The sequence below is a fragment of the Cervus canadensis genome, chromosome 13 (genome assembly GCF_019320065.1).
Source record: "Cervus canadensis isolate Bull #8, Minnesota chromosome 13, ASM1932006v1, whole genome shotgun sequence".
Taxonomy (NCBI): domain Eukaryota; kingdom Metazoa; phylum Chordata; class Mammalia; order Artiodactyla; family Cervidae; genus Cervus; species Cervus canadensis.
In genome coordinates, this window is record NC_057398.1 from 71,359,927 (window position 1) to 71,648,284 (window position 288,358).

Below are 288,358 nucleotides of genomic sequence, written 5' to 3' on the forward strand. Positions count from 1 at the left end.
TGTTTGCCACAAGACAGATACTGCTTGTAGAGGGATTACATCAACAGCTCAAAGCAACCTTTTTTTTTCATCAGGAACAGATTTCAACTGACCTTCACCGTTGTTTTTAAGAACATAGAGAGATTATTAATTACAAATCTTATCATAGGAGTGCCTTAGTAGAACCAATATTTCCCACTATTAATGTCTTTTAAATTTAAATCCTGTAACGAGTTCAAGATGTCAGTATCAGAATAGTCATTCTTACCCTTTGTCCATGAAATAGATCATTACAATAGGCCTGAGTTTGGACTGCTACTGAGAGGACCAGAGATAAAATATGAGACAAGTACTGTTGACTATTTTATTCAGTAATTCTACCATTTTTCTTTTTACATATAATATCCTAGCACTGTAGTTTTCAAGAACTACAGTTTTAATCTGTGAACCCTTAAAAAATAGATTTTATATACAGTTTTAAGAGATCTTCAAAACCTTTGCATTCAAATTTATTTCTACTCATTCTTCTGAGAGAAAAAAACAATTAAAACTGGAATACTATTAAGGAGACTCACAAGTAATTAAGAGTATGTGTCATCTTCTGGTGTATCGAAACTATTGTGAACTAATTTTCCAATTATAGTATTTCTATAAAATAAAATTTTGGAAAAGTTTATTTTAAAATTCTTCATTTCAGAAACTCCTTGTGAATGGAATTTTATTCTTACAGAATATCTGAAAGGAAAAAGTTTATGTTTTACAGCCTTTTGATAATGACATTAAATACAAATGTTATTAGTAACATGATGTTTAATGATTAGTAGGATTTCTTAAAAGGATAAAAAGTGTTAATACTGGAACCAGTAGCAACCATGTTGCTTTTGATATGAAATAAATAGATTCAAATAGATTCTTATACCTAATCTACTAAAACCTGGTGATGTACCCAGTGTGATTTTTACATCTGTTTTATTCTCTTTGATTGTTGATACACATCAGAATTTAAACAATTGTGAATTCTTAGGTATCATTTTGTATTTGAATTTCATTTAAATGATGGCATATAAGCTGACCGAATTGGTTATGTTAACTGGGTTTCTGACCATTTAATTTTGGCTAACTACAGATCATAGACAAGACTCACTTTATTTCCACCCCCTCCCCAAATGATTATTTCTACTTTAGAGTAGATAATTTATTAGATATTTTTAGAAAGATAACTTTCAAAAAATTATCATCTACCAGAACATAGCTTGGTATTATTATAAAAAATACTGCATTGTATACCTCTGAGTCTTCATTAGAGGCTGGAAAAAGTCCAACTCTAAGAGTTTCTTCTCTCCAGAGGGAAAGCTGATAATGAAGCTTGAGAATAATACACACTTGGAGTCAAAAAAGGTGGTGAGACTAGTGTTTAAATATTTAACTTTGGAACCAGACAATCTGGGTTCTAACATAACTTAAATAAGTCACTTAACCCTCTCTTAAAGTCAGCTTCCCTATGTGGAAAAAGAGAATGATAGAACTGTCTCATAAGGTTTCTGAGAGAGTTAAAATACGTAATACCTTTAATACAGCACCTGACATACAAAAGTTAATCATTATTAATTATTAATAGATTAATAGAGTGTGGAAGATTGAAGCAGTGCCAGTTGCAGGGGCCATCAGTTGCCTTTGCTCACAGATTTCTAGAAAAGGCTCAGAAATGTGCAGTTACATTGTGTGTTGTGCCCTATGGTGAATACCTAGGAACTGGGAAAAAAGGACATTAGGAAAAAAAGAGAACTAGTTTTCTTTGAGGGCTTTTAAAGCTTTCTGCATGTGCTCCATATGCTTGAATGAGTTGCTAAGGAGATATCAGCATCTTTTTTTCTTTTCTTCTCTTTTTCCTCCTAAGGATTGAAAGTGCTTGCAATCTAGTGTTAGAAATGTACCTAATAGAATAAGTGCAATAAATAGGAATTGGGTGTTTTTGTTTCAACTGGAATTAAGCAAAATCCAGAGTTACTGTTCTTCATTTCTATGCAAATTATTAAATTGGATTATGCTGGTAATATCCCTGTGGGAATAAGAAAAAGTTCTAGCCTCCTAAGGAGCAGGGAAGCAAACTCTGAAATGTTCAGGGCTTCTCCATGTAAATGAGGGGAGATTCTAAGATAAATTAGAAGAATGATCTTTACCTAAGGCCATATTTGTACAGTACAACTTGTATATTAATTTTCAGGATAATCCAGGAGGAAAGATGTCAAGAAAATATGTCAAGATGTTTTAAGCTCTTTCTGTCAGGAGAGAAAGGAGATCATTACATACCTGAGTAAGTAAGGGGAGGAAAAGTTAACCTCAAGCCAGAAACAATGACAGAAAATGAAAAACTGTTCCTAGTTTAAATTAATTACAGAAAGGATAATGAATTCTTCATATTTTTTTTCATTTTTTTGAAACTTTAATTTGTATTTGCAATAGTGGTGGTGCTCTTAAAACAAGGAGATCAAACCAGTCAATCTTAAAAAAATCAACTCTGAATATTCATTGGAAGGACTGATGCTGAAGCTGAAGCTCCAAAACTTTGGCCACCTGATGCAAAAAAGCTGACTCTTTGGAAAAGACCCTGATGCTGGGAAAGATTAATGGCAGAAAGTGAAGGGGGCAGCAGAGGATAAGCTGGTTGGATGGCATCACTGACTCAAGGGACATGAGTTTGAACAAGCTCTGGGAGATAGTGAAGGACAGGGAAGTCAGGCGTGCTTCAGTTCATGGGGGGCAAAGAATCAAACACGATTTATCAACTGAACAACAAGAACATGTTGGTATGAAAAGGAAGATAGCATTTTCTATAGGTTGATCCTGATATATATTTAAAAGAGGAAGACATGGGACAACAGTCAACAAAATCGTATACATATGTGACTACAGAATATACCTCACTCATCTCCAACTACATGCATTCTTCCCTTGACTTCTTGGTTGAGTTCTCCAAAGCTGGTGAAGCCAATTAAACTCAGTGGAAGCATGATGAAAGGGAAATTGGAGTAGAAAAAGACAGTAGTTTATTCTCTTGCAATTAAAACTTCTTTCCAATTTTTATGAAAATATATGACCATGAAACAACATCACTAGGGTACCTCTCAGGTCCTTAATGGTTTCTGTTCAAACCAGAAAGCTTGAAGTTTAAACCTAATTAGTTTCAAAAGAAATCAAGCTCTGACTGTTTTCATCAGTTTTTCCCTTTTTTTTTCCATCTTACTGAGCTTCGACATCATGGTTGCACGATGAATTCTTTCAATTATCTGCTTGGTTTGTACCCACTCTTCCAAGTACTTTTCTCTCTGTCTATCGTAATACAATGGCTAAAGCAATTCTACTTAAACTACATCTCCTACATTCTTTTTCTTTGATTAGATCTATCAACAATTACTGGCTTCTTGTGGCTCAGCTGGTAAAGAATCGACATCAACAATTACATACTTCTTATACAATGATTTACAAATATTTTATCTGGAATTCAAACCTCTCCTTAACAAAGCCCCTCTTGCTTCTTCCATAGCTTCCTTGTGCAAAACTGCTGCGCTGGTGTCAATGCATGCTATTCATGCTAAGTCACTTCAGTTCAGTTCAGTTCAGTCACTCAGTCATGTCCAACTCATTCCGACCACATGCACTGCAGCATGCCAGGCTTCCCTGTCCATAACCAACTCCTGGAGCTTGCTCAAATTTGTGTCCATTGCGTAGGTGATGTCATCCAACCATCTCATCCTCTATTGTTCCCTTATTCTCCTGCCTTCAATCTTTCTTAGCATCAGGGTCTTTTCCAATGAGTCAGTTCTTCCCATCAGGTGGCCTAAGTATTGGAGTTTCAGAATCAGCATCAGGCCTTCAAATGAAGATTCAGCACTGATTTCCTTTAGGATTGACTGGTTTGATATCTTTGCTGCTCAAGGGACTCTCAAGAGTCTTCTCCAGCATCACATTTCAAAAGCATCAGTTTCTCAGTGCTCAGCTTTCTTTATAGTCCGACTCTCACATCCATACACGACTACTAGAAAAACCATAGCTTTGACTAGATGGACCATTGTCAGCAAAGGAATGTCTCTGCTTTTTAATATGCTGTCTAGGTTTACCAGCTTTTCTTCAAAGGAGCAAGTCTCTTAATTTCATGGTTGAGTCACCATCTGCAGTGATTTTGGAGTCCAAGAAAATAAAGTCTTTCACAGTTTCCACTATTTCCCCATCTATTTGCCTTGAAGTGATGGGACGGGATGCCATGATCTTCATTTTTTGAATGTTGAGTTTTCAGCCAACTTTTTCACTCTGCTTTCATCAAGAGGCTCTTCACTCCTCTTCAGTTTCTGCCATAAGGGTGGCATTATCTGTGTATCTGAGGTTATTGATGTTTCTCCTGGCAATTTTGATTCCAGCTTGTGCTTCATCCAGTCCAGAATTTCACATGATGTACTCTTCATAGAAGTTAAATAAGTAGGGTGACATTATACAGCCTTGATGTACTCTTTTCCCAATTTGGAACCAGTCTGTTGTTCCATGTCCGGTTCTAATTATTGCTTCCTGACCTGCATACAGAGTTCTCAAGAGGCAGGTAAGGTGGTCTGGTATTCCCATCTCTTGGAAAATTTTCCACAGTTTGTTGTGATCCACACAGTCAAAGGCTTTGGCATAGTCAATAGAGCAGAAGTTGCTGTTTTTCTGAAATTCTCTTGCTTTTTCAGCGATTCAAATGGTGTTGGCAATTTGATCTCTGGTTCCTCTGCCTTTTCTAAACCCAGCTTGAACATCTGGAAGTTCATAGTTCACGAACCGTTGAAGCCTGGCTTGGAGAATTTTGAGCGTTACTTTGCTAGCATGTGAGATGAGTGCAATTATGTGGTAGTTTGAACTTTCTTTGGCTTTGCCCTTCTTTGGGATTGGAATGAAAACTGACCTTTCCAACCCCATGACCATTGGTGAGTTTTCCAAATATTCTGGCATATTGAGTGCAGCATTTTTTTTTTAATTTTTTTTAATTGAAGGATAATTGCTTTACAGAATTTTGTCATTTTCTGTCAAACTGCAAACTGAATCAGCCATACATATATCCCCTCCCTTTTGAACCTCTCTCTCATCTCCCTCCTCATCTCACCCCTCCCGGTTGATACAGAGCCCCTGTTTGAGTTTCTTGACCATACAGCAAATTCCCATTGGCTATCTATTTTAAATATGACAATGTAAGTTTCCATGTTACTCTTTCCATACATCTCACCATCTCCTTCCCTCTCCCCATGTCCACAAGTCTATTCTCTATGTCTCTTTCTCCATTGCTGCCCTGCAAGTAAATTCTTCAGTACCATTTTTCTAGATTCTGTATATATGCATTAGAATATGATATTTATCTTTCTCTTTCTGACATCATTGACTTCCTTGACTTCATTGAGTGCAGCATTTTAACAGCATCATCTTTTAGGATGTGAAATAGCTCAACTGGAATACCACCACCTCTACTAGTTTTGTACATCGTGATACTCTCTAAGGTCCGCTTGACTTCACATTCCAGGATGTCTGGCTCTAGATGAATGATCACAGCATCGTGGTTATCTGGGTCATGAAGATGCTTTTTGTATAGTTCTTCTGTGTATTCTTGCTACCTCTTCTTAATACCTTCTGCTTCTGTTAGGTCCATAGTGTTTTTGTCCTTTATTGTGCCTGTCTTTGAATGAATTTTACCCTTGGTATCTCTAATTTTCTTGAAGAGATCGCTAGTCTTTCTCATTCTATTGTTTTCCTCTATTTCTTTGCATTGATCACTGAGGAAGGCTTTCTTATCTCTCCTTGCTATTCTTTGGAACTCTGCATTCAAGTGGGTATATCTTTCCTTTTCTCCTTTGCCTTTTCTCAGACATTTGTAAGGCCTCCTCAGACAACCATTTTGCCTTTTTGGATTTGTTTTTCTTGGGATGGTCTTGATCACTGCTTCCTGTACAAGGTCGTGAACCTCCATCCATAGTTCTTCAGGCAGTCTGTCTATCAGATCCAACCCCTTGAATCTATTTGTCACATCCACTGTATAATTGTAAGGGATTTGATTTAGGTCATACCTGAATGGTCTTGTGGTTTCCCTACTTTCTTCAATATAAGTCTGAATTTGGCAATAAGGAGTTCATGATCTGAGCCACAGTCAGCTCCTGGTCTTGTTTTTGCTGATTGTATAGAACCTTTCCACCTTTGACTACAAAGAATATAATCAATCTAATTTCAGTATTGATCATCTGGTGATGTCCATGTGTAGAGTCTTCTCTTTTGTTGTTGGAAGAGGGTGTTTTCCATGACCAATGCATTCTCTTGGCAAAACTGTGTTAGCCTTTATCCTGCTTAATTTTGTACTCCAAGGGCAAATTTACCTGTTACTCCAGGTATCTCTTGACTTCCTACTTTTGCGTTCCAGTCCCCTATCATACAAAGGACATCTTTTGGAGTGTTAGTTCTAGAAGATCTTGTACATCTTTACAGAACCATTATACTTCAGCTTCTTCAGCATTTGTGTTTGAGTAATAGACTTGAATTACTGTGATATTGAATGGTTTGCCTTGGAAAGGAACAGAGATCATTCTGTCATTTTTGAGATTGCACCCAAGTACTGCCTTTCAGACTCTTTTGTTGACCATGAGGAATTCTTGCCCACAGTAGTCGATATAATGGTCATCTGAATTAAATTCACCCATTCCAGTCCATTTTAGTTCACTGATTCCTAAAATGTTGATGTTCACTCTTTCCATCTCCTGTTTGACCACTTCCAATTCACTTTGATTCATTCCAGGTCGCTCTACAATATAGCTCTTTATAGCATTGGACTTTACTTCCATCATCAGTCACATCCACAACTGGACATTGTTTTTGCTTTGGCTCCCTGTCTTCATTCTTTCTGGAGTTATTTCTCCACTCTTCTCCAGTAGCATATTGGGCACCTACCTACCTGGGGAGTTCATCTTTCAGGGTCATATCTTTTTGTCTTTTCATACTGTTCACAGGGTTCTCAAGGCAAGAATATTGAAGTGGTTTTCTATTCCCTTCCCCAGTGGATCATGGTGGGTTTTTTTTTTTTTTTGGTCAGAACTCCCCACCACGATCTGTCCATCTTAGGTGGCCCCACATGGCATGGTTCATACTTTCATTGAGTTAACAAGGCTGTGGTCCTTGTGATCAGTTTGATTCATTTTCTGTGATTGTGGTTTTTATTCCATTCACTCTTTGACGGATAAGGATAAGAGGTTTATGGAAGCTTCCTGATGGGAGAGACTGACTGACAGACTAAGTCACTTCAGTTATGTCTAATTCTTTGTGACCCTATGGGCTGTAGCTCACCAGGCTCTTCCGTCCATGGGATTCTCCAGGCAAGAATACTGGAGTGGGTTGCCATGCACTCCTTCAGGTGATCTTCCCTGCTCACGGATCGAACCCACATCTCTTATGTCTCCTGCATTGGCAGGTGAGTTCTTTACACTAACACCACCTGGTGTCAATATTATTTTTAATTCTAGGACACATTCTGATACCTCAGAGTCTTTGCTTGGATGTCCTCTTCCCTTAAATTAGAATTTAATAACCAAATATTCCAAATATTCTTGTTGTTCAGTCACCCAGTCATGTCCTACTCTGTGACCACGTGGACCACAACATGCCAGCCCTCCCTGTCCCTCACCATCTCCCAGAGTTTGCCCAAGTTCATGCTCATTGCATTGGTGATGTTGAGCCATCTCACCCTGTGATGTCTTCTTGTCCTTCTGCCCTTGATCTTTCTCAGCATCAGGAACTTTTCCAATGATTCATCTGTTCATATCAAATGACCAAAATACTGGAGCTTCAGCTTCAGCATCAGTCCTTCCAGTTAATATACAGGGTTGATCTCCCTTAAGATTGACTGGCTTGATCTTGCTGTCCAAGGGACTTTCAGGAGTCTTCTTGAGACCCTCCCAAATAGAGCCTTTGGGGGAAATTTCCTCTTGTGTTACATAGTATTGATTTATTACTGAGTGCAGATATTACTTCTAACTTTAAAAATAGAGTTTTTAAAGTCTGTTAAGTCTTGTAAAATGTTGCCTAACTTTTTGCCATGCTATACATAGAACACATTTGTTGAGAAAGTGTCAATGTGAATATTGAGAATAAATAGGAGTATTTGGGGCTTAATTTTAGTATAATGGTTAACTATTTGCTGTCTGTTCTTGCTATGGTAATATAATACCATATAACAACTTCATGTCATGAAATAATAACACGTTGGTAATTTTATGTTTTTCTAAATCTCTTTGAAATAAACATTTGCTTTTTAAAAATACTGATGGGCAATAAAAAGGAAAACAAAAGCAGTCAACTAATGCCTTAGGCATAGGTCTTTGAAATCAAATAAAAAGGAAAAAAAATGGTAAAAATAATACATTTAAAAGATATTGTTGAAACTAATTTGAAGCCATTACTTTCACTTGAATAGTTGAGTGGCATCTTCTGCAAATAAAGCAAAAATTTGTAAAGGCATATCACCCTGAAAATACTTTAAAATCTCCATAAACGTGTAACATCTCCATACACACATACATAAATGTGTGTGTGTGTGTCTGTGTGTGTGTGTGTACATACATTAAAAGCCTCTAGGGTGATTGCTGTTGTTGCTAAGTCACTAAGTCATGTCTGACTCTGCACCTTCATGGAATACAGCATGCCAGGCTTCCCTGTCCTTCACTCTCTCCCAGAGTTTGTTCAAGCTCACATCCATTGTGCTGGTGATACTATCCAACTGTTTCATCTTCTGTCACTCCCTTCTCCTGCCCTCAGTCTTTCCCAGTATCAGGGTCTTTTCTATTGAGTTGGCTCTTCACATCAATTGCCAAGGTATTGGAGCTTCAGGATCAGTCCTTCCAATGAATATTCATGTTCACATAATTATAATATAAATAGGTAAATATGAAGCATTTACTAAAATACATATGGAAATATTTTATAGTATTTTAATTTATAAGTGTTTAATACTATGGGAAGCAAATAATTTGAAAGGCAGATCTGTATGCATAAAAAATAAGATTCAGGGAATCATATCACTGGGTTTGAAATCTAGTCAGGAAGATCCCCTGGAGACGGAAATGGCAACCCACTCCAGTACTCTTGCCTGGAAAATCCCATGGACAGAGGAGCCTGTTGGGCTACAGTCCGTGTGGTCGCAAAGAGTCGGACACGACTGAGCAACTTTACTTACTTACTTACTCTAGCACCATGTTTTTTGACTTTGAGGAAATGGCTTAAATGGTCGGTAGCTCAGCTAAATGCCTCCTCAAGGCATGAATTCACTCAGCTTCATTCCTTATCAGCAAAATGCATATGAAAGCCACAAAGGGTTATTGTTCTATGCTCACCAGAAGGGCAAAAATTACAAAGATAGAGGCTGTGTTGAGGGTGTGGAACAACTTACAACTTGCTGATGGGAATATCAACTGATAGAGTCCTTTTGGAGAAATGTCTGATGATCCCTGTTACACCCAAACCTAATCATACGTTATGTCCTGATATTCCACTCCTCAGTATGTAGTTACCGGAAGTGAGGTCACGTGCTTACTGAAGCCTCATAATATGGCGTTCACAGCAGCACTCCCTGCATTCCCACCAACCACAATCTACCCAGATGCCCACTGACAGGCACCAGGTAAATAAAACGTGGCATAGTCAAACAACTGAGTGAAAATGTCATGTCAGACTCTTTGTAACCCCGTGGACTGTAGCCCACCATGGGATTTCTGTCCATGGGATTTCCCACATAGGAGTACTGGAATGGGTTGCCATTTCCTTCTCCAAGGAATCTTCCCGACCCAGAGATCCAACCCAGGTCTCCTGCATTGCAGGCATTTTTTTTTTTTTTTTAACCATCTGAGCCACCAGGGAAACCCAAAGAATTGAATATCATACAGCAAAAAGAGTTGATAATCTACAGCAACACCCAATGGTGTGGTTGAATAAACATTTTTAGTGGAAGACTCCAAGCACAAAAAGATGAATATCTTATTACCAGATATATATATATATATACAGTATTAATATAAAACCAGGTAAATCTGTCCCAGGTGTGCAGAAATCAGGAGAGTATACAATGGGGTGGAATTGAGGGTTGACTAAAGTGTTGAATGGGAGGATGGGGTGGGGGGGCTAGGGGGATTCCGTGGTTTTCCTGAGAAGCTGTTCTTCACCTGGAGCTCTTAGCATGTGTCTCTTCACTTTCTCTACATTCAACAAACCATTTGCTTAAGTCTCTTTATGTATATTATATTTCAATACAAAGTTTAAGAAATTCAGCATTTCAGTTTCTTGAATTTTGAATTATTAAACTCTTTCGTACCTAAAGAGAGTGAGTCTGTTACTTTACACACATTTATAACAAATCCTTAAAAGATTAATTTCTTGAACTGCAGGAAAAGCAGGCTTCCAAATCAGCCAGCACTTGCATTCTTGGCAAAGTCTATTCTTGTTGTCTGGGTCTTGATTGTGAAAGCATTGCCTAACCTCGAGTTCTGTAAATGAATTTGAAAGAGCTTCTATTTATTTATTTTTTAATCTCCTGAGGTTACAGATGGGAGATCTGAATAGGTCTGATTAATCGGAGGGTTTATGAAATGCAGAGTATTACCAGTTATGCACATTCCAAGAACCTGAACATTTCCAGAGAACTAGCCTGGGTTTATAAAAACAAATCAAGGGCAGGTCACAGCATTCACTTTCAGTGGGAGTGCAGGTTCAAACTCTGGCATTGCTGGGGCTCCTGACTGAGATTTTTCTTTCACTTTGCAAAGTTTCTGATGGGCGGGACATCTAGCAATCCCTTTAATTCCCAAGCTGTGTTTCGACTTCCTTTTGGAGCAAGTGGTTTCCTGCACTTTTCACAGTTTTTAAGAGGGGAACTTGACACAGTGGTGAGCACTGTCAATGCTAGATGTGCCCTGAAGGGTCTCCAAAATGAGATTTCCAGCAAAACTTGTGTGGCTTGTGTTGTGGACTGTTTGTGTCGCACAAGGTAAGAGTTTTGCTTTTTATTTTTTTCCTATATTGCAAAACATTTGCTAACATGCTTTTTATGGCAGTAAGAAAAACTTGGTCTAGAAGATGTGATTTCATTACTGTTCTGTGGCCTCCCGTGTGAGACAATTTTGACATTGTGAACAATGTCAAAAAATATAAGCAGCTTTTTGAATGGCATATCTGATGATTCATCATAATTTTATTTAATGTAAAATTTTAGAAAATGTTTTAATAATTATTTTCAAAAACTGTAACATGTCATAATTGCAATGATCATAGAATGCACTTTACCTTTTTTTTTTTTGCTTAGAATTTTCACCTTATGTGAAAGTATTAAGAAGTGTGTGAACATATACAGAACAAGAAAATAAATTAGAAAATAAAAGCCTTCATATTACAATGATTGGACTTATTTCAGATAGAAACGTTAAATCTTTCTAAAGAAAAATTTACTTATCATTTATAATTGATACTGCAATGGCCTTAAAAGTCTTGGAGTCAAACACCACTTGCCTCATTAGAACGAAAATATATAAATTTGAAAAAAATTGCATATTCAACCTTTATAAAAGTTGCTTAATAGGATTTTTTCCCTCAATAGTTGTATATAAGATATTCTAGAAGAATAGCCTTTAGGAGTAGCACATCTGAGTGCAGGGTTTTTTTCTTTATAAGACAATTTCTGGATAACTAAACTATAACTTTTTCCTCGTAGATTAAAAAATTTTTTGTGTGGAGGAAATTTGGTTTTCTAGTTCATGTTAGGTAACCAATTATGGGATAGATGTTTGATTGACCTTTTTAAAAGTTATCACACATGAATTCCCAGAATTTTTCACTAAATCAACAAATTTTGATCAAATGCTTATTTCAAGTCAACCTCTAGGCAGTGAGGAATATTAGCAAATAAACAAAACCCCTATTCTTGAGGATGGTTCAATCTAGAAAATAAAGGGTTATTTTTTTTAAGTTATATCCTTTCATAATTTTTTCAGATTTTCTCAAATGTGTTTAAGACTTTTTTTAAAGATAAAGTCTTTTCTTGTTATACATGGTAATATGTGATTGCTTGATTTTTAGCTTATAAACCATATATCCAGTCACTTTTTATACTAGGTATACAGTCATTTCCCCTTCCATAAAAATATTGCAATAATAACTAATATTACAACAAAATATACCAAGGGATGATTACATTGGTAAAGAGTTCTGGAACAATGTAATGTTATCAAAACCAAGCATCTTTTTCTTTACACAAGTGTTTTCTGTCTTTTCTTTAATAAGAATACTTTTAGTGCCTCCCGATTGACATCCTGTTTACTGAGGTTTTCTGTTGACTGCATTTGTCAAGCTAGGGATTTGTTTTGTTTCTAGATCATGTTTAAAACTAAGGATTGATGCTAAATTTAATTAAACTGTTTCAGTGATAACAAAGTGGAACTTGAATTATTATTTAAAATTGGTTGCTACAAAGAATAAATGATAAAAACTAAGTAGTAGTGATTTAAAGTCCTTGCATCTCTAATTTATTCCAGCTGGCTCATTTCATTTGTATTTTATGTTTCATCAATGTATGTTTGAATGTGACATGAGCTTCCACTAATGAACTGAGCATTAGGTCTATACCCATTACAGTGAGAATGGCTATAAACCTGGTCACATTCTAGATAAAGTACAGCTTTAGTATTTAAAATAATGTTTAGGTTAGCCTCATGGTTTTCACAAAAACCACACCCAATGAACAAGCTAGTAGAGAAAAATTACATGAGCTTTCAGTGTATACGGGGGCTTTCCTCATAGCTCAGCTGATAAAGAATCTGCCTGCAATGCAGGAGACCCCAGTTCAATTCCTGGGTTGGGAAGATCCCCTGGAGAAGGGATAGGCTGCTCACTCCAGTATTCTGGCCTGGATAAGTCCATGGGGTCACAAAGAGTCGGACATGACTGAATGACTTTCACTTTTCAGTGGATATAGAACTGTTCTTTTACTGCTTGTTCACCAAATATTTCTGAAACTGTTAGTTCAATTGTCAATCAATTTCATTGGTCTAGCATACCTAACAGAAATTTTTATTAAAGAGTGGCCTTAGTCATTTAAAAATATACACATATACTTCAACATCTGCCTCTTTTTTTGTCTCCTATGTAGAAATAAGTACAGAATACAAATTGAGAGGTTGAGAAATACTAAATTGAATACTGAATGCTAAGTTGAGACATTAAGAAAAGACAGTTGTGTCTGTTATCACAATGGGCTTCACTCAACTAGATACAGCCTTTCAGCATTTCCTACATGGTCTCTGTCTTGTTAGGAGTGAACATTCCCCAGCAATACTAATCACTACTAAAGAGGAATAGTAACCAACGGGAAGAATTTATAAGCTCAACTCTCTATAAGTTTTTCCTTTATACTGGAGACCAAGTAGTACCTTTTTAATGCAGTAGGTTATCTTCATTTTCATCCTTAGTTGAACAAGAACATCAGTTGCTTCAAGGGGAGTCACTCCAGGCTACTAAGAATCTGGTCAGATTTACGGAGTTTAGAATGACAGTTCCTCAGTTATAACACATTGTTTCAGCCTTCTGGAATATCTTGTGACCAATTTTTCAAGAAGACCTTTTAAGATCCAAAAAGTATATACACTATGAAATTAACCATGGCCCCCAAATTCCACGCTGATTAAAAGTAAATAAATCAAAACATAGCTGAAGCATGTCCAACGCATGATGACTGTGTTGCTTGGCAAGATATATGTTTTGTAATTCTGGAGGTTAAAAGGGTAAAAACATTCTTTCAGGACCTGAAATATGTTACATATTAGAGAGATTCTATTCCAACACAGAGAGGAGAATTTATTTTTTTTAATATATTTTATTGTTTCAAGTACAAGGTGGTTTTGAATTAGAGTTAACTCTAATAAAAAAATGATATGATCATAAAATTAATTATAAATTCATAAAAATTACTTTTTAATGCAAAAAAGAACTGATATGATAAGAATTAATTATAAATTAATAACAATTGCTCTTTTACAAGGATAGATGTGAATGTCATATATAGTTATCTAACCCAGAAAACTAAACTCTATGTTTTAAGTCTAGTGTGATAAGTAAGAATCCTTCCTCTCCAGAAAATCTCACATTTTCAGAGCTAATAGTGTGAGAATTTACCTGTATGGTGTGACCAGTTGTCTTCAAAACCTTCTCTTCTCTTAAAATGTTGTACATATTAATAATACCATAAATTCAACCAGTCTGAAATTTATGTGGAAGGCCATACATGAGTAAGAAGAGGTGGGGTAGTTAAATTTAGTCATCACGATTTACTGTGAATTACATGTTGATAAGTTTTCTGCAACAGTTTTAGTTGGCAAAGGGTAGCAATGAATGGAGGTAAGAACAGAATTAAGCAATCTGGAAGATGAGGTGTTCCCAGGAAGGAAGATCTGATGGAGGAAGTGCTCTCTGGGTGCTTCAACAAAGGGTGGAGCAAATGCCCCCAGGGCGGCCAGGAGAGGGAGAGCCTTGCTGATTTTAAGTTTAGGTCCAGTGTGGGAGTGCACATGCTACTCTTTTACCTGCATGTAATTTCAAACTAGGGGCTTCCCAAGTGGTGCTAGTGGTAAAGAACTCACTTGTCAAGGCAGGAGACAAGAAATGCGGGTTCAATCCCTGGGTCAGGAAGATCCTCTGGAGGAGGGCATGGCAACCCACTCCAATATTCTTGCCTGGAGAATTCCATTGACAGAAGAGCCTGGAGGGCTATAGCCCATAGGGTCACACAGAGTTGGACACAACTGAAGTGACTTAGCATGCAATTTTAAACTAGAACTAAATTATTTAAGTATTACTAAAATTATTCTTAGCTCAAAGTATGTTTTCAAATACAGGTGGAAGCACAGATAAGGAGGCATTCTTTATCTGGGTGCCTTTATGGATAGGGCTTGAGCCTCAGTCTGAGTTGACCCAGTTTTATTCTTTCAGTCTGTGACTGTCCTATGATTTTGGCCATGTTTTCTTCTTCTCAACTCCCTTGCTCCCCCGTCTCACCCCCCACACCATCCCGCACCTGCCTGCCCTGAGAGTCTGCCAAGCAGCCTGTCCTGTGGTCACTTAACAAATGTGTACTTTACCCATTTCTTAACATCTTGAACCAGTCTCAGGACATAGTGCTCAAAAAGGATATGATGTCACTGAAAAAATAGTGCTGCATTTTAGCTTAAGACTAAAAGGAAACATTATAAAAATAGTTCAGAGAAAGTAAAGTAATGGAACAGGAAAAAAAAAATCCCCAAAATAATACAAGTAAAAAGATTTGACAGAGTAGTTTTATTTGTTTTGACATTTTGACTGAGAGCCAAGTTTCCCCTAAACCTTGTTAACCAGAAATGTAATAGATAGAAAAGTGATTATAGAAATGTTCCTTCAAAGGTGCTCTGAAGTTTTCTGAACTAAGTTAAAATGATTCTGAACTTCAAAAAGTATAAAATAAATTCAAATATAGGACCCATAAACAAGATGTAGAAGGTAATTTTACAGATGTTAAAATTTTTTGGTTCATGCAACAGAGCACTAAACATTTGTGCCCTTGTCTTATCTTTTACTTTTGCTCCCATCTACGATGCCTCTTCTCCAGGTTATCCATTCAGTTCAGTTCAGTTCAGTTCAGTCGCGTCTGACTCTTTGTGACCCCATGGACTGCAGCATGCCAGGCTTCCCTGTTCATCACCAACTCACCATGATCTTGCTTAAATTATTGCCCATTGAGTCGGTGATGCCATCCAACCATCTCTACTCTGTCGTCCCCTTCTCCTCCTGCCTTCAGTCTTGCCTAGCGTCAGGGTCTTTTCTGATGAGTCAGTTCTTCACATCAGGTGGCCAAGGTATTGAAGCTTCAGCTACAACATCAGTCCTTCCAATGAACATTCAGGATTGATTTCCTTTAGGATTGACTGGTTTGATCTTGCTGTCCAAGGGACTCTCAAGAGTCTTCTCCAACACTGCAATTCAAAAGCATCAATTCTTCGGTACTCAACTTTCTTTATGGTTCAACTCTCACATCCATGCATGACTACTGGAAAAACCATAGCTTTGACTAGATGGATCTTTGTTGCTAAAGTAATGTCTCTGCTTTTTAATATGCTGTCTAGGTTTGTCTTAGCTTTACTTTCAAGGAGCAAGCATCTTTTAATTTTATGGCTGCAGTCACCATCCGCAGTGATTTTGAAGCCCAAGAAAATAAAGTCTGTCATTTTTTTCCACTTTTTCCCCATCTATTTGCCATGAAGTGATGGAATCAGATGCCATGATCTTCAGTTTTTGAATGTTGAGTTTGAAGTCAGCTTTTTCACTCTCCTCTTTCACTTTCATCAGAGGCTCTTTACTTCCTCTTCGCTTTCTGCCTTAATGGTGGTGTCAACTGCATATCTGAGGTTATTGACATTTCTTCCTGCAATATGGATTCCAGCTTGTGCTTCATCCAATCTGACATTTTGCAGGTTATCAATAATCTACGGATAAAATGGAAAGTCTCTGGGTTAGCTTTGCATTCATTCATTCTTCTGTTCATTCAATAATCTTTTTTTTTTTTTTTTTGAGTGATTGCTAAATACCAGGCACTATGACAATAAACACTTTCCAAGCACCTCCCACTTGGGAGGAAAAAAAGCAACGGCTATTATATATCACTAATATATTTATTTTATCATATATTTTGATGGAGATAAATGAAAACACTATAGGATCACTTAGGGAAGGTAAGATACTCAGACTGGAATAAAAGGATGGAGTAGGGTGGGGTTGAGGAGTTGGTTTGTAAGAAGTGCAATGGGGGGGGGGGAAGTATATCAGAGTTGTGATGACAACATAGGTAAGTTCTGACAGTTGAATAGGAGTTAACCAGGTGAGGGTTGACAAGGAGGATATTGATTTTAAGAAGATTCAAATGTTTACTCAAAGGACTAAAAGTAGCCCTGTAAAGCCAGAGGAACCCAATCACTTTCCATATTTCTAATTCTTTAATCAGTTGAACTTGTCCAAATAATATGGGTAAAATTGAGTATCGTGTGTGCTGTTTCCCCCCCCTTTCTCTTTTCATATGTATCCCCAAGGTTGTTGTGATAGTCCTTATTCTCTGGGAAGTTACATTTTCATAGGAGGACAGATGAAATTCTAGTAAACATAAACATAACTCTGAATCATGAATTACGCTGTGAAGAAAGCAAAGCAGGGGCTGAGGGAACATGACAGAGAAGGGGTAGTAGGGTGTCCAGTGGGTCTTGGAGCCTAGAGATAAGTGGATCCCTTGGAGGAAGCAGCATGTGAGTAGAGCCTGAAAGATGGGACAGCTAGTCACCAAGTGCCTGAGGTTAAAGTGACTGAGGAGGGAAACAACATGTGCAGAAGGCCTAAGGGGAAAAAATTCATTTGAGATGTTCAACTAAGTATAAACAATCAAACTATGGCAGCTTTGGCATTGTGAATAAATGATGGAGGTGATAAGATGAAATCAGACAATGACAAGAGCCAAATACAGATTCTAAAGCCAAGGGGAGGAGACATACAAGTATAAGGAGAAGTCAGGGGAATTTTAATCCCAGAAGCGACATGACCAAATTTGCAAAAATCACCTGTGGCTCTGATGCCAATATGAGAGGGGAGCTTGGGGACTAGTTAGCAGAATGAGTTATCATCAAGCTGGCAGATGATGCTAATCAGAATTAAGATTTTAGAGATGGCAGAGGAAAAATGGAAAAACAGTGTAGTTGATGGTAATATCTTTTTTTCATAGAGACAAGAGAAGCCATTTAAAGTTCTTGGACGTGTCTGTGTTGTTTGAGTTAACACAATGTCTTCAAGATTTAGCCATGTTGTGGCATGTATCAAAGTATCCTTCCTTATGAGGCTAGTATTCCATTGTATATCTGCTATATTTTGTTTATCCATTTGCCTACTGATGGACACTGGGGTGTTTCCATTGTTTGGCTCTTGTGCTCCTTTGAGTATTGGTATACGAGTATCTCTTCGGGTCCCTGCTTTCATTTCTTTTGGGTCCATATCTAGGAGTTGAGCTGCTGACCGTTCATAACCACTTTAGCACACCTTGTGTACTGTTAATTCAATTGTGTCCGACTCTTTGTGACCCAGTGGACTGTAGCCCTCTAGGCTCCTCTGTCCATGGGATTTTCCTAGCAAGAATACTGGAGGGCATTGCCACGCCTTTATGCAGAGGATCTTCCTGACCCAGGAACCCAACTCATGCCTCTTATCTCTCCGGCATTGGCTCCTGCATTGGGTTCTTTACCACTAGTGCCACCTGGGAACTGCTGCTGCTATGTCCGACTCTGTGCGACCCCATGGACGGCAGCCCACCAGGCTCCTCTCTCCACCGGATTCCCTAGGCAAGAATACTGGAATGGGTCGCCATTTCCTTCTCCAGGGAATTGCTGAATCATACGTTAACACTGTTTAATATTTTGGGGAACTGCTAAACTGTTTTCCACAATGGCTGCACCAGAGTGGTTAAGTATAAAATTTAAAATTTATTCTTTCAAAGTCCTGAACTCATTCAAGTAAATGATTCATCTACTATAAGGGGGGAAAAAAAGTTCATGGAAAAAGCACCAGAGGCTTACGTATCATTTGAAGTATAATCAATATGAGAACTCTTCTTATAGTAAATATGTCTACACAGAGTAAATATTGTGAGAAGCTAGTAGGAAGAGTTTATGAAAGTGATGTATCCTTGTCTTTCATGTCTGGTTGTTCAAAGCAAGTAACAAAGGGATAAATACCCTTTGTGTAACTGCATTGCTTTAATAAAAATCATTTCAATTGAGTAAGCTAATGGATAAAAAAATTTTACTTTTTCCTTGCATGAGCATAAGGAAAGGATAGGAACTAAATTCGTCAGAATGTTAGTATATTAGTGAAAATTGGTGCTTCACTCGTGATGCTGCCATCTACGTTTGGAATTCGACAGATTAATTTTTCCGGCAACCTAAATGCCATGAAGTGGATCTGAATTTAGAAAGTGGAATTATCTTGTAATTAAACACAATATTTCCATGTTAAAAAAAAAGAAAAAAAAAAAAAGATCTTTAATTTGAAAACGCGAAACCAAAAGCTCGGGCTTCTTGGGGAGAGGGAGGGGGCGCTGGTAGGAAGAGGTTCAAGCAGTTTGTGTTGTTTTATGATGGGGTGGTAGCACCATCTAGTGGAGAGAAAGTATGTTTACTTAAATTTTGAAATCAAAACGAACTCAAAAATTCTCTAACAAATCTGCCACACATTTGCAAAATTCAAGGAAAAACTAGTGCATATGAAAGCCCACGTAAGTGTTATATATTACAGAAAAATGAAGTTTCATGTGAACTTTCTGTTCTGTTCAATGAAATGTAGAACGTCTTCAAAATGGGATCCAGCTCAGTAGATTATTTTTTCCCCTTGTCTCTATGAAAAGATATTCTAGACTAGAATGTTAGACCATTATTATAAAACCAAGTAAGAAACGAAGTTTAACAATGAAAATAATATCAATGAATAAATATGGTGAGAAGTATCTTTGAATTTGCCATTTTTAAAGTAATGTGTTGAGCATCTACTAAAGAAGTCATCCTAATATCAAGGGTTCAGTTCAGTTCAGTCACTCAGTCGTGTCCGACTCTTTGCGACCCCATGAACCGCAGCACGCCAGGCCTCCCTGTCCATCACCAACTCCTGGAGTCTACTCAAACTCATGTCCATCGAGTCGGTGATGCCATCCAGCCATCTCATCTTTTGTCGTCCCCTTCTCCTCCTGCCCCCAATCCCTCCCAGCATCAGGGTCTTTTCCAATGAGTCACCTCTTCGCATGAGGTGGCCAAAGCACTGGAGCTTCAGCTTCAGCATCAGTCCTTCCAATGAATACCCAGGACTGATCTCCTTTAGGATGGACTGGTTGGATCTCCTTGATATTCAAGGGACTGTCAAGAGTCTTCTCCAACACCACAGTTCAAAAGCAACAATTCTTTGGCCCTCAGCTTTCTTTATAGTCCAACTCCCACATCCATACATGACTACTGGAAAAACCATAGCTTGACTAGATGGAACTTTGTTGGCAAAGTAATGTCTCTCCTTTTTAATATGCTGTCTAGGTAGGTCATAGCTTTTCTTCCAAGGAGCGAGCGTCTTTTAATTTCATGGCTGCAGTCACCATCAGCAGTGATTTTGGAGCCTCAAAAAAATAGTCTCTCACTTTCCATTGTTTGCCCATCTATTTGCCATGAAGTGATGGGACCAGATGCCATGATCTTAGTTTTATGAATGTTGAGCTTTAAGCGAGCTTTTTCACTCTCCTCTTTCACTTACATCAAGAGGATTTTTAATTCTTCTTCGCTTTCTGTCATAAGGGTGGTGTCATCTGCATAGCTGAAGTAAATGATATTTATCCCAGCAATCTTGATTCCAGCTTGGGCTTCATCCAGCCCAGCGTTTCTCATGATGTACTCTGCATATAAGTTAAATAAGCAGAGTGACAATATACAGCCTTGATGTACTCCTTTCCCAATTTGAAACCAGTCTGTTGTTCCGTGTACAGTTCTAACACTGGCTTCTTGACCTGCATACAGATTTCTCAGGAGGCAGGTAAGGTGGTCTGGTATTCCAATCTCTAGAATTTTCCACAGTTTGTTGTGATTCATACAGTCAAAGGATTTGGCATAGTCAATAAAGCAGATGTAGATGTTTTTTCTGGAACTCTCTTGCTTTTTCGATGATCCAGCAGATGTTGGCAATTTGATCTTTGGTTCCCCTGCCTTTTCTAAATCCAGTTTCAACATCTGGAAGTTCATGGTTCACGTACTTTTGAATCCTGGCTTGGAGAATTTTGAGCATTAATTTGCTAGCATTTGAGATGAGTGCAATTGTGCGGTAGTTCAAACATTCTTTGGTATTGCCTTTCTTTGGGATTGGGATGAAAACTGACCTTTTCCAGTCCTGTGGCCACTGCTGAGTTTTCTAAATTTGCTGGCATATTGATTGCAGCACTTTTACAGCATCATCTTTTGGTTTTGAAATAGCTCAGCTGGAAAATAGCTGAGTAATAAATAATGATATCTTCAACTTCACTATGAGTTGCTAAGTTCCTCTCTGTCATGGGATTTCCAATTTTCCTTCCCAACAATAGTACCTAATACTACACATTCTTTCCAAGTAGTAGGATTTTTAGACATTAAACAAGTCTGCCAATGCCATGTTATTTTAATTGCAGTTTATTATGGTTTTAATTTTTATTTGCATTTTGAGCAGTTTTTAATAAGTTTACTGATCACCTGGATTTTCTTTTTGGTGAAATCCATTCCAATCTTTTACTCATTATCTTTTTTTTCCCTCACATGTAAGTGATACCATAGTTTTTATCTCTCTCTCTCTGATTTCTTTCACTTAGCAAAAACCCTCAAGAGTCATCCATGTTGTGGCAAATGGCACGACTGACCTCTTTTTATGGCTGAATAATATTCCACTATACATATATAGAGCATTTTCTTTATTCATTCATTCCTCAATGTCCACTTAGGTTGTTTCCTTATCTTGGCTATTCTAAGTAATGCTTCAGTGAAGACGAGAGTGCAAATATCCAAGATACTAATTTAGTAAAGACCATTGACTTTGAACTATATTTAATCTACTCCTATCCAATAAAATTACTGCTATGTTTGAGTTAAAATCTAACATTCAATCCCCAGTACTGTATTTTTTCCTCTCTCTGATCTTGCCATCTTTTGATTTAGTTATTTCTTGTTATTTAATCTTTTCCTGTCAATCAGGATGGAATTTTTATCTAAATTCTGCTCCTGTAATTTTGATAATTAACTTAGAAATTAAAATATGCCTTCTTATCAAAGTTTGGTATTAATTTATCATCCAGGGTTCAACTAGAGAAACATAATAGTAAAAGCTTTTCATCTGTGTATCTATCTATCTGGCTTCCCTGGTGGCTCAGTGGTAAATAATCGCCTGCCAGTGTAGGAGATGCAGATTCAATCCCGGGGTCAGGAAGATCCCCTGCAGTAGGAAATGGCAACCACTGTAGGATTCAGTCCAGGGGCTTCCAAAAGAGTCAGACACGACTTAGCAGATAAGGAATAACAAAAATCTATCTACCTACCTACCTACCTAACTGCCTATCAAGATAGAGATCTATCAGAAGAACGAAATTTTCTAATGCAATTGTGGCTGTTTATTGTTGTTCAGTCACTAAATCGTGTCCTAGTCTTGGGACCCAATGTGACAAACCAGGCACCTCTGTCCATGAGATTTCCCAGACAAGAATACTGGTTCAGTTAAGTTCTGTTCAGTCACTCAGTTGTGTCAAACTCTTTGCCACCCCATGAACTGAAGCACACCTGGCCTCCCTGTCCATCCCCAACTCCCGAAGATGACTCAAACTAATGTCCATTGAGTCAGTGATACCATCCAACTATCTCATCCTCTGTCATCCCCTTCTCCTTCTGCCCTCAATCTTTCCCAGCATCAGGGTCTTTTCAAATGAGTCAGCTCTTCACGTCAGGTAGCCAAAGTATTGGAGTTTCAGCTTCATCATCAGTCCTTCCAATGGATATTCAGGACTGATTTTCTTTAGGATAGACTGATTGGATCTCCTTACAGTCCAGGGGACTCTCAAGAGTCTTCTCCAACACTACAGTTCAAAAGCATCAATTCTTCAGTGCTCAGCTTTCAGCTTTCTTTATAGTCCAACTCTCACATCCATACATGACTATTGAAAAAAATATAGTTTTTACTAGAAAGACCTTTGTTGGCAAAGTAACGACTCTGCGTTTTAATATGCTATCTAGGTTGGTCATAACTTTTCTTCCAAGGAGCAAGCGTCTTTGAATTTCATGGCTACAATCACCATCTGCAGTGATTTTGGAGCCCCCCCAAAATAAAAGCCTGGCACTGTTTCCACTGTTTCCCCATCATTTAATTGCCATGAAGTGATGGGACCAGATGCCATGATCTTTGTTTTCTGAATGTTGAGCTTTAAGCCAACTTTTTCACTCTCCACTTTCACTTTCATCAAGAGTCTCTTTAGTTCTTCTTCACTTTCTGACAGAAGGGTGGTGTTATCTGCATATCTGAGGTTATTGGTATTTCTTCCAGCAATCTTGATTCCAGCTTTTGCTTCCTCTAGCCCAGTGTTTCTCGTGATGTACTCTGCATACAAGTTAAATAAGCAGGGTGACAATATACAGCCTTGATGTACTCCTTTTCCTATTTGGAACCAGTCTGTTGTTCCATGTCCAGTTCTAACTGTTGCTTCCTGATGTGCATACAGATTTCTCAAGAGGCAGGTCAAGTGGTCTGGTATTCCCATCTTCTTCAGAATTTTCCAGTTTGTTGTGATCCACACAATGAAAGGCTTTGGCATAGTCAATAAAGCAGAAATAGATGTTTTTCTGGAACTCTCTTGCCTTTTCAGTGATCCAGCAGATGTTGGCAATTTGATCTCTGGTTCCCCTGCCTTTTCTAAATCCAGCTTGAACATCTGGAAGTTCACGGTTCACATACTGTTGAATCCTAGCTTGGTGAATTTTGAGCATTATTCTACTAGCATGTGAGATGAGTGCAGTTGTGCAGTAGTTTGAACACTCTTTGGCATTGCCTTTCTTTGGGATTGGAATGAAAACGGAACTTTTCTGGTTCCCACTGAACAGTTCCGGTAGCCACTGCTGAGTTTTCGAAATTTGCTGGCATATTGACTGCAGCACTCTCACAGCATCATCTTTTAGGATTTGAAATAGCTCAACTGGAATTCCATCAACTCCACTAGCTTTCTTCATAGTGATGCTTCCTAGGGCCCACTTGACTTCACATTGCAAGATGTTTGGATCTAGGTGAGTGATCACACAATCGTGGTTATCTGGTTGTGAAGATCTTTTTTTGTATAGTTCTTCTGTGTATTCTTGCCACCTCTTCTTAATATGTTTGATTTTGTTAGGTCCATACCATTTCTGTCCTTTACTGTGCACATCTTTGCATGAAATGTTCCCTTGGGGTCTCTGATTTTCTTGAAGAGAGCTCTAGTCTTTTCCATTCTATTATTTTCCTCTATTTCTTTGCATTGATTGCCGAGGAAGGCTTTCTTATCTCTCCTTGCTATTCTTTAGAACTCTGAATTCAAATGGATCTCTCTCTCTCTTTTTCTCCATTACTTTTCACATCTCTTCTTTTCAAAGCTATTTGTTATGCCTCCTTAGACAGCCATTATGCTTTTTTTTGCATTTCTTTTTCTTGGGGGTGATCTTGATCCCTGCCTCCTGTACAAAGTCATGAACCTCTGTCCATAGTTCTTCAGGCACTCTGTCTATCAGATCTAATCCCTTAAATCTATTTCTCACTTCCACTGTGTAATCGTAAGGGGTTTGATTTAGGTCACACCTGAATGGTCTCATGGTTTTCCCAACTTCTTCAATTTAAATCTGAATTTGGCAATAACGAGTTCATGATCTGAGCCACAGTCAATGCCAGTCTTGTTTTTGCTGACTGTATAGAGCTTCTCCATCTTGGGCTGCAAAGAATATAATCAATCTGATTTCAATATTGACCATCTGGTGATGTCCCTATGTAGAGTCTTCTGTTGTGTTGTTGAAAGAGGGTGTTTGCTATGACCAGTGCATTCTCTTGCAAAACTCTATTAGCCTTTTCCCTGCTTCATTCTGTACTCCAAGGCCAAATTTGCCCGTTACTCTAGGTGTTTCTTGACTTCCTACTTTTGCATCCCAGTCCCCTATCATGAAAAGGCCATCTTTTTTGGATGTTAGTTCTAGAAGGTCTTGTAGGTCTTCATAGAACTGCTATTTCCTTCTCTATGGGATCTTCCCAGATCAGGGATCAAACCCACATTTCCTGCATTAGCAGGCAGAATCACCAGGGAAGCCTGCACTGTGTGTAAGCAGGTCTAAACTTCATAGGGCTGACTGTCAGAAAGGGCGGAGCACAGGTAAGGAAGCTGAGTCCACAGTACAGTTTCTTCTCTCTTTTGGATCAGGTTCAGCCCTGCCTTAAAAACCATTCGAGTGATTTAATCGGGCCTACACCAGTTATCCAGGATAATCAGCTTGTTTACAATTAAGTGTTTAGGATTATATCTTGTCATGTAGCTTCTCAGCAGAGCCTAGATTAGTGTTGGTTTTAATAACTGAGGATGGATGCCCAGTCAGGCTGATGCCTCATCAAAGCTATCACAGCTGATTCATATCTCTTCATTCCTCTGGACGTTGTTACCCTTCAAGTTATATCCTTCATTTTCTGTTTTCCTCTCTCAATTAACGCATGGCTGTCCTGTATTTTATGTATATGTATATGTGTATGAGTATATATGTATTTTAAATTAGATAAGACTACAGTTTTATTGTTTCACAGTTGGTGTTCTCTTAGACTTATTTGTTTAGGTACTGTTATTGTTTTTCTTTCATTACAAACCTTATATCTGAGATAGTTTTCCTTTTTCTAAAGTACATGTTTTATTTTCCCTTAATGTGAATCTATAAAACAAATTCTCTCACATTCTATTAATTGAAATCTTGAAACTTAAAAAAATTGTTCCTTTATGTAGAATTCTAAGTAGACAATTATTGCTTTATGCAGATAGAAGTGATAAGCTAACATCTTCTGGTTTCCATTACTGCTGCTGAAAAGTCAGCTTTAAGTACTGACCATTCTGATCCTTGATCACAGTAGTATATATTAGAAACAAAAAGTCTATAATACCTTCCCTCTTACTCTTATGCTAACATTTACCCATATGATTAAATATTCCCCAAAACACAATTTTCAAAAGCCATAAAATATTTCCTCAGGTGAATGTACCACAATATGACAATATTCACATTAACGTATCTTATTTTTTACACTATAAAAATGTTGGAATAAACATCTTGTACATAAGAATCTTAGAAAAACTTTCATTATTGCTTTAGGATCTTTTTTCAGTTTGAAATTCTTTAATTTACATTAGCATTTTTAAGATTCTTTACAAGTGTCATCAAATCACTGTAGTCATTTATACCTCTAATTTTATTTAAAATAATATTTATAAGATTTCTTCTTCTACAAAAAAAGTGTCATTCCCTTTACATTTTTGCCATTGAAATTTGTCCAAAAACATCACTTACACTTAATTGTCATGTCTTTGATTTTAGTAATGGTTATGTTATCAGCCATTCTTAAGAAAATGTTTTATCATCCTCCTGTATTTTTCCTTTGGTTGTGTTAGTGCTTTTGTTATTGCAAGAAGTGCTTTTGTGTGGAAAATAATTTTGCAGATAATTTTCTTTTGAATTATGTATAGATTAAATCTTCATAAATAGAATTTTAATTAAAAACATTCTAATATGTGTATACTTTTTATAATTCACTTTATTCCTTGAATTCATGAGTTTCCTAATGACAGTTTTCTGAGAAAAGTAGGGATTTGATTTTATTCATTTTTATTTTCAATGGCTTCTAATTGCTAGAGTGCCAGAGTGGGTTTCAATTTGAGATTGTCAATCACATTTACACATACGCTTGACCACTCCAGACCCAAGGTTACTGAGGTTCAAGAGATTGTATAGAATAGGTGGTAGAGCAGACTGTACAAGAGCTTGATGAAGATTTCAGACACCTGGATACGTCATATCTTTGAATACATATTCAATAACTTCCTTACTAGAGTGACAACACTTTGCGAGCACTTTGTCTCCATATCCACTGTTGTTTCTTCAAACCTTAGAATAGTGCCTAATATTTCCTGAATTTAAGAAAGAATGTGCTGTGTTGTGCTTAATCGCTCAGTCGTGTCCGACTCTGTGACCCCATGGACTGTAGCCCATCAGGCTCCTCTGTCCATGGTGACTCTCCAGGTAAGAATATGGAGTGGGTTGCCATGCCCACCTCCAGGGAATCTTCCCAACCAGGAAATGAACCCAGGTCTCCTACATTGCATCAAATTCTTTACCGTCTGAATCACCAGTGAAGCCCAAGAATACTTGAGTGGGTAGCCTATTCTTTCTCCACGGGGATCTTCCCAACCCAGGAATCGAACCAGGTTCTCCTGAATTGCAGGTGGATTCTTTACCAGTTAAGTTACCTGGGAAGCCCTTAGAAAGAGCAGAATTATAGAATCTTGAAAGCTATTCTTACAAATCTATGTAGATTTAATTTTTGTAAGGTGAAAAATATATATTAAGAGTTACATTGGATGGACCTGTGTAAGTTTTTTTTTTTTTTTTAAAGCAAAACTAACCTAAAAATACTGCATTTTTCATTGTATTTAGACATCTTTTTTTTTTTTTTTTTGTAGACTGTAGAGAACCCCCTCCCAGAAAAGAAACAGAAATCCTGTCAGGTTCTTGGAATGAACAAACATATCGAGAGGGCACTCAGGCTACATATAAATGCCGCCCTGGATACAGAACTCTTGGGAGTATTGTAATGGCGTGCAGGGGTGGAAAATGGGTGTCTCTTCATCCATCAAGGATATGTCGGAGTAAGTAATTCCTACTTTCGTGAAACCTGTGAAAAGTTGTGAAAACAACGAATGCTATTGTGGCAATACTGGCTGAATTCTATCGCTAGTGTCATTTAAATACAAAGCGATATATCCTCATCATTCTTAAAAAGGGGTTGTCATCTTCCAAAATTGAAAAAAAAAGTACAGATAACTTTGGCATTTTTCACTTTTCTATATTTTCAATTCTGTCCTCTAAAACAATATTAAATATCCCTGTTCTCGAACTCCTATGTAAATTGTTACTCCCTGTGCTACATGCTAACATCATATTCTTTTTCTTTTTCATTTTAGAAAAGCCGTGTGCACACCCTGGAGACACTCCATTTGGTTCTTTCCATCTTGCAGAAGGCACTCAGTTTGAATATGGTGCAAAGGTTGTTTATACGTGTGATGAGGGGTACGTCATCAACAGAAAGAGCAGTTTATAATTCAGATTTTTCATACTGGAAAGAGTAAATAGAAACTGATCTTATTTATGTGTTTAAGGTTACTATATTTTTCTGTGAGCATTTTTATACGTACAGGTAATCTGAAAAAATAAACTATAATGAAAATGACTATATTTGGATAATATGATTATCTCCTCAACATTGAAGAATTAAAGTGAATTATAATTACTCTGGTAGAGTATAGTTACCGGAGAGTGGGAAAATTGTACACATTTAAATAAAAATTCTCCGCAATGAGTCCTCACCACATCCTATTACGTGCAGAGTAAGAATTCTCAGGGGCAGTGGGAATGGTAACAAAATTAGAGAACGTGGATCTACTTTGATAAAATTTTATACAATTTATGAGAAATCAGACTAACTGAACACTGAAATAATAACTATCATTCTTTAAGTTTCCACAATCTGTAAATTACGCTTATCACTCAGACCAAAAATGCTCCTATGCTCAGAAGAGGTGACTTCGCTCCTTCTAAGCACCTGCTGGATTCCCACAGCTCAGCTAGTCTTAACCCTGTGTTGTTACCTCCTCAGTGTCCTTCCTTTCTTGTGACTCCCGGCACCTTGTTTTGAAGAGAGTTTTATACATAGAAAAACTGGTCATTGTACTTTTATACTACATAAATATACACAGGGTGAAGAAATTACACGTGGAATGATTATTCACTCCCCATTTATTTCTTGATTTGAGGCAATAGAATATTTTAGAGCTTAGGCTTTGAAGTAAGCTCGCATTCCAAAACTCTACCACTTAATTACTACATGTATTTTAAAAAAAATAGCTCTTTACTCCAATTTTCTCACTTATAAAAGCAGAAACATATCAAGCGCACCATGGGCTTGGTGGGAGAAATAAGCGCGGCAGACTGTAAGCAAGCAGGGCTGCTTTTCAGGGTCTCCTCAGCTGGGAACGGGGCGGGGTTCCCGCGGGCGGGGCAGCGCGGGCCTCAGGCTCCAGAGCGCGGTGAGCGGTGCGGCGACAGCACAGGGCCCCAAGCTGAGGCGCCCGGGCGGCCATTTTGAACTGGGAACGCCCGTCTGAAGGGCTGGCTCTGAGGCTTCGGTATGCGGGACCCTGTGAGCCTGCTAAAGGAAACTTAGCGCGGAGGGGGAAATGAGGTTAGATTTATCCCCCAGGTTCTATTTTTATTCCTAGCTGGTAGCACTAGGAGGATTTGTGTAGAATTTTGCAGAACTCCGGAGAGAGATTTAGGCAAATGACTGGGTCCCTGGTGGAAAATAGTCTGCAGGAAATGTTCCTCTTTTATAAGGCGGAGCCAATAAAGGAGCCAGAGAAGAACCTTTGACAACCAGTCATCTTGTTCCTTTGTGTGAAGGGGCACAGAGTAAAAGTTCGAGTCCTATTTACTCTACTGAAACGATTTCTTCCCTTAGAGAATTGGGGACAAATCAACCCAATCCAAGAAGGCAAAGTGTTTTTTGAAGGAGTTTCTTTTACTTGTATAACTAGCAGGACTGCTCTCATTCATGGTCAAAGGAAAAGTTTGTCCAGGTACAATTCTTTAGACGTTTATAAGAGGCCTTTTTTTTTTTTCTTCAAAATTCTCTCACTTGTGGTTATTAAAATGCCTTTCCTTATTTTTTTGAGTAAAAAAATTTTTTTTGCTTCCAATTGTCAAATGTAATAAATTTGAGAAGGATTTTTTTTTTTAAAGCTTTGTATTTTGTATGGAGAAGGAAATGGCAACCCACTACAGTATTCTTGCCTGGAAAATCCCGTGGACAGGGCAGCCTGGTGGGCTGCCGTCCGTGGGGTTGCAAACAGTCGGACATGACTGAAGCAACTTAACCATGCATGCATGCATGCATACATTGGAGAAGGAGATGGCAAGCCACTCCAGTACTCTTGCCTGGAGAATCCCAGGGACAGAGGAGCCTGGTGGGCTGCCGTCTATGGGGTACACAGATTCAGACACGACTGATGTGACTTAGCAGCAGCAGCAGTATTTTGTATTGGAATATAGCCATTAACAATGTTCTGATAGTTTGAAGTGCACAGCAAAGGAACTCAGCCGTACACATACATGTATCCATTCTCCCCAGACTCCCCTCCCATTCAGGCTGCCACATGACACTGAGCATAGTTCCCTGTGCAAGTACAGCATCTTTGGTTTGAAACTCAGGCTTGATGAGTTAGTATAATTTGTCACTGAATAACTTCTGTAAGCAGGCTTGACTTGGTAACCACACTCTGGAAAGCATCGGCCAGGATGGAGCTGGGAGATGGAGATAAGTGCTGGCAATAAACCACACTGAAACATTCTTGCTAGCACTGTCCTTGATCATGTTAAAAAAAAGCCCAAAGTGTGCAGAAAATATCACAATCATGGAGTGTAGGGCTATGGATAGAAATATGGAAAAAGAGTGGACTGGGGTAATATACAGTGAACTGTTGTTTACTGCTTTTATCATGATCTTATGTTTTTATCTTTCGTTTTGGTGATAGTTCGTGGAGCTTATTACATTGTTAAGTGTACCTCATTAACTGACTCAACCGGAAAAATAAAAGTGCATGAAACAATCAGGAGTTTGCAATAAGGACCAAGGATCTTGATCATTCAAGTCCATGCACCTGAGGGCTTAAGGGCCTTTCCTGAGGAGGGAGGGAAGCGTGTGCTCTTATCAATAGTTTTCCTCAAAATAGAGTTTCTGGATATTTGAAATGGTATCAAACTTAAAATTTCACATAAACACACATCAGCTCACAATTCTGTTATTTTTGATTTTTAGGTATCGGATGCTGGGTGAGATGAATTTCCGTGAATGTGACACAAATGGATGGACCAATGATATTCCCATATGTGAAGGTAGATGTAAAACTGATTTACAAGTATATTAAAGCATATTATTTAAAATATGATTTTTTTGGAAATGTCTTACATTAAATATTCTTAAAGTTTATAATTAAATATTTCTTACTCAAATTATTTTTGTGGATTCTACTTTAGTACAGAGTTGGATCTAGTCTTTTATTGCTATGTTGTTAAGTGTTTCAGTAACTAAGCGTAAATATAGGTTCATCTAATCTAATAGTCTAAGTATTAAGACTAGAAAAAAAATCTAAGTTTTGTTTTTCCTTTTGGATTCTAACCACTGGAAATAACACACATATCACATTAAAATGAAGATGAGAGTTTCAGCTTTATTAATGAAGGAGCACTCAGCCAAATAGCCACCCCAATGCAAGGATCTCTGATAACAGCTTAACTGGAGAATATGGTTTAGACATCTCCTTCCTCCTGCCTGACAAGGGGAGTTTTCCTATAGTTTTAGTTTACTGAAAAGAGCCAGAAACTAAGGAAGAGCTCTGCCCTTTCTTACTGATCCATAAAGCAAACAGAAAGAATGAAAAAACTGCACATCCTGTTTCCAGATTTTAAACCAGTACTTCCAATCTGTAGTCATCATGAAAATAACAGTCCCTTTGCTGTCCACCTGCAACTATCACAACATTGTTAATTGACTATACTCCAATATAAAATAAAAAGAATAATCTGTAGTTATCATGAAAATAACTTTTCGTAGTTGAATGGTGATGACTAAGTAGAGAGGGAAAAGGAGAGGGAAATGCAAGGCAAAGACAGAGAGAGAGGGAGGAAAGAGAGAGAAAAAGACAGGCAGAGGAAGACAGTAAGAAGAAAAGTGATCACTCAAAACTCCTGTTTTCTGAAAAAGAGACTGGGAGGTCTTTCATCTACAGAAATGAGAGGAAGGGGATAAATGTTGTAGGGAACATCCATACTGGAATGATCTGGAATGCTTGTAAAAACTGAAATTTTTGGATCATAAAGATTGACTGAATCAGTGTTCCTTGGGTGATAGCACAGAGAGCTAGCCACAGAATTTCCATTTAACAAGCATCCTGGGAGTTTCTATTGTAAAATAAAGGTTGACTATCTTAAAACTAAGGGATATTGGAAAATAATAAGGGAAATCAAAAAAGTGCTCTAGTTATTTTGATATAGAAGAAGAAAAATTAAAGATTATTTATTTATTGAAGGACATATAATCAGAAGGTTTGCTTTTACACATTTTAAGAATACAGCTTTATATTATTGTGAGACAAATGGAAAATTTGTATTCAAGTATCCCCAACTTTATATTTCTCAATTATGTAAGAAACACTTTTTTTGCTACTACAAAATATATCAGTTCAGTTCAGTTCAGTCGCTCAGTCAAGTCCGACTCTTTGCGACCCCATGGACTGCAGCACGCCAGGCCTCCCTGTCCATTACCAACTCCCACAGTTTACTCAAACTCATCTCCATTGATTCGATGATGCATCCAACCATCTCATCCTCTGTCATCCCCTTCTTCTCCTCAATCTTTCTCATCATCAGGGTCTTTTCAAATGAGTCAGCTTTTTGCATCAGGTGGCCAAAATATTGGAGTTTCATCTTCAACATCAGTCCTTCCAATGAACACCCAGGACTGATCTCCTTAAGGATGGACTGGTTGGATCTCCTTGCAGTCCAAGGGCCTCTCAAGAGTCTTCTCCAACACCACAGTTCAAAAGCATCAATTCTTCGGTGCTCAGCTTTCTTTATAGTTCAGCTCTCACATCCATACATGATTACTGGAAAAACCGTAGCCTTGACTAGATGGACCTTTGTTGGCAAAGTAATGTCTGATCTTAATATGCTGTCTAGGTTGGTCATAACTTCTCTTCCAAGGAGTAAGCATCTTTTAATTTCATGGCTGCAATCACCATCTGCAGTGATTTTGGAGCCCCCCCAAATAAAGTCAGCCACTGTTTCCACTATTTCTTCATCTATTTGCCATGAAGTGATGGGACCAGATGCCATGATCTTAGTTTTCTGAATGTTGAGCTTTAAGTCAACTTTTTCACTCTCCTCTTTCACTTTCATCAAGAGGCTCTTTAGTTCTTCTTCACTTTCTGCCAGAAGGGTGGTGTCATCTGCATATCTGAGGTTATTGATATTTCTCCCAGCAATCTTGCCTCCAGCTTGTGCTTCATCCAGCCCAGTGTTTCTCATGATGTACTCTGCATACAAGTTAAATAAGCAGGGTGACAATATACAGCCTTGATGTACTCCTTTTCCTATTTGGAACCAGTCTGTTGTTCCATGTCCAGTTCTAACTTTTGCTTCCTGACGTGCATACAGATTTCTCAAGAGGCAGGTCAGGTGGTCTGGTATTCCCATCTCTTTCAGAATTTTCCACAGTTTATTGTGATCCACACAGTCAAAGGCTTTGGCATAATCAATAAAGCAGAAATAGATGTTTTTCTGGAACTCTCTTGCTTTTTCAATGATCCAACGGATGTTGGCAATTTGATCTCTGATTCCTCTGTCTTTTCTAAAACCAGCTTGATCATCTGGAAGTTCATAGTTCACGTATTGCTGAAGTCTGGCTTGGAGAATTTTGAGGATTACTTTGCGTGAGTGTGAGATAAGTGCAATTATGCGGTAGTTTGAGCATTCTTTGGTCTTGCCTTTCTTTGGGATTGGAATGAAAACTGACCTTTTCCAGTCTTGTGGCCACTGCTGTGTTTTCAAAATTCGCTAACATATTGAGCACAGCACTTTTACAGCATCATCTTTCAGAATTTGAAATAGCTCAACTGGAATTCCATCACCTCAACTAGTTTTGTTTGTAGTTATGCTTCCTAAGGCCCGCTTGACTTCCCATTCCAGGATGTCTGGCTCTAGGTGAGTGATCACACCATTGTGGTTATCTGGGTCATGAAGATCTTTTTTGTACAGTTCTTCTGTGTATTCTTGCTAACTCTTCTTAATATGTTCTGATTCTGTTAGGTCCATACCATTTCTGTCCTTTATTGTGCCCATCTTTGCATGAAATGTTCACTTGGTATCTCTAACTTTCTTGAAGAGATCTCTAGTCTTTCCAATTCTATTATTTTCCTCTATTTATTTGCACTATTCACTGAAGAAGGCTTTCTTATCTCTCCTTGGCATTCTTTGGAACTCTGCATTCAAATGGGTATATCATTCCTTTTCTCCTTTGCCTTTGGCTTCTCTTCTTTCCAACACTATATGTAAGGCATCCTCAGACAGCCATTTGGCTTTTTTGCATTTCTTTTTCTTGGGGATGGTCTTAATCCCTGTCTCCTGTACAATGTCACAAACCTCTGTCCATAGTTCATCAGGCACTATGTCTATCAGGTCTAGTTCCTTGAATCTATTTATCACTTCCACTGTATAATCATAAGGGGTTTGATTTAGGTCATACCTGAATGGTCTAGTGGTTTTCCCTACTTTCTTCAATTTAAGTCTGAATTTGGCAATAAGGTGTTCATGATCTGAGCCACAGTCAGCTCCCAGTCATGTTTTTGGTGACTATATAGAGCTTCTCCATCTTTGGCTGCAAAGAATATAATCAATCTGATTTCAGTGTTGGCCATCTGGTGATGTTTATGTGTAGAGTCTTCTCTTGTGTTGTTGGAAGAGGGTGTTTGTTATGATCAGTGCGTTCTCTTGGCAAAACTCTATTAGCCTTTGCCCTGTTTCATTCTGTACTCCAAGGCCAAATTTGCTATTACTCCATGTGTTTTTTTACTTCCTACTTTTGCATTCCAGTCCCCTATCATGAAAAGGTCATCTTTTTTGGGTATTAGTTCTAGAATGTCTTGTAGGTCTTCATAGAACCCTTCAACTTCAGCTTCTTCAGCATTGCTGGTCAGGGCATAGACTTGGATTACTGTGATATTGAGTGGTGTGCCTTGGAAAGGAGCAGAGATCATTCTGTCGTTTTTGAGATTGCATCCAAGTACTGCATTTCTGGCTCTTTTGTTGACTATGATAGCTACTCCATTTCTTCTAAGGAATTCCTGCCCACAGTAGTAAATATAATAGTCCTCTGAGTTAAATTCACCCATTCCAGTCCATTTTAGTTGTGTTGATTCCTAGAATGTTGACGTTCACTCTTGACATCTCCTGTTTGACCACTTCCAATTTGCCTTGATTCATGGACCTAACATTCCAGGTTCCTATGCAATATTGCTCTTTACAGCATTGGACCTTGCTTTTATCACCAGTCACATCCACAGCTGGGTGTTGTTTTTGCTTTGGCTCCATCCCTTCATTCTTTCTGGAGTTATTTTCTCCACTGATATCCGGTAACATATTGGGCACCTTTACCGACCTGGGGAGTTCATCTTTCAGTGTCCTATGTTTTTGCCTTTCCATACTGTTCATGGGATATATATATATAGTTTCATTAAAAATGAAAGTGAAAATATATACACTTTCATTACAAAACTCAAGGTAGTAGGTTTTTTGCTTACTCTCACAGAAAAGAATCAGAGATAAGCTTACTACTATTATTATTTTTCTTTGTTTTTACTTAGTAGAATTTATTTCTGGCTAACAGTTTTATCAAATAAACACATCTTTAAAAAAGTAATCTTGTTGGTTTTATATATATATATATATATGTCAAATTTATATATACTCATTTCTTCATGATAAAGTTTTATAGTTTTCCAATTTCATTAGAGGAAGTTATGTTTATTTTTTTCAGTTGTTAAGTGTTTCCCAGTGACAGAACCAGAGAATGGGAAAATTTTCAGTGGTGCCCTGGAACCAGACCAAGAATATACCTATGGACAAGTGGTACAGTTTGAGTGTAATTCAGGCTACATGCTGGATGGACCCAAACAGATACATTGCTCAGCAGGTGGTGTTTGGAGTGCAGAAACACCAAAATGTGTAGGTAAGATAAACTTACTTACTGTTGGTTTGATTAATTGCATGAGTTTAGTTTTTTTCATGAAAATATTCCTTTCAAAACACTGTGCATCCTATAGGATTTAAAAAATACTAACAATCACTAGCATTTATTCAGCACTTATTTTTTTTTTTACAGTATTTTACAGTAGGTGATCTAAATTGTTTTTCAGTAGGTGATGTAAATTGTTTACAAGTGTCATCTATTTAACCTTCCAAATGACCATGTGATTTATGTACTGTGTTCATCTCTGTTTCATAATTAAGGAAATCATGGTGCAAAGAAATTAAATTACATTTCAAAAATGATCTTGGTGTATATGGTAGAGGTAAGATTCAAACCTAGGTTATATGACACTAAAGTCCGTTCTCATAACCATAATTAAAGTGTAATTGACTCATGACTAAAGTAAAATCTTAAGCATTTCTGCTACAAGTTTTAATATTAAAACTCCAAAAGGTCATTTTATATTTGAAAAACTGAACATTCAATGTTTATCTCTACTGATATATCATGATGACATTCTGTCTTTGAATAACACTTCTAAAAGTGGCCCTGTTTTATACTTGCACTGGAAGTTTGGTATAAACATTGCTGATCTGAATTGAATCCACTAAATAAATTTTTGTCTTTAAAAAAAAAGTTCTACAGTAACCTGTAAACCAGCATTTCTACAGTCTTAATACTGCTGGCCAGTATGATGATTTTGTTGTTCTTCAGTTGTTCAGTCCTGTCTGACTCTTTGCAGCCCCATGAATTGCAACGCACCAGGCTTCCCTGTCCTTCACTATCTCCCAGAGTTTGCTCAAACACAGGTCCATTGAGTCAGTGATCCCATCCAACCATCTCATCCTCTGTTGCCCCCTTTTCCTCCTGCCCTAAATTTCCCCCAGCATCAGAGGTTTTCCCCAGTGAGTCGGCTCGTTGCATCAGGTGGCCAAAGTATTGGAACTTCAGCATTGGCATCAGTCCTTCCAGTGAATATTCAGGGTTGATTTCCTTTAGGATTGACCAGTTTGATCTCCTTGCATTCCAAGGGACTCTCAAGAGTCTTCTAGCACCACAGTTTGAAAGCATCAGTTCTTTGCCACTCAGCCTTTTTTATGGTCTAACTCTCAATCCGTACATGACTAGTGGAGAAAATCATAACTTTGGCTATACAGACCTTTTTTGGCAAAGTGATGATTTTGCTTTTTAATACACTGACTAGGGTTGTCTTAGCTTTTCTTCCAAGGAGCAAGTGTCTTTTAATATCATGGTGGCAGTCACCCTTTGCAGTGATTTTGGAGCCCAAGAAAATGAAATCTGACAGTTTCCACCTTTTCCCCATCTATTTGCCATGAAGTGATGGGACTGGATGCCATGATCTTCATTATTTGAATGCTGAGTTTTAAGCCAAATTTTTCACTCTCCTCTCTCATTTTCATCAAGAGGCTCTTTAGTTCCTCTTTCTGCCATTATAATGATATCATCTGTGTATCTGAGGTTGTTGATATTTCTCCCAGCAATCTTGATTCCAGCTTGTGTTTCATCCAGCCCAGCATTTTGCATGATGTACTCTGCATGTAAGTTAAATTAGCAGGGTGACATTTACAGCCTTGACATACTCCTTTCTCAATTTTGAACCAGTCAGTTGTTCCATGTCCAGTTCTAACTGTTGCTTCTTGTCCTGCATACTAGTTTCCCAGGAGGCAGGTGAGATGGTCAGGCATTCCCAACTCTTGGAGAATTTCCACAGTTTGTTGTGATCCACACAGTCAAAGGCTTTAGCATAGTCAATGAAGTAGAAATAGATTTTTTTTTTCTGGAATCCCCTTTCTTTTTTCTATGATCCAACAGATGTTGGTTGTTTGGTTTCTCTGGTTTTTCTGAATCCAACTGTACATCTGGAAGTTCTTGGTTCACGTATTATTGAAACTTAGCTTGAAGGATTTTGAGTATTACCTTGCTAGCATGTGAATGAGTGCAATAGTGTGGTAGCTTGAACATTCTTTGGCATTGCCCTTCTTTGGGATCAGAAGGAAAGCTGAACTTTTCCGGTCCTGTGCCACTGCTGAGTTTTCCAAGGTTGCTGGCATATTGAGTGCAGCACTTCAACAGCATTATCTTTTAGGATTTGAAATAGCTCAGCTGGAATTCCATCACCTCCACTACTTTTGTTTGTAACAAGGCTTCCTAAGGCCCACTTGACTTCATACTCCAGGATGTCTGGCTATAGGTGAGTGACCACACAACTGTGGTTGTCTGGGTCATTGAGATCTTTTTTGTGCAATTCTTCTGTGTATTCTTGCCACCTCTTCTTAATCTCTTCTGCTTCTGTTAGGTCCTTCCTGTTTTTCTCCTTTATTGTGCCTATCTTTGTGTGAAATGTTCCCTTGAGAACCTCATGATGATTTTGGCTTTTGTCATAATGTATTATGTCCAATTTATTTAAAATTACCATACCTTGTTTTACCAATACTTGTTTGGGAGAAATTTCTACTATTTTTTTTAACATTATCTAATATCCCCAAATTATTTACATTTTCTTAGTCTAGTCTGTCCTACAGTGAGACACAAAGAGAAGTGTTTCTCTTCCTAGAAAGTCCTTTTTACAAAATTATTTCGAGTTAATAAAGATGAACATATTTATATGCAGTGTAGCAGTTACATATGCTCTAGAGATCATGTGGTGGGAGTTGTGATTTAGTTGCTGAGTTGTGGCAGACTCTTGCAACCCCATGGATTGTAGCCCCTAGGTTCCTCTGTCCATGGGATTTCCAGGCAAGAATACTGGAGTGGGTTGACATTCTCTTCTCCAGGGAATCTTTCTGACCCAGGGATCCAGCTTGGGTCTCCTGCATTGCAGGCAGGTTCTTTACCAAGTGAGCCAAGAGGGAAGCTCTAGAGGATTGTGGGTGGGGTTTAATTTTTGCGTAAGTTTCTGTGGTTAGTGAAATCTTTCTGAAATGACTGATGCAAAACATGTCTTAAAGGAAGAATGAGAATCTTTAGATGAATTGAGGCAGGGAAAAGCAAGCCAGTCAGATGGAGAGGAAGGGGCAGTGGCCTTGAGGCCTCTTTGAGCATGAAGCCCCTTGTTCCCATTGTTCTCAGGGGCCTTAACATAGGATGCAGGCAGAGAAGAAGTCAGTGATGGAGTGAATATGGGCAGTCCAAGGTTCTGAGGGGTGGCACACACCATGCTGAAGGATTAGGCTTTTATGCAGACTGATTTGGGAATCAATGCAGCATTTTAAGTTGAATAGTGAAGCGACAGGAAAAATATCATTAAGTTGCAAGCAGGAAAGAAAAGATTGAGATGAAGGAAGAATAGAATCTGGGAAATTAGTCGCCGTTGCTGGAATCCCAGGCGAAAATGTTTGAGAGAGGACAATGTGAAAGGTGATGTCCAGCTTTTGTTTGTTTGTTTGTTTTTGACAGAAACTTAAATGGCAATCACAAGAGCTGGTCAGTTGCTTTTTGGCGATGTAATACAACAAGTTAAATTAATTTATTTGATAAAGTATTTTGTTAATAATTACTCTATTATCAATAACAAAAAATAGATATAATTTTTACAGGTCATTCACTGAAATTATGTATCACATTTGACCTATTTTTAAAAAAAAATTATGTTATTTTAATTACATTGCAGAACTACATGAGTTCATGTAAATTGAATGTAATATCTGTGATACAATTCCTTCATATTAAAAAAAAGAGTTCCATAGTTACTTCTATATAAATTCTTTCCATGAGAATGTTTTCCCTCAAAAAACACATATATTCTTCTTGAATATATAGATTTGTACTTTCCCATTAAATTTATATGCAAGTATTAGAACACTTATTAAGTGCCTCAGCAGTACAACTGGAAACGTTATGTGGTATAAGAGTATTGAATACGAGAAAAGTTCATTATGTATTGCTAATTATTATTTTTTTTAAAGCAAGTTTAAATGATTTGGAATTTAGATCACATATTTTTTCTATTTTTGATTATGTTTGAAAATTTTTATAAAAAGCTTTTAAAAAATGATTTATGTAGAAGAGGCCTATGTACTGTCATATGGAGTGAAGTAAGTCACAAAGAAAATCAAGTATTTTGTATTAACACATATATGTAGAATCTGAAAAAATCGGTAGAGATGATCTCATTTACAGAGCCGAAATAGAGACACAGATGTAGAGAACAAATGTGTGGATAGCAAGGGGGAAGGGGAGGCGGGATGAATTCTAAGACTGGGATTGACATATATATAGTCATTATTGATACTATGTATAAAATAGAAAATTAATGAGAACCTACTGCATAGCACAGGGAACTCAGTGCTCTCTGGAGACACAAATGGAAAGGAAATCCAAGAAAGAAGGGGTATATGTATACATATGTATGTGTACATACATATACATATAGTTCATTAACTGGGCTGTACAGTAGAAACTAACACAGAATTGTAAAGCAGATAAATGCCAGTAAAAATTAGGAAATAAAAAAAATTTTTTAAAAAGACCTAGAAAAAGTTGAAAAAAAGAGAAAGCCATTAAATACATGATGTTTTCTAGCTTTCTACAAATGAAGGACAGGAGGCAACATAAATATTTAGTAATACCAAATGGGTAAACATCCTTTTGATGTAATTTCCCACAGCTCTAGAAACTGATGTTAAGATTCATTTAAAATGCTATAATATATAAAATGCTTAAGTTACAACAAGTATCCTCTTTATGTAACATTAATCTAAAATAAAGCAAAATATATAGAAAACCAGGATACATATGAATAGGCTGTTTTACATAAATCACAATGAAACTACTTCAGTATTCAGTTTTATATATATATAGCTGATGAAGTTACTGGCCATTATTTCTTTCAAGAGGACTAATTTATCCCCCAACTAAATAAATCAGCAACAAGATTTAAATCAGAATTTTAACTTTCTTCCAAAATGAATATTAAGAACAACTGATAAATTATTCATCAAGCATTCAAATCAAAACAGGACTTTGTTTGGTGGCCTAATTTACTTAATGGAATGGAAACAAAAGTTGTATCTTTATATAGCTTATGTCTGGGGCACAGTACTTTGACATATAATAGACATTTTGGAATTTAATTCCTTTTGTTTAGAAATTTTCTGCAAACCACCAGTCGTTTTAAATGGACAAGCTGTACTTCCAAAGGCAACTTATAAGGTAAATGAACGAGTTCAATATAGATGTGCAGCTGGTTTTGAATATGGTGAGAGAGGAGATACAGTATGCACTAAATTTGGATGGACTCCAGCTCCTGCTTGTAAAGGTAATGTTACATTTCTTCTACCTCTTTTGCTGTATATTTTACCAGTTGCTTTAACTCGTATCCTCCTTACCATTAAGCAATTTATTTTTTCTGACAATGGAATATTGGTGTTTATTTGTTGTTGTTTAGTTGCTAAGCCATGTTTGACTCCTTTGAGATCCCGTGGACTGTAGCCCGCCAGGCTTCTCTGTCCTTGGGATTTCCCAGGCAATGATACTGGCGTGGGTTGGCACTCCCTTCTCCAAGGGATCTTCCTGACCCAGGGACTGAACCTCTGTCTCCTCCATTGGATTCTTTACCACTGAGCCACTTGGGAAGCATGACTTAAAAAAAAAAAAAAAGATTACTGCAAATTGATCCTTGTTGTGTACTAGCAAAGTTGATGTAAATGACTGAGTAGAACTTTATAAATCAGAAAGGCCTGTGTCAAGCGGTAGCACACTATTGTTGTGTAGCACACTGTTGTTCAGTCATGAAGTTGTGTCTGACTCTTTGCAACCCCATAAACGGCAGCATGCCAGGTTTCCCTGTACTTCACTATCTCCCAGAGTTTGCTCCGACTCATGTCTATTGAGTTAGTGATGCCATTCAACCATCTCATCCTCTGCTGTCCCTTTCTTCCCCCACCTTCAATCTTTCCCAGCATCAGAGTCTTTTCCAGTGAGTCAGCTCTTTGAATCAGATGGCCAAAGCACAGGAGCTTCAGCTTCAGTCCTTCCAATGAATATTCAGGGTTGATTTCCTTTTAGGATTGACTGGTTTGACCTCCTTGCTACCCAAGAGACTCTGAAAGAGTCTTCTCTAGCACCACAGTTTGAAAGCATCAGTTCTTTGGTGTTCAGCCTTCTTTATGATCCAACTCTCTCGTCCATGCATGACTACTGGAAAAACCATAGCTTTGACTTGACAGACCTCTGTTGGCAAAGTAATGTCTCTGGTTTTTAATATGCTGTCTAGGTTGGTCATATCTTTTCTTTGAAGGAGTAAGCATCTTTTAATTTCATGGCTGCGGTCACCATCTGCAGTGATTTTGGAGCCCAAGAAAAAATCTGCCACTGCTTCCAGTTTTTCCCCTGTATTTGCCATGAAATGATGGGACCAGTTGCTATGATCTTAGGTTTTTGAATGTTGAATTTTAAGCCAGCTTTTTCCCTCTCCTCTTTCACTTCCATCAAGAGGCTCTTTAGTTCCTCTTCGCTTTCTGCCATTAGGGTGCTATTGTCTGCATATCTGAGGTTGTTGATATTTCTCCTGGCAATCTTGATGCTAGCTTGTGATTCATCCAGTCCACCAATTCACATGATGTGCTCTGTATAGAAGTTAAATAAGCACAGTGACAATATACAGCCTTGACGTACTCCCTTCTCAAATTTGAACCAGTTTGTTGTCCCGTGTCTGGTTCACGCCATAGCCCCAGGTCAAATCCAGCCTGTCCCTTTTTTGTAAACTAAGACTTACTGGAACAGAAACATGCCCATTTCTTATAAGTATTGTCTATGGCTACTTTTGCCCTACAATGGTGGAGCTCAGTATTTACAACAGACACCTTTCACCTGAGTCTTTGTATGAAAGAGGAGTTTTGAAACCTGGATTAGGTTATTACAATAAGAATAATGTATTCCAAAATCTTAGTGGCTTAAGAAACTAAAGTTTATTTTCTATGCGTGCTCACTTCCAACCTTCATTGGAACCTGCATCTCCTATGTCTCCTGCATTGGCAGCCGGATTCCTTACCACTTGTGCCAACTGGGAAGCCCATTGTATTAGATATATAGTCTTAATTAACAAATTTCCCAGAAAACATAGGTCAGGAGGGACCCTCCTCGTTATTTTAATTGTAAGAATCAGGGAATGGAGATATGACCTTCCATGTTCTTTAATCACTGCAGCTGTGGGAAAGAGAACATGAAAACTCAATGACTTTTTCAACTCCCTCCCTAAAGGAAAACATTCCTTCCACATTCATCTCATTGCCCTATGCAATCCCTGTGGTTAAGTCTACTTCAAAAGGGCAGGGTGTGCTATTGCAACAAGTGTCTGGAGGGAGGAGAATATTTGCCAGCAGTACTTGTGAGAAACACAGAAGCTGAGAAACTTGCAGAAAGTGGAAAGAATAGCTGAAGTGATACATCATGAATTCTTTGCCAAATGTGGAATACCATGAAGTGTGCGCTGACTGTGGAGAAAGAGGGTTCAAGAGTACTGAGGGTACAGATACATCAGATGAGAAACACAGTGAAGGGAAATGTAAGTGATACAGCAGGAGGGGTGTGAGGCTGTGCTCATTTTACTGACTTTTGTGCTGTACTAAGAACAAATTAAAAACATCCACTTTTATATTTTTATATCATTGATTATTTTAAGGGATGTGATTTCTATATTGTGAACATACCTTTTTTCTTTTCAGAAATAATATGTGATCCTCCTCGTATTCCAAATGCTGTGTACAGACCTGAATTAAGCAAATACAGAGGTCAAGATACAATCACTTACGAGTGTAAAAAGGGTTTTATTCCTGAGATCCATGGAACTGTTGCAACGTGTACTAGAGATGGCTGGGTACCTGCTCCGAGATGTACCTGTACGTTCCATTCATATCTTGACCTTCTTCTTATTTGTGAAATTTCTTTCTCTTAAACATACAACAATGGGGCACAATGCCCTACACAGTAGGGCAAATCCAAGTATCTACCCTACTGTGTATCCTAATCCAGGGCTTTTAGAGGCATTATTTGCTTCTTGAAGTAGGCAAAAAAAAAAAAAAAAGGAATAAAAACATTTTTGTAAACTAAAAACACTTAAAATTTTTGCCACTCAAAGTTAAAATATGGCTGTGTTTTTGAATATATAAATCTCTAACAACCCACTCCACTGTTCTTGCCTGGAGATCCCATGGACAGAGAAGCTTGGCAAGATATAGTCCACAGGGGGTCACAAAGAACTAGATATGACTACAGCGACTTAGCATGCAAAATAATTGTAATACTGGATCTAAGCCATTAAAATAATATCACATAGCGCCTATTGTATTAGATGCCTGCGTGCATGCATGCTAAGTTGCTCAGTCATGTCTGACTCTTTGTCACCCTATGGACTGTAGCCCACCAGGCTTTGCTGTTCATGGGATTTTCCAGGCAAGAATGCTGGAGTGCCCTCCTCCAGGGGTTCTTCCTAACCCAGAGATTGAAACCTGCATCTCCTGTGTCTCCTGCATTGGCAGGCGGCTTCCTTACCACTTGTGCCCACTGGGACGCCATTGTATGAGATACATAGTCCAAATTAACAAATTTCCCAGAAAACATATTGGCGTAGGACAACACCCCTCCATGTTCTTAGAGCTCCTGTGGGTCAGGAGTGAGGAAGGGGCTTCACTGTCTGGTTCTGAATCACTGTGCCTGGGTGGCAGTCAGGGTACTGACCTGGGCCACTGTCACCTGGATGCTCAGCTGGGCTGGAGGCTTCGCTTCCAAGTTGGCTCACTCTCCTGGCTTTGTGGGAGGCCTCAGCATCTGACCAGCTGGGCATCTCCGCAGCTTGCTTGAGAGACAGCTCGCTTTCCTCAGGGCCAGTGACCCCAGAGAGGGAGGAAGAAGCCTCCACACCAGGTATGACTTGGTCACACACTGTCACGTCAGTCATGTGTAATCCTTAGAAATGGACACTAAGTTCTGCACACTCAGTGGTGAGGACTTAGGCTCTAATGTTTGAAGAGAGGAGTGTGGAAGGCGGTATGGACTTTCCTAAAACCGTAAAATAGAGAAGAGCGTCAGGTCAACTGAACAGAGTATTTTCTGGGGATGCGTCCTTTACTCCTCAACTTCTTTGCTGCCTCTAAAATAATCCTCCTCTTTCTAACAGTACACTGTAAAATTTCAGCATACTTAAGCCAGTTATTCCATGAAAGACAAGTGTAATGATATAAAACAGTTCAATGACTTTAATAGTAATTCCAAGCATACATTTAAAATGAATTTTCAAAGCATAAGTTCCATTAAAATGAAGGTATTAGCCATATGAAACAGATTTTAATCTGCATAAAAACTTTAAGAAAAACATTTAATCTTGTTGAAGATGGATTTATGAAAATGGTGCTGTGTGCTTAGTCACTCAGTCGTGTACAACTCTTTGTGATCCTTGGGACTACAGCCTGCCAGGATCCTCTGTCCATGGGATTTCCCAGGCAAGAGTACTGGAGTGGGTTGCCATTTCCTCCTCCAGGGGAATCTTTCTAACCCAGAGATGAAACCTACATCTCCTGTGTCTCCTGCATTGCAGGTGGATTCTTCACCCGCTGGGCCGTAGGGAAGCTCTTTGAAAATGGTCGATCAACCCAATTCTATTTATATCACCACAAGGTTATCCCACAAAGGACCTTGTGACGTTCTTGTGGACAACATGAGGAAACTGTTTAAATAGTTTATCAATATTCATTATTTCATTAAATGAGCTGATTATGAGATGCAGGACTTTGTCCTCAGCCCTGTTCCTTTCCACTTTTGTATCATCAGCTAATTTAATGCTGCAAAGGAGATGCATCTGGATGATACAGAGCTTCTGAAAGAGAACCCATATTAGGACAGATTCATCACTCAGAACGACTCCCATGTGTGAGGTTGGACCTAATAACGTGAAATTTAGAACTTAAATTTAAAAATTATAAGATCCTGGGCCTGGATCTTTGGAGTAAGTTGCAGAGGTACAGAAAGACTGCTGCTGCTGCTAAGTCATGTCAGTCGTGTCCGACTCTGTGCAACCCCATAGACGGCAGCCCACCAGGCTCCCGTCCCTGGGATTCTCCAGGCAAGAATACTGGAGTGGGTTGCTATTTCCTTCTCCAGTGCATGAAAGTGAAAAGTGAAAGTGAAGTCGTGTCCGACTCCTCACGACCCTATGAACTGCAGCCCACCAGGCTCCTCTGTCCATGGGATTTCCCAGGCAAGAGTACTGGAGTGGGTTGCCATTGCCTTCTCCACAGAAAGACTAGAAACACTTTAAAACTTAGTGAATACTTTTCATCAATTTTGAGATCAGTCTGAGCCAACATTATGATGGACAGCCAAGCCTACTCATGAGACCTGAGCCTGTGTTGGTGGGAGTGTAAGAGAAGAATGAGGCTGTTCTGAGTCCTGACAAAATCAATGCCCTTCCAACTATAGGGGACTATTATACGTGCTTCAATAAACGATCTGGTTAGAGAGATAGACAGATTCACATGTGACCAAATGAAAGAGTAGATGAGGAAAATGCCTCAGGCCAGTGATTGTAATGATGCTTACTTTTAATTATGCCCTCTTTGCGTACCTTTTGGAAGTGAGTCTCAGTGGATTATTTTACTGTATTCATATTCTTTGATGCACCAGAATGATAAATGTACTAGTTCTGAAATCATATCTTCAGAACTCAAATCTCTCTGCTACAATGTAATGACAAAGTTAATTGAGTTCTTTTCACTTGGCTCTTGCAAATACAAAGACTCAAACTTGTCCAACATAGAATTATTGAAAGATATACATATCTTAACATACATGATGAAATTTGTAAAAGTCAAGAATGAAGAGAAATTATTTTAATCTCCAAAAAGTAGTGGGAAGAAACCTAGACTATTACTTAAGAGGAATCAAACTATATAAGCATTTCAAACTTAAAAATGTAGACAAGCTTCAAAAAAGTGGGGGAGATCTATCAGTGATGAGAGATTCAGACTACAGGCCATGAGAGGGTATAATTGACAAGTCTTTGTTAAAGAAATGGGCTAAGATATGCAAAGATTCAAATTTTATAATTCACATAGCAAGCATATATGTGAAAATTACTCAATATGTAATAATAACAGTAAAATTTGAGTATGTTATACCTCATTTAAAATATTTGTAAGAAATACTGAAAAATACATCATTCTCCAATTAAAATTAGACCATAAGTAACAAGGATTTCCCTTCATCTTAACCATTTGGATATTAAGAATTATTCATTGTTCATTTCTCTGATGAGACAAGCAAAGGAAAATATATCTTAATGTCTAGTTTGATGGATAAATAAGAATGTTACTCTGTGTGATTTAATCAATGAAAAATTGTTGTGGTTCTCTATATATATCACATATTTCCCATAAACAGAAAAGTAAACTAATGAATGATAATTAAAAAAAATCTGTTTTCTTCCTACATTGACTTGGTCTGAGAATAAATGTCAGGATTCTGTTTTCTGATGAGAATGGAAAAGAAAGAAAAAGAGGGCAGATGAGCCACAAGATAAAATCTGTACTTTCATCTCTTGATTAAGATGCTAATTTAGGCAACAAGGTTGGGACTTCTGTACTTAAGGAGAATTCATTTAATAGGTCTGTATAGTCTCCTATCAAGAGAATCCACGTACAAGTTTTACATACTATGACCCAAAAGACATAATTTGATCTTCATCAGCAAGGCTTCCTTACATACTTCAATCATCTGAATTTTCTATAACTTTTCTTTTCCTAGAAACCATAATGCAATGAGTGTAATTAACTGAACAAGAATATAATTCGTAGATGAAACATTAATTCTAATTTGATTGTACACTGAGGTAAAACATTATTTCTACTTTTTTTATTCCAAGTGAAACCTTGTAATTATCCAGTCATAAAACATGGACGGCTACATTATCCATACAGAGGATACTTTCCAGCACGTGTGAATCAACAGTTTTCCTATTACTGTGATTGGCATTTTGTGCCTCCTTCACAAAGTTCCTGGGATTACCTGACTTGCACAGCAGAAGGATGGTCTCCAGAAGAACCATGCCTCAGTAAGCAAACCTATTTAAGTTTATATGCATAAATCTTGGAAAGAGTGAAGAGACAAAAGTATATCAGTAAGTACAATTAAGTGTTGTGTAACAACAGTAAGGCCAAGGGATGAGTTCTATGAGCAAAAACATCCAAATAGATCTTCCCTTTACTAGAGGCTTTTCATGTAAATCCTGTGAGAGATACAGAGGCTCTACAAGAATATCTGCATCATTTATACATATTTTAATCAAAAAACTAAAGACAATTAATGTGGAACATTATCTTTTTCATTTTTCACAAACATGGTAGTAGTGGCTTCCATTTTTATTGTTACATGTTATATTTGAATACTAATGCATTCTCATGTAAATTCTATAAGGTTAATCTTAAATGTACTATTTTACCAAATTTATGTTGTATTTTTTTCATATTACTTTTATGATCCTAAGGACAATGTATTTTCAATTATTTGGAAAATGGACGTACCCCACGTCGTGAAGAAAAATATTTACAGGGTAAAACTGTAAGAGTAGACTGCTATGACGGCTACAGTCTTGAAAACAATCAGAACACAATGACCTGCACAGAGAATGGCTGGTCTCCTCCTCCCAGATGCATCCGTGTCAGTGAGTAAACTGGGCTGAGATCCCAGTATGTTTATAACTTTCTAAGACTCAGCTGCATTATCCAATGCAAAATGTTTATATCAACCGCTTGTTTTGCCAAAGGAACTATTTATTTTTATTGTTTACAAGTGTCTGTGAGTGTACCTATAGACTTTTTGATAAGTATATAACAAAGTACATGTACCTATTGATAGACATTAGTCAAGAAAATAGGAAAAGATCCACAAAGAAGAAACCTGTAGTAACAGAGTGAGGTCAGAAAGATGGCAGGAGTCTCACTGTCTCTCCTGATACAAACGCAGACTTTGACCGTCATTTGCGGATAAGAGTATCTTTGTGGGGGTCCAGGAGTCTGGCAGAGACACGACAGCAGCTGCTAGAGCACAAAGATTGGAGACTGGACGCGTCCCTGAGGGTTAGAGGAGGAGCCGCACTTTGCCCCCGAGTGGCCCTGCTTAGCGCCAAGACAGACCCCTCGGCACAGGCTTTCACCTGTGGGGAAGATGAGAGCGCCTGAGCAAGGGCGGGTCCTCATCTTCCAGCGCACTCCTCTCTCCCCTTGTCCAGGACACTGGGGTCACCTGCGTGGCTGGGGGTGGGGAGAGGCCAGGAGCACAGCCCCCAGGGCTAGAATTCTTCAAGGAACATGGATCCTGCTGACCACGTGGAGACCCCACCAGGGAGCCCCAAACCATTGCAGACACTGTGCTTGTGGTCCTGCTCATCCCTGGGCCCCTCATCTCATCCACATCCCCTCCCCAGGGCCAGCTCCCTGCGTAGGGCCCCACGGTGGCATCTAAGCCTTTGCAGATCTGAGGGACATCTAGAAGCCAGCCTGTCCCCGTGGGTCTGTGGGAAAGCACACGGATGTGAGCATTTGGCATTGCCCCAGGGAAGCAGCACGGAGACTGTCTTTGCTGTGTTGATAGAAGCATACGAGCTTCAGAATTCTCTCCCAGGAGGAACTGAGTTTACGGGACTGGTGTATCCTTAAAAAAGGTCTGAAAAAGTCTCAAAACCCCTAGCAATGTGACAGTGTACTTCCCTCCCCAAGTCAGTCTGTAAAGACTGGAGGGAGTGACTGCTTCTTTAAATGCAAACACAGCAGCGTGAGGCTTCAAGGGACAGACATCAAAGGACTAAAATATAAACAGAGAATAATTTTCAGTTACTGACCCCAAATAATGGATATGGACGATTTGTCTGACAAGTAATTCAAAGCAATTCCTTAAGAATTTCATTGAGATAGAAGAAAACAGTGGAAAAGGAAATGGCAACCCACTCCAGAATTCTTGCCTGGGAAATCCCATGGACACAGGAGCCTGGAGGGCTACAGTCCATTGAGTCTGAAAGAGTCAGACAGAAGTGTAGTGACTTAGCATGCATGCATGCAATCCTTTATATTTAGAGTAACTCTTGATAGATAAGGATGTATTAATATTATGTGTTTTTTTTTACAGGATGTTTTATAGTTTCCTAATTCCTTTCTTCCTCTGATGGCTTGCCTTTGTGAATTCATGATTTTAGTTATAGTAGTATGCATTTAATAAACTTCTCTTTACCATTTGTGAATCTAGAATGGATTCCTGCTTTGTTTACCATGAGATTTACCTAAAACACCGTACAGAGAGAGCAGTGTATTTTTTGCTGATAATATATGAACATCAACCACATGTTAAATCTCCTTCCTTTTACTTTTCTCCATTTTATCTTTTTGATGTCATGATTTGCCTCCTCTTATAGTGTGTACTTAATTAAAAAATTATTGTAGCTATAGTAATTTTTATATTCTTGTGCTTTAACTCTTAAATAGTTGTGTTTAACATTCCATACCAAAGTACTGCAGTGTTCTGAATGTGAATGTGCACTTAAATTTACCAGTGTACTAGGTATCTTCATGGAGTGAATTAGCATTCTTTCACTTCAGCTTGAATAATTCCTTTTAGTATTTCAGTAGGGAAGGTCTGTGTGTCTGCTCTGTCACCTCATCTGTGTCTGATTCTTTGCCACCCTATGGGCGGCAGACCCCCAGGTTCTCTGTCCATGGGGTTCTCCAGGTAAGAATACTGGAGTGGGTTGCCATGCCCTCCTCAAGGAAGGTCTAGTTGTGTTCAATTTCCTCAGTGTTTGTTGGTCTGGTGAAGTCTTTATATTCTTTTCTTTTCTGAATGATATTTTCAAATATTCTTCTTTGGCAGTTTTTTCTCTCAACACTTGGAATATATCATCCCACTTTCTCCTGGTCTAGTAGGTTTCTGCTGAGAGATATGCTAAGATCCAAATGAAGGCTCCTTAGTAAATTTCAAGGTTTTTGTTTTGTTAACTTGTTTGTTTTTTCCTCATGCTGTTTGAAGTCTTCTCTATTTTTCTTTGATTTTTGCAACTTTATTATAATGTGTGTTGTAGAGGATTTTTTATGTTGATTTAGTTTGGTCACCTGTAAGCTTCCTGAATATTCAAATATCATTCTTGAATTGGGAAGTTCTCGACATTACTCCTTAAATATATTTTCTGCCTCATCTCCTTTTCTCCTCCTGGAACTTCAATAATTTGCAAATCAGTTCTGTTTTCAATGTAGCATAGATCATGTAGCCTTTTTTTGTTCTTTTTCATTCTTTTGTTTTTAAAATTTTTTTAAATTTTATTTTTAATTTCCCTTGACAGGATAACTTTGATATATCATCTATCGCACAGTTTCTTCTGCCTTTTTGACTCTGTGGTGGATACTCTTTAATGCGTTTTTCATTTCATCCTTGGAGCCTTCAGCACCAGGGTTTCTTTTTTTTTTTATGATTTGGAATTTTTTATTAAACTGCTTGTTTTGTCCATTGTTTATTGTTTTCCTGCTTTTGTTCAAGTATCTTACTGTATATTTTCTGTAACACACCGAGTTATTTAAAATGGCTGTTTTGAATTCTTCACTGGATAAATCACAAATCTCCATCTTTGGATGTGAATATTGAAGATTTTTATACTTTGTTGCTGTCATGATACTTTGTGTTCATCTTCCTTGATCTTTTGTAGTGCTGTTTTTTATAATTAAAGTACCAGTCTCTTTTGGGTGAGAGACAACTTCCTTCAACCCTGCTAGAGACTCCGCAGCTATTTTAGATCTTCTATAAATGGCACCTGCTGACATTCTCATCCCTGTTACGCCAGAATTTCTCTGCTTCTATGTCTTGTCTAGACACATTAGTACACCAGAAATGGTACTGACAGCCTGTCCTTTGTTTCCCCCAAAGTAGCACTACATCTTTTTTTCTTTTTGCATCTTTTTTTTTTTTCACTTTCTTTTTTTTTTTTTTTATTTAGTTAGAATTTATTTTTTTTTTATTTTTATTTTTTTTTTGCATCTTTTTAAAATTTTGTTTTACTTTTTAAAATTTTTATTTTAATTGAAGGCTATTTACTTGACAATATTGTGGTGGTTTTTGCCATACATTGACATGACTCAGCCATGGGTGTATATGTGTCCCCCATCCTGAACCCCCCTCCCACCTCCTTTCTCATCCCATCCCTCAGGGTCATTGTAGGGCACCAGCCCTGAGCACCCTGTCTCATGCATCGAACCTGGACTGGCGATCTGCTTCATATGCGATAATATGCATGTTTCAATGCTACTAATATTGTATTCTTATGGGCCACAGATTTAAGCCAAATTTCTGTGCATGCTCCCTGGTGGTCTGCCAAAGGTTGCTCTTCCCTCTGAGTCAGTTGTTACCACAGGGATCTGGCAGCAGGGTGGAAGGGTGTGTGAATGAAGCAGACAGGTCCTCCTGTGAAAACCTGGAGTTTCATAGAAAGACTTAGCTCCATGCATGAGTTTATAAGATAGGTTTTTCAGGGTTTCTGGAGTACAGATGAGAGGGAATTGAGATGGTTCACGAGCCACTGCAGGCATCACAGTTAAGACAGAGATCTGTCTGCCTTTTACCTCATGCATGCATGAGTGAGCCTCCTCCTGGGTCCCTTGGCATATGGAATTTTGGGGGTGGGTAGTTGTTTATTTTGGATTTATTTATTTTTAATTGAAGGGTAATTGCTTTACAGTATCATGTTGGGTTCTAACAAACACAACAAGAATCAGCCATAGATTTACCCATGTCCCCTCCCGCATGAACATCCCTCCCAGCACTCTGCCCACCCCACCCTTCTAGGTTGTTACCAGCTCTGGTTTGAGTTCCCTGAGCCATACAGCAAATCCCCGTTGACTGTCTATTTTGCCTATGGTAGTGCAAGTTTGCATGCTGACCCCCTGCATACATCCCACCCTCTACCTCCGCCCTGGCAGCCAATCCGTGAGTCTGTTCTCATGTCTGTGTCTCTATTGCTGCTGTGCGGGAGGTTTATCAGCACAACATGTCTAGGTTCCATATAGATGTGTTAGTCTATGATATTGGCTTTTCTCTTCCTGACTTACTTCACTCTGTATATCAGGCACTATGTTCATCCACCTCTTTAGGACTCACTCGAATGAATGCATTCCTTTTTATGACTGACTAACCTATATGCAGGTCAGGAAGCAACAGTTAGATCTGGACATGAAACAACAGACTGGTTCCAAATAGGAAAAGGAGTACATCAAGGCTGTATATTGTCACCCTGCTTATTTAACTTATATACAGAGTACATCATGAGAAACTCTGGGCTGGAAGAAGCACAAGCTGGAATCAAGATTGCCGGGAGAAATATCAATAACCTCAGATACACAGATGACACCACCCTTATGGCAGAAAGTGAAGAGGAACTAAAAAGCTTCCTGATGAAAGTGAAAGAGGAGAGTGAAAAAGTTGGCTTAAAGCTCAACATTCAGAAAACTAAGACCATGGCATCTGGTCCCATCAGTTAATGGGAAATAGATGGGGAGACAGTGTAAACAGTGTCAGAGTTTATTTTCTTTGGCTCCAAAGTCACTGCAGGTGGTGATTGCAGCCATGTTATTAAAAGACACTTACTCCTTGGATAGAAGCTTATGACCAACCTTGATAGAATATTAAAAAGCAAAGACATTACTTTGCCAACAAAGGTCCATCTGGTCAAGGCTATGGTTTTTCCAGTGGTCATGTGTGGATGTGAGAGTTGGACTGTGAAGAAAGCTGAGTGCCAAAAAATTGATGCTTTTGAACTGTGGTGTTGGAGAAGACTCTTGAGAGTCCCTTGGACTGCAGGGAGATCCAACTAGTCCATCCTAAAGATCAGTCTTGGGTGTTCATTGGAAGGACTGATGCTGAAGCTGAAACTCCAGTACTTTGGCCATGTCATGCGAAAAGTTAACTCATTGGGAAAGACCCTGATGCTGGGAGGGATTGGAGGCAGGAGGAGAAGGGGACGACAGAGGATGAGATGGCTGGATGGCATCACCGACTCGATGGACATGAGTTTGTGTAAACTCCGGGAGTTGGTGATGCACAGGGAGGCCTGGCGTGCTGTGATTCATGGGGTGGCAAAGAGTCAGACATACTGAGCAACTGAACTGAACTGAACTGAATATTCCATTGTATATATGTAGCATAGCTTCTTTATTCATCTGTCAATGGACAGCTATGTTGGTTCCATGTCCTAGCTGTTGTGAATGGAGCTGCAGTGAACATTGGGGTACACGTGTCTTTTTCAGTTTTGGTTTCCTCAGGGTACATACCTAGGAGTAGGGATGGTGGGTCATATAGTGATTTTACTCCTTGCTCCGTAAGGACTCTCCTTACTGTTCTTCATAGTGGCTGGATCAATTTACATTCCCACCAACAGTGCAACGAGGGATCCCTTTGTTCCACACCCTCTCCAGCATTTATTGTTTGTAGACTTTTTGATGATGGTCATTCTGACTGGTGTGAAGTGATATCTCATTGTAGTTTTGATTTGCATTTCTCTAATAATGAGTGATATTGAGGATATATTCATGTGTTTATTAGCCATCCTAGGTCTTTGGACAAATGTCTGTTTAGGTCTTTTCCCCACTTTTTGATTGGGTTGCTTGTTTTTGTGGTATTGATCTCTATGAACTGCTTATATCTTTTGGAAATTAATCCTTTGTCAGTTGTTTCATTTGCTATTATTTTTTCCCATTCTGAGCATTTCCATTTCACCTTATTCATAGTTTCCTTTGCTTTGGAGAAGCTTTTAGTTTAATTATGTCCCACTTGATTATCTTTGTTTTTATTCCACTACTCTAGGAGGTGGGTCATAGAGGAGCTTGCTGTGATTTATGACATAGGGTGTTCTGCCTGTGTTTTCCATCCATTTTGAGTTTATTTTTGTGTATGGTGTTAGGAAGTAATCTAGTTTCATTCTTTTCCGTGTAGCTGTCAAGTTTTCCCAGAAGCACTTATAGAAGAGAGTCTCTTTGCCCCATGGTATATTCTTGCCTCTTTTGTCAAACATAAGGTATCCACAGATGTGTGGGTTTATCTCTGGGCTTTCTATATTGTTCCATTGGCCTATATTTCTGTTTTCCTGCCAGTACAATACTGTCTGGATGACTATAGCTCTGTAGTCAGTCTGAAGTCAGGAAGGTTGAATCCTCTAGCTCTATAGCTCTATTTTTCTTTCTGAAGATTGCTTTGGCTCTTCATGTCTTTTGTGTTTCCATATGAATTGTGAGACTTTTTTTTCTAATTCTGTGAAAAATAGCATTGGTATTTTGATACAGATGGCATTGGATGTGTAGATTATATTGGGTAGTATAGTCATTTTCACAATGTTGATTCTTCCAACCCAGGAACATGGAATAGCTCTCCATCTGTTTATGTTGTCTTTGATTTCTTTCCTCAATGTCTTGTACTTTTCTGTATACAGCTCTTATGTCTCCTTAGCTAGGTTTTTCCCTAGGCATTTTATTCTTTTTGTTGCAATGGTAACCGGGATTGATACCTTAATTTCTCTTTCTAATGTTTCATTGTTAGTACAGAGGAATGCAGGTGATTTCTGTGTATTCTTTTTGTATGCTGTCACTTGGCTAAATTCACTGATTACCTCTAGTAATTTTCTGAAAGTATCTTTAGGGTTTTCTATGTGTAGTATTGTCTGTGTGCAAACAATGAGAGTTTTGTTTCTTCTTTTCGAATCTGGATTCTCCAATCTGGATTCCTTTTATTTCTTTTTCTTCTCTGATTGCTGTAGCTGGGGCTTTCAAACAATGTTCACTAATAGTGGTGAGAGTGGGCAGGCACCCTTGTCTTTTCCTGATCTCAGAGGGAATGATTTCAGTTTTTCACCTTTGAGAATTATGTTTGCTCTGGGTTTCTCGTATGTGGCCTTTATTATGTTGAGGTAGGTTCCTTCTTTGCTCGTTTTTTAGAGTATTTACCATAAATGGGTGTTGAAATTTTTCAAAAGCTTTTTCTGCATCTATTGAGATGACCATATGGTTTTATCTTGCAATTTGTTAATATGGTATATCACATTGATGGATTTGTGTATATTGAAGAATGCTTGCATCCTTGGGATTAACCCAACTTGATCATGGTGTACTATCTTTTTAATGTATTTTTGAATTCTGTTTGCTAGAGTTTTGTTGAGGATTTTTCCACCTATTTTCATCAATGATATTGGCATGTAATTTGCTTTATTGTGTTGTCTTTGTCTGGTTTTGGTGTTAGGGTGATGATGGCCTTGTAGAATGAGTTTGGAAGTAAGTGTTCCTTCCTCTGCAGTTTTTTGAAAGAGTTTTATAAGAATAGGTATTTAAAAAAAAAAAGAATAGGCATTAACTCTTCTCTAAATGTTTAAGAGAATTCACCTGTGAAACCATCTAGCTCTGTGCTTCAATGTTTTGGGAGTTTTTTAAATCACATTTTGTATTTCAGTGCATATAATTGGCTTGTTCATAATTTCTATTTCTTCCTGGTTCAGTCTTGGAAGATTGAACTTTTCTAAGAATATATCCATTTCTTTCAGGTTGTCCATTTTATTGGCATATAGTTGCTCATAATAGCCCCTTTGTATTTCTGTGTTGTCTGTTAATCTCTCCTTTCTCATTCCTAATTTTGTTGATTTAATTTCTCTCTCACTTTTTCTTGATGAGTTTTACTAATTGACAATTTTGTTTATCTTCCCAAAGAAGCATCTTTTAATTTTATTAATCTTTACTATTGTTCCTTCATTTCTTTTTCATTTATTTCTGCTCTGATCTGTGGGATTTCTTTCCTTCTACTAACTTTGGGTGTTTGTTTGTTTTTTTCTCATGTCCTGCTTTATCCAGTTGTTTTAGATGTAAAGTTAGGTTGTCTATTTGATGTTTTTCTTGTTTCTTGCTATAAACTTTACTCTTAGAACTGTTTTGTTGTATCCCATATGCTTTGAGTTGTTGTGTTTTCATTGTCATTTGTTTCAAGAATTGTTTGATTTCCCTTTTGATTTCTTCACAAACCTGTTTGTTATGTAAAAGCATATTGTTTAATCTGCAAGTGTTTGTGTTTTTTTTACTGTAATTGATATCTAGTCTCATAGTATTGTGGTCAGAAAAGATGCTTCATAGAATTTCAATTTTTAATAATTTACTGAGGTTTGATTTTTTATGGTCTATTCTGGAAAACATTCCATGCACACTTGAGAAGAAAGTGTGTTCTTTTGGATTTGTGTGGAAAATGCTGAAGAAATAAATTAGGTCCATTTGGTCTAATGTTTCATTTAAGGCTTGTGTTTCCTTATTAATTTTCTGTTTTGATGATCTGTCCATTGGTGTAACTGGGCTGTTAACATCCCTTACCATTATTGTGTTGCTGTCAATTTCCCTTTTTATGTCTGTTAGTATTTGCCTTATGTATTGAAGTGCTTCTATGCTGGGTGCATAGATGTTTAGAATTTTGTCTTCTTTGGGGATTGATCCCTTGACCATTATGTAATGTCCCTTCTTTATCTTGCATAATATTCTTTATTTTAAAGTCTACTTTGTCAGAAATGAGAATTGCCACTTCAACTTCCTTTTGATTTCCATGGGCATGGAATATGTTTTTCCATCCTTTTAATTTCAGCCTGTATGTGTCTCTAGGTCTGAAGTGGGTCTCTTGTAGATGGGATATATGGGTCTTGTTTTTGTATCCATTAAGCCAATCTGTGTCTTTTGGTTGCAGAGTTTAATCCATTTACATTTAAAGTAATTATTTATATATTACTATTAGCATTTTCCTATTATAATATAATATAATGCTATATGTTCCTATTAGCATTTTTTAATTAATTTATTTATTTTAATTGGTGGCTAATCACTTTACAATTTGTGGTGGTTTTTGCCTTATGTTGACATGAATCAACTATGGGTGTACATGTGTCCCCCATCCTGAAGCCCCCTCCCCATCCCATCCCTCAGAGTCATCCCAGTGCACTGGTCCTGAGCACCTTGTCTCATGCATCGAACCTGGACTTGCAATCTATTTCACATATTATAATATACATGTTTCAATGCTATTCTCTCAAATCATCCCGGCCTCACTTCTCCCACAGAGTTCAAAAGTCTATTGTTTACATCCTGTCTCTTTTGCTGTCTCGCATGTAGGGTCATCATTACCATCTTTCTCAATTCCATATATATGCCTTAATATACTATACTGGTGTTTTCTTTCTGACTTACTTCATTCCGTATAATAGGCTCCATTTTCATCCACCTCATTAGAACTGATTCAAATGCATTTTTAATAGCTGAGTAATATTCCATTGTATATACGTACCACAGCTTTCTTATCCATTCATTTGCCGATGGGCTTCTAGGTTGCTTTCATGTCCTAGCTATTGTAAACAGTGCTGCAATGAACATTGGGATACACGTGTCTCTTTCAATTCTGGATTCCTCAATGTGTATGCCTAGCAGTGGGATTGCTGGATCATATGGCAGTTTTATTTCCAGTTTTTTAAGGAATCTCCACACTGTTTTCCATAGTGGCTGTACTCATTTGCATTCCTACAAACAGTGTAAGAAGGTTCCCTTTTCTCCACACTCTCCAGCTTTTATTGTTTGTAGACTTTTTATAATAGCAATTCTGACCATGAGATGGTACCTCATTGTGATTTTAATTTGCATTTCTCTGATAATGAGTGACGTTGAGCATCTTTTCATGTGTTTGTTAGGCATCTGTATGTCTTCTTTGGAGAAATGTCTGTTTAGTTCTTTGGCCCATTTTTTTGATTAGGTCGTTTATTTTTCTGTAATTGATTTACATGAGCTGCATGTATAGTTTGGAGAAAAACTCCTTGTCAGTTGTTTCATTTGCTATTATTTTCTCCCATTCTGAAGGCTGTCTTTTTACCTCACTTATAGTTTCCTTCGTTGTGCAAAAGCTTTTAAGTTTCATTAGGTCCCATTTGTTTATTTTTGCTTTTATTTCCATTATTCTGGGAGGTGAGTCATAGGGGATCTTGCTGTGATTTATGTCAGAGGGTTTTGCTCATGTTTTCCTCTAGGAGTTATATAGTTTCTGGTCTTACATTTAGATCTTTAATCCATTTGGAGTTTATCTTTGTGTATGGTGTTAGAAAGTGTTCGAGTTTCATTCTTTTACAAGTGGTTGACCAGTTTTCCCAGCACCACGTGTTAAAGAGATTGTCTTTTCTCCATTGTATATTCTTGCCTCCTTTCTCAAAGATAAGGTGTCCATCGGTGTGTGGATTTATCTCTGGGCTTTCTATTTTGTTCCATTGATCTATATTTCTGTCTCTGTGCAAGTATCATGCTGTCTTAATGAGTGTAGCTTTGTATTCTGAAGTCAGGTAGGTTAATTCCTCCAGTTTCATTCTTCTTTCTCAAGATTGCTTTGGCTATTTGAGATTTTTTTGTATTTCCATACAAATTGTGAATTTATTTGTTCTAATTCTCTGAAAAATGCCATTCGTAGCTTGATAGGGATTGCATTGAATCTATAGATTGTTTTTTGTCATATACTCATTTTCACTATATTGATTCTTCTGATCCATGAACATGATTATTTCTACATCTATTTGTGTTCTTTGATTTTTTTCATCAGTGTTTTATAGTTTTCTACATATAGGTCTTTTGTTTCTTTAGGAAAACTTATTCCGATTTCATTCTTTTCATTTCAGTGGTGAATGGAATTGTTTCCTTAATTTTTCTTTCTGTTTTCTCATTGTTAGTGTATAGGAATGCAAGGGATTTCTGTGTGTTAATTTTATATCCTGCAACTTTACTATATTCATTATTAGCTCTAGTAATTTTCTGGTGGTGTCTTTAGGGTTTTCTATGTAGAGGATCATGTCATCTGCAAACAGTGAGAGTTTTACTACTTCTTTTCTGATCTGGATTCCTTTTATTTCTGTTTTCTCTTCTGATTTCTGTAGCTAAAACTTCCAAAACTATGTTGAATAGTAGTAGTGAGAGTGGGCACCCTACTCTTGTTCCTGACTTTAGGGAAAATGCTTTCAATTTTCACCATTGAGGGTAATGTTTGCTGTGGGTTTATCATATATGGCCTTTATTGTGCTGAGTTATGTTCCTTCTATGCATGCTTTCTGGAGGGTTTTTATCAAAAATGGATGCTGAATTTTGTCAAAGGCTTTCTCGGCATCTATTGAGATAATCATATGGTTTTTATCTTTTAATTTGTTAATGTGGTGTATCACATTGACTGATTTGTGAATATTGAAGAATCCTTGCATCCCTGGGATAAAGCCCACTTGGTCATGATGTATGATCTTTTAAAATGCTGTTGGATTCTGTTTGCTAGGATTTTGTTAAGGATTTTTGCATCTATGTTCATCAGTGATATTGGTCTGTAGTTTTCTTTTTGGGTGGCATCTTTGTCTGGTTTTGGTATTAGGGTGATGGTGGCCTCATAGAATGAGTTTGGCAGTTTACCTTCCTCTGATATTTTCTGGAAGAGTTTGAGTAGGATAGGTCTTAGGTCTTCTCTAAATTTTTGGTAGACTTCATCTGTGAAGCCATCTTATCTTTGACTTTTGTTTGTTGGAGGATTTTTTATTACAGTTTCTATTTCTTTGCTTGTGATGGGTCTGTTAAGATTTTCTCTTTCTTCCTGGTTCAGTTTTGGAATGTTATACTTTTCTTAAGAGTTTGTCCATTTCTTCCAAGTTGTCCATTTTATTGTCATAAAGATGCTGATAGTAGTCTCTTGTGATCCTTTGTGTTGTTTCTGTGTTGTCTGTTGTGATTTCTCCATTTTCATTTCTAATTCTGTTGATTTGATTCTTATCCCTTTGTTTTTTGATGAGTCTGGCTAATGGTTTGTCTATTTTATTTATCTTCTCAAAGAACCAGCTTTTAGTTTTGTTGATTTTTGCTATAGTCTCCTTTGTTTCTTTTTCAACTACTTCTGCCCAGATTTTTATGACTGCTTTCCTTCTACTAACCCTGGGCTTCTTCATTTCTTCTTTTTCTAGTTGCTTTAGGTGTAAAGTTAGGTTATTTATTTGATTTTTCTCTTGTTCCTTGAGGTAAGCTTGTAATGCTATGAACCTTCCCCTTAGCACTGTTTTTACTGAATTCCATAGGTTTTGGGTTGTTGTGTTTTCATTTTCATTTGTTTCTATACATATTTTGATTTCTTTTTTAATTTCCTCTGTGATTTGTTGGTGATTCAGAAGCGTGTTGTTTAGCCTTCATATGTTTTTTATTTTTAATGTTTTTTTTTTTTCCCTGTAGTTGACATCTAATCTTACTGCAGTGTGATCAGAAAAGATACTTGAAATGATTTCAATTTTTTTTGAATTTACCAAAGCTAGATTTATGGCCCAGGATGTGATCTATCCTGGAGAAGGTTCCATGTGCACTTGAGAAAAATGTGAAATGCATTGTTTGGGGGTTAAATGTCATATAGATATCCATTAGGTCTAACTGGTCCATTGTATCATTTAAAGTTTGTGTTTCCTTGGAAATTTTCTGCTTAGTTGATCTATCCATAGGTGTGAGTGGGTTATTAAAGTCTCCCACTATTATTGTGTTACTTTTAATTTCCCCTTTCATATTTGTTAGCATTTGCCTTACATATTGCAGTGTGCCTGTGTTGGTTGCATATATATTTATAACTTATATATCTTCTTGGATTGATCCTTTGATCATTATTTAGTGTCTTTCTCTGTCACTTTTCAAGGCCTTTCAGAGTCTATTTTATCTGATATGAGTATTGCCCCTGCTGGTTTTTTTGGTCTGCATTTGCTTGAAATATATTTTTCCAGCCCTCTACTTTCAGTCTGTGTGTGTCCCTTGTTTTGAGGTGGGTCCCTTGTAGTCAGCATATATAGCAGTATTGTTTTTGTATCCATTCAGCCAGTCTTTGTCTTTTGGTTGGGCCACTCAACCCATTTATATTTCGGGTAATTATTGATAAGTATGATCCCATTGCCATTTATTTTGTTGTTTTGGATTCGAGTTTATAAACTTTTATAGCTTCCCTTGTAGCTCAGTCAGTAAATAATCTGGTTACACTGCAAGAAACCCGGGTTCGATCCCTGGGTTGGGATGATCCCCTGGAGAGGGAAATGGCAACCCACTCCAGTATCCTTGACTGGAAAATCTCATGGATAGAGGAGCCTGGTGGGCTGCAGTCCATGGGGTTGTAACAAGTCGGGCATGACTGAGTGACTAACACTTACTTACTTATAAACCTTTTCTGTTTTTCCTGTCTAAAGAAGTTCCTTTATCGTTTGTTGATGAGATAGTTTGGTGGTGCTGAACTCACTCAGCTTTTGCTTGTCTGTAAAGCTTTTGATTTCTCCTTCATATTTGAATGAGATCCTTACTGGGTATAGTAATGTGGATTGTAGGTTTTTCTCTTTCATCACTTTAAGTATGTCCTACCAATCCCTTCTGGCCTGAAGAGTTTCTGTAGAAAGATCAGCTGTTATCCTTATGGGGATCCCCTTGTGTGTTATTTGTTGCTTTTCCCTTACTGCTTTTAATATTTGCTGTTTGTCTTTGGTCTTCATTAAGTTGATTAATATGTGTCTTGGGGTGTTTCACCTTGGGTTTATCCTGTTGGGACCCTCTGGCTTTCTGGACTTGGGTGGCTGTTTTCTTCCACATTTTAGGGAAGTTTTCAACTATTATCTCCTCAAGTATTTTCTCATGACCTTTCTTTTTGTCTTGTTTTTCTGGGATGCTTATGATTCAAATGTTGGGATGTTTAATGTTGTCCCAGAGGTCTCTGAGGTTGTCCTCCTTTCTTTTAATTCTTTTTTCTTTTTTCCTCTCTGCTTCATTTATTTCCACCATTCTATCTTCCACCTCACTTATCCTATCTTCTGCTTCAGTTATTCTACTGTTGGTTTCCTCCAGAGTGTTTTAGTTATTGCATTATTCATTGTTGATTGACTCTTTTTTTTTCTTTTCTAGGTCTTTGTTAAACATTTCTTTCATCTTCTCAGTCCTCATCTCTAGTCTATTTATCTGTACCTTCATTTTGTTTTCAAGATTTTAGATCATCTTTACTATCATTATTCTGAATTCCTTTTGAGGTAGACTCCGTATCTCCTCCTCTTTTGTATGGTTTGTTGGGGATTTATCATGTTCCTTTACCAGCTGAATATTTCTCTGCCTTTTTGTTTTGTTTAGATTGCTCTGTTTTGGGTGGCCTTTCTGTATGATGGAAGTTTATGGTTCCTCTTTATTGTGGAGGTTGGTCCCTGTGGGTGTGGTTGGATGTGTGGTTTGTCAAGGTTTCCTGGTTAGGGAAGCTTGCATCCATGTTCTGGTGGGTGGAGCTAGATCTCCTCTCTGAGTGCAATGAAGTGCCCAGTAGTGAGTTTTGAGTTGCCTATGGCTTTGGTGTGACTTTGGGCAGCCTGTATTTTAATGCTCAGGGCTATGTGCCTGTGTTTCTGGAGAATTAGTGTGGTATGTCTTGCTCTGGAACTTGTTGGCTCTTGGGTGGAGCTTGGTTTCAGTGTAGATATGCAGGGTTTTGGATGAGCTCCTGTCAATTAATGTTTTCTGGAGTCAGGAGTTCTTTGGTGTTCTCAGGTTTTGGATTTAAGCCTCCTACCTCTGGCTTTCAGCCTTAATCTTACAGTAGCCTCAAGACTTCTCCATCCATACAGCACTGCTGATAAAACATGGTGAAAAGAATCTCCACAGTGAGGGACACCCAGAAAGGTTTACAGAGTTACATGGAGAAGAGAAGAGGGAGGAGGAAGATAGAAGTGACCAGGAGTTGAAAAGGGGAAATCAAAAGGGGAGAGAGCAATCTAGGCAATAATCAATTTCCTATGTGCTGTCCACAGTCTGGAACACCCAGAGAGGGTCACGGAATTAAGTAGAGAAAATAAGAGGGAGAAGGGAGATAGAGGTGACCATGAGGAGAAGAGGGACAGTCAAAAGGAGAGAGACGAATCTAGCCAGTAATCATTTCCCTAAGTGTTCTCCACAGCCCGGAACACCCAGAGAGATTCAGAGTTAAGTACAGAAGAGTAGGGGGAGGGAGGAGATACAGGTGCCCTGGGGGGAGAAAAGTGTGAGTCAAAAGGGGAGAGAACAATCAAACCAGTAATCACACCCCTAAGTAAAAATGGGTACTGAAGATTAGATTCTTAAAGGTACAAAATTGATAAGAAATACCAATGAGCAAAGATTAAAAATCTAGAGTAGAGGTTAAACTCTGAAAAATACAATATTAAAAATACAAAAAAAAATCAATCACAAATTATAAGAAATATATATGTGAAATTTGCTTTAAAAATAGGGTCTTTTTTGAAAGGTAATAGTAAGTTATAAAAATGAAAATTAAAGAAGTAATAAAGAACTTAAAAATAAAAATTAAAAGTGATAATAGTAAAAATATATCTAGGAATTTCTCTGGAGCTGTTGAGGGCAGTGTGGGGTCAGTTCAGTTTCAGATAGTTCCTTGTTCCAGCTTATACTTCTTCTCAAGGTCTATAGGCCTTTCCAGTGCTTAGTCGATGCTAACTACAGGGTTTCAATCTGTTGTGCCTGTCACGTTGAGAGCGGTTCCCTTTTCTTTGTTTATTTTGGCTTCCTCTGTTTGCAAGTCTCTTCAGTGTCTAATTTCCGCCCTGACATAAGGGGGCGAAGGTGGTCATTTATTTAGCCTCACTTGTTCAGCTGTGCTGTGGGGAGGGAGGAGCACTGCAGACAAATATCACTGGCTGTGTGGGGAGTGCTCGCAGTGCCTGGGCCACACTGGGTTTGCCCCGCTCATGGCACGTGTGCTTTCCCAGTCTACACTGTTCAAACTCCAGGGTGCTCTGAAGGGGAGCTGTCCAAAGTGGGTCCTGGGTTGCGTGCACATCCCAGGCCTAAGCTGCTCAGGCTCAGGTTCTCGGGTACTGCACAGGGGCGCAGACTCTGTTGGGGCTGCGTTTTGTGCCCTCCCCAGGTCCTAGCAGCTCAGGTGACCAGGTGCTTGGTGAGCACACTGTCCCAGGTGAACAGTGCATCATATCACCTCCCTGGTCCCACTCGCTTGGTTTCCGGGGTGCGCCACAAGAGTGTCATCTCAGGTGTGCTGTGTGTCTCCTCTGGGGGGCTGATCTCAGGCTGTGACCCTCCTGGCAGATGTCAGCCATCCAGGAGCCCAGGAAGATGTGGTTAGCAACTGGCAGCCTGCTCCCAGTTTGGTAGAGGATGCCGTCTCTGGGGCCATGATTGCCTCTTGCCTCCCGGCTCTGGCTGTCGCTTTCCTGCCTCTCTGCCTCTGGTCTGGGGAGGAGCCGGTTTGCAGCCTGATAACTCTCCTTAGGTGTTGGCTCAATCCTTTGTCCTGTGAGCGGGCCAGGCTGTGCCTTAGGTTAGAGCTTTCTCCCTCTCTCTCTCTTTTCCTTTTTCCCTCTCTCTCTGGCTATCCCACAGTTTCGGTTGCTATCTCACGTTAGCTCCCTCAGATTGTCCTCAGGACATTCAGGACTGGTCCTTAACCCTAAGCAATGCAACCCGTGCCTCCCCCACTCACTGGCGGCAGACAGGAGTGTCTAAGCTATTTTTCTGCTGAGAGTTGTGGTTAAGGCATGTATTCTGTGGGTTTTGTTTTATTTTTTGTTTTTTTCCCTCCCTGTTATGTTGCCCTCTGAGATTCCAAAACTCCCCACAGACCCACTGGTGAGAGGGTTTCCTGGTGTTTGGAAACTTCTCCTCTTTCACGACTCCCTCCCCAGGACGGGTCTCTGTCCCTAACTCTTTTGTCTCTCTGTCTTTTATATTTTGTTCTACTTCCTTTGGAAGAGAATGGGCTACCTTTCTGGGTGCCTGGTGTCCTCCGCCAGTGTTCAGAAGCTGTTTTGTGGAAGTTGCTCAGCATTCAAATGATTTTTTGTTGAATTTGTGGGGGAGAAAGTGGTATCCCCATCTTATTCCTCCACCATCTTAAGACCACCTGCAATTAGCATTTTCTTAGTTGTTTTGGGTTTTTTGTAGGTCTTCCCTTTGTCTTATGCTTATTGCCTATATAAGTCTCTTTAATATATGTTGTAAACATGGTTTGGTGGTGCTAAATTCTCTTAACTTCTGCTTGTCTGTAAAGATTTAATTTTTCCATCAATTTTGAATGAAATACTTGCCATGTGGAGTAATCTTGCTTGTAGATTTTTCCTTTTCAGTACTGTAAATATATCCTGCCATTCCTTTCTGGCCTGCAGGATTTCTGCTGAAAGATCAGCTGTTAATTGAGTGGCTTTTCCCTTGTGTGTTACTTGTTGCTTTTCCCTTGCTGCTTTTAATATTCTTTCTTTGTGTTTAATCTCTGCAGATTAATATGTGTCTTGATGTGTTTCTCCTTGGGTTTATCCTGTATTGGACTCTGTGCTTCTTGAACTTGATTGGACTATTTCCTTTCCCATGCTGGGACAGTTTTCAACTGTAGTATCTTCAAAAAAATTCTCAGTGCCTTTCTTCTTTTCTTCTTCCTCTGGGACCTCTATAACTCAAATGTTAGTGTGTTTAATACTGTCCCAGAGGTCTCTGAAGCTCTCCTCAATTATTTTCCTTCTTTTTCCTTTATTCTGCTCATCGGCAACTATTTCCACCATTCTATCTTCCAGCTCACTGTTCCCTTCTTCTGCTTCAGTTAATCTATTATTGTTTCCTTCTAGAGTATTTGTAATTTCAGTAATTGTGTCATTCATCTTTGTTTATTCTTTATTTCTTCTATATCCTTGGTAATTGTGTTAGTTGTGTTGTTGCTTCTTGGCATTTTATGCATTCTATTTTCAAGGTTTTGGAACATCTTTACCATCATTATTCTGAATTTTTTTTTCAGGTATTTGAACTATTTCGTCGTCTTCTTCTTTTTTTTTTTTTTTGTCTTCTGTGCTTCTAGTTTGTTCCTTCATTTGAGCAATATTTTTTTGCCTTTTCTTTTTTTTTCTTTTTAATTATTGTATTTGAGGTCTCCTTTTCTCAAGCTTTCAGGTAGAACTCCTCCTTCCTTTTGGTTTCTGCCTGTGGTGTGTAAGGTTGTGCCAGGAGTTTGTGTGGGCTTCTTTTGGGTGTGACTTTTGTTTGTACTCTGGTGAAAGGAGGTAAGTTTTTTTCCCCTCTAATGGGCAGGACTGTATGAAGTGACAATCCTGTTTGCTGATGACTGGGTTTGTGTTTTATCTTGTTTTTTTTTTCCCCCTTCTAATGGTCAGGACTTTGTGAGGGGACAAGCCTGTTTGCTAATGACTGGGTTTGTGTTTTATCATGTTTGTTTCTCCCCCTCTAAGGGGCAGGACTTTGTGAGGGGAATCCTGTTTGCTGATGACTGGGTTTGTGTTTCATCGTGTTTCTTTCCCCCTCTAAGGGGCAGGACTTTCTGAGGGTGCTGGGTCGGCAGGATCCAGGGGGTACCCTCAGGATGAACGGCGTCGGCGAGAGAGAGAGAGAAGACACATGAGACTAGCCTTGATAGGGCCAAGTCTGCGAGGGAGAGAGAAAGAGAGAAAGAGAGAGAGAGTGACCAGACGGAGGGTGCAGCTGGCAGAGTCTGGCAATGCTTTATTTTTTACCATAGCTTTTATACCCTAAGTTAGTACATTTCTAAGGGGAAGATAGTTTAACATTATGTCAGCTTGTCCTTCACAAAACCAGGGTGTTTTCTGCATACTTCTTTGTTTATGAGGGTCTTGTACATTATCTTCTGGCCTGGGGGCCTATTAACATTTTATGCAAGTCAGGTGAATGTAAACCTGTTTTCTGTTTCTATGGTGACCTTAACAGAAGAGTTACAGTCTCATAGGGCAACAGGACAGCATGTTACAACATAATAAAAATATGACCCTGTTAATACCAACATCAATTCTTCTGCAAAAGTTGTCAGTTAAATTTATCTAAAAGTTTTACCCCATACAGCCTCTGTGGCTCTAATAAGGCGGCCTCTGCCTAGCACTCCTGGCTAATAATTAACAACTATTTCATTGTTACAACACTAGGGCTAAGCTCTTATTTTTCTAGATCTATAACTATATTAACAATGGTTTCCATAGCACAGCCTTAGCACACTAAAAGCAAAAACACAGCAAGCAAATGCTAACCCAATAATCATTTTATAATAATTTTTTCTTATATTTTCTAATAAAACTCCTTCATCCCTCAAAAATGCTCTATATCTACTAGGGCTTTTATATAATCAGGTTCTTTATGCTATTTTATGATTAAAATATTATAAGCAATCATGCATATTAGTACCAAGGGCATAAATGCATTTGGCTAACAAACTACCAGCAAAGGAGTTTAAATTAAAACACTCCTTTCACCCTAAATAATCTCATAAAATACCACCACCCAAAAAACTTATAGATTAAAGTTCTAAATTGATTCTTATTTGGAAAGAAATCTGGGAAGGCCTTTTCCTATGTTACAGAAATTAGGGAGTAGTCTATTAAAGCAAGCATCAGAAGAACAGATATCATCTTTAAGGTGAGCACTGAGGGCAGCATTGGGGCAGCTTTTCGGAATCCTTGAAAACCTGATCCACCTTGCCGGTCAGGTTTTCTCCCTCATGACCTTGTCATGGGTAGGATCTCGTGTGCTGGCTCCCAGCATGAGGGGAATCCTGTTTGCTGATGACTGGGTTTGTGTTTCATCGTGTTGGCTGTTGGGTGAGGCCTCCTCCACTGGGTGATGCAGGTGTGAAGAGCAGAGGCCTTTATGGGACTTCTCACTAACAGACACTGCCTGGGCTAGGAGTCTTATGGCAGTCTAGAGTCTTGTCAGCGCTCCCACTGCAAAGGCTCTGGGCCTGATCTCTGGGGGGGAAGTGATATTTCACAGGTGGCTTGTAATGGCATTAAACGGAATAAAAACAAACACACTAAAGCAAGAAACAAACTACAACTCCCAGAAAAATGGCAAATACAGAATCAGGCAAGTACTAACAAAAAAATGGGAAATATACACATACATGTACACACAGAGACAAAACCAAAAGAGTGAAGAAAAAAAAAAGTAGAAGAGATTGATCCAGTGAGCAAAGGAGAGCAAAAATGATATCAACTAGTTATTAACAAATCTGACTGAAAGTGTAAGCTGGAAAACAAAACCAAAGTCATGTGTCAACTGGGGAATAAAACAACTAAAGCTAAACAGACTAATAAGCATAGTAAGGATAAGCAAGAAACAGAAAAAAAAGAAAGAAAGGCTAGAAAAGCAAATTTAAATAGAGGTAGATAAAGAAGTTTTACATACATTAAAGAAAAGTAACAACAGAAAAAGAATAAGAAAAGCAAACAAAAGAATATATGTGGAAAAATAGTGATAATAATTTTTTTAAAAACTTTGAAAATGAAAAGAGGAAAACAACCCTCAAAACCATAAAAGACCAATGTAGAGGCAGAAGTATTTAAAGGAAATTAAATGTGTTGTTAAAAAAAAGTTCTCAAAAGTGTAAATAGATTTAATTGTAGTATTAAAACCAACAACTACAACAACACAGAGCAAAAATCAAGTAAAAATTTAAATACCTAGTAGCAACTACAAAATAAGTTAAAATATAAGAATAATACATATTTTTCTTGGGTGAGCTGTCAGCATCCTTTTCCTCAATGTGAGTCACAGTCCACCTCACCTCCCTAGGATGCCCTCCAGTTCTGGGCTGGTCTCTTACCTGTTGTGGCGGCAGCTCAGGCTATTGTCAGGAGGTATGTGACTATTAGGGATATTTCTAGCTTCTGACAGCTCTGCCAGGGAGGATTGAGCATGGAGGTGACACAGATGCTTGAATTATGGGAACCCTGGCAATGCTAAGCGTGCAGGGAAGCCACCTGACTCAGCTGCAGGAGCTGTGGCCCTATTAGAGTCTTTCCCTAGCTTCTGGCACCTGGCCATCAGAGGGCCTCTTTGGCTGGTGGTTCTTCTCTGTTGCTTGACCCCTTCAAGCACTTACAGAGCCCCCCTGTTGGGGTCATTCTCTGTTGTTCATCGCATTCGGGGACTTAAAGATCACCTTGGCTGGGGTCCTTCTGTGTTGCTTTGCACGTCAGGTCCTTAAAGGGCCACCCTCCCTGCTTTGTTTCCGCAGTCTGGTGCTGATATGTGCAGAGAGAGAGGGTCAGAGATGGCTCCATCCTCTGTGTGTGACTCAGCAGTATCACCCTGCCTCCAGGTTAGCTGGCTTTCCTTCATAAGCATTTCCCACTGCGCTCTCCTCTCTGAGGTTCCCTCACACCATCTCCCTTCAGTCAACAGCAGACCTTGCCCTGGGACTGCTTTCCAATCTCTGTGTTCCAGCTCCAAGCTGCAGCACTTTCTAGGGGACTTGCGTCCTGTCTGGGGTATGTGTGGCTGTGGCAAGGATTGTCTGTGTGATCCTCACTCCATTCAGACTCACACAGATCAGCTGCTTCACTCTCCAGCAGCCTCAATGCTTCACCTCTGTCACAAACATTTCCCTCCCCTGCAGCTCTGTTCCTGCTTCAGTTCCCCCACCTCAGGTGCAGATCCAGTTCTTCTCACTCTTCTCGTTTTACCCTCCTTCCTTTGTCCTACTGAGTGTTGCATGGTTCTATATATCTTTTTCCGGTGGTCAGGTTCTCAGCTGGTGTTCTGCAAGATCTTCTGTGTCTGGAGGTGTATTCCTGACGTATCCGTGGAGAGAGATGTACTCCGCGTGCACTTACTCTTTCACCATCGTGGATCTCAGTGTATGGTATAGAGCCCACACCTCACTCTAAGTCAGGTTTGCTGTGGGTGGGTGTCCAATTTCTTTTGTTGGGTCGGGATAAAAAGCAATGGATATTTTATTCTTCTCATTTGAACATACTTCTCACTTGATCATTTTTCTTGACTCACTGTGTGGATATCTGTGCATTAGTCTAAACATCCACTTCTCCTAGTCTTCACAGACTAGCCTCAGAAGTAGAACCTTTCCATAATTCAGCCTTTTCAATCAGCCTGGCCAGAATTTTGGGTGCCTCTCTAACCTCTCTGCTCAGCCAAACTTCTGTGTTTGTAGTCAGCGTCCTCCAGGAGTCTAGAGTATGCAGTGATCTACACGTCAGAATACTTGTGGAGCAGGCAATTTGGAGTTAATCACCTCGCTCACTCTGCACTGAACTGGGGAGAGGAGCTGTGACAAATGCCTGCATGCTGCTTCACACCCTGTGCCTTCTGCACCATGCTTTAGCTCTCGGTAGTCCGGAGGCACCATGCAAATTGTGGGCTTCATCAGCTCTCAGGGACAGGTTAGTTAGAAGCCAATTCCTCAGGCAGAGCTGGAAAAGATGAAGGTCCCGATGTGCCGTCTGCCTCCTTCAATGGAGTAACTGGGAGTTGCTCACTCTGCATTAAGCTAGGGGACGACCTGTGAGAAGTGCTGGTACAGATTCATAACTGCCACTTCATTTCTGTGATCCCAGGAGACTGGAAATGCTAGGCCTCCCAGAGGCGCGCTAATTGGAAGCTGGACCCTGGACTAGCAGTTGCAAAATCAGAGACCTAGATTAGGATCAAACTCTTTGCTCCTCCAGGAGAAGCTGGGTGTTTAGTGTTCCCTTCAAATTGTATGGTGCTCTGCTGCATGGATTTTATTGCGGGAATGTGTCTTAGTTTTCCCTGCTGCTTAGGATTTGGCATTTTCTCACTTGCCTTGAATGCAGAACTTCCCGTCTACTGTTTCTATTTTGTATAAAAGGAACTGATTCACACATAGCTGTTAATTCAGTGTGTCTGTGGAGAGAAAGGGAGGTCAAGGTGGCCTATTCCCCGCTCTTACTAATACCACTGCATTGTTCCCAAGTTATTTGTGTTGGGCTTGTTTGCTTTTCTGTTTTCAATTTTAAGTAAAAGCAATTATTGATTTTCAGCGTTCATCATTACTGTTATTGCTATGTAATTTTAAAATTCCCCTCAGCACACTTTTGTGTCACCTCATAAATCATATAAAACTTTACTTATCATGGTTTTATTTTCATTCAATTCAAAATATTCAAACTTTTCTCTTTTGATATCTTCTTTATCCATGAAGTACTAAAAAAATTACCTGAATTCTATGAAGATATCTAGTAGGAGACAGAATTGTACTTTTCCAAGTTTAGTTATTCATGGTTTGAAGGATCATCTTTTTGTCCTTAGTAGAATGAATGCATGTATCGATCTTTGTCATCTTCATTGAACTCCATGTACTGATATGGCTTTAAGCACCCAGTTTTGATGACAACATTTCAAATTCTCAGAGACAACGGCTGGGGTCACTGTGGTGGAAGATTCTGTGATTGTCACCTGATTTGTGTTCCAGGTTGTGTAAGAGTTCCAGACTAGACTATACTTTCAACAAGTCCCAGGAAAGGGAACTCATTGCTAACAGATTTCTGATATGCTGTGGGATTCCAGATCCTTTAGACAAACAGATTTCTAATAATTTCCTAGAAGGGATTCAGAGTCTTTTAAATCTTGCTTTGTTCTAGAAAATAGAAATCAAGTTTTTTGGTTTAATATCTTTGGAAACTCACAGTTTTTTTTTTTTCTCTTACACAGGACCTTAAATGATCAGAAGTTTTCTTAGTTTATAGTCATAAACGACTCCCCTTTTTTGTATCATTACCTTATTTGGGTCCTTATGAAATGTGTGTCAAATATATGCTTACCTGTTCTTTATGCTTTCTCCCTTTTAGAAAGATGTTCAAAAGACAAAGTAAGAATTGAGAATGGATTTTTGTCTGAATCTGCATTTACATATCCCCTAAATAAACAAACAGAATATAAGTGTAAACCAGGATATGTAACAGAAGATGGTAAGACATCAGGATTAATTACATGTCTGCAAAATGGATGGTCAGCTCAACCTGTATGCATTAGTAAGTAATTCATTATCTTAGTATTCTTTATCCTGAAGATAACTATACAGAAGTACTCTTTAACTTTGTTCTTTTATCCTTTTTTCTTTCTTTTTTTTTTTTGCTGGTGCAGGGTCATATGAAGTGTTTTGTGGTTCCATGGCTGTATTTTAAAAGATCAATTACAAAGCTTTGGAAAATGTATCTTTTTTTTTTTTTTTTTGCCTTTAATGATTAATTACTAGTGGAGTAGAATATCATTGTACTATTTAGTTCAACGTTTTGTCACTTTAAAACATCCTGTGACTAAAAACTAATTTTGCTAAGAGCCTTACCTCTATTCTGGGATAAGTTATTTTATTTTCAGCTGAGACCTTTATGCTGATTGCATCTGCTTTTATTTTAGGGGACTCTTAAGCCAGAGTCTCTGCTCCTAAGCCTAAAAGTTATGTTGTTAAGCAAAGATTTGAGGCCATGGTGCATAAGCTTCAAATAATATGATATATAATTCATATGTTTGAATCTCTAGGATAGATATCCTTGTGAAAAATTCTCTGTTAGGAAATCTTCATAAACTTCTAGTTAGTGGAGACAGAGAAACTTTTGAATCTCTAGGATAAATATCCTTGTGAAAAATTCTCTTTTAGGAAATCTTCATAAACTTCTAGTTAGTGGAGACAGAGAAACACTTCTAGACAAAACCAAATTCTCCTGTGCTGAAGGTATTTCCTGTAGCACCACATAGATATTTATGAAGATTTTCTAAGAACAATTCTTGAGTTTGTCTTATTCATCCCAAAGCTACACAGTGATATTTTTGAAGTGATATTTTATATATTCACTTTAAGTGAAGTGGGTATTTATAATATCCATTTCTACTCTTTCATTTTATTTTCTCCTTGTCTATATTTGCTTCAGGCACTACACCCTCAAAATGAAAAAAGGTGCACATATTGAACTAATTTTATTTTAATATATGACAATTTTCCATTCTAACACTCTTTTTATGAAAAATGTCTCTATTATTATATTTTACTAGTATAATTTTGCTTTAACACATTATGAAATTTGAAGTAAATTATTTAAATTATTAGCATCAGTCTATGGTGTTAGTGAAAACAGATTGTTTATAACATATTTTCTTGTAAGTAGCTATAGATAATAGAACTATGTCTGTATTCAACCTTGATAAATATAAAAGAATATACAACCACTAGAAATACAGTTGGAAAAGGAAAATCAGCATGTGAATTTAAAAAAAATTATAGCATCTTTAAAAATTAACTTTCCTTTTGAAAATTACTTTTTTTAAATTAAGTTTTCTCTGGCAAATATGTCACAACTGCTAATAAATTTGGCATATGAATTCAGAAAATGCTGTTATGAAAATAGTATAATACTTCTGTAATGGCTTATTTTAATACTAGCTTTGGAAAAAATGCATAAGTATAGCAACTGAGGAACATGTTCATAAAGCAAATAATTCAGGAACATTAAGTGTTGAGAAAAATGTTGCATAGAAATACACTTTTTTTCACTTTGAGTAATTATTTCAGGACAGTGGTATATCACTGGAATCCTTGTCTTATTTTTAATGATTAGGGCATACTAATTGGTGAAACCCTTTTCCCTTGAGATGAAACTCAATAAAACTGCCCACTAAATAATATTAGAAATGAAATCGTAATCCCATTATCCCATAGAATCCTGTGACAGGCCAGTATTTGAGAAGGCCAGAGCCAAAAGTGATGGCACGTGGTTCAGGCTGAACCACAGGCTGGACTACGAATGTCTTGACGGGTATGAGAACCGAGATGGACGCACCGCAGGCTCCATAGTATGTGGTCAAAACGGCTGGTCCGATAAAGCTGCATGCTACGGTAGGTGCTCTTTTCCAGATGTTCCTTCCTTCAAGATAAACAGAATTTAGCAGTAATTGTCAGAAGTGTTTTATTTTTACCAAATTACACTGATCTAGAATAATCTTTAAGGAATGATGCTTCCTTCTACTTTAATGTAAACCAGAAGGAGGGGAAGTTTTAAAGTCCAATGACTCACTCAATATCAAAATGACAGGGTCTTGCAACCTGTTCAAGTATTTTGCTCCTGACTTTCTGTTTATACCTCCTACCTTATTGTTAACTTCTGCAGGTTTTGACAGGGCTTTTTATTTTCTGACTTTGACAAGTTCTGAGGACAATGACATGGATCTCTTTTATTTTGCCAATCAGAAGTGTTTTTTCCAGGGTTGGAAAAAGGGCTTCAGTCTCTGGTAAGCTGAGTGTGAATGTTGAGTGTCCCAAGTCAAGGGAAGAATTATATGCAAACTTTGGCAGAAAAGTAATATTTGGAAAATATCAAGGTGGGCAGATTCTACTCAATGAGAGAGGATTTTATGAGCTGAAGCTGCTATGAGGCAAAGGAAAGATGACCTGGGTTATTTCAAGGCATATTAACATTGATTGATTTTATGATTCATGAAAAGGCATAGGGAATTTTAAGAAAAGGAATGATATAATTTTATCTAGATTTTTGAAGGCTGCTTGTGGATTTTTCTGTATGCTGTGCTTATGATGGACAAGAGAAGACTTAAGAAACCATGTGGGTGAAAAAGTGTGGGGATTAGACAAATTCTTGGCTGAAGTGATGCAGAGCAGAGAATAGATTTGGGATATATTTTCCTTGTAATAAATGCAGATAACATTGCTAAATGTTGGTTGTCAGAAAGAGCAAAAGGTGAAGGGACTCATGTTTTGAATACCATTTTCTCATGAGCAAGCAAGCAAATGGAAATGACTTTGTATGTCATACTGGCAGGAGAAAGAACACTCTCACAAAAGCATCACACCTTTGACCTGAACACGATGTGGTTGGGCCAGTGGGGACCATAAACATTGGCTACGTCAACTGCAGTGTTGAGTGCGTAGGTTTAGCCAGGGGATACACACGTGAGATTATCACTCTGTAAATAATAACATCAGATTGGGAAAGGATGTAGAATGAAAATAGAAGAGAGTTCAAGACTGAGTTCTGAAGCTTCCAACACTGAGGCATCTGACAGAGGAGGAATAGATGGCAATGTGGACAGAAAGAAAGGAGGACCCGGAAAATTTAGGGGGAAAAAATGTCAGAATGAATATTGCATAGATTGGGCAGAAGAAAATGATTTAAGAACAAGGAATAATAACTTGACTAATAGTAATTCCTATGGAATTAGCCTGAAATGGTTCTATATCCAATTCCACCATTTGCTAAGTATGAATCTAAGGGCAACAACCTATTTGAAGCTTGGTTCACTCCTCTGAATCTGTAAAATGATTTAATATTTACAAATGTTCTAATATTTCAAAAGATCTTTTAGTTATTAAAATAGCTTATTCATATAAACTTCTTGTCATAATGCCTGCCATGCAGTTTACTCAAGGAAATTGTAAACTAACTACATTAGAATAGTTATACTAATGAATACTTCTAATTCCGTTAATAAGCCAGGTTAAAAGACTAAAATTGTGGTGGATTTGGCTACATGGAAGCCAACAATAATTGTGAGAGAGACAGTTCCAGATGGAGTAGACAGGGAAAAACCTACTTAGAACCTGCTAAATAAATTATTAGTAAGAAATGCAATACAGAATGTGGACATAACTCTTTGAAAAGGCTTGATTGTGGCAGAGAACAAGAGGTTCAGGATAGACACACAGGATTTCAGATAGACACACAGGGTGAGCTTGTTATAGAAACAGGCCAGGCTTGTTCAACAGTGTCCAGAGCCCAGGTAATTTCATTTTTAGGCTGTCAGCAAGCACCTAATATGTGCCAGAAGTTGGCTAAGAGTTCAGTTCAGTTCAGTTCAGTTGCTCAGTTGTGTCCGACTCTTTGCGACACCATGAATCGCAGCACTCCAGGCCTCCCTGTCCATCACAAACTCCCGGAGTTTACTCAGACTCATGCCCATCGAGTTGGTGATGCCATCCAGCCATCTCATCCTCTGTCACCCCTTTCTCCTCCTGCCCCCAGTCCCTCCCAGCATCAGGGTCTTTTCCAACGATTCAACTCTTCGCATGAGGTGGCCAAAGTATTGGAGTCTTAGCTTCAGCATCAGTCCTTCCAATGAACACCCAGCACTGATCTCCTTTAGGATGGACTGGTTGGATCTCCTTGCAATCCAAGGGACTCTCAAGAGTCTTCTCCAACACCATAGTTAAAAAGCATCAATTTTTTGGCATTCAGCTTTCTTCACAGTCCAACTCTCACATCCATATATGACCACAGGAAAAACCATAGCCTTGACAAGACGGACCTTTGTTGGCGAAGTAATGTCTCTGCTTGTTAATATGCTATCTAGGTTGGTCATAACTTTACTTCCAAGGAATAAGTGTCTTTTAATTTCATGGCTGCAGTCACCATCTGCAGTGATTTTGGAGCCCAAAAAAATAAAGTCTAACACTGTTTCCGCTGTCTCCCCATCTATTTCCCATGAAGTGATGGGACCAGATGCCATGATCTTTGTTTTCTGAATGTTAAGTTTTAAGCCAACTTTTTCACTCTCCTCTTTCACTTTCATCAAGAGGCTTTTCAGTTCTTCTTCACTTTCTGCAATAAGGGTGGTGTCATCTGTATATCTGAGGTTATTGATATTTCTCCTGGCTATCTTGATTCCAGCTTGTGCTTCTTCCAGCCCAGTGTTTCTCATGATGTACTCTGCATATAAGTTAAATAAGCAGGGTGACAATATACAGCCTTGACATACTCCTTTTCCTATTTGGAACCAGTCTGTTGTTCCATGTCCAGTTCTAACTGTTGCTTCCTGACCTGCATACAGGTTTCTCAAGAGGCAGGTCAGGTGGTCTGGTATTCCCACCTCTTTCTGAATTTTCCACAGTTTATTGTGATCCACACAGTCAAAAGCTTTGGAATAGTCAATAAAGCAGAAATAGATGTTTTTCTGGAACTTGCTTTTTTGATGATCCAGCGGATATTGGCAATTTGATCTCTGGTTCGTCTGCCTTTTCTAAAACCAGCTTGAACATCTGGAAGTTCTCGGTTCACGTATTGCTGAAGCCTGACTTGGAGACTTTTGAGCATTACTTTACTAGCATGTGAGATGAATTGTTCAGTAGTTTGAGCATTCTTTGGGATTGCTTTCTTAGGGATTGGAATGAAAACGGACCTTTTCCAGTCCTGTGGGCACTGCTGAGTTTTCTAAATTTTCTGGCATATTGAGTGCAGCACTCTCACAGCATCATCTTTCAGGATTTGAAATAGCTCAACTGGAATTCCATCACATCCACTAGCTTTGTTCATAGTGATGCTTTCTAAGGCCCACTTGACTTCACATTCCAGGATGTCTGGCTCTAGGTGAGTGATTACACAGTTGCAGGAAGGGGGACCCCTTCCAGGGCCCGAAACTGGGCTCTTGTCTAACACTCGGAAATGAATTGTCCGAGGAGACACATGCTGACAAAGCAAGAGATTTTATTGGGAAAGGGCACCCGGGTGGAGAGCAGTAGGTAAGGGAACCCAGGAGAACTGCTCTGCCGCGTGGCTCGCAGTCTTGGGTTTTATGGTGATGGGATTTGTTTCCGGGTAGTCTTTGGCCAATTATTCTAATTCAGAGTCTTTCCTGGTGGCGCATGCATCGCTCAGCCAAGATGGATGCTAGCAAGAGGGATTCTGGGAAGTGGATAGACACGCGGTGTTTCCTTTTGACCTTTCCCGAACTCTTCCGGTTGGTGGTGGCTTATTAGTTCCGTATTCCTTATCAGGCTCTCCTGTCATAAAACAACTCATGCAAATGGTTACTATGGTGCCTGGCCAGGGTGGGCGGTTTCAGTTAGTGTGCTTCCCCTAACAACACCATTGTGATTATCTGGGTCATGAAGATCTTTTTTGTACAGTTCTTCTGTGTATTCCTGCCACCTCTTCTTAATATCTTCTGCTTCTGTTAGGTCCATACCATTTCTGTCCTGTATTGAGCCCATTTTTGCATGAAATGTTCCCTTGGTATCTCTAATTTTCTTGAAGAGATCTCTAGTCTTTCCCAGTCTGTTGTTTTCCTCAATTTCTTTGCATTGATCGCTGAGGAAGGCTTTCTTATCTCTCCTGGCTATTCTTTGGAACTCTGCATTTAAATGGAAATATCTTTCCTTTTCTCCTTGGCTTTTTGCTTCTCTTCATTTCACAGCTATTTGTAAGGCCTCCTCAGACAACCATTTTGCCTTTTTGCATTTCTTTTCTATGGGGATAGTCTTGATCCCTGTCTCCTGTTGTGAAGAATACAGTGGGGGAAGGTGGTATGCCTTTCAAGAGCTTTCATGCCAGTATGGAAAAAAAAAAAAACATGAATTAAGGCAAATAATGAATCAAAAAGTAAAAATATTTCTATTATATTGTTCCAATAAGTGTATTCTAAGAACAAAAGAATCCAAGCTCTTAGAAAATAGAAGGGACTGAGGGTCAAGTTTATGTAGGAAGATGTCTATGCAAAGGAAGCCTGGAAACCATTTGTCAGCAGAGACACATGCCTTTGCAGCAGCCAAGGCAGCAAAGAAATTGGCTCATATTAAAAAAGATCAGATGGTAAAGAATCTGCCTGTGATGCAGGAGACTTGGGTTCGATCCCTGGGTCAGGACAATCTCTTGGAGGAGGGAATGGCAACCCACTGCAGTATTCTTGCCTGAAGAATTCCACAGAGGAGTCTGCTGGGCTGTGTAATCCATGGGGTCAAAAAGAGTCAGACATGCCTGAGAGACTGTACCTTCACTTTCAAAATTTCTGAGCCACCTGACAGTAAAATATCCACCTGCATCGCGGGTGACCTGGACTGGATCCCTGGGTCGGAAAGATCCCCTAGAAAAGGGAATGGCTAACCACTGCGATATTCTTGCCTGAAGAATTCCATGGGATTTTGGCGAGCTGCAGTCCAGGGAATCACAGAGAGTTGGACATGATTGAGCTACTAACAATTCTAAGTAAAGGGAAAGGCTTTCAAGATGATCATGGTTTTCCTACAGTCACTCTGTGAGAACAGCAGTTAGAAAACAGCCTAATGTCAAGATCTTTTTGTTTTTAAAGCAGCATTTTACACAGTATGATAAAATAGGAATTTTACATAAGACAAGCACAAAATATGTAAACAAAGTCACATACCATTAGAAGTATTGCTGTGTGGAAGTTTGGAATAAAGTTTTAGGAAAGGAATCCCAATGGTTCTCATCAAGAGTAACCTCTCATCTAAGCTACACAACTCAACATTAAAACAAAAGCAGAAACAAAGTTATGGATTTTGGGGGAGGGGGCATTACTTTTAAAACTAGTTAGCTTATATATAATTTTATGGTAATGTTTGAAGAATTTTAGATAGCATGATCCTTCTTCTTGGTGAGATTCTAATTCTTAAATTCCAATTTTGAAGTTTGTAAATTATTTAGCAATAGGAAGTTTCCAAATAAGAATAATGCAATTTTTGATAATATGTAGCAATCCCTGGTGGCTCAGATGGTAAAGAATCTGCCTGCAATGCAGGAGACTGGGGTCTGATCCCTGGCTTAGGAAGATCCCCTAGAGAAGGGAATGACTACCCACTCCAGTATTCTTGCCTGGAGAATTCCATGGACAGAGGAGCCTGGCTAGCTATACTCCATGGGGTCATAGAGGGTCAGACTCAACTGAGAGACTAATCCATGCACAACAATGTCACAAATTTCATAATTTTACACATTTTCAATGATAAGTTTACACATTTTTAAAATGAATCAGAATAATCAAACATATATTAATGGTTAAGATCATTTATAGGTACAATAAGTTTAGATGTTTGTGTTGTCATATACATAATCAAGACACCTAAAATATGCCTATGTGACCTTGAACATGTTTACTCATTTTGTTTCATGTTTCAATTTGATTTCTACACATGTAGATAAAACTAAGTGATTTTTATTGTACCTGTAACTCAAATGCAAGAGAAATGTCTCTCTTGTGTGTTCTAGTTTCCCAGTTATATTTTTTAAAATACCATTTTTTTATTTATATTCAATTTTAAAATTGTGTCTTTTTTTTTTTAATTGTGAGAGAATATTTATACATTTTGAGACCAAAAATGTAGCATTATATTTTGTAAATGTCAGTGATAAAATCAGATTCAGTATTAACAAGTTGTCTTTACAAATAAATTATCAGGATGTATATGTTGCTGTTCAATACCTTAATATTTCTCAAAAGTCCCAGATTGTATATGAAACCTAAAGTGTAATTTTTTTTAAGGAAGAGCATTAATGTGCTGTCCCTCTGTGTATGCAGTACCCAGCACCTCATTTTATGTGACACAAATATTTATTTTGCAGTGATTAAATATTCTCACTCAATTATTTATCTTTTTCAATAGAAAGAGAATGCAGTATTCCCGAAATGGATACATACTTAAATGCTTATCCCAGGAAAGAAACATTTAAAGTTGGAGATGTGCTGAAATTCTCCTGCAGTCAAGGCCGTATTATGGTTGGAGCAGATTCAGTTCAGTGCTACCACTTTGGATGGTCCCCTAAACTTCCAACGTGTAAAGGTAAATATTTATCTGACAGTTGTTGGAGCAAGAGTTGGGATTTCAGATATGAACCATTTAATTTCCCTCTCTTAATTTTCTGTCCACTTCCAGTGCATCTATAATCTAATATATTAAGCCAGAGATATACCCACCAAGGTGGAGAAGGAAATGGCAACCCACTCCAGTGTTTTTGCCTGGAGAATCCCAGACAGAGGAGCCTGGTGGGCTTCCGTTTGTGGGGTTGCACAGAGTCAGACATGACTGAAGCGACTTAGCAACAGCAAACCCACCAAGGACATGTGCTGGGTAGTAGATACCTCAGTTTTCTTTATTTAAGAAATTAACCTCCAGGTGCTTCTTGAAATCTGTGGTGGAGAATCCACAGAAATGCATGAGGAACCTGACACTGGTGGGATTTCTTGTTTGTTTTCCTTTTTCCTGCAATTCCACCATTAATACTGGAGAGTTTATATACTGTGGGCTTTACCTCTAGTGTCCTCAAGTATGTCTAAAGAGTGTTAAAGTAACTTAAAGTCAGTTCAATCACACGTATCAAATAACATGAATCAAAGTTAAACTGTTCAAATGCTTCTCTCAAATGATATTTTTTTCAAAAAGTTTTCATGCAGCGTTTCTGTGGAATAAAAGTATTGCTGTAATTTATACACCCAGACTGAGTAATTGGCTTGCATATCTATTAGCATGTCTGGATAATGAACATGCTTTCTGAGCAAACACAGACTTCAATATGCTAGTTCAAGATGAGTAATAGAATTGGTAAACATGAGTCTGATGTAAACACTATTCCTTTTTCATTGCTTAAGAATGCTGAAGTATATAATATAATAAACAAAAGATCAGTTAGTGAAATAAATTTCTGCATTAGCTGGATTTTTCAGTGATAAAACAAACAATGTAACCATAATTTACACAATATTTCTACAGAAGGGAAAGTAAAATCGTGTGCTCCACCTCCTCAACTTCTCAATGGGAAAGGGAAAGAAATACACAAAGAAGAGTATGCACACAATGAGGTCGTGGAATATGCTTGCAACCCCAGATTTCTGATGAAGGGTTCCCATAAAATTCAGTGTGTTGATGGAGAATGGACAGCTTTACCTGTGTGTATTGGTAATGTATTAAAATTAATAATATTTAAAAGTAAATCAATACTTTTATTTGTATCCACATACACATTTAAATAATATTTTAAAGACAAACATATTTTTGTGGATTTTCAGAGGAGGAGCGTACCTGTGGAGATATACCTGACACTGATCACGGCGATGTCAAGCCTTCTGTCCCTCCCTATCACCATGGAGACTCAGTAGAGTTCAGTTGCAGAGAAGCATTTACAATGATTGGACCCAGATTTATCACGTGTATTAGTGGAGAGTGGACCCAGCCTCCTCAGTGCATTGGTCAGAATACACATCTCAAATTGACATTTAGTATTTGCAGACATTCTGTTGAAACTTAGAGTTATCCTTGAAAATGTCAGATCTTAAATTATATAATGATCCCAAACATTTGATTTTTATAGTTCAATATGTGTCTAAAGAGGAAAAATATAAACTAGCAATAGAATTTTATGCATCTTTCTGTCCTGATGTTAACATTATTTATCTTGATAAGTGTGAAGCTAAATCTTACTGATAGGTACTCATGTGATTAGAATGTGAGTACTAGTTACCAGGAAAATACAACTATCATTGCAGAAATGCCATTTTTGCTTTTATAGGATACTCTTTCTTTTAGAACATTTGAAACCAGGAATTAGAGTTGAGGGAATACCCTTTTGATACATTTCTGTAGGAATCTTGCCTCTCTCAAAGCTTCTAACAATGATAATTTCTCAGTCTGTTTCAAATTCTGCAAAGATAGTTTCTGTGCTGCGTAGGGTGGGCTCAAGCCCGCCCTGTTAGTAGGGGCACTCCCTCTATCATGGGAGGCACTTTGGGGGGAGGCCAGAAACCTGCCCTGACATATTTCCCTGTGAGAGACTCATCCTGACCTTTGGATGACTGAATCTTTGATGACTGACCAGGAGAATCAATCTTAGCTGCCTTCTTTCATTTTTACTCTTGGAATAGACTCTTTCCTGGAGTTTTCCTGGGCTCTGGGCTCTGCATTCAAAGAGAGCCCTGGGTGTCCAGGCCTATTAACTCCATTATATTTCTAGTCATTAATTATTGCAAGAAGAAGGTAGGGCTTAGGCTCAGGCCCTGAGTGAGGGCAGGGACTGATAGCTGTTTTCTGCGCCGACAGTATGTCGAAAGACCCATACTCAAAAGACCACTTGACAGACATTCAGTAGGAGTTTATTTAGTTAAACAATAAATTTTTCCTTATTAATCCCTAATTTTTGTGAACACATTCCTCTCCTAGGAATTGCCAGTTCTTCAAGACCAAACCTCATCTTTGTCCTCGTCTATCTCCTCAAATGACCTCAGCTCATTTAACTTTACATTCTACCTTATGCCAAAATGTGTGCTTCAATTATTACTCTTCTGACCTCAGAGCTTTCCTTGCAAAGGTTAATCCTCTACCTGTATTCAGTTTAATATACTCCCTTTTTCTATAATAGACCTTATTCCAGTTTTCTTCTCTCAAGGTTTATTTTGTAACTCTGTCTAATATAGCTTGTCATTCTTCCTACTATGCTTATTTTCTTCTAATAAAATAAGTCTGCTTTCCTTCCAGAAACCAGTCCATCTTAGGATGAGGCCCACAGTCACCACTGCTCCTTTTGAGTATACATCTTCCTTTGGCCACCTTTCCTTGAAGGATACTACTGATTTTGTGTCCTTCAGTACTCTGAACAAATCTTAAAAACAGGGCTAATTCTCAATCCTCCAGGGTGTTTTGAATTCAGCCCCTTATTTTATTTTTTAGAGTTTCATTTTGAAATCATCACTTTTCTTTGACTTTTCCTTTGACTTGACTTTTCCTTATTTTATTCATTTCACTTAACCTTTATCATTCACAAATCATTAACATATACTGCCAAAGACCTATACAGATATTTTGTCAAATTCAAAAAGAACCTCCAACTGCATTGAATTTATGAAATAGGTATCTATATAAAAATCTTTTTAGTCCATATTTAACTTATCCTGGAGCTGGAAAAAAATTGTTATCATGGCATTATATTGGATTATAGAATGATCTGATACATAACATAGTGTCTCAAAGACTCTAAGTGTATATACAAGATAGGTTGTAACTTTAAGTACCCATTTTCTTATTTCAAGTATTTGTTCATTTTTGGTGGTTAGGTAAAAGATTTGCTTAAAAGTTAAGATTCTGTACAAAACACCTCGGATAGGTGTTATTATTGGATAATAAAACTTGGATAGTTTTATTATTATGTTTCATTTCATTTCTTGAAAAAAATATATAAAATAACAACTTGGCATGCTATGTCCACAGATAATTGTTTTTATTTTCTTGTTTTAAGATTGTGAGTTAAAACTAATGCAGAGATGCTTAAGGTCAACAAGCAAATTATATGAACATTTGCACAGATTTCAAATTTGGGACCAAATTTATTCATGTGATGACTATTTGCTGTGTAGATCATCAAGAAGTATTCCAGTCAAAAAGGCAGAAATCTTTAGGATGGGTATTTTCTCTGAAATTTCAAAAACTGGACGCAGGACTCAGGCTCATGTATAGTTTTTCATCTCATGTAATTTGATCAGCAGTAACTTGGCTGCTGGAATTTGTAGGCATAAATGCTAACATCATTATTTTATTGACTCCATAGCTATTTTTCATTAGCAATTTGGTTCTTTAGAACTAGTCTTTTCAAGGGAATGTTTTCATTTTATAGCAACAGATGAACTTAAGAAGTGTAAATGGTCAAAATTATTTCTACCTGATGGAGAACTGGCACATAAAATTGGATATGATCATAACACCAACAAAAGTTACCAATGCCGAGGAAAATCAGAACTCAAACACTCAATCTGTATAAATGGAAAATGGGATCCTAAAGTAGCCTGCAAAGAAGGTAATCTCTTGTCTGTAATGTTTTTAAAAATGTATTCTATTTCTAACTCGTAAAAGTAGTATCTTTGTGTCCTTCAAGGAAATTTAGCTATTTATCATTACAAATATTTTCCTTCTGCAAGGTAATTTAGAAGCTAATCAAAATACTGTGTCTAAATATTATTTGTATAATGTGCCTTAGTCAGCTATGTGACAAACCATTCAGAGACTTTGTGACTTTTAATTAACATCTGGGCAGTAGATGTGCTCATTTCTACGGGAAAGCCATTACTTCTGATTTTGTGTATTACACATTAATGTGCTTATGCCTATGCTGAACTATTATGTATTTATCCACATATCTATTTATGTATCAATCTATGTACCTACTTCTCTATTTGTTTAACTATTTTGAAAAGTCTTGAGTCATGTTGACACGATGAATTCCAATTGAATTGGTTCATTTCAGTTTTCCACTTTTCATATCTGTGTTTCTCTTCTCCGACTCTGTGACATCTTGACTCCCTATCCTCAATATTTTTACCAATTTCTACAAGCCTAGAATATCTAGAAAGAAGCTTCAAATCAATACAAAACCAAATCTATTGTCTAATATTCAACCTCATAATTCATCCTTTTATAAAGATCCCTTATAAAAATCATACCACAATAAAGCTGTATTAATGGAGAATAAATTATTTAGAAAAGCATAACTATTTGGGAATTAAACAACAAGCTTCTAAATAACTGCCATGCCAATACATAAAGTACATTGTGTATTATGGGCTTCCCTGGTAGCTCAGCTGGTAAAGAACCCGCCTGCAATGCAGGAGATCCCAGTTCAATTTCTAGATCAGGAATATCAACTAGAGCAGAGTTAGGCTGCCCACTCCAGGATTCTTGAGCTTCCCTGGTAGATCAGTCTATAATCCACCTGCAGTGGGGTGGGGGGGGTACCTGGTGAATCCCTGTGTTGGGAAGATCCCATGGAGGCAACCCACTCCAGTATTCTTGCCTGGAGAAGCTCCAAGGACAGAGGAGCCTGGCAGGTTGCCGACCATGGGATCATAAAAGTGGGACATGACCGAGTGGCTAAGCATAGTATTATATATTATACATTATATGTTTATGATTGCTTAGCCCTTGTGAGTTAACTTTTTTATAATTATAAAATATTTCTTAATTTTTGTCATGCACCTTGTCTGGAAATCTATATTAGCTTATTAAATATAATTAAATTAAAACAATTTATTATTTCATATGATGAAGGAATTCCCAACAAATTTCAAGGAATTTATGTTTGTAAATTATTCTAAATTAATAGTAAATATAAAAATTAAAAAAAAGCTTGCTACACAACTGCATCTTTAAGGAAACAACATTTACAGGTAGTGAAGTATATATGTTCTACAGTTTCTTCTAGAAACTTTATAGTTTTATGTGAGTATATTTAAGTATGTTATCTGTCTTATGTTAACATTTGAGGATTGCATAAAGTAGGAGTTGATTTTTTATGGATGGATTTTCAATTATTTTAGCAATATGTGTGGAAAAGACTTTGAAGTGGAAAATCAATTGACTATGAAAATGTTGATTTATTTCTGAACTTTCTATTCAGTCATTTAACAATCTTCACTGCTGCCAAATTACCTTTGTAACTAGCTTTTTAGTAGGCTGAAAGTCTGATAATAGTCTCCAAGTATGTTCCTTTCACTCAAAATTACTTTAGTTATTCCGGTTTTGAACATAGAAATTTCAGGGGAAACTTACAAATTTTGATAAAATATTGGGTTGTATGTCGAAAGGGATGACTTTGTAATGAGAAACAAATTGTGGAGAATAGACTTCTTTACCATTTTGAATTTTGAAATCATAAACATGGTGTGTCTCTATTTATTTCTGCTTCAATTTTTCTAGACATACCAGTAGGCTCCCCTGGGAACCCAGTAAAGAATCTGCCTGCAATTCAGGAGACCCAGGTTCAGTCCCTGAGTGGGGAAGATCCCCTGGAGAAGGGAATGGCTTCCCGCTCCAGTATTCTTGCCTGGAGAATCCCATGGACAGAAAAGCCTGGCAGGCTACAGTCCATAGGGTTGCAGAGAGTTGGACACGCTTGAGCACATGTGAGATCTGATATGCAGTTTGCTTCTTCGAAACATTCTCTTGATGAAGAATTCAGTTTCTTTAATAGGGAGTATGCTATTCACATTTTCTACATTGTCTTATCATTGTGTGAAGGTTACATTTTTCAAGAAATACCTCTATTTTACCTAACTTATGAAATTGATTGATGTAAAATCATTTCTAATAGTCACTTAACATTCTATTATTCTTTTAATCCTATAGTATATTTGGTGGTATCAGCTCTTTCATTCTTGGTATTGAGAGTTGTTTCCCACCTTTATTTTGTGATCAGAGTTTTGTTTTTCAAAATTAACATTTTCAAATTAACATTTTTAACACCCTTAGTTTCTTCCATTTCCTCTCGTCTAATTTTTATCATGTTAATATTCTTGATTTTTAACTTTGTTAATTTTCTGATTTCTCTTTTCTATTAATCTTTCTCATTTTTTTTCTCTCTTGTGGACTTAATTTTCCTTTTTTCTAATGGCTTGATTGTAATTTTACTCTCTCATTTCTTAAGATAGAAAATGAAAACATTGATTCAAACCATCCTGCTTTTTAAATCTAAAACTGCAAAACTACCTTTTTTCACTTCTAAGTATTGCTTTACCTGTGTAAAACTACCTTTTTGGACTGCTAAGAATTGCTTTATCTGTGCCTCAAAAATTTATAAATATGTATCAATTTTATTTTCATTTAACTCTATATGAAACATTTCCTAATATTCCTAGTGACTTCTTTGACATAACGGTTGTTTAGAAATTTGCTGTTTAATTCTTACATATTTATTATTTTCTAAATAATTCATTCTCCATTAGCACTCATACTGAGGTATGATTTTTATCTAGAGAGCTGCTTATTTTTACTGTACACAATTTGATGATTATCATGGGTGATTGCATAGATAGTTTATTCTTATTGATATCTAATCTAATTCCCTTGTCATAGAACACACTCTGCAAATTTTTAATATTTTGAATTTTATTCTTTCTTTGTTGCACAACATATTGTCTATCTTTGTGATGTTTCCATTTCATATAAAGTATATGCGTATTCTAGTTTCTAGATCAGGTTAACATTGTTTGTAGTGTTCTAAAAATGTATCCATGTCTTAAAATAGTTTTTTTCTCATTGGTCTATCCATCAGAGTAGGAAGGCTCTCAGAATTGCTAACTAGGGGTGTGGATTTGTCTACTTCTTCTTTCAGTTCTGCATATCTTTGCTTCATGTATTCTGATATATTCTTAGATACATCATATATTTATAATGGCTTAGTCCTTGTGAATTACCTTTTTAATATTTATAAAATAGGTCTTCATAGTTTTCATAATATGCCTTCTCTGAAAGTCCACATCAATTTATCAAAATATAGATAATTAATTTAAAACACTTGATTATTTTCATGTGATAAAGCAATTCCTAATCAATTTCATGTAATGTGTCCTCAAATTATTCTCTCTAAATTGAATGCAATTGCAAATTAAAAGAGAACTAGCTAAACAACTTATTCACCCATATCACAAAACTTGAAAATTAGAAAAAAAAATTTTCTGTGATTTGTTGAGAGAAAATATGTTAAATTAAGTAAAATGAAACAGTATACTTTGGAATCTATGGTATACAGCAAATAACAAAGATATGTATAAATTAAAACTTGCTTTACAGAAAAAAAGGAACCTAAGTAATAGGTAGTACAATCTAGAATCTAGAAAAGAACATACATCCAAAGAACATAGAAGGAAAGAAAAACTAAAATTAAAATGTCAATTTTTATAATAAACTAAAAAGTATAAATAGCTGATTTGCAAAATATTCAATTTATGGGGAAATCTAGTGTATGGACTACCTTTTGCAAGACTTTTAACAAGTATAAATTAAAATTATTAGGACAAAAATTTTAAACATCAGACACAAAAGAAAATGAATTTTTGAAAATACATTGATAAAAATGTCAAGATAGTTAAAACAGAAATAAGAGAAATATTTCTGATGAAACATAAAATATTCCAAGTCTTCCCTGGTGGCAGTGATGGTAAAGAATCCACCTGAGTTGCAGGAGACCTCAGTTCGATTCCTGTGTCGGGAAGATCCACTGGAGGAGGGCAAGGCTTCCTACTCCAGTATTCTTGCCTGGAGAATCCAGAATCCCCATGGACAGATGAGCCTGGCAGATTATAGTCTATAGGGTCACAAAGAGTCTGACATGACTGAGCAACTAAGCGCAACATAGCACACAAAATACTTCTATTGACAGATCAGAATAGAAAATCTGATGATATTACTAATGATGAATAAGGTGTATTCAGTCAAATATTTCTCTGAATTTAATACAAAATGTTGGGTCCCTGAAAGGATTTATGAGTTTCCAGCTTATACTTGCATGTGCTTCTAATGAAATAAAAATGAAGTATAACAGGAGAAAGCAAAACCAAGGAGTCATAGAGGGCTCCAAAGTCTTCCAGGTGTATTCATGCAGTCTTCCCTCAGTTGAGCAGACCAGGTTTTGTCTTCAGATTATGAATTGTATATCTGAGGTATCTCCATTTGATGGACTCAGACACAGTTTACAGAGGGATCTTTTATACCCTCTGGTCAAGTACCAAAAGCCAGGCTTGCTAATCATTAAAGCAGGTGCATTCATCAATGTATATATCCTTTAACAGTGCAGGCAAGCTAGTGAATTGTACCTCCAGGAGAGTACTGAACTGTAAACAATTCACTCTAAAACCCAGACAAAATATCTAACTCTTACCTAGTTCAAGAATCAGCATCAAAATAATAGTTTATTAACTAAATGTGGTTTATCCTCTGACTAATCAACTCCCATGGTAGAAAAATTTGTGAGGGCTTCAATCCAATTCCAATATATCTGATCATGAGTATCTACTAACAAACAAACAAACAAAAAGACCCTGATACCAGTTTTTCCTCAGTACCTGTAACTGAGTGAGCAATTAATTTAGGGCATCCTAAAGGTTAGAAAAAATTAAAATCAGTTTACATAAATCATGCAAGATTGACCACAGGAAGAATAAAAGGAAGAAACTACAAGAAAGACCACGAGACTGTGAACCAAATGTGATATATTAAAGTGCTAAAGAAGCTGAAGTGTATAATTATAAAGTATCATATTGTTTGATCATTTATGATATATTATTACAGATTCCTGTTTATTGAAAAAATTTCCTTTAATATTTGAACTTACACTTTTTAATCAAGAAATCTAATTTTACTATTTTCAGAAGCACAAATACAACCATGCCCACCTCCACCTCATATTCCCAATGGTCGAGATATGACAACTACAGTGAAATATCAAGATGGAGAAAAAATATCAATTCTATGTAAAGAAAATTATCTAATTCAAGATGCAGAAGAAATTGTGTGCAAGGATGGAAGATGGCAGTCAATCCCACGTTGTATTGGTAAGTAGTGCATAAGTTCGTTTAAAACATTCTTTAAAGAAATTAATACTCCTCTAAGCTTCGTATCCTTCCATGGTGGATCAGTGGTAAAGAAACCTCCTGCAATGCAAGAGACGCAGGAGATACAGGTTCAATCCCTGCATGGGGAAGATCCCCTGGGGCGGGGTGGGGGGGAATGGCAATCCACTCCAGTATTCTTGCCTGGGAAATTCCATGTTCAGAGGAACCTGGTGGGCTAGAGTCCATTGGGTTGCAAAGAGTTGGACTTGACTAAGTGACTGAGCAGCACATAGTCTTTGTATGGATCAGCAAGATGAAGTCCTCTCTGTATCTTCCAATTTATCTTGAAACAGTAAATCACAGTTTCAGTTTATGAATTGATGAACATTTTCACTTCTGATGTGAAACGCAAACTCTTTGGGCTACTGTGCAAATAACAGGTAAAGTTTATGTTTATGCAATTTTTTTTCCTAATGATCAAAAGGACAAGGATGAAGGGACTGCTGGGCTGCCCAGCCTGGGAGTCATGGTCCTGAAAGATAAACCCCCAGAGATTCTGGCATAGAAGTCCAGTGTAACTTATGTAACCTGTGCACAAACTGCTGCTCTTTAAAGGCACACAGAAATCTCACGTGCTCTGTGCCCCAGTGAAGAGGCATCAATGGGAAAGAGGCTTGGGTTAGACTAATTTGCTTATCTTTGTGAAACTCCTAGAGGGATAGGAGACACTTGGGATCATAGATGCTGGTGCCAGCCATTGTGAGAGACAAGTGCCACTTTAGAGTTCTCCCCAACACACACATACATAGCTTACTAGCACCAGAGGCTTAACAACTCACCAGCATGACAGCACCAGCCCCAGACTCCGCTGGGCTCCACAGCTGCTACACCTGCATCTCACCCTGCTCTTGGGTGTGACATCAGCCCAAGTATGCTTAGGGCCTGAAGCCAGCTCCATCAGCACTTCATCCTGCCTATGAGTGGGCTGGCAGCCACTATATGAGGCAGAGTCTGGCAGCCAACAGGGGAGGATGTGGGATCCTTTCCTACCAGTGCACTCAGTGTAGTTGGCATTGGTACAGGAGAAGGGCACCCCTATACCATCTAGGTCTGCTGCCCAGATCCTACGGAGAGGAGCATTCTGCTGGGCCCCATAGACTTCTCCTACATACAACCACTTCTCTAAGATCAGGAATGCACCTAACTCTTAGAAATAAACAAAGAGTTAGGTAAAATCATGAGGCAGAGAAATGCATTCCAAATAAAGGAACCAGACAAAAGCTCAGAAAAGTCACTAAACAAAGTTAAAGTAAGCAATCTGCCCAATAAACCATGCAAAGTAATGACCATAAAGCTGATCAATGGACTAGAGAAGAATGGATAAAAACAGAATTTTAAGAATAAAAAAATATAAAGATGAACTAAACAGTGTTGAAGGATACAACAGCTGAAATGAAAAATACACTAGAGAAAATCAATAGTAGATTAGGGGATTCAGAAGAATGGATCAGGTATATGGAAGACAGGGTAGTGGAAAGTTCCAAAGCAGCATAGGAAAAAGAAAAAAATAATTTAAAAAATGAAGATAGGTTGACAGACATCTGGGACAACATCAGTACCATTCTCATTATAAGGATATAAAGTAGAGAGAGAGAGACATATTTGAAGAAATAATAGCTAAACATTTTCAACCTGGGGAAGGAAGCAGACATTCAGGTCTAGAAATCAGACAATCCCAAAAAGAGACGAACCTGAAGAGGTCCATACCAGCACACATTATCATTCAATGGAAAAAAAATTAACAATATGTTGTTCCAACGTAAATGGCAATGGGATCATACTTATCAATAATTACCCAATATGTAAATGGGTTGAATGCCCCAACCAAAAGAAAAAGACTGGCTGAATGGATACAAAAACAAGACCCCTATATATGCTTTCTAAAACAGACCCACCTCAAAACAAGGGACACATACATACTGAAAGTGAAGGGCAAGGAAAGATATTTCATGCAAATGGAGACCAAAATAAATCAAGAGTAGCAATACTGATATCAGACAAAGTAGACTTTGAAATAAAGGCCATGAAAAGAGACAAAGAAAGACACTACATAATGATCAAAGGATCAATTCAAGAAGAAGGTATAACAATTATAAATATATATGCACCCTATGCACCAACATAGGAGCAGCCCAATACGTAAGGCAAATGCTAACAAGTATGAAAGGGGAAATTAACAGTAACACAATAATAGTGGGATATTTTAATACCCCACTCACACATATGGATATGTCAACCAAACAGAAAATTTGCAAGGAAACAAATTTTAAATGATACAATGAGCCAGTTAGACCTGATTGATATCTCTAGGACATTTCACCCCCAAACAATGCATTTCACCTTTTTCTCAAGTGCACAAGGAACAGTCTCCAGGACAGATCACATCCTGGGCCATAAATCTAGCCTTGGTAAATTCAAAGAAATTGATATTATTTCAAGCATCTTTTCTGATCACAATGCGGTAAGATTAGATGTCAACTACAGGAAAAAAAAAAAACTATTAAAAACACAAACAGATGGAGGCTAAATAACATGATTCTGGATAACCAGCAAATAATGGAAGAAATCAAAAGGCAATCAAAATATGCATAGGAACAAATGAAAATGAAAACATGACAACCCAAAACCTATGGGATTCAGTAAAAAGAGTGCTAAGGGAAATGTTCATAGCTTTACAAGCTTACCTCAAGAAATAAGAGAAAAATCAAATAAATAAGCTAAGTTTACACCTGAAGCAACTAGAAAAAGAAGAACCCCAGGGTTAGTAGAAGGAAGGAAATCATAAAAATCCAGACATAAATAAATGAAAAAGAAACAAAGGAGACTATAGCAAAAATCATTAAAACTAAAAGTCGGTTCTTTGAGAAGATAAATAAAATAGATAAACCATTAGCCAGACTCATCAAATAAAAAAATGGAGAAGAATCAAATCAATAAAATTAGAAATGAAAATGGAGAAGTAACGACAACACAGAAATACAAAGGAGACTACTATCAGCAACTATATGCCAATAAAATGGACAACCTGGAAGAAATGGACAGATTCTTAGAAAAGTATAACCTTCCAAAACTGAACCAGGAAGAAAGAGAAAATCTTAACAGACCCATCACAAGCATGGAAATAGAAACTGGAATCAAAAATCTTCCAAACAAAAGCCTAGGACCAGATGGCTTCACAGGTGAATTCTACAAAAAATTTAGAGATGAGCTAATAACACCTATCCTTCCCTGGTGGCTCAGAGGGTAAAGTATCTTCCTGCAATGTGGGAGACCCGTGTTCAATCCCTGGGTTGGGAAGATCCCCTGGAGAAGGAAATGGCAACCCACTCCAGTACTCTTGCTTAGAAAACCCCATAGACAGAGAAGCCTGGTAGGCTATAGTCTATTGGGTCGCAAAGAGTTGGACATGACTGAACGACTTCACTTTCACTTTTCTTTTCAACACCTATCCTACTCAGACCCTTCCTGAAAATTTCAGAGGAAGGTAAACTTCCAAACTCATTCTGTGAGGCAACTATCACCCTAATTCCAAAACCAGACAAAGATGCCACAGAAAAAGAAAACTAAAGGCCAATCTCACTGAAGAAATAGATGCAAAAACCCTTAGCAAAATTCTAGCAAACGGAATTCAACAACATATTTAAAAGGTCATACATCATGACCAAGTAGACTTTATCCCAGGGATGCAAGGGTTCTTCAGTATTCACAATCAATCATTGTGATATACAACATTAACAGTTTGAAGGAAAAAAGCCATATGATTATCTAAATAGATTCAGAGAGCGCTTTTGACAAAACTTAACATCCATTTATGATAAAAACCCTCCAGAAAGCATGCATAGAAGGACCATACCTCAACATAATAAAAGCCATATATGATAAACCCACAGCAAACATTATCCTCAATGGTGAAAAATTGAAATCATTTACCATAAAGTCAGGAACATGACAAAGGTGCTCACTCTCACCACTACTATTCAACACAGTTTTGGAAGTTTTATCCACTATGATCAGAGAAGAAAAGGAAATAAAAGGAATCCAGATTGAAATAGAAGAGGTAAAACTCACTGTTTGCAGATGACCTGATCCTCTATAGAAAACCCTAAAAACCCCACCAAAAAATTACTAGACCTAATCAATTAATATAGTAAATTTGCTGGATATAAAATTAATATGCAAAATCCCTTGCATTCCTATACACTAACAATGAGAAAACAGAATGAGAAATTAAGGAAACAATCCCATTCACCACTGTGATGAAATGAATAAAATACTTAGGAATAAATCTACGTAAATAAACAAAAGACCTATACATGGACAGCTATAAAACACTGATGAAGGAAATCAAAGATGACACAAATAGATGGAGAAATTACCGTGTTCATGGATCAGAAGAATCAATAGAGTGAAAATGAGTGTACTACCCAAAGAAATCTATAGATTCAGTGCAATCCTTATCAAGCTCCAACTGCAATTTTTCGCAGAACTAGAACAAATAATTTCACAATTTGTGTGGAAATACAAAAAAAAAAAAAAAAAAAGCCTCAAATAGCCAAAGCAATCTTGATAAGGAAGAATGGAACTGGAGGAATCAACATGCCTGACTTCAGACTGTACTACAAAGCTACAGTCATCAAGATAGTATTGTTCTGGCACAATGACAAAAATATAGATCAATGGAACAAGACAGAAAACCCAGAGATAAATCCTTGCACCTATGGACACCTTGTCTTTGACAAAGGAGGCAAAAATATACAATGGAGAAAGGACAATCTCTTTTAACAAGTGGTGCTGGGAAAACTGGTCAACTATCTGTAAAAGAAGGAGACTAGAACACTTTCCAACACCATACACAAAAATAAACTCAAAATAGATTAAAGATCAAAATGTAAGATCAGAAACTATAAAACTCCTAGAGGAAAACATAGGCAAAACACTCTCTGATGTAAATCACAACAAGATCCTCTATGACCCACCTCCCAGAGTAATGGAAATAAAAGCAAAAATAAACAAATGGGACCTAATTAAATGTAAAAGCTTTTGCACAATGAAGAAAACTCTAAGCTAGGTGAAAAGACAGCATTCAGAATGGGAGAAAATAATAGCAAATGAAGCAACTGACAAAGAACTAATCTCAAAAACATATAAACCACTCATGTAGCTCAATACCAGAAAAACAAATGACCCAATCCAAAAATGGGCCAAAGCATTAAACAGACATTTCTCTAAAGAAGACATACACATGGCTAACAAACACATGAAAAAATGCTCAGCATCACTCATTATCAGAGAAATGCAAATCAAAACCACCGTGACGTACCATCTCATGCTGGTCAGAATGGCTGCTATCTAAAAGTCTAATGCAGGAGAAGGTGTGGAGAAAAGGGAACCCTCTTACACTGTTTGTAGGAATGCAAACTACTACAACCACTATGGAAAATAGTGTGGAGATTCCTTAAAAAAAAAACTGAAAAAAGATCTGCCATATGACCCAGCAATCCCACCACTGGGCATACCCTTGAAGAAAACAGAAATGAAAGAGACATTTCTTTCTCTTGAGAACATTGGTGTACCCCAATGTTCACCATAGCACTGTTTACAATAGCTAAGACATGGAACCAACCTATATGTCCATCAGCAGATGAATGGATAAGAAAGCTGTGGTACATATGCACAATGGAATATTACTCAGCTATTAAAAAGATTGCATTTGAATCAGTTCTAATGAGGTGTGTGAAACTAGAGCCTATTATACAGAGTGATGTAAGTCAGAAAGAAAAACACCAATACAGTATATTAACGCATATATATGGAATTTAGAAAAATGGTCACGACAACCGTATAGGCGAGACAGCAAAAGAGACACAGATATAAGAACAGACTTTTGGACTCTGTGGGACAAGGCGAGGGGGGGATGATTTGAGAGAATAGCAATGAAACGTGTATATTACCATATGTGAAATAGATCATTAGTCCAAGTTCGATGCATAAAGCAGGGCACTCAACGCTGGTGCACAGGGACAACCTGGAGGGATGGGAATGGGGGGGTGGTGGAAGGGGGGTTCGGGATTGGGGACACATGTACACCCGTGGCTGATCCATGTCAATGTATGGCAAAAACCACCACAATATTGTAAAGTAATTAGCCTCCAATTAAAATGAAAAATTAATTTTAAAAATGTTGTTCTGTTGCCAAATCATGTCCAATACTTTGTGACCCCATGGACTGCAACAGGCCAGGCTTCCCTGTCTCTCACCATCTCCCAGAGTTTGCCCACTGAATTTTCCATTCCAGAGTTTTCCATTGATTCAGTGATGCCACCCAACCATGTCATCCTCTGTCACCCTCTTCTCCTTCAAGAGAAAAGGCAGTAGTTACCTACAAGGAGACCCTTACAAGTATCAACAGCTTGTGAAGCATCTGTTTTTGGTCACAAGGGACTGGCACAACATATACAAAGCCATGAAAGGAAAAAAAATTTGCAGCCAACACTACTGTGTCCAGGAAAAACATATTGCAACCATAGTGTGGTGTCCCTTCACACCTGCCATCATGGCTGTCATGAAAAGGGCAACATCAAGTGTTGTCAAAGACGTAGAGAAAAAGGAATCTTTGTGCACTGTTGGTGGGACTGTAAACTGGCAGAGTTGCAATGAATGTGGAATTTCCTTTAAAAATTAAAAATAGAACTGCCATATGATTCAGCTATTCCACTACTGGGTATTTATTCATAGGAACCAAAAACACTGATCTAAACAGATATATGCACTCCAATGCTCATTGCAACATTACACACAATAACCAAGGTTTGGAAGCCACCTAAACAAACCACTGATATAGAAGTAGATAAAGAAGATGTTTTATATATACACGCGATATGAGCTATGACTGAGCCATAAAATATGAAACATTTCCATTTGCAACAATGTGGATGTGTCTAGGATGTATTTATTCTAAGAGATGCAGGTCAGATAGAAAAAGACAAATGCCACATGATTTCACTTATTTGTGGAATCTAAAAACAAAACAAAATAAAAGGAAAACGGACTCATACAGATACAGAAAAGTAGTGAGTTGTTGCAAGAAAGGAGGAGGGGGTTGGCAAAGTAGATACAGGGGATTTATAAGTACAAACTCCAGTTATGTAATAAAGAAGCCAGGGGAATGTATTATACAGCATACAGAATATGGTCAATAATATTGTAATAAATTTGTTAGGAATGATTGTTACCAGACATACTGCTAGTCATTTTATAATGTATGTAAAAGTAAAATCATTTTGAAGCACATTTGAAGCTAGCATACTGTTATACATCCAACATTTCAATAGGAAATTCATTTTAAAAAGGATGAAGGGGCATATTGAACAAGTGGTAGTGGCATAGTGTTTATAGAGACAAATAGCTTGCAAGTTTCAAATGTTTGTCAGTTTTTAAATCCTTTAACTTGTTCTCAGTATTCTTTTCTTTTTTCTTATTTTAAAATCCAAAGTAATATTTGACTGTATTATTATTTGTAATGTAAAGATTATATTTATACTTTACTCTTTGACTTCTGTACTTCATATAGAAAAAATTGGATGTTCTCAACCACCTCAAATAGACCATGGAACCATTAGCTCATCTAGTTCTGCAGAAGAAAGGAGAGAAATACATGAACAAAGGCTGTATGCACATGGCACGAATTTAAATTATACTTGTGAAAAAGGCTTTGAGATATCCGAACATAATGTGATAATATGCCAAATGGGAAAGTGGAGCTCTCCACCTCAGTGTGTAGGTAAGGACACTGGGCAAACCAAAGTCTATTTTCAGTACTGTTCATTCAACTAATCAATTGTCATCAAAGTCATGAGACTCGATCCTTTCAATTTCTAAATACATCAAGTAATTTATCTATTTATAGGTTATTTATGTATTAAAATAAAATTTATACATTAAATCAAATTTGACATAAAATTAATCATTTTTGTTATTAATAATTTCATTTCTTCTATATAGGGTCACTTTTCAATCTGGCAATTATTTTGTATTAACACTGGATGGGCAATAAAATTAAACCTAACTATTCATATTAGTAAACCTATTTATATTCCTATACATTCAAGTTTCAAAAATATGTCCTATGTCTTCCCTAAAATGTCCTTCTTAATTTCTTGCAATATATACTACTTTTCCTAAGATGATGTGTGGAGTCTCAATGTGCTTTTCTTTTATTACTCATAATTGGTTAGAGAAGCACTGATGGTTTCTTTCATATATTGGTAACTTCAGTTTCAAGTTCTTGCTCAAGTGGACACACACCAGAATGGTGATTTTAGGAAAAATTTGTGCACTTCCCTCTCATGTCATGGACGTTCCTGTATAATCATTTATTATTTTCAAGTTAAATTACCAAATATGTTGACCAGTACATCAAATTAAATTTCAAAGTTAGCAAAACATGAAATCGTTCTTTCATTTCTTCCCAGGACTCCCTTGTGGACATCCACCTTATATTCTGAATGGTGTTGTATCTCACAAGAAAGACAGCTACCAATATGGGGAAGAAGTTACTTACGACTGTGATGAAGGGTTTGGAACTGATGGACCTGCATCTATGAGATGTTTAGGAGGGAAATGGTCTCTTCCACAAGATTGCATAAGTATAGTGTTTATCTTTTTATTCTAAAGCTGACAAATATCTTTTAATTCAAAGCATAAATGGCACAAATATGAAACTAAGCAGTAATTCTAGAATTTAACAAGGTATCTAGGGAAAGTTCTTAATTCTGGTAGAGAATTAATAACGCTAGAAATAATAAAAGTTTGATTTGTTGTTGCAGTTCAGTCATTCAGTCATTTCTGACTCTTTGCGACCCCACTGACTATAGCAAGCCAGGTGTCCCTGTCCTTCACTGTCTCCTGGAGTTTGCTTAAACTCACGTCCATTGAATCGGTGATGCCATTCAACCATCTCATTGTTTGCTGTCCCCTTCTCTTCCTGCCCTCAGTCCTTCCCAGCATCAGGGTCTTTTCCAATAAGTCGGCTCTTCATATCAGGTGAACAAAGTATTGGAGCTTCAGCTTCAGCATCAGTCCTTCCAATGAATATTCAGGGTCAATTTCTTTTAGGTCTTCTCCGGCACCATAGTTTTAAAGTATCAGTTCTTTGGCACTCAACCTTCTTTACTGTCCAACTCTCAAATTGTTCATGACTACTGGAAAAGTCATAGCTTTGACTAGGTGGACCTTTGTTGGCAAAGTGATGTCTCTGCTTTTTAATATTCTGTCGAGGTTGTCATAGCTTTTCTTCCAAGGAGCAAGCGTCTTTTAATTTCATGGATGCAGTGACCATCCACAGTGATTTTAGAGCCCAAGAAAATGAAGTCTGTCACTGTTTCCATTTCTTCCCCATCTATTTACCATGCAGTGATGGGACCAGATGCCATGATCTTCATTTTTTGAATGTTGAGTTTTAAGCTTGCTTTTTTATTCTCTTCTTCCACCTTCACCAAGAGGCCCTTTAGTTCCTCGTTACTTTCTGCCATTAAGGCGGTGTCATCAGAGGCATAGCTGAGGTTATTGCTGTTTCTCCTTGAGCAATCTTGATGCCAGCTTGAGCTTCATCCAGCCGGGCATTTTGCATGATATACTCTGCATATAAGTTAAATAAGCAGGATGAAAATATACACCCTTGAAGTACTCTTTTTCCAATTTTGAGCCAGTCAATTGTCCATGTACGGCTCTAACTGTTACTTCTTCACCAATCTAGAGTTTTCTCAGGAGGAAGGTAAGGTGGTCTGGTATTCCCATCTCTTCAAGAATTTTCCACAGTTTGTTGTGATCCACACAATCAAGGGCTTTAGCATAGTCAGTGAAGCAGAAGTAGATGTTTTTCTGGAATTCCCTTGCTTTTTCTGTGATCCAGTGGAGGTTGGCAATTTGATAACACTAAATTATCTGTTTCACATCATCTAGGGTGCAGTTTGAACATCCTCTGATATACATCACAGATTTCTGGTCTCTGTTCCTGTACCATGGCTGAATTCTGCTCTTATAACTACTCAATTTGCTGTTAATTTGTCGATCATTTCTTTGTAATATGCAATTTTCTAAGACATTTAACATAATTCAAGGTAACATATTTTGATAAAAGCAAAAATAGAAGCATTCATATTTTAGGTGGGCTGTCATGAGAGAAGAGAATTTAAATTTGAGAAGTATGCAGCTCTACCTCTTGGAATGTCACCATCCCATGTTGCATTTTAGAAAATATAGTGATGGTCAATGTGACTAAATCAAGATTTCTGACATTTGTCTCAAGGTATAAGAGAAATGCTGTACAATATTCATTGGCTTGATATGTAACTATTTATTTTCTGGAATATAATCAGTGGTCCCTATGAATCTTTAAAGATGTACTAAAAAATGCATATTCTTTCTTCTTTCAGGCACAAATTGTGTTAACTTGCCCACCTTTGATGATGCTGTACTCATAGATCAGGAGAAGGATTTCTATAGGTCAGGAGAACAAGTGGCTTTTAAGTGTCTACCATATTATCAATTGGATGGATCTAATACCATACAGTGTGTGAAGAGCAAATGGATAGGAAGGCCAGCGTGCAGAGGTACTTTGGTAAAATTTTAAAATTTATATATCTGAAGTAATATGATGTAGAAAATTGCCTCCACTATCATTAAATGGACATAGATTACTTTTAGGCCAGGTCAAAAACAGTTTGTGCCTGAACATAAAGAGGCATGGACTTGAGTTCCCAGCGTTTGGTGTTGTAGCCCAATAATTCTCAAAGCAGAGTCCCGGCAGAGCATTCTCAGCACATTCTGTAAACTGTTAGATGTGCAAGCAGATTCACAGGCTCACTCAGACTTGTTGAATCTAAACCTCTGGGGCTGGGACTCTGACAATGTTTTGATGATTCCCAAGGAATTCTGTGTATATTTCTGTTTAGGACCCATGGCTACAGCCTCTTGTAGTTAGAGCTGCTGCATCCCCTGAATCACACTGAGGGATGCACATCATTGACTGTGGTGTCCTTAGCATTTGCCCCAAAATATCATTAACATATAGTTTTGTAAATTCACACTTTTTCTATTTTTTTTCCAGATCTTCTGTTCAGATCTTTAATTAATCATCTTCTCCCTGCAACTATAGTATTCTTCAAAGTGTGTTAATTCTTGATTAAGACTCTAAAGAAGAACCTACTGTGTTTATTTTCTGAAAGGCCATTAAGTTTTATCTCATAAATAGGATGAATGTAAATCAAATCTCGATGTCAAATGATATTTTGTTTTCCTTATGGTTTATAAATTAATTTTGAATTGATATACTTTATAATTTTATTTTACTAACCTCAAAAAGAGATTTCTAGGAAAACTCTTTTTTTCCTAGTGGTCTAAAAATTGTGTATCACTTTTCTAGTGAAGTATAGAGGACAGATTTAAGATACAGAAGTGTAATTCATGCTGGAAAATATTGCTTTATTTCCTTTCCCTTAACCTTACATATAAACGGATGAAAATTAGCAGTCTTTCATGACAGATTAACTGTTGAATCGAAACGACCATGGAATATATTTGACATTCTATTTCCTCCTTTCTGTTCTTGATAATCATTATATTAGAGATTCTTTTTTACCTTTCTATTCAGATGTTTCCTGTGTGAATCCACCTCAAGTGGAAAATGCTGTTATACAAAATCAGAAATCTAGATATCAAAGTGGTGAGAAGGCACGTTATGAATGCATCGGGAATTATGACCTCTTTGGGGAGATAGATGTCGTATGTTTAAATGGAACTTGGACAAAACCACCTCAGTGCAAAGGTAGAGTATCTTAACCCTGTCCACCCAATTAGAGAATATATTAAGAACAAAATATATTGATACAAAATTAGGGTGAAGTAGCTTTTCTGATATCATTTTTACTTGCAAAAAAAAATGGTGCTGAAAATCCAGTTCTTTTATGGTCTGAATATGTACTCTAACATGTTTATTGTATGACAGTGTTGACCAGATTTGAGCAGTTGGAATCATGGGACATTTCCTGTCTTAAACATTAAGATAGTCAGTTGTTTTGTGAAGAATAAGTGTGTAAAAGATACCATAATTACATTTAACAGCCCAAGAAATTCCACTTTGAGACATGGAATAAGCAGCTGTGGCCTGATCACAAAATCTGACATAGATGTGGGCAGCTGTACCTATGGATGATACTTAAAGGTAGGTTACTAGCTGAGTTCCAGCAGAGCTATTTAAAATCCTACAGGATGATGCTACAGAAGTGCTACACTCATTAATGTCAGCAAATTTGGGAAACCCAGCAGTGGTCACAGGAGTGGTCAATCCTCATTCCAATTCCCAAGAAGGGCAATACTTAAAAATGTTCATATCAGCAGACAATTGCATGCTCTTTCATTGCAAATCTCCCATGCTAGTAAGGTTATGTTCAAAATCCTCCTAGTTAAGCTTGATGTGAACAGCTGATTCATTGAAAAAGACCTGAAACTGGGAAAGATTGAAGGCAGACAAAGAAGAGGGTGACAGAGGATGAGATGTTTGGGTGACGTCACTGATTCAATGGACATGAACTTGGGCAACCCCGGGAGAGGTCAGGGACCCGGAAACCTGGCATGAGCAGTCCATGGGGTTGCAAAGTGTTAGACACGACTTGGCAACTGAACAATAACTAGCTGAACTCATTCAGGAAATTAGTGTACACAAAAAATAGTCTGAAATTTCCTACTTGGACACTTCAGTGTTTAAGATCAGACAGGATGGGAATCCAAACCAAGAAGTACATTAGCCACTTCTAATATTTCAAGTAAACTTTTGCCTGGTGTGTAATTTTTGAAATCTCCACTTGAATATGTTTTCATGTTTGAAGGGACTTTTTTTTTAGATAACATACAGGTGAGTCTTGTTTAGGTGTCTACTCTGCCCTTTGCAGGTTTTTAATTGATGTATTTAGGGCCATTTATATTTCAAGTGACTTATTAACTATTAGGGACATTCTGCCACTTGCTTATTTGTTTTGTGTGTGTTTCCTACATTTCTCACCGTTTTTCTTTTCTTGTCTTCCTTGTGGATTTTTGAACATTATAAAATAGTTTAACTTGGAGCTGCATTGTTTTTGAGGATATGTCTTTGCATGGTTTTCCTAATCTCTCTAGGTATTAAGATACACATAGGTAGTTTACCACTCCCTACTGTTGCTGATATTTTACCACCTCAGATGAAATGTGGAATGCTTGCTTCCATTGAGATTTATTGGTTCTCCCCACATTTTTAACATAAATGTATCTAGTACTCTTTTATACATTGAGCAGCATATCAGATGACAATTTTGCACAACTATAATAAAATCAACAGGGAAATCATACTCTTATTATATTTACCCTTATTTATTATTTTTAAAAAAAACCTCCATTCTAAAGTCTCAATTCTTTTTCTATTTTGCTTTCTTTTGAAAATTTCTTAAGTATAGTTCTGCTGGAGACAAATTCTCTCAGTTTTGCTTTGTCCGGGAAATTCTTTCTTTCTCCCTTTAATTCAACAGGATAGTTTACAAGATATAGGATTTGGAGTTGACAATTATTTTCATCCAGCTTTGGAAAAATGTTCTCATTTCTTCCTGGCTCTATGGTCATCAATGAAATTTCCACAGATGCTTGAATCCTTTTTTCCAAATACATATTGCATAATATTTATTCACAAATAAGTATTGCATATCTATCAAGCTGCCTATGAGATTTTTTTCTGTAAGTTTCAGGAATTTGATTATGATGCACCTTTTTAAACTTTTTATTTAGTATTGAGGTATAGCCGATTAACACTGTTGTGCTAACTTCAGGTAATCAGAGAAGGGACTCAGCCACACATATGCATGTGACCATTCTCCCTCAAACTCTCTTCCTATCAAATCTGCCACATTACACTCCACAGAGTTCTGTGTGCTATACAGTAGGTCCTTATTGGTCATCCACTTTATTATTTTTTTATTTATTTTTTTTCATTTATTTTTATTAGTTGGAGGCTAATTATTCCAATATTGTAGTGATTTTTGCCATACATTGACATGAATCAGCCATGGATTTACATGTGTTCCCCATCCCGATCCGCCCTCCCGCCTCCCTTCCCATCCCATCCCTCTGGGTCTTCCCAGTGCACCAGCCCTGAGCACTTGTCTCATGCATCCAACCTGGGCTGGTGACCTGTTTCACCCTTGATAGTATCCTTGTTTCAATGCTGTTCTCTCAGAACATCCCACCCTCACCTTCTCCCACAGAGTCCAAAAGTCTGTTCTGTACATCTGTGTCTCTTTTTCTGTTTTGCATGTAGGGTTATTGTTACCATCTTTCTAAATTCCATATATATGCCTTAGTATACTGTATTGGTCTTTATCTTTCTGGCTTACTTCACTCTGTATAATGGGCTCCAGTTTCATCCATCTCATTAGAACTGATTCAATGAATTCTTTTTAATGGCTGAGTAATAAAAATAGCAGTGTTTTCATGTCCACCCAAATTCCTTAACTCTCTCTTCTCCCATCATTTCCTCTGGCAACCATGAATTCCTTCTCTAAGTCTGTGAGTCTGTTTCTATTCCATAAATAAGTTTGTTTGCAAAATTTCTTTTAAGGTTCCACATATGGGGATGTCTTAACAATTTTTCTCCTTGTCTGTCTGACTAACTTCACTCAGTATAACACTCTCTAGATCCATCCATATTTTTGCAAATGACATTATTTCATTCTTTTAATGGATGAGTAATATTCCGTTATATATATGTACTACATCTTCTTGATCCTTTTCTCTGTTGTTGGACATTTAGGTTGATTCCATATCATAGCTATTGTAAACAGTGCTGCAATGAACTTTAGGGCGTGTGTTTCCTCTTAGACCAAGTTTTTCACCACATCCATGCCCAGGGGCAAGATTCCAGGGTCATATATTAGTTTTTTTAGTTTTCAAAGGAGCATAAACACTGTTCTCCATAGTGGCTGTATCAGCTAACAGTGTAGGAGGGTTACCTTCTCTCCACATACTCGCCAGTATATTGTTTGTGGATTTTTTGATGATAGATCTTTTGACTCATGTTAGGGGATATCATGCTCTAGTTTTGATTTGAGTCTCTCTAATAATTAGTGATATGAACATCTTTTCATGGGTGTCTTGGCCATCTACATGTCTTCTTTGGAGAGGAATAAAATACCTAGGAATAAACCTAAGGAGACAGAAAATCTGTAGTCTGAAAACTGTAGTACACTAATGAAAGAAATTGAAGACAAAAACAGATGGAAGGATATACCATTATCTTTGATTAGAAAAATCAGTATTGTCAAAATGACTACTACCCAATGCAATCTACAGATTCAGTGCAATCTGTATGTAATTGCCAATGGCAATTTTTCACAGAACTAGAAAAAAAACCTTAAAATTTGAATGGAGACACAAAAGACCAAAAATATACAAAGCAGTTTTGAGAAAGAAAAACGGAGCTGGAGGAATGACACTACCTGACTTCAGACTATACTACAAAGCTCTAGACATTAAAAAAAAAAAAAAAAAAAGGTTCTTATTATGACATCAAGACTTACGAATCAGTGAATTGAAATGGACAGGAATGGGTGAATTTAATTCAGATGACCATTATATCTACTACTATGGGCAAGAATTCCTTAGGAGAAATGGAGTAGCCCTCACAGCCAAAAAAAGAGTCTGAAATGCAGTACTTTGGTGCATTCTCAAAAACAACAAAATTATTGCCATTCATTTCCAAGGCAAGTCACTTAAAATCAAAGTAATCGAAGTCTATGCCACACCCACTAATGTCAAAGTATATGAAGTTGACTGGTTCTATGAAGGCTTGCATTACATTCTAGACTAAAACATCAAAACAACAACAAAAAATTCTCCCTTTCATATAGGGGACTGGAATGCAAATGTAGGAATCAAGAATTACGTGGAGTAAGATGCAAGTTTGGCCTTGGAGTACAAAATGAGACAGGAGAAAGGCTAAAAGAGTTTTGATGAGAGAAGACATGGGTCATAACAAACACTGTCTTCAAAAACACAAGAGACAATTCTACACATGGACATCAGGAGATGGTCAGTACCAAAATCAGAATGACTATATTCTTTACAGCCAAAGATAGAGAAGCTCTATACGGTTGGCAAAACCAAAACTGGAAGCTGACTGTGGCTCAGATCATGAGGTCCTTATTGTGAAATTCAGACTTGAGTTGAAGAAAGCAGGGAAAACCACTAGGCCATTCAGGTCCTTTATGATTATATAGTGGAAGGGATAAAAAGATTCAAGGGATTAGGCCTGAGAGAGTGCCTGAAGAGCTATGGATGCAGGTTTGTAACTTTGTATGGGAGGCAGTGAGCAAAACCATCCCCAAGAAGCACAAATGCAACAATGTAAAATGGCTTTCTGAGAAGGCCTTACAAAGAGGTGAGAAAAGAAGAGAAGCAAAATGGAAAGGACAAAAGGGAAAATGTACCCATCTGAATGTAGAATTCCAAAGAATAGCAAGGAGAGATAAGAAAGCCTTGTTAAGTGAGCAATGCAAAACAACAACAACAACAAAAACTAGAGGAAAGCAATAAAGTGGGGAAGACTAGAGATGTCTTCAAGAAAATTAGAGACAGCAAGGGAGCATTTCATGTAATGATGGACAGAGTAAAGGACAGAAATGGTATGGCCCTAAGAGAAGCAGAAGATATTAAGAAGAGGTGGCAAGAATATACAGAAGAACTGTACAGAAAAGGACTTAATGACCCAGATAACCACGATGGTGTGATCACTCACCTGGGGCTAGAAATCCTGGAGTGTGAAGTCAAGTGGACATCACTACAAACAAAGCTAGTGGAGGTGGTGGGATTCCAGCTGAGCTATTTCAAATCCTAAAAGATGATGCTGTGAAAGCACTGCATTTAATATGCCAGCAAATTTGGAAAACTCAGCAGTGGCTATAGGACAGGGAAAGGTCAGTTTTTATCCCAGTCTCTAGAAGGGCAATGCCAAAGAATGTTCATACTACCACAACACAACTGGGCTCATTTCACATGTCGGCAAAGTCCTTCAAACTAAACTTCAACAACATGTGAACTGAGAACTTCGAGATGACCAAGCTAAATTTAGAAAGACGGCAGAACTAGAGATTAAATTGACAACATCCGTTGGATCATAGAAAAAGCAAAGGAATTGCAGAAACACTCTGCTTCATTGACTATACTAAAATCTTTGACTGTGTGGATCACAACAAACTGTGGGAAATTATTATAGAGATGGGAATACTTGACCACCTTACCTGCCTCCTGAGAAACCTGTATGCAGGTCAGGAAGCAACAGTTAGAACCAGAATGGAACAACAACCTGGTTCAATATTGGGAAAGGAGTATGTCAAGGTTGTATATTGTCACCCTGCTAGTTTAACATCATACAAAATACCAGACTGGAGGAAGCACAAGCTGGAATCAAGATTGCCAGGAAAAATACCAATAACCTCAGATACGCAGAGACATCACACTAATGGCAGAAGGCAAAGAGGAACTAAAGAGCCTCTTGATAATGGTGAAAGAGGAGATTGAAAAAGCTAGCTTAAAACCACATTCAAAAAATGAAGTTCATGGTATCGGGTTCCACCACTGGGTGGCAAAAGTGGGGAAAAAATGAAACAGTGACAGACTTCATTCTTTTCGGCTTCACAATCACTGTGGATGGTGACTGCAGCCATGAAATTAAAAGGCACTTGCTCCTTGGAAGAAAAGCTATAAAAACATTGACAGCATGTTAAGGAGCAGAGACATCACTTTACCAACAAAGGTTCATATTGTCAAAGTTATGGTTTTTCAAGCAGTCATGTATGGATGTGAATGTTTGACCACAAAGAAGTGACCACTTAGAAGTGATTCTAAGTACCAAAGAATTGATTTTTTTTTTCATTTATTTTTATTCAGTTCAGTTCAGTTCAGTCGCTCAGTCATGTCTGACTCTCTGCAACCCCATGAATCGCAACTTGCCAGGCCTCCCTGTCCATCACCAGCTCCCGGAGTTTACTCAAAACTCATGTCCATTGAGTCAGTGATGCTATCCAGCCATCTCACCCTCTGTTCCCTTCTCCTCCTGCAGAGTACTAGAGTTTCAGCTTCAGCATCAGTTCTTCCAATGATTTTGGAGGCTAATTACTTTACAATATTTTAGTGGTTTTTGCCATACATTGACATGAATCAGCCATGGATTTACATGTGTTCCCCATTGTGAAAACCCCTCCCACCTTCCTCCCCATCCCATCCCTCTGGGTCATCCCAATGCACCAGCCCTGAGCATTTGTCTCATGCATCCAACCTGGACTGATATTTTGAACTGTGGTGCTGGAGAAGACTCTTGAGAGTCCCTCAGTCTGCAAGGAGATTAAGCAGGTTAATCCTAAAAGAAATCAGTCCTGAATATTCATTGGAAGGACTGATGCTGAAGCTGAAGCTCCAGCATTTTGGCCACCTGATGAGAAGAGCTGACTCATTGGAAAAGACCCTGATGTTGGAAAAGTTTAAGGGCAGGAGGAGAAGGGACATCAGAGGATGAGATGGTTGGATGGCATGATCGACAGAATGGACGTGACTTTGAGCAAATTCCCAGAGTTAATGAAGGGCAGGGAAGCCTGTCTTGCTACAATCCATGGGGTTGCAGAGTCAGAAACAGTTGAGCAACTGAACAACACAACAGGAACTGACCGTGATATATCTTGACATTAAGTTCTTTGGCTCCATTCCACTTGGAATTCACTGAGCAGTTTTAATATGTAGTTGTTGTTTTTGGTTAGTCGCTAAGTCATATACCCTATTTGAGAAATTATCAGCCATTATTTAAAAAAAATAATCTTGGAGTGTGTTTCCTCTACAATATACTTAGTTTCACTGTACATCAAAGTGAATCAACTACACATATACCTGTTCTTTTGGATATCCGTTCCATTTAAGCCATCAGAAAATGATGGCACAGGGAACTCAGTCATTATTTTTTTTATCTCTTATTCTTTATTTTCATCTTCATGTTCAACAGTTCTTTGCTATCTTTCCACAGGTCCTTGAAGCCATGTCCATTTTCTTTTCAGTCTATTTTCAAAGTTAGGTAATATTTAAGCTTATTGATCCTTCTGCCATATGCAATATATTGTTGAGCCATGTGGTTTTCTGATAATCTATTTTCTAGTTCTATCAATTGGACTTGATTTTTAAAAGCCACCATCCAATGATTTCAATATTGTGTCATCTTAGTGTAGTTTCCTGTTGATTGCTTTTTCTCTTTTGAGGTTTACCTGGTCTTTGGTCTGATAAATGATTTTCAACTGTTATCAGACACTTGAGCTTTTATATCTTGAGACTAAGGATGTTAGTGGACTCCTTCATTAATCAGGCCTCCATTACTGCCATGTAGGGTGCAAGTCCAAGGTTCCCACCTGGCCTCCTCTGACACCGGGAGAAAGGGCAGAGGTTTCTTCTTCACTCATTATGTGGGTGGAAATGTGGGCTGCTTACTTGGACCCTGTAGATCAAGGTGTGGAAAGGATTGGTCTGAGGTTTCTGCCATCATGTGTTTCTAGACTAAATCAGTGCAGTTCGGTCTCTCAGTCGTGTCTGACTCTTTGCAACCCCATGGACTGCAGCACACCAGGCATCCCCATCCATCACCAACTCCCAGAGCTTAACTAAACTCATGTCCATCAAGATGGTGATGCCATCCTACCATCTCACCCTCTGTTTTCACCTTTTCCTTCCACCGTCAATCTTTCTCAGCATCAGGGTTTTCTCCAAAGAGTCAGTTATTTTCCAATGGTGGCCAAAGTATTGGAGCTTCAGCTTCATCATGAGTCCTTCCAATAAATTTTGAGGACTGATTTCCTTTGGGATTGACTGGTTCAATCTCCATGCATTCCAAGGGACTCTCAAGAGTCTTCTTCAACACCACAGTTCAAAAGCATCAATTTTTCGGTGCTCAGCTTTCTTTATAGTCCAGCTCTCGCATCCATACATGACGACTGGAAAAATCATAACTTTCACTATGTGGAATTTTGTTGGCAAAGTAATCTCTCTGCTTTTTAATATGCTAGGTAGGTCATAAGTTTTTTCCAAGGGGCAAATGTCTTTTAATTTCATGGCTGCAGTCCATCTGTAGTGATTTTGGAGCCCCCAAAATAAAAAGTCTGTCACTGTTTCCATTGTTTCCCCATCTATTTGCTATGAAGTGATGGGACCAGATGCCATGACCTTAGTTCTCTGAATGTTGACTTTTAAGCTAAATTTTTCACTTCCTCTTTCACTTTCATCAGGAGACTCTTTAGTTCTTCTTCACTTTCTGCCATAAGGGTGGTGTCATCTGCATATCTGAGGTTCTTGATATTTCTCCTGACAATATTGATTCCAGCTTGTGTTTCATCCAGCTTGGAATTTTGCACGATGTACTCTGCATATAAGTAAGTAAGCAGTTGACACTATACAGCCTTGCTGTATTCCTTTCCTGATTTGGAACCAGTTTGTTCTTCCATGTCTGATTCTAACTGTGGCTTCTTGACCTGCATGCAGATTTCTCAGGAGGCAGGTCAGGTGTCACTGTCTATTTAATTTCCACAGTTTGTTGTGATCCACACAGTCAAAGGCTCTGGTGTAGTCAATAAAGTAGAAGTGGATTTTTTGTGTGTGTGTGTAACTCTCTTGCTTTTTTGATGATCTATCAGATGTTGGCAATTTGAACTCTGGTTCCTCTGCCTTTTCTAAATCCAACTTGAACATCAGGAATTTCATGGGTCACGTGCTGTTGAAGCCTAGCTTGGCGAAGTTTGAGCATTACTTGACTAGCATGTTCAGTTCAGTTCAGTTCAGTTGCTCAGTCGTGTCCGACTCTTTGCAACCCCATGAATCACAGCATGCCAGACCTCCCTGTCCAAATAGAACTCCCGAAGTTTACTCAAAACTCATGTCCATCAAGTCAGTGATGCTATCCAGCCATCTCATCCTCTGTCATTCCCTTCTCCTCCTGCCCCGAATCCCTCCCAGCATCAGGGTCTTTTCCAATTAGTCAACTCTTTCCATGCTTGCGTGTTAGATGAATGCAATTGTAGAGTAGTTAGAACATTCTTTGGAATTGGAATGAAAACTGACATTTTGCAGACCTGTGGTCACTGCTGAATTTGCTGGCATATTGAGTACAGCACTTAAAGAGCATCATCTTTTAGGATTTGAAATAGTTCAACTGGAATACCATCACCTCCACTAGCATTGTTCATAGTGATGCTTCCTAAGGCCTACTTGACTTTGTATTCTAGGATGTCTGGCTCTAGATGAGTGATCACAGATTCGTGGTTATCTGGGCCATGAAGATCTTTTCTGTATAGTTCTGTGTATTCTTGCCACCTCTTCTTAATATCTCCTACTTCTGTTATGTCCATAAAATTTTTGGCCTTTATAGTGACCATCATTGCATGAAATGTCCTTGGTATCTCTAATTCTCTTCAAGAGATCTCTAGTCTTTCCCATTCTATTGTTTTCCTCTGTTTCTTTGCACTGATCACTGAGGATGGTTTTCTTATCTCTCCTTGCTATTTTGGAAGTCTGCATTCAAATGGTTTTACCTTTCCTTTTCTCTTTTGCCTTTAGCATCTCTTCTTTTCTCAGCTATTTGTAAGGCCTCCTGAGGCAACCATTTTGCCTTTTTACATTTCTTTTTATTTAGGATGGTTTTGATCCCTTCCTCCTGTGCAAAGTCAGGAACCACTGTCCATAATTGATCAGACCTTCTGTGTTATCAGATCTAATCCCTTGAACCTATTTGTGTCTTCCACTCTAATCCTAAGGGATTTGATTTAGGTCATGCCTGAATGGTCTAGTGGTTTTCATATCTTTCTTCAATTTAAGTACGAATTTGGCAACAAGGAGTTCATGATCTCAGCCACAGTCAGCTCCCAGTCGTGATTTTGCTGACTGTGGAGAGCTTCTCCTTCTTTGGCTGCAAAGAATATAATCAATCTGATTTTGTGTTGACCATCTGGTGATGTCCATGTGTAGAGTTTTCACTTGTGTTGTTGTAAGAGGGGGTTTGCTATGAGCAGTGTGTTCTCCTGGAAAAACTCTGTTACCCTTTGCTCTGCTTCATTTTATACTCTAACGCCAAATTTTCCTGTTACTCCAGGTATCTCTTGACTTCTCACTTTCACATCCCAGTCCACTCTAATAAAAAGGACGTCTTTTTGCATGTTAGTTCTAGAAGTCCTTGTACATCTTCAGAAAACCATTCTACTTCAGATTCTTCAGCATTACTATTCAGAGCATAGATGTGGATTACTGTGCTTGTCAATAGTTTGGCTTGGAAATGAATAACAATCATTGGTCATTTTTGAGATTGCTTCCAAGCATTGCACTTCAGTCTGTTTTGTTGACTGTCATGGCTACTCCATTTCTTCTTATGGATTCTTGCTCACAGTAGTAGATATGCTGGTCATCTGAGTTAAATTCACCCATTCAAGTCTATTTTAGTTTGCTGATTTTTAAATGCCGATGACCACTCTGCCATCTCCTGTTTGACCACTTCCAATTTGCCTTGATTCAGGGACCTAACATTCCAGGTTTTGATTCAATATTGCTCTTTACAGCATCAGATTCACTTCCATCACCAGTGACACCCACATTTGGATGTTGTTTTTGCTTTTTCTCCATCTCTTCATTCTTTCAGGAATTATTTCTCCATTGATCTCCAGTAGCATATTGGGCACCTACTGATCTAGGGAGTTCATCTTTCAGTGTCCTATCTTTTTGCCTTTTCATACTGTTCATGGGGTTCTCAAGGCAAAAGTGCTGAAGTGATTTATGCCATTCCCTTCTCTGGTGGACTACTTTTTGTCAGAACTCTCCACCATGACCTGTCTGTCTTGAGTGGCCCTATACAGCATGTCCAGTGATTCACGGAGTTATACAAGGCTGTGGTCAATGTGATCAGATTGCTTAGTTTTCCAGGGCTGTGGTTTTCATTCTGTCTGCCCTGTGATGGATAAGGACAAGAGTCTTATGGAAGCTTCCTATTGGGAGTGACTGACTTAGGGGGAAACTGGGTCTTGGTCTGATGGAAGGCCATGCTCAGTAAATCTTTAGTCCAATTTTCTGTTGATGGGTGGGGCCATGTTCCCTCGCTCTTTCTGACCTGTGGCCACATATGGTGGAGATAAGGAAGATAATGGCGACCTCCTTCAAAAGGTCTTATGCGTGCACTGCTGCACTCAGTGCCCCCAAACCTGTAGCAGGCCACCACCAGCCCATGCCGCTACTGAAGACTCCTGGACACTGACGGACAAGTCTGGGTCAGTCTCTTGTGGGATCTGTGCTTCTTTCTCCTGGGTCCTGTTGGGCACACGGTTTTGCTTGTGCCCTCTGAGAGTCTGTTTCCACGTTCCTCTGTAATTTCTGGCAGCTCTATGGTGGAGTTAATTGCCACCTCCTCCAAAAAGGCTTATGCCAAACCCAGGTCTACTGCACCCAGAGTTCCTGCCCCTGTAGCAGTCCACTGCTCACACATACTTCTGCAGGAGACACTTAGACAGAGATCTGGCTTAGTCTCTGTGGCATCTCTGGGTCCTGGTGCACACAAGGTGTATTTCTAGACTAAGTCAGTATTGTGAGAACTGTTTGTGTCTTGCTAGGCTACTATCTTCTGGGCCTTTTCTTGAAGAGATCAACTGCTTCATGAGACTTTTTATCTTTCGGAACTTGTATTCTTTCTGGGTTGCAGTCTCAGGGACCTATTCAGGATTCATAGAAGGCAAAATGACAACCGCAAGACTCTCATCATTGTAACTCTTTGAATCCCAAGCTCCCTAAGCAGATTGACTTACTCCTTATTTCACAGTCTCCTGTGTTGGCTTTTATGATATGGTCAGGACCTTTATTTGGCAGAAGGAATCCTTAGCAGACAGTCTAAACACAAATATTTTTACCTCATCCTGTCCAGAAATGGAAGGCAAAATTTCCTTTCACAGACACTGCAACATGTTGTATAAAAAGGTAATTTTTTTTTTATCTTAACTATCCATCTTTACAGCATATATTCTAAAAGAAAACATGTTTGAACATCAAGACACTGAAAAGCAGACATATTTGTTAAAGTACTATATGTGCTTCCACGGTGGTAAAATAAGGTCTTAAAAATGTGTATTTCTGATTAACTGATTAAAATTCCTTCTATAAATCATTTCTGTCATCAGAAATAATAAGTTTTGATATGACATATTTGGCTGGATTTTTATTTTATTCCTTTAAAACTGTAGGGGTGGTCTTTGAATAAAGCAAACGCCATTATTTTTTAGACCCTCAAGGAAAATGTGGGCCTCCTCCACCAATAGACAACGGAGACATTACCTCACTCCTGCAATCAGTATATCCTTCAGGAATGCTTGTTGAGTACCGGTGTCAGGCCTACTATGAACTTCGGGGAAACAGAAACGTAATATGTCGGAGTGGAGAGTGGTCAGAACCACCAAAATGCTTAGGTAAATGCTTTAAACTTCTCTTGAATCCTGGAATAATTTTTATACTCAGCATGATGTTTAACTGTTTATAATAGAGTTTTTCTGGATTAAATAACAATCATTCTGTTACATGCTTGACCATCAAGTATTAATATCTGTATATAGAAATAAAGTTAGAAAATTTCATGTTCGAGCAACAATGGCTCCTTTATGAAAGCTCTTCATATGACAACTGACATTATGGATCTTTCATTATAACATTTAATGATTACACTAAACAAAGTATCACATTCTTATAACATTAATTCTGTTAATATGATGATACCTACATTATACGTTTTCATTGTATTGGTTTGGCAAAGGTTTGAGGAAGAAGTTTTGAACCAAACTTCTTGAAACCCTGAAATTCTCTAGAAAATATTTGCATATTACTCAAAGGTTCATGTTTATTTTCTTTAACTTTAGAGGCATGTGTAATTTCAGAAGAAACAATGAGACAACATCACATACAGTTAAAATGGAAAGACGAGACAAAACTTTACTCTAAAACAGAAGATAGTATTGAATTTATGTGTCAACGTGGTTATCGTCCAGTGACACCACAACATACATTTCGAACAACTTGTCGGGAAGGAAAGGTGGTGTATCCTAGCTGTGGAAAATACTTTGGCTAAATGCGTTTGTAAAATTGACATATGTACATGTATTCAGATTTCTCCTTATTAATTCAGTTCTGTTTATTTTATCAAGTATGTTTTAACTCATCTTGAATCATAAGTCAGATTTGTGTTAATTATTATGGGGACAATGCAATTGAGAGACAGGAGACCAATGAATCACTTCTTAAAAGTACCTCATTAAACTTGGCAAATCAAAATGTTATGTGTCCTGTTCTTGAGACATTTACAGCAAGGCATTAGATTCAATCACATCCATGCCTCCTTCCATCCATCAGTTTCCTAACTTTCTTAAAGCTTTCTCCGATACTTCTGAGGCTTTCTGAAACTCTGTTTTAGAATACATGGGGAAAAGAGTGTGGAAAGAAATGGAAAAATTCAAAATATTGATAATATCACTTAACAAACATATAAAAGCAAACTATGTCATACTTCTGTCAGTAATTAAATATCAGTAGTTTATCTTACCTTTGCTCATCTATCAATAAGTGAATAAACCAAAAATGATGAAATACATAATATTTTCAGTTCAGTTCAGTCACTCCGTCATGTCTGACTCTCTGTGATCCCATGCACTGCAGCATGCCAGGCCTCCCTGTCCATCAGCAACTCCTGGAGCTTACTCAGACTCATGTCCATTGAGTCAGTGATGCCACCCAACCATCTCATGCTCTGTCGTCCCCTTCTCTTTCCTCTTTCAAATTTTCCCAGCATCAGGGTCTTTTCAGATGAGTCAGCTCTTCACATCAGGTGGCCAATATGTTGGAGTTTCAGCTTCAGCATCAGTCCTCCCAGTGAACATTCAGGACAGATTTCCTTTATGCTGGACTGGTGGATCGCATATTATTTTATAAGATGTTTATCAAAGTACACACAATAATTCAAATAAAGAACAGTGAGAATCACATTGCATAACTACTATAACATGGCATATAAGTGATTAAAAACTTCAACATTAAATATAAACGCACACACATAAAGACACTCTGCTTTAAGTACTGAATAATTTTTTATTGAAAAATATTGGCAAGAAAAGAAAATATTTAGTATAGCTAGAGTTGAATTCGCAGATAATAGGTGTAAAATGTGTTTAACTTCTTTTTACTTACATGAATTCTTGAATTTTTCTGTCTTTAATGTATATCAACTTTGAACCACAAAATATTTTCTAAAATAAAGAAACATGTAAAGTGACACAACATGAGCTTTAGAGATCGATTTGGTAATGAACTCCAGGTCTAGTAACTTTTTCCTGATTTGGCTTGTACACAGCATTTTAGAAACCTTCACCACCAGTCTGAAATGTGGTTTTTATGTGCATACATTTTAAACAGCATATTAAGCTTAAATCAGTTAACTATAAACATGTTAAATTTCTAAATATCATAAAAATTTTATTATTAAAACAAAGCTATAGTTAATTAAGCTAAAATATTTAAGGTGATATCTTATTACTTTGTACTGCATCAAGTCAAGTGACCTTCTTAGTCTAAGAAGCATAGCCATCATCATTGGTGCTAATTGATTTAAATCTGAATTGCTAGTAACAGTTGGTTTTCTCACCCTTAAATGAAATTGTTACAGTTGACAAGTTATCTTTGCTGTAAATGTTAATATTTTTGTAGATATTATTTCTCCAAAATTTTCAACTAATGGTTGCAGAATCTATTTATGACCTGAGGCTGCAAGCAGTTATTTCACTGTTGTCTAGAAAATGGTGATTTTTAAAGATCAGTTCTATCATTTTTCTGCAGTTATTGTCATTCTGTGTAAAGATGAGGGTTAATTTATAGACTCTGTTCATAATCAACTTTCACCTAAAAAGTTTTAGCAAATCTTTAAAATAATTTGTTTTTAAATAATTTTTAAATTGACATATAGTTGATTTACAACAGTTTCAGGTGTATAACACAGAGATCCACAATTTTTAAAGATTATGCTGCATTTAGAGTTATTGTGAAATGTTGGTCATACTTCCTGTGTTGTATGGTATGTCCTTGGAGCTTCTTTATTTTATACGTAATAGTTAATACCTCTTAATCAAATAGGTCTTCTTGTCCCTCCCTGGTTCCCTCTGCCCACTGGCAACCACTTGCTTGTTATCTGTATCTATGAGTCTGTTTCTGTTTTGTTATATTCATTAATTTTCTTTATTTTTTAGGTTCCACATATAAGGGATATCATACTGTACTTGTATTTCCCTGTATGACAAATTTCACAAAGAATAATACCTTCCAAGTCTATTCATGTTGTTTAAAATGGCAAAATTTCATTCTTATCTATAGTTACTTGGCCCTTAGTGTGTGTGTGTGTATACACAAACATACTTAATGCAGTGGTTTTGGGTAAATCTACTATAAAGATAAGAAAAGCATTATATGTTTTTTCATTGTAGTCCTGGTTATTGAAGTTAAGCTAGAGAATAGAAGATTTAACTTTGAGTCATGTTGACCCAAATTGATCTGTTTACACTGAGTAAGGAGTATTAATTTCCTAGCTGAGATGCTTTTGACTAAGCATATTTGAAGACTTTGTTTTTAAAAAGTAGAAAAAGAGCTGTGAAGTCTAACGTATTCCACATGAATCTAGTGTGCAGGGGTGGGAGGTAAAACAGTGGAATTATTTTACAATTGCCCCCACTATTTCAGAAAGCTAGTTACAAAAAAAAATTATTAAAATTTTCTTTAGTCTTTTCTCAATTGTACTAAGACATCTAATATTTTTGGAAAACACACAGTGAAAAAATATGTATCTATAAATATGTACCTCTAGGGTATGAAGTTAAGTGAAAGCATCATCACTTGCGGTACTAAAGAATAGGCAATGGTCTGGCACCTTAAATAAGTACTAGAGAGGAGAATCTAGACATATTTTGTAAGTCTGCAATGTGAAACACCAGGAGAAAAAGGAATACATACAAGATATACAAGATGGCAAATATGGAAAAAATAATGAAGAGTGAGTCTAAGGAAGTAACCTGGACAGTAAGAACGCAAATTATTTTTTCAATCTCAGTGAAAGGTTATGATTTTCTAAGCTAAAAATGAGATAAGCATGTACTATGTTTGGATCATTACTTGCAAATATGAGAATCTTGAACAAATCTCAGACTTATTTTTTATTTTAAAAACAAATTTTATTGGAATATAGTTGATTTATAATGTGTAATTTCAGATGCATTGCAAAGTGAATCAGTTAAAGATATACACTTTTTTTAAAGGTTCTTTTCCCATATAGGCTATCACAGAGTATGGAGTAGAGTTCCCTGTGTTACGTGGTAGGTCCTTATTTGTTGTCTGTTTTATATATAGTAGTCTGTATATGTCAAACTTCTTCTACTTTTTTTTTTTAATTAAAGAATTATGAACAGATATTACACACAGTCAATTCTGTTGGGAGGAAGTGGCGTTATCATCATACTAAAATGCAAATGATAAATTATACAGCCCAAGTCTAATATCAAGAAGGCAATTTAGGTTTATACTAATGCGTTATGAGAAGACAATCTTTTAAATACATCAAGAATATTTAAGTGTAAGATCTTTTAGTAATCAAGGAAATATATAGAACAAAATAAAATGGTTTCAGAATCACTCTTAAAAATAATTATTTTTAATGAGCAATTCACAAACACAAAATTAAAAAACAAAACTCACAATACAATGTTCAAACAGCTGATATCAAATTTTTACAAAATGTGTAGTACACAGGGTTGACAGAAAAATGCCATGTTCATTTTTAAATTTTGATATTTGTTATTTGCAGTTATTTTATTAAAAATAAATTACTTTTAGAGTTACATAATTATTTTAAGTTAAATGGAAGAAATAAAACAAAGAAGTGTAGTTTTAACATATGAAAAATAAAATCTGACTTTACTCAGGTACTTTGCATACAATAAGCTTACACTTTTTTAGCACACAGTTCAAGAAATTTTGACAAATGTATACAATTGCATAAGAATCATCTAATCAAACTATAGGCAGTTGTGCATGCTAAGTCACTTCAGTCATGTCTGACTCTCTGAGACCCTGTGGACTGTAGCCTGCCAGACTCCTCTGTCCATGGGATTCTCTAGGCAAGAATACTGGAGTGGGTTGGCATTACCTCCTCCAGGTGATCTTCCCCACCCAGAGATCAAACCTATGTCTCTTACATCTCCTGCATTGGCAGGCAGGCTCTTTACCACTAGCATCATCTGTTCAATAACCCCAAAAGAATCTTTTGCAGACAATCAGCTTCTTTGAATCCTAACCTCTAAGAACCATTAATTTGGCTTCTGTGACTGTAGTTTTGCCTTTTCTGAAATGAACAGCCCAAACCTGGGAATAAACAAGTGTCACTCAACTGGTGGGTGGATAGACCTTTGTTCTTATCAGCCAACTCTGTTAGTCCTATGTTTCACTACTAGAAGTAAAATTATTGAGATGTTATCCTTATTCACAGATCATCCCTGAATAACAGCATCTCTATTTCAGGCTTGTGCTGTGTCCTGCTAAGTCACTTCAGTCATGTCTGACTCTCTGAGACCCCAGGGACCATAGCCTGACAGAGTCCTCTGTCCATGGGTTCCCAAGCAACAATATGGGAGTGGGTTGTGATTTCCTTCCCCAGGGGATTCTGCCAACCCGGGGATCAAACGCCTGTCTTTTAAGTCTCCTGCATTGTCTTGCGGGTTTTTTACCACTAGCGCCACCTGGCATGTTGAAGTCCACAATGAGTCAGACATGCCTGAATGACTGAACTGACTGAACAGAGCGCTATCTGGGCTGAGAAGATTGGACTTCAAGTCGCATTTAAAGACAGTTGCTCCTTGAAAGCAAGCTATTTAATTTCACATCAAGTTAAAAGACATTTGCTCCTGGGAAGAAAAATAGCAAACCTAGACAGCGTACTAAAAAGCAGAGACATTACTTTGCCAACAAAGGTCTGTGCAGTCAAAGCTATGTTTTTTCCAGTAGCATGCAGAGATGTGAGAGCTGGACAATAAAAAAGGCTGAGTGCTGAAGAAGTGATGCCTTTGAACTGTTTGCTGGAGAAGACTCTTGAGAGTGCATTGGCCTGCAAGGAGAACAAACCAGTCCATCCTAAAAGAAATCAACCCTGAATATTCACTGGAACTACTGACACTGAAGCTGAAGTTACAATGTTTTGCCCATCTGATGTGAAGAATCGACTCATTAGAAAAGACCTTGATACTGGGAAAGATTGAAGACAGGAGGAGAAGGGTACAACAGAAGATGAGATGGTTGGATGATATCACTGTCTCAATGGGCTTGAGTTTGAGCAAACTCTGGGATATAGTGAAGAACAGGGAAGCCCAGCATGCTACAGTCCATGGGGTCACAAAGAGTCTGATAGGACTGAGCAACTCAACAACAACAAGTCAAATGCCTAATTTCTTAAGCAAAGGATAGTCTCTCCTCACTGCCAGCTTGCTTAGTGAGTACACTCTGTGGGTAGGCTGAGAAATTTCAAATTATCTCCTCCTCCATTGACTCCCTAATGACTGATGGTTCATTCTTCAATTTACAACTTATGTATTTTACTGCAAGCAGCAAGAAGAAATTACATGAATCTTCCCTAATTGGGTTGCCAATCTCCTGAACTAAATATCCAATTTCACCTTGGATATTTTGTATAGTGGTTAATTTTGTGTTAACTTGGCCAGACTATAATACTCAGGTGCTTGGTCAAATTACCAGTTTGGCTGTTTCTCTGAATCCATCTTAAAGATATGATTACCATTCACTCTCAGAATTTGAATAAAGTAAATTACATTTCAGAATGAGAGAGTCATTCCCTAGGCAAGTTGATAGGAAGTCTAGGGGTCGCCAAGGAGAGAGGGGTCTTGAATTCTCAAGGACGAAGAAAGGACAAACCTTTTTGTCCTTCTACATTCCTTAGGATTATATAACAATAATGTATCCTGCTAGAGGACAGCCTCTGGAAAAAACCTTCTGGCTAATCCTGTTATTTTAAGGTGTAAATTATGGGAGTAGGTCTAGTGAGGTTTTAAGAACCTCCAGACATTCTTTTGATTCACTGCAATAACTAATTAGAGAGCATATAATTCCATTGCTAACACTAGCAAAGGGGTACTCTTTCTGCCCCCTTCTGATGCCTAAGTCAGAAGCTTTCTCTATTTCCTTTATACTTTAATAAAACTTCATTACACAAAAGCTCTGAGTGATCAAGCCTCGTCTCTGGCCCCGGAATGAATTCTTCTCCTCCAGAGGCCAATAATCCTGGCATCTTTGTTTGGTTCAGCAACAACACTTCAATAACATGGGTGTATTTCATCCATTCTGTTGAAAGTTTTAAGGGAAAACCCTGAGCTCCATCCAGGAAAAAGCAACTCTGCTTCTCAAGGCCTTCAAATTAAAAACTTAAACACTCATCCTTCCTGCATTTTCCAGGTTTCCACCTACCCTACAGTTTTCAGACCTAACGGTCTTCACAATCACATGAGCCAGTACCCTAAAACAGATCTCAATCTGTGTGTGTGTGTCTGTGTGTGTGTTGGGGAGTTAAGGAACTCTATATTTTCTGCTCAAATTTGCTGTGAACCTAAAACTGATTAAAACATAGAGTTTATTTTCTAGTGAAGCAATTGTACAATTAATTGCATGATTTCCTAATCTATGCTCCACAATATTCTTCTTTATTTTAGTGTTAGAAAATCACAATTTGTATCTGGAGATATGACTTCCTAGTAAGGATTATGTTTCTAGCTTCCCTTGAAGTTTGTAGCCTCAGGAATACCTAGTGGTAAGATTATTGCCTAAGAAAACATCAAGTTAAGAAAAACTAAGTTTTAGTAACAACTGAATGTTTGTCATATACTATATTTCAAGATATTGTATAATTAATATGTGCAATCTTCACAAAGGTCCTTAATACTGGACATGGTGGTGGTTTAATTGCTAAGTCATGTCTGACTCTTGCAACTCTATGGACTGTAGAATGCCAAGCTACTGTCCATGGGATTCTCCAGGCAAGGATACTGGAGAGGGATGCCATTTTCCTCTCCAGGGTATCTTCCGAACCTGGGAACTGAACCTGGATCTCCTACATTGCAGGCAGATTCTTTACTGAGTGAGCTATGAGGGAAGACCATAGAAAGGGAAGCTCATATACTGAGTATATGATTGTAGATATTTCACAGATGAAATAGAAGCCACACAACTCATAGTGTATCACTGAAGACCTCACATCTATCCCATTGTTATGCCAAAACTTAAATTCGTATTTGTCTGTCTCTAAATACTGTGCCAATAACAAAAAATGTTATACTACTTCTTAAATGTACAGGATATTTTATATAGAATTCTACACAATTTTATATAATACAGCAATACATGAAAAGAAGCAGAAAAAATGGCGGAGGAGTAAGAAGGGTAGATTGCCAGCTTCCCCACAAACACATCAAAAACTCATCAAGATATTGAACAACTCTTACAAAGCAGGCTCTAGGAGACAGCAGAAGACCCCAGGCCTCCAAGGTGGCAAGCTAAGCTCCCTGGAAAGGTAGGACAAAAGACAAGACATAAAAGGTCAAAAGAAGAGATGGAGAATTTCAGGATGGGGGCTTGTGCCCGAGACAGGGTGGGAGTCGTGAAGGAGGAAGAGTTTCCATGCATTAGGAAGCTCCTTCACAGGCGGGACCAAGGAAGGCCTGAGGAATCTCAGAGAGCTGGGTAAAGTGGGGGTGTAGAGGGCAAAATACAGAGAGAGCTAAATTTTTAGTCCATAAGCAACTCGTGGACCTCGACGCCGGCCAGAGGGCAGGCTCAGGGAGCCAAGAAAAGCATCCTCAGGCTCTGCCTAGGAAGCTTTGGCCTGAAGCGCAGAGCAGGACTTGAAAGAGGAAGCACCAGCAGAGATTCCAGGGGCGACTAGGGCGCTGGTGGCAACGCGGAGTTGTTGAGATAGCCGCTTTGACAGGTACAGAAATAGATGTGTCTAACACTGCCAAAGCAGTGAGTTGCCCAAAGTCATACTGAACCCATAGACACCCCAAAACCTACTGCTGGACCCTGCACTGCCCTTCAGAGAGATGAGATCCAGCTCCATCAACCAGAACACAGGAATCAAATGTCCCTAACCATCACAGGACATTATTAACCACATTCACGGGGGGTTGACTCTAAATCTAAGAGGAAATAAGACCATGAGAACTTTTTTCTTTCTCTTTCTTTTGAACCACAATGTTTATTCCCCTTGAATACTTTTTATCTTTATGTTAGCCTTTTGAGGTGCTGTGCATTTTTCCTCATTTTTTTCTTGCTAAAAATTAGTTTTTAATTTTTTTCTTCCTTTCTTTGTGATTTTTTTAAAAATTTGCTTTTGTTCTGTCTGACTGTTTTTCTTATCATTCTTTGCCTGCTGTAGCTATTCCTAAATATATATATAGGAATATATATTATATATATGTATATATAAAGATTTTTTTCACATACATCTATTTATCTTTGCTTTTCTATTTTTTACCTTTTCTTTGACACCTTCCTTTTCTCTTTTCTCTCACTTCTCTTTTTTTATTGTCATTATTTATTTTTTCACCTTGTAGGTTTTATTGTTATGTTTTCTTTGTTGTATTCCCCAGTTGGCACTCTGCTCAGGCTCAGATTTCTGGATTGTTATTTAGTTCTGTTTTTAATTGGTCAATATCATTTTTGCTTTCCTTTGCTCACCAAGTCAATCTCTGTTATTCTCTTTGAAATACTTTGGTTATATTTGTGTGCATGTAAATGTGTGTATATACCCCATTCTTTTTGTGATTACCTGCCTGGTCTTATCTTTGCCATATATCTGGATTCATCTTTTATTTCATGTCATGTCTTGCCTCTTGTTTGGTGTGTTTTATTTAACTCCCTTTAATCCTGTAACAAATGACTTATGGAGTCTTGGTCCCCCTTCCAAGGATTGTTTCTGAACCACTGAGGTGGGGGCATTGAGTCCAAGATCCGAAACTGCTAGAAAAGTAGCCCCCTCCCCACAGATTAATTAATGAAAAGTCCACGAAAGCCTAGAATTGTACACAGAGCCTGGAATCACCAAGCTGCCAATGGCGTACACTGCAGAACACTTTACACAAACAACAGGCAAGACAAAAGCAGAAAAACAAGCATCAGCAGACAGGATTCCCACAGACGCTCCAGAATATGCCACCTCACACAGCTGTGCCCATCAGGGAAAGCAAAAACCAAAAAACAAAACTCACCTCCTCCACTACAACAAGGCTCAAATTGCCCCAACAAGAAATCAACACAAACCACTGAAGCAACCTTTCCCTCTGAGAGAAAAAAAAAAAGAAAGAAAGAAGAGATAAAACCCCAAAGTCTGGGAAAGGAGGCTTCAAATGGACTAAGTTAGAAAAAAAGGAAAAGAGAGAAATAAAGCACAAATGAAGAAACAAGGTAGAAACTCAAAAGACCAAATAAACAAAGAGGAAATAAGCAAACTTTCTAAAAGATAATTCAGAATAATGATAGTGAAGATCTTCCAAATCATCAAAAGAAGGATAGAGAAAATGCAAGAAACAATTAACACAATACAATTACCAAGGGCCTAGAAGAAATGAAGAATAAACAAAGAGAGATGAATAACATAATTGTTTTCTAGAAGGAACTGACACTAGAGTAACTGAGGCAGAAGAATGAACAAGAGAGTAGAAGATAGAATGGCAGAAATAACTGTTGAAAAGTAAGGAAAAAAGAATGAAGAGAAGAAATCTATGACTACATTAAACTCACAAACATTCGAGTTATAGGGTTCCCAGAAGAAAGACAGAAATAGAAATGCACTGAGAAAATTTTTGAGATTATAGTTGAAAATTTCCTCAACATGGGAAAGGAAATAGTCAGTCAAGTCAAGAAGCACAGAGTCCAATACAGGATAAACCCAAGGAGAAACATGTGGGGACACATACTAATCAAGCTAACAGATATTAAACACAAAGATACTATATTAAAAGCACCAAGAGAAAAGAAGTAACATACAATGGGAAGCCCATACAGTTAATAGATCTTTCAGCAGAAACTCTGCAAGCCAGAAGGTAATGTCAGGATATATTTAAAATACTGAAAGAAAAAACATCTATAACCAAGCCTACCCTATCCTGTAATATCTCATTCAAAATTGATGGAAAAATCAAAAGCTTCACAGAAAAGCAAAATTGGAGAGACTTTAGGCCCCCAAACCGGCGTCACAGCAAACAGTACAGGGACTTACACAGGCAGGAATGCAGGAGAACGGAGAGGGCTGCAGCAGCCCCAGCACTGAGAGACGTCACGAGAGACACACACGTCAGCAGTTACTCTACACACAACTGGGTTCAGAGCTCCCACCAAAGGATACAGACCGGCTGCTTAGACACAAAACCAGACCCATATACTTGCTGCCTACAAGGGACCCACTTCAGACCTAGAGACACATGCAGACTGAAAATAACAGGATGGAAACTGATACCCCATGCAAGTGGAAATCAAAAGCAGCCAGAGCGGCAATTCTCATTTCAGATATAATACACTTTGAAGAATATTTCAATGCTATTCTCTCAGAACATCCCACCCTCGCCTTCTCCTAAGTACTGTGCCAAATACTTTAAAAAAAATAAATAAAGAATATTGTAAGAGATAAAAAAGGACTCTACATAATAGTAAAGGGATCAATTCAAAAATAAGATATAAGACTTGTAAATATCAATGAATCTAACATAGAAGCACCTCCTTGCATAAGGCAAATACTAACAGACATAAAAATGGAGATCGAGAATAGCACAATAATAACAGGTGACTTGAACATCACACTTACACCAGTGATCATCAAAAACAGAAAATCAATAAGGAAACACAAGTCTTAAATGAAACATTAGCCCTCTTGGATTAGTTGATATCTTCAGAACTTTCCATCCAAAAATGCAGAAGAATACACTTTCTTTTCAGGTACACATGGAACCTTCATTCTCCATGATAGACCACAGCTTGGGCCACAAATCATGCCTCAGTAAATTTAAGAAAATGGAAATCATACCAAGCATCTTCTCTGACCACAGTGCTATGAGACTAGACATCAATGACAGGGAAAGAACTGTAAAAAACACAAACACAAGGAGAATAAGCAATACATTTCTAAATAATAAAGAGGTTACTGAAAAGATCAGAAGGGAAATCAAAAGATTCATAGAAAGAAATGAGAACAAAAACACAATGACACAAAACCTATGGGATGCAGCAAAGCAGCTCTAAGAGGGAAGTTTATAGCAATACAATGCTACTTGAAGAAACAAGAAAATCATAAACAGACAACCTAACTCTACACCTAAACCAGCTAATAAAAGAACAACAACAGCAACAACAAAACCCAAAATTAGTACAAGGAAGTAAATCATAAAGATCAGAGCAGAAATAAGTGAAAAAGAAATGAAGAAAATGATTGTAAAGATTAATAACTAAAAGTTGGTTCTTTGAGAAGACAAACAACATTGACAAACCATTAGCCAGACTCTTCAAGAAAAAAAAGGGAGAAAAATCAAATCAGCAAAAGTAGGAATGAGAAAGGAGAGGTCACAACAGACAATGCAGAAATACAAAAGATCATAAGAGACTAATATGAGCAACTGTGTGCTAGTAATGCAGACAAACGAGAAAATGGACAGATTTTTAGCAAAGTTCAACCTCCTTCAACTCAAGACTGAACCAGGAAGAAATACAAATTATGAACAAGCCAAATGGAAACACTGAAGTCGAAGCTGTGATCAAAAATCTCTCCAAAAACAAAAGCCCAGGGCCAGATGTCTTCACAGGTGAATTCCATCACCAGTGTATTTAGACAAAAGCTAATACCCATCCTTGTAAAACCTTTCCTAAAATTTGCAGAGAAAAAAGCACTTCCAAACTCATTCTATGAGACCAAAATCACAGTGATGCCAATACCAGATATAGATGTGACAAAAAAAAAAAAAAAAAGAAAATTATAGGCCAATATCACTGATGAACAGAGGTGCAAAAATCCTCAATAAAATCATAGCAAACAGAATTCAGAACACAATACAAACATCCTGCATTATGATCAATTTGAGTTTATCCAAGGATGCAAGATTCTTGGATATACACAAGTCAATTAATGATACACCATGTTAACAAATTGAAAGCTAAAATCATATGATAATTTCAATATATGCAGAAAAAGTTTTTGACAAAATTCGGGCCCCATTTATGATTAAAAAAAAAAAAAAACTCTTCAAAATGGGCATAGAAGGAACCTACCATAACATAATAAAGGGCATATTCAACAAACCCACAGCAAACATTATTCTCAATGTTGAGAAACTGAAAGCAATCCCTCTAAGATCAGGAACAAGAAAAAGGTGCCTAGTCATGCCACTAATATTCAACATAGTTTTGGAAGTCCTAGCTACAGCAATCAGAGAAGAGATAGAAATAAAAGAAATCCAAATTGGAAAGGAAGAAGTAAAACTCTCACCATTTACATTAACATGATAGTATACATAGAAACACATGGCTTTTGAACTCTGGTGTTGGAGAAGACTCTTGAGAGTCCGTTGGACTGCAAGGAGATCCAACCAGTCCCTCTTAAAGGAGACCAGTCCTGGGTGTTCATTGGAAGGACTGATGCTAAAGCTGAAACTGCAGTACTTTGGTCACCTGATGCAAAGAGCTGACTCATTGGAAAAGACCCTGATGCAGGGAAAGATTGAGGGCAGGAGGAGAAGGGGACTATAGAGGATGAGATGGTTGGATGGCATCACTGACTCAATGGACATGAGTTTGGGTGGTGTCTGGGAGGTGGTGATGGACAGGGAGGCCTGGTGTGCTGCGGTTCATGGGGTTGCAAAGAGTTGGACACGACTGAGCTACTGAACCAAACTGATCTGATACATAGTAAACCATAAAAATACTCTCAGAACATTGCTAGAAATTGTCAGTGAATTTAGTAAAATCACAGGATAAAAAAAATAATACACAGAAATCACTTGTATTTTTATGTAATAAAAAGAAAAATCAGAAAGAGAAATTAAGGTGTCAATCCCATTTACCATTGCAACAAAATGAATAAAATACCTAGGAATAAGCTTACCTATGGAGAAAAAAGAACTATATACAGAAAATTATGAGACACAGATGAAAGAAATGAAAGATGACATAAAAGATGGAGGGATAGTCCATGCTCCAAGGTTGGAAAAATCAATATCATGAAAATGACTGCACTACCCAAACCAATCTACAGATTGAATGCAATATCAAATTACCGATTGCATTTTTCACAGAACTAGAACAATAAATTTCACAATTTGTATGGAGACACAGAAGATCCCAAATAGCCAAAGCAATTCTAAGAAAGAAGAATGGATCTGGAGGAATCAACTTATCTGATTTCAGACTATACTACAATCTATAGTCATCCAGAGAGCATGGCACTGGCACAAAAGCAGAAGTATAGACCAATGGAGCAAGATAGAAAGCCAAGAGATAAACCCATACATCCATGGCACCTTATCTCTGAGAAAGGAGGCAAGAATATACAATGGGGAAAATACAATCTCTCCAATAACTGATGCTGGACGAACTGAACAGTGAGGTGCAAAAGAATGAAATTAGAACACTTCATAACTCCATACACAAAGATAAACACAAAATGGATTAAAAACTAAATGTAAGACCAGGAAGTATAAAACTCTTAGAAGAACACATAGGCAGAATACCATATGGCATAAAACATAGCAAGATCCTGTATAACTCATCTCCTAAAATAATGGAAATAAAACCAAAATAAATAAGTGGGACCTAATTAAACTTAAAAGCTTTTGCACAGCAAAGGAAACTATAAACAAAGTGAAAGACAACCCTCAGGATGGAACAAAATAATAGCAAATGAAACAGCTGATAAAGTATTAATTTCCAAAATATGGGAGCAGCTCATACAACTCAATGCCCGAAAAACCAGCAAGCCCATCAGAAAGTGGGCAAAAGACCTAAGCAGACATTTCTCCAAAGAAGACCTACAGATGGCTAAAAAATCCATGAACATCACTCATTACAGACATGCTAATCAAAACTACTATGAGATATCACCTCACTCCAGACCGAATGACCATAATCAAAAAATTAACAAACAACAAGTGTTGAAGAGGGTCTGTGGAAAGGGAAACTTCTGCACTTCTGGTGGGAATGTAAATTGATACAGCCACTGTGGAAGATAGTATGGACATTCCTTAAAAGAAAACAAGGAATAAAATCAACCTATGACCTAGCAATACCACTTCTGGGCATATACCCTGAGGAAACCAAAACTGAAAAAGACACCTGTACCCCAGTGTTCATTGTAGCACTATTTACGGTAGTTAATGCTCACAAACAACCCAGATGTCCATCGACAGTTTAATAGACAAAGAAGCTGTGGTACATTCATACAATGGAATACTACTCAGTCATAAATAGGAATGCATTTGAGTCAGTTCTGACGAGATGCATGAACCTAGAGACTATTATACAGAGTGAAGTAAGTCAGAAAGAGAAAACACATATATCACATATTAATGTACTTATAAGGAATCTAGAAGCATGGTTGGAGAACGAATCACATCCCACTCCAGTGCTCTTGCCTGGAAAATCCCATGGACGGAGGAGCCTGGTGGGCTGCAGTCCATGGGGTCTCTAAGAGTCAGACACAACTCAGTGACTTCACTTTCAATTTTCACTTTCATGCATTGAAGAAGGAAATGGCAACCCACTCCAGTGTTCTCGCCTGGAGAATCCCAGGGACAGGGGAGCCTGGTGGGCTGCCGTCTATGGGATCGCACAGAGTCAGACATGACTGAAGCGACTTAGCAGCAGCAGCAGAAGCATGGTACTGATGAACCTGTTCACAGAGCAACAGTGGAGATGCAGACATAGAGAACATGCTTTTATGGACAAGGGTAGGGGAGAAAAGGGAGAGGGTGAGATGAATGGAGAGAATAGCACGGATGCATAAACACTAACATATGTAAACAGACACCAACAGGAATTTGCTCTCTGACAGGGAACTCAACTAGGGCTCTGTAAAAACCCAGATGGGGTGGGAAGGGGTGAGAGGTGGGAGGGAGACTCAAGAAGGAGGGGATATATGTGCACCTATGGTTAATGCATGTTGATGTATGTCAGATTTAAACCAATATTGTTAAGCAATCAAGAATCAATTAAAACAAATATTAAAAAAAAAAAAGAAGGAAGAAGTTCTCTCCTAAAACTTTAAGAAGTGGCACAGTTCAGTTACTCAGACAAGGTCAGGTGTCAGGTTTGCTGTCGGTCAATCACTAACTAGTGTCTGACTCTGTGGCCCCATGGACTGTAGCCCGCCAGGCTCCTCTGTCTTCTACTGTCTGCTGAAGTCTTTCAGGTCCATTGAGTCTATGATGCTATCTAACCCATCTCATCTTCTGCCGCCCCCTTCTTCTTTTGCCTTCAATCTTTCTCAGCATCAGGGTCTTTTCCAATGAGTCAGCTCTTTGCATCACGTGGCCAGAGTATTGGAGCTTCAGCTTCAGCATCAGTCCTTCCAAAGAATAGTCAGGATTGATTTCCTTTAGGATTGACTGGTTTGATCTTATGGTTCAAAGACTCTCAAGAGTCTTCTCCAGCACTGCAATTCAAAGTCATCCTTTTTTCAGTGCTCAACCTTCTTTTTGGTGCAACTCTCAGATCCATACATGACTACTGGAGAAGCCATAGCTTTGACTGAATGCGCCATTGTCAGGAACATGATGTCTTTCCTTTCAGTGCACTGTCTATGTGATTGCAGCTCCATGAAATTAAAAGAGGCTTCCTCCTTGGAAGAAAGTTATGACCAACCTAGACAGGTGTCAGTTTAGTGAATGGTGCACAGGAAGGACAGGGAAGCCTGGTGTGCTGCAGTCCATGGGGTCGCAGAATCAGACACGACTGAACAACAATGTATGAAGGAAACAGTGGGCGGGAAGACCAGAAGCTTTATTGTAACTGTGCAAAGATGGGTTTGTAAAATTGAACATTTTCAGTTACTGCACATAACTGTAAGTTTATTCCCACTGAGGACAAGTCTATTTGTTATCCCAACTGAAATATGCTATTCAAGTAGTTTGATGATATTTTCTATCATGATATGTATGTTTTTTCCATACCTCCAAGCAATTCTCCAACACTGGCTGGGTATCCTACAATTTAGTTCAAACTAACACCACTTACCTGAAACAGCTTCAGATCCCAGAGTTTAAGGGCTCAGTCCCACAAAAATGTCACCCTCCCCACTTCAGAAGCTGATCACAAATCCTTGTGACCCTGCACATCTGGTCTAATCATTAAGATCGGATGTAGCTACAGCTTCATCTTCAGGTGCAGTTACTTGCTAGTGTGGCCCATGGAACTCAAAAGAAACTAATTGGATTAACTCAGGATCAGCCAGATGGAAGGGAGGCCCAGGGAAAGGTGTGGTAGAAGTTAATAGAAGACAGCAGGAACCTACTAAGGTCAGAGTTTCCATGCTTGTCCAGGGCTCACTCTCCCAGTTCCTCCGAGCTATCAGTGCTGGAGATTTTCAGAGCTCAGGTATCACCACATGGGCATAATTTATTCATTCACCATTGCTAACTGACGGAACCTCCAGTCCCTTGCCCTTTGCTGGACATCAGGAGGGTAACATTGTTGTTTCAACCATCTAATCGTATAGTTGGTTCCCTGAGCAACTAGCTTCCATCTTTAAAGGGTTTCCAAAAGTCACTGTATTAACATAACAAAAGACATATAAAGAATTCCAAGAGTTTCTAGAGTTCTGTGCCCAAAACAGGGACAAAGACCAACTATATCTTTTTTTGAAAATCACAATATCACATACCCTAAAATTGTTGCAAGTTTGTTTGGATGGTAACTTACTAGCAGTGTATTGTATCAATCGCTATAATTTGCTTGCACAAAGAAATTTTCTACTTGTCTTTGCAAGAACTTGATTTCTTGTATTTCTTTTTTTAACCAAGTATTAGTGTTAGGTTTTGTTGATTACTAGTTTGTCTGTATTTGTTAAGATGTTCAATCATTAATAGCATTCTTTTTCCAAGCTTACAATTTCTTACTCTGCCAAAGTGCAACGTTTAGGTCATAGTATAAGGTCTTTCACCAGAAAAATGGATATTTCCCTTTCCTGGAAATGGAAAGTAACTCTCTGTTATCTTAAGCCTCTTATGTCATTGAACTGTCGGGCACAGAAATCGATATGAACACAGGCTGGGGACATCGAACTCAGCCATCGAACGGTCATTGTCTGTTGCTACATGGTGTGGACAAGGAAATCATATTTGGATACAGGAGATTCTCTGAGGCTTCTCCTTTGCACTTGTCCATGTTCCCATAAACGTTAATGGAAGACTGCAGGAACCGATTAAGTGTGAGATCCCTCTAGATTCTGTCCATTTGGAAATGAAGTTTAGGTTAACCCCACAAGGGCAGGTACATGGACTGTTTCATTGCACGCTGAAGACAAGGCAAATATATAATCAGGTGTAGAAAATGAATTTATAATTTCAACAGACTCTAAAGATGACTACTGAAGTGAGGATTGCTTCATTGTGCTTTCTAGCTTTCTTTTTTATAAATAAACTTGTAAATTTCTAATTACCTTTTCCTCTTTGCCCTTATGGTTTTAAAGAAAAATCATTCAATCTTTTAAAGTACAAGACACCTGTGTGGAGTTGTGACTAAATTAAAGAAGGTAATAGTGTAACCAAAGATAAATAAGGTGACTCTTGGAAGTTTGGACTTCAGTCTATAGAAAGAGAACAATGGAATCTTCATTTTAGAAGACAGGTTTAATGCTTTTATGTAGAAGCATCATTGTTGTTTTTGTGGACAGTGATTAACTACATTGATTATTTACTTGGGGTTGCCAAGCACCACATCCACCTTCTTCACACTGCTATGCTCTCTTAGAGGTTAAAGCTTATAAACGATGTTTCACACTCTTCTAGTTTACAGGTTTTCCCTGAGTTTTGCCCATAGAAATTGGAGTGCGAAAGCAGAAACAAGGAGGATTTCTCCAGCTCTACCAGTGTGGCAGTTGCCCACAGTAGTTAGAGACAGAGATCTGGTGAGGGATCGCCACGTGGAGGTCTAGTGATCCAGAGGGAAAATCCTGTTAGAATCCTGCTAGTCTGTTCCTCTTCTTCTCTAGACCCAGAACTAACTGCAAAGCCGTATCTCCAACAAGAGAGGTGTGGTTGCAAGCTGAAGGTACATCCAGGAAGCAGTAGAACCTCTTGTTTCTGGATCTGGCACAAGTTTCCCAACCTGGTAAGTTTTAACTGTGATTTGGACTTTTTGCATTGTGCAATGCCCTTTGTTCCTTTGTGTGCCTAGTCGTGAGCTTATTCGCTCAGTCCTCTCAGACTCCTTGCAACCTCATGGACTGTAGCCCGCCAGGCTCCTCTGTCCATGGAATTCTTCAGACAAGTGTACTGCAGTGGATTGCCATGCCCTCCAGGGCATCTTCCCGAGCCAGGGGTCCAACCTGCATCTCCTGTGTCTGCTGCATTGCAGGCGGACTCTTTACCTGCTGAGCCATTTGTTCCTTTCACTTCCGTTCAGTTTAGTTGCTCAGTCGTGTCTGACTCTGCGACCCCATGAACCGCAGCATGCCAGGCCTCCCTGTGCATCACCAACACCCAGAGTTTACTCAAACTCATGCCCATCGAGTCGGTGATGCCATCCAGCCATCTCATCCTCTGTCGTCCCCTTCTCCTCCTGCCCCCAATCCCTCCCAGCATCAGGGTCTTTTCCAATGAGTCAGCTGTTCGTATGAGGTGGCCAAAGTGTTGGAGTTTCAGCTTCAGCATCAGTCCTTCCAATGAACACCCAGGACAGATCTTCTTCAGGATGGACTGGTTGATCTCCTTGCAGTCCAAGGGACTCTCAAGAGTCTCCTCCAACACCACAGTTCAAAAGCATCAATTCTTTGGCACTCAGCTTTCTTCACAGTCCAACTCTCACATCCATACATGGCCACTGGAAAAACCATAGCCTTGACTAGATGGACCTTTGTTGGCAAAGTAATGTCTCTGCTTTTTAATATGCGTCTACATTGGTCATATCTTTCCTCCCAAGGAGTAAGTGTCTTTTAATTTCATGGCTGCAATTACCATCTGCAGTGATTTTGGAGCCCAGAAAAATAAAGTCTAACACTGTTTCCACTGTTTCCCCTTGTTCCTTTAATTCTTATTAAATCTAAATTCTAACTCACCTCATAATACTCCGTCTCGGTCTCCTCGTCTCTCCCTGCCTCTCTCTCCTCCAAGCCTGCCAAGCCTGGCCAATTGCAGTGCATGAATCAGGTTTAGTTTCCTAGGTCACTCTGATTAGGTGTGTCCCTTGTAGACAGCACAGACTAAGGTTAAGTTAACTGAAGGACCCTTTCCTTGAATAGACAAGTTCACACTGTACATGCTTATAGTAATGACTCATGTTTGGTGGATCTTTGTTATAGCATCTCATGCTGAAATATATACACTCTTCTTTCCGTTTGTGCTTTTACATTTACTTTGTTATTTGAGAAAGTTTTGTGTCTTTTCTATATGTCTAAACCTGTATAGTATGTTTCTGAGAACACCGATCTTGTTTTCTTTACACTCAACTATTTGACATCTTGCTGCCAGTTGTAAGTGGGATGTTTGAACACTCGCCTACTTCTCAGTGGTTGGTGTTTATATTCCCCTCAACTCTTCCTTCTTCTGCTGTGATTTGGTTACATTCTTTCTACTTTGCAGAGTATATAATTCACACAAATGTAACTCTACCCATGCCCCAGTCCTTATTTCAGTCTCAGCTCTGGAAAATAAAAATACACAAAATGTTTAACATCATTTTATTTGTCATTTCCCAAGTCATATTTTGACATGTATATTAAAGCAAAAAGAGTCTCAGAATCTTTAAGGCCCCTTCCTACCTTGCCCACAGAATAATTAAAAACAAACAAACAAACAAACCTTCTTTGGAGACTGAACAGCGCCATCTGGTGGAATAAACTTGATTTTGTTGTTCAGTCACTCCCTTGTGTTGCACCCTTTGCAACCCCTTGGACAGCAGCTCGCCAGGCTTCCCTGTCCCTCACTATCCCTAGGGGTTTGCTCAAACTCATATCCATTGAGTCACTGATGCCATCCAACCATCTCGTCCTCTGTCAACCCCTCTCCTCCTGCCCTCAGCCTTTCCCAGCATCAGGGTCTTTTCCAATGAGTCAGCCCTTCACAACAGGTGGCCAAAGCATTGGAGTTTCAGCTTCAGCATCAGTCCTTCCAATGAATATTCAGGTTGGATTTCCTTTAGGATTGACTGGTTTCAGTTCCTTGCTCTCCAAGGGGCTCTCAAGAAAACACCACAGTTTCAAAGCATCAGTACTTTTGTACACAGCCTCCTTCATGGTCCAACTCTCATATCTTAACATGAACTGGAAAAACCATAGCTTTGACTACACAGGCCTTTTTTTGACAAAGTGATGCTCTCTAAAATGCTGTCTACATTTGTCACAGCTTTTCTTCCAAGGAGCAGGAGGTTTTTTTTTTTTTTTTTAATTTTGTGGCTGCAATCACTCTCGTTACTGATTGTGGAGTCCAAGAAAATGAAGTCTGCCTCTATTTCCATTGTTTCCTCATCTATTTGCCATGGAGTGATGGGACTGGATGCTGTGATCTTAGCTATTTCATGTTGAGTTTTAAGCCAGCCTTTTCACTCTTTTCTTTCACCTTCATCATGAGGCTCTTCAGTTCATCTTTGCTTTCTGCAAAGAGGTGTTATCATCTGCATATCTGAGGTTGTTGATATTTGTCTGGCAATCTTGATTTCAGCTGGTGAGTCATCCATCCCAGCATTCTGCATGATATACTCCACATAAAGTTAAATAACAGGGTGGCAATATACAGCCTTGATGCACTCCTATCCCAGTTTGGAACTGGCTCTTTCTTCCATCGCGAAAGCGATGACACCCCACTCCAGTACTCTTGCCTGGAAAATCCCATGGACAGAGGAGCCTGGTTGGCTGCAGTCCATGGGGTCGAGAAGAGTCAGACACGGCTGAGTGACTTCAATTTCACTTTTCACTTTCATGCACTGGAGAAGGAAATGGCAACCAACTCCAGTGTTCTTGCCTGGAGAATTCCAGGGATGGGGAATCCTGGTGGGCTGCCGCTAAGGGGTCGCACAGAGTCGAACATGACTGAAGCGACTTAGCAGCAGCAGCAGCTTTGTTCCATGTCTGGTTCTAACTGTTGCTTCCTGAACTATGCACAGCTTTCCAGGGTGATCTGTTATTCCCATCTCTTCAAGAATTTTCCAGTTTGTTGTGATCCACGCAATCAAAAACTTTAGTGTAGTCAATAGAGGCAGAAGTAGATGTTTTTCTGGAATTCCTTTGCCTTACCTACGATCCAACGGATGCTGTCAATTTGATCTCTAGTTCCTCTGCCTTTTCTAAATCCAGCTTATACATCTGGAAGTCTCAGTTCAGTTCACAAACTGTTGAAATCTAGCTTGAAGGATTTTGAGCATTACCTTGCCAACATGTGAAATGAATGTAATTATGTTGTAGGTTGAATATTCTTTGGCATTGTCCTTCTTTGAGATTGGAATGAAAACTGACCTTTTCCAGTCCTATGGCCACTGCTGAGTTTTCCAAATTAGCTGGAATATTGAGTGCAGAACTTTATTGGCACTGTCTTTTAGGATTTGAAAGAGCACAGCTGGAACATCATCACCTCCACTAGTTATGTTTATAGTAATGCTTCCTGAGGCCCACTTGACTTCACACTCCAGGATGTCTGGCTCTAGGTGAGTGATTACACCATCATGGTTATCAGGGTCATTAAGACCTTTTATGTACAGTTTTTCTATGCATTCTTGCCACTGCTTCTAATATCTTCTGCTTCTGTTAGGTCCAAACTGTTTCTACCCTTCAGTATGCCCATCTTTGCATGAAAGTTCCCTTGGTATCTCTAATTTTCTTGAAAAGATCTTTGGTCTTTCCCATTCTATTGTTTTCCTTTATTTCTTTGCCTTGTTCACTTAAGAATGCTTTCTTATCTCTTCTTGCTATACTTTAGAACTCTTCATTCAGCTGGAATAAGGTAGAATCCATATTTAAGGTATCCCCTACATCCATGGAGGCAGTTACGTTTAAAGAATCTGCCTGCAATGCAGGAAACACAGGAATGCCAGTTTGTTTCCTGGGTTGTGAAGGTTCTGTGGAGGAGGAAATAAATGGAAACCCTCTCCTGTATTCTTTCCTGGAAATTCTCATGGACAGAGGAGACTGTTGGGCTATAATCCAAAGGGTAGCAAAGAGCCAGACATGACTGGGTGACTAAGCATGTAGCTATAGCCATGGAATGTGTGCATCTGTCTATCAATAGTGTCCTGTGAGTTCTTTCACATTTAAAAATATTTTCTGTAGTTTAGTACTTGGGTGTCTGGTTGTATGGATGTAAAACTCTTGGTTTTCATTTTCTTTTCTTAACTTTCATGAAAATGCTCTTCTATTATTGCCTTGGTCTTTTAGTTTCTTTGCAGAATTCTACAGTCCTTCTATTTCCCCCTTCCTTTTAATCACCTGGAACTCTGAGGAACTTCCCATTACTTTTACAGTTGAAGACACTTTTAACATGTCTATTTTAAATATTCAACATGATGACTATTATAAAATATGTATAGTTATGTCATGGTTTAAATGACAGGTTGTGTCCAACTCTTGGGACCGCATGGCCTGTAGCCTGCCAAGTTCCTCTGTGCATGGAATTTCCTAGGCAAGAATACTGGAGTAGGTTTCCATTTCCTTCTACAATACATCTCTACAGCCACTCTATAATCAAGATGTAGAATATTTTCACCATCTCAAATGTTCCATCATGCTTTTTGAAGTCTCTCCATATTCCATGATTACACTATTTCTTTTTGAGGTGGAGGTTTGGGTTCAATGAGAAATGACCTTTTGAAGAAAAACAATAACTTTTAACTTTACATTTTATTCTGAAAATGGTAATTTTTTTTTAAACAAAGGTAAACATATAAATAGCTAAACACCTAAAGTAAAGTTAAACTTATGTGTTCTGATTGATGATTTTTTTAACACATATGTATACCTGTGTAACTATTACCCAGAACTAAATTGAGCAAATGTCCAGCACATATTCAGGTTTCCTTGTGTCTTCCCATTCTGTACCACACCTTATCTCATAGGCACTGCCTTCATGATGAGCTTTTCCACTGTTTGAAATGCCTACCAGTGAAATTATAAGAAACGTACTTAGTGAGTGTGTTTGATTTTTTCATTTACCAGAGCTGTGTGATTATCCCAAGCTGCTGTCTATATCAGTACTTCATTTTGTTTTCTAAATTAGTGAATATGAATCCATTGCATGAAAATGCTACAAATGTTTTATCCATTCTCTGAATGTTCATGGGAACCATTTGCATTTTTGCCGTTTATGAATAAAGCTGCAATGAACAGTTCTGTATGTGTCTATTCATGGGCATGCACTCCAGATCCTCTGGTAGGGTGAGAAGAAGGTGATAAACTTCCAGGTGCAAAATGGATGAGTCATAAACATGAAATATTCACTGTAGAGCATATAGTTAATAATTATGCAATTTTAAAAATCTTGATAGATGGTAACTAGACTTACTGTGGCAATTATTTTGAAATGGACAGAAACATGGAATCACCACACTGTGTAACAGAAAGTAACACAATGTGTAGGCCAATTGAGCAAACAAACACTTTGAAAAAGAGATCGATCTGTGGTTACCAGAGGCTAGGGCTGGAGATAGGGGACCTGGATGAAGCCAGTCAAAAGGTACCAACTTCCCGCTGTAAGATAGGTTAGAACTAAGGATGTAGTGTACAACATGGTTAATATGATTAATTCTGCTGTATCTTATGTATGATAGTTAATAGGACAGTAAGTCCTGAATTTTCATCACAATTTTTTTATTTATTTAATTAAAAAAATTTTTTTTCCATTTATTTTTATTAGTTGGAGACTAATTACTTTACAATATTGTAGTGGTTTTTGTTATACATTGACATGAATCAGCCATGGATTTACATGTATTCCCCATCCCGATCCCCTCTCCCACCTCACATTTCTTTAATTTTATATCTATATTAGATGATGGATATTCAGAAACTGTACTGTTGTAATCATTTCATGATATATTAAAATTACATCATTAGGCCATACACCTGAAACTTATGCAGTGCTTTATGTCAGTTATATATCAACAAAATTGGGAAAATTGATAATCATAAAGCCCACTCATAAATAGCATGTAAATAAAGGGGTTGTGCTATAACTTGTGTGATTGTTTTTAAGATCTACTATAATTAAAAAAAAATCTATTCACTTTCCTAAGTCCATGAAAATATGGATGACTCAAATGTCTAGGAAAACCTTCACCTACTCTCTAGAAATACATTATTGAAAGTTAGTATCTGATATATGGCTTTGGAACCAGTCCATATTAGCCACAGAAAGTTGTGGACATAGATATCAGGTGATGAATACAATAATTTATTTTGAAACTACCAACAGAAACAAGCTGGGGACATCTTGAAACTTTGAACTTTGATATTTACTAAATGGCACTAATTAACTAGCTTCACTGTAATGCATTTAAATTCAGTCACACTAGGTAACTGCAAATGAAGTAGATTTTGAACCCTAAACAGTGCAACTGAAGTATTTGTGTGAATGCACCATTGGGAAAATCTAACATGTTGTTGCTAATCAATGTCCTTCTCACCTCGTGGTTTTACACTGCTCATGGACAGGGTAAGTGGAAACAGATGTGAACACTCAGCCTTCCCTCTAAATATAACTATACTTTCCTTTGTGTTTCTTTCTGTTTGAATCTGGTTAAACTAGTCTGCACTGTGAGATAACCATAAGAATACCTTAATGGAAAAATTATCAGATATTCACCTGCTGCTGCTGCTGCTAAGTCGCTTCAGTCCTGTCCGACTCTGTGCGATCCCATAGATGGCAGCCCACCAGGCTCCCCCGTCCCTGGGATTCTCCAGGCAAGAACACTCGAGTGGGTTGCCATTTCCGTCTCCAATGCATGAAAGTGAAAAGTGAAAGTGAAGTCTCTCAGTCATGTCTGACTCTTAGCGACCCCAGGGACTGCAGCCCACCAGGCTCCTCCATCCATGGGATTTTCCAGGCAAGAGGACTGGAGTGGGGTGCCATCGCCTTCTCCCAGATACTCACCTAGAAGAGGAATGTAAGCCCATGTCTGATTCACGTCAATGTTTGGCAAAAACCACTACAATATTGTAAAGTAATTAGCCTTCAAGTAATAAAAATAAATGAAAAAAAATACCTAGAGGTAAAAAATAAATAAATAAAAAAATAAAAGAGGAAAACAAATTGAATCCTTTCCTATGTCATCTGAGTTCCACAGTGCAAAAAGGTACTCATGTAGATTATGGGGCCGTGTGAATATGCTCATGAAAATGTAAATAGCAAATATTTCACAGAAAAGCTAGATTATAATTCCAGAATGTTTAGGAGAGTCTTAATTGTAATATGAGGAAACTCTGGAGAACAATGGTTATTTTTATACTTTTACATATGGTGATTTTTGCAGGTTCAAATCTCATTTTAAATATGCTCAGTTGACTGTACTGTGATTACAGATTAATAGACCTATTAAAGGTCATTAACATCACTGTTAGTTTAAGGCTTTTAAAAATCCAGCTTAGGTACCAGATATATTTTCCTTTTACAAAATGTGGAATACAGTCTTAATTTCCAGTGTAATGCCAATACATTTAAAATTATTTTCAGAGAGAAATGGAAATGTTGACAACCTTGAAAAAAGCTTGTCACTTTTATTTTTAAACTTATAAGTTCTTTTCATTAGTTATCTATTTTTTACAATAGTGTATACATGTCAAGCTCAATCTCCCAATTCATCCCTCTACCCTTGGGCCCCCTGGTATCCATACATCCATTCTCTATGCCTATATCTCTATTTTTGCTTTGCAAATAAGTTCATCTGAATCATTTGTCTAGATTCTGTATATAAGCAATATTATACAATATTTATTTTTCTCTTTCTGACTTGCCTCACTCTGTATGACAGTCTCTAGGTCTATCCACGTCTCTGCAAATTACACAATTTCATCCCTTTTAATGAGTAATATTTCATTGTATATATGGACCACTTCTTCTGTGTCTATTCTTCTGTTGATGGACATTTAGGTTGCTTCTTTGTCCTGGTTATTGTGAATAAAACAGATAACTAATGAGAACCTACTGTGTATCATAGGCAGCTCCACTCAATGCTGTCTGGGGACCTAAATGGGAAGGAAGTCCAAAAAAAAGGGATATATATTTATGTGTATATATATATATATTCATATAACTGATTCACTTTGGTGTACAGCAGAAGCTCACCCAACAAGGTAAAGTAACTACACTCCAATAAAAATTAATGAGAAACAAAAAACTAAATTATATAAATGTATTAATCTAAGTAATTAAATCATATTAAAAACAAGGATTTTACTCCAAAAAAAATAAACTTACAATTTATTCATTATGATGTTTTTGTCTTTCATTTTCTTTAATAATCCAGTTGTCTTCAAGTTCTTTTAAACAAAACCTCTAATGAGTTTTATGATACCTTGTGAAATTCAAGGTGTGAATAGAATCTGCATCATTCTGCATTATTCATCTTATAATTTGTTGCATGTGATTTTAGTCCATTTGGCAATTACTTCGTGAACAACATTTACAGCACAATAAAGCTTCCTGTCCAGTCCTAAGTGTTACAGTTAAGAGCAGCTCAGGCCCCAGATCACTTATAAGAAAGGCTCCATCACCATTATTCTTGCTAAGGAGCAGGCAGACATATTATTTAATTCAGCTTCTTCTGATTCCCAGGTATATGAGTGATGGTTTATTAATCAATTAGAGATAAGGCTACAGGCATGTTTCCAGACAAAAGGAGGAGTACACAACGTGAAAGAGAAATGTGAAAGTTTGACAACTCTTCACCAGACATTCCAGTGCAACACTTATCCTCTCATTAACAACTGAACTCTTTCCAAAAGTGGTCTTAATGCTAAATGCTTGAATATTTATGCAGAGCTATTTTTCATAATTGATTGGTGCAATTGTGAAATTTTTAGCCTGAAAGTAATTGTAATATCGGATCCAAGCCATTATATCAAACTCACAGTATCTAACACCTACTGTGGTAGATGCCTGCGTGCCTGCACGCTGTTGCTTCAGTCCTGTCTGACTCTGTGCCACCACGTGGACTGTAGCCCTCCAGGCGCCTCTGTCCATGGGATTCTCCAGGCAAGGATACTGGAGTGGGTTGCCATGCCCTCCTCCAGGGGATCGTCCTGACCCAAGGATGTACCTGCATGCACCATGCCTCCTCCGTCAGCAGGCGGCTTCCTGCTTTACCACTAGCACCATCTGGAACGCCCACTGTATCAGATACACAGTCCCAATTAACAAATTTCCCAGAAAACATGTTGGCTTAAGACAACGCGTCCCCATATTCTTAGAGCTCCTGTGGCTCAGGAATAAGGAAAGGGCTTTGTGGGCTAGGTCTGAGTCACCCTGTTTGGGTGGCCGTCTGGGTACTGACTTGGGCCGCTGTCACCTGGACGCTCAGCTGGGCTGGAGGCTTTGCTTCCGAGTTGGCTCACTCTCCTGGCTTTGTGGGGAGGCCTCTGTACCTGACCAGCTGGGCATCTCTGCAGCTTGCTTGAGAGACAGCTCGCTTTCCTCACGGCCAGTGACCCCAGAGAGGGAGGAGGAAGCCTCCACACCAGGTATGACTTGGTCACACACTGTCACGTCCGTCATGTGTGATCCTTAGAAATGGACACTAAGTCCTGCACACTCAGTAGAGAGGACTTAGGCTCTAATATTTGGGGAGGGGAGTGTGGAAGGCATTGTGTAGTTTCCTAAAACCATCTCATATAGAAAAACGTCAGGTCAACTGAACAGAGTATTTTCTGGGGATGCTGCCATTACTCCTCAACTTCTTTCCTGTCTATAGTAACAATCCTGTTATTTCTAGCAGCACATTGTAAAATTTCAGCATACTTAAACCAGATATTCCACGAAAGAAAACTGTAACTTTGTAAAAGAGTTCAATAACCTTAACAGTAATTACAAGCATAAATCTAAAATGAGTTTTTGAAGCATAATTTCTTTTAAAATGAAGGTGTTAGCAGTATTAAACAGATTTCAATCGGCATAAGAATTATACTAGAGATATTTCATCTTGTTTAAGATGGATTTATGAAAACGGTGCTGTTGCTTAGTCCCTCAACCATGTACAACTCTTTGCGACCCTTTGGACTATAGCCCTCCAGGATCCTCTGTCCATGGAATCCTCCGGACAAGAATGCTGGAGTGGGTTGCCACTTCCTTCTGCAAGGGAATATGACTGACCCAGGGCTCAAACCTACATCTCCTTTGTCTTCTGCATTACAGGTAGATTCTTTACCCACTGAGCCATAGCGGAAGCCCATGAAAATGGTAGATCAACCCAAATGTATCTATATCACAGCAAAGTTATCCCACAAGGGACCTTGTAAAGTTCTTGTGGACAAGATGAGGAAATTAGCTAGTTAAATAGTTTATCAATATTCATAATTTCATTAAATGAGCTGATTATCAGATGCAATGTTCTCAGGCCTGCTCCATTGCTGTTTTGTATCATCAGTCAGTTTAACGGAGCAAAGGAGATACACCTGGAATGATACTGTGCTGCTGAAAGTTAGCCTGCTTTAGGACAGATTTATTGCTCAGAAAGACGCCCATGCGTGAGGCTGGGCTCAATAACAGGATATTTAGCTGTGATAATTATAAGATCCTGGGCCTGGATCATAGGAATAAACTGCACAGGTACAGGAAGACTAGAAACACTTTTAAAACTTAGTGAAAACTTTTCATCACTTTTGAGATCAATCTGAGTCAACACTATGATGGACAGCCAAGCCTGCTCATGAGACCAGAACTTGTGTTGGTAAAAGTGTAAGAGGTGAATGAGGCTGTTCTGAGTCCTGACAAAGTCAGTGCCCCACTGACTACAGTGGACTATTATATGTGCTTCAATAAATGATCTAGTTAGAGACAAATACAGATTCACAGATGCCCAAATAAAAGAGAGGAGGAAAATAGCTCAGGCCAGTGATAGTAATGATGCTTACTTTTAATTATGCCCTCTTTGTGTACCTTTTGGAAGTGAGTCTCAGTGGATTATTTTACAGATTCATGTTCTATGAAGCATCAAAATGAGGTGAATAACGGCACTAGTTCTGAAATCAGATAATCAGGACTCAAATCTCTCCTTTACAATGTAATACAAAGTTACTTGATTTCTTATCACTTGCTTCTTGCAAATACAAACACTCAAGCTTACCCAACATGGAATTATTGTGTAAATACACATATCTTGACATACATGGCGAAATTTGTAAAATTCAAGGATGAAAAGAAAATATTCTAATCTCCAAAAAGTAGTGGGAAGAAACCTAGACTGTTACTTAAGAGGAATCAAACTAAATAAGCATGTCAAACTAAAAATGTAGAGAAGCTTCATAAAAGTGGGGGAAATCTATCAGTGATGAGAGATGCAGACTATAGGCCATGAGAGGGTATAATTAACAAGTCTTTGTTAAAGGGATTAAGATATGCAAAGATTCAAAGTTTGTAATTCACATAGTAAGCATATATGTGAAAATTACTCAATATATAGGAATAATAAAATGCAGTTATATTATACCTCTTTTAAAATATTTATAAGAAATACTGAATTTAATTAATACTGAAATACTCCAATTTAAATTAGACATAAGCATTCAAGTGTTTCCCTTAATCTTAACCATTAGGATATTAAGAATTATTCATTGTTAATTTTCTGATTAGACAAGCAAGGGAAAAGATGTCTAATATCTAGTGTGAATGATAAATAATAATGTAACTTTTCTGTGTGATTTGATCAATGAAAATTACTGTATTTCTCTATATATATCTCATGTTTCCAGTAAAAAGAAAATTAAAGTAATGAATGTTAATTGAAAAAAAAAAAAAACCACTGTTTTCTTTCTACATTGACCTGGTCTGAGAAGAAATGTCAGGATTTTGGTTTCTGATGAGAATGGAAAATAAGGAAAAAGAGGGAAGATGAGCCATAAGATAAAATCTGTACTTTCATTCATAACATAATAATTCATTCTGTAACATTCTTAAGATGTTACTTCAGTCAACCAAGGTTAGGACTTCTGTACTTAAGGAGAATTCATTTAATAAGTCTGTATAGTTTTCTACCAAGAGAATCCATGTACAAATTTTATATAATATGACCCACAAGACATAATTTGACCTTCATTATCAAGAACCTCCTTACATATTTCAATTATCTGAATTTTATGTAACTTTTCTTCCCATTGAAACCATAATGCAGTAAGTGTAATTAACTGAACAAAAATATAATTCATAGAGGTAATGTTAATCTCTAATTTGATTGTATAATGAGGTAAAATATTATTTTTATGCTTTTTTTCCCAAGTGAAACCTTGTAATTATCCAGTAATAAAACATGGACGGCTATATTATTCATACAGAGGATACTTTCCAGCACGTGTGAATCAACAGTTTTCCTATTACTGTGATCAGTATTTTGTACCTCCTTCACAATATTCCTGGGATTACCTGACTTGCACAGCAGAAGGATGGTCTCCAGAAGAACCATGCCTCAGTAAGTAAACATATTTAAATTTATAGGCATAAATCCTTCAAAGAGTGAAGAGACAAAAGTATATCAGTGAGTACAGTTAAATGTTGTGTAACAACAGTAAGGCCAAAGGATGAGTTCCATGAGCAAAAACATCCAAATAGATCTTCCCTTTGCTAGAGGCTTTTCATGTAAATCCTGTGAGAGATACAGAGGCTTTACAAGAATATCTGCATCATTTATACGTATTTTAATCATAAAACTAAGCTAAAATAATATGGAATGTTGATCTTCATTTCAAACAAACATGTGGTAGTAACTTTCATTTTTATTGTTACATGTTATATTTGAATACTAATGCATTCTCAGGTAAATTCTATAAGGTTTATCTTTAATGTACTATTTTACCAAATTTATGTTTTTTTCTATCGTATTATTTTTATCCTTAGGAGAATGTATTTTCAAAAATTTAGAAAATGGACAAACCCCAAGTAGTGAAAAAAAAGTTTTACAGGGTGAAACTATAAGTGTTCGCTGCGATCATGGCTACAGTCTTGAAAATAATCAGAACACAATGATCTGCACCGAGAACGGCTGGTCTCCTCCTCCCAGATGCATCCGTGTCAGTGAGTAAACTGGGCTGAGATTCCAGTATGTTTATGACTTTCTAAGACTCAGCTGCATTATCCACTGCAAAATGTTTATATCAACCTCTTGTTTGGCCAAAGGACCTATTTAATTTTATTGTTTACAAATGTCTGTGAGTGTACCTGTGGACTTCTTGATAACTATATAACAAAGTACATGTACCTATTGATAGACATTAGTCAAGAAAATAGGAAAAGATCCACAAAGAAGAAACCTGTAGTAACAGAGTGAGGTCAGAAAGATGGCAGGAGTCTCACTGTCTCTCCTGATACAAACGCAGACACTGACCATCATTTGCGGATCAGAGTACTTTTGTGGGGGTCCAGGAGTCTGGCAGAGACATGACAGCAGCTGCTAGAGCACAAAGATTGGAGACTGGACGCGTCCCTGAGGGTTAGAGGAGGAGCCGCACTTTGCCCCCGAGTGGCCCTGCTTAGCGCCAAGACAGACCCCTCGGCACAGGCTTTCACCTGTGGGGAAGATGAGAGCGCCTGAGCAAGGGCGGGTCCTCATCTTCCAGCGCACTCCTCTCTCCCCTTGTCCAGGACACTGGGGTCACCTGCGTGGCTGGGGGTGGGGAGAGGCCAGGAGCACAGCCCCCAGGGCTAGAATTCTTCAAGGAACATGGGTCCTGCTGACCACGTGGAGACCCCACCAGGGAGCCCCAAACCATTGCAGACACCGTGCTTGTGGTCTTGCTCACCCCTGGGCCCCTGACATCATCCACATCCCCTCCCCAGGGCTAGCTCCCTGTGTAGGGCCCCACGGTGGCATCTAAGCCTTTGCAGATGGCCTGAGGGACATCTAGAAGCCAGCCTGTCCCCGTGGGTCTGTGAGAAAGCAACGGATGTGAGCATTTGGCATTGCCCCCGGGAAGCAGCCAGGAGACTGTCCAAATAGAGACTGTCTTTGCTGTGTTGATAGAAGCACATGAGCTTCAGAATTCTCTCCCAGGAGGAACTGAGTACATGGGACAGGTGTATCCTTAAAAAAGGTCTGAAAAAGTCTCAAAATCCCCATCAGTGTGACAGTGTACTTCCCTCCCCGAGTCAGTCTGTAAAGACTGGAGGGAGTGACTGCTTCTTTAAATGCAAACACAGCAACGTGAGACTTCAAGGGACACAGAAATCAAAGGACTAAAATATTAACAGAGAAACACAATAGTTTTTCAGTTACTGACTCCAAATAATGGATGGATGATTTGTCTGATAAGTAACTAATAGTAATTGCTAAGAATTTCATTGAGATAAAAGAAAACAGTGGAGAAGGAGGTGGCAACCCTCTCCAGTATTCTTGCTTGGGAAATTCCATGGACAGAGGAGCCTGGTGGGCTACAGTCCACAGGGTCTCAAAGAGTCAGACACGACTATAGCGACACAGCATGCACTCATACAATCCTTTGTATTTAGAGTAACTATTGATAGATAAGGATGTATTCATACTATCTTTTCTTACAGGATGATTTATAGTTTCCTAATTTCTTTCATCCTCTGACTGCTTGCCTTTGTGAATTCATGATTTTTGTTATAGTACTATGCCTTTATAAGCTTCTCTTTACCATTTGTGAATCTAGTATGGATTCCTTCTTTGTTTACCATGAGATTTACTTAAAACATCTTTCAGAGAGAACAGTGTATTTTATGCTGATAATATATGAACATCAATCACATATTGAATCTCCTTCCTTTTACCCTCCTCAATTTTATCTTTTTGATGTCATGATTTGCCTCTTTTTATATGGTGTGTACTTAATTTAAAAAGTAATTGTAGTTATTTTTATATTCTTGCACTTTAACTCTTAAATAGTTAAGTGTTTAACATTCCATATCAAAGTACTGCAGTGTTCTGAATGTGAATGTGCACTTAAATTTACCAGTGTACTAGGTATCTTCATGGAATTAGTTAGCATTCTTTCACTTCAGCTTGAATAGTTCCTTTTAGTGTTTCAGTAAGGAAGGTCTGTGTGCCTGCTCAGTCATATCAGCTGTGTCTGACTCTTTGCCACCCTGTGGGCGGCAGCCCCCTAGGTTCTCTGTCCATGGGGTTCGTCAGGCAAGAATACTGGAATGGGTTGCCCTGCCCTTCTCAAGGAAGGTCTGCTGCTGCTAGGTCACGTCAACCGTGTCCAACTCTGTGCGACCCCATAGATGGCAGCTCACGAGGCTCCCCCATCCCTGGGATTCTCCAGGCAAGAATACTGGAGTGGGTTGCCATTTCCTTCTCCAATGCATGAAAGTGAAAAGTGAAAGTGAAGTCACTCAGTCATGTCCAACTCTTTTTTTTTTTTATCTTTGAATCAGAATTTATTTATTTATTTGTTTTTCCTTGAAACTACCTTTATTTATTTATAAATATATATTTTTCATTTATATTTATTGGTTGGAGGCTAATTACTTTACAATATTGTAGTGGTTTTTGCCATACATTGACATGAATCAGCCATGGATTTACATGTATTCCCCATCCCGATCCTCCCTCCCCACCCCATCCCTCTGGGTCTTCCCAGTGCACTAGCCCTGAGCACTTGTCTCATGCATCCAACCTGGGCTGGTGATCTGTTTCACCCTTGATAATATACATGCTTCGATGCTGTTCTCTCGAAACATCCAACCTTCACCTTCTCCCACAGAGTCCAGAAGTCTGTTCTGTACATCTGTCTCTCTTTTTCGGTTTTGCATATAGGGTTATCATTTCCATCTTTCTAAATTCCATATATATGTTTTAGTATACTGTATTGGTCTTTATCTTTATGGCTTACTTCACTCTGTATAATGGGAGAAATACACTGTTGGTGGGAATGCAAACTAGTACAGCCACTCTGGAGAACAGTGTGGAGATTCCTTAAAAAACTGGAAATAGAACTGCCATATGATCCAGCAATCCCACTTCTGGGCATACACACTGAGGAAACCAGATCTGAAAGAGACACGTGCACCCCAATGTTCATCGCAGCACTGTTTATAATAGCCAGGACATGGAAGCAACCTAGCTGCCCATCAGCAGACAAATGGATAAGGAAGCTGTGGTACATATACACCATGGAATATTACTCAGCCATTAAAAAGAATTCATTTGAATCAGTTCTAATGAGATGGATGTCCGATTCTTAGTGACCTCATCTAGCTGTGTTCAATTTTCTCAGTATTTTTTGGTCTGGTGAAGTCTTTATATTCTTTTCTTTTCTGAATGATATTTTCAAATATTCTTCTTTGGATATTTTCTCCTTCACACTTGGAATATATCATCCCACTTTGTCCTGGCTCACTAGGTTTCTGCTGGGAAATATTCTTCGATCCAAATGAAGGCTCCTTAGTAAATTCCAGGTCAGGAAGCAGCAGTTAGAACTGGACATGGAACAACAGACTGGTTCCAAATAGGAAAAGGAGTACATCAAGGCTGTATATTGTCACCCTGCTTATTTAATTTATATGCAGAGTACATCATGAGAAACGCTGGGCTGGATGAAGCACAAGCTGGAATTAAGATTTCCGGGAGAAGCATCTATAACCTCAGATATGCAGATGACACCACCCTTATGGTAGAAGTGAAGAACTAAAGAGCCTCTTGATGAAAATGAAAGAGGAGAGTGAAAAAGTTGTCTTAAACCTCAACATTCAGAAAGCTAAGATCATGGCATCTAGTCCCACCACTTCATGGCAAATAGATGGGAAGACAGTGGAAACAGTGTCAGACTTTATTTTCCTGGGCTCCAAAATCCCTGCAGATGGTGACTGCAGCCATGAAATTAAAATACACACTCCTTGGAAGGAAAGCTATGACCAACCTAGACAGCATATTAAAAAGCAGAGACATTACTTTGCCAACAAAGGTCCATCTAGTCAAGGCTATGTTTTTTCCAGTGGTCATGTATGGATGTGAGAGTTGGACTATGAAGAAAGCTGAGTGCCTAAAAATGGATGCTTTTGAACTGTGGTGTTGGAGAAGACTCTTGAGAGTCCCTTGGACTGCAAGGAGATCCAAGCAGTCCATCCTAAAGGAGATCAGTCCTGGGTGTTCATTGGAAGGACTGATGCTGAAGCTGAAACTCCAGTACTTTGGCCACCTCATGCGAAGAGTTGACTCATTGGAAAAGACCCTGATGCTGGGAGGGATTGGGGGCAGGAGGAGAAGGGGACGACAGAGGGTGAGATGGCTGGATGGCATCACCAACTCAATGGGCATGAGTTTGAGTGAACTCCGGGAGTTGGTGATGCACAGGGAGGCCTGGCATGCTGCGATTCATGGGGTCGCAAAGCCATTGTATGTCTTTGGACAAATGTTTGTTTAGGTCTTTTTCACACTTTTAGATTTTTGATTGTGTTGTTTGTTTTTTTGGTATTGATTTGTATGAGCTGCTTGTATCTTTTGGAAATAAATCCTTTGTCAGTTGTTTCATTTGCTGTTATTTTTTCCCATTCTGAGCATTGTAGTTTCACCTTATTCATAATTTACTTTGCTGTGGAGAAACTTTTAAGTTTAATTATGTCCCACTTTATTATCTTTGTTTTTTTCTCAACTACTGTAGGAGGTGGGTCATAGAGAAGCTTGCTGTGATTTATGACATAGGGTGTTTTGCCTGTGCTTTCCATCCATTTTGAATTTATCTTTGTGTATGGTGTTAAGAAGTGGTCTAATTTCATTTTTTTCCATGTGCTGTCAAGTTTTCCCAGCAGCACTTATAGAAGAGAGTCTCTTTCCCCCATTATATATTCTTGCCTCCTTTGTCAAACATAAGCTATCCACAGTTGCGTGGGTTTATCTGTGGTGGTCTATCTTTTCCTTTGGCCTGCATCTCTGTGTTTGCGCCAGCGCCACACTGTCTGGATGACCATAGCTCTGCAGTCAGTCTGAAGTCAGGAAGGTTGATTCCTGTAGCTCTGTGTCTTTCTCAAGATTGCTTTGGCTCTTCAGGTCTTCTGTGTTTCCATATGAATTGTGAGACTTTTTGTTCTAGTCCTCTGAAAAACACCGTTGGTTATCCGATACAGATGGCGTTGAATGTAGATTATATTTAGTAGTATAGCCATTTTCACAATGTTGATTCTTCCAATCCCAGAACAAGGAAATATCTCTCCATCTGTTTATGTTGTCTTTGATTTATTTCCTCAGTGTCTTATACTTTTCTGTATACAGCTCTTATTTCTCATTAGCTAGGTTTACTCCTAGGCATTTGATTCTTTTTTTGCAATGGTAAATGGTAAATGATACCTTAACTTCTCTTTCTGATGTTCATTGGTAGTACATAGGGATTCAAGTGATTTTTGTGTATTCATTTTGTATCCTGTCACTTTGCTAAATTCACTGATTACCTCTTGACATTTTCTGATAGTATCTTTTGGGATTTCTATGTGTAGTATATTCTGTGTGCAAACAATGAGAGTTTTGCTTCTTCTTTTTCAATCTGGATTCCTTTTATTTCTTTTTCTTCTCTGATTGCTGTAGCTAGGGCTTCCAAGCAATGCTAACTAATAGTGGTGAGAGTGGGCACCCTTGTCTTTTCATGATCTTGGAGTGTATGCTTTCAGTTTTTCAACATTGAGAATGTTTGTTCTGTGTTTCTCATATATGGCCTTTATTATGTTGAGGTAGTTTCCCTCTTCGCTCATTTCTGAAGAGTATTTATCACAAATGGGTGTTGAATTTTTTAAAAAGCATTTTCTGCATTTATTTTGATTACCAAATGAATTTATCTTGCAATTTGTTAATATGGTATATCACATTTGTGTATACTGAAGAATGCTTGCATCCCTGGGATAAACCCAACTTGATCATGGTGTACTATCTTTTTCATGTAGTTTTGAATTCTGTTTTCTAGTGTTATGTTGAGGATTTTTCCATCTATTTTCTTAAGTGATATTGGCCTGTAGTTTTCATTTTTGTGCTGTCTTTGTCTGTTTTTTCTATAAGGGTTATGATGGCCTTGTAGAATGAGATTGGAGGTGCTCCTTCCTCTGCGGTTTTTTGAAAGAGTTTTATAAGAATATCATTAGCTCTTCTCTAAATGTTTGAGAGAACTCACCTGTGAAACCATCAGGTCCTGTGCTTTAATTTTTTGAGAGTTTTTTTTTAATCACATTTTTTATTACATTGCATGTAATTGGCTTGTTCATAATTTCTATTTCTTCCTGGTTCAGTCTTGGAAGATTGAACTTTTCTAGGAATGTATCCATTTCTTTCAGGTTGTGCATTTTATTGGCATATAGTTGTTCATAATAGCTTCTTATGATCATTTGTATTTTTGTATTTCTGTTGCAACCCCTCCTTTCTCATTCCTAATATTGTTGATTTGATTTTTCTCCCATTTTTTCTTGATGATTTTGCCTAATTGTTTGTCAATTTTGTTTATATTCTCAAAGAAGCAGCTTTTAGTTTTATTCATCTTTACTATTGTTCCTTCTTTATTTTTCATTTATTTCTGCTCTGATCTTTTGGATTTCTTTCCTTCCACTAACTTTGGGGTTGGTTTTCGTCCTTCTTTATCGAGTTGTTTTAGGTGTAAATTAGGTTGCATATTTGATGTTTTCCTTGTTTCTTCCTATAGACTTCCCTTTTAGAACTGTTTTGCTGCATCCCATAGGTTTTGAGTGTCTTGTTTTCATTGTCATTTGTTTCAAGAATTCTGTAATTTCCCTTTTGATTTATTCGGGAACCAATCTGCTATGTAAAAGCATATTTTTTCATCTCCAAGTGTTTGTGTTTTTACCATTTTCCCTCTATTTGATATCTATTCTCATAGTATTGTGGTAAGAAAATATGCTTCATATGATTTCAATTTTTTAAAATTTACTGAAGTTTGATTTGCGACCCAATGTATGGTCTATCCTGGAATATGTTCCATGCCCACTTGAGAAGAAGTTGTATTCTTATGTATTTGGGGGGAAAGTTCTGAAAATATCAATTAGGTCCATTGGTCTAATGTTTTATTTATGGTTTATGTTTCCTTATTAATTTTCTGTTTTGATGTTCTATTGTTAACATCTCTTACTATTATTGTGTTGCTGTCAATTTCCCCTTTTATGTCTGTTAGTATTTGCCTTATGCATTGAGGTGCTTCTATGATGGGTGCATAATTATATAGAATTATGTCTTCTTCTTGGATGGATCCCTTGATCATTATATAATGTCCCTTCTTTATTTCATATAATATTGTTTATTTTAAAGTCTGTTTTGTCAGAAATGATAATTGCCACTCCAACTTCCTTTTGACTTCCATGTTCATGGAATATGTTTTTCCATCCTTTTAATTTTGGTCTGTGTGTGTCTCTAGATCTGAAGTGGGTCTCTTGTGGACAGCATATGTATGGGTCTTGTTTTTGTATCCATTCAGCCAATCTGTGTCTTTTGGTTGGAGAGTTTAATACATTTACATTTTTTTTCTATTTTATTATTATTTATTTTTTTCCATTTATTTTTATTTGTTGGAGGCTAATTACTTTACAATATTGTAGTGGTTTTTGTCGTACATTGACATGAATCAGTCATGGATTCACATGTCCATTTACATTTAAAGTAATTAATTTTATATTACTATTAGCATTTTCCTATTATAATATAATATAATGCTATATGTTACAATTAGCATTTTCTTAATTATTTTGTGTTTCTTTTAGGTCTTTCCTTTGTCTTATGCTTATAAGTCTCTTTAATATTTGTTGTAAAGCTGGTTTGGTGGTGCTAAATTCTCTTAACTTCTGCTTGTCTGTAAAGATTTTAACTTTCCCATCATTGTTGAACGAAATCCTTGCCAGGTAGAGTAATCTTGCTTGTAGATGTTTCCCTTTCAGTATTTTAAATATATCCTGCCATTCCTTTCTGGCCTGCAGAGTTTCTGCTGAAAGATCAGCTGTTAATTGAATGGCTTTTCCCTTGTGTGTTACTTGTTGCTTTTCCCTTACTACTTTTAATATTCTTTCTCTGTGTTTAATCTCTGTTGATTGGTATGTGTCTTGATGTGTTTCTCCTTGGATTTATCCTGTAGTGGACTCTCTGTGCTTCTTGAACTTGATTGACTATTTCCTTTCCCATGCTGGAAAAGTTTTCAAATGTAATGTATTCAAAAATGTTCTCAGTGAGTTTCTTTTTCTCTTCTTCCTCTGGGACCCCTATAACTCAAATGTTGGTGTGTTAAATACTGTCCCAGAAGTCTCCAAAGCTCTTTTCAATTCTTTTCATTTTTTCTTTTCATTTTTCTTTATTCTGATCATCAGCAACTACTTCCATCATTTATCTTACAGCTCACTGTTGCATTCTTTTGCTTCAGTTAATCTATTATTGTTTCCTTCTAGAGAATTTTTGATTTCTATAATTGTGCTATTCATCTTGTTGGTTTATTCTTTATTTCTTCTATATCCTTGGTTATTGTGTTAATTTGTTGATTGCTTCTTGGCATTTTATCCATTCTCTTTTCAAGGTTTTGGAACATCTTTCTCATCATTATTCTGAATTCTTTTTCAGGTATTTTGCCTATTTCCTCTTTGTCTTTGTTTGTTTTTGTTCTTTTGTGCTTCTAGTTTTTTTCTTCATTTGAAAAATATTTTTTGGCCTTTTTTTTTTTTTCCCACTATTGTATTTGAGGTCTCATTTCTCAGGCGTTCAGGTCGAGCTCCTCCTTCCTTTTGGTTTCTGCCCATGGTGTGTAAGGTTGTGCCAGGGGTTTGTGTAGGCTTCTCTTGGGTGTGACTTTTGTTTGTAATCTGGTGAAAGGAGGTAAGTTTTTTTCCTGGTCTAATGGTCAGGACTTTGTGAGGGGCAGTCCTGTTCGCTGATGACGGGGTTTGTGTTTCATTGTATTTTCTTTCCCCCTCTAATGGGCAGGACTTTGTGAGGGGAATCCTGTTTGCTGATGACTGGGTCCGGTTTGCTGATGACTGGGCTTGTGTAACATTGTGTTTCTTTCCCACTCTAATGGACAGGACTTTGTGAGGAGAAGCCTGTTTGCTGATGACTGGGTTTGTGTAACATCGTGTTTCTTTCCCCCTCTAAGGGGCAGGGCTTTGTGAGGGGCATCCTGTTTGCTGCTGACTGGATTTGTGTAACATCGTGTTTCTTTCCCCCTCTAAGGGGCAGGGCTTTGTGAGGGGCATCCTGTTTGCTGCTGACTGGGTTTGTGTAACATCGTGTTTCTTTCCCCCTCTAAGGGGCAGGGCTTTGTGAGGGGCATCCTGTTTGCTGCTGACTGGGTTTGTGTAACATCGTGTTTCTTTCCCCCTCTAAGGGGCAGGGCTTTGTGAGGGGAATCCTGTTTGCTGATGACTGGGTTTGTGTTTCATTGTGCTGGTTGTTGGGTGAGGCCTCCTCCACTGGGTGCTGCTGGCAGTTGGTGATGCAGGTGTGAACAGCGGAGGCCTTTATGGGAGTTCTCACTGACAGACACTGCTTGGGGTAGGAGTCTTAGGGCAGTCTAGAGTCTTGTCAGCACACCCACTCCAAAGCCTCTGGGCCTGATCTCTGGGGTGGGGTGGGGGGAGTGAGAGTCCACAGGTGGCTTGTAATGGCATTAAAGGGGATCAAAACAAACACACTAAAACAAGAAACAAATGCAGACCCCAGACAGATGTCAAATATAATATCAGGCAAGTACTCACAAAAATAATGGGATACATACACAAGCATATACACACAGGGAAAAAAAAAAACAAAAACAAAAACAAATAGTGTAAAAAAAAAAAAGAAGAAAGTAGAAGAGATTGATCAAGTGAGGAAATGAAAGCAAAAATGATATGAACCAATTATTAACAAAACTGACTAAAAATATAAACTGGAAAACAAAACCAAAGCTATGTGTCAACTGGGGAATAAAGCAACTAAAGCAAAATAGACTAATAAACATAGTGAGATAAGAAAGGAAAGAAAGACTCAAAAAGAAAATTTCAATAGAGGTAGATAAATAATTTTCATAGGTATTAAAGAAAAACTTACAACAGGAAAAGAATAAGAAAAGCAAACAAAGGAATATATGTGGAAAAATTATAATAATTTTTTTAAAAAAAACTTCAAAAATTAAAAACAGGAAAAAACCCACAGAACAACAAAGGACCAAGGTAGAGGAAGAAGTATTTAAAGCAAATTAAAAGTGTGATTTAATAAATTTCCCAAAAGCATAAATAGATTTAACACTAGCATTAAAATCAACAACTACAACAACACAGAGGGAAAAAAAAAAAGGTAAAAACCCAGTAGCAACTACTGAATAAGTTAAAATATAAGAATAATAAATATTTTTCTTGGATCAGCATCTGTTTCCTCTGTGTGAGTCATAGTCTACCTCACCTCCCTAGGATGCCCTTCAGCTCTGGGCTGGTGTCTGGACCTGTTGTGGGGGCAGCTCAGACTCTAATCTGGTCCTACTCCTGCGTGTTCTTGCTCTGCGTCAGTGCTAGTATGTTTTCTTTTGCAGGAACTCTCATTGTCTTTATATATTCCAAAGATACAAAGTCTGCCTACTTGATCATGTGGATTCTATCTTCGGCTTCTACCTCTGGTTGGAATGTTTTGGGTTCTCTTCCTTAGCCACCAGCCCCTGGATTTCACTTGTGGATTTATCTCCACCTCTGCATGTGAGTCGTCCACAGGAGTTTGCTCCTGAGGCTCCCCTGGAGGACCTGGGCGTGCCCCAGGGGAGACGGAATGTGGAGTTGGTGCAGTTGCTTGGGTTGCAGGGGCCCTGGCAGTACCTGTTACTCACGGGAGCCGGGGGCTAGGACAGAGGAAATATGGGGCCCTTATTTTATTTATTTATTATTTTATTTATTTATTTATTTATTATTTTATTTATTTATTATTAGTGTTTTCTGTAGCCTCTGGTTGCTCTGTCCTTGTGGAGGTTGAGCATGGGTGTGGAACAGGAGCTTGGATAATGGGAACCCTGGCAAAGCCAAATACATAGCTGGTGGCTATTGTCAGGAGGTATGTGACTATTAGGGAATTTTCCAGCTTCTGACAGCTCTGCCCAGGGAGGATTGAGCATGGAGGTGACACAGCTGCTTGAATTATGGGAACCCTGGCAGTGCTAAGCGTGCAGGGAAACCAACAGACTCAGCTGCAGGAGCTATGGCCCTATTAGAGTCTTTTCCTACCTTCTGGCACCTGGCCATCAGAGGGCCTCTTTGGCTGGTCCTTCTCTGCTGCTTCACCCCTTCAGGCACTTATAGGGCCCCCCTCTTGGGGTCATTCTCTGTTGTTCATTGCATCAGGGACTTAAAGATCACCCTGGCTGGGGGTCCTTCTGTGTTGCTTTGCATGTCAGGTCCTTAAAGGGCCACCCTCCCTGCTTTGTTTCCGCAGTCTGGTGCTGATAGGTGCAGAGAGAGAGGCTCAGAGATGGCCCCATCCTCTGTGTGTGACTCAGCAGTATCACCCTGCCTCCAGGTTAGCTGGCTTTCCTTCATAAGCATATCGCACTGCAATCTTCTCCATCAGGTTCCCTCAGGCCATCTCCCCTCAGTCAACAGAGGACCTTGCCCAGGGATTGCTTTCCAATCTCTATGTTCCAGCTCCAAGCTGCAGCACTTTCTAGGGGACTTGTGTCCCTGTCTGGGGTATGTGTGGCTGTGGCAAGAATTTTCTGTGTGATCCTCATTCCATTCAGACTCACACAGATCAGCTCTTTCACTCTTCAGCAGCCTCAATGCTTTACCTCTGTCACAAACATTTCCCTCCCCTGCAGCTCTGTCCCTGCTTCAGTTCCCCAACCCCAGGTGCAGATCCAGTTCTTCTCACTCTTCTCGTTTTACCCTCCTTCCTCTGTCCTACTGAGTGTTGTGTGATTCTATACATCCTTTTCTGGTCGTCAGGTTCTCAGCTGGTGTTCCGCAAGATCGTCTGTGTCTGGAGGTGTGTTCCTGACGTATCTGTGGAGAGAGATGTACTCCACGTGCACTTACTCTTCCACCATCATGGATCTCAGTGTATGGTATAGAGCCCACACCTCACTCCAAGTCAGGTTTGCTGTGGGTGGGTGTCCAATTTCTGTTGTTGGGTCGGGATAAAAAGCAATGGATACCTGTTCTTCTCATTTGAATGTACTTATCACTTGATCATTTTTCTTGACTCTCTGTGTTGATATCTGTGCATTAGACTAAGCATCCACTGCTCCTGGTCTTCACAGACTGGGCTCATAATTAGAACCTTGCCAGAGTTCAGTCTTTTCAATCAGCCTGGCCAGAATTTTGGGTGCCTCTCTGACCTCTCTGCTCAGCCAAACTTCTGTGTTTATAGTCAGCCTCCTCCAGGAGTCTAGAGTATGCAGTGATCTACAAGTCAGAATAGTTGGTGGAGCAGGCAATTGGAGTTTATCACCTCTCTCACTCTGGGTTGAACTGGGGAGAGGAGCTGTGGCAAATGCCTGCATGCTGCTTCACACCCTGTGTTTTCTGCACCATGCTTTAGTTCTGTGTAGTCCCCAGGCACCATGCAAATTTTGGGCTTCATCAGCTCTCAGGGACAGGTTAGTTAGAAGCCAATTCCTCAGGCAGAATGAAAAGATGAAGATCCAGATGTGCCGTCTGATTCCTTCCATGGAGAAACTGGGAGTTGCTCACTCTGCATTAAGCTAGGGGATGACCTGTGAGAAGTGCTGGTACAGATTCATAACTGCCACTTCATTTCTGTGATCCCAGGAGATTGGAAATGCTAGGCCTCCCAAAGGCAGGCTGTTTGGAAGCCTGATCCTGGAGTAGCAATTGGAAAATCAGAGACCTAGATTGTGGATCAAACTCTTTACTCCTCCAGGAGAGCTGCGAGTTGAGTGTTCCCTTCAAATTGTATGGTGCTCTGCTGCATGGAGTTTATTGCAGGAATGTGTCAGTTTCCCTGCTGCTTAGGATTTTAGCATTTTCTCACTTGCCTTGAATGCAGAACTTCTCATCTACTGTTTTTATTTTGAATAATATAATTTTATTTTGAATAAAATTAACACACATAGCTATTAATTTAGTATGTCTGTGGAGAGAAGGAGAGGTCAAGGTGGCCTATTCTAGTATCTTACTAATATCACTGAATTGTTTCCAAATAATGTGTGTTGGGCTTTTCTTTTCTGTTTTCAATTTTAAGTAAAAGCAATTATTGATTTTCAGTCTTTATCATTTTCTATTATTGCTATGTAATTTTAAAATTCTCCTCAGCACACTTTTGTGTCATCTCATAAATCTTATAAAACTTTACTTATCATGGTTTTATATTCATTCAATTAAAAATATTCAAAGTTTCCTCTTCATATTTCTTCTTTATCCATGTGTTATGGAAAAAATTTAGTTGAGTTCTATGCAGATATCTAGTAAGTGACAGAATAGTACATTATCAAGTTTAGTTTTTCATGGTTTGAAGGATCATCATTTTGTCATTAGTAGAATGAATGCATGTGTAGATCTTTGTCATCTTTATTGAACCCCAAGTACTAATATAGCTTTAAGCACCCAGTTTTGATGACAACATTTCAAATTCTGAGAGACAAAGGCTGGGGTCACTATGATGGAAAATTCTGTGATCGTCACTCGATCTGTGTTTTGGGTTGCTTAAGAGATCCAGACTAGACAATACTTTCAACAAGTTCCAGGAAAGGGAACCCATTGCTAATATATTTCTGACATGCTGTGGGATTCCAGATCCTTCAGACAAACAGATTTCTAATAATTTCCTAGAAGGAATTCAGAGCATTTTAAATCTTGCTTTGTTCTAGAAAATAGAAATAAAATGTCTTGGTTTAATATCTTTGGAGACTCATAGTTTTTTTTTTTTTTTTTCTTACACAGGACATTAAATGATTAGAATTTTTCTTGGTTTATATTCATAAATGAGTCTGCTTTTTTGTATCATTACCTTATTTGGGTCCTTATGAAATGTCTATCAAATATATGCTTACCTTTTCTTTATACGTTCTCTCTTTTAGAAACATGTTCAAAATATGATATAAGTATTGAGAATGGATTCTTGTCTGAATCTGCCTTTACATATTCCCTAAATAAACAAACAGAATATAAGTGTAAACCAGGATATGTAACAGCAGATGGTAAGACATCAGGATTAATTACATGTCTACAAAATGGATGGTCAACTCAACCTGTATGCATTAGTAAGTAATTCATTATTTTAGTATTCTTTATCCTAATGATAACTATACAGAAGTACTCTTTAACTTTGCATTTTTATCCTTTTTCCTTTTTCTGTTGTTGTTGTGTTGTTTTTGTTTGGGCAGGGTCATATGAAATATTTTCTGGTTCCATGGCTATATGTGAAAAGATCATTTACAAAGCTTTGGAAAATGCATACCATTTTTTTTTTTTTTTTTTTGGTCTTTTGTGATTAATCACTAGTGGAGTAGAATATCATTGCACCATTTAGTTCAAGCATTTTTTACCTTAAAGCATCCTGTGAATAAAAACTAATTTTGCCAGGAGCCTTACCTCTATTCTGGGATGAGTTCATTTATTTTTAGCTGAGACTTTTATGTTGATTGCATCTGCTTTTATTTTAGGAGACTCTTAAGCCAGAGTCGCTCCTCCTAAGCCTAAAAGTTATGTTTTTAAGCAAAGGTATGAGGCCATGGTACATAATCTTCAAATAATATGATGAATAATTCATGTTTGAGTCTCTAGAGTAGGTATCCTTGTGAAAAATTCTCTCTTAGGAAATCTTCATAAACATCTAGTTAGTGGAGGCAGAGAAACACTTCTAGACAGGACCTAATTCTGCTGTGCTGAAAGTCTTTCCTATAGCACCACATAGATGTTTATGAAGATTTTCTAAGAACAATTTGCTGAGTTTGTCTTTTTCAACTCAAAGCTACACAGTGATATTTTTGAAGTGATATTTTGCATGTTCACTTTAAGCGAAGTGGGTGTTTATAATATCCATCTCTACTGTTTTCATGTTTCTCCAATGTCTATGATTGCCACAAGGACTACACACTCAAAATGAAAAATGTTGCCCCTTATCAAACTTATTTTATTTTAATATTTGACAATTTTCCATTCTAACCCTCTTTTTATGAAAAATGTCTCTATTATTATATTTTACTGCTTTAACACATTATAAGATATGAAGTAAATTATTTAAACCTCTATGTTGTTAGTGAAAGTGAGATTGTTAATATATTTTCTTGTAATTATTTTTGTAATATTTTCTTGTAATAGCTATAAATAATAGAACTATATCTGTATTCAATCTTGATAAGTATAAAGAATGTACAAAAATTAAAAATATAGTTGGAAAAGGAAAGTCAGCATGTGAATTTTAAAAATTTTATAGAATCTTTAAAAATTTACTTGCTTTTTTCAAAATTACTTTTTTCAATTAATTTTTCTCTGGCAAATATGTCACAACTGCTAATAAATTTGGTATATTAATTCAGAAAATGCTGTTATGAAAATAGTACAATACTTCTGTAATGGCTTATTTTAATACTAGCATTGGAAAAATGCATAAGTATAATTAAATTCAGAACATGTTCATAAAAAAAATAACTCAGGGACAATAAGTGTTGAGAAAAATGTTGCATAGAAATACACTTTTTTTTTTTTCATTTTGAGTAATTATTTCAGGACAGTGGTATATCACCGGAATTCTTGGCTTATTTTTAATGATTAGTGCTTACTAATTGGTGAAGCCCTTTTCTTTGAGATGAAACTCAATCAAATTGCCCACTAAATAATATTAGAAATGAAATCACAATCCCATTATCCCTTAGAATCCTGTGACAGGCCAGTATTTGAGAAGGCCAGACCCAAAAGTGATGGCACTTGGTTCAGGCTGAACGACAGGCTGGACTACGAGTGTCTTGACGGGTATGAGAACCGAGAGGGACGCACCACAGGCTCCATAGTATGTGGTCAAGACGGCTGGTCCGATAAAGCTGCATGCTACGGTAGGTGCTCTTTTCCAGATATTCCTTCCCTCAAGATAAACAGAATTTAACAGTAATTGTCAGTGTTTTATTTTTACCAAATTATGCTGATCTAGAATCATCTTTAAGGAATGATGCTTCCTTTCTTTAATGTAAACTGGAAGGAGGGGAAGTTTTAAAGTCCAACGACTCACTCAATACCAAAATGACAGGGTCTTGAAACATGTTCAAGGATTTTGCTCCTGAGTTTCTACCTTGAATGTTGATTTCTGCACGTCTCGACAGATGCTTTTCATTTTTTGACTTTGACAAGTTCTGAGGACAATGACATGGATCTGTTTTATGTTTGCCAATCAGATGTGTTTTTCCCACACAGGGCTTCAGTCTCTGGTAAGCTGAGTGGATGTTGACTGTCCCAAGTCAAGGGACATGTTATGTACAAAGTTTTGGCAACAAAGTAATATTTGGAAAATATCAAGGTGGGTGGATTCTACTCAATGAGAGAAAATTTTATTTCTCATAAGCAGGCAGGCAAATGGACATGACTTTGTAGGTGGTACTGGCAGGAGAAAGAACACTCTCGCAAGAGCATCACAATTTTGACCTGAACACATTGTGGTTGTGCCACCCATGGGCCGTAAACATTGCATACGTCAACTGCAACGGGTTTAGCCAGGAGATATACAGGTGAGATTATCACTCTCTAAATGATGACATCAGATTGGAAAAGAACGTAGAATGAAAATAGAAGAAGGTTCAAGACCAAGTCTTGAAGCTTCCAACACTGAGGTGTCTGACAGAAGAAGAATAGATGGCAAAGTGGACAGAAAGAAAGGAGGACCCAGAAAATTTAGGGGAAAACATGTCAGAATGAATGTTTCATAGATGTGGACCGAATAATATTATATAATAACAAGGAATAATAAACTGACTAAGAGTAATTCCTGTGGAATCAGCCTGAAATGGTTCTATATCCAATTCCATCATTTTCTAAATATAAATCTAAGAGCAACAACCTATTTGAAGTTTGTTCACTCCATGTAATCTGTAAAATGATTTAATATTTACAAATGTTCTAATATTTCAAAATTTCTTTTAGTTATTAAAATAAATTATTTATGTAAGCTTCTTGTCATAATACAAGTCAAGGAACTTGTAATCTAATTACATTAGAATAGTTATACTAATGAATATTTCTAATTCAGTTAATATGTCAGGTTAAAAGACTTAAAATGTGGTGGATTTGGCTACATGGAGGCCAACAATAATTGTAACAGAGGCAGTTCCAGATGGAGTAGACAGGGAAAAACCTACTTACAGCCTGCTGAAGAAATGATGAGTAAGAAATGCAATACAGCATGAGGATATAACTCTATCAAAAGGCTTTGTGTGTCAGAGAACAAAAGGTTTAGGATATATTGCTTGGTGAAGTATTTATTGTTCTAATGGGAAAGAGGAGAGTGTAATGAACCTTGAAGAGGATGACCCAGAGAGGGAAGCAGGCAGAGACTGACCACAGGCTCCCTGTGAAGGAGGTGGGAGAGGAACCAGCAGTTTTGAGAGAGCCCTGGATTTGGTGACAACTGGATTCTTTGCAACTTCCTGTCAGGAGAAGGAGGGAAAATGGGTGTGTAAATCCAATGCTGGAAAGAAGCAGGTGCTGATGGTTCCTGTTCTCATTTCGGAAGGAGACAAAGTCATGTGAGACCGAATGGTGCATGGGGGAAGGAGGAGAAGGAACACTGGGCAGTGTAGCAAAGATTGAACGTAAAGATTTCAGACAGACATGCAGGGGGAGCTTGTTATAGAAACGGGCTGGCTTGTTCAACAGTGTCCAGAGCCCAGGTAATTTCACTTTTCAGGCTGTCAGCAAGCACCTAGTATGTGCTAGATTTGGCTAGGAGAAAACTGTGAACGATACAGTGGGGGACAGTGGTGTGCCTTTCAGGAGCTTTCATGCCAGTATGAAAAAAAAAAAAAAAAGATGAATTAAGGCAAAGAATGAACCAAAAAGTAAAAATATTTCTATTATACTGTTCCAATAAGTTTATTCTAAGAACAAAAGAATTCAATTGCTTAAAAAAAGGGGGACCGAGGGTCAAGTTTATGTAGGAAGACGTCTATGCAAAGAAAGCCTGAAAACCATTCGTCAGTAGAGACACACGCCTTTTTGGCAGCTGAGGCAGCAAAGAAATTGGCTTATTTACAAAAAGATCGGATGGTAAAGAATCTGCCTGCGATGCAGGAGACTTGGGTTCGATCCCTGGGTTAGGAAAATCTCTTGGAGGAGGGAATGGCAACCCACTGCAGTATTCTTGCCTGAAGAATTCCACAGACAGAGGAGTCTTCTGGGCTATATAGTCCGTGGGGTCAAAAAGAGTCAGACATGCCTGAGAGACTACAACATCACTTTCAAAATTTTTGAGCCACCTGACAGTAAATATCCACCTGCATCGCGGGCGACCTGGATTGGATCCCGGGGTCGGGAAGATCCCCTAGAGCAGGGAATGGCTAACCACTGTGATATTCTTGCCTGAAGAATTCCATGGGATTTTGGCGAGCTGCAGTCCAGGGGATCACAGAGAGTTGGACACCATGAGCCACTAGCAATTCTAAGTTAAGGAAAAGGCTTTTAAGATGATCATGGCTTCCCTACAGTCACTCTGTGAAGACAGCAGTTGGAAAACAGCCTAATGCCAAGATTTTTTGTTGTTAAAGCAGCATTTTACACAGTATGATAAAATAGGAATTTTATGTAAGGTAAGTACAAAATATGTAAAAGAAGTCACATACCATTAGAAGTATTGCTATGTGGAAGTTTGGAATAGAATTTTAGGAAAGGAATCCCAATGGCTCTCATCAAGAGTAACTTCACAGCTAAGCTATATGACTCAACATTAAAACAAAAGCAGAAACAAAGTTATTGATTTTGGGGGGATGGGGCAGTACTTTTAAAACTAGTTAGCATATATATAATTTTATGATAATGTTTGAAGACAGATAGTACGATCCTTCTTTATGGTGAGATTCTAATTCTTAAATTCCAATTTTGAAGTTTATAAACTATTTAGCAATAGGAAGTTTCCAATAAGAATAATGCAATTTTTGATAATATATAGCAATCCCTGGGTGGCTCAGATGTAAAGAAACTGCCTGCAGTGTGGGAGACCTGGGTTTGATCCCTGGGTTAGGAAGATCCCGTAGAGAAGGGAATGAATTACTCACTCCAGTATTCTTGCCTGGAGCATTCCATGGACAGAGGAACTTGGCCAGCTACACTCCATGGGGTCACAAAGAGTCAGACACAACTGAGTGACTAAGCCACACACAGCAATGCCACAAATTTCATAGAGTTTACACATTTTCAATGATAAGTTTACACATTTTAAAAATGAATCAGAATAATTAAACATGTATCAATAGTTAAGATCATTTATAGGTACAATAAGATTAGATGTTTGTATTGTCATATACCTAATCAAGACACCTAGTATATGCCTATGTGACCTTGAACATGTTTACTCATTTTGTTTCATGTTTTAGTTTGACTTCTACACTAGTAGATAAAACTAAGTGATTTTTATTGTACCTGTAACTCAAATGCAAGAGAAATGTCTCTCTTGTGTGTTCTGGTTTCCCAATTATATTTTTTAAAATACCATTTTATCATTTGTGTTCAATTTTAAAATTCTATTTTTTTTTTATTCTGAGAGAATATTTATACATTTTGAGACCAAAAAAGTAGCATTTTATTTTGTAAATGTCAATGATGAAATCAGATCCAGTATTAACAAGTTGACATTACAGATAAATTATCAGGACATATATGTTGCTGTTCAATACCTTAATATTTTTAAAAAGTTCCAGATGAGTGCAGAGGGTGTATAAAAACTAACATGTAATGTTTTTCAAGGAAGAGCATTAATGTGCTGTCCCTCTGTGGATGCAGTAACCAGCACCTCATTTTATGTGACACAAATAATATTTATTATGCAACGATTAATTGTTCTCTAAATTATTTATCTTTTCAATAGAAAGAGAATGCAGTGTTCCAGAAATAGATACATACTTAGATGCTCATCCCAGGAAAGAAACATTTAAAGTTGGAGATGTGCTGAAATTCTCCTGCAGTCAAGGCCGTATTATGGTTGGAGCAGATTCAGTTCAATGCTACCACTTTGGATGGTCCCCTAAACCTCCAACGTGTAAAGGTAAATATTTATCTGACAGTTGTTGGAGCAAGAGTTGGGATTTCAGATATCAACCTTTTTATTTCCCTCTCTTAATTTTCTGTCCACTTCCAGTGCATCTATAATCTAATGCATTATGCCAGAGATATACCCACCAAGGACATGGGCTGGGTAGTAGATAACCTCACTTTTCTTTATTTAAGAAATTAACCTCCAGGTGCTTCTTGAAATATGTGGTGGAATAGCCACAGAAATGCATAAGGAACTTGACACTGGCAGAATTTCTTGTTAGTTTTCCTATTTCCTGCAATTCCACGATAATATTGGATAGTTAATATACTGTGGGCTTTACCTCTAGTGTCCTCAAGTATTTCTAAACAGTGTTCAAGGAGCTTAGAGTCAGTTCAGTCACACATATCAAATCACATGAATCAGAGTTAAATTGTTCAAATGCTTTTCTCAAATGATATTTTTTCAAAAAGTTTTTGTACAGTGTTTCTGTGGAATAAAAGTATTGCTGTAATTTATACACCCAGACTGAGTAATTGGCTTGCATATCTATTAGCATGTCTGGATAATGAACATGCTTTCTGATCAAACATGGACTTCAATATGCTAGTTCAAGATGAGTGATAGAATTTGTAAACATGAGTTTGGCATAAACACCGTTCTTTTTCCATAGTCTAAGAATGCTAAAGTAAATTATATAATAAATAAAAGATCATTTTGAAATAAATTTATGCACTAGCTGGATTTTTCAGTGATAAAACAGACAATGTAATCATAATTTATGCAATATTTCTACAGTAAGGAAAGTAAAATCGTGTGCTCCACCTCCTCAACTTCTCAATGGGAAAAGGAAAGAAATACATAAAGAAGAATATGCACACAATGAGGTCGTGGAATATGCTTGCAACCCCAGATTTCTGATGAAGGGTTCTCATAAAATTCAGTGTGTTGATGGAGAATGGACAGCTTTACCTGTGTGTATTGGTAATGTATTAAAATTAGTAATATTTAAAGGTAAATCAATATTTTTATTTGTATCCATATACACATTTAAATAATATTTTAAAGACAAGCATATTTTTGTGGATTTTCAGAGGAGGAGCGTACCTGTGGAGATATACCTGACATTGATCACGGCGATGTCAAGCCTTCTGTCCCTCCCTATCAGCATGGCGACTCGGTAGAGTTCAGTTGCAGAGAAGCATTTACAATGATTGGACCCAGATTTATCACGTGTATTAGCGGAGAGTGGACCCAACCTCCTCAGTGCATTGGTCAGAAATCAAATCTCATATTGACATTTAGTATTTGCTGCCATACTGTTAAAATTTAGAGTCATCCTTGAAAATGTCAGATCTTAAATTATAATGATCCCAAACATTTGCTTTTTATACTTCAATATGTGTCTAAAGAGGAAAAATTTAAACTAGCAATAGAATTTTATGCATCTTTCTGTCCTGATATTAACATTGTTGATCTTGACAAGTGTGAAGCCTAATCTTACTGATAGATACTCGTGTGATTAAAATGTGAGTACTAGTTACCAGGAAAATACAACTATCATTGCAGAAATGCCATTTTTGCCTTTATATGGTGCTCTTTCTATTAGAACATTTGAAACCAGAAATTTTAGTTGAGGAATACCCATTTGATACATTTCTGTAGGAATCTTGCCATTTCTTAAAGCTTCTAACAATGATAATTTTTCAGTCTGTTTCAAATTCTGCAAGGAGAAGTTACTGTGGGGAGGGTGGGCTCAAGCCCGCCCTGTTAGTAGGTAACTCTGTCATGGGAGGCACTTTGGGGGGGGGCCAGGAACCTGCCCTGACACATTTCCCTGGAAGAGACTCATCCTGACCTTTGGATGACCGAGTCTTTGGTGACTGACCAGGAGAATCCATCTTAGCTGCCTTCTTTCATTTTTCTCTTGGAATAGACTCTTTCCTGGAGTTTTCCTGGGCTCTGCATTCAAAGAGAGCCCTGGATGTCCAGGCCTAGTAACTCATTATATTTCTAGTCATTAATTATTGCAAGAAGAAGGTAGGGCTTAGGCTCAGGCCCTGAGTGAGGGCAGGGCAGATAGCGGTCTTTTGGCCGACAGTATGTCAAAAGACCCATACTCAAAAGACCACTTGACAGATGGGAGACATTCAGTAGGAGTTTATTTAGTTAAACAAAAATTTTTTGCTTACTAATACCTACATTTTTGTGAACATATTCCTGTCCTAGGTATTGCCAGTTCTTCAAGACCAAACCTCATCTTTTCCTCTTCTATCTCCTCAAATGACCTCACCTCATTTAACTTTTCATTCTACCTTATGCCAAAATGTCTGCTTCAATTATTGTTCTTCTGACCTCAGAGCTTTCCTTGCAAAGGTTAATCCTCTACCTGTATTCAGTTTAATGTAGTCCCCTTTTGCTATACTAGACCTTATTCCAGTTTTCTTCTCTCAAGGTTTATTTTGTAACTCTGTCTAATCTAGCTTGTCATTCTTCCTTCTATGCTTATTTTCTTTTAGTAAAATAAGTCTGCTTTCCTCCCAGAAACCAGTCCATCCTCCCAGAAACCAGTCCATCATCGGATGAGGTCAGCAGACACCCCATCTCTTTTTGAGTATACATCTTCCTCTGGCCAGCATTCCTTGAAGAATACTATTGATTTTGTGTCCTTCAGTACTCTGAACAAATCCTAAAAACAAGGCTAATTCTCTATCCTCTGGTGTGTTTTGAATTTAGCTCCTTATTTTATTTCTTCAGAGTTTCATTTTGAAATCATCACTTTTCTTTGACTACCTACTTGACTTTTCCTTATTTTATTCATTTCACTTAACCTTTGTCATTAACAAATCATTAACATATACTACCAAAGACCTATACTGATATTTTGTCAAATTCAAAAGGAACCTATACCTGCACTGAATTTTTGAAATAGGTACCTATATGAAAAACTTTTTCTTCCATATTTAACTTACCCTGGAGCTGGAAAAAAATTGTAATCATGGCATTATATTGGATTATAGAATGATTTGATACATAACATACTGGCCCAAAGACTCTAAGTGTATTTACAAGAAATCGGTTGTAATTCTTAGTACCCATCTTCTTATTCCAAGTATTTGTTCACTTTTGGTGATCAGTTAAAAGATTTGCTTAAAAGTTCAGATTCTTTACAAAACACCTTGGATATAGTTTTCTTATTATGTTTCATTACATTCCTTGAAAAAATATATATAAAGTAGTAACTTGGTATGCTATGTCCACAGATAATTGTTTTTATTTTAATGTTTTAAGATTGTGAATTAAAAATAATGCAGAGGTGCTTAAGGTCAATAAACAAATTATTGTGAACATTTGCATAGATGTCAAGTTTGGGACCAAATTTATTCATGTGGTGAGTATTAGCTATATAGATCATACAAAAGTATCCCAGTCCAAAAGGCAGAAAACTTTAGGATGGGTATTTTCTCTGAAATTTCAGAAACTGGATACAGAACTCATGTTCATGTATAATTGTTCATCTCATGTACTTTGGTCAGTAATAACTTGGTTGGTGGAATTTGTATGCACAAATTCTAATTTCATTATATTAGTGACTCCATAGCTATTTTTTGCTATTAGCTATTTGGTTCTTAGAATTAGTCTTTCAAGGCAATGTTTTCATTTTATAGCAACAGATGAACTTAAGAAGTGTAAAGGGTCAATATTATTTCCAACTGAGGGAAAACCATCATATAAGATTGAATATGACCACAACACCAACAAAAGTTACCAATGCCGAGGAAAATCAGAACTCAAACACTCAATCTGTATCAATGGAGAATGGGATCCTAAAGTAACCTGCAAAGAAGGTAAAGTTTTGTCTGTAATGTTTTCAAAACTTTATGCTATTTCTTTCTAACTTGTAAAAGTAGTTATCTTTGTGCCCTTCAAGGAAATTTAGTTATTTATCATTACAAATAATTTTCCATCTGCAAGGTAATTTAGAAGCTAATCAATATACTCTGTCTAAATATTAATTGTATAATGTGCCTTAGTCAGCTATGAGACAAGTCACTCAGAGACTTTGTGACTTTAAATTAACATCTGGGCTGTAGGTGTGCTCATTTCCACAGGAAAGCCATTGCTTCTGATTTTGTGTATTACACATATATGTTCTTATGCCTATGCTGAACTATTACGTATTTATCCATGTGTCTATATGTATCAATCTATGTATCTATATTTATGTATCTATCTAATCATCTATTTCTCTATTTTTTTTTAACAATCTTGAAAAGTCTTGAGTCATGCTAACATGAATTCCAATTGAATAAGTTCATTTCAATTTTCCACTTTTCATATCTGTGTTTCTCTGACTCTGTGACATCTTGACTCCTTATCCTCAATAATTTTACCAATTTCTACAAGCCTAGAATACCTAGAAAGAAGCTTCAAATCAATACAAAACCAGATCTACTGTCTAACATTCAACCTCATAATTCTTCCTTCTATACAGAGATCCCTATATAAAAATCATACTATAATAAAACTGTTAATGGAGGATACATTATTTAGAAAAACATAACTATTTGGGAATTAAACAACAAGTATCTAAATAATTGCCATGCCAATACATAATGTATATTATGGGCTTCCCTGGTAGCTCAGCTGGTAAAGAATCTGCCTGCAATGCAGGAGACCCCAGTTCAATTTCTAGATCAGGAATATCTCCTAAAGAAGGGTTAGGCTGCCCACTCCAGGATTCTTGGGCTTCCCTGGTAGATCAGTCTACAATCCACCTGCAGTGGGGGAGATTTGAGTTCAATCCCTGTGTTGGGAAGAACCCATGGAGGCAACCCACTCCACTATTCTTGCCTGGAGAATCCCCAAGGACAGAGGAGCCTGGCAGGTTGCAGACCATGGGATCACAAAGAGTGGGAAAAGACTGAATGGCTAAGTACAGCACTGTATATTATACATTATATATTTATGATTGCTTAGTCCTTGTGAGTTAACTTTTTTATAATTATAAAATATTTCTTAATAATTTTTGTCATACACCCTGTCTGGAAATCTATTTTAGCTTATTAAATATAGTTAAATTAGAACAATTTATAGTTTCATATGATGAAGGAATCCCAACAAATTTCAAGGAATTCATGTCTATAAATTAGTCTAAATTAATAGCAAATATAAAATTAAAAGAGCTTGCTACACAGCTGCATCTTTAAGGAAACAAGTAACATGTATAGACAGTGAAGTACATATGTTCTACAGTTTCTTTTAGAAACTTTGTAGTGTTACATGAGTATATTTAAGTATGTTATCTGTCTTATGTTAACATTTGAGGATTGCTTGAAGTAGTTTATTTTTTTATGGATGGATTGTCAATTATTGTAGGAAACTGTGTGGAAAACACTTTGAAGTGAAAATTGGTTAACTATGAAAGTGTTGATTTATTTCTGAACTTTCTATTTAGTCATTTAACTATCTTCACTGCTGCCAAATTGCCTTTGTAACTAGCTTTTTATTAGACTGGAAGTCTGATTGCAGTCTCCAAGTACGTTCCTCTCACTCAAAATTACTTTAGTTATTCTGGTCTTTAATATAGAAATTTCAGGGTAAACTTACAAATTTTTATAAAACATGGGATTGTATATTGAAAGGGATGGCTTTGTAATGAGAAATGCTTTATGGGGAATTGACATCTTCACCATATAGGATTTTGAAATCATAAACATGGAATGTCTCTATTTATTTCTGGTTCTGTTTTTCCAGACATACCAGTAGGCTCCCCTGGGGGTTCAGACAGTAAAGAATCTGCCTGCAATGCAGGAGACCCGGGTTCAGTCCCTGAGTGGGGAAGATCCCCTGAAGAAGGGAATGGCTACCCACTCCCATATTCTTGTGTGGAGAATCCCATGGACAGAGAAGCCCGGCAGGCTGCAGTCCATAGGGTTGCAAACAGTTGGAGACACCTGAGCACACATGAGATCTGATACGCAGTTTGCTTCTTTGAAACCTTCCTCTGATGAAGAATTCAATTTCTTTAATAGGGAGTATGCTATTCACATTTTCTATATTGTCTTATCACTGTATGAAAGTTGTATTTCTCAAGAAATATGTCTATTTTACCTAACTTATGAAATTGATTGATATAACATCATTTCTAATATTCACTTAGCATTCTATTTTTTCTTTTAATCCTACAGTATATTTGGGATATCACTGCTTTCATTCTTGGTGTTGATAGTTGGTTCCCCCCTTTATTTTGCAATCAGAGTTTTGTTTTTCAATATTATTATTTTCAAATAATCATTTTTGGCACTCTTAATTTCTTCCATTTCCTCTCTTCTCTAATTTTTATCTTGTTAATACTCATGATTTTTAACTTTGTTAATTTTCTCTGTTTTCCCTTTTCTGTTAATCTTTCTCAATTTTTTCTCTCTTGTGGACTTAATTTTTCTTTTTTCTAATCACTTGATTTTAATTTTACTCTATCGTTTCTTAAGATAGAAAATGAAATTATTGATTCAAACTGAAGGGTTGTTGCTGAACGATAAGACGCTGGGATTCTTGGCCTCCAGAGGAGACGAATTCAATCCGGGGCCAGAGACGAGGCTGGATCGCTCAGAGCTTTTGTGTAATAAAGTTTTATTAAAGTATAAAGGAGATAGGTAAAGCTTCTGACATAGGCATCAGAAGGGGGCAGAAAGAGTACCCCCCTGCTGGTCTTTAGCTGTATGTTATATAGTCACTCACAGTCTGTTAATGAAAAGAAAGGAATGCCTTAAAATTTAGAATGGCACCAGATAATTTATCTCAGGCCATAAAACAATTGACCTGAATCTTGTAGAAGGGCAGATTACCACACAAATAGTTTCATTTACATAGATTAGGAGAACAATACCTGAGTATAACATAGGGGTTTGTCAAGTAGTTTGAGCCATTTTGGCGGAATTTAGAGTCTGGGGTAAATGCATAGCACATTAACATAGCTTTAAGATAAACATTTCCATGAGAAAACTGTATTGGTTAACTCAAGGTTTGAGAATAGTTAGCTTCAAGTGAAACCAGGTGTCATGGCAACACAGCATTTTAAGAGAAACTTCCTTTTAAATTTGTATAGAGGAGGAAAAAAATATCTCTAGTTTGTTTTCTCCTGCCGCTTAAGAGAGATAAAAATGTCTGGCACTTGCAGCCTATTACCTCCATTTGGAGACCCCTGGCCTTCCTGCCTGTTACCCTCTCAAAACCATCCTACTTTTTAACTCTAAACCTGTAAAGCTACCTTTTTTCACTTCTAATATTGCTTTACCCATGTAAAATTACCTTTCTGCACTTCTAAATATTGCTTTACCTAAGCCTCAAAAATTTATAAATATGTATCAATTTTATTTTCATTTAACTCTATGTGAAATATTTTCTAATATTCCTAGCGACTTCTTTGACATAACAGTTGTTTAGAAATTGTTGTTTAATTCTCATATATTTATGATTTTCTAAATAATGTATTATACATTATCAGTTACACTGCAGTATGATTTTTATCTAGAGAGCTGCATATATTTACTGGATGCAGTTTGAAGAGTATCATGGGTGACTGCATAGATAATTTATTTTTATTGATCTCTAATCTAATTCACTTATAGAACACACTGTGTAAATTTTTAATATTTTGAAATTTATTCTTAGTTGCACAGAATATCTTTGTGATGTTATCTTAGCATATCTTGGCATGTCTATCTTTGTGATGTTTCCATTTCAAACAATATATATTCATATTCTAGTTTCTAGCTCAGGTTAACATTATTCATAGTGTTCCAAAAATGTATCTATGTCTCTTTTTTTTCATTTTTACACTCAACTTTTTTATATTTTTATTTATTATTTTTAATATAAATTTATTTATTTTAATTGGAGGCTAATTGCTTTACAATACTGTATGGTTTTGCCATACATTGGCATGATAGTTTTTTCCTAGTTGTTCTATCCATCAGAGTAGGAAGGCTCTCAGAATTGCTAACTAGGGGAGTGGATTTGTCTATTTCTTCTTTCAGTTCTGCCCATCTTTTCTTCAAGTATTTTGATATATTCTTAGATACATTATATATTTATAATGGCTTAGTCCTTGTGAATTACCTTTCTAATAGTCATAAAATATGTCTTCATAGTTTTCATAATATGGCATCACTGGAAGTCTACAATAACTTATTGAAATATAGCTAATTAATTTAAAACACTTGATTATTTTCATGTGATAAAAGAATTCCTAATTAATTTCATGTAATCAGTGTCCTCAAATTATTCTCTATAAATTAAAAGCAAATGTAAAGTAAAAGAGAGCTATATAGACAACTTATTCACCCATGTCACAAATCTTGAAAACTTAAAAGAAAGGATTTTCTGTGATTTATTGAGAGAAAATATGTTAAATTAAGTAAAATGACAATAACATACTTTGGAATCTATGGTATACAGCAAACACAAAGATATGTATAGATTGAAACTTGCTTTACAAAATAAAGGAGCTCAAGTAATAGGTAGTACAGTCTAGCATCCAGAAAAGAACATAGATCCAAAGAACATGAAGGAAAGAAAAACAAAAAGTAAAATGTCAATTTTTAGAATAGGCTAAAAAGTATAAATGTATGATTAGCAAAATATTCAATTTTTTAGGGAAATGTAGTGTATAGACCAACTTTTGTAAGACTTTTAGCAAGTACAAATTAAGGTTATTAGAAGAAAAGTGTTTAAACTTTAGACACAAAAGAAAATAAATTCTTGAAAATGCATTGATAAAAATGTCAAGATAGTTAAAACAGAAATAAGAGAAATATTTTTGATGAAATATAAAATACTCCAGGTCTTCCTTGGTGGCTCTGATGGTAAAGAATCCACCTGAGTTGCAGGAGACTTCAGTTCGATTCCTGTGTTGGGAAGATCCACTGGAGGATGGCAATCCACTCCAGTGTTCTTGCCTGGAGAATTCACCTGGACAGAGGAGCCTGGCAGATTACAGTCCACGGGGTCATGAAGAGCCAGACATGACTGAGTGACTAAGCACAGCACAGCACAAAAAATAGTATTGACTGAGAAAACCTGATGATATTACTAATGATGAGTAAAGTGATTCAGTCAAATACTTCCCTGAATTTAATACAAAATGTTGGGTCCCTGAAAGGATTTATGAGTTTCCAGCCTATACTTGCATAGTGCTTCTAATGAAATCGAAGTGAAGAATGACAGCAGAAAGCAAAACCAAGGAGTCATCAGTTCAGTTCAGTCCCTCAGTCGTGTCCGACTCTTTGCGACCCCATGAACTGCAGTACACCAGGCCCCCCTGTCCATCACAAACTCCTAGAGTTTACTCAAACTCATGTCCATTGAGTCGGTGATGCCATCCAGCCATCTCATCCTCTGTCATCCCCTTCTCCTCCTGCCCCCAATCCCTCCCAGCATCAGGGTCTTTTCCAATGAGTCAACTCTTCGCATGAGGTGGCCAAAGTACTGGAGTTTCAGCTTCAGCATCAGTCCTTCCAGTGAACACCCAGGACTGATCTCCTTAAGGATGGACTGCTTGGATCTCCTTGCAGTCCAAGGGACTCTCAAGAGTCTTCTCCAACACCACAGTTCAAAAGCATCAATTTTTCAGTGCTCAGTTTTCTTCACAGTCCAACTCTCACATCCATACATGACCACTGGAAAAACCATAGCTTTGACCGACGGACCTTTGTTGGCAAAATAATGTCTCTGCTTGTTAATATGCTATCTAGGTTGGTCATAACTTTCCTTCCAAGGAGTAAGTGTCTTTTAATTTCATGGCTGCAGTCACCATCTGCAGTGATTTTGGAGCCCAGAAAAATAAAGTCTAACACTTTTTCCACTGTCTCCCCATCTATTTCCCATGAGGTGATGGGACCAGATGCCATGATGTTATTTTACTGAATGTTGAGCTTTAAGCCAACATTTTTACTCTCCTCTTTCACTTTCATCAAGAGCCTTTTTAGTTCCTCTTCACTTTCTGCCATAAGGGTGGTGTCATCTGCATATCTGAGGTTATTGATATTTCTCCCGGCAATCTTAATTCCAGCTTGTGCTTCTTCCAGCCCAGTGTTTCTCATGATGTACCCTGCATATAAGTTAAATAAGTAGGGTGACAATATACAGCCTTGACGTACTCCTTTTCCTATTTGGAACCAATCTGTTGGTCCATGTCCAGTTCTAACTGTTGCTTCCTGACCTGCATACAGGTTTCTCAAGAGGCAGGTCAGGTGATCTGGTATTCCCATCTCCTTCAGACAGGAGTCATAGACGGCTCTAAGGTCTTCCAGGTGAATTCATGCCGTCTTCCCTCAGTTGAGCAGAACAGGTTTTGTCTTCAGATTATGAATTGGATATCTGAGGTATCTGAGGTATCTCTATTTGATGGACTCAGACACAGTTTACAGAGGGATCTTTTATATGTTCTGGTCACGTACAAAAACCCAGGCTTGCTAATCCATAAAAGAAGGTGCATTCATCAACGTATATAACCTTAACAGTGCAGGCAAGCTAGTGAACTGTACCTCCAGGAGAGTTCACAATGGTAAACAATACAGTCTGAATCCCAGTGAACATATCCAACCTTGTTCAAGAATCAGCATCAAATTAATTGATCATTAACTAAATGTAGTTTCATCTCTGGATAATCAACTCTCGGTGGCAGAAAATTCTGTGAGGGCTTCAGTCCAATTACAATATATCTGATCATGGATATCTGTTAAAAAAAAAAAAGACCTTGATATCAGTTTTTCCTCAGTGCCTATAATTGAGTGAGCAATTCACTTGTAACAGTCTGAAGATAAGAAATAATTGAAATCAGTCTTACATAAATCATGCAAGATTGACCACAGGAAGAATAAAAGGAAGAAACTACAAGAAAGACCACGAGACTGTGAACCAAATGTGATATATTAAAGTGTTAAAGAAGCTGAAAAGTATAATTATAGAGTATCATGTTATTTGATCATTTGTGCTATATATTGCAACTTTCTGTTTATTGAAAAATTTCCTTTAATGTTTGAACTTATGTTTTATAATCAAGAAATCTAATTTTAATATTTTCTGAAGCACAAATACAGCAATGCCCACCTCCACCTCAGATTCCCAATGCTCGAGATATGACAACTACAGTGAAATATCAGGATGGAGAAAAAATATCAATTCTATGTAAAGAAAATTATTTAATTCAAGATGCAGAAGACATTGTGTGCAAGGATGGGAGATGGCAGTCAATCCCACATTGCACTGGTAAGTAGTGCATAAGTTTCTTTAAAACATTCTTTAAACAAGATTAACACTCCTCTAATCTTTGTATCATTTCATGATGGCTCAGTGGTAAAGTATCCTCCTGCAATGCAGGAGATGCATGAGATACAGTTTCGACCCCTGTATGGGGAAGATCCCCTGGAGGAGGGAATGGCAACTGACTCCAGTGTTGTTGCCTGGGAAATTCCTTGGACAGAGGAAGCTGTTGGGCTAGAGTCCATGGGGCCGCAAAGAGTTGGACATGACTGAGTGACTGAGCATGCACACAGGCTTTGCGTGGATCAGCAAGATGAAGTCCTCTCTATCTCTTCCAATTTATCTTGAAACAGTAAATCACAGTTTCAGTTTATGAGTTGATGAACACTCTTTCATCTCTGATGTGAAACACAGACAAACTCTTTGGGCTACTGAGTAAATAACAGATAAAATTTATGTTTATGCAAATTTTTTTCCTAATGATCAAAAGGACAAGAGTGAAGGGCAACTGGGCTGCCCAGCTGGGGAGTCATGGTCCTGAAGGATAAGCCCCAGAAATTCTGACTTAGTAGTCCAGTGTAACTTGTGCACAAGAAAGCCAGAGAGCTGTAGGAAACAGAGCTGCTGCTCTTTAAAGGCACACAGAAGTCTCACGTGCTCTGTGCCCCAGTGAAGAGGCATCAATGGGAAAGAGGCTTGGGTTAGACTAATTTGCTTATCTTTGTGAAACTCCTAGAGAGATAGGAGACAACTAGGATCATAGATGCTGGTGCCAGCCATCGTGAGAGACAAGTGCCACTTTAGAGTTCTCCCCAACACACACATACATGGCTTACTAGCACCAGAGGCTTAACAACTCACCAGCATGACAGCACCAGCCCCAGACTCCGCTGGGCTCCACAGCTGCTACACCTGCATCTCACCCTGCTCTCGGGTGTGATATCAGCCCAAGTATGCTTAGGGCCTGAAGCCAGCTCCATCAGCACTTCATCCTGCCTATTAGTGGGCTGGTAGCCACCACATGAGGAAGGGGCTGGCAGCCAACAGGGGAGGAGATGGGATCCTTTCCTACCAGTGCACCCAGAGTGGTTCACATTGATATAGCAGAAGGGCACCCCATAGCATCTAGATCTGCTGCCCAGATCCTACAGAGGGAGTGTTCTGGTGGGACCCATAGAGTTCTTCATAAGACCACTTCTCTAAGATCAGGAATATATCTAACTCTTAGAAATAAACACAGAGTTAGGTAAATCATGAGACAGAGAAATACATTCCAAACAAAGAAACCAGACAAAATCTCAGAAAAGTCACTAAACAAAGTTAAGATAAGCCATCTACCCAATAAAGCATGCAAGATAATGACCATAAAGATGTTCAATAGACTCTAGAGAAGAATGGATGGAAACAGAATTTTAAGAATAAGAAAATATAAAGACGAACTAAACAGTGCTGAAGGATACAACAGCTGAAATGAAAAATATTCTACAGAAAATCAACAGTAGATTAGAGGATTCAGAAGAATGGATCACAGATCTGGAAGACAGGGTAGTGGAAACTTCTCTAATAGCACAGGAAAAAGGAAAACGGATTTAAAAAAAGAGTATAGGTTAACAGACATCTGGGAAAACATCAAGTGCAGTACTTTTCTCATTATAGGGATCTAAAATAGAGAGAGACAAAGACTTATTTGAAGAAATAATAGCTAAACTTTTCTAACCTGGGGAAGGAAACTGACATTCAGGTCTTCAAATCAAACAGTCCCAAAAAGAGATGAACCTGAAGAGGTCCATACCAGGACACATTATCATTTAATGGAAAAATTAAAAATGTTGTTGTTCCAAAGTAAATTGCAGTGGGGTCATACTTATCAACAATTACCTTAAATGTAAATGGGTTGAATGCACCAACCAAAAAACAAAGACTGGCTGAATAGACAGAAAAACAGGACCCCTATATATACTGTCTACAGGAGTCCCACCTCAAACCAAGGGACACATACAAACTGAAAGTGAAGTGCTGGAAAAGGTACTTTTTGCAAATGGAGACCAAAAGAAAGCAAGAGCAGCAATACTAATATATGGTAAAATAGACTTTGAAATAAAGGGTGTGAAAAAAGACAACAAAAGATACTTTCATAATGATTAAAGGATCAATCCAAGAAGATATCACAATTGTAAATATATATGCACCCAACATGGGAGCACCTCAATACCTAAGGCAAACGCTAACAAGTATGAAAGGGGATATTAACAGTAACACAATAAGAGTGGGAGACTTTAATACCCCACTCACACCTATGGTTAGATCAACTAAACAGAAAATTATCAAGGAATCACAAACTTTAAATGATACAATGGAACAGTTAGACCTAATCAATATCTACTGGACACTTCACCACAAAATAATGAATTTCACCTTTTTCTCAAGTGCAGATGGAACATTCTCCAGGACAGATCACATCCTGATCCAGAAACTAGCATTAGTAAATTCAAAAAATCTGAAATCATTTCAAGAATCTTTTCTGATTACAATGCACTAAGATTAGATGTCAACTGCAGGACAAAAACTATTAAAAATACCAACGTATGGAAGCTAAATAACATGCTTATGAATAACCAACAAATCATTGAATAAATCAACAAGGAAATCAAAATATGCACAGAAAGAAATGAAAATGAAAACACAGCAACCAAAACCTCTGGGATTCATTAAAAGCAGTGCTAAGGTGAAGGTTCATAGTGTTACAACTCACCTCAAGAAAGAGGAGAAAAGTTACATAAATAACCTAACTTCACACCTAAAGCAACTGGAGAAAGAGGAAATGAAGAACCCCAGTGTTAATAGAAGGAAAGAAATCATAAAAATTAGGGCAGGAATAAATGAAAAAGAAACAAAGGAGACTAGAGCAAAAATCAGCAAAACTAAAAGCTGGTTCTTTGAGATGATAAATAAAACAGAGAAACCATTATCCATACTCATCAAGGAAAAAGAAAAAAGGGAGAAGAATCAAATCAACAAAAGTAGAAATGAAAATGGAGAGATCACAACAGACAACACAGAAATGCAAATGATAATAAGAGACTACTATTAGCAACTGTATGCCAATGAAATGGAAAACCTGAAAGAAATGGAAGAATTTTTAGAAAAGTATAACCTTTCAAAGCTGAACCAGGAAGAAATAGAAAGTCTTAACAGATTCATCACAAGTATGGAAATAAAAAATGGAATAAAAAATCTCAACAAACAAATCCAAGGACCAAATGACTTCACAGGTGAATTCTACCAAAAATTTAGAGAAGACCTAACACCTATCCTACTCAAATTCTTCCAGAAAAGTGCAGAGAAAGATAAACTCCCAAATTCATTCTATGAGGTCACCATCACCCTAATTTTAAAACCAGACAACGATGACACAGAAAAAGAAAACTACAGGCCAATATCACTGATGAACATAGATGCTAAATTCTTCAACAAAATTCTAGCAAACAGAATCCAGCAACATATTAAAAAGATCATACATCATGACCAAGTGGGCTTTATCCCAGGGATGCAAGGATTCTTCAATATTTGTAAATCAATCAATGTGATACACCACATTAAGAATTAAAAGATAAAAACCATAGGATTATCTCAATATATGCAAAGCCTTTTACAAAATTCAACATCCATTTATGATTAACAAACAAACAAACAAACAAACAAACAAACAAAAAAACTCCCCAGAAAGCAGGCATAGAAGGAGCGTACCTCAACATAATAAAAGCCACATATGATAAACCCACAGCAAACTTTATCCTCAATGGCAAAAAATTGAAAGCATTCCCCCTAAGATCAGGAACAAGACAAGTATGCTGTCTCTCAACACTACTATTCAACATAGTTTGGAAAGTTTTAGCGACCATCAATCACAGAAGAAAAGGAAATAAAAGGAATCCAGATTGGAAAAGAAGTAAAGCTCTCACTGTTTGCAGATGACATGATTCTCTAGATATAAAACCCTAAAGACACCATCAGAAAATTACTGGGGCTAACAAATGAATATAGTAAAGTTGCAGGATCTAAAATTAATACACAGATATCCCTTGCATTCCCAAGCATTAACATTGAGAAAACAGTAAGAGAAATTAAAGAAATGATCACATTCACCATTGTGATGAAAAGAATAAAATACGTAGGAGTAAGTCTACCTAAAGAAACAAAATCCTTAAATATAGAAAGCTATGAAACATTGATGAAAGATATTAAAGATGATACAAATTGATGGAGAAATACCGTGTTCATGGATTGGAAAAATCAGCATAGTGAAAATGAGTACACTATCCAAAGCAATTTATAGATTCAGTGCAATCCCTATCAAGCTCCAATGGCATTTTTCACAGAACTAGAACAAATAATTTCACAATTTGTATGGAAATACAAAAGAACATCAAATAACCAAAGCAATCTTGAGAAAGAAGAATGGAACTGGAGGGATCAGCATAACTGACTTCAGACTATACTACAAAGCTACAGTCATCAAGACAGTATGGTACTGGCACAAAGCCAGAAATATAGATCAATGGAACAAAATAGAAACCCCAGAGATAAATCCACACACCTATGGACACCTTATCTTTGACAAAGAAGACAAAAGTATACAATGGAGAAAAGACAATCTCTTTAACAAGTGGTGCTGGGAAAACTGGTCAACAACCTGTAAAAGAATGAAACTAGAACACTTTCTAACACCATACACAAAAATAAACTCAAAATGGATTAAAGATCTAAATGTAAGAACAGAAACTATAAAACTCCTAGAGGAAAACATACGCAAAACACTCTCTGACATAAATCACAGCAGATTCTCTATGACCCGCCTTCCAGAGTAGTGGAAATAAAGACAAAAATAAACAAATGGGACCTAATTACACTTAAAAGCTTTTGCGCACTGAAGGAAACTGTATTAAAATGAAAAGACAGCCTTCAGAGTAGGAGCAAATAATAGCAAATGAAGCAATTGACAAAGAACTAATCTCAAAAATATAGAGACAACTCATGCAGCTCAGTACCAGAAAAATAAATGACCCAATTCAAAAATGGGCCAAAAACTAAACAGACATTTGTCCAAAGAAATGATTCAGATGGCTAACAAGCACATGAAAAAATGCTCAACATCATTCATTATCAGAGAGTTGCAAATCAAAACCACAATGAGGTACCATCTCATGCTGGTCAAAATGACTGCTATCGAAAGTTTACAAAAAATAAATGCTGAAGAGGGTGAAGAGAAAAGCAAACCCTCTTACACTGTTGGTGGAAATGCAAACTAGTACAGCCACTGTGTAGAACAGTGTGAGGATTCCTTAAAAAACTGAAAATAGACCTGCCATGTGACCCAGCAATCCCACTGCTAGGCATACACACTGAGAAAACCAGAATTGAAAGAGACACATGTACCGCAATGTTCATTGTAGCACTATTTACAATAGCTAAGACATGAGAGCAACCTAGATGCCCACTGGCAGAAAAAAATGGATAAGAAAGCTGTGGTACATGTACACAAAGGAATATTAGCCAGGTAGTAAAAAGAACACATTTGAATCGGTTAATGAGGTGGATGAAACTGGAGCCTGTTATACAGTGATGTAAGTCAGAAAGAAAAACACCAATACAGTATATTAACACATATATATGGAATTTAGAAAGATGGTCATGATGACATTACAGGCAAGACAGCAAAAGAGACACAGATATAAAGAACAGACTTTTGGACTCTGTGGGGGAAGGCGAGGTTGTGATGATTTGAGAGAATTGCATTGAAACATGTATATACCATATGTGAAATAGATCATCAGTCCAAGTTTGATGCATGAAACAGTGCACTCAAAGCCAGTGCACTGGGACAACCCAGAGGGATGGGATGGGGAGGGAGGTGGGAGTGGGGTTCGGGATGGAGGACACATGTACACCCATGGCTGATTCATGTGAATGTATGGCAAAAAAACACAATATAGTAGTTAGCCTCCAATTAAAATTAATTAATTAATTTTAAAAAAGTTGTTCTGTTGCCAAGTCATGTACAACACTTTGTGACCCCATGGACTAGAACAGGCCAGGCTTCCCTGTCTCTCAACATCTCTCAGACTTTGCCCACATTCATGTCCATTGAATTGGTGATGCCAGCCAAACATCTCATCGTCTATCACCCTGTTCTCCTTCAAAGAAAAGGCAGTAGTTACCTACAAGGAGACCCTTACAAGTATCAGCAGCTTCTGAAGAATCTCTTTTTTGGTCACAAGGGACTGGCACAACATACACAAAGTGGTGAAAAGAAAAAAACTTGCAGCCAAGACTACTGTATCCAGGAAAAACATATTGCAGTCATAGTGTGATGTCCCTTCACACCTGTTATCATCATGAAAAGGGCAACATCAAATGTTGTCAAAGATGTGAAGAAAAGGGAATATTTGTGCACTGTTGGTGGGATTGTAAACTGGCAGAGTTGCTATGGAAAAGAAGATAGAGTTTCCTTTAAAAATTAAAAATAGAACTTCTGTATGATCCAGCAGTTCCACTACTGGGTATTTATTCAAAGGAACCAAAACACCAATCTAAAAAGATATGTGCACTCCAATGTTCATTGCAGCATTACACACAATTACCAGGATTTGGAAGCAACCTAAAAAGTCCACTGTTAGGTAGATAAGAAGATATTTTATATATATATACATGCAATATGAACTATAACCAAGCCATAAAATATGAAACATTTCCATTTGCAACAACATGGATGTGTCTAGGATGTATTATTCTAAGTGAAGTAGGTAAGATAGAAATAGACAAATGCCATATGATTTCACTTATTTATGGACCTAAAAATAAAACAAAATCAAAGGAAAACAGGCTCATATGGATACAAAAATTTAATGAGTTGTTGCAAGAAAGGAGGAGGGGTTGGCAAGGTAGATACAAGGGATTTGGAAGTACAAACATGTAATAAAGAAGCCAGGGGGATGTATTATACAGCATACAGAATATGGTCAATAATATTGTAGTAAATTTGTTAGGGACAGATTGTTTCTAGACATGCTGGTAGTCATTTTATAATGCATGTAAAAGTAAAATCATTTTGTAGTACAGTTGAAGCTAGCATACTGTTATACATCCAACATTTCAATAAGAAATTCATTTAAAAAAGGATGAAGGGGCATATTGAACAAGTGGTAGTGGCATAGTGTTTATGGAGACAAATAGCTTGCAAGTTTCAAATATTTGTCAGTTTTAAAATCCTTTAACTTGTTCTGAGTATTCTTTTGTTTAATTCTTACTTTAAAATCCAAAGTAATATTTGATTATATTAATATTTTTAATTTAAAGATTATATTTGTACTTTACTCTTTGACCCCTGTACTTCATGTAGAAAAAATTGGATGTTCTCAACCACCTCAAATAGACCATGGAACCATTAAATCATCCAGCTCTGCAGAAGAAAGAAGAGAAATACATGAACAAAGGCTGTATGCACATGGCACAAAGTTAAGTTATACTTGTGAAGAAGGCTTCGAGATATCTGCAAATGATGTGATAATATGCCATATGGGAAAGTGGAGCTCTCCCCCTCACTGTGTAGGTGAGGACACTGGGCAAACCAAAGTCTATTTTCAGTACCATTCATTCAACTAATCAATTGTCATCAAAGCCAGGAGACTCAACCCTTTAGATTTCTAAAAATATCAAGTAACATATATTTATAGGTAATTTATGTATTAAAATAAAATGTGTATATTTATATGTTAAATCAAATTGGACATAAAAGTGAACTTTTTTGTTATTAACAATTTTGTTTCTTCTGTATAGAATCACTTTTCAATCTGGCAATTATTTTGTATTAACACTGGATGTGCAATAAAATTAAACCTAACTATTCATATTAGTAAACCTATTTATATTCTTATCTATTCAAGTTTCAAAAATATGTCCTATGTCTTCCCTAAAATGTCCTTCTTAATTTCTTACAATATATACTACTTTTCCTAAGATGATGTGTGGAGTCTCAATGTGTTTTTCTTTTATTTTCATGATTGTTTAGAGAGCACTGATGGTTTCTTTTATATATTGGTAATTTCAGTTTCAAGTTCTTGCTCGAGTGGACACACACCAGAATGGTGATTTCAGGAAAAATTTGTGCACTTTCCTCCCATGTCATGAAGTTCCTGTATAATCATTTATTGTTTTCAAGTAAAATTACCAAATATGTTGACCAGTACATGAAATTAAATTTCAAAGTTAGCAAAACATGAAATCTTTCTTTCATTTCTTCCCAGGACTCCCTTGTGGACATCCACCTTATATTCTGAATGGTGTTGTATCTCACAAGAAAGACAGCTACCAATATGGAGAAGAAGTTACTTATGACTGTGATGAAGGGTTTGGAACTGATGGACCTGCATCTATGAGATGTTTAGGAGGGAAATGGTCTCTTCCACAAGATTGCATAAGTATAGTGATAATCCTTTTATTCTAAAGCTGACAAATATCTTTTAATTCAAAGCATAAATGGCACAAATATGAAACTAAGCAGTAATTCTAGAATTTAACAAGGTATCTAGGGTAAGTTCTTAATTCTGGTAGAGAATTAATAATGCTAGAAATAATAAAAGTTTGATTTGTTGTTGCAGTTCACTCATTCAGTCATTTCTGACTCTTTGCGACCCCATGGACTGTAGCAAGCCAGGTGTCCCTGTCCTTCACTGTCTCCTGGAGTTTGCTTAAACTCACGTCCATTGAATTGGTGATGCCATTCAACTATCTCATCCTTGGCTGTCCCCTTCTCCTCCTACTCTCAATCTTTCCCAGCATCAGGGTCTTTTCCGATGAGTTGGCTCTTTTTATCAGATGAGTTCCCTGGTGGCTAAGATGGTAAAGCATCAGCTTACAATGTGGGAGACCTGGGTTCGATCCCTGGGTGGGGAAGATCCCTTGGAGAAGGAAATGGCAACCCACTCCAGTACTCTCGCCTGGAAAATCCCATGGATGGAGGAGCCTGGTAAGCTACAGTCCATGGGGTCGCAAAGAGTTGGACATGACTGAGCGACTTCACTCACTTTTACTTTCACATTCATCAGGTGACCAAAGTATTGGAGCTTCAGCTTCAGCATCAATCCTTCCAATGAATATTCAGGATCGATTTCTTTTAGGATTGACTGGTTTGATCTTGCAGTGCAAGGGACTCTCAAGAGTCTTCTCCAGCACCACAGTTCGAAAGTATCAATTCTTTTGCACTCAGGCTTCTTTATTATCCAACTCTCAAATTCATACATGACTACTGGAAAACTCATAGTTTTGACTAAGTGGACCTTTGTCAGCAAAGTGATGGCTCTGCTTTTTAATACACTCTCGAGATTTGTCATAACTTTGCTTCCAAGGAGCAAGCGTCTTTTAATTTCATGGCTGTAGTCACAATCTGCAGAGATTTTAGATCCCAAGAAAATTAAGTCTGTCACTGTTTCCATTTTTTCCACATCATTTTGCCATGCAGTGATGGGACCAGATGCCATGATCTTCATTTTTTGAATGCTGAGTTCTAAGCCAGCATTTTCAATCTCTTTCACCGTCACCAAGAGGCCCTTTAGTTCCCCTTTACTTTCTGCCATTAAGGTGGTGTCATCTGAGGCATAGTTGAGGTTATTGGTAATTCTCCTGGCAATTGTGATGCCTGCTTGAGCTTCATCCAGGCAGACATTTTGCATGATGTACTCTGCATATAAGTTAAGTAAGCAGGATAACAATATACACCCTTAAAGTACTCTCTTTCCAATTTTGAGCCAGTCAATTGTCCATGTACAGATCTAACTGTTACTTCTTCACCTGCATAGAGTTTTCTCAGGAGGAAGGTAAGGTGGTCTGGTTTCCTATCTCTTCAAGAATTTTCCACAGTTTGTTGTGATCCACACAATCAAGGACTTTAGCATAGTCAATGAAGCAGAAGTAGATGTTTTTCTGGAATTCCCTTGCTTTTTCTGTGATCCAATGGAGGTTAACAATTTGATAACACTAACTCAGATTTCTGTTTCACATCATCTTGGGTGCAGTTTGAACATCCTCCGATATACATCACAGATTTCTGGTCTCTGTTCCTGTACCATGGCTGAATTCTGCTCTTATGACTACTCAATTTCCTGTTAATTTGTCGATCATTTCTTTGTAATATGAAAATTTATAAGACATTTAACGTAATTCAAGGTAACATATTTTGATAAAAGCAAAAATAGAAACATTCATATTTTAGGTGGGCTGTCATGAGAGAAGAGAATTTAAATTTGAGAAGTATGCAGCTCTACCTCTTGGAATGGCACCATCCCATGTTGCATTTTTGATAATATAGAGATGGTCAATGTGACTAAATCAAGATTTCTGACATTTGTCTCAAGGTATAAGAGAAATGCTGTACAATATTCATTGGTTTGATATGTAGCAATTAATTTTCTGGAATATAATCAGTGGTTGCTATGAATCTTTAAAGATGTACTAAACAAATGCATATTCTTTCTTCTTTCAGGCACAAATTGTGTTAACTTGCCCACCTTTGATGATGCTGTACTCATAGATCAGGAGAAGGATTTCTATAGGTCAGGAGAACAAGTGGCTTTTAAATGTCTACCATATTATCAGTTGGATGGATCTAATACCATACAGTGTGTGAAGAGCAAATGGATAGGAAGGCCAGCGTGCAGAGGTACTTTGGTAAAATTTTAAAATTTATATATCTGAAGTAATATGATGTAGAAAATTGCCTCCACTATCACTAAATGGACATAGATTACTTTTAGGCCAGGTCAAAAACAGTTTGTGACTGAACATAAAGAGGCATGGACTTGAGTTCCCACATTTGGTGTTGTAGCCCAATAGTTCTCAAAGCAGAGTCCCGGCAGAGCATTCTCAGCACATTCTGTAAACTGTTAGATGTGCAAGCAGATTCACAGGCTCACTCAGACTTGTTGAATCTAAACCTCTTGGGCTTCAACTCTGACAATGTTTTTATGATTCCCAAGGAATTCTGTGTATATTTCTGTTTAGGCCCCATGGCTACACCCTCTTGTGGTTACAGCCTCTGCATCCCCTGAATCACATTGAGGAATGAACATCATTGACGGTGGTGTCCTTAGCATTTGCCCCAAAATATCATTATAGTTTTGTAAATTTGCACTTCATTTTTCTATATTTTTTCCAGATCTTCTGTCCAGATCTTTAATTAATCATCTTCTCCCTGCAACTATAGTATTCTTCAAAGTGTGTTAATTCTTGATTAAGACTCTAAAGAAGAACCTACTGTGTTTATTTTCTGAAAGGCCATAAAGTTATATCTCATAAACGAGCAGAATGTAAACCAAATCTTGATGTCAAATGATATTTTTATTATGTTTTCCTTATGGTGTATAAATTCATTTAGAATTTATATACTTTATAATTTTATTTTACTAACCTCAAAAAGAGATTTCCAGGAAAACTTTTTTTTCAGTGGCCTAAAAATTGTGTATCACTTTTCTAGTGAAGTATAGGGGAGAGATTTAAGATACAGAAGTGTAATTCATGCTGGAAAATATTGCTTTATTTCCTTTCCCTTAACCTTACATATAAACGGATGAAAATTAGCAGTCTTTCATGACAGATTAACTGTTGAATCGAAACGACCATGGAATATATTTGACATTCTATTTCCTCCTTTCTGTTCTTGATAATCATTATATTAGAGATTCTTTTTTACCTTTCTATTCAGATGTTTCCTGTGTGAATCCACCTCAAGTGGAAAATGCTGTTATAGAAAATCAGAAGTCTAGATATCAAAGTGGTGAGAAGGCACGTTACGAATGCATCGGGAATTATGACCTCTTTGGGGAGACAGATGTCGTATGTTTAAATGGAACTTGGACAAAACCACCTCAGTGCAAAGGTAGAGTATCTTAACCCTGTCCACCCAATTAGAGAATATATTAAGAACAAAATATATTGATACAAAATTAGGGTGAAGTGGCTTTTCTGGAATCATTTTTAGTTGCCAAAAAAAAAAAAAATGGTGCTGAAAATCCAGTTCTTTTGTGGTCTGAATATGTACTCTAACATGTTTATTGTATGACAGTGTTGACCAGATTTGAGCAGTTGGAATCATGGGACATTTCCTGTCTTAAACATTAAGATAGTCAGTTGTTTTGTGAAGAATAAGTGTGTAAAAGATACCATAATTACATTTAACAGCCCAAGAAATTCCACTTTGAGACATGGAATAAGCAGCTGTGGCCTGATCACAAAATCTGACATAGATGTGGGCAGCTGTACCTATGGATGATACTTAAAGGTAGGTTACTAGCTGAGTTCCAGCAGAGCTATTTAAAATCCTACAGGATGATGCTACAAAAGTGCTACACTCATTAATGTCAGCAAATTTGGGAAACCCAGCAGTGGTCACAGGAGTGGTCAATCCTCATTCCAATTCCCAAGAAGGGCAGTACTAAAAATGCTCAGATCACCAGACAAGTGCAGCGTTTTTTGCACTTCCCTGGTGGCTCGGACGGTAAAGCGTCTGCCTACAATGCGGGAGACCCGGGTTCAATCCCTCGGCTGGGAAGATCTCCTGGAGAAAGAAATAGTGACCCACTCCAGTACTCTTGCCTGGAAAATCCCATGGACGGAGAAGCCTAGTAGGCTACAGTCCATGGAGTCTCCAAGAGTCAGACATGACTGAGTAACTTCAGTTTCACTTCCACTTCCACTTTCCCATGCTAGTAAGCTTATGTTCAAAATCCTCCAAGCTAAGCTTGAGGTGAACAGCCGATTCATTGATAAAGACCTTGAAACTGGGAAAGGTTGAAGGCAGACAGAGAATCGGGTGACAGAGGATGAGATGTTTGGGTGACATCAGTGATTCAATGGACATGAATTTGGGCAACTCCAGAAGAGGTTAGGGGCCTGAAAACCTGGCATGAGCAGTCCGTGGGGTCGCAAAGTGTTAGACACGACTTGGTGACTGAACAATAATTAGCTGAACTCATTCAGGAAATTAGTGTACACATAAAAATAGTCTGAAACTTGGTCCTGGGACACTTCAGTGTTTAGAGATCAGATAGGATGGGAATCCAAACCAAGTACATTATCCACTTCTAGTTTTCAAGTTAACTTTTGCCTGATGTGTAATTTTTGCCATCTCCACTTAAACATGTTTTCATGTTTGAAGTGATTTTTTTTTAAGACAACATACAGGTGAGTCTTGTTTAAGGATCTACCCTGACATTTTCAGGTTTTTAATTGATGTATTTAGGACCATTTATATTTAGAGTGACTTATTAACTATTAGGGACATTCTGCCATTTTCTTATTTGTTTTGTGTGTGTTTCCTACATTTCTCAACATTTTTCTTTTCTTGCCTTCCTTGTGGATTTTTGAACATTATAAAATAATTTAACTGTGATCTGCATTGTTTTTGAGTATATGTCTTTGCATGGTTTTCTTAGTCTCTCTAGGTATTAAGATACACATTGGTAGTTTATCACTCCCTACTGTTGCTGACATTTTACCACCTCAGATGAAATGTGGAATGCTTACTTCCATTTAGATTTATTGGTTCTCCCCACATTTTAAACATAAATGTCTCTAGTATTCTCTCTGTATACATTGAGTACCATATCAGATGACAATTTTGCACAACTATAATGATATCAACAGGGAAGTCATATTCTTATTATTTTTACCCTTATATTTTAAAAAAATATCCATTCTAAAATCTCAATTCTTTTTCTATTTTGCTTTCTTTTGAAAAGTTCTTAAATATAGTTCTGCTGGAGACAAATTCTCTCAGTTTTGCTTTGAAAGGGAAATTCTTTCTTTTTCCCTTTAATTCAAAAGGATAGTTTACAAGATATAGGATTTGAAGTTTATTTTCATCCAGCTTTGGAAAAATGTTCTCATTTCTTCCTGGCTCTCTGGTCATTGATGAAATTTCCACCGATGCTTGAATCCTTTTTTCAAAATACATATGCATATTTTTCCCAAGTAAGTATGCACATCTATCAAACTTCTTATGAGATTTTTTCTGTAAGTTTCAGGAATTTGATTATGATGAATTTTTTTTAACGTTTTATTTGTTATTGGGGTATAGCCGATTAACACTGTTGTGCTAACTTCAGGTACACAGAGAAGGGACTCAGCCACACATATGCATTCTCCCTCAAACTCCCTCCCTATCAAATCTGCCATATTACACTCCACAGAACTCCCTGTGCTATACAGTAGGTCCTTATTGGTCCTCAACTTTAAAAGTAGCAGTGTGTTCATGTCCACCCAAATTCCCTAACTATCTCTTCTCCCATTCCCCCAGCAACCATAAATTCCTTCTCTAAGTCTGTGAGTCTGTTTCTGTTCCATAAATAAATTTGTTTGCAAAATTTCTTTTAAGATTCCACATATGGGGATATCTTATAATTTTTCTCCTTCTCTGTTTGACTAACTTCACTCAGTATAACACTCTCTAGGTCCTTCCATATTTTTGCAAATTACATTATTTCATTCTTTTAATGGATGAGTAATATTGCATTATATATATGTACCGCATCTTCTTGACCCATTTCTCTGCTGTTGGACATTTAGGTTGATTCCATATCATAACTATTGTAAACAGTGCTGCAATGAACATTAGGGCGTGTGTTTCCTCTTAGACCAAGTTTTTCACCAGAGCCACACCCAGGGGCAAGATTGCACGGTCTTATGTTAGCTCTATTTTTAGTTTTCAAAGGAGCCTAAACACTGTTCTCTGTAGTGGCTGTATCAGCTAACAGTGTAGGAGGGTTACCTTCTCTCCACATACTTGTGAGAATATTGTTTGAAATGGACAGGAATGGGTAAATTTAATTCAGATGACCATTATATCTACTACTATGGGCAAGAATTCCTTAGGAGAAATGGAGTAGCCCTCACAGCCAAAAAACAAGTCTGAAATGCAGTACTTGAAAGACAAGTCACTTAAAATCACTGTAATCCAAGTCTATGCCCCACCCACTAATGTCAAAGTATATGAGGTTGACTGGTTCTATGAAGGCTTGCATTACATTCTAGACTAAAACATCAAAACAACAACAAAAAATTCTCCCTTTCATATAGGGGACTGGAATGCAATCACAGGGATCAAGAGATACCTGGAGTAACACACAAGTTTGGCCTTGGAGTACAAAATGAGGCAGGGGAAAGGCTAAAAGAGTTTTGATGAGAGAAGACATGGGTCATAACAAACACCATCTTCAAACACAAGAGACAATTCTACACATGGACATCATGAGATGGTCAGTACCAAAATCAGAATGACTATATTCTTTGCAGCCAAAGATAGAGAAGCTCTATACAGTTGGCAAAACCAAGACTGGAAGCTGACTGTGGCTCAGATCATGAGGTCCTTATTGTGAAATTCAGACTTGAGTTGAAGAAAGCAGGGAAAACCACTAGGCCATTCAGGTCCTTTATGATTATATAGTGGAAGGGATAAAAAGATTCAAGGGATTAGATCTGAGAGAGGGCCTGAAGAACTATGGATGGAGGTTTGTAATTTTGTATAGGAGGCAGTGAGCAAAACCATCTCCAAGAAGCAGAAATGCAACAATGCAAAATGGCTTTCTGAGAAGGCCTTACAAAGAGGTGAGAAAAGAAGAGAAGCAAAACGGAAAGGACAAAAGGGAAAATGTACCCATCTGAATGCAGAATTCCAAAGAATAGCAAGGAGAGATAAGAAAGCCGTGTTAAGTGAGCAGTGCAAAAAAAAAAAATAGAGGAAAGCAATAAGATGGGGAAGACTAGAGATGTCTGCAAGAAAATTAGAGATAGCAAGTGAACATTTCATGTATGATGGGCAGAGTAAAGAACAGAAATGGTATGGCCCTAAGAGAAGCAGAAAATATTAAGAAGAGGTGGCAAGAATATACAGAAGAACTGTGCAGAAAAGGACTTAATGACCCAGAGAACCATGATGGTATGATCACTCACCTGGAGCCAGAAATCCTGGAGTGTGAAGTCAAGTGGACATCACTACAAACAAAGCTAGTGGAGGTGATGGGATTCCAGCTGAGCTATTTCAAATCCTAAAAGATAATGCTGTGAAAGCACTGCATTTAATATGCCAGCAAATTTGGAAAGCTCAGCAGTGGCTATAGGACAGGAAAAGGTCAGTTTTTATCCCAGTCTCTAGAAGGGCAATGCCAAAGAATGTTCATACTACCACAACATAACTGGGCTCATTTCACATGTCGGCAAGGTAATACTCAAAGTCCTTCAAACTAAACTTCAACAACATGTGAACTGAGAACTTCGAGATGACCAAGATAAATTTAGAAAGATGGCAGAACTAGAGATTAAATTGACAACATCCGTTGGATCATAGAAAAAGCAAAAGAATTGCACAAACACTCTGCTTCATTGACTATACTGAAGTCTTTGATTGTGTGGATCACAACAAACTGTGGAAAATTCTTACAGAGATGGGAATACTTGACCACCTTGCTTGCCTCTTGAGAAACCTGAATGCAGGTCAAGAAGCAACAGTTAGAACCACAATGGAACAACAGACTGGTTCAAAATTGGAAAGGACTATGCCAAGACTGTATATTGTCACCCTGCTAGCTTAACATCATACAAAATACCAGGCTGGAAGAAGCACAAGCTGAAATCAAGATTGCCAGGAAAAATACCAATAACCTCATATACACAGATGACATCACACTAATGGCAGAAAGCAAAGAGGAACGAAGAGCTTCTTGATAATGGTGAAAGAGGAGATTGAAAAAGCTAGCTTAAAACAACATTTAAAAGACGATGATCATGGTATCGGGTTCCATCACTGCATGTCAAAAATGGGGAAAAATGGAAACAGTGAGAGATTTCATTCTTTTCAGCTTCACAATCACTGTGACGGTGACTGCAGCCATGAAATTAAAAGACACTTGCTCTTTGGAAAAAAAGCGATGAAAACATTGACAGCATGTTAAGAAGCAGAGACATCACTTGACCAACAGAGGTTCATATTGTCAAAGTTATCGTTTTTCAAGCAGTCATATATGGATGTGAATGTCTGACCACAAATAAGGCTGAGTACCAAAGAAGTGATGTTTTGAACTCTGGTGCTGGAGAAGACTCTTGAGAGTCCCTTAGACTGCAAGGAGATCAAGCCAGTCAATCCTAAAAGAAATCAGTCCTGAATATTCATTGGAAGGACTGATGCTGAAGCTGAAGCTCCAGTATTTTGGCCACTTGATGAGTAGGTGGAAAAGACCCTGATGTTGGAAAAGTTTAAGGGCAGGAGGAGAAGGGACATCAGAGGATGAGATGGTTGGATGGCATGATTGACAGAATGGACATGACTTTGAGCAAACTCCCGGAGTTAATGAAGGACAGGGAAGCCTGGCTTCCTGTCTACTACAATCCATGGTGTTGCAAAGGGTCAGAAACAATTGAGTGACTGAACAACACAACAGGAACTGACCATGATGTATCTTGACATTAAGATCTTTGGCTCCATCTAATTGGAATTCACTGAGCAGTTTTAATATGTAGTTGTTGTTTTTGGTTAGTCGCTAAGTCACATGCCCTATTTGAGAAATTATCAGCCATTATTTTTAAAAAATAATCTTGGAGTGTGTTTCCTATACAATTTAGTGTTAGTTTCACTGTACATCAAAGTGAATCAGCTACACATATACACATATACCAATTCTTTTGGATTACCTTTCCATTTAGGCCATCAGAAAATGATGACACAGGGAAGTCAGCCATTATTTCTCTATCTCTTACTCTTTATTTTCAACTTCATGTTCAACAGTTCTTTGCTATCTTCCCACAGGTCCTTGAAGCTATGTCCATTTTCTTTTCAGTCTGTTTTCAAAGTTAGGTTATCTTCAAGCTTATTCATCCTTCTGCCATCTGCAATATATTGTTTAAACAATGCGGTTTTCTAATAATCTATTTTCTGGTTCTGCCAATTGGACTGGATTTTTAAAAGCCAGTATCCAATGATTTCAATATCTGTGTCATCTCAGTGTTGTCTTCTGTTGGTTGTTTTTTCTCTTTTGAGGTTTACCTGGTCTTTGGCCTCACAAATGATTTTCAACTGTATTTGGACACTTGAGCTTTTATATCTTGTGACTAAGGATGTTATTGGACTCCTTCATTAATCAGGCCTCCATTGCTGCCATGTAGGTGCAAGTCCAAGTTTCCCACCTGGCCTCCTTTTACACCAGGAGAAAGGGCAGAGGTTTCTTGTTCACTCATTATGTGGGTGGAAATGTGGGCTGCTTACTTGGACCCTGTAGATCAAGGCAAGGAAAGAATTGGCCATAGGTTTCTGCCATCATGTGTTTCTAGACTAAATCAGCCCAGCTCAGTTGCTCAGTCGTGTCTGACTCTTTGCAACCCCATGGACTGCAGCACACCAGGCTTCCCTGTCCATCACCAATTCCCAACGCTTAGCTAAACTCATGTCCATCAAATCGGTGATGCCATCCTACCATCACATTCTGTTTTCCCCTTAACCTATCACCTTCAATCTTTGCCAGCATCAGGGTTTTCTGCAAAGAGTCAGTTCTTTTAATCTGGTGGCCAAAGTATTGGAGCTTCAGCTTCATCATCAGTCCTTGCAATGAATATTCAGGACTTATTTCCTTTGGGATTGACTGGTTGGATCTCCTTGCATTCCAAGGGACTCTCAAGAGTCTTCTTCAACACCACAGTTCAAAAGCATCAATTCTTCGGCGCTCAGCTTTCTTTATAGTCCAACTCTCACATCCATACATGATGACTAGAAAAATCATAACTTTCACTGTATGGAATTTTATTGGCAAAGTAGTGTCTCTGCTTTTTAATATTCTGTCTAGGCAAGTCATAACTTTTCTCCAAGGAGCAAGTGTCTTTTAATTTCATGACTGCAGTCACCATCTGTAGTGATTTTGGAGCCCCAAAAATAAAGTCTGTCACTGTTTCCATTGTTTCCCCACCTATTTGCTATGAAGTGATGGGACCGGATGCCATGACCTTAGTTTTCTGAATGTTGACATTTAAGCTAACTTTTTCACCTCCTCTTTCACTTTCATCAGGAGACTCATTAGTTCCTCTTCACTTTCTGCCATAAGGGTGGTGTCATCTGCATATCTGAGGTTCTTGACATTTCTCCTGACAATATTGATTCCAGCTTGTGTTTCATCCAGCTTGGAATTTTGCACGATGTACTCTGCATATAAGATAAGTAAGCAGGTGACATTATACAGCCTTGATGTACTCCTTTCCTGATTTGGAACCAGTTTGTTCTTCCATGTCTGATTCTAACTGTGGCTTCTTGACCTGCATGCAGATTTCTCAGGAGACAGGTCAGGTGTTACCATCTATTTAATTTCCACAGTTTGTTGTGATCTACACAGTCAAAGACTTTGGTGTAGTCAATAAAGCAGAAGTGGATATTTTTTTGTGGAACTCTCTTGCTTTTTTGATGATCTAACGAATGTTGGCAATTTGATCTCTGGTTCCTCTGCCTTTTCTAAATCCAACTTGAACATCAGGATTTCATGGGTCACGTGCTGTTGAAGCCTAGTTTGGAGAAGTTTGAGCATACTTGACTGGTGTGTTAGATGAATGCAATTGTATGGTAGTTGGAATGTTCTTTGGATTGGAATGAAAACTGACATTTTACAGACCTGTGGTCACTGCTGAATTTGCTGGCATATTGAGTGCAGCACTTAAAGAGCATCATCTATTAGGATTTGAAATAGTTCAACTGGAATACCATCACCTCCACTAGCTTTGTTTGCAGTGATGCTTCCTAAGGCCCACTTGACTTTCTATTCTAGGATGTCTGGCTCCAGTTGAGTGATCACAGATTCGTGGTTATCTGGGCCATGAAGATCTTTTCTGTATAGTTCTGTGTATTCTTGCAACCTCTTCTTAATATCTCCTACTTCTATTAGGTCCATAAAATTTTTGTCCTTTATAGTGCCCGTCATTTCATGAAATGTTCTAGGTATCTCTAATTTTCTTGAAGAGATCTCTAGTCTTTCCCATTCTGTTGTTTTCCTCTATTTCTTTGCACTGATCAATAAGGAAGGCTTTCTTATCTCTTCTTGCTATTCTTTGGAACTCTGAATTCAAACGGTTTTATCTTTCCTTTTCTCTTTTGCCTTTAGTATCTCTTCTTTTCTCAGCTATTTCTAAGGCCTCCTGAGGCAACCATTTTGCCTTTTTGCATTTATTTTTATTGGGGATGGTTTTGATCCCTTCCTCCTGCACAAAGTCAGGAACCACTGTCCATAATTGATCAGGCCTTCTGTATTATCAGATCTAATCACTTGAATCTACTTGCCTTTTCCACTCTAATCATAAGGGATTTGATTTAGGTCATGCCTGAATGGTCTAGTGGTTTTCATATCTTTCTTCAATTTAAGTATGAATTTGGCAACAAGGAGTTCATGACTGAGCCACAGTCAGTTCCCAGTTGTGTTTTTGCTGACTGTAGAGAGATTCTTCTTTGGTTGCAAAGAATATAATCAAACTGGTTTTGTATTGACAATCTGGTGATGTCTATGTGTAGAGTTTTTACTTGTGTGCTGGAAGAGGGTGTTTCCTATGAGCAGTGTGTTCTCCTGGAAAAACTCTGTTACCCTTTGCCCTGCCTCATTTCGTACTCTAATGCCAAATTTGCCTGTTACTCCCGGTATCTCTTGACTTCCCACTTTCGCATTCCAGTCCCCTTTAATGAAAAGGAAATCTTTTTGCATGTCAGTTCTAGAAGTCCTTGTGCGTCTTCAGAAAACCATTCCACTTCCGATTCTTCAGCATTACTGTTCAGGGCATAGATCTGGATTACTGTGCTTGTCAATGGTCTGGCTTGGAAATGAACAGCAATCATTCTGTCATTTTTGAGATTGCATCCAAGCATTGCATTTCACACTGTTTTGTTGACTATCATGGCTACTCCATTTCTTCTTATGGATTCTTGCTCACATTAGTAGATATACTGGTCATCTGAGTTAAATTCACCCATTCCAGTCCATTTTAGTTTGCTGATTTTTTAAATGCCGATGTCCACTCTGCCATTTCCTGTTTGACCACTTCCAATTTGCCTTGATTCAGGGACCTAACATTCCAGGTTCCTATTGCTCTTTACAGCATCAGATTTACTTCCATCAGCAGTGACACCCACATTCGGATGCTGTTTTTGCTTTTTCTCCATCTCTTCATTCTTTAAGGAATTATTTCTCCACTGATCTCCAGTAGCATATTGGGCACCTACTGACCTGGGGAGTTCATCTTTCAGTATCCCATCTTTTTGCCTTTTCACACTGTTCATGGGGTTCTTAAGGCAAAAATACTGAAGAGATATGCCATTCCCTTCTCCGGTGGACCACTTTTTGTCAGAACTCTCCACCATGACCTGTCTGTCTTGAGTGGCCCTATACAGCATGTCCAGTGATTCACGGAGTTATACAAGGCTGTGGTCAATGTGATCAGATTGCTTAGTTTTCCGTGGCTGTGGTTTTCATTCTGTCTGCCCTGTGATGGATAAGGACAAGAGTCTTATGGAAGCTTCCTATTGGGAGTGACTGACTTAGGGGGAAACTGGGTCTTGGTCTGATGGAAGGCCATGCTCAGCAAATCTGTAGTCCAATTTTCTGTTGATCGGTGGGGCTGTGTTCCCTCGCTCTTTTTGACCTGTGGCCACATATGGTGGAGATAAGGAAGATAATGGCGACCTGCTTCAAAAGGTCTTATGCGTGCACTGCTGCACTCAGTGCCCCCAAACCTGTAGCAGGCCACCACCAGCCCATGCCGCTACTGAAGACTCCTGGACACTGACGGACAAGTCTGGGTCAGTCTCTTGTGGGATCTCTGCTGCTTTCTCCTGGGTCCTGTTGGGCACAAGGTTTTGTTTGTGCCCTCTGAGAGTCTGTTTCCACAGTCCTCTGTAATTTCTGGCAGCTCTATGGTGGAGTTAATTGCCACCTCCTCCAAGAAGGCTTATGCCATATCCATGTCTACTGCACCCAGAGTGCCTGCCCCTGTAGCAGTCCACTGCTCACACATACTTCTGCAGGAGACACTTAGACAGAGATCTGGCTTAGTTTCTGTGGCATCTCTGGGTCCTGGTGCACACAAGGTGTATTTCTAGACTAAGTCAGTATTGTGAGAACTGTTTGTGTCTTGCTAGGCTACTATTTTCTGGGCCTTTTCTTGAAGAGATCAACTTCTTCGTGAGACTTTTTATCTTTCTGATTTTGTATCATTTCTGGTTTGCAGTCTCAGGGACCTAGTCAGGATTCATAGAAGGCAAAATGAAAACCCCAAGGACTATCATCAATGTAACTCTTAGAATCACAATGTCCTTAAGCAGATTGACTTACTACTTGTTTCACAGTCTCCTGTGTTGGTTTTTATAATATGGTCAAGACCTTTATTTGGCAGAAGAAATCCTTAGCAGATGCTATAAGCAGAAATATTTTTACCTCATCTTGTCCAGAAATGGAAGGCAAAATTTCCTTTCACAGACATTGCAACATGTTGTATAAAAGGGTGATTTTTTTTAATCTTAGCTATCCATCTATCCAGCATATATTCTGAAATAAAACATGTTTGAACATCAGTTCATTGCAAAGCAGACATATTTGTTAAAGTAGTATATGTGCTTTCATGGTGGTAAAATAAGGTCTTAAAATGTGTATTTTTGATTAACTGATTAAAATTCCTTCTATAAATCATTTCTGTTCAGAAATCATAAGTTGCCCTGACATATTTGCCTGCAGTTTTATTTTATTCTTTTAAAACTGTAGTGGTGTTGTTTGAATAAAGCAAACGCCATTATTTTTTAGACCCTCAAGGAAAATGTGGACCTCCGCCACCAATAGACAATGGAGACATTACGTCACTCCTGCAATTGGTATATCCTCCAGGAATGATTGTTGAGTACCGGTGTCAGGCCTACTATGAACTTCGGGGAAACAGAAACGTAGTATGTCGGAGTGGAGAGTGGTCAGAACCACCAAAATGCTTAGGTAAATGCTTTAAACGTCTCTTGAATCCTGGAATAATCTTTATACTCAGCATGATGTTTAACTCTTTATAGTAGAGGTTTTATGGATTAAATAACAACCATTCTGTTGCATACTTGACCATCAAGTATTAATATCTGTATATAGAAATAAAGTTAGAAAATTTCATGTTTAAGCAACAATGGCTCCTTTATGAAAGCTCTTCATATGACAACTGACATTATGGGTCTTTCATTATAACATTTAATGATTAAACTAGCAAAGTATTTCATTCTTATAACATTAATTTTGTTAATATGATGATACCTATGTTATACATTTTCAGTGTGTTGGTTTGGAAAAAGTTTGAGGAAGAATTTTTTAACCAAAGTTCTTGAAACCCTGAAATTCTGTAGAAAATATTTGCATATTAATCAAAGGTTCATGATTATTTTCTTTAACTTTAGAGGCATGTGTAATTTCAGAAGAAACAATGAGAAAACATCACATACAGTTAAGATGGAAAATCGATACAAAACTTTACTCTAAAACAGAAGATAATATTGAATTTACGTGTCAACGTGGTTATCGTCCAGTGACACCACATCATACATTTCGAACAACCTGTCGGGAAGGAAAGATGGTGTATCCTAGCTGTGGATAAAACTTTGTCTAAATGCAGTTGTAAAATTGAAATATGTACATGTATTCAGATTTTTCCTAATTAATTCAGTATTTTATCAAATATTTTTATTTTATCAAGTATTTTTTAACTCATCTTGAATCATAAATCAGATTTGTGTTAAATATTATGGGGACAATGTAATTGAGAGGTGGGAGACCAATGACTCACTTCTTAAAAGTACCTCATTAAACTTGGCAAATTAAAATGTTATGTGTCCTGTTCATGAAACATTTAAAGCAAGAAATTAGATTCAATCACTTCCATGCCTCCTTCCATCCATCAGCTTCCTAAGCTTTCTCGATTACTTGTGAGGCTTTCTGAAACTCTGTTTTAGAATACATGGGGAAAAAATATGTGGAGAGAAATGAAAAATTCCAAAATATTGATAATATCACTTAACAAACATATAAAGGCAAACTATGTCATACTTCTGTCAGTAATTAAATATCAGTAGTTTATCTTACCTTTGCTCATCTATCAGTAGATGAATAAACCAAAAATGATGAAATACATATTATTTTCAGCTCAGTTCAGTCACTCAGTCGTGTCCGACTCTTTGCGACTCCATGCACTGCAATATTCCAGGCCTGCCTATCCATCAGCAACTCCCAGAGTTTACTCAGACTCATGTCCATTGAGTCAGTGATGCCATCCAACCATCTCATCCTCTGTCATCCCCTTCTCCTTCCTCCTTCAATCTTTCCCGGCATCAGGGCCTTTTCAAATGAGTCAGCTCTTCACATCAGGTGGCCAATGTATTGGAGATTCAGCTTCAGCATCAGTCCTCCCAATGAACATTCAGTACTGATTACCTTTAGGCTGGACGGGTTGGATCTCATCATACTTTACAAGATGCTTATCAAAGTACACATAATAACTCAAATAAAGAACAATGAGAATCACATTGCATAACTACTATAACATGGCATATAAATGATTAAAAATTCAACATTAAATATAAACACACACACATAAAGAAACTCTGCTTTAAACGTTGAATAACTTTTTATAGAAAAATATTGGCAAGAAGTGTAAGAAAATATCTAGTAGAGCTAGAGTTGAATTTACATATAATAGGTGTAAAATGTGTTTAACTTCTTTTTACTTACATGAATTATTGAATTTTTCTGTCTTTAATGTATATCAACTTTGAATCACAAAATATTTTCTAAAATAAAGAAATATGCAAAGTGAAACAGCATGAACTTTAGAGATCGATTTGGTAATGAACTTTAGGTCTAGTAATGTTTTCCTGATTTTGCCAGTACAGAGCATTTTAGAAACCTTCACCACCAGTCTGAAATGTGATTTTTATGTTCATGCATTTTAAACAGCATATTAAGCTTAAATCAGTTAACTATAAACATTTAAAATTTCTAAATATCATAAAAATTTTATTATTAAAACAGAGCTATAGTTAATTAAGCTAAAATATTTAAGGTGATATCTTGTTACTTTGTACTGCATCAAGTCAAGTGACCTTCTTAGTCCAAGAAGCATGGCCATCACCATTGGTGCTAATTGATTTAAATCTGAATTGCTAGTAACACTTGGTTTGCTCACCCTTAAATGAAATTGTTACAGTTGACAATTTATCTTCGCTGTAAATGTTAATATTTTTGTAGATATTATTTCTCCAAAATTTTTAACTAATGGTTGCAGAATCTATTTATGACCTGAGGCTGCAAGCAGTTATTTCACTGTTGTCTAGAAAATGGTGATTTTTAAAGATCAATTCTATTATTTTTCTGCAGTTATTGTCATTCCATGTAAAGATGAGTGTTAATTTACAGACTCTGTTCATAATCAACTTTCACCTAAAAAGTTTTAGCAAATCTTTAAAATAATTTGTTTTTAAATAATTTTTAATTGACATATAGTTGATTTACAACAGTTTCAGGTGTATAACACAGAGATCCACAATTTTTAAAGATTATGCTGCATTTAGAGTTATTGTAAAATGTTGGTCATACTTCCTGTGTTGTATGGTATGTCCTTGGAGCTTCTTTATTTTATACATAATACTTAATACCTCTTAATCAAATAGGCCTATCTTGTCCCTCTCTGCTTCCCTCTCCCCACTGGCAACCACTTGCTTGTTATCTGTATCTATGAATCTGTTTCTGTTTTGTTACATACTTTCATTTTCTTTATTTTTTAGGTTCCACATATAAGAGATATCATACTGTACTTGTATTGCCCTGTATGACAAATTTCACAAAGAATAATACCTTCCAAGTCCATTCATATTGTTTAAAATGGCAAAATTTCATTCTTACCTATAGTTACTTGGCCCATTGTGTATGTGTGTATATATATATATACACACACACATAATGCAGTGGTTTTGGGTAAATCTACTATAAAGATAAGAAAAGCATTATATGTTTTTTCACTGTAGTCCTGGGTATTGAAGTCAAGCTAGGGAATAGAAGATTTAACTTTGAGTCATGTTGACCCAAACTGATCTGTTTACACTGAGTAAGCAGCATTAATTTCCTATCTGAGATGACTTTTGACAAAGCATATTTGAAGACTTTGTTTCTAAAAAGTAAAGAAAGAGCTGTGAAGTCTAAATTATTTTGTGTGAATCTAGTGTGCAGCGGTGTGAGGTAAAACAGTGGAATTGTTTTACAATTGCCCCACTATTTCAGAAGGCTAGTTTACAAAAGAAAAAAGAAGAAAAATTATTAACATTTTCTTTAGTCTTTTCTCAATTGTACTAAGACATTTAAAATTTTTGGAAAATACACAGTGAAAAAATATTATTATAAGGAGTATATATTTGAATTTTTTTAAGTTGCTTTTAGTTGGGGGCCTGATTTTTCTTTTTACAATACCAAAATAAAATTTATTAAGAAAAAAAAAAATATATATCTATAAATATGTACCTCTAGGGTATGAAGTTAGGTGAAAGCATCATCACTTGTGGTACTAAAGAATAGGCAATGGTCTGGCACCTTAAATAAGTACTAGAGAGGAGAATCTAGACATATTTTGTAAATCTGAATTGTGAAGCACCAGGAGAAAAAGGACTACATACAAGATGGCAAATATGGAAAAAATAATGAAGAGTGAGTCTAAGGAAGTAACCTGGACAGTAAGAACGCAAATTATTTTTTCAATCTCAGTGAAAGGTTATGATTTTCTAAGCTAAAAATGAGACACATATGTACTATGTGTGGATCATTACTTGCAAATATGAGAATCTTGAACAAATCTCAGGCTTATTTTTTATTTTAAAAGCAAACGTTATTGGAATATGGTTGATTTATAATGTATAATTTCAAATGCATTGCAACATGAATCAGCTAAAGATATACACTTTTTTTTAAAGGTTCATTTCCCATATAGGCTATAACAGAGTATGCAGTAGAGTTCCCTGTGTTATATGGTAGGTCCTTATTTGTTGTCTGTTTTATGTATAGTAGTCTGTATATGTCAGACTTCTTTCTTTTTTAAATTAAAGAATTATGAACAGATCCTACACACAGTCAGTTCTCTTGTGGGGAAGTGGCCTTATTGTCATACTAATATGCAAATAATGAATTATACAGCCCAAGTCTAATTATCAAGAAGGCAATTTAGGTTTATACTAATACCTTATGAGAAGTCAATCTTTAAATATATCAAGTATGTCTAAGTGTAAGATATTTTAGTAGTTAAGAAAATATATAGAACAAAATAAAATGGTTTCAGAATCACTCTTAAAAATAATTATTTTTAATGAGTAATTCACAAACACAAAATTAAAAAACAAAACTCACAATACAATGTTTAAGCGGTTAATATCAAGTTTTTATAAGAAGTGCAGTACACAGGGCTGATAGAAAAATGCCATGTTCATTTTTAAATTTTGATATTTGGTATTTGCAGTTATTTGATTAAAAATAGATTACTTTTAGAGTTACATAATTATTTTAAGTTAAATGGAAGAAATAAAACAAAGAAGTGTAGTTTTGACATATGAAAAATAAAATCTGACTTTACTCAGGTACTTTGCATACAATAAGCTTACACTTTTTTAGCACACAGTTCAAGAAATTTTGACAAGTGTATACAGTTGCATAAGAATCATCTAATCAAACTATAGGCAGTTGTGCATGCTAAGTCACTTCTGTCGTGTCTGACTCTGTGCGACCCTATGGACTGTAGCCTGCCAGACTCCTCTGTCCATGGGATTCTCCAGGCAAGAATACTGGAGTAGGTTGGCATTACCTCCTCCAGGTGATCTTTCCCACCCAGAGATCAAACCTATGTCTCTTACATCTCCTGCATTGGCAGGCAGGTTCTTTACCACTAGCACCATCTGTTCAATAACCCCAAAAGAATCTTTTGCAGACAATCAGCTTCTTTGAATCCTAACCTCTAAGAACCATTAATTTGGCTTCTGTGACTGTAGTTTTGCCTTTTCTGAAATGAACAGCCCAAACCTGGGAATAAACAAGTGTCACTCACCTGGTGAGTGGATAGACCTTTGTTCTTATCAGCCAACTCTGTTAGTCATATGTTTCACTGCCAGAAGTAAAATTATTGAGACGTTATCCTTATTCACAGATCGTCCCTGGATAACAGCATCTCTATTTCAGGCTTGTGCTGTGTCCTGCTAAGTCACTTCAGTCATGTCTGACTCTCTGGGACCCCAGGGACTGTAGCCTGACAGAGTCCTCTGTCCATGGGTTCCCAAGGAACAATATGGGAGTGGGTTGTGATTTCCTTCCCCAGGGGATTCTGCCAACCCAGGGATCAAACGCCCATTTTTTAAGTCTCCTGCATTGTCTTGTGGGTTTTTTACCACTAGCACCACCTGACATGATGAAGTCCACAATGAGGACACACCTGAGTGACTGAACTGACTGAACTGAGCGCCATCTGGGCTGAGAAGATTGGACTTCAAGTCGCATTTAAAGACACTTGCTCCTTGAAAGCAAGCCATTTAATTTCACATCAAGTTAAAAGACATTTGCTCTTTGGAAGAAAAATAGCAAACCTAGACAGCATACTGAAAAGCAGACATTACTTTGCCAACAAAGGTCTGTATAGTCAAAGCTATGTATTTTTCCAGTAGCATGCACAGATGTGAGAGCTGGACAATAAAAAGGCTGAGTGCTGAAGAAGTGATGCCATTGGACTGTTTGCTGGAGAAGACTCTTGAGAGTCCCTTGGCCTGCAAGGAGATCAAACCAGTCCATCCTAAAAGAAATCAACCCTGAATATTCACTGGAAGTACTGATGCTGAAGCTGTAGTTCCAATGATTTGGCCACCTGATGTGAATAGCCGACTCATTAGAAAAGACCCTGATGCTGGGAAAGATTGAAGGAAGGAGGACAAGGGGACAACAGAGGACGAGATGGTTGGATGTTATCACTGTCTCAATGGGCTTGAGTTTGAGCAAACTCTGGGATGTAGTGAAGAACAGGGAAGCCTGGCATGCTACAGTCCATGGGGTCACAAAGAGTCTGACAGGACTGAGCAACTGAATAACAAGTCACGTGCGTAATTTTTTAAGCAAAGGATGGTCTCTCCTCACAGCCAACTTGATTAGTGAGTACACTCTGTGGGTAGGTTGAGAAATTTCAAATCATCTCCCGTTGACTCCTTAATGACTGATGGTTCATTCTTCAATTTACAACTTATGTGTTTTACTGCAAGCAGCAAGAAGAAATTACATGAATCTTCCATAGTTGGGTTGGCAATCTCCTGAATTTCACCTTGGATATTTTGTATGGTGGTTAGTTTTGTGTTAACTTGGCCAGACTATAATACTCAGGTGCTTGGTCAAATTATCAGTTTGGCTGTTTCTCTGAACCCATCTTAAAGATATGATTAACATTCACTCACAGACTTTGAATAAAGTAAATTACATTTTATAACATGGGTGTACTTCATCCATTCTGTTGAAAGATTTAAGAGAAAACCCTGAGCTCCTTCCAGGAAAAAGCAACTCTGCCTCTCAACGCCTTCAAGCTAAAAACTTAAACACTCACCCTTCCTGCATTTTCCAGGCTACCACCTACATTACCGTTTTCAGACCTAACGGTCTTCACAATCATATAACCCAGTTCCTTAAAACAGATCTCAGTCTCTGTGTGTGTGTGTCTGTTGTGTGTGCTGGGGAGTTTGGGAACTCTATATTTTCTGCTCAAATTTGATGTGAACCTAAAACTGATTAAACATAGAGCTTATTTTCTAGTGAAGCAATTGTACAATTAATTGCATGATTTCCTAATCTATGCTCCACGATATTCTTCTTTATTTTAGTGTTAGAAAATCACAATTTGTATCTGGAGATGTGGCTTCCTAGTAAGAATTACGTTTCTAGCTTCCCTTGAAGTTTGTAGCACAGGAATATCTAGTGGTAAGATTATTGTCTAAGAAGACATAAAATTAAGAAAAACTAAGTTTTAGTAAAAACTAAATACTTGTCATATGCTACATTTCAAGATATTGTATAATTAATATGTGGGATCTTCACAAAGGTCCTTAATACTGGGTATGGTGGTGGTTTAATTGCTAAGTCATGCCTGGCTCTTGCAACTCTATGGACTGTAGAATGCCAAACTCCTGACCATGGGATTCTCCAAGCAAGAATACCAGAGAGGGATGCCATTTCCCTCTCCAGGGTATCTTCTGAACCCAGGAACTGAACCCGGATCTCCTACATTGCAGGCAGATTCTTTAGTGAGCGAGCTATGTGGGAAGACCATAGAAAGGGGAGTTCATATACTGAGTATGTGATTGTAGATATTTCACAGATGAAATGGAAGCCACACAACTCATAGTGTATCACTGAAGACCTCACATCTATATCATTGTTATGCCATAACTTAAATTCATATTACTCTGTCTCTAAATACTGTGCCATTAACAAAAAATGTTATACTACTTCTTAAATGCACAGGATATTTTATATAGAATTCTACACAATTTTATGTAATACAGCAATACATGAAAAGAAGCAGAAAAAGATGATGGAGGAGTAAGAAGGGTAGATTGCCATCTTCCCAACAAATACATCAAAAACTCATCAAAATATTGAACAACTATTACAAAGCAAACTCTAGGAGACAGCAGAAAACCCCAGGCCTCCAAGGTGGCAAGCTAAGCTCCCTGGAATGAGGTAGGACAAAAGATAAGACATAAAAGGTGAAAAGAAGAGATGGAGAATTTCAGGATGGGGGCTTGTGCCAGAGACAGGGAAGGGGTCGTGTAGGAGGCAGAGTTTCCGTGTATTAGGAAGCTCCTTCACAGGCGGGACCAAGGAAGGCCTGAGGAATCTCAGAGAGCTGGGTAAAGTGGGAATGTAGAGGGCAAAATACAGAGAGAGCTAAATTTTCAGTCCATAAGCAACTCGTGGACCTCGACGCCGGCCAGAGGGCAGGCTCAGGGAGCCAAGAGAAGCATCCTCAGGCTCTGCCTAGGAAGCTTTGGCCTGAAGCCCAGAGCAGGACTTGAAAAGGGAAGCGCTAGCAGAGATTCCAGGGGCAACAGGGAGCTGGTGGCAACGCGGATTTGTTGAGATAGCCGCTTTGACAGGTACAGAAATAGATGTGTCTAATACTACCAAAGCAGTGAGTTGCCCAACGTCATACTGAACCCATAGACACCCCAAAACCTACTGCTGGACCCTGCACTGCCCTTCAGAGAGATGAGATCCAGCTCCATCAACCAGAACACAGGTACAAGTCTCCCTAACCAGGAAATCATCACAGGACATTATTAACCCCATTCACGGGGGGTCGACTCTAAATCTAAGAAGAAATAAGACCATGAGAACTTTTTCTTTCTCTTTCTTTTGAACCACAATGTTTATTCCCCTTGCATACTTTTGTCTTTATGTTAGTCTTTTGAAGTGCTGCGGATTTTTCCTCAATTTTTTCTTGCTTAAAATTTGTTTTTAAAACTTTTCTTCCTTTCTTTGTGATTTTTTTTATTTGCTTTTTTTCTGTTTGACTGTTTTTCTTATCATTCTTTGCCTACTGTAGCTATTCCTTAATATATATATTATATATATAATTATAATATTAATATATATTTTAATAAAATAATTTATTTTATAAATTTAATTAATTAATTTATTTATAGAATAAAATATATATTTTAAAATGTAAATATATATTTATTTAAAATATAAAATTAAAAGATATATATATAATATATGTATTATATATATAATATAATATATATATAAAGATGTTTCACATATATCTATTTATCTTTGCTTTTCTATTCTTTTACCTTTTCTTCAACACCTTCCTTTTCTCTTTCTCTCATGTCTCTTTTTTAATGTCATTCTTTATTTTTTCACTATGTATGATAAACTCTTATGTTTTCTTTACTGTATTCCCCAGTTGGCACTCTGCTCAGGCTCAGATTTCTGGATTGTTAGTTCTGTTTTTAATTGGTCAATATCATTTTTGCTCTCCTTTGTTCACCAAGTAAATCTCTATTACTGTCTTTGGAATACTTTGGTTATATATGTGGGCAGGTAAGCGTGTGTATATGCCCCATTATTTTTGTGGTCACCTGCCTGTTCTTATCTTTACCATTTATCTGGATTCATCTTTTATTTCATGTCATGTTTTGCCTCTTGTTTGGTGTGTTTTATTTTACTCCCTTTAACCCTGTAACAAATGACTTATGCAGTCTTGGTCCCCCTTCCAAGGATTGTGTCCGAACCACTGAAGTGGGAGCACTGAGTCCAAGATCCGAGATTACTAGAAAACTAACCACCTCCCCACAGATAATTAATGAGAAGGTCCACGAAGGCCTAGATTTGTACACAGGGCCTGGAATCACCAAGCTGCCAATGGCGTACACTGCAGGACACTTTACACAAACAACAGGCAAGACAAAAGCAGAACAACAAGCATCAGCAGACAGGACTCCCACAGACGCTCCAGAATATGCCACCTCACACAGCTGTGCCCATCAGGGAAAACAAAAACCAAAAAACAAAACTCACCTCCTCCACTACAACAAGGCTCAAGTCACCGCAACAAGAAATCAACAAACCACTGAAGCAACATTTCCCACTGAGAGCAAAAAAAAAAAAAAAAAAAAAAAAAAAAAAAGAAAGAAGAGGTAAAACCCTAAAGTCTGGGAAAAGGAGGCTTCAAATGGAGTAAGTTAGAAAAAAAAAAAAGAAAAGAGAGAGAAATATAGCACAAATGAAGAAACAAGGTAGAAACTCAAAAGACCAAATAAACAAAGAGGAAATAAGCAAACTTTCTAAAAGATAAATCAGAATAATGACAGTAAAGATCTTCCAAAGTATCACAAGAAGGATAGAGAAAATGCAAGAAACAATTAATACAATACAATTACCAAGGGCCTAGAAGAAATGAAGAATAAACAAAGACAGATGAATAAAACAACTTCTGAAACTAAAAATATTCTAGAGGAACCAATACTAGAGTAGTGAGGCAGAAGAATGAATAAGAGAGCTAGAAGATAGAATGGGAGAAATAAGTGTTGAAGAGAAAAGCAAAGAAAAAAAAATGGAGAGAAGAAATCTATGACAACATTAAACTCACAAACATTCGAGTTATAGGGTTCCCAGAAGAAGGACAGAGAAAGAACTGCACTGAGGAAATTTTTGAGGAGATTATAGTTGAAAATTTCCTCAACATGGGAAAGGAAATAGTCAATCAAGTCAAGAGGCACAGAGTCCAAGGAGAAACATGTCGGGACACATACTAACCAAGCTAACAGATATTAAACACAAAGAAACAGTATTAAAAGCACCAAGAGAAAAGAAACAAGTAACATACAATGGGAAGCCCATACAATTAATAGATCTTTCAGCAGGAACTCTGCAAGCCAGAAGTAATGTCAGGATATATTTAAAATACTGAAAGAAAAAAAATCTACAAGCAAACCTACCCTATCCTGTAAGGATCTCATTCAAATTGATGGAAAAATCAAAAGCTTCACAGAAAAGCAACATTGGAGAGACTTTAGGCCCCCCAAACCGCATCACAGCAAACAGTACAGGGAGTTACACAGGCAGGAATGCAGGAGAACGGAGAGGGCTGCAGCAGCCCCAGCACTGAGAGACGTCACGAGACACACACGTCAGCAGTTACTCTACACACAACGGGGTTCAGTGCTCCCACCAAAGGATACAGACCGGCTGCTTAGACACAAAACAAGACCCATACATTTGCTGCCTGCAAGGGACCCACTTCAGACCTAGAGACACATGCAGACTGAAAATAACAGGATGGAAACTGATACCCCATGCAAGTGGAAATCAAAAGCAGCCAGAGCGGCAATTCTCATTTCAGATATAATACACTTTAAAGTAAAGAAAATTACAAGAGATAAAAAAGGACTCTACATAATAATCAAAGGATCAATCCAAAAAGAAGATATAAGAAAAGTAAATATCAATGAATCCAACATAGAAGCACCTCCTTGCATAAGGCAAATACTAACAGACATAAAAATGGAGATGGAGAATAGCACAATAATAGTAAGTGAGTTTAACATCCCACCTACACCAGTGATCATCAACAACAGAAAATCAATAAGGAAACACAAGCCTTAAATGAAACATTAGACCTCCTGGATTAGTTGATATCTTCAGAACTTTCCATCCAAAAATGCAGAATGCAGTTTCTTTTCAAGTGCACATGGAACTTTCATTCTCCATGATAGACCACAGCTTGGGTCACAAATCATGCCTCAGTAAATTTAAGAAAATGGAAATCATACCAAGCATCTTCTCTAACCACAATGCTATGAGACTAGATATCAATGACAGGGAAAGAAGTGTAAAAAACACAAACACAAGGAGAATAAGCAACACATTTCTAAATAATAAAAGGTTACTGAAGAGATCAGAAGGGAAATCAAAAGATTCATAGAAAGAAATGACAAAGAGAACACAATGACCCAAAACCTATGGGATGCAGCAAAGCAGTCCTAAGAGGAAAGTTTATAGCAATACAATCCTACTTGAAGAAAGAAGAAAATCATCAAACAGACAACCTAACTCTATACCTAAACCAGCTAATAAAAGAACAACAACAACAAAACCACAAAATTAGTAGAAGAAAGTAAATCATTAAGATCAGAGCAGAAATAAGTGAAAAAGACATGAAGAAAATGATAATAAAGATTAATAACTAAAAGTTGGTTCTTTGGGAAGACAAACAACATTGACAAACCATTAGCTAGACTCTTCAAGAAAAAAAGGGAGAAAAATCAAATCAGCAAAAGTAGGAATGAGAAAGGAGAGGTCACAACAGATAATGCAGGAATACAAAAGATCATAAGAGACTAATATGAGCTACTGTATGTTAATAAAGCAGACAAATTTGAGAAAATGGACAGATTTTTAGAAAAGTTCAACCTCCTTCAATTCAAGACTGAACCAGGAAGAAATACAAATTATGAACAAGCCAAATGGAAACACTGAAGTCGAAGCTGTGATCAAAAATCTCTCCAAAAACAAAAGCCCAGGGCCAGATGTCTTCACAGGTGAATTCCATCAGCCATTTAGATAAAAATAATACCCATCCTTCTAAAACCCTTCTAAAATTTGCAGAGGAAAAAGCACTTCCAAACTCATTCTAGGAGACCAACATCACACTGATGCCAATACCAGATATAGATGTGACAAAAAGTAAAAGAAAATTATAGGCCAATATCACTGATGAACAGAGGTGCAAAAATCCTCAGTAAAATTATAGCAAACAGAATTCAGAACACAGTACAAACATCCTGCATTATGATGAATTTGAGTTTATCCAAGGATGCAAGATTCTTGGGTATACACAAGTCAATTAATGATACACCATGTTAACAAATTGAAAGCTAAAATCACATGATAATTTCAATATATGCAGAAAAAGTTTTTGACAAAATTCGGGCCCCATTTATGATTAAAAAAAAATCTCTTCAAAAATGGGCATAGAAGGAACCTACCATAACATAATAAAGGGCATATTCAACAAACCCACAGCAAACATTATTCTCAATGTTGAGAAACTGAAAGTAATCCCTCTAAGATCAGGAACAAGAAAACGGTGCCCAGTCATGCCACTAATATTCAACATAGTTTTGGAAGTCCTAGCTACAGCAATCAGAGAAGAGATAGAAATAAAAGAAATCCAGATTGGAAAGGAAGAAGTAAAACTCTCACCATTTACATTAACATGATAGTATACATAGAAACACATGGCTTTTGAACTGTGGTGTCGGAGAAGACTCTGGAGAGTCCCATGGACTGCAAGGAGATCCAACCAGTCCATCCTAAAGGAGATCAGTCCTGGGTGTTCACAGGAAGGACTGATGTTGAAGCTGAGACTCCAACACTCTGGCCACCTGAGGCAAAGAGCTGACTCATTTGAAAGGACCCTGATGCTGGGAAAGTTTGAGGGCAGGAGAGAAGGGGATGACATAGGATGAGATGGTTGGGTGGCATCACTAACTCAATGGACATGAGTTTGGGTAAACTCCAGGAGTTGGTGATGGACAGGAAGGCCTGGCGTGCTGTGGTTCATGGGGTCACAAAGAGTCAGTCACAAATGACCCCAAAGGGCCAAAGTAATTTTAAGAAAGAAGAATAGAGCTGGGGGAATCAACTTATCTGATTTCAGACTTTATTACAAAGCTATAGTCATCCAGAGAGCATGGCACTGGCACAAAAGCAGAAGTATAGACCAATGGAACAAGATAGAAAGCCGAGAGATAAACCCACGCATCCATGGCACCTTATCTCTGAAAAAGGAGGCAAGAATATACAATGGGGAAAAGATAATCTCTCCAATAACTGATGCTGGAAGAACTGAACAGCGATGTGCAGAAGAATGAAATTAGAACACTTTATAACACCATACACAAAATGGATTAAAAACTAAAAGTAAGAACAGGAAGCATAAAACTCTTAGAAGAACACATAGGAGAATACTGTATGGAATAAAACATAGCAAGAGCCTTTATAACTCACCTCCTAAAATAACAGGAAAAAACAAAAACAAAATAAATAAGTGCGACCTAATTAAACTTCAAAGCTTTTGCACCGCAAAGGAAACTATAAACAAAGTGAAAGAGAACCCTCAGGATGGAACAAGATAATTGCAAATGAAACAATTGATAAAGTATTAATTTTCGAAGTATCCAAGCAGCTCATACAACTCAATACCAGAAAAACCAACAAACCCGTCAGAAAGTGAGCAAAAGACCTAAACAGACATTGTTCCAAAGAAGACCTACAGATGGCCAAAAAACCCATGAACATCACTCATTATTACAGACATGCTAATCAAAACTGCTATGAGATATCACCACACTCCAGACCAAAGGGCCATAATCAAAAAATTAACAAACAACAAGTGTTGAAGAGGGTCTGAAGAACAGGGAAACTTCTGCACTTCTGGTGGGAATGTAAATTGATACAGCCACTGTGGAAGATAGTATGGATATTCCTTAAAAGAAAACAAGGAATAAAACCACCCAATGACCTAGCAATACCACTTCTGGGCATATACCCTGAAGAAACCAAAACTGAAAAAGACACCTGTACCCCAGTGTTCATTGTAGCACTATTTACGGTAGTCAAGGCATGCAAACAACCCAAATGTCCATTGACAGTTTAACAGAGAATGAAGCTGTGGTACATATATACAATGGAATACTACTCAGTCATAAATAAGAATGCATTTGAGTCAGTTCTGATGAGGTGAATGAACCTAGAGCCTACTATACTGAGTGAAGTAAGTCAGAAAGAGAAAACACATATATCATATATTAATGTACTTATAAGGAATCTAGAGGCATGGTACTGATGAACCTGCTCACAGAGCAACAATGGAGATGCAGACATAGAGGACACGCTTTTATGGACAAGGGTCGGTGAGAAAAGGGAGAGGGTGAGATGAATGGAGAGAATAGCACAGATGCATAAACACTAACATATGTAAACAGATACCAACGGGAACTTTCTGTATGACAGGGAACTCAACTAGGGCTCTGTAAAAACCCAGATGGGGTGGGCATGGGTGAGAGGTGGGAGGGAGATTCAAGAGGGAGGGGATATATGTGCACCTATGGTTAATTCATGTTGATATATGACAGATTCAAAATAATATTGTAAAGCAATCATGAATCAATTAAAACAAATGAATATTAAATAAAAAAGGAGGAAGTTCTCTCCTAAAACTTTAAGAAGTGGCACAGTTCAGTTACTCAGACAAGGTCAAGTGTCAGGTTTGCTGTCGGTCAATCACTAACTAGTGTTTGACTCTGTGACCCCATGGACTGTAGCCCGCCAGGCTCCTCTGTCCTCTACTGTCTGCTGAAGTCTTTCATGTCCATTGAGTCTATGATGCTATCTAACCCATCTCATCCTCTGCCGCCCCCGTCTCTTTTTGCCTTCAATTTTTCTCAGCATCAGGGTCTTTTGCAATGAGTCAGCTCTTTGCATCAGATGGCCAGAGTATTGGAGATTCAGCTTTGGCATCAGTCCTTCCAATGGATATTCAGGATTGATTTCCTTTAGGACTGAGTGGTTTGATCTTATGGTTCAGACTCTCAAGAGTCTTCTCCAGCACTGCAATTCAAAACCATCAATTCTTCAGTGCTCAACATTCTTTATGGTGCAATTCTCAGATCCATACATGACTACTGGAAAAACCATAGCTTTGACTGAACGTGCCATTGTCAGGAATATGATGTCTCTCCTTCCAGTACACATTCTAGATGACTGCAGCCATGAAATTAAAACATGCTTCCTCCTTGGAAAGAAAGTTATGAGAAACCTAGACACTGGTCAAGTTAGTAAATGGTGCATAAGAAGGACATGGAATCCTGGCATGCTGCAGTCCATGGGGTCTCAAGAAGTCAGACACGAATGAGTGACTGAACAACAATAACAACATATGAAGGAAACAGTGGGCGGGAAGACAAGAAGATTTATTGTAACTGTGCAAAGGTGAGTTTCTGAAGTTGAACATTTTAACTTACCACACACAGCTGTAAGTTTATTCCCACTGAGGACAAGTCTATTTCTTATCCCAACTGAAATATGCTATTCAAGTGGTTTGATGATCTTCTCTATCATGATGTGTATGTCTTTTCCATACCCCCAAGCAATTCTCCAACACTGGCTGGGTATCATACAATTTAGTACGTACTAATACCATCTACCTGAAACAACTTCAGATCCCAGGGGTTAAGGGCTCAGTCCCACAAACATGCCACCCTCCCCACTTCAGAAGTCTGTCACAAATCCATGTGACCCTGTACTTCTGGTCTAATTATTAGACTAGAAGGTAGCTACAACTTTGACTTCAGGTTCAGTTACTTGCCAGTGTGGCCCATGGAATGCAAAGAAACTCATTGGATTAATTCAGTACCAGCCAGATGGAAGGGAGGCCCAGGGCAAGGTGTGGTAGAAGTTAATAGAAGACAGCAGGAATCTACTAAGGTCATAGCTTCCATGCTCATTCAGGTCTCCACATTCCCCGTTCCTCCAAGCTATCAGTCTTGGAGGTTCTCGTCCAGGGCTCACTTTCCCCGTTCCTCCAAGCCAGCAGTCCTGGAGGTTCTCGTCCAGGGCTCACTCTCCCCGTTCCTCCAAGCCATCAGTCCTGGAGGTTCTTGTCCAGGGCTCCACACTCACAGTTCCTCCAAGCTATGGGTCCTGAACGTCCTCAGAACCTAGGCATCACTATATGGGCATAAATTACTTATTTATTCACCATTGCTGACTGTTGGAACTTCCAGTCCCTTGCCCTTTGCTGGACATCTGGAAGGTAAGACTTTTGTTTCAATCATCTAATCACATGGTTGGTTTCCGGGGCAACTAGCCTCCATCCTTAGAAGATTTTCAAAAGTCACTGTATTCACATAACAAAAGACATATAGGAAATTCCAAGAGTTTCTAGAATTCTGTGCCCAAAACGGGGACAAAGACCAACTATATCTTTTTTACTGAAAATCACAATATCACAAACCCTAACTTCATTGCAAGGTTGTTCGGATGCTAACATATTGGCAGTGTATTGTATCAATCGCTATAATTTGCTTGAACAAAGAAATTTCCTATTTGTCTTTGGAAGAACTTGATTTTTTATATTTCTTTTTTTAACCAAATATTAGTGTTAGATTGTGTTGATTACTATTTTGTCTGCATTTGTTAAGATGTACAATCATTAATAACATTCTTTTTCCAGGCTTACAATTTCTTACTCTGCCTAAGTGAAAGGTTTATGTCATAGTATAAAGTCTTTTCACCAGAAAAAAGGATATTTCCCTTTCCTGGAAATGGAAAGTAACTATGTGTTATCTTAGCCTCTTATGTCATTGAACTGTCGGGCACAGAAATCGATATGAACACAGGCTGGGGACATTGAACTCAGCCACCAAACGGTCATTGTCTGTTGCTACATGGTGTGGACAGGGAAATCATATTTGGATACAGGAGATTCTCTGAGGCTTCTCCTTTGCACTTTTCCATGTTCCTATAAAGGTTGATGGAAGACAGCAGGGACCTATTAAGTGTGAGATCCCTCTAGATTCTGACCACTTGGAAATGAAGGTTAGGTTAACCCCACAAGGTAAGGAACACAGACTGTTTCATTGCAGGCTGAATACAAGGCAGATATATGATCAGGTGTAGAAGAACAAATTTATAATTTCAGCAGACTCTAAAGATGACTACTGAAGTGAGGATTGCTTCATTGTGCTTTCTAGTTTGATTTTTATGAATAAACTTGTAAATTTCTAATTACATTTTCCTTTTTGCCCTTATGGTTTTAAAGAAAAATCATTCCATTATTTAAAGTACAACACACCTGTTTGGAGTTGTGAGTAAATTAAAAAAGGTAATAATGTCACCAAATATAAATAAGGTGACTCTTGGAAGTTTGGACTTCAGTCTATAGAAAGAGAACAATGAAATCTTCATTTTAGAAGACAGGTTTAATACTGTTATGTAGAAGCATCATTGTTGTTTTTGTGGACAGTGATTAACTACATTGATTATTTACTTGGGGTTGCCAAGCACCACATCCACCTTCTACACACTGCTATGCCCTCTTAGAGGTTAGCACTTATAAACTATGATTCACACTCTTTGGCTTGCAGGTTTTCCCTGAGTTTTGCCCATAGAAATTGGAGTGGGAAATCAGAAGCACAGAGGATTTCACCAAGTCTACCAGTGTGACAGTTGCCCACAGTAGTTAGAGACAGAGATCTGGTGAGGGATCTCCACTTGGAGGTCTAGTGATCCAGAGGGAAAATCCGGTTTGATTCCTGCTAGCCTGTTCCTCTTCTTCTCTACACCCAGAACTAACTGCAAAACCATATCTCCAACAAGAGAGGTGTGGTTGCAAGCTGAAGGTACATCCAAGAAGCAGTAGAACCTCTTGTTTCTGGATCTGGCACAAGTTTCCCAACCTCCTAAGTTTTAATTGTGATTTGGACTTTTTTCACTGTGCAATGCCCTTTGTTCCTTTGTGTGCCTAGTCGTGAGCTTATTCACTCAGTCCTCTCAGACTCCTTGCAACCTCATGGGCTGTAGCCCGCCAGGCTCCTCTGTCCATGGAATTCTTCAGGCAAGTGTACTGCAGTGGATTGCCATGCCCTCCTCCAGGGCATCTTCCCGAGCCAGGGATTCAACCTGCATCTCCTGTGTCTCCTGCATTGCAGGCAGACTCTTTACCTGCTGAGCCATCGTTCCTTTAATTCTTTTACTTATTTATTTTTTATTTCATTTTTATTATTTATTTATTTATTTCCATTTATTTTTATTAGTTGGAGGCTCATTCCTTTAATTCTTGTTAAACCTAAATTCTAACTAACCTCATAACACTCTGTGTCGCTCTCCCCACCTCTCCCTGTCTCTCTCTTCTCCACGCCTGGCCGATTGCTGGGCATAAGTCAGGTTTAGTTTCCTAGGTCGCTCTGATTACATGCGCTCCTTGTATACAGCACAGAATTAGGTTAAGTCAACTGAAGGACCCTTTCCCTGGTGGCTCAGAGGTTAAAGCATCTGCCTGCAATGCGTGAGGCCTGGGTTCGATCCCTGGGTCTGGAAGATCCCCTGGAGAAGGAAACGGCCACCCACTCCAGTATTCTTGCCTGGAGAATCCCATGGACAGAGGAGCATGGTGGGCTGCAGTTCACAGGGTCGCAAAGAGTTGAACAAGACTGAACGACTTAACTTTCTTTCTTGAACAGACAATTTCACACTGTACATGCTTATAGATATGAATCATGTTTGGTGGAAACTTTGCTCTAGCATCCTATGTTGAAATATATACACTCCTCTTTTTTTGTGCTTTAACATTTACTTTGTTATCTGAGAAAGTTTTGTGTCTTTTCTATACGTCTAAACCTGTATAGCACACTTCATAGAACACCATTCCTGTTTTCATGATACTCAACTATTTGATATCTTGCTGCCAGTTGTAAGTGGGATGTTTGAACACTCACCTACTTCTCAGTGGTCAGTGTTTCTAGTCCCCTCATTTCTTCCTTCTCCTGCCATGATTTGGTTACATTCTTTCTACTTTGCAGAATATTTAATTTACACAAATGTAAGTCTATCAATGCCCCAATCCTTATTTTAGTCTCAGCTCTGGAAAAAAAAAAAAAATACAAAATGTATAACATCATGATATTGCCCATTTCCCATGTAACCTTTTGAAATGTATATTAAAGCAAAAAAAGTCTCTGACGCCAAGGCCCCTTCCTACCTTTCCCACAAAATAATTAAAAAGAAAAAACAAAACCCGTCTTTAGAGACTGAACAGCGCCATCTGGTGGAAGAAGCTTCTTTTTGTTGTTCAGTCACTTGTGTCCCAATATTTGCAACCCCTTGGACAGCACCTCACCAGGCTTTCTTGTCTCTCACTATCTCTAGCAGTTTGCTCAAACTCATATCCATTGGGTCAATGATGCCATCCAACCATCTCATCCTCTGTCAACCCCTTCTCCTCCTGTCCTCAATCTTTCCCAGCATCAGGGTCTTTCCCAATGAATTAGCTCTTCATATCAGGTAGCCAAAGTACTGGATCTTCAATGTCAACATCAGTTCCCGTGTGCTGCTTTTTCCCTGTCCTCATCAGCTGGCACACTTTGCAAGCCTGGATTATCTCTTGTCCAGTTGCATTTTCCTCAAACACTGATCAACACGCAGATTCAGTCCATATTTGCTTTCATTTATCTACTGAGTGTACCCAAGCTTCTTCTTCAGAGACTCTGGCATCTCAGGGGGAGGAGGGCGAGGGAGCCTGAAGTAGACCTTCACAGAATCATAGATAGTGCAGTCAGAGTGCCGATCATGATGATACTGGCAGAGTCCCTTCCATACACCTCTAAATCCAAGTCTCTTGAGGACCTGAGAGGCACTGCTACCCTTCTCTTTATTCAACACAGACACCACGGAATCGGCAACAGTATGTTCAAAGCAGGCAAACTTCATCATGGTGTACTTCATAAAAGCCAAACTTGCAGAGCCCCTGCAGGAAGTAGCCAGTGAGTGCCGGGGCCCATCCTTTGGCCAAACCACAGAAACCATCCTCTTTGAGTAACTGAAAATCCATTAAGACTTCTGTGGGTCCACCTGTATATGGACCACAACTTAAGACCCCACCAAAGCCACACAGTGCATAAAACTTCGCGGAGCCATATTCACAACTGTACTCTTCTACCATGGCGGCTCCCGCTTTCCTTTGCCCATCTTTTACATAGCTGCTCCCATCGCTGAACCATACTAGCTCACTGTTGTCTAGGGGTACATCAGTTAAGTCTTTTCATGCCACCAGGGCCTCAGCCAGTATCTCGCTGCAATCATGGAGCTACAAACAGCTGGAATGGCTTATTTGAGTTAGGCAGGGCAAGGGCTGGGGCTTCTAGTAGGGCCCGTCTGAGTGTCTGGAAAGCCTGTTTCATTGGCTCAGTCCAAGTCCAGTTTGGGGTCTCTTTACTTCCCTCATACAAGGGCCGGGCCTTCTCAGCAAACCCCATGATCCACAGTCTGCAATATCCAACAGTCCCCAGAAACTCTCACCTGGCGGGGGGTCTTGGGCTCTGGTATCTGCAATATTGTTTCCTTCATGGCCTGGGTTAGCCACCTTTGCCCCTGCCTGATCTTATACCCCAAACAGGTGACCTCTTGCTGGGCTATTTGTGTAGCAGAAGGACCTCTGGGTGGCAAGTAACTTTCTGGGTCTGATCTCCACCATAGAGAGGTACAAAGCCTACAATTGACAGGCTAATAGGAAAACATTCCAGATTTTCAGGGTCTCCACACCTCAGATCTAACATGTAATCTTCAGCAGAATTTTCCAGTTCCTCATGACTGCAATTATACGTCATATACCCAGGACTCCGGGAGGGGTGCCGAGTCTTGACTCCCCTAGTCACTGTCTTTCCCTGCACATAGAATTCGAGTTCTAGGGCAGATTTTCTCTCTCTGGGTCCTACCTCTCCTCAGGTCCCTCTTAGGGCACTCGTTTTTCCAGTGCCCCTGTTCTCTGCAGTAGGCGCACTTATCTTTCTTTAGGGCCTGCCTTTTTGGTTTCTGTTTTTCTCCTGTCCAGGGGTCTCGAGGTTCCCTCAATTCTGTTCCGGCTTTTATCCCCGCAAAAAGAATCTGGGCTAGCTCCCTCTGGTTCTTCCGGTTTTCCCTCGTTCTATATTCTCTATCTTCCTTCCTGATCTTCTCAGCTAATTCCCTTTCCTCCCATCAAATTCGTTCTTCCCTTTCTTCTGGGGTCTCCCTGTTATTAAATACCTTTTCAGCTGCTTTCAGTAAATCCTGTATCGTCTGTTCTCCCAATCCCTATATCTTTTGTAATTTCTTATGCTAACAGGACTGCAGCACGTGACTCCTCAGCCTGGGGGTCCATAGGTGTATATTGCCTGAAAGCTTCCATCAGCCTCTCTAGGAAGGCTGCCAGGCTCTCAGTGGGCTCTTGCCTTACTAAATTTACCTTTGCCAAATTTGTCGGCTTTCTTGCTGCGGCCCGCAGGCCAGTCATTAGAGTCTGGCGGTACACTCAGAGATGCTCCCTACCTTCTGCTTGCTCAAAATCCCAGTTAGGCCGCAACAGAGGAAACCCCTTGTCCACGAGATGAGGCTGGGCGGTTGGCCTACCGTTGGCCCCTGGGACCCGTTTTCATGCTTCTGCCAGAATTCGCTCCCGTTCTTCTGTGGTGAAGAGCACCTGCAACAGCTGCTGACAATCATAGTGAAAGGAGAGTTTCACCTGGTCAGGCTCTAGTTACTGAGGCTCACTTATTGTAGGGCCTTCAGAGTCCGCCAGAGTGTAGCCCTGGCCGGGACTTATCAATTGCCCCCACAACCATTCGCCTGTTCACTGAAACTCCTGAAAAGAGTAGGAACGAGACCAGAGACAATGCCGGCACACACACAAACACGGAGAGCCGAAGACAAACACACGAACAGACAAACGTCGGCCGACAACACAGAAAGCTTTCTCCTGTGCCAGATACCTTCCTGCTTCACAGCAGGGCCCCAGATTTACACTGGACTTTTCCTGTCCTGCCTGAGACAATGCCAGCACACACACAAACACGGAGAGCCAAAGACAAACACACGGACAGCTGACAACACAGCGCTGGGTTTTCGGGCCCCCTGAGTTTTCCTGAGCACTGGTGCTATTATCTATCCTTCCCCTCTGTCCTGGAAGTGTTCTCTTCCCCCGGTAAAGGGATCCTGGATGAGCCCCCAAATGTTATGCCCTTGTCCGAATCCCCGAGCGGGAAGACAGAAGGCTACCAAGACAATGCAACTGGCAAAAAGGGGAAGTTTATTACTGACTCGAGCCAGGGCTTTCTGACACAACCAATGCAGTGGTGCGGGTCAGAGAGCCCCAAGCCCAAGCTGTTACACAAATTTATAGGGTGAGCACATGCCATTGGTAGTTGGTTTAAGCGGATTGGTTACAAGTTTACAAAGCAATTTCATTGGTCAAAACTTTCACGTGGGCGGGATTTTCTCAGGTGTTTCCGCCCCGTTCCTAATTTCCTAATTGGCAAACAGCAGTCAGTGTTAAGTGAAAGCTAATTGGTCCTAATTGGCAAACAGTGGTCAGTGTTAAGCGAAAACTACTCCTAATCTAAGCTGCCTGCCATGGTGTTACTTCTGCTTGCCTCACAAGTTAAACATACAAATAGCTAAATACCTAAAGTAAAGTTAATCTTAAGTGTTCTGATTGATGATTTTTTAACACATATGTATACCTGTGTAAGTATTACCCAGAACTAAATTGAGCAAATGTCCAGCACATCTTCAGGTTTCCTTGTGTCTCTTTCCATTCTGTATGACACCTTATCTCATAGGCACTGCCTTCATGATGAGCTTTTCCACGTCTTGAAATGCCTACCAATGAAATTATAAGATACATACTTAGTGAGTGTGTTTGATTTTTTCCATTTATGAGAGCTGTGAGATTATCCCAAGCTGCTGTCTATATCAGTACTTCATTTTGTTTTCTAAATTAGTGAATATGACTCCATTGTATGAAAATGCTACAAATGTTTTATTCATTTTCTGAATGTTCATGGGAACCATTTGCATTTTTGCCATTTATGAATAAAGCTGCAATGAACAGTTCTGTATGTGTCTTTTTAAGGGAATGCACTCCAGATCCTCTGGTGAGGGAGAGGTTAAGGGGATAAACTTCCAGGTGCAAAATGGATGAGTCATAAACACGAAATATTCAGTGTGGCACATATAGTCAATAATTATGCAACTTTAAAAAATCTTGATTGATGGTAACTAAACTTACTGTGGCAACTATTTTGAAATGGACAGAAACATGGAATCACTACACTGTGTAACAGCAAGTAACACAATGTCGTGGGCCAGCTATACTTAAAGGAACAAACAGATGCTTTGAAAAAGAGATCTGATTTGTGATCATCAGAGGCTGGGGCTGGAGATAGGGAAACTGGATGAAGCCAGTCAAAAGGTACCGATTTCCTGCTGTGAGATAGATTAGTACTAAGGATATCGTGTACAACATGGTTAATATGATTAATTCTGCTGTATCTTAAGTATGGAAGTTAATAGGACAGTAAGTCTTGAGTTCTCATCACAACTTTTTTTAACTTCTTTAATTTTATGTCTATATGAGATGATGGATATTCACAAAGTTTATTGCTATAATCATTTCATGATACATGTAAATTACATCATTAGGCCATACACCTGAAACTTATGCAGTGCTTTATGACAATTATATGTCATCAAAATTGGGAAAATTGATAATCATAAAACCCACACATAAATAGCATTTAAATGAAGGGATTGTGCTATAATTTATGTGACTGTTTTTAAGCTCTCTCTCTCTCTATATATATATATATACTTTTTTTTTAATCTATTCACTTCCCTTACCCATGAAAATACGGATGACTCAAATGTCCAGGAAAAACTTCACCTACTCTCTTAAAATATATTATTGAAAGTTAGTATCTGATATAAGGCTTTGGAACCAGTCCATATTAGCCACAGAAAGTTGTGCACATAGATAGCAGGTGATGAATACAATAACTTATTGTGAAACTACCAACAGAAACAAGTTAGGGTCATTTCAAAACTTTGAACTTTGATATTTACACAATGGCACTAATTAACTATGTTCATTGTAATGCATTTAAATTCAGTCACACTAGGTAACTGCAAATGAGGCAGATTTTGAACCCTAAACAGTGCAACTGGAGTATTTGTGTGAATGTACCACTGGGAGAATCTAACATGCTGTTGTTAATCAATGTCCTTCTCACCTCGTGGTTTTACACTGCTCATGGACAGGGTAAGTTGAAACAGATGTGAACACTCAGCCTTCCTCCTAAATATAACTATCCACTTTCCTTTGTGTGTATTTTTGATCAAGTAACCTGGTTAAAATAGTCTGCACTGGGAGATAACCATAAGGATACCTTAATGGAAAAATGATCAGATAGTCACCTAAAAGGGGAAAAGAAAATGAATACTTTTCTATGCCATCTGAGTTCCACAGTGCAAAGAGGTACTCCATATAGATTATGGGGTCATGTGAATATGCTCATGAAAACATGAATAGAAATTGTGTCACTGAAAAGTAGATTATAATTCCAGAGTGTTTAGGAGAGTCTTACTTGTAATATGAGGCAACTTTGGAGAACAATGGTTATTTTTTTTTTATAATTTTACAGGTTCAAATATATATTTTACAGGTTCAAATCTCATTTTAAATATGTTCAATTGACTGTATTGTGATTATAGCTTAATAAACCTATTAAAGGTTATTAACATCACTGTTAGTTTAAGGCTTTTAAAAAACCAGCTTAGGTATCAGATATATTTTCCTTTCACAAAATGTGGAATACAGTCTTAATTTCCAGTGTACTGCCAATATGTTTAGAATTATTTTCAGAGAGAAATAGAAATGTTGACAACCTTAAAAATAAAACTTGTCACTTTCATTTTTAAACTTATAAGTTCTTTCCATTAGTTATCTATTTTTTACACAATAGTGTATATATGTCTAGCTCAGTCTCCCAAATCATCCCTCTACCCTTGGTTCCCCTTGTAGCCATACATCCATTCTCTATGCCTGTATCTCTATTTTTGCTTTGCAAATAAGTTCATCTGTATCATTTTCCTAGATTCCATATATAGCAATATTATACAATATTTATTTTTCTCTTTCTGACTTGCTTCACTCTATATGACAGTCTCTAGATCTATCCACATCTCTGCAAACGGCACAATTTCATAGCTTTTCACGGCTGAGTAATATCTCATTGTGTACATGTACCATTTCATCGGTATCTATTCTTCTCTTGATGGACATGTAGTTTGATTCCATGTCCTGGCTGTTATGAATAAAACAGATAACTAATGAGAACCTACTGTGTATCATAGGCAGCTCCACTCAATGCTGTCTGGGGACCTAAATGGGAAGGAAATCCAAAAAAAGAGGATATATATATATATACATATTCATATAACTGATTCATTTTGATGTACAGCAAAAGCTAACCCAACATTTTAAAGCAACTCAATAAAAATTAATGATAAACAAAAATTGAATTATATAAATGTATTAATATAAGCAATTAAATCATATTAAAAACAAAGATTTTACTCCAAAATATAAAACTTATAGGTTCTTCACCATGATGTTTTTGTCTTTCGTTTTCTTCAATAATCCAGTTGTCTTCAAGTTTTTGTAAATGAAACCTCTAATGAGTTTTATGATACCTCATGAAATTCCAGGTGTGGGAAGAATATGCATCACTCTGCATTAATCATCTCATAATTTGTTGCATGTTATTTTAGTCCATTTAGCAATTTTCTTCATGAACAACATTTACAGCACAATAAAGCTCGCTGTCCAATCCTAAGTGTTACAATTAAGAGCTGCTCAGGCCCCAGATCACTTATAAGAAAGGCTGCATCACCATTATTCTTGCTGAGGAGCAGGCAGACATGTTATTTAATTCAGTTTCTCCTGATCCCCAGCTATATGAGTGATGGTTTATAAATCAACTAGAATAAGACTATGGGCATATTTCCAAACTAAGACTTACTGGAACAGCGACATGACCATTTCTTTTTGTATTGTCTACGGCTACTTCTGCCCTACAATGGCGGAACTCAGTATTTACAACAGAAACCTTTCACCTGAGTCTTTATGTGAAAGAGGAGTTTTGAAACCTGGATTAGGTTATTTGATTACAATACGAATAATGTACTCAAAATCTTAGTGGCTTAAAAAACTAAAGTTTATCATTACCATCTTTCTAAATTCTGTTCTTAGAGCTCCTGTGGGTCAGGAGTGAGGAAGGGGCTTCACTGTCCGGTTCTGAATCTCTGTGCATGGGTGGCAGTCAGGGTACTGACCTGGGCCGCTGTCACCTGGATGCTCAGCTGGGCTGGAGGCTTTGCTTCCATGTTGGCTCGCTCTCCTGGCTTTGTGGGGAGGCCTCAGTACCTGACCAGCTGGGCATCTCCGCAGCTTGCTTGAGAGACAGCTCGCTTTCCTCAGGGCCAGTGACCCCAGAGAGGGAGGAGGAAGCCTCCACACCAGGTATGACTTGGTCACACACTGTCATGTCCATCATGTGTGATCTTTAGAAACGGATGCTAAGTCCTCTACACTCAGTGGTGAGGACTTAGGCGCTAATGTTTGAAGAGAGGAGTGTGGAAGGTGGTGTGGACTTTCCTAAAACCGTAAAATAGAGAAGAGCGTCAGGTCAACTGAACAGAGTATTTTCTGGGGATGCGTCCTTTACTCCTCAACTTCTTTGCTGCCTCTAAAACAATCCTCCTCTTTCTAACAGTACACTGTGAAATTTCAGCTTACTTAAGCCAGTTATTCCATGAAAGACAACTGTAAAGACATAAAACAGATCAATGACTTTCATAGTAATTCCAAGCATACATTTAAAATGAATTTTCAAAGCATAAGTTCCATTAAAATGAAGGTATTAGCCATATGAAACAGATTTTAATCTGCATAAGAATTTTAAGAAAAATATTTAATCTTGTTGAAGATGGATTTATGACAATGGTACTGTGTACTTAGTCACTCAGTCGTGTACAACTCTTTGTGATCCTTGGGACTACAGCCTGCCAGGATCCTCTGTCTGTGGAGTTCTCCAGGCAAGACTACTGGTGTGGGTTGCCATTTCCTTCTCCAGGGGAATCTTTCTGACCCAGAGATGAAACCTACATCTCCCATGTCTCCTGCATTGCAGGTGGATTCTTCACCCGCTGAGCTGTAGGGAAGCCCTTCAAAAATGGTCAATCAACCCAATTCTATTTATATCACAACAAGGTTATCCCACAAAGGACCTTGTGACATTCTTGTGGACAACATGAGGAAACTGTTTAAATAGTTTATCTATATTCATCATTTCATTAAGTGAGCTATCAGATGCAGGACTTTGTCCTCAGGCCTGTTCCTTTCCTCTTTTGTATCATCAGCTAGTTTAATGCTGCAAAGGAGATGCATCTGGAATGATACAGAGCTTCTGAAAGTGAACCCATATTAGGACAGATTCGTCACTCAGAACGACTCCCATGTGTGAGGTTGGACCTACTAACATGAAATTTAGAACTTAAATTTAAAAATTATAAGATCCTGGGCCTGGATCTTTGGAGTAAGTTGCAGAGGTACAGAAAGACTGCTGCTGCTGCTAAGTCATGTCAGTCGTCTCCAACTCTGTGCAATCCCATAGACAGCAGTCCACCAGGCTCCCGTCCCTGGGATTCTCCAGGCAAGAATACTGGAGTGGGCTGCCATTTCCTTCTCCAGTGCATGAAAGTGAAAAGTGAAAGTGAAAGTGAAGTCGTGTCCGACTCCTCAGGACCCCATGGACTGCAGCCCACCAGGCTCCTCTGTCCATGGGATTTCCCAGGCAAGAGTACTGGAGTGGGTTGCCATTGCCTTCTCCACAGAAAGACTAGAAACACTTTAAAACTTAGTGAATACTTTTCATCAATTTTGAGATCAGTCCGAGCCAACATTATGATGGACAGCCAAGCCTACTCATGAGACCTGAGCCTGTGTTGGTGGGAGTGTAAGAGAAGAATGAGGCTGTTCTGAGTCCTGACAAAATCAATGCCCTTCCAACTATAGGGGACTATTATACGTGCTTCAATAAACGATCTTGTTAGAGAGATAAAGACAGATTCACATGTGACCAAATGAAAGAGTAGATGAGGAAAATGCCTCAGGCCAGTGATTGTAATGATGCTTACTTTTAATTATGCCCTCTTTGCGTACCTTTTGGAAGTGAGTCTCAGTGGATTATTTTACTGGATTCATATTCATTGATGCATCAAAATGACAAATGTACTAGTTCTGAAATCATATCTTCAGAACTCAAATCTCTCTGCTACAATGTAATGACAAAGTTAATTGAGTTCTTTTCACTTGGCTCTTGCAAATACAAAGACTCAAACTTGTCCAACATAGAACTATTGAAAGATATACATATCTTAACATACATGTTGAAATTTGTAAAAGTCAAGAATGAAGAAAAGTTTTTTAATCTCCAAAAAGGAGTGGGAAGAAACCTAGACTATTACTTAAGAGGAATCAAACTATGTAAGCATTTCAAACTTAAAAATGCAGACAACCTTTGAAAAAGTGGGGGAAATCTATCAGTTATGAGAGATTCAGACTATAGGCCATGAGAGGGTATAATTGACAAGTCTTTGTTAAAGAAATGGGCTAAGATATGCAAAGATTCAAATTTTATAATTCACATAGCAAGCATATATGTGAAAATTACTCAATATGTAATAATAACAGTAAAATTTGAGTATGTTATACCTCATTTAAAATATTTGTAAGATATACTGAAAAATACATCATTCTCCAATTAAAATTAGACCATAAGTGACAAGGGTTTCCCTTCATCTTAACCATTTGGATATTAAGAATTATTCATTGTTCATTTCTCTGATGAGACTAGCAAAAGAAAAGAAATCTTAATGTCTAGTTTGATGGATAAATAAGAATGTTACTCTGTGTGACTTAATCAATGAAAAATTGTTGTGGTTCTCTATATATATCACATATTTCCCATAAACAGAAAAGTGAACTAATAAATGATGATTTAAAAAAATCTGTTCTCTTCCTACATTGACTTGGTCTGAGAATAAATGTCAGGATTCTGGTTTCTGATGAGAATGGGAAAGAAAGAAAAAGAAGGCAGATGAGCCACAAGATAAAATCTGTACTTTCATCTCTTGATTAAGGTGCTAATTTAGTCAACAAGGTTGGGACTTCTGAACTTAAGGAGAATTCATTTAATAGGTCTGTATAGTTTCCTATCAAGAGAATCCAGATACCAATTTTACATAATATGACCCACAAGACATAATTTGATCTTCATCAGCAAGGCTTCCATACATACTTCAATGCTCTGAATTTTCTATAACTTTTCTTTTCCTAGAAACCATAATGCAATGAGTGTAATTAACTGAACAAGAATATAATTCGTAGATGAAACATTAATTCTAATTTGATTGTATACTGAGGTAAAACATTATTTCTACTTTTTTATTCCAAGGGAAACCTTGTGATTATCCAGTAATAAAACATGGACGGCTATATTATTCATACAGAGGATACTTTCCAGCACGTGTGAATCAACAGTTTGTCTATTACTGTGATCAGTATTTTGTGCCTCCTTCACAAAGTTCCTGGGATTACCTGACTTGCACAGCAGAAGGATGGTCTCCAGAAGAACCATGCCTCAGTAAGCAAACCTCTTTAAGTTTATGTGCATAAATCTTGGGAAGAGTGAAGAGACAAAAGTATATAAGTGAGTACAATTAAGTGTTGTGTAACAACAGTAAGGCCAAGGGATGAGTTCTATGAGCAAAAACATCCAAATAGATCCTCCCTTTACTACAGGCTTTTCATGTAAATCCTGTGAGAAATACAGAGGCTTTACAAGAATATCTGCATCATTTATACATATTTTAATCAAAAAACTAAAGACAATTAATGTGGAACATTATCTTTTTCATTTTTCACAAACATGGTAGTAGTGGCTTCCATTTTTATTGTTACATGTTATATTTGAATACTAATGCATTCTCATGTAAATTCTATAAGGTTAATCTTAAATGTACTATTTTACCAAATTTATGTTGTATTTTTTTCATATTACTTTTATGATCCTAAGGACAATGTACTTTCAATTATTTGGAAAATGGACGTACCCCACCTCGTGAAGAAAAATATTTACAGGGTAAAACTGTAAGAGTTCACTGCTATGATGGCTACAGTCTTGAAAACAATCAGAACACAATGACCTGCACAGAGAATGGCTGGTCTCCTCCTCCCAGATGCATCCGTGTCAGTGAGTAAACTGGGCTGAGATCCCAGCGTGTTCATAATTTTCTAAGACTCAGCTGCATTATCCAATGCAAAATGTTTATATCAACCGCTTGTTTTGACAAAGGAACTATTTATTTTTATTGTTTACAAATGTCTGTGAGTGTACCTTTTGACCTCTTAATAACTATATAGCAAAATACATATACCTATTGATAGACATTAGTCAAGAAAATAGGAAAAGATCCACAAAGAAGAAACCTGTAGTAACAGAGTGAGGTCAGAAAGATGGCAGGAGTCTCACTGTCTCTCCTGATACAAATGCGGACTTTGACTGTCATTTGCGAATAAGAGTACCTTTGTGGGGGTCCAGGAGTCTGGCAGAGACACGACAGCAGCTGCTAGAGCACAAAGATTGGAGACTGGACGCGTCCCTGAGGGTTAGAGGAGGAGCCGCACTTTGCCCCTGAGTGGCCCTGCTTAGCGCCAAGACAGACCCCTCGGCACAGGCTTTCACCTGTGGGGAAGATGAGAGCGCCTGAGCAAGGGCGGGTCCTCATCTTCCAGCGCACTCCTCTCTCCCCTTGTCCAGGACACTGGGGTCACCTGCCTGGCTGGGCGTGGGGAGAGGCCAGGAGCACAGCCCCCAGGGCTAGAATTCTTCAAGGAACATGGGTCCTGCTGACCATGTGGAGACCCCACCAGGGAGCCCCAAACCATTGCAGACACTGTGCTTGTGGTCCTGCTCACCCCTGGGCCCCTCATCTCATCCACATCCCCTCCCCAGGGCCAGCTCCCTGTGTGGGGCCCCACGGTGGCATCTAAGCCTTTGCAGATGACCTGAGGGACATCTAGAAGCCAGCCTGTCCCCGTGGGTCTGGGGGAAAGCACACGGATGTGAGCATTTGGCATTGCCTCAGGGAAGCAGCACGGAGACTGTCTTTGCTGCGTTGATAGAAGCATACAAGCTTCAGAATTCTCTCCCGGGAGGAACTGAGTACATGGGACAGGTGTATCCTTAAAAAAGGTCTGAAAATCTCAAAACCCCCATCAGTGTGACAGTGTACTTCCCTCCCCAAGTCAGTCTGTAAAGACTGGAGGGAGTGACTGCTTCTTTAAATGCAAACACAGCAAGGTGAGACTTCAAGGGACACAGACATCAAAGGACTAAAATATTAACAGAGAATAATTTTCAGTTACTGACCCCAAATAATGGATTTGGACAATTTCTCTGATAAGTAATTAATAGTAATTACTTAAGAATTTCATTGAGATAGAAGAAAACAGTGGAGAAGGAAACGACAACCCACTCCAGTATTCTTGGCTGGGAAATCCATGGACACAGGAGCCTGCAGGGCTACAGTCCATTGAGTCTCTAAGAGTCAGACACAACTGTAGTGACTTAGCATGCGTGCATGCAATCCTTTATATTTAGAGTAACTATTGATAGATAAGGGTGTATTAATATTATGTTTTTTTTTACAGGATGTTTTATAGTTTCCTAATTTCTTTCTTCCTCTGACTGCTTGCTTTTGTGAATTCATGATTTTTGTTATAGTAGTATGCATTTAATAAACTTCTCTTTACCATTTGTGACTAGTATCGATTCTTGCTTTGTCTACCATGAGATTTACCTAAAACACCTTACAGAGAGAGCAGTGTATTTTATGCTGATAATATGTGAACATCAACCACATATTAAATCTCATTCCTTTTACCTTTCTCCATTTTACCTTTTTTGATGTCATGATTTGCCTATTTTTATGGTGTGTACTTACTTTAATAAATTATTGTAGCTATAGTAATTTTTATATTCTTGTACTTTAACTCTTAAATAGTTGTGTTTAACATTTCATATCAAAGTACTGCAGTGTTCTGAATGTGAATGTGCACTTAAATTTACCAGTATACTAGGTATCTTCATGGAATGAATTAGCATTCTTTCACTTCAGCTTGATTAATTCCTTTTGGTGTTTCAGCAGGGAAGGTCTGTGTGCCTGCTCAGTCACCTCAGCTGTGTCTGACTCTTTGCCACCCTATGGGCGGCAGACCCCCAGGCTCCTCTGTCCGTGGGGTTCTCCAGGCAAAAATACTGGAGTGGGTTGCAATGCCCTCCTCAAGGAAGGTCTAGTTGTGTTCTGTTTCCTCAGTATTTGCTGGTCTGGTGAAATCTTTATATTCTTTTCTTTTCTGAATGATATTTTCAAATATTCTTCTTTGGCAGTTTTTTCTTTCAACACTTGAACTATATTATCCCAGTTTCTCCTGGCCTAGTAGGTTTCTTCTGAGAGATATGCTAAGATCCAAATGAGGGCTCCCTAGGAAATTTCAAGGTTTTTTTTTTTGTTAGCTTGTTTATTTTTTCCTCAAGCTGCTTGAAGTCTTCTCTATTTGTCTTTGATTTTTGCAACTTTATTATAATGTGTGTTGTAGAGGATTTTTTAAGTTGATTTAGTTTGGTCACCTGTAAGCTTCCTGAACTTAGATATTCAAATATCATCCTTGAATTGGGAAGCTCTCGACATTACTCCTTAAATATATTTTCGGCCTCATCTCCTTTTCTCCTCCTGGAACTTCAATAATTTGCAAATCAGTTCTGTATTCAATGTGGCATAGATCGTGTAGCTTCTTTGTTCTTTTATATTCTTTTGTTTTTAAAAATTTTTTTAATTTTATTTTTAATCTCGCTTGACAGGATAATTTTGATATGTCATCTATCTCACAGTTTCTTCTGCCTTTTTGACTCTGTGGTTTATACTCTTTAATGAATTTATTCATTTTATCCTGGGAAACTTCAGCACTAGAGTTTCTGTTATTTTATGATTTGCACATTTTTATTAAATCCCTTGTTTTGTCCATTGTTTATTGTTTTCCTGCTTTTGTTCAACTATCTTACTGTATTTTCTATAGCACACCGAGTTATTTAAAATGGCTATTTTGAATTCTTCACTGGATAAAGCACACATCTCCATCTTTGGATGTGAATATTGAAGACTTTTATACTTTGTTGCTGTCATGATACTTTGAGTCTGTGTTCCTCGATGTTTTATGGTGCTGTTTTTGTAATTAAAGTATTGGTCTCCCTTGGGTGAGAGACAACTTCCTTCAACCCTGCCAGAGACTCTGCACCTATTTCAGATCTTCTGTAGTGGCACCTGCTAACATTCGCATCCCTGTTACACCAGAATTTCTGTGCTTCTATGTCTTGTCTAGATACACTAGTGCACCAGAAATGGTACTGACAGCCTGTCCCTTGCTTCCCCCAAAGTAGCATTACATCTGTTTTTAATTTTTTTTTACTTTTTAAAATTTTTATTTTAATTGGAGGCTAATTACTTTACAGTATTGTGGTGGTTTCTGCCACACATTGACGTGAATCAGCCGTGGGTGTACGTGTGTCCCCCATCCTGAACCCCCCACCCTCCTCCTTCCCCATCCCATCCCTCAGGGTCATCGCAGTGCACAAGCCCTGAGAACCATGTCTCATGCATTGAACCTGGACTGACGATCTGCTTCATATATGATAATATACATGTTTCAATGCTACGAATCTTGTATTCTTGTTCTGGGCCACAGATTAAAGCCAAATTTCTGTGCATGCTCGCTGGTGGTCTGCCAAAGGTTGCTCTTGCCTCTGAGTCAGTTGTCACCACAGGGATCTGGCCACAGGGTGGAAGGGTATGTGAATGAAGCAGACAGGTCCTCCTGTGAAAACCTGGACTTTCACAGAAGGACGTACCTCCATGCATGATTTTCTAAGATAGGTTTTCCAGGACTCCTGGAAAGCAGCTGAGAGGGAAGTGAGATGGTTCTTGAGCCGCTGCAGGCATCCCAGTTAAGACAGAGATCTGTCTGCCTTTTATCTCATGCATGCATGAGTGAGCCTCCTCCTGGGCCCTTTGGCATATGGAATTTTGGGGGTGGGTGGTTGTTTATTTTGGATTTATTTATTTTTAATTGAAGGATAATTGCTTTACAGTCTTCTGTTGGATTTTAACAAGCATCAACAAGAATCAGCCATAGATTTACCCATGTCCCCTCCCGCATGAACATCCCTCCCAGCGCCCTGCCCACCCCACCCTTCTAGGTTGTTACAAGCTTTGGTTTCAGTTCCGAGCCATACAGCAAATCCCTGATGACTGTCTATTTTGCATATGGTAATGTAAGTTTGCATGCTGAGCCTCTGCATACATCCCACCCCCTGCCTCAGCTCGGGCAGCCGATCATGAGTCTGTTCTCATGTCTGTGTCTCTATTGCTGCTGTGCAGGAGGTTTATCAGCATAATATTTCTAGATTCCATGTGTATGTCTTAGTCTATGATATTGGCTTTTGTCTTTCTGGCTTACTTCACTTTGTATATTAGGCTCTATGTTCATCCACCGCTTTGGGACTGACTCAATTGCATTCCTTTTTATGGCTGAGTAATATTCCATTGTATATATGGAGCACAGCTTCTTTATCTCTTCATCTGTCAGTGGACAGCTTTGTTGCTTCCATGTCCTAGCTGTTGTAAACAGATGCAGTGAACATTGGGGTACACGTGTCTTTTTCAGTTTTGGTTTTCTCAGGGTACATACCTAGGAGTGGGGTTGGTGGGTCATACAGTGGTTTTACTCCTCGCTTTGTAAGGACTCTCCATACAGTTCTTCATAGTGGCTGGATCAATTTACATTCCCACCAACAGTGCAAGTGGGGTCCCTTTTCTCCACACGCTCTCCAGCGTTTATTGTTTGTAGACTTTTTGATGATGGCCATTCTGACTGGTGTGAGGTGATATCTCATTGTAGTTTTGATCTGCATTTCTCTAATAATGAGTGATGTTGAAAATGTATTCATGTGTTTATTAGCCATTGTAGGTCTTTGGACAAATGTCTCTTTAAGTCTTTTTGCCACTTTTTGATTTCTGTTTGGGTTGTTTTTTTTCCTGGTATTGATTTGTATGAGTTGCTTGTATCTTTTGGAAATAACTCCTTTGTTAATTGTTTCATTTGCTGTTATTTTTTCCCATTCTGAGCATTGTCTTTTTACCTTATTCATAGTTTCCTTTGCTTTGGAGAAGGTTTTAAGTTTAATTTTGTCCCACTTGATTATCTTTGTTTTTATTTGCACTACTCTAGGAGGTGGGTCATAGAGGAGCTTGCTGTGATTTATGACATAGGGTGTTCTGCCTGTGTTTTCCATCCATTTTGAGTTCATCTTTGTGTACGGTGTTAGGAAATAGTCTAATTTTATTCTTTCCCATGTAGCTGTCAAGTGTTCCCAGCAGCACTTATAGAAGAGACTGTCTTTCCCCCATTGTATATTCTTGCCTCCTTTGTCAAACATAGGCTATCCATAGGTGTCTGGGTTTATCTGTGGGCTTTTTATCTTGTTCCATTGGCCCATATTTCTGTTTTTCTGCCAGTACCATACTGTCTGGATGACTATAGCTCTGTAGTCAGTTCAAAGTCAGGAAGGTTGAATCCTCTAGCTCTATAGCTCTATTTTTCTTTCTCAAGATTGCTTTGGCTCTTCAGGTCTTTTTGTGTTTCCATATGAATTGTGAGACTTTTTTCTTCTAATTCTGTGACAAACACCATTGGTAATTTGATACAGATGGCATTGAATGTAGATTATATTTAGTAGTATAGTCATTTTCACAATGTTGATTCTTCCAATCCCAGAACATGGACTATCTCTCCATCTGTTTATGTTGTCTTTGATTTTTCTCCTCAGCATCTTATGCTTTTCTGTATACAGCTCTTATGTCTCCTTAGATAGGTTTATTCCTAGGCATTTTATACTTTTTGTTGCAATGGTAAATGGGATTGACACCTTAATTTCTCTTTCTGATGTTTCATCCTTAGTACATAGGGATTCAAGTGATTTTTGTGTATTCATTTTGTATCGTGTCACTTTGCTCAATTCACTGATTACCTCTTATAATTTTTTGATAGTATCTTTTGGGTTTTCTATGTGTAGTATGGTCTGTGTGCAAACAATGAGACTTTTGCTTCTTCTTTTCCAATCTGGATTCCTTTTCTTTCTTTTTCTCCTCTCCTGTAGCTAGGACTTCCAAACAATGCTGACTAATAGTGGTGAGAGTGGGCACCCTTGTCTTTTCCTGATCTTAGAGGGTATGCTTTCAGTTTTTCACCATTGAGAATAATCTCTGCTCTGGGTTTCTTAGATATGGCCTTTATTATGATGAGGTAGTTTCCCTCTTTGTTCATTTTTTGAAGAGTATTTATCATAAATGGGCATTGATATATTTCAGAAAATTTTTCGGTATTTATTTTGATTACCATATGAATTTATCTTGCAATTAGTTAATATGGTATATCACATTGATGGATTAGTGTATGCTGAAGAATGCTTGCATCCCTGGGATAAACTCAACTTGATCATGGTGTACTATCTTTTTAATGTATTTTTGAATTCTCTTTGCTGGTGTTTTGTTGAGAATTTTTCCATCTATTTTCATCAGTGATATTGGCCTGTATTTTCTTTTTCGTGTTGTCTTTGTCTGGTTTTGGTATAAGGGTGATGATGGCTTTGTAGAATGAGTTTGTAAGTGTTGCTTCCTCTGCAATTTTTTGAAAGAGTTTTTTAAGAATAGGCATTAGCTCTTCTCTAAATATTTGAGAGAAATCACCTGTGAAACCATCAGGCCCTGTGCTTTAATTTTTTGAGAGATTTTTTTAAATCACATTTTCGATTTCAGTACATGTAATTGGCTTGTTCATAATTTCTGTTTCTTCCTGGTTCAGTCTTGGAAGATTGAACTTTTCTAAAAATATATCCATTTCTTTCAGGTTGTCCATTTTTGGGGGATATAGTTGCTCATAATAGCATCTTATGATGATTGTATTTCTGTCTTTCTGTTGTAATCTCTCCTTTCTCATTCCTAATATTGTTGATTTGATTCTTTTCCCATTTTTTTCTTAATGAGTTTGCCTAATTGTTTGTCAATTTTGTTTATCTTCTCAAAGAAGCAGCTTTTAGTTTTACTAACCTTTACTATTATTCCTTCCTTTCTTTTTCATTTATTTCTGCTCTGATCTTTAGGATTTCTTTCTTTCTACTAACTTTGGGTTTGTTTTTTGTCCTTCTTTATCGAGTTGTTTTATGTATAATTAGGTTGTCTTTTTGATGCTTTCCTTGTTTCTTCCTAGAAACTTCCCTTTTAGAACTGTTTTGTTGCATCCAATAGGTTTTGAGTGTCGTGTTTTCATTGTCATTTGCTTCAAAAATTCTTTGATTTCCCTTTTGATTTATTCAGGAACCAGTCTCTTATGTAAAAGCATATTGTTTAACCTCCAAGTGTTGGTGTTTTTACCATTTTCCCTCTATTTGATACCTAGTCTCATAGTATTGTGGTCAGAAAAGATGCTTCATATGATTTCAATTTTTAAAAATTTACTGAAGTTTGATTTGTGACCCAAGGTATCCTGGAAAATGTCCCATGCACACTTGAGAAGAAGGTGTATTATTCTGCTTTTGGGTGCAAAGTTCTGAAGATATCAATTAAGTCCATTTGGTCTAATGTTTCATTTATGGTTTATGTTTCCTTATTAATTTTCTGTTTTGATGATCTGTCCATTTTTAACATCCCTTACACTTATTTTGTTGCTGTCAATTTCTCCTTTTATGTCTGTTAGTATTTACCTTATGCATTGAGGTGCTTCTATGTTAGGTGCATAAATGTATAGAATTATGTCTTCTTCTTGGATTGATCCCTTGATCATTATATAATGCCCCTTCTTTATTTCATATAATATTGTTTATTTTAAAGTCTTTTTTGTCAGAAATGAGAATTGCCACTCCAACTTCCTTTTGACTTCCATGTTCATGGAATATGTTTTTCCATCCTTTAAATTTCGGTCAGTATGTGTCTCTAGGTCTGTAGTGGGTCTCTTGTAGACAGTATATATATGGGTCTTATTTTTTTATCCATTCAGCCAATCTGTCTCTTTTGGTTGGGCAGTTTAATCCATTTACATTTAAAGTAATCATTTATATATTACTATTAGCATTTTCCTATTATAATATAATATAATGCTATATGTTCCAATTAGCATTTTCTTAATCATTTTGTACTTCTTGTAGGTCTTTCCTTTGTCTTATGCTTATAAGTCTCTTTCATATTTGTTATAAAGCTGGTTTGGTGGTGCTAAATTCTCTTAACTTCTGCTTGTCTGTAAAGATTTTAACTTTTCCATCAATGTTGAATGAAATCCTTGCCAGGTAGAGTAATCTTGCTTGTAGATTTTTCCTTTTCAGTACTTTAAATATATCCTGCCATTCCTCTCTGGCCTGCAGAGTTTCTGCTGAAAGATCAGCTGTTAATTGAATGGCTTTTCCCTTGTGTGTTACTTGTTGCTTTTCCCTTCCTGCTTTTAATATTCTTTCTCTGTGTTTAATCTCTGTTGATTAGCAGGTGTCTCGATGTGTTTCTCCTTGGGTTTATCCTGTATTGGACTCTCTGTGCTTCTTGAACTTGATTGACTATTTTCTTTCCCATGCTGGAAAAGTTTTCAAATATAATATATTCAAAAATGTTCTCAGTGACTTTCTTTTTCTCTTCTTCCTCTGGGACCCCTATAAGTCATCTGCTCCTGTGTTAAATACTATCCCAGAGGTCTCCAAAGCTCTCCTCAATTCTTTTCATTCTTTTTCCTTTATTCTGCTCATCAGCAACTACTTCCACCATTTTATCTTCCAGCTCACTGTTCCATTGTTCTGCTCAAGTTAATCTATCATTGTTTCCTTCTAGAGAATTTTTGATTTCCATAATTGTGCTATTCATCTTTGTTGGTTTATTCTTTATTTCTTCTATATCCTTTGTTATTGTGTTAATTAGTTGACTGCTTCTTGGCATTCTATCCATTCTCTTTGCAAGGTTTTGGAATATCTTTCCTATCATTACTCTGAATTCTTTTTTTAGGTATTTTGTCTATTTCCACTTTGTTATTATTTTTTTTTGGGGGGGGGGGATGGTCTTGTGTACTTTTATTTTATTTCTTTACTTGAGGAATATTTTTCTGCCGTTTTAAAAATTATTGTTTTTCAAGTCTCCTTTTCTCAGGCTTTCAGGTAGAACTCCTCCTTCCTTTTGGTTTCTGCCCTTGGTGTGTAAGGTTGTGCCAGGGGTTTTGTGTAGGCTTCTTTTGGGTGTGACTTTTGTTTGTACTCTGGTGAAAGGAGGTAAGTTTTTTGTTTTTTGTCTTTTTTTTCTTTTTTCCTTCCCTCTAATTGGCGGGACTTTGTGAGGGGAATCCTGTTTGCTGATGACTGGGTTTGTGTTTCATTGTATTTGTTTCCCCCTCTAATGGGCAGGACTTTGTGAGGTGACAATCCTGTTTGCTGATGACTGGGTTTGTGTTCCATCATGTTTCTTTCCCCCTCTAATGGGCAGGACTTCGTGAGGGGAATCCTGTTTGCTGATGACTGGTTTTGTGTTTCATCGTGTTTTTCTTTCCCCCTCTAATGGGCAGGACTTCGTGAGGCGAATCCTGTTTGCTGATGACTGGGTCTTGTTTGCTGATGACTGGATCCTGTTTGCTGATGACTGGGTTTGTGTGTTATCATGTTTTTTTTTCCCCTCTAACGGTCAGGACTTTGTGAGGTGGCAATCCTGTTTGCTGATACTGGATCCTGTTTGCTGATGACTGGGTCCGGTTTGCTGATGACTGGGTTTTGTGTTTCATCGTGTTTCTTTTCCCCTCTAAGGGGCAGGACTTTGTGAGGGGCATCCTGTTTGCTGATGACTGGGTTTGTGTAACATCATTTTTCCTTCCCCCTCTAAGGGACAGGGCTTTGTGAGGGGAATCCTGTTTGCTGATGACTGGGTTTGTCTTTCATGGTGCTGGTTGTTGGGTGAGGCCTCCTCCACTGGGTGCTGCTGGCAGTTGGGTGATGCAGGTGTGAACAGCGGAGGCCTTTATGTGAGTTCTCATTAATAGACACTCCCTGGGGTAGGAGTCTTAGGGCAGTCTAGGGTTTTGGCAGGGCTCCCACTCCAAACGCTCTGGGCATGTTATCTGGGAGGGAAGTCAGATTCCACAGGTGGTTTGTAAGGGGATTAAAACAAACAAGTAAAACAAGAAACAAAATTCAAACCCCAAACAGATGGCAAATACAAAATCAGGCAAGTACTCAGAAAAATAATGGGATACATACACATGTGAATACACACAGGAAAAAAACAAAACAAAACAAAACAGTGTAAAAAAGAAATTAAGAAGGCGAAGAAGAAAGTAGAAGAGATTGATCCATTGAGCAAATGAAAGCATAAATGATATCAACTAGTTATTTAAAAAACTGACTAAAAGCATAGACTGGAAAACAAAACCAAAGCGATGTGTCAACTGGGGAATAAAGCAACTAAAGCAGAACAGACTAATAAGCATAGTGAGAAAAGGAAGGAAAGAAAGAAAGACTAGAAAAGAAAATTTAATAGAGGTAGATAAATAAGTTTCATATGTGTTAAAGAATAACTTACAACAGGAAAAGAATAAGAAAAGCAAACAAAAAAAATATGTGGAAAAATAATAATAAATTTTTTAAAAGCTCCAAAAATTAAAACCAGGAAGAAACACAAAACAACAGAAGACCAATGTAGAGGAAGAAGTATTTAAAGGATATTAAAAGTGTGATATAAAAAATTTCTCAAGATCATAAATAGATTTAATAATAGCATTAAAATCAACAACTAGAACAATAGAGAGAGAGAGAAAAAAAAGGTAAAAACCTAGTAGCAACTACTGAATAAATTAAAATATAAAAATAATAAATATCTTTATTGGATCAGCTGTCAGCATCCTTTTCCTCAATGTGACTCACAGTCCACCTCACCTCCCTAGGATGCCCTCCAGTTCTGGGCTGGTGTCTAGACCTGTTGTGGGAGCAGCTCAGACTCTAATCTGGTCCTACTCCTGCGTGTTCTTGCTCTGATGTACACATCGCCAGTACTAGTATGTTTTCTTTTGCAGGAACTCTCATTGTCCTTTATATATTCCATAGATACAAAGTCTGCCAGTTGATCATCTGGATTCAACCTTCAGGTTGTACCACTGGTGAGAAGGTTTTAGTTCTATTCCTTAGCCACCCGCTCCTGGATTTCACTTGTGGTTTTATCTCCACCTCTGCATGTGAGTCGTCCACAGGAGTTTGCTCCTGAGACTCCCCTGGAGGACTTGGGTGTGCCCCAGGGGGGACGGAATGTGGAGTTGGTGCAGTTGCTTGGATTGAAGGGGCCCTGGCAGTACCAGATATTACGGGGAGCTGGTGGCTAGGACAGCAGGGTTTTTGTAGCCTCTGGTTGCTCTGTCCTTGTGGGTGTTGAGCATGGGAGTGGAACAGGAGCTTGGATAATGGGAACCCTGGCAACACCAGATACATAGCTGGTGGCTATTGTCACAGAAGGTATGTGACTATTAGGGATTTTTCTAGCTTCTGACAGCTCTGCCCAGGGAGGATTGAGCATGGAGGTGACACAGATGCTTGAATTATGGGAATCCTGGCAGTACCAAGCATGCAGGGAAACCAGCAGATTCAGCTGCAGGAGCTATGGCCCTATTAGTGTCTTTCCCTAGCTTCTGGCACCAGGCCATCAGAGGGCCTCTTTGGCTGGTCCTTCGCTTTGCTTGACCCCTTCAGGCGCTTATAGGGCCCCCCTGTTGGGGTCATTCTCTATTGTTCATCGCATCAGGGACTTAAAGATCACCCTGGCTGGGGTCCTTCTGTGTTGCTTTGCATATCAGGTCCTTAAAGGGCCACCCTCCTTGCTTTGTTTCCGCAGTCTGGTGCTGATATGTGCAGAGAGAGAGGCTCAGAGATGGCCCCATCCTCTGTGTGTGACTCAGCAGTATCACCCTGCCTCCAGGTTAGCCGGCTTTCCTTCATAAGCATTTCCCACTGCACTCTCCTCTCTCAGGTTTCCTCAGGCCATTTCCCTTCAGTCAACAGCAGACCTTGCCCTGGGATAGCTTTCCAATCTCTGTGTTCCAGCTCCAAGCTGCAGCACTTTCTAGGGGACTTGCAACCCTGTCTGGGGTATGTGTGGCTGTGGCAAGGATCGTCTGTGTGATCCTCACTCCATTCAGACTCACACAGATCAGCTGTTTCACTCTCCAGCAGCCTCAATGCTTCACCTCTGTCACAAACATTTCCCTCCCATGCAGCTCTGTTCCTGCTTCAGTTCCCCAACCCCAGGTGCAGATCCAGTTCTTCTCCCTCTTCTTGTTTTGCCCTCCTTCCTTTGTCCTACTGAGTGTTGCATGGTTCTATATATCTTTTTCCGGTGGTCAGGTTCTCAGCTGGTGTTCTGCAAGATCTTCTGTGTCTGGAGGTGTATTCCTGATGTATCCATGGAGAGAGATGTACTCCACGCGCATCTACTCTTCCATCATCGTGGATCTCAGTGTATGGTATAGAGCCCACACCTCCCTCCAAGTCAGGTTTGCTCTGGGTGGGTGTCCAATTTCTTTTGTTGGGTCGGGATAAAAAGCAATGGATATCTTATTCTTCTCATTTGAACATACTTTGCACTTGATCATTTTTCTTGACTCTCTGTATTGATATCTGTGCATTAGACTAAACATCCACTTGTGCTAGTCTTCACAGACTGGCTTCATAAGTAGAACATTTCTAGAACATTTTCAATCAGCCTGGCCAGAATTTTGGGTGCCTCTCTAACCTCTCTGCTCATCCAAACTTCTGTGTTTGTAGGCAGCATCCTCCAGGAGTCTAGAGTATGCAGTGATCTACACGTCAGAACACTTGTGGAGCAGGCAATTGGAGTTTATCACCTTGCTCACTCTGCCCTGAACTGGGGAGAGGAGCTGTGACAAATGCCTGCATGCTGCTTCACACCCTGTGCCTTCTGCACCATAATTTAGCTCTCTGTAGTCCGGAGGCACCATGCAAATTTTAGGTTTCATCAGCTCTCAGGGACACATTAGTTAGAAGCCAATTCCTCAGGCAAGCTAGAAAAGCAGAAGATCCAGATGTGCCGTCTGCCTCCTTCCATGGAGAAACTGGGAGTTGCTCACTCTGCATTAAGCTAGGGGATGACCTGTGAGAAGTGCTGGTACAGATTCATAACTGCCACTTCATTTCTGTGATCCCAGGAGACTGGAAATGCTCGGCCTCCCAGAGGCAGGCTAATTGGAACCTGGACCCTGGACTAGCATTTGCAAAATCAGAGACCTAGATTGTGGATCAAACTCTTTGCTCCTCTAGGAGAAGCTGGGAGTTGAGTGTTCCCTTCAAATTGTATGGTGCTCTGCTGCATGGGGAATGTGTCTTAGTTTTCCCTGCTGCTTAGGATTTGGCATTTTCTCACTTGCCTTGAATGCAGAACTGCTCATCTACCCTTTTTATTTTGAATAAATGGAGCTGATCCACACATAGCTGTTAATTCAGTGTGTCTGTGGAGAGAAGGGGAGGTCAAGGTGGCCTAGTCCACTCTCTTACTAATATCACTGCATTGTTCCCAAGTTATATGTGTTGGGCTTGTTTGCTTTTCCATTTTCCAATTTAAGTAAAAGCAAAAATTGATTTTTAGTCTTTGTCATTAGTATTATTGCTATGTAATTTAAAAATTCCCCTCAGCACACATTTGTGTCATCTCATAAATCATATAAAACTTTACTTATCATAGTTTTATTTTCATTCAATTCAAAATATTCAAAGTTTTCTCTTTTAATTTCTTCTTAATCTGTGAAGTACTAAAAAAATTAGCTGAATTCTATGAAGGTATCTAGTAGGTGACAGAATTGTACTTTTCCAAGTTTAGTTATTCATGGTTTGAAGGATCATCTTTTTGTCGTTAGTAGAATGAATGCATGTATCGATCTTTGTCATCTTCATTGAACTCCAAGTACTGATATTGCTTCAAGCACCCAGTTTTGATGACAACATTTCAAATTCTCAGAGACAATGGCTGGGGTCACTGTGGTGGAATATTCTGTGATCGTCATTTGATCTGTGTTCTGGGTTGCTTAAGAGAACCAGACTAGACAATACTTTCAACAAATCCCAGGAAAGGAAACCCATTGCTGATAGATTTCTGACATGCTGTGTGATTCCAGATCCTTTAGACAAACAGATTTCTAATAATTTCCTAGAAGGGATTCATAGTCTTTTAAATCTTGCTTTGTTCTAGAAAATAGAAATCAAGTGTTTTGGTTTTATATCTCTGGAAATTCATGGTTTCTAGTTTTTGTTTTTGTTTTTTCTTACAGGGGACCTTAAATGATTAGAAGTTTTCTTGGTTTATAGTCATAAACGACTACCCTTTTTTGTATCATTACCTTATTTGGATCCGTATGAAATGTGTATCAAATATATGCTTACCTTTTCCTTATGCTTTCTCCCATTTAGAAACATGTTCGAAAAACAGTGTAAGAATTGAGAATGGATTTTTGTCTGAATCTGCCTTTATGTATCCCCTAAATAAGCAAACAGAATATAAGTGTAAACCAGGATATGTAACAGCAGATGGTAAGACATCAGGATTAATTACATGTCTGCAAAATGGATGGTCAGCTCAACCTGTATGCATTAGTAAGTAATTCATTATCTTATTATTCCTTATCCTGATGATAACTATAGAGAAGTACTCTTTAACTTTGTTCTTTATCCTTTTTTCTTTCTTTTTTACTTTGCTGGGGCAGGGTCATATGAAGTGTTTTGTGATTCCATGGCTGGATTTGAAAAGATCAATTACAAAGCTTTGGAAAATATATCTTTCTCTTTTTTTTTTTTTTTGCCTTTAATGATTAATTACCAGTGGAGTAGAATATCATTGTACTATTTAGTTCAACGTTTTGTCACTTTAAAACATGCTGTGACTAAAAACTAATTTTGCTAAGAGCCTTACCTCTATTCTGGGATAAATTCATTTATTTTCAGCTGAGATCTTTATGCTGATTGCATCTGTTTTTATTTTAGGAGACTCTTAAGCCAGAGTCTCTGCTCCTAAGCCTAAAAGTTATGTTTTTAAGCAAAGATGTGAGGCCATGGTGCATAAACATGAAATAACATGATATATAATTCATATGTTTGAGTCTCTAGGATAGTTAGCCTTGTGAAAAATTCTCTCTTAGGAAATCTTCATAAACATCTAGTTAGTGGAGATATGAAACACTTCTAGACAGGACCAAATTCTGCTGTGCTGAAAGTTTTTCATGTAGCATAGATGTTTATGAAGATTTCTAAGAACAATTTGTGACTTTGTCTTGTTCATCCCAAAGCTACACAGTGATATTTTTGAAGTGATGATTCACATATTCACTTTAAGTGAAGTGGATATTTATAATATCCATTTCTACTGTTTTCATTTTATTTTTCCCAGTGTCTATACTTGCTACAGGCAGTACACCCTCAACATGAAAAAAGTTGCACATATCAAACATATTATTTTGATATATGATAATTTTCCATTCTAACACGCTTTTTATGGAAAATGTCTCTATTATTATATTTTATTAGTATAATTTTGCTTTAACACATTATGAAATTTGAAGTAAATTATTTAAACCTTTATTAACATCAGTCTATGGTGTTAGTGAACACAGATTGTTTGTTAATATATTTTCTTGTAAATAGCTATAAATAATAGAACTATGTCTGTATTCAACCTTAATAAGTATAAAAGAATTTACAACCATTAGAAATGTAGTTGGAAAAGGAAAATTAGCATGTGAATTTTAAAAATTTTATAGAATCTTTAAAAATTTACTTGCCTTTTGAAAATTACTTTTTTTCAATTAAGTTTTCTCTGGCAAATATGTCACAACTGCTAATAAATTTGGCATATTAATTCAGAAACTGCTGTTATGAAAATAGTATAATACTTCTGTAATGGCTTATTTTAATACTAACATTGGAAAAATGCATAACTATAATTAAATTCAGGAACATGTTCACAAAATAAGTAATTCAGGGACAATAAGTGCTGAGAAAAATGTTGCACAGAAATACACTTTCTTTTTTTCATTTTGAGTAATTATTTCAGGACAGCGGTGTATCACTGGTATTCTTGGCTTATTTTTAATGGTTAGTGCATACTAATTGGTGAAACCCTTTTCCGTTGGGATGAAAATCAATCAAATTGCCGACTAAATAATATTAGAAATGAAATCGCAATCCCATTATCCCTTAGAATCCTGTGACAGGCCAGTATTTGAGAAGGCCAGAGCCAAAAGTGATGGCACGTGGTTCAGGCTGAACGACAGGCTGGACTACGAATGTCTTGAAGGGTATGAGAACCGAGACGGACGCACCGCAGGCTCCATAGTATGTGGTCAAGACGGCTGGTCCGATAAAGCTGCATGCTACGGTAGGTGCTCTTTTCCAGATGTTCTTTGCTCCAAGATAAACAAAATTGAACAGTAATTGTCAGTGTTTTATTTTTACCAAATTACGCTGATCTAGAATCATGTGTACGGAGAAGGCAATGGCACCCCACTCCAGTACTCTTGCCTGGAAAATTCCATGGATGGAGGCGCCTGGTGGGCTGCAGTCCATGGGGTCGCGAAGAGTCCGACATGACTAAGCGACTTCACTTTCACTTTTCACTTTTATCCATTGGAGAAGGAAATGGCAACCCACTCCAGTGTTATTGCCTGGAGAATCCCAGGGATGGGGTCACACAGAGTAGGACGACTGAAGTGACTTGGCAGCAGCAGCAGAATCATCTGTAAGGAATGACGCTTCCTTCTACTTTAATGTAAACAGGAAGGAGGGGAAGTTTTAAAGTCCAATGACTCCCTCAATACCAAATGACAGGGTTTGCAACCTGTTCAAGTATTTTGCTCCTGAGTTTCCGTTTATACCTCCTACCTTGAATGTTAATTTAAGCAGCTCTTGACAGATGATTTTTATTTTCTAACTTTGACAAATTCTGAGGTCGATGACTGGAGAAGGAAACGGCAGCCCACTCCAGTATTATTGCCTGGAGAATCTTGTGGATGGAGGAGCATGGTGGGCTGCTGTCCATAGGGTCGCACAGAGTCGGACACGATGAGGCGACTTAGCATGCATGCATGCATTGGAGAAGGAAATGGCAACCCAGTCCAGTATTCTTGCCTGGAGAATCCCAGGGACGGAGGAGCCTGGTGGGCTGCTGTCTATGGGGTCACACAGAGTTGGACACCACTGAAGTGACTTAACAACAGCAGCAGAGGACAATGACATGGATCTCTTTTAGGTTTGCCAATCAGATGTGTTTTTCCCAGGGTTGGAAACAGGACTTCAGTGTCTGGTAAGCTGAGTGGATGTTGACTGTCCCAAGTCAAGGGACGAGTTCTGTGCAAAGCTTTGGCAACGAAGCAATATTGGAAACTATCAAGGTGGGCGGATTCTACTCAATGAGAGAAAATTTTATTTCTCATAAGCAAGCAGGCAAATGGAAATGACTTTGTCGGTGGTACTGGCAGGAGAAAGAACACTCTCGCAAGAGCATCACAACTTTGACCTCAACACATTGTGTTCGGGCCGACGGGGACCATAAACATTGGCTACGTCAACTACAGTGTTGCACGCATGGGTTTAGCCAGGAGATATACATGTGAGATTATCACTCTGTAAACGATGGCATCAGATTGGAAAAGAATGTAGAATGAAAATAGAAGAGAGCTCAAGACTGAGTCCTGGAGCTTCCAACACTGAGGTGTCTGAGAGAAGAAGAATAGATGGCAAAGTGGACAGAAAGAAAGGAGGACCCAGAAAACTTAGGGGAAAAAATGTCAGAATGAATGTTTCATAGATGGGGACAGAAGAAAAGGATATAATAATGAGGAATAACAAATTGACTAACAGTAATTCCTGTGGAATCAGCCTGAAATGTTTCTATATCCAATTCCACCATTATCTAAGTATATATCTAAGACCAATGACCTATTTGAAGTTTGTTCACTCCTCTGAGTCTGTACAATGATTTAATAGTTAGAAATGTTCTAATATTTCAAAAGATCTTTCAGTTATTAAAATAAATTATTCATGTAATCTTCTTGTCATAATGCCTACCAATACAGTTCATTCAAGGAACTTGTAATCTACTTACATTAGAATAGTTATACTAATGAATATTTCTAATTCAGTTAATATGTCAGGTTAAAAGACTTAAAATGTGCTGGATTTGGCTACATGGAGGCCAACAATAATTGTTAACAGAGACAGTTTCAGATGGAGTAGACAGGGAAAAACCTACTTACAGCCTGCTGAATAAATTATTAGTAAGAAATGCAATACAGCATGAGGACATAACTCTTTCAAAAGGCTTCCTTGTGGCAGAGAACAAAAGGTTCAGGATATATTGCTCAGTGAATTATGTTCTGTTTTAATGGGAAAGATGAGAGTGTAATGAACCTTGAAGAGGATGAGCCAGAGAGGGAAGCAGGCAGAGACTGACCACAGGCTCCCTGTGAAGGAGGTGGGAGAGGAATCAGCACTTTTGAGAAAGTCCTGGACTTGGTGACAACTGGATTCTTTGCAACTTCCTGTCAGGAGAAGGAGGGAAAATGGGTGTGTAAATCCAATGCTGGAAAGAAGCAGGTGCTGATGGTTCCTGTTCTCATTTCGGAAGGAGGCAAAGTCATGTGAGACCGAATGGTGCATGGGGGAAGGAGGAGAAGGAACACTGGGCAGTGTAGAATGATTGAACACAGAGATTTCAGACAGACTCACAGGGGGAGCTTGTTATAGAAACGGGCTGGCTTGTTCAACAGTGTCCAGAGCCCAGGTAATTTCACTTTTCAGGCTGTCAGCAAGCACCTAATATGTGCCAGAATTTGGCTCGGAGAAAATTGTGAAAATACAGTGCAGGATGGTGGTATGCCTTTCAAAAGCTTTCATGCCAGTATGAAAAAAAAAAAAGGTGAATTGAGGCAAATAATTAACCAAAAAGTAATGATATTTCTATTATGTTGTTCAAAAAAGTGTATTCTAAGAACAAAAGATTCTAAGAGCTTAGAAAATAGGAGGGCCTGAAGGTCAAGTTTATGTAGGAAGACATCTATGCAAAGAAAGCCTGGAAACCATTCATCAGCAGAGACACATGCCTTTGCAGCAGCCGAGGCAGCAAAGAAATTGGCTTATTTTAAAAAAGATCAGATTTTAAAGAATCTGCCTGCAATACAGGAGACTTGCATTCCATTTCTGGGTCAGGAAGATCTCTTGTAGAAGGGAATGGCAACCCACTGCAGCATTCTTGCCTGAAGAATCCACAGACAGAGGAGTGTGGCGGGCTATATAGTCCATGGAGTCAAAAAGAGTCAGACGTGCCTGAGAGACTACACCATTATTTTCAAAATTTCTGAGCCACCTGACAGTAAATATCCACCTGCATCGCGGGCGACCTGGACTGGATCCCTTGGTCGGGAAGATCCCCTAGAGCAGGGAATGGCTAACCACTGCGATATTCTTGCCTGAAGAATTCCATGGGATTTTGGCGAGCTGCAGTCCAGGGGATCACAGAGATAGACATGACTGAGTTACTAACAATTCTAAGTTAAGGGAAAGGCTTTTAAGATGATCATGGCTTCCCTACAGTCAATCAATGTGACGACAGCAGTTGGAAAACAGTCTAATGCCAAGCTCTTTTTGTTGTTAAAGCAGCATTTTACACAGTATGATAAAATAGGAATTTTACATAAGACAAGCACAAAATATGTAAACAAAGTCACATACCATTAAAAGTATTGCTATGTGCAAGTTTGGAATAGAATTTTAGGAAAGGAATCCCAATGGTTCTCATCAAGAGTAACCTCTCATCTAAGCTGCACAACTCAACATTAAAACAAAAGCAGAAACAAAGTTATTGATCTGGGGGGGAGGAGGCATTACTTATAAAACTAGTTAGCTTATATATAATTTTGTGATAATGTTTGAAGAATTTTAGATAGTACGATGCCTCTTTTTGGTGAGATTTTAATTCTTAAATTCCAATTATGAAGTTTATAAATTTTTTTAGCAATAGGAAGTTTCCAAATAAGAATAATGCAATTTTTGATATGTAACAATCCCTGGTATCTCAAATGGTAAAGAATCTGCCTGCAATGCAGGAGACTGGGGTCTGATCTCTGGGTTAGGAAGATCCTCTAGAGAAGGGAATGACTACCCACTCAAGTATTCTTGCCTGGAGAATTCCATGGACAGAGGAGCCTGACCAGCTACACTCCATGGGGTCACAAAGGGTCAGATACAACTGAGCGACTAATCCACGCACAGCAATGTCGCAAATTTCATAGATTTTACACCCTTTCAATGATAAATTTACACATTTTTAAAATGAATCAGAATAAACATATTAATAGTTAAGATCATTTATAAGTACAATAAGGTTAGATGTTTGTGCTGTCATATACCTAATCAAGACACCTAGAATAGGCCTATGTGACCTTGAACATATTTACTCATTTTGTTTCATGTTTCAGTTTGATTTCTACACTTGTAGGTGAAATTAAGTGGTTTTTATTGTAACTGTAACTCAAATGCAAGAGAAATGTCTCTCTTGTGTGTTCCAGTTTCCCAATTATATTTTTTAAAATACCATTTTTTCATTTGTATTCAATTTTAAAATTGTATCTTTTTTTAATTCTGAGAGAATATTTATACATTTTGAGACCAAAAATGTAGCATTATATTTTGTAAATGTCAGTGATAAAATCAGATCCAGTATTAACAAGTTGACTTTGCGAATAAATTACCAGGACACATATGTTGCTGCTCAATTCCTTGTTTTCCAAAAGTCCCGATGATTGCAGAGGGTGTATAAAACCTAACATGTAATGTTTTTCAAGGAAGAGCATTAGTGTGCTGTCCCTCTGTGGATGCAGTCCCAGCACCTCGTTTTATGTGACACAAATAATATTTATTTTGGAATAGTTAATCTCACTCAATTATTTATCTTTTTCAATAGAAAAAGAATGCAGTATTCCTGAAATGGATACATACTTAGATGCTTATCCCAGGAAAGAAACATTTAAAGTTGGAGATGTGCTGAAATTCTCCTGCAGTCAAGGCCGTATTATGGTTGGAGCAGATTCAGTTCAGTGTTACCACTTTGGATGGTCCCCTAAACTTCCAAAGTGTAAAGGTAAATATTTATCTGACAGTTGTTGGAGCAAGAGTTCAGATTTCAGATATCAACCTTTTTATTTCCCTCTCTTAATTTTCTGTCCACTTCCAGTGCATCTATAATGCATTAAGCCAGAGATATACCCACCAAGGACATATGCTGGGTAGTAGATACCTCAGTTTTCCTTCTTTAAGAAATTAACCTCCAGGTGCTTCTTGAAATATGTGGTGGAGAATCCACAGAAATGCATGAGGAACTTGACACTGGCAGGATTTCTTGTCAGTTTTTCTTTTTCCTGCAATTCCACCATTAATACTGGAGAGTTTATATAATGTGGGCTTTACCTCTAGTGTCCTCAGGTAAATATATACAGTGTTCAAGTAGCTTATAGTCAGTTCAGTCACATGTATCAAATCATATGAATCAAAGTTAAACTGTTCAAATGCTTCTCTCAAACGATATTTTTTCAAAAATTTTACCTGCAGTGTTTCTGTGGAATAAAAGTATTGCTGTAATTCATACACCCAGACTGAGTAATTGACTTGCATACCTATTAGCATGTCTGGAGAATGAACATGCTTTCTGAGCAAACACAGACTTCAATATGCTAGTTCAAGATGAGTAATAGAATTGGTAAACATGAGTCTGGTGTAAACACTACTCTTATTTCATTGTTTAAGAATGCTAAACTATATTATATAATAAACAAAAGATCATTTAGCAAAATAAATTTCTGCATTAGCTGGATTTTTCAGTTTAAGACAGACAATGTAATCATAATTTATGCAATATTTCTACAGAAGGGAACGTAAAATCGTGTGCTCCACCTCCTCAACTTCTCAATGGGAAAGGGAAAGAAATACACAAAGAAGAGTATGCACACAATGAGGTCGTGGAATATGCTTGCAACCCCAGATTTCTGATGAAGGGTTCTCATAAAATTCAGTGTGTTGATGGAGAATGGACAGCTTTACCCGTGTGTATTGGTAATGTATTGAAAATAGCAATATTTAAAAGTAAATCAATACTTTTATTTGTATCTATATACACATTTAAGTAATATTTTAAAGACGAACATATTTTTGTGGATTTTCAGAGGAGGAGCATATCTGTGAAGATATACCTGACGTTGATCATGGCGATGTCAAGCCTTCTGTCCCTCCCTATCAGCATGGTGACTCGGTAGAGTTCAGTTGCAGAGCAGCATTTACAATGATTGGACCCAGATTTATCACGTGTATTAGTGGAGAGTGGACCCAGCCTCCTCAGTGCATTGGTCAGAATACACATCTCACATTGACCTTTAGTATTTGCAACAATTCTGTTGAAATTTAGAGTCATCCTTGAAAATGTCAGATCTTAAATTATAATGATCCCACGCATTTGACTTTTATACTTCAATATGTGTCTAAAGAGGAAATATATAAACTAGCAATAGAATTTTATCCATCTTTCTGTCCTGATATTAACATTGTTGATCTTGACAAGTATGAAGCCTCATCTTACTGATCGATACTCATGTAATTAAAATGTGAGTACTAGTTACCAGGAAAATACAACTATCATTGCAGAAATGCCATTTTTGCTTTTGTATGATACTCTTTCTTTTAGAACATTTGAAACCAGGAATTAGAGTTGAGGAAATACCCATTTGATACATTTCTGTAGGAATCTTGCCTCTCTCAAGATTCTAAAAATGATAATTTCTCAGTCTGTTTCAAATTCTGCAAAGAGAAGCTTCTGTGCTGTGGAGGGTGGGTTCAAGCCCGCCCTGTTAGTAGGTAACTCTGTCATGGGAGACACTTTGGGTGGGGCCAGGAACCTGCCCTGACATATTTCCCTGTAAGAGACTCATCCTGACCTTCGGATGACCGAGTCTTTGATGACTGATGAGGAGAATCAATCTTAGCTGCCTTCTTTCATTTTTTTTCTCTTGGGATAGACTCTTTCTTGGAATTTTCCTGGGCTCCGCATTCAAAGAGAGCCCTGGATGTCCAGGCCTATTAACTCATTATATTTCTAGTCATTAGTTATTCCAAGAAGAAGGTAGGGCTTAGGCTCAGGCCCTGAGTGAGGGCAGGGCAGATAGCTGTTTTCTTTGCCGACAGTGTGTTGAAAGACCCACACTCAAAAGACCAGTTGACAGATGGGAGAGATTCAGTAGGAGTTTATTTAGTTAAACACTACATTTTTTTGCATATTAATCCCTACATTTTTATGAACAGATTCCTGTCCTAGGTATTGCCAGTTCTTCAAAACCAAACCCAATCTTTGTCCTCTTCTATCTCCTCAAATGAACTCACCTCGTTTAACTTTCATTCTACCTTATGTCAAAATGTTTGCTTCAATTATTGTTCTTCTGGCCTCAGAGTTTTCATTGCAAATGTTAATCCTCTACCTGTATTCAGTTTATTGTAGTCGCCTTTTGCTATACTAGACCTTATTCCAGTTTTCCTCTCTCAAGGTTTATTTTGTAACTCTGTCTAGTCTAACTTGTCATTCTCCTACTATGTTTATTTTCTCCTAAAAATATAAGTCTGCTTCCCTCCCAGAAACCAGCCCATCAAAGGATGCTGCCAGCAGCCACTTCTCATTTCGAGTATGCATCTTCCTCATTCACCATTCCTTGAAATACACTACTGGCTTTGTGTCCCTCAACACTCTGAGCAAATCTTAGAAACAGGGCTAATTCTCAAGCCCATAGTGTGTTTTCAATTCATCTCCTTACTTCATTTTATCTTTTCAGAATTTCATTTTGAAATCATCACTTTTCTTTGACTAACTACTTGAGTTTTCCTTATTTTATTCATTTCACTTAACCTTTATCATGAACAAATCATTAACATGTACTGCCAAAGACCTATCCTGATATTTTGTCAAATTCAAAAAGAACCTCTGCCTGCATTGAATTTTTGAAATAAAAAGCTTTCTTAGTCCATATTTAACTTATCCTGGAGCTAGAAAAAAATTGTTATCATGGTTTTATATTGGATTTTTGAATGATCTGGTACATAACATAGTGTCTCAAAGACTCTAAGTGTATAAACAAGATGGGTTGTAACTTTAATTACCCATTTTCCTATTCCAGATATTTGTTCATTTTTGGTGATCAGGTAAAAGATTTGTTTAAAAGTTAAGATTATATACAAAACACCTTGGATATAATTTTCTTAGTATGTTTCATTACATTTCTTGAAAATATTTATATAAAATAGCAACTTGGTATGCTATGTCCACAGATAGTTGTTTTTAGAGAAGCTTAAGGTCAAAAGCAGATTATATGAACATTTGTGTAAGATTTCATGTTTGGGATCAAATTTATTCATGTGATGACTATTTGCTATGTAGATCATCAAAAAGTATTCCAGTCACAAATGCAGAAATCTTTAGGATGGGTATTTTCTCTGAAATTTTAAACACTGGATGCAGGACTCAGGTTCATGTATAATTTTTTCATCTCATGCAATTTGATCAGCAATAACTTGGCTGGTGGGATTTGTAGGCATAAATTCTAACATCTTTGAATTGACTCCATAGCTATTTTTTGTTATTAGCTATTTGGTTCTTTAGAATTAGTCTTTTCAAGGGAATGTTTTCATTTTATAGCAACAGATGAACTTAAGAAGTGTAAAGGGTCAAAATTATTTCTACCTGATGGAGAACTAGCACATAAAATTGAATATGATCATAACACCTACAAAAGTTACCAATGCTGAGGAAAATCAGAACTCAAACACTCAATCTGTATAAATGGAAAATGGGATCCTAGAGTAACCTGCAAAGAAGGTAATCTCTTGTCCGTAATATTTTAAAAATGTATTCTACTTCTAACTTGTAAAAGTAGTATCTTTGTGTCCTTCAAGGAAATTTAGCTATTTATCATTACAGATATTTTCCATCTGCTAGGTTATTTAGAAGCTAATCAAAATACTGTGTCTAAATATTATTTGTACAATGTGCCTTAGTCAGCTATGTGACAAACGACTCAGAGACTTTGTGACTTTAAAATAACTACTGGCCAGTAGGTGTGTTCATTTCCACAGGAAAGCCAGTACTTCTGATTTTATGTATTATACATAAATGTGCTTATGCCTATGCTGAACTATTATGTATTTATCCATGTATCTATGTATCAATCTATGTATCTATATTTATGTATCTGTCTAGTCATCTATTTCTCTATTTGTTTAACTATCTTGAAAAGTCTTGAGTCATGTTGAAACGATAAATTCCCTTTGAATCGGTTCATTTCAATTTTCCACTTTTCATATCTGTGTTTCTCTTCTCCAACTCTGTGACATCTTGACTCCCTATCCTCAATATTTTTACCAATTTCTACAAACCTAGAATATCTAGAAAGAAGCTTCAAATCAATACAAAATTGATTGTACAAATCAATACAAAATTGATTGTACAGATCTACTGTCTAATATTCACCCTCATAATTCTTCCTTATATACAGATCCCAAATAATAATCATACAACAATAAAGCTGTATTAATGGAGAATAAGTTATTTAGAAAAGCATCACTATTTGGGAATTAAACAACAAGCTTCTAAATAACTGCCATGCCAATATGTAATGTCCATTGTATATTGTGGGCTTCCCTGGTAGTTCAGCTGGTAAAGACCCTGCCTGTAATGCAGGAGACCCCAGTTCAATTCTTTGATCAGGAATATCCTCTAGAGAAGAGTTAGCTGCCCACTCCAGGATTCTTGAGCTTCCCTGGTAGATCAGCCTACAATCTGCCTGCAGTGGAGGGGACCTGGGTTCAGTCCCTGTGTTGGGAAGATCCCATGGAGGCAACCCACTCCAGTATTCTTGCCTGGAGAAGCCCCAAGGACAGAGGAGCCTGGCAAGTTGCAGACCATGGGATCACAAAGAGTGGGAAATGACCGAGTGGCTAAGCACAGCGTCGTATATTATACATTATATATTTATGATTGCTTAGTCCTTGTGAATCAAATTTTTTATAATTATAAAATATTTCTTAATTTTTGTCATGCACCTTGTCTAGAAATCTATATCAGCTTATTAAATATAGTTAAATTGAAACAATTTAGTATTTCATATGATGAAGGATTTCCCAACAAATTTCAAGGAATTCATGTTTGTCAACTATTCTAAATTAATAGCAAATATAAAAATAAAAGAGCTTGCTACACAACTGCATCTATAAGGAAACAAGTAACATTTATAGGTAGTGAAGTACATATGTTCTACAGCTTCTTCTAGAAATTGTATAGTGTTATGTGAGTATATTTAAGTATGTTATCTGTCTTAAGTTAACATTTGAGAGTTGCATAAAGTAAGAGTTAACTTTTCATGGATGGATTGTCAATTATTTTAGCAATATGTGTGGAAAAGACTTTGAAGTGAAAAATCAATTAACTATGAAAATGTTGATTTATTTAGAACTTTCTATTCAGTCATTTAACAATCTTCACTGCTGCCAAATTACCTTTGTAACTAGCTTTTTAGTAGGCTGAAAGTCTGACAATAGTCTCCAAGTATGTTCCTCTCACTCAAAATTACTTTAGCTATTCTTGTTTTGAACATAGAAATTTCAGGGGAATTTACAAATTTTGATAAAATATTGGGTTGTATGTCAAAAGGGATGGCTTTGTAATGATAAATGAATTATGGAGAATTGACTCCATATTTATTTATATTTCCATATAAATATTTATAATGGCTTAGTCCTTGTGCATTACCTTTTTAAAAGTTATAAAATAGGTCTTCATAGTTTTATTTATATGCCTTCTCTGGAAGTCTACATTATTTATTGAAATATAGCTAGTTAATTTAAAACACTTGATTATTTTCATGTGATAAAAGAATTCCTGTAATAAGTGTCCTCCAGTTATTCTCTGTAAATTAAAAGCAATTGAAAATTAAAAGAGAGCTAGCTACGCAACTTTTTCACCCATATCACAAAACTTGAAAAATTAAAAAAAATTTTTTTTTCTATGATTTACTGACAGAAAATATCTTAAATTAAGTAAAATGAAAACAGTATACTTTGGAATCTATGACATACAACAAAAAAACAAAGATATGCATAGATTAAAACTTGCTTTACAAAAAAAAGAAAACTTAATAGGTAGTACAATGTAAAATCTAGAAAAGAACATACATCCAAAGAACATAGAAGGAAAGAAAAACTAAAATTAAAATGTCAATTTTTATAATATGCTTAAAAGTGTAAATAGCTGATTTGCAAAATATTCAGTTTGTAGGGAAATGTAGTATATTGACCAACTTTCACAAGACTTTTAACAAGTACAAATTAAAATTATTAGGACAAAAATATTTAAGCATCAGACACAAAAGAAAATAAATTCTTGAAAATACATTGACAAAAATGTCAAAATAGTTAAAACAGAAATAAGAGAAATGTTTCTGATGAAATGTAAAATACTCCAAGTCTTCCCTGGTGGCTCAGATGGTAAAGAATCCACCTGATTTGCAGGAGACCTCGGTTCAATTCCTGTGTTGGGAAGACCCACTGGAGGAGGGCAAGGCAACCCACTCCAGTATTCCTGCCTGGAGAATCCCCATGGACAGAGGAGCCTGGCAGATTATAGTCCACGGGGTTGCAAAGAGTCTGACATGACTGAGAGACTAAACACAACACAGCACACAAAATACCCCTATTGACTTAAATCAGAATAGAAAATCTGATGATATTACTAATGATGAATAAAGTCTATTCAGTCAAATATTTCCCTGAATTTAATACAAAATGTTGGGTCCCTGAAAGGATTTATGAGTTTCCAGCCTATACTTGCATAATGCTTCTATGGAAATAAAAATGAAGCATGACAGGAGACAGCAAAACCAAGGAGTCATAGAACAGGTTTTGTGTTCAGATTATGAATTGGATATCTGAGGTATCTCTATTTGATGGACTCAGACATAGTTTACAGAGGGATCTTTTATACCCTCTGGTCATGTACAAAAAGCCAGGCTTGCTAATCCATTAAAGAAGGTGCATTCAGCATTTGAACCAGTCCTAATGAGATGGATGAAACTGGAGCCCATTATACAGAGTGAAGTAAGCCAGAAAGATAAAGAACATTACAGCATACTAACGCATATATATGGAATTTAGAAAGATGGTAACGATAACCCTATATGTAAAACAGAAAAAGAGACACAGAAATACAGAACAGACTATTGAACTCTGTGGGAGAATGTGAGGGTGGGATATTTCAAAAGAACAGCATGTATACTATCTATGGTGAAACAGATCACCAGCCCAGGTGGGATGCATGAGACAAGTGCTCGGGCCTGGTGCACTGGGAAGACCCAGAGGAATCGGGTGGAGAGGGAGGTGGGAGGGGAAATCGGGATGGGGAATACGTGTAAATCTATGGCTGATTCATATCAATGTATGACAAAACCCACTGAAATGTTGTGAAGTAATTAGCCTCCAACTAATAAAAAATAAAAAATAAAAAAAAAAAGAAGGTGCATTCATCAATGTGTATATTCTTAACAGTGCAGGCAAGCTAGTGAACTGTACCTCCAGGAGAGTACTGAACTGTAAAACAATAGACTCTAAATCCCAGTGAACATATCTAACTCTTACCTTGTTCAAGAATTGGCATCAAATTAATAGATCAGTAACTAAATATAGTTTCTCCTCTGGCTAATCAACTCCCTCTGGTAGAAAATTCTGTGAGGGCTTCCATCCAATTACAATATATGTGATCATGGATATCTGTTAAAAAACAAAAAAGACCCTGATATCAGTTTTTCCTTACTGCCTATACCTGAATGAGCAATTCATTTAGAACATCTTAAAGGTTAGAAAAAATTAAAATTGGTTTACATAAATCATGCATGATTGACCACAGGAAGAATAAAAGGAAGAAACTACAAGAAAGACCATGAGACTGTGAACCAAATGTGATATATTAAAGTGCTAAACAAGCTTAAGAGTATAATTATAGAGTATCATATTATTTGATCATTTGTGATATATTATTAGAGCTTTCTGTTTATTGAAAATTTTTCCTTTAATATTTGGACTTATGCTTTTTTATCAAGAAATCTAATTTTAATATTTTCAGAAGCACAAATACAACCATGCCCACCTCCACCTCAGATTCCCAATGCTCGAGATATGACAACTACAGTGAAATATCAGGATGGAGAAAAAATATCAATTCTATGTAAGGAAAATTATTTGATTCAAGATGCAGAAGAGATTGTGTGCAAGGATGGGAGATGGCAGTCAACCCCACGTTGCATTTGTAAGTAGCGCATAAGTTTGTTTAAAACATTCTTTAAAGAAGATCAACACTCCTTTAAAATTTGTATCCTTCTGTGGTGGCTCAGTGGTAAAGGAACCTCCTGCAATGCAAGAGATGCAGAAGATATGGGTTCGATCCCTGGATGGGGAAGATCCCCTGGTGAGGTGGGTGGGGGGCAGTTGGCAACCCGCTCCAGTGTTCTTGCCTGGGAAATTCCATGGACAGAGGAACCTGGTGGGCTAGAGTCCATGGGGTCGCAAAGAGTTGAACATAGGACTGAGTGACTGAGCGTGCACACAAGCTTTGCATGGATCTGCAAGATGAAGTCCTCTCTGTCTCTTTCAATTTATCTTGAAACAGTAAATAACAGTTCTATTTTATGAATTGATGAACACTCTTTCATCTCTGATATGAAACACAGACAAACTCTTTGGGCTACTGTGCAAATAACAGGTAAAATGTATGTTTATGCAAATTGTATTCCTAATGATCAAAAGGACAAGAATGAAGGGCAGTTGGGCTGCCCAGCTGGGGAGTCATGGTCCTGAAAGATAAGTCCCAGAAATTCTGGCTTAGAAGTCCAGTGTAACTTGAGCACAAGAAAGCCAGAGGGCCATAGGAAACAGAGCTTCTGTTCTTTAAAGCCACACAGAAATCTCACATGCTCTGTGCCCCAGTGAAGAGGCATCAATGGGAAAGAGGCTTGGGTTAGACTAATTTGCTTATCTTTGTGAAACTCCTAGAGAGATAGGAAACAACTGGGATCATATATGTTGGTGCCAGCCATCATGAGAGACAAGTGCCACTTTAGAGTTCTCCCTAACACACACATATATAGCTTACTAGCACCAGAGGCTTAACAACTCATCAGCATGACAGCACCAGCCCCAAACTCTGCTGGGCTCCACAGCTGCTACACCTGCATCTCACCGTGCTCTTGGGTGTGATGTCACCAGCCCATGTACACTTAAGGACTGAAGCTAACTCCATCAGCACTTCATCCTGCCTATGAGTGGGCTGGCAGCCACTACATGAGGTAGAGTCTTTCAGCCACCTGGGGAGGAGGTGGGATCCTTGCCTACCAGTGCACCCAGAGTGGTTGGCATTAAAACAACAGAAGGGCACCCCTTTAGCATTTAGATCTGCTGTCTATATCCTACAGAGGGGAGCATTCTGCTGGGCCATAGACTTCTCCTACATAAGACCACTTCTCTTAGATCAGGAATACACCTAACTCTTAGAAATAAACACAGAGTTAGGTAAAATCAGAAGACAGAGAAATGCATTCTAAATGAAGGAACCAGACAAAATCTCAGAAAAGTCACTAAACAAAGTTAAGATAAGCAGTCTACTCAATAAAGCATTCAAGGTAATGACATAAAGATGTCGAACATAAATGAACATAAACAATGAACATAAAGATGTTCAATGGACTCTAGAGAAGAATGGATGAATTATTTTGTCCATAACAGGATTTTAAGAATAAGAAAATATAAAGAAGGACTAAACAGTGCTGAAGGATACAACACCTGAAATGAAAAGCACACTAGGGGAAATCAATAGTAGATTAGAGGATTCAGAAGAATGGATCAGAGATCTGGAAGACAGGGTAGTGGAAACTTCCCAAATAGCACAGGAAAAGGAAAGGGGAATTTTAAAAATGATAATAGGTTAACAGACATCTGGGACAACATCAATACCATTCTCGTTATAGGGATCTAAAATAGAGAAAGACGGACTTATTTGAAGAAATAACTGCTAAACTTTTCTAACCTGGGGAAGGAAGCAAACATTCAGGTCTCGAAATCAGACAGTCCCAAAAAGAGATGAACCCAAAGAGATCCACACCAGGACACATTATCATTTAATGGAAAAAAGTTAATAATGTTGTTGTTCCAAAGTAAATGGCGACGAGATCATACTTATCAATAATTACCTTAAATGTAAATGGGTTGAATGCCCAAGCAAAAGACAAAGACTGGCTGAATGGATACAAAAACAAGACCCCCATATATGCTGTCTAAAAGAGACCCACCTCAAAACAAGGGACACATACAGACTGAAAGTGAAGGGCTGGGAAAGAGATTGCATGGAGACCAAAAGAAAGCAGGAGTAGCAATACTCATATCAGATAAAATATACTTTGAAATAAACACCATGAAAAGAGACAAAGAAAGACACTACCTAATGATCAAAGGATCAATCCAAGAAGAAGATATAACAATTATAAATATATATGCACCCAACATAGGAGCTGCTCAATACATAAGGCAAATGCTAACAAGTATGAAAGGAGAAATTAACAGTAACACAATAATAGTGGGATATTTTAATACCCCACTCACACATATGGATATGTCAACCAAAAAGAAAATTATCAAGGAAACACAAACTTTAAATGATTCAATGGGCCAGTTAGACCTAATTGGTATCTATAGGACATTTAACCCCCAAACAATGCATTTCACCTTTTTCTCAAGTGCACAAGGAACAGTCTCCAGGGCAGATCACATCCTGGGCCATAAATCTAGCCTTGGTAAATTTAAAAAAATTGAAATCATTTCAAGCATCTTTTCTGATCACAATGTGGTAAGATTAGTTGTCAACTGTAGAAGAAAAACTATTAAAAAAGCAACCGTATGGAGGATGAATAACATGATTCTGAATAACCAAAAATAATGGAAGAAATCAAAAAGGAAATCAAAAATCATAGAAACAAATGAAAATGAGAACATGACAACCCAAAACCTATGGGATTCAGTAAAAAGAGTGCTAAGGGGAAGGGTCATAGCTTTACAAGCTTACCTCAAGAAACAAGAGAAAAGTCAAATATATAACCTAACTTTACACCTAAAGAAAGTAGAAAAAGACAAACCCCAGGGTTAGTAGAAAGAAAGAAATCATAAAAATTAGGGCAGGAATAAATGAAAAAGAAACAAAGGAGTATGGCAAAAATCAGAAAAACTAAAAGCTGGTTTTTGAGAAGATAAATAAAACAGACATACCATTAGCCAAACCCATTGAGAAAAAAAGGAAGAAGAATCAAATCAATAAAATTAGAAATGAAAATGGAGAAATCACAACAGACAACACAGAAATACAAAGGATAATAAGAGACTACTATCAGCAACTACATGTCAATAAAACGGACAAATTGGAAGAAATGGATGAATTCTTAGAAAAGTATAACCTTCTAAAATTGAACCAGGAAGAAAGAGAAAATCTTAACAGGCCCATCACAAGCATGGAAATAGAAACTGGAATCAAAAATCTTCCAAACAAAAGCCCAGGACCAGATGGCCTCACAGGTGAATTCTACCAAATATTTAGAGACGAGCTAACACCTCTCCTTCCTTGGTGGCTCAGAGGGTAAAACATCTGCCTACAATGTGAGAGATCCACGTTCAGTCCCTCAGTTGGGAACATCCAGGGAAGATCCCTGGAGAAGGAAATGGCAAACCACTCGAGTACTCTTGCCTAGAAAATTCCAAGATGGAGAAGCCTGGTAGACTACTGTCCATGGGGTCGCAAAGAGTAGGACACTGTTGAACGACTTCACTTTCATATTCTTTCCAACACCTATCTTACTCAAACCCTTCCAGAAAAGTTCAGAGGAAGGTAAACTCCCAAGCTCATTCTGTGAAGCAAACATCACCCTAAAATCAAAACTAGACAAAGATGCCACAGAAAAAGAAAACTAAAGGCCAATATCACTGATGAACATAGATGCAAAAATCCTTAACAAAATTCTAGCAAACAGAATCCAACAACATATTAAAAAGATCATACATCATGACCAAGTGGGCTTTATCCCAGGGATGCAAGGATTCTTCAATATTCACAAATCAATCAATGTGATACACAACATTAACAAATTGAAGGAAAAAAAAAAAAACAAACATGATTATCTCAGTAGATGCAGAAAACTCTTTGACAAAACTCAACATCAATTTATGATAAAAACTTTCCAGAAAGCATGCGTAGAAGGAACATACCTCAACATAATAAAAGCTATATATGGTAAACCCACAGAAAACATTATCCTCAATGGTGAAAAATTGAAATCATTTCCCATAAAGTCAGGTACAAGACAAGGGTGTCCACTCTCACCACTACTATTCAACATAGTTTTGGAAGTTATATCCACAACGATCAGGGAAGAAAAGGAAATAAAAGATATTCAGATGGGAAAATAAGTAAAACTCTCACTGTTTACAGATGACAAGACCCTCTACACAGAAAACCCTAAAGATGCCACCAAAAAATTGCTAGAGTTCATCAATGAATATAGTAAATTTGCAGAATATAAAATTAATACACAGAAATCCCTTGCATTCCTATACACTAACAATGAGAAAACAGAAAGAGAAATTAAGGAAATAAGCCCATTCACCATTGTGGTGAAAAGAATAAAATACTTAGGAATAAATCTACCTAAAGAAACAAAAGACCCATACATGGAAAGCTGTAACACATTGATGTAGGAAATCTAAGATGACACAAATAGATGGAGAAATATACCATATTCATGGATCAGAAGAATCAATATAGTGAAAATGAGTATACTACGCAAAGCAATCTATAGATTCAGTGCATCCTTATCAAGCCCCAATGGCATTTTTCACAGAAGTAGAACAAGTCCACAATTTGTATGGAAATTAAAAAAAAAAAAAACCTCGAGTAGCCAAAGCAATCTTGAGAAAGAAGAAAGGAACTGGAGGAATCACCACGCCTGCCTTCAGACTACACTACAAAGCTACAGTCATCAAATAGTGTAGTACTGGCACAAAGCCAAAAATATAGATCAATGGAACAAAATAGAAACCCCAGAGATAAATCTACACACATACAGACACCTTATCTTCGACAAAGGAGGCAAAAATATACAATGGAGAAAAGACAATCTCTTTAACAAGTGGTGCTGGGAAAACTGGTCAACTATCTGTAAAAGAAGGAAACTAGAACACTTTCCAACACCAAAACCAAAAATAAACTCAAAATAGATTAAAGATCTAAATGTAAGATCAGAAACTATAAAACTCCTAGAGGAAAACATAGGCAAAACACTCTCTGAAATAAATCACAGCAAGATACTGCCAGGAGAAATATCAACAGCCTCAGATATGTGGGTGACACTGCTCTAACGGCAGAAAGTGAAGAGGAACTAACGAGCCTCTCAATGAGAGTGAAAGAGGAGAGTGAAAAAGCTGGCTTAAAACTCAATGTTAAAAAAATAAACCAGGATCATGGGATTAGGTCCAATCACTTCATGGTAAATAGAAGGAGGAAAAGTAGAAACAGTGACAGATTTCCCCCTCTTGGCCTCTAAAGTCAATGCAGATGGTGAATGCAAGCATGAAATTAGAAGACAGAAAAACTATGACAAACCTAGACGGTGTGTTATAAAGCAGAAACAACACTTTGCCAACAAAAGCCCATGTAGTCAACACAATGGTCTTTCCAGTAGTCATCTGGATGTGAAAACTGGGCAATAAACAATGCAGAGAACTGAGGAATTGATGCTTTCAAACTGTGGTGCTGGAGAAGACTCTTGAGAGTCCCTTGGGAAGCAAGGAGATCAGTTAATCATAAAGGAAATCAACCCTGACTACCCTTTTTAAGGACTGATGCTGAAGCTCCAATATTCTGACCACCTGATGTGAACAGCTGATTCATTGGAAAAGACCCTGATACTGAGAAATGTAGAAGGCAGATGGAGAAGAAGGTGACAGAGGGTGAGATGTTTGGGTGACATCACCATTTCAATGGACATGAACTTGGGCAACTCCGGGAGAGGTCAGGGACCCGGAAACCTGGCATGAGCAGTCCGTGGGGTCGCAAAGTGTTAGACACGACTTGGCGACTGAACAATAACTAGCTGAACTCATTCACAAATTAGTGCATATGTAAAAATAAGGAATCTGAAACTTGATACTGGGACATTTCAGTGTTTAGAAATCAGACAGGATGGGAATCCAAACTAAGAAGTACATTAGCCACTTCTAGTTTTTCAAGTTAACTTTTGCCTGGTGTGTAATTTTTACACACCACTCTCCACTTGAACATGTTTTCATGTTTGAAGGGACTTTTTTTTTTTAGACAACATACAGCTGAGTCTTGTTTATGTGTCTACCCTGCCATTTTCAGGTTTTCCATTGATATATTTATGCCCATTTATATTTAGAGTGACTTACTAATTATTAGGGACAATGTCTGACATTTTCTTAATTCTTTTGTGTGTGTTTCCTTCATTTCTCAACCTTTTTCTTATCTTGTCTTCCTTGAGGATTTTTGAACATTGTAATATAATTTAACTGTGATCTGCATTGTTTTTGAGTATATGTCTTTGCATGGTTTTCTTACTAGTCTCTCTAGGTTTTAAGATACACATAGGTAGTTTATCACTCCCTACTGTTGCTGACATTTTACCATCTGAGATTAAATGTGGAATGCTTACTTCCATTTAGATTTATTGGTTCTCCCCACATTTTAAACATAAATGTCTCTAGTATTCTCTCTATATACATTGAGCACCATATCAGATAACAGTTTTGCACAACTATAATAAAGTAAACAGAGAAATCATACTCTTATTATAATTATCCTTATTTAAAATTTTTTTTCCATTCTAAAATCTGAGTTCTTTTTTTATTATGCTTTATTTTGAAAAGTTCTTAAGTATAGTTCTGCTAGAGACAAATTCTTTCAGTTTTGCTTTGTCTGGAATTTTTTTTTCTTTCTCCCTTTAATTCAAAATGATAGTTTACAAGATATAGAATTTGCAGTTGACATTTTCATCCAGCATTGGGAAAATGTTCTCACCTCTTCCTGGCTCTATGTTCATTGATGAAATTTCCACCAATGATTGAATCCTTTTTTCCAAATAAGTATTTCATAATATTTACCCCAAATAAGTTTTTCATATCCATCAAGCTGCTTATAAGATTTTTTTTTTCTGTAATTTTCATGAATTTGAACATGATGTATCTTGTTTACCTCTTTATTTAGTTTTGGGTATAGGCGATTAACACTGTTGTGCTAAATTCGGGTAAACAGAGAAGGTACTCAGCCATATATATGAATGTGACCCTTCTCCCCCAAACTCTCTTCCTATCAAGTCTGCCACATTACACTCCACAGAGTTCTCTGTGCTATACAGTAGGTCCTTATTGGTCATGCACTTTAAATATAGCAGTGTGTTCAGTTCAGCTCAGTTCAGTTCAGTCACTCAGTCATGTCTGACTCTTTGTGACCCCAGGAACCGCAACACGCCAGGCCTCCCTGTCCATCACTAACTCCCAGAGTCCACCCAAACCCATGTCCTTGGAGCTGGTGATGCCATCCAACCATCTCATCCTCTGTCGTCCCCTTCTCCTCCTGCCCTTGATCTTTCCCAGCATCAGGGTCTTTACCAATGAGTCAGCTCTTCACATCAGGTGGCCAAAGTATTGGAGTTTCAGCTTCAGCATCAGTTTTTCCAATGAACACACAGGACTGATCATCTTTAGGATGGACTGGTTGGATCTCCTTGCAGTCCAATGGACTCTCAAGAGTCATCTCCAACACCATAGTTCAAGAGCATCAATTTTTCTGTGCTCAGCTTTCTTTAAAGTCCAACTCTCACGTCCATACATGACCACTGGAAAAAGCACATCCTTGACCAGACGGACCTTTGTTGGCAAAGTAATGTCTCTGCTTTTTGATATGCTGTCTAGGTCGGTCATAACTTACCTTCCAATAAGTAAGCATCCTTTAATTTCATCACTGCAATCACCATCAGAAGTGATTTTGGAGCCCAGAAAAATAAAGTCAGCCACTGTTTCCCCATCTACTTGCCATGAAGTGATGGGACCAGATGCCATGATGTTAGTTTTCTGAATGTTGAGCTAGAAGTCAACCTTTTCACTATCCTTTTTCACTTTCATCAAGAGGCTCTTTAGTTCTTCTTCACTTTCTGCCATAAGGGTGTTGTCACCTGCATATTTGAGGTTATTGATACTTCTTCCGGCAAACTTGATTCTAGATTGTGCTTCCTCCAGCCCAGCATTTCTCATGATGTACTCTGTATAGAAGTTAAATAAGCAGGGTGACAATGTACAGCCTTGATGTACTCCTTTCCCTATTTGGAACCAGTCTGTTGTTCCACATCCAGTTCTAACTGTTGCTTCCTGAACTGCATACAGATTTCTCAGGAGGCAGGTCAAGTGGTCTGGTATTCCCATCGTTTTCAGAATTTTCCACAGTTTATTGTGATCCACACAGTCAAGGTTTTGGCATAGTCAATAAAGCAGAAATAGATTTTTTTTTTTTAACTTTCTTGCTTTTTCAATGATCCATCGGATGTTGGCAATTTGACCTCTGGTTCCTCTGCCTTTTCTAAAACCAGCTTGAACATCTGGAAGTTCATGGTTCACGTATTGCTGAAGCCTGGCTTGGAGAATTTTGAGCATTACTGTACTAGCGTGTGAGATGAGTGCAATTGTGTGGTAGTTTGAGCATTCTTTGGGATTGCCTTTCTTTGGGATTGGAATGAAAACTGACCCTATCCAGTCCTGTGGCCACTGCTGAGTTTTCCAAATTTGCTGGCATACTGAGTGCAGCACTTTCACAGCATCATCTTTCAGGATTTGAAATAACTCAACTGGAATTCCATCACCTCCTCTAGCTTTGTTCATAATGATGCTTCCTAAGGTTCACTTGGCTTCACATCCAGGATGTCTGGCCGTAGGTGAGTTCATGTCCACTCCAAATTCCCTAACTATCTCTTCTCCCATCATTCCCCCCAGGAATCATAAATTTCTTCTCTAAGTCTGTGAGTCTGTTTCTGTTCCATAAATAAGTTTGTTTCCAAATTTCTTTTAAGATTCCACATATAAGGGATGTCTTATGATTTTTCTCCTTCTCTGTCTGACTAACTTCACTCAGTGTAACACTCTCTAAGTCCATCCAGATTTCTGCAAATGACATTATTTCATTCTTTTAATGGATGAGTAATATTCCATTGTATATGTACCACATCTTCTTGATCCATTTCTCTGTTGATGGACATTTAGGTTTATTCCATATCATGACTATTGTAAACAATGCTGCAATGAACATTAGGGTGTGTGTTTCCTTTTAGACCAAGTTTTTCACTGGATCCATGCCCTGGGGCATGATTGTAGGGTCATATGGTAGCTCTATGTTTAGTTTTCAAAGGAATGTACATACTGTTGTCCATAGTGGCTGTATCAGCTAACAGTGTAAGAGGGTTACCTTCTCTCCATATACTCTCCAGCATATTTCTGGATTTTTTGATGATATATCTTTTGACTCATGTTAAGGGATATCATGTTCTAGTTTGATTTGAATCTCTATAATAATTAGTTATATGAACATCTTTTCATGGCTGTCTTGGCCATCTATATGTCTTCTTTGGAGAAAAATATAATACTTAGGAATAAACCTAAGGAGACAAAAGATCTGTAATCTGAAAACTGCAGGACACTAATGAAAGAAATTGAAGACACAAACACATGGAAAGATATACCACTATCTTTGATTAGAAAAATCAATATTGTCAAAATGACTATACTACCCAAAGCAATCTACTGTTTCAATGCAATCCATATGTAATTACCAATGGCAATTTTTCACAGAACTAGGGAAAAAAAAGCAAACTTAAAATTTGTATGGAGAAACAAAGGTCCCAAATAGCCAAATCTATCTTGAGAAATAAAAATGGAGCTGGAGGAATGACACTGCCTGACTTCAGACTATATACTTCAATGCTCTAGACATAAAAAGAGTACAGTACTGACTATGACATCGAGATTTATGAATTAGGAACTGGAGTGGACAAGAATGGGCAAATTTAATTCAGATGACCATTATATCCACTACTATGGGCAAGAATTCCTTAGGAGAAATGGAGTAGCCCTCAGCCAATGAAAGGGTCTGAAATGCAGTACTTGGGTGCAGTCTCAAAAACAATGGAAATATCTCCATTCATTTCCAAGGCAAGTCACTTAAAATCACAGTAATCCAAGCCTATGCCCCACCCACTAAAGTCAATGTATATGAACTTGACTGGACTTATGAAGACCTATATTACATTCTAGATATAAACACGAAAACAAACAAACAAACAAAATCTCCTTTTCATATAGGACTGGAATGCAAAAGTAGGAATCAAGAGATACCTGGATTAACAGGCAAGTTTGGCCTTGGAGTACAAAATGAAGCAGGGGAAACAATAAAAGAGTTTTGACGAGAGAAGACATGGGTCATAGCAAACACCATTTTCAAAAACACAAGAGACAATTCTGCACATGAACATCACCAAGATGGTCACTGAGACCATCACTGAGATGTTCAGTACTGAAATCAGAATGATTATATTCTTTGCAGTCAAAGATAGAGAAGCTCTATACAGTTGGCAAAACCAAGACTGGAAGCTGACTGTGGCTCAGATCATGAGGTCCTTATTGTGAAATTCAGACTTGAATTGAAGAAAGCAGGGAAAACTACTAGGCCATTCCAGTCCTTTATGATTATATAGTGGAAGGGATAAAAAGATTCAAGGGATTAGATCTGAGAGAGTACTTGAAGAACTGTGGATAGAAGGTCATAACTCTGTACAAGAGGCAGTGAGTAAAACCAACCCCAAGAAGCAGAAATGCAACAATGCAAAATGGCTTTCTGAGAAGACGTTACAAAGAGGTGAGAAAAGAAGAGAAGCAAAAAGCAAAGAATAAAAGGGAAAGTATACGCATCTGAATGTAGAATTCCAAAGAATAGCAAGGAAGATAAGAAAGCCTTGTTAAGTGAGCAATACAAAAAAATAGAGGAAAGCAATAAAATGGGGAAGACTAGAGATGTCTTCAAGAAAATTAGAGATAGCAAAGGAATTTTTCATGTAATAATGGGCAGAGTAAAGGACAGAAATGGTATGGCCTTAACAGAAGCAGAAGATATTAAGAAGAGGTGGCAAGAATATACAGAAAAACTGTACAGAAAAGGACTTAATGACCCAGATAACCACGATGGTGTGATCACTCACCTGGAGCCAGAAATCCTAGAGTGTGAAGTCAAGTGGACATCACTACAAACAAAGCTAGTGGAGGTGGTGGGATTCCAGCTCAGCTATTTCAAATCCTAAAAGATGATGCTGTGAAAGTACAGCACTTAATATGCTAGCACATTTGGAAAACTCAGCAGTGGCTATAGGACTGGAAAAGGTCAGTTTTCATTCCAGTCTCTAGAAGGGCAATGCCAAAGAATGTTCATACTACCACAACACAACTGGGCTCATTTCACATGCTAGCAAGGTAATACTCAAAATCCTTTAAACTAAACTTCAACAACGTGTGAACTGAGAACTTCGAGATGTACAAGCTAAATTTAGAAAGGCAGAGGAACCAGAGATTAAATTGACAACATCAGTTAGATCATAGAAAAAGCAAAAGAAATGCACAAAAACATCCACTTCTGCTTCACTGACTACACTAAAGTCTTTGTTCGGATCACAACACTGTGGAAAATTCTTACAGAGATGGGAATACTTGACCACCTTACCTGCCTCCTGAGAAACCTGTATGCAGGTCAAGAAGCAACAGTTAGAACCGGAATGGAACAACAATCTGGTTCAAAATTGGGAAAGGAGTATGTCAAAGCTGTATATTGTCACCCTGCTAACTTAACATCATACAAAATACCAGGCTGGAAGAAGCACAAGCTGGAATCAAGATTGCCAGGAAAAATACCAATAACCTCAGATACACAGATGACATCACACTAATGGAAGAAACCAAAGAGGGATTAGAGAACCCCTTGATGATGGTGAAAGAGGAGATTGAAAAAGCTAGCTTAAAACCACATTCAAAAAATGAAGATCATGTCTTGGGTTCCATCATTGCATGGCAAAAATGGGGTAAAATGGAAACAATGACAGACTTCATTCTTTTTGGCTTCACAATCACTGTTGATGGCAACTGCAGCCATGAAATTAAAAGACACTTGCTCCTTGGAAGAAAAGCTAGGAAAACCTCGACAGCATGTTAAGAAGCAGAGACATCACTTTACCAACAAAGGTTCTTATTGTCAAAGTTATGTTTTTTCAAGCAGTCATGTATGGATGTAAATGTTTGACCACAAAGAAGGCTGAGTACCAAAGAATTGATATTTTGAACTGTGATGCTGGAGAAGACTCTTGAGCATCCCTTGGACTGCAAGGAGATCAAGCCAGTCAATGCTAAAAGAAATCAGTCCTGAATATTGATTGGAAGGACTAATGCTGAAGCTGAAGCTCCAGTATTTTGGCCACCTGATGAGAAGAGCTGACACATTGGAATAGACCCTGATGTTGGAAAAGTTTAAGAGCAGGAGGAGAAGGGACTTCAGAGGATGACACGGTTGGATGGCATGATCCACAGAATGGGCATGACTTTGAGCAAACTCTGGGAGTTAATGAAGGATAAGGAAGCCTGGCTTGCTACAATCCATGGGGTTGCAAAGAGTCAGAAACAGTTGCGTGACTGAACAACACAACAGGAACTGATCATGATGTATCCTGACATGAAGTTCTTTGGCCCCATCCCATTTGGAATTCACTGAGCAGTTTTAGAATGTAGTTGTTTTTGGTTAGTGATGAATTCATATGTCCTATTCAAGAAATTTTCAGTCATTATTTAAAAATTATTTTGATGTGTAGTTCCTTTACAATATAGTGTTAGTTTCACTGTATATCAAAGTGAATCAGCTACACATATACACAGATGCCCATTCTTTTGGATTTCCTTTTCATTTAGACCATCAGAAAATGATGGCATAGGGAACTCAGCCATTATTATTATTTTTTATCTCTTATTCTTTATTTTCAACTTCATGTTCAACAGTTCTTTGCTATCTTTCCACAGGTCCTTGAAGCTGTGTCCATTTTTTTTTTTTTTCAGTCCATTTTCAAAGTTAGTTAATATTCAAGCTGATTGATCCTTCTGCCATCTGCAATGTATTGTTGAGCCATGTGGTTTTCTAATAATCTATTTTCTAGTTCTGTCAACTGGACTCAATTTTTAAAAGCCATCATCCAATGATTTCAATATCTGTGTTATCTCAGTGTTGTCTTCTGTTGATTGTTTTTTTTCTCTTTTGAGGTTTACCTGGTCTTTGGCCTGATAAATGATTTTCAACTGTATTTGGACACTTGAACTTTTATATCTTGAGACTAAGGATGTTACTGGACTCCTTCGTTAATCAGGCCTCCATTACTGCCATGTAGGGTGCAAATCCAAGGTTCCCACCTGGCCTCCCCTGACACCAGGAGAAAAGGCAGATGTTTCTTGTTCCCTTATTATGTGGGTGGAAATGTAGGCTGCTTACTTGGACCCTGTAGATCAAGGCATGGAAAGAAATGGCCTTAGGTTTCTGCCATCGTGTGTTTCTAGACTGAATAAGTTCAGTTCAGTTGCTCAGACATGTCTGACTCTTTGCAACCCCATGGACTGCAACATGCCAGGTTTCTCCATCCATCACCAACTTCCAGAGCTTAACTAAACTCATGTCCATTGAGTCGGTGATGTCATCCTTCCATCTCATCCTCTGTCGTCCCCTTATCCTTCCACTTTCAATCTTTCCCAGCATCAGGGTCTTTTCCAAAGAGTCAGTCCTTTGCATCAGGTGGCCAAAGTATTGGAGTTTCAGCTTCATCATCAGTCCTTTCAAAGTATATTCGGGACTGATTCCCTTTAGGGTTGACTGGTTTGAACTCCTTGCATTCCAAAGGACTCTCAAGAGTCTTCTCCAACACCAGAGTTCAAAACCATCAATTTTTCGATGCTCAGCTTTCTTTACAGTCCAACTCTCACATCCATACATGACGACTGGAAAAATCATATCTTTCACTAGATGGAATTTTGTTGGCCAAATAATGTCTCTGCTTTTTAATATGCTGTTTAGGTAGGTCTTTTCCAAGGAGCAAGTGTATTTTAATTTCATGACTGCAGTCACCATCTGCAGTGATTTTAGAGCCCCCCAAAATAAAGTCTGTCACTGTATCCATTGTTTCACAATCTATTTGCTATGAAGTGATGGGACCAGATACCATGACCTTAGTTCCCTGAATGTTGATTTTTAAGCCACCTTTTTCACTCTCCTCTTTCACTTTCATCAGGAGACTCTTTAGTTCTTCTTCACTTTCTGCCATAAGGGTGGTGTCATCTGCATATCTGAGGTTGTGGATATTTCTCCTGACAATCTTGATTCCAGCTTGTGCTTCATCCAGCTTGGAATTTTGCACTATGTACTCTGCATATAAGTTAAGTAAGCAGGGTGACAGTATACATCCTTGATATACTCCTTTCCTGATTTGGAACTAGTTTGTTCTTCCATGTCTGATTCTAACTATGGCTTCTTGACCTGCATACAGATTTCTCAAGAGGCAGGTCAGGTGTTACCATCTATTTAATTTCTACAGTTTGTTGCTATCCACACAGTCAAAGGCTTTGGTGTAGTCAATAAAGCAGGAGTAGATTATTTTGTGGAACTCTCTTGCTTTTTCAATGATCCAGTGAATGTTGGAAATTTGATCTCTTTTTCCTCTGCCTTTTCTGAATCCAGCTTGAACATCAGGAATTTCATGGGTTATGTGCTGTTGAAGCCTAGCTTGGAGAAGTTTTAGCATTACTGTACTAGAGTGTGAGATGAATGTAATTGTATGGTAGTTTGAACATACTTTGGGATTAAACGAAAACTAACATTTTCCAGACCTGTGGTCACTGCTGAATTTTCCAAATTTGCAGGCATATTGAGTGTAGTACTTAAAGAGCATCATTGTTTAGGATCTGAAATAGGTCAACTGGAATTCCATCACCTCCACTAACTTTGTTCGCAGTGATGCTTCCTAAGGCCCACTTGACTTTGTATTCTAGGATGTCTGGCTCTAGGTGAGTGATCACACCTTCGTGGTTATCTGGGTAATGAAGATCTTTTTTATATAGTTCTTCTCTGTATTCTTGCCACCTCTTCTTAATATCTCCCACTTCTGTTGGGTCCATACAATTTTTATCCTTTATAGTGCCCTTCGCTGCATGAAATGTCCTTGGTATCTCTAATTTTCTTGAAGAGATCTCTAGTCTTTCCCATTCTATTGTTTTCCTCTATTTCTTTACACTGATCACTGAGGAAGGCTTTCTTATCTCTCCTTGCTATTCTTTGGAACTCTGCATTCAAATGGTTTTGTCTTTCCTTTTCTCTTTTGCCTTTAGTGTCTCTTCTCAGCTATTTGTAAGGCCTCCTGAGGCAACCATTTTGCCTTTTTACATTTATTTTTATTGGAGATGGTTTTGATCCCTGCCCCCTGTACAAAGTCAGGAACCCCTGTCCATAGTTGTTCAGGCATTCTGTCTTGTCAGATCTAATCTCTTGATTCTATTTGTCACTTCCACTCTATAATCATAAGGGATTTGATTTAGGTCATCCCTGAATTGTCTAGTGGTTTTCAGATCTTTCTTCAATTTAAGTATAAATTTGGCAACAAGAAGTTCATGATCTGAGCCACAGTCAGCTCCCAGTTGTGTTTTTGCTGACTGTATAGAGCTTCTCCATCTTTGGCTGCAAAGAATATAATCAATCTGAATTTGGTATTGACCATCTGGTGATGTCCATGTGTAGAGTTCTCACTTGTGTTATTGGAAAAGAGTGTTTGCTATGAGCAGTGTGTTCTCCTGGCAAAACTCTGTTATCCTTTTCCCTGCTTCATTTTGTACTCAAATGCCAAATTTGCCTATTACTCCAGGTATCTCTTGCCTTCCTACTTTTGCATTCCAGTCCCCTCTAATGAAAAGGACATTTTTTTTGCTGTTAGTTCTAGAAGTCCTTGTACGTCTTCAGAAAAGCATTCCACTTCAACTTCTTCAGCATTACTTTTCAGGGCATAGACCCGGATTACAGTGATAGTGAATGGTTTGCCTTGGAAATGAACATCAATCATTTTGTCATTTTTGAGATTTCATCCAAGCACTGCATTTCAAATGGTTTTGTTGACTATCATGGCTACTCCATTTCTTCTTAGGGATTCTTGCTCATAGTAGTAGATATACTGGTCATCTGAGTTAAATTCACCCATTCCAGTCCATTTTAGTTTGCTGATTTTTAAAATGTCAGTGTTCACTCTTGCCACCTCCTATTTGACTACTTCCAATTTGCTTTGATTCGTGGACCTAACATTCCAGGTCCCTATGCAATAGTGCTCTTTACAGCATCAGACTTTACTTCCATCAGCAGTAACACCCACAATTGGGTGTTGTTTTTGCTTTTTCTCCATCTCTTCATTCTTTCTGGAATTATTTCTCCTCTGATCTCCTGCATATTGAGCACCTCCTGACCTGAGGAGTTCATCTTTCAGTGTCCTATCTTTTTTGCCTTTTCATACTATTCATGGGGTTCTCAAGGCAAGAATACTGAATTGGTTTGCATTCCCTTCTCCAGTGGACCACGTTTTGTCAGAACTATCTGCCATGACCCGTCCATCTTGAGTGGCCTTATACAGCATGGCTCAGAGTTTCATGGAGTTATACAAGGCTGTTGTCCATGTGATCAGATTGATTAGTTTTCTGTGATTGTGTTTTCATTCTGTCTGCCCTCTGATGGATGAGGATAAGAGGCTTATGGAAGCTTCCTGATGAGAGAGACTGAGTCAGGGGGAAACTGGGTCTTGGTCTGGCAGAAGGGGCCATGCTCAGTAAATCTTTAGACAAATTTTCTGTTGATGGTTGGGGCTGTGTTCCCTCCCTGTTTTTTGACTTGTGGTCAAACTATGGTGGAGATAAGGAAGATAATGGCGACCTCCTTCAACAGGTCTTATGCATGCACTGCTGCAATCAGTGCCCCCAAACCTGCAGCAGGCCACCACCAGCCCATGCCTCTACTGTAGACTCCTGGACACTGATGGGAGGGTCTGGTTCAGTCTCTTGTGGGGTCACTGCTTCTATCTCTTGGGTTCTGTTGTGCACAGGGTTTTGCTTGTGCCCTCTAAGAGTCTGTTTCCACAGTCCGTAAGTTCTGGCGGCTCTGTGGTGGGGTTAATTGCAGCCTCCTCCAAGAGGGCTGACTCAATACCCAGGTCTACTGCACCCAGAGCCCCTGCCCCTGTAGCAGTGCACTGCTCACCCGTACTTCTGCAGGAAACACTCAGACACAATTCTGGCTTAGTCTCTGTGGGGTCTCTGGGTCCTGGTGCACACAAGGACTTAGTGTGCACACTTCGTGTACTATTACTAGACTAAGTCAGTATTGTGAACATTGTGTCTTGCTAGGCTACTCTTTTCTGGGCCTTGTCTCAAAGAGATCAACTGCTTCATGAGACTTTTTTTCTTTCTGTTCTTGTATTATTTCTGGGTTGCTGTCTCAGTGGCCCATTCAGGATACACAGAAGGCAAAATGAAAACCCCGAGGACTCTCTTCAGTGTAACTCTTTGAAACCCAAGGTCCCTAAGCAGATTGACTTATACTTGTTTCACAGTCTCCTGTGTTAGCTTTTGTAATTTGTTCAGGATCCTTATTAGGCAGAAGGAATACTTCAGTTCAGTTCAGTCACTCAGTTGTGTCCAACTCTTTGCAACCCCATGAATTGCAGAACACCAGGCCTCCCTGTCCATCACCAATTCCTGGAGTTTACTCAAACTCAGGCCCATCAAGTCAGTGATGCCATCCAACCATCTCACCCTCTGTCGTCCCCTTCTCCTCCTGCTCCCTATCTCTCCCAGCATCAGGGTCTTTTCCAATGAGTCAACTCTTCTCATGCGGTGGCCAAAGTATTGGAGTTTCAGCTTCAGCATCAGTCCTTCCAATGAACACCCAGGACTGATCTCCTTTAGGATGGACTGGTTGGATCTCCTTCCAGTCCATGAGACTCTTCAGAGTCTTCTCCAACACCACAGTTCGAAAGCATCAATTTTTTGGTGCTCAACTTTCTTCACAGTCCAACACTTACACCCATACACGACCACTGGAAAAACCATAGCCTTGACCAGACTTACCTTTGTTGGCAAAGTAATGTCTCTGCTTTTTAATATGCTATCTAGGTTGGTCATAACTTTCTTTCCAAGGAGTAAGCGTCTTTTAATTTCATGGCTGCAGTCACCATCTGCAGTGATTTTGGAGCCCCCCAAAATAAAGTCTGACACTGTTTCCACTGTTTCCACATCTATTTGCCATGAAGTGATGGGACCAGAGGCCATGATCTTAGTTTTCTGAATGTTGAGCTTTAAGCCAACTTTTTCACTCTCCTCTTTCACTTTCGTCAAGAGGCTTTCTAATTCCTCTTCACTTTCTGCCATAAGGGTGGTGTCATCCGCATATCTGAGGTTATTGATCTTTCTCCCAGCAATCTTGATTCCAGCTTGTGCTTCTTCCAGCCCAGCATTTCTCATGATGTACTCTGCATATAAGTTAAATAAGCACGGTGACAAAATATAGCCTTAACGTACTCCTTTTCCTATTTGGAGCCAGTATGTTGTTCCATGTCCAGTTCTAATTGTTGCTTCCTGACCTGCATACAGGTTTCTCAAGAGGCAGGTCTGGTGGTCTGGTATTCCCATCTCTTTCAGAATTTTCCACAGTTTGTTGTGATCCACACAGTCAAGGCTTTGGCATAGTCAATAAAGCAGAAATGGATGGTTTTCTGGAACTCTCTTGCTTTTTCGATGATCCCGTGGATATTGGCAATTTGATCTTTGGTTCCTCTTCCTTTTCTAAAACCAGCTTGAACATCTGGAAGTTTACAGTTCACGTATAAACATCAGAACACTGCAAAACAGGCATATTTCTTAGAGTACTCTATGTGCTTCCATGGGGGTAAAGTAAGGTCTTAAAATGTATATTTCTGATTAAGTGATTTAAATTCCTCCTATAAATCATTTCTGTCATCAGAAATCATAAGATTTGATATTACATATTTGGCTCCATTTTTATTTTATTTATTTAATACTGTAGGGGTTTTCTTTGAATAAAGCAAACACCATTATCTTTTAGACTCTCAGGGAAAATGTGGGCCTCCTCCACCAATAGACAATGGAGACATTACCTCACTCCTGCAGTCAGTATATCCTCCAGGAATGATTGTTGACTACCGGTGTCAGTCCTACTACGAACTTTGGGGAAACAGAAATGTAGTATGTCGGAATGGAGAGTGGTCAGAACCACCAAAATGCTTAGTTAAATGCTTTAAACTTCTCCCAGATCCTGGGATAATTCTTTTACTCAGCATGATGTTTAACTGTTTATAATAGGGATTTTAAGGAATAAATAACAACCATTCTGTTGCATGCTTGACCACCAAGAATTAATATCTGTATATAGAAATAAAGTTAGAAAATTACATGTTCAAGCAACAATGGCTCCTTTATGAAAGCTCTTCATGTGACAACTGACATTATGAATCTTTCGTTATAACATTTAATGATTACATTAAACAAAGTATCTCATTCTTATAACATTAATTTTGTTAATATGATGACACATTTTCAGTGTATTGGTTTGGAAAGGTTTGAGGAATAATTTTTGGACCACATTTCTTGAAACCTTGAAATTCTGTAGAAAATATTTGCATATTACTCAAAGGTTCATGTTTATTTTCTTTAACTTTAGAGGCATGTGGAATTTCAGAAGAAACAATGAGAAAGCATCACATACAGTTAAGATGGAAACACGATCCAAAACTTTACTCAACAGAAGATAATATTGAATTTATGTGTCAACATGGTTATCGTCCAGTGTCACCAGAGCATACATTTTGAACAACTTGTTGGGGAGGAAAGATGGTGTATCCTAGCTGTGGATAAAACATTGACTAAATGCAGTTGTAAAATTGAAATATGTACATGTATTCATATTTCTCTTTATTAATTCAGTTCTGTTTATTTTATCAAGTATTTTTTAACTCATCTTGAATCATAAATCAGATATGTGTTTAATATTATGGGGACAATGTAATTGAAAGATGGGAGACCAATGAATCACTTCTTAAAAGTATCTCATTAAACTTGGCAAATCAAAATGTTATGTGTCCTGTTCTTGAGACATTTAAAGCAAGAAATTAGATTCAATCACTTCCATGCCTCCTTCCATCCATCAGTTTCCTAACTTTCTTAAAGCTTTCTCCATTACTTCTGAGGCTTTCTGAATCCCTGTTTTAGAATACATGGGGAAAAGGGTGTGGAAAGAAATGGAAAAATGCAAAATATTGATAATATCACTTGACAAATATATAAAAGTAAACTATGTCATACTTATGTCAGCAAGTAAATATAAGTAATTTATCTTACTTTAGCTCATCTATCAATAGATGAATAAACCAAAAATGATGAAATACATAATATTTTCAGCTCAATTCAGTCACTCAGTCATGTTCAACTCTTTGCAACCCCATGCACTGCAGCACTCCAGGCCTCTCTGTCCATCAGAAACTCCCGGAGTTTGCTCAAACTCATGTCCATTGAGTTAGTGATGCCATCCAACCATCTCATGCTCTGTCGTCCCCTTCTCCTCCCTCCTCCAATCTTTCCCAGCATCAGGGTCTTTTCAAATGAGTCAGCTCTTCACATCAGGTGGCCAATATATTGGAGTTTCAGCTTCAGCATCAGTCCTCCCAATGAACATTCAGGGCAGATTTCCTTTATGCTGGACTGGTTGGATCACATATTATTTTAAAAGATGCTTATCAAAGTACACATAATAATTCAAATAAAGAACAATGAGAATCACATTGTATAACTATTATAACATGGTACATAAGTGATTAAAAAATTCAACATTAAATATAAACACACACACATAAAGACACTCTGCTTTAAACACTGAATAACTTTTTATAGAAAATATTGGCAAGAAATGTAAGAAAATATTTAGTATAGCTAGAGTTGAATTCACAGGTAATAGATGTAAAATGTGTTTAACTTCTTTTGACTTACATGAATTCTTGAATTTTTCTGTCTTTAATGTATATCAAATTTGGACCACAAAATATTTTCTAAAATAAAGAAATATGCAAAGTGACAAAACATGAGCTTTAGAGATCAATTTGGTAATGAACTCCAAGTCTAGTAATGTTTTCCTGATTTTACTGTTACAGAGCACTTTAGAAACATTCAACACCAGTCTGAAAGGTGATTTTTATGTTCATACATTTTAAACAGCATAATAAGCTTATCAGTTAACTATAAACATTTTAGATTTATAAATATCTTAAAAATTTTATTATTAAAATAGAGGTATTTATAACTCTATTTTTAAATAGAGGTATAATACTATTATTAAAATAGAGGTATAAATAAGATAAAATATTTAAAGTGATATCTTATTACTTTGTACTGCATCAAGTCAAGGGACCTTCTTAGTCTAAGAAGCATGGCCATCACCATGGTGCTAATTGATTTAAATCTGAATTGCTAGTAACAGCTGGTTTTCTCACCCTAAATGAAATAGTTACAGTTGACAAGTTATCTTGGCTATAAATGTTAACATTATTGTAGATATTATTTCTCCAAAATTTTTAAATAATGGTTGTAGAATCTATTTATGACCCAAGGCTGCAAGCAGCTATTTCACTGTTGTGTAGAAAATGGTGATTTTTAAATATCAGTTCTAACATTTTTCTACATTTATTGTCATTCTGTGTAAAGATGAGTGCTAATTTACAGACTCTGTTCATAATCAACTTTCACCTAAAATGTTTTAGCAAATCTCTAAAATAATGTTTTTAAATAATTTTTTAATTGACATAGAAATTGATGAAAGTGGAGAAAACCACTAGACCATTCAGGTATGACCTAAATCAAATCCCTTATGACTATACAGTGGAAGTAAGAAATAGATTTAAGGGATTAGATCTGATTGACAGAGTGCCTGATGAACTATGGACAGAGGTTCATGACATTGTACAGGAGACAGGAATCAAGACCATCCCTAAGAAAAAGAAATGCAAAAAAGCAAAATGGTTGTCTGAGGAGGCCTTACAAATAGCTGTGAAAAGATGGGAAGTGAAAAGCAGTGGAGAAAAGGAAAGATATTCCCATTTGAATGCAGAGTTTCAAAGAATAGCAAGGGGAGATAAGAGAGCATTCAATGCAAAGAAATAGAGCAAAACAATAGAATGCGAACGATTAGAGATCTCTTCAAGAAAATTAGAGATACCAAGGGAACATTTCATGCAAAATGGCCTCCGTAAAGGACAGAAATGGTATGGACCTGACAAAAGCAGAAGATATTAAGAAGTGGTGGCAAGAATACACAGAACTGTACAAAAAAGATCTTCAAGACCCAGATAATCATGATGATGTGATCACTCACCTAGAGCCAGACATCCTGGAATGTGAAGTCAAGCGGGCCTAGGAAGCATCACTACAAGCAAAGCTAGTGGAGGTGATGGAATTCCAGTTGAGCTATTTCAAATCCTGAAAGATGGTGCTGTGAGAGTGCTGCACTCAGTACGTCAGCAAATTTGGAAAATTCAGCAGTGGCCTCAGGACTGGAAAAGGTCAGTTTTCATTCCAATCCCAAAGAAAGGCAATCCCAAGGAATGCTCAAACTACTGCACAATTGCACTCATCTCACACGCTAGTACAGTAATGCTCAAAATTCTCCAAGCCATCTTCAACAGCACGTGAATTGTGAGCTTCCAGATGTTCAAGCTGGTTTTAGAAAAGACAGAGAAACCAGAGATCAAATTGCCAACCTGCGGTGGATCATCAAAAAAGCAAGAGAGTTCTAGAAAATCATCTATTTCTGTTTTATTGACTATGCCAAAACCTTTGACAGCGTGGATCACAATAAACTGTGGAAAATTCTTCAAGAGATGGGAATACCAGACCACCAGACCTGCCTCTTGAAAAACCTGTATGCAGGTCATGAAACAACAGTTAGAACTGGACATGGAACAACACACTGGTTCCAAATAGGAAAAGGAGTACATCAAGGCTGTATGTTGTCACCCTGATTATTTAACTTATATGCAGAGTACATCATGAGTAATGCTGGGCTGGAGGAAGCACAAGCTGGAATCAAGATTGCTGGGAGAAATATCAATAACCTCAGATATGCAGGTGACACCACCCTTATGGCAGAAAGTGAAGAAGAACTAAAGAGCCTCTTGATGAAAGTGAAAAAGGAGAGTCAAACTGTTGGCTTAAAGCTCAACATTCAGAAAACTAAGATCTTGGAATCCGGTCCCATCACTTCATGGCAAATAGATGGGGAAACAGTGGAAACAGTGACTGACTTTATTTTTCTGGGCTCCAAAATCACTGCAGATGGTGATTGCAGCCATGAAATTAAGACGCTTACTCCTTGGAAGGAAAGTTACCAATTTAGACAGCATATTAAAAAGCAGAGACATTACTTTGTCATCAAAGGTCCATCTAGTCAAGGCTATGGTTTTTCCAGTGGTCGTGTATGGATGTGAGAGTTGGACTGTAAAGATAGCTGGGCACCGAAGAATTGATGCCTTTGAACTGTGATGCTGGAGAAGACTCTTGAAATCCCCTGGATTGCAAGGAGATCCAACCACTCCATCCTAAAGGAAATCAGTCCTGGGTATTCATTGGAAGGACTAATGTTGAAGCTGAAACTCCAAAACTGTGGCCACCTGATGGGAAGGGTTGACTCGTTTGAAAAGACCCTGATGCTGGGAAAGATTGAGGGCAGGAGGAGAAGGGGATGACAGAGGATGAGATGGTTGGATAGCATCACCGACTCAACGGATGTGGGTTTGGGTGGACTCCAGGAGTTGATGATGGGCAAGGAGGCCTGGCGTGCTGCACTTTATGGGGTTGGAAAGAGTCAGACATGACTGAGAGACTGAACTGAACTGAATTTTATCTTTTTGATGTTTTGATTTGCCTCTTTTTATAGTGTGTACTTATTAACAAATAGTTGTAAATACAGTAATTTTAAGTCTCTTGTAATTTAGCTTTTATATAGTTTGATGTTTAACATTCTGTATCAAAGTACTATAGTGTTCTGCATATAAATGTGCACTTAAGTTTACCAGTATATTACCTATTTTCATGGTATTAATTAGCACTCTTTTAGTTTATCTTCAATAATTCCTTTAGTGCTTCTTGTAAGGAAGGTATGCGTGCATGCTCAGTCACTTCAGTCACTTCAGAATCTTTGCAACCCTATGGATGGTATCCCACCAGGCTCCTCTGTCCGTGGGATTCTCCAGGCAAGAATACTGGAGTGTGCTGCCGTATGCCCCTCAAGGAAGGTCTGTGCTTTATTTCCTCAGTATTTGTTAGTCTGGAGAAGTCTATGTTCTTTTCATTTCTGAATGGCATTTTCCAAATAAAGTGTTCATTGTTGGCAGTTTTCTCTTTCAGCACTTGGAATATATCATCCCACTTTCTCCTTGCCCACTAGGTTTCTGCTGAGAAATATGCTTAGAGCCAAATGAAGGTTTCTTAGTAAGTTTCATGGTTTTTGTTTTGTTTTGTTAGCTTATTTGTTATTTCCTCTTGCTGCCTTTATGACTTCTCTATTTTTCTTTGATTTTTGCAATTTTATTATATGTGTGTTGTAGAGGATTTTTTCTGCTGATTTTGTTTGGTCACCTGTAAGCTTCCTGAACTTTTAACATTAATTCTTAAAATACATTTTACTCGGCCATTATTTCTTTAAATACATTTTCTGCACTCATCTCCTTCTTTCCTCTTTCTGGAACTTCAATAATTTGCAGACTGGTTCTATTGATGATGTACCATAAATCATGTAGCCTTTCTTTGTTCTTTTTCATTCTTGTTTTTTAAATTTCTGTTTCTTTTTATTTTGTTTTTCTTCTCCCATGACTGGATAACTTCAATATGTCATCTATATCACAGATTTCTTCTTCTGCTTGTTTCAATCTCTAGTTGATGCTCTCTAATGCATTTTCATTTCATCCTTGGATCCTTCAGCATCAAAATTTTGTGTTTTTTTTATGATTTATGTATTTTTGTTAAACTTCTCATTTTGTCCATTGTTTGCGTTTATTTTATATTGTTTTCCTGCTTTTGTTTGACTCTCTTACTGTATTTTCTGTAGCACAGTGAACCATTTAAAACAGCTATTTTGAAGTCTTCATCGGGTAAGTCACAGATCTCCAGTATTTTGGTGTGAATAGTGAAGATTTTTATACTTTGTTGGTGTCATGATACTTTGAGTTCGTGTCCCTTGAAGTTCTGTGGTGTTTCTCTAATTGAAGTGCTACTCTCCACTGGGTGAGAGACAACTTCCTTCAACCCTGCTAGAGACTCTGAGGCTATCTCAGATCTTCTTCAGTGGCACATGCTGACACATCTCATCCCTCTTTTGTCAGAATTTCTGGGCTGCTATGTCTTGTCTAGATAGTGAATGCACTAAAACTGGTGCTGACAGTCTGTCTTTTATTTCCCGAAAGTAGCACTACATCTTAATCTTGTGTTCCCGTCTTGGCCCGCAGATTTCAGACAAATTTCTGTGCATGCTCATTGGTGTTCTGTCAAATGATTCTCTTCACTCTGAGTCCATTGTAACCACACTGAGCTGGTCACAGTGTGGGAGGGTGTGTGAACGAAGCAGACAGAGCTCCTCCTGTGAAAACCTGGATTTCACAGAAGGACTTAGCTCCATGCATGATTCTATAAGATAGTGTTTCCAGGGGCCCCTGGACTGTGGCTGGTGGGGCTTCAGCTGTTTCATGAGCCACTGTAGGCAGTACAGTCAAGGTAGAGATCTTTCTGCCTTTTACTTAATGCATGTACGAGTGAGACTTCCCCTGGGTCCCTTGGTTTATCGTATCATTGTGTGTGTGTGTGTGTGTGTGTATTTTTAATTTTTTAAAAAATTTTAATTGAAGGATAATTGCTTTGCAGTATTGTGTTGGTTTCTACCAAACATCAACATGAATCAGCCATTGGTTTACCCGTGTCCCCTCCCATGGGAATATCCTTCCCACTTCCCTCCCCATCCCACCCTTCTAGGTTGTTCCTTAACTCCGGTTTAAGTTTCCTGAGTCATACAGCAAATTCTTATTGGCCATATACTTTACATATGTAAGTCTCCATGTTCCCCTCTCCCCTCAACTTCCTGCTCCCCCAATCATGTCCATAGGTTTGTTCTCAATGTCTGTGTCTCTGCTGCTACTGCTCTGCAAATGGATTCACCAGTACCATCTTTCTAGAGTCCATATGTATGCATTAGTATACGATATTAGTTTTTCTCTTTCTGACTTACTTCACTCTATATAATAGGCTCTATGTTGATCTACCTTACTAGGACTGACACAAATGCATTCCTTTTATGGCTGTGTGGTATTCCATTGTATATATGTACCACAGGTTTTTTTTTGTTTTGTTTTGTTTTTGTTTTTCTTTTCCTTAATTGGAGGCTAATTACTTTACAATATTGTGGTGGTTTTTGCCATACATTGGCATGAATCAGCCATGGGTGTACATGTGTCCCCCACCCTGAGCTCCCCTCCTACCTCCCTCCCCATCCCATCCCTTTGGGTCATCCCAGTGCACCAGCCCTGAGCACCCTATCTCATGCACTGAACCTGGACTGGTGATCTGTTTCACAAATGGTAATATACATGTTTCAATGCTATTCTCTCAGATCATACCACCCTTGCCTTCTCCCACAGAGTCCAAAAGACTGTTCTATACATCTGTGTCTCTTTTGCTGTCTCGAATATAAAGTTATCATTACCATCTTTCTAAATTCCATATATATGTGTTAATATACTCTATTGGTGTTTTTCTTCTTCATCTATTCATCTGTCAATGGACATCAATGTTGCATCCATGTCCTAGTTATTGTAAATAGAGCTTCTATGAACATTGGGGCATATGTGTCTTCTTC

The 288,358-nt window shown here is 37.9% G+C and overlaps 2 protein-coding genes across 10 annotated transcripts; both read left to right on the forward strand.

Annotated features, from left to right (window-relative positions):
- Window positions 1-10,700: 10,700 nt before the first annotated feature.
- CFH (complement factor H) lies at window positions 10,701-202,880 on the forward strand. Of its 7 annotated transcripts, none has more exons than XM_043485474.1 (22): window positions 10,701-11,014; window positions 27,344-27,529; window positions 27,845-27,950; window positions 30,754-30,830; window positions 35,527-35,718; window positions 40,847-41,017; window positions 43,425-43,598; window positions 47,615-47,803; window positions 48,236-48,412; window positions 72,410-72,592; window positions 74,275-74,451; window positions 80,959-81,135; window positions 82,063-82,248; window positions 82,359-82,538; window positions 84,953-85,132; window positions 90,477-90,659; window positions 186,046-186,255; window positions 186,950-187,123; window positions 189,184-189,360; window positions 190,402-190,575; window positions 201,503-201,685; window positions 202,129-202,662. In XM_043485474.1, exons 1-22 carry the CDS (start codon window positions 10,957-10,959, stop codon window positions 202,323-202,325), a joined length of 3,711 nt encoding a protein of 1,236 aa, XP_043341409.1. In that variant the 5' UTR covers window positions 10,701-10,956; the 3' UTR covers window positions 202,326-202,662. The 7 variants fall into 7 exon arrangements, with proteins under 7 accessions (XP_043341409.1, XP_043341410.1, XP_043341413.1 ...); XM_043485473.1 differs by lacking the exons at window positions 186,046-186,255; window positions 186,950-187,123; window positions 189,184-189,360; ... (1 more) ...; window positions 201,503-201,685; window positions 202,129-202,662 and adding exons at window positions 98,290-98,499; window positions 99,191-99,364; window positions 101,153-101,329; ... (1 more) ...; window positions 115,073-115,255; window positions 115,700-116,111 and having other exon boundaries at window positions 10,712-11,014; XM_043485475.1 differs by lacking the exons at window positions 201,503-201,685; window positions 202,129-202,662 and adding an exon at window positions 190,878-190,912 and having other exon boundaries at window positions 10,706-11,014.
- Window positions 202,881-226,022: 23,142 nt separating this feature from the next.
- Window positions 226,023-281,268, forward strand: LOC122452105 (complement factor H-like). 3 transcript variants are annotated; one of them, XM_043485481.1, is made up of 12 exons: window positions 226,023-226,148; window positions 231,406-231,594; window positions 232,027-232,203; window positions 246,547-246,729; window positions 248,330-248,506; window positions 253,088-253,264; window positions 254,047-254,232; window positions 254,343-254,522; window positions 255,799-255,845; window positions 256,853-257,032; window positions 261,326-261,508; window positions 281,132-281,268. In XM_043485481.1, exons 1-10 carry the CDS (start codon window positions 226,091-226,093, stop codon window positions 256,910-256,912), a joined length of 1,434 nt encoding a protein of 477 aa, XP_043341416.1. In that variant the 5' UTR covers window positions 226,023-226,090; the 3' UTR covers window positions 256,913-257,032; window positions 261,326-261,508; window positions 281,132-281,268. The 3 variants fall into 3 exon arrangements, with proteins under 3 accessions (XP_043341416.1, XP_043341415.1, XP_043341418.1); XM_043485480.1 differs by lacking the exon at window positions 255,799-255,845; XM_043485483.1 differs by lacking the exon at window positions 254,343-254,522.
- Window positions 281,269-288,358: the final 7,090 nt, after the last annotated feature.

What these genes read in the sequence shown, in the direction of transcription:
- CFH (XM_043485473.1), top strand. Translation starts at nt 10,957, where the DNA reads ATGAGATTTCCAGCAAAACTTGTGTGGCTTGTGTTGTGGACTGTTTGT. An exon ending in AGAAACACCAAAATGTGTAG is followed by an intron (nt 35,719 to 40,846) that starts GTAAGATAAACT and finishes CCTTTTGTTTAG; the next exon opens with AAATTTTCTGCAAACCACCA. An exon ending in TCCAGCTCCTGCTTGTAAAG is followed by an intron (nt 41,018 to 43,424) that starts GTAATGTTACAT and finishes TTTTCTTTTCAG; the next exon opens with AAATAATATGTGATCCTCCT.
- LOC122452105 (XM_043485480.1), top strand. Translation starts at nt 226,091, where the DNA reads ATGCTGTTGTTAATCAATGTCCTTCTCACCTCGTGGTTTTACACTGCT. An exon ending in TCCAGAAGAACCATGCCTCA is followed by an intron (nt 231,595 to 232,026) that starts GTAAGCAAACCT and finishes TATGATCCTAAG; the next exon opens with GACAATGTACTTTCAATTAT. An exon ending in AGCTTTACCCGTGTGTATTG is followed by an intron (nt 254,233 to 254,342) that starts GTAATGTATTGA and finishes GTGGATTTTCAG; the next exon opens with AGGAGGAGCATATCTGTGAA.